This window comes from Panthera pardus, unplaced genomic scaffold (genome assembly GCF_024362965.1).
Source record: "Panthera pardus isolate Hobbes unplaced genomic scaffold, ASM2436296v1 HiC_scaffold_24, whole genome shotgun sequence".
Taxonomy (NCBI): domain Eukaryota; kingdom Metazoa; phylum Chordata; class Mammalia; order Carnivora; family Felidae; genus Panthera; species Panthera pardus.
In genome coordinates, this window is record NW_026526810.1 from 35,430,211 (window position 1) to 35,718,568 (window position 288,358).

The 288,358-nt window shown below is 37.3% G+C and overlaps 2 protein-coding genes, 1 long non-coding RNA gene and 1 other non-coding gene across 8 annotated transcripts; 2 read left to right on the plus strand and 2 right to left on the minus strand.

The window, feature by feature from the left end:
- Window positions 1-6,419: 6,419 nt before the first annotated feature.
- Window positions 6,420-8,204, minus strand: C2CD4A (C2 calcium dependent domain containing 4A). Its single transcript, XM_019441906.2, has one exon. It carries the CDS (start codon window positions 7,591-7,593, stop codon window positions 6,538-6,540), a length of 1,056 nt encoding a protein of 351 aa, XP_019297451.2. The 5' UTR covers window positions 7,594-8,204; the 3' UTR covers window positions 6,420-6,537.
- An 8,334-nt stretch (window positions 8,205-16,538) lies between these two features.
- VPS13C (vacuolar protein sorting 13 homolog C) lies at window positions 16,539-211,795 on the plus strand. Of its 5 annotated transcripts, XM_053889012.1 has the most exons (85): window positions 16,540-16,732; window positions 30,401-30,444; window positions 33,281-33,323; window positions 37,733-37,828; window positions 39,425-39,526; window positions 44,942-45,004; window positions 50,183-50,248; window positions 50,527-50,636; window positions 52,524-52,583; window positions 55,803-55,862; window positions 56,655-56,735; window positions 58,138-58,195; window positions 59,923-60,050; window positions 62,260-62,366; window positions 62,908-63,079; window positions 64,134-64,196; window positions 74,974-75,103; window positions 75,658-75,752; window positions 81,730-81,872; window positions 82,709-82,901; window positions 83,907-84,021; window positions 84,625-84,761; window positions 85,708-85,831; window positions 87,717-87,834; window positions 91,864-91,993; window positions 92,991-93,069; window positions 93,750-93,889; window positions 97,396-97,549; window positions 99,399-99,478; window positions 100,908-100,967; window positions 103,063-103,222; window positions 103,964-104,080; window positions 105,191-105,294; window positions 105,659-105,826; window positions 106,314-106,618; window positions 108,633-108,780; window positions 117,826-117,934; window positions 122,298-122,434; window positions 124,281-124,437; window positions 125,501-125,580; window positions 126,147-126,206; window positions 127,883-128,045; window positions 129,809-129,925; window positions 131,250-131,353; window positions 135,863-136,030; window positions 137,720-138,024; window positions 138,955-139,102; window positions 143,109-143,259; window positions 145,286-145,395; window positions 147,933-148,102; window positions 149,364-149,611; window positions 150,730-150,959; window positions 153,539-153,631; window positions 155,875-156,240; window positions 156,653-156,739; window positions 158,019-158,174; window positions 158,337-158,601; window positions 159,472-159,632; window positions 160,608-160,729; window positions 161,264-161,558; window positions 162,828-163,217; window positions 165,020-165,124; window positions 165,816-165,980; window positions 167,521-167,649; window positions 167,921-168,054; window positions 170,000-170,126; window positions 175,642-175,877; window positions 181,383-181,524; window positions 183,061-183,201; window positions 184,010-184,091; window positions 184,693-184,762; window positions 185,349-185,460; window positions 185,584-185,697; window positions 187,615-187,754; window positions 189,437-189,518; window positions 190,504-190,617; window positions 191,376-191,451; window positions 192,290-192,453; window positions 193,668-193,713; window positions 195,364-195,487; window positions 196,016-196,130; window positions 200,977-201,065; window positions 207,673-207,796; window positions 209,187-209,267; window positions 209,583-211,795. In XM_053889012.1, exons 1-85 carry the CDS (start codon window positions 16,633-16,635, stop codon window positions 209,682-209,684), a joined length of 11,259 nt encoding a protein of 3,752 aa, XP_053744987.1. In that variant the 5' UTR covers window positions 16,540-16,632; the 3' UTR covers window positions 209,685-211,795. The 5 variants fall into 5 exon arrangements, 2 of the variants coding, with proteins under 2 accessions (XP_053744987.1, XP_053744988.1); XR_008417071.1 differs by lacking the exons at window positions 207,673-207,796; window positions 209,187-209,267; window positions 209,583-211,795 and adding exons at window positions 196,876-196,952; window positions 198,144-198,256 and having other exon boundaries at window positions 16,539-16,732; XR_008417070.1 differs by lacking the exons at window positions 207,673-207,796; window positions 209,187-209,267; window positions 209,583-211,795 and adding an exon at window positions 196,876-198,256 and having other exon boundaries at window positions 16,539-16,732.
- On the minus strand, window positions 94,610-94,756 carry LOC128773385 (U4 spliceosomal RNA). Its single transcript, XR_008417635.1, has one exon. It is a non-coding gene; the product is annotated as a U4 spliceosomal RNA (small nuclear RNA).
- A 2,039-nt stretch (window positions 211,796-213,834) lies between the features above and the next one.
- Window positions 213,835-238,870, plus strand: LOC109262900 (uncharacterized). Its single transcript, XR_002078006.2, has 2 exons — window positions 213,835-222,020; window positions 227,270-238,870. It is a non-coding gene; the product is annotated as an uncharacterized LOC109262900 (long non-coding RNA).
- The last annotated feature ends 49,488 nt before the right edge of the window (window positions 238,871-288,358 follow it).

The following is a 288,358-nucleotide window of genomic DNA, read 5'->3' on the forward strand; positions in this document are numbered from 1 at the left end:
TGTGCTAGTGGTATTCGCTCTCTCTCCTTCTCTCTCTGCCCCTCCCCAATTTGCACTCTCTCTGTCTCTCTCAAAATAAATAAACTTAAAAAAAAAAAAGAGTTGGGCGCCTGGTGGCTCAGTCAGTTAAGCATTTGGCTCAGGTCATGATCTCTTGGTCTGTGACTTTGAGCCCCGCATCTGTCTCTGTGCTGGCAGCTCAGACCCTGGAGTCTGCTTCGGAGTCTGTGTCTTCCTCTCTCTCTGCCCCTCCCCCGCTCACACTCTGTCTCTCTGTCTCTCTCTCTCAAAAATAAACAAACATTAAAAAAAAAGTTATATTGGACTTCTTGTCAGGAACGACACAAGGAGGAAGAGAGTGAAGTGAAATATTTAAAGTATTGAAAGAAAGAAACCATTAAAATATAATTCTGTATCTAGTGAAACTATCCTTCAAAAGTAAAGGAGAAATAAAGGCTTCTCAGGCAAAGAAAAACTAAGAGAATTCATTGTTAGCAAATCTTCCCTAAAAGAAATGTTAAAATAAGTTCTTCAAGGAGAAGAAAAATGACATAGGTCAGAAATTCAGCTTTACATAAAGAAAGAGAGCATGTCAGAGAAGGAATAAATGCAGGCAAAATGAAATATTTTTCTTACTCTTATTTGATTTGATGGATAACTGTTCAAAGTAACAATAGTAATATAGTGGTAATATATTATAGTAATAATAGTAATATTAATAATTATAGTATACGGGTAAGTAAAATGAAAACAACATTATAAGAGATGAGAAGGAAAAATTGGAAATACTGTTTTATAATATACCTGAAGTGCCCATGAAGTAATTTACTGTTATTTGAAAGTAAATTTAGATTAGTTGTCAATGTATCCTGCAAGCACTCGGGGAAACCACCAAAGGAATTTTTTAAAGAAGTATAATTGATATGCTAAGAGAAAAGAGAAAATGAAATCCTGTAACATGCTCAGTTAAGACCAGACAAGACAGAAAAAGATGAAAAGAGGAGAAAAGGAAAAAATAATCGAATACCAAGTTCAAGGAATAAAAACAAGTTACAAACAAGTGAATGGATAAGAGAATTGGGGTTTATCCATTCAATATTCATTCACCAATATAAAGGAACAAACCATTGACATAGACAACATCATGGGCACATCTCAGAATAATGATGCTGAGTGAAAGAAGCTAGACCACCCCACTCCAAAAAAAGAATATGTGTATTCTTCTATTTATGTGAAATTCTATAAAGTACAAACTGATCTATAGTGACAGAAAGCAGATGAGTAGCTCCCTGGGGAGCAGGGTGGGTGGGTGAGGGAAGTCAGGAGAGAGGGATCACAAAGGAGCATGAAGAAACTATTAGGTAAGTGAAATAAGTCATACAGAGAAAGACAGATACCGTATGTTTCACTCTTATATGGATCCTGAGAAACTTAACAGAAGACCAAGGGGGAGGGTAAGAAAAAAAAAAAAAAGATTAGAGAGGGAGGGAGCCAAACCATAAGAGACTTTTAAAAACTGAAAACAAGCTGAGGGTTGATGGGGGGTTGGACGGAGGGGAGGGTAGGTGATGGGTATTGAGGAGGGCACCTGTTGGGATGAGCACTGGGTATTGTATGGAAACCAATTTGACAATAAATTTCATATAAAAAAAAAAAAAGAAAAGAAAAAAAAGTAACTATTAGGACCGATGCATGTATTCATTATCCTGATTGAAGTGATAGTTTCATGGTCATATATTGTACATCAAAACTTATGAAATTGTATGCTTTAAGTGCAATTTATTGTATGTCAATTGCATCTCAAAAAAAGTTAAAAAAATAGATTATGTGAGGAAAGACAGTGAAAATTGAAAAAAAGCATGGAGGTCTGAGAGGTCTGCCATTAAATTAACCGTTTATTTGATGCATGGACGTAGGCAACTGACTTAAGTCCTCTGAATCAAAGTGTCCTTCTCTGTAAAATGGATATTGTATCAGTTCAGATTGTATTCATATATATCTGGAAACTCAACAAAGGTTGAAGCAATTTAGGAATGTATCTGTCTTCTGGACAAGAACTTTGGGTGTAGGCTGTCCAGAGCTGGCATGGAAGATCAGTGATGTCACTGAGAAACAAACCTCCTTTAGCTTCCTTAGTGACAGCTGCCATCTCTCACAACTTGTATGTTCCAGCAGGATGAGGGAGGAAGGGGACAAGGCACCATTAGCTGGCCTCTTGCTATGATTCATAGCTGATTCTCATAGCTCTCCATAGCTGAGAAAGGGCCTGAGAAGGCTAATGTTTGTTCTTGAGACCCTATAGCACATAAGGGAGAGCAATAAGGGGTTGGACTGGGTGTTGAAGGGACCACCTATAGCATCAACCCCAGGTACAATAAGAGTACCTACCACAAACAGTTGTTGAGAGGCTACAAACATAAAGGATAAAAATTATCTGTGAAAACCATAAAATACAAACAAGAAGAATCATGTTGCTATTTGCTTTCTAATGCCCCAGAAAGTCTAATCCGACCAGAGTTTGTCAATCGTCTCTAATGCAAGTGCCGTTATAATGCCATACCAAAATTCTTAGCTAATGGGATCTTGCCATGTTAATATGCAAAATAGTAGAAACTGTGTTTGTTAACACCATGCGCTGTCCCAGGTTTTTTCCATCTGTTAAACTCATAGGCCTGGAGGCAAAAGAGCTTCTACACACTAGAGGTGAACCACACAGGAAGTACTTCCCACGGGTGGTAAGGTATTAGCAGAATTCCTAGGAAAGCGTTTGTCAGGTCACCCTAGGAGACAAGGAATCCCAACATCAGCAAATTGGATTGAACTATGATAGCAATATGTATATGAACCTAGAGAAAAGGCTCAATGTCACGTCTTCATACAGGCCTTTATGAACCATTCAATGTGAGGTGTCCCTTTTTACCACAGTAGTGCTCTTTTTCATTATCACATTTTATTTTCTGAAGCGCTCCTGAAATTAGTTTTTTATGGTCTGTCTCCTTCTCCAACTTTGAAAACTTAACTCCGTAAAGAACAAGGACATTTTGTGTCTTATTCACAGCTATACATCTAGATTCTTGAAAAGTATTTGCCCCATATCGGTATTCGAAATAAACCTTTTGAATGCCCCCTTTTAAAAAAAAAATGTTTATTTTTGAGAGAGAGAGAGAGAGAGAGAGACAGAGTGTGAGTGGGGGGAGGGGCAGAGAGAGAGGGTGACACAGAACCTGAAGCAGGCTCCAGGCTCTGAGCTGTCTGCACAGAGCCCGATGCCAGGCTTGAACTCACAGGCTACAAAATCATGACCTGAGTGAAAGTCACATGCTTAACCAACTGAGCCATCCAGCTGCTCCTTGAATGTCCTTTCATCCACCTATATATAGTTATCCTCCCCCACCTAGTTAATTAACTCTCATCACCTCACCTATTTTTCTTCTTCTTTGTGAGAACATTTAAATTCTACACTCTTTGTAAATATCAGTATACAATACGGTGTGTTACTCACTATTGTCACCATGTTATACATTAGATCCTCAAACCTTTTTCATCTTAGAGCTGACAATTTGTGCCCTTTTACCATATGTTATACCATATACCATATATTGTTGCTTTAATATCATAGGGATCACATGGTACCCACTTTTTGCTCTGTCTTTCAAATCTTTACCAAATATCAAAATTAGTATTTTGACCTAAGTCCTGGGAATGAATATGGGGGAAGTTTTGTGAATTGTTGAAGTGTGTGCAAAAGAAAATTACATTTTAAAGAAATAATCATCTAGGCATGTTTGATCCATATTAAAGCTAGTGTTTTACGTATAGAATGCATTACCTTTTTAAAACCAAGTGACCAAGATGTTGATTTGATTTTTAAATTTGCACTTAACTAAAGCTTTTTAAACTGGCATGTTGCAGTCTGTTGTGTGGGATATTTCTTTGAATATGTTCATATATTTAAACCACAAAGAAGCAAGATTATGCTATCATTTGTGTGAAGATGTGCATACCTAAACCCAACGAGAAGCATAAAACTCTAAAAACAGTTTTCTGCAACCAACATGCCATTGATGCATACTCCCAGCTTCATAATTACTGGGAAGTTTTTCTTGTTTTCATTTTTAGTCTGAAAATTTGGGGGGCATCTTCTACATTCAGACAGCTGTATTTAGTTATTTTGAGATGTGAATCTTCACTATAATATATGAGCGCACATCTTCAAGATCACTGGGTTCTGACGTTACACTGGTCTTTAGTATGTAGTAGAGATGTTCTAATACTAAGTAGACCCATTGACAAAACTTATGAAGGATCCACTAGAGGGCAGCAAAGTGCAAACCAAATTAAAATTTGCCAACAGAAAGGCTGATGCATAAAAAAAAAATTGTGTTGCAAATAAGATTTCGCACATGCAAAAAAATTAAATTAGTTCAGCGTGGTAAAATAATTTATATGCAAATGTGTCTCCTTCCTTGGAAGTAGTGGTCCAAAAACTCATTAGGTTGAAAAGCAAAATGAGAATAGAAGCGGTCCTAGTCCCACCTCTTGCACTAATTATGTGATTTGGGACAATCTACAGTTTGCCTTTCTGGTCCTATTCTGTAATACCTGGGTTTGCACAAAATAATTCTTAAAATTCTTTTCAACTCTAAAATCTCATGGTTTTATGATTTATGATTATATTTTAGTCATTTAAAAGTCTTTGCTGATTAGGCTCTTAACATTGTTTGACCATCATAACTTTATATTAGTGGAGATTCTGCTTGGAAATACTCACCATTATATCATGGAAAACTTACATTCCTGAAGTATGTTGATGTTACCTTAATAAAATGACACTTCTGCCCCAAACTCTTACTTGTATATAATCTAGTGACAATAGTGATAGCAATGTTTTCTGGAATAAGGTTTTGCTATTTAAACCATCAGTGCAATCTGGGTTGTTTTTTTTTTTAAGTTTATTTATTTATTTTGAGAGAAAGAGCAGGGGAGGGGCAGAGAGAGGGGGAGAGAGAGACTCCCAAGCAGGCTCCACGCTGTCATCATGGAGCCCAATGAAACCTGAGCTGATACCAAGGGTTGGATGATTAACCAACTGTTTCACCCAGGTGCCTTGTTTATATTTTTTAAAAAGGCAGGGGCACCTGGGTGGCTCAGTTGGTTGAGCGTCCAACTTTGGCTCAGATCTCGATCTTGCAGTTTGCGAGTTTGAGCCCCACGTGGCGCTCTGTGCTTACAGCTCAGAGCCTGGATCCTGCTTCGGATTCTATGTCTCCCTCTCTCCCTGCCCCTCCCTGCTCTTGCTCTCTCTCTCTCTCTCTCAAAAGTAAATAAACATTTTTTTTTTAAGCAACAAAATAAAGTCCCACAATGATATATTTGGATGTATGCATAAGAAACAAAGAAATATGCTTGTTTGGCAGTGAATATGAGCAAGGGAGGAAAATCATCCTTAATACATAACAAACCTATTATGACTATCAGAAGCCAGAGGTAGAACACTATTACAGGTATATTCTAGACTCCTTCCCCTAGCACATTAGCTCAGCTGGGGCCAATTAGGCTAGTGCCCCCCCCCCCCCCCCCGGGCTTTTCTATGACTCTGAGGCTAGTTAGCATCTTTCTCAGACAGAGCCTTGGCCATTAGCATGAGATAATAAATTACTCATTTCAACCAATTTGCTTTTCCACTAGGGGGTGAGAATGTGAAGAGACCCCAGACTCAGAATCAAAGATTTCAGATGTAAGTTGCAGTCCCACAATAGTAATGCGATGAACCATTCAGATGCTGGTATTATTTCCAGAAAGTAGTAAGTAAGACACTGATTGCCTCAGTGCAAATCCTGGCTCTGCTCTATTTTTTGTGCCTCAGTATCTTCATCTGTAAAATGTGGACAAATGTGCCTGTCTTTTAGGTTTGGTTTTAAGAATTAAACAAGTCAATACTTGCAAAACTATTATTATTTTAACTTGGAAAATTAAAATGGCTTCATTTTTTTCCAGTGCTTTTCCAGCAAGATGTAGCTAAAAGTATCAGGTTGGAGTTTTTTAATAATAATTCACTGTTGACCTTGAGCAAGTTACTTCACCTCTCTTGGCCCCAATTTTTCACCAGGGTCTTAAACAATGCTGCAAAAGTAATACACGCTCTAAGATAGTCTCAATGGATGTTGTGAAATAAACTTCAATATGAGGAGGTTGGAGCAAATAGACCACCAGGACACCCTCTAGTTTTAAGACTTCCTGTGATTCATTATCTCCCAATAGGTCCGTGGGGAACATGAAATGCAATTGTGTGTCCATATAGGGAAACGCTACTGCAGAACGCCATACCAGTTGCTGAAGCGAATTTTGAAGGTATTTACCCAAACTACTACATCCTTTATTATAACTAATCCAGCAACATATGTGCCACTATTGGACTGACCAAAGGCGTGAGTAGAAGAATAAATACACTTTCATTTTGTCCGAAGCGACTGTCGGTGTCCGAGTTGCCAGCGGTCCGAGGGCGCCCCGAGGGGGCGGTCTGAGCCCCGGGCGCCCTCAGGGCAGCAGCAGGGAGCCCAGCAGCAGCTCGCCCTGGCCCAGCGGGCGGCCCCGCTCCAGGCCGCGACCCCGCTGCTCGGCCTTGACGCGCACGGCCAGGCGGCGCACCTGCTCCTCCGAGAGCCCGTCCAAGCACACGTCCTGGTGGAAGGCGGCCTTGCGGCTCCGCCGGACCACGGCGCTGCGCTGCGAGCGCGGCTGGCCCGGCGGCCGCAGGACGAAGCTGACGCGGCAGCCGACGGCGGGGGGCTCGGCGGCTCCCGCGGCCAGGCCCTCGGTGCCCAGCAGCCGGACGCGGAGCCGCCCGCTGGCCCGACTGTACTCGGCGGCCAGGCGCAGGGCGCCCCCGGCGCGGCCCAGGGCCACGGTGCCCTCGGCCTCCAGGCGCTCGGGACGCGGGCCGGGGCAGGGCGGCGGCGGCGGGGACGCGGAGGGGGCCTGGGAAGGGGGGCCCGAGACGGCGCCGCGCTCCTCGTCCTCGTCGCCGTCCCCGCTGGACACGGAGGGGGCGCGGACCAGGCCTCGGCTCGTCCGGGCCCGCAGCGCGCGGCTCAGCAGCCGTTCGGGGGCGCGCAGGAGGCGGCGGGCGCGGGCCGGCGGGGCGGGCGCGTCCCGGGTGGGGCGGAGGCCCGCGGGGAGCGCGGGGGCGGAGGCAGGAGCCGAGTCCTGGGGCACGAGCGGGGCGGCTGCAGGGCCCCCGAGGAAGAGCGACTCCTTGCGGCGGGTGTGCGGGCTCTCGAGCAGCGCGCAGAAGCCGTAGGCGGTGAGCGCGCGGGGCAGGTGCGGCAGCGATAGGGCTGCCTGCGAGCGCGGGTCCCAGTCTGTGTGCGCCGCGCTGTAGTCTATTTCTGCTGCTTCGCTCCAGGAAACCCGAAGTGCAGCCAGGGCCGTGCAGGACGCGAGTCGTGGGGGGATGCAGAACTCGGGGATGCGGTCCGGGGTGAGCACGTTTGCACACGCGGCGGGAGTGAGGGCCGGGACTTGGTGCGCCCGACCTTGAAGAATCCCGTGCCTGCGCTCAGGACCAAAGCGGAGCCTCTCCAGGCACCACATAAGGACGCGGGTACGGGAACCCGAGCAACCTTGTGCTGGTGCTGGTCGGCTTGCACTTGGCAAGGGTACCCTAGTCAGAGGGAGCCCTGCGAGGCGCAGCAATTCCCGTGTCTTGTTTCCTACTTTAGGGGTGCTTTCTCCTGCCTCCGTGGGACAAGGCAAACTGCCACTCAGGCTATTGCAAGCTGTGTTTCAATGACTGCAAAACAATCGTTCTTCTCTCGTCTCTAGTAGTCTTGTACACTTCGGGGCTTGTTGATTTAATCTCTATCCTCCTTCGCTGGCCTAAGGCGGAGATTATCAAAATGTTGGCTTCCAACTTTGGTCGCGCTGTCGTCAATGCCAAGAGGCGCTTTGCTTGTGCAATCGCCTCCCGAATCCTTGGATTATTGCACTCTAGTCCTCAGCGAGAATTAAAACAATTATTATCCCCTCTAGGACTCACGGCTTGCGCCTAGGCGAGTTAAACAAGGATGCGTGGAACCCTCTTAGCGTAGCTGGAGTCCGGTGTCTGACGGTTGTCTGCACGGTTCTGCGAGAGGCACCGAGCCAGAGAGGAGCGCCACCTCCGGTAGGTTCAAAGCGTGCGAGGCGGGATTCAGCACCGCGGTTCTAGGACAGCCGGTCTGAGCTTTTATACCCGGGGGCCCTGAGCGCTGGCCAATGGGCGGGCGCGAGAGGTCCTGCTCTGTAACCTGACGCCAGGCCTTCAGCTCTGCCAGGAGGATAGGTCGACTGCGCAAATTTCAAGACTTGAGTTCCTTCCCTTCCCTGCGTCTGGTGGGGGTGTTATTCTCAGGAACCCTAAACAGGTTTCTGTTTCCTCACGTGCAGAAAGGAATGCATATTTACTATATAGAGAGTCATTGGGAGGATTGGCCCACATGTGAATGTGAATGCACCCATCACTAAAAGAAGATAAGAGTCGTGTTTTTCTTGTTCTTACCTAATATCATCCCCATCCCCCAAAGCCAGCCTTCGGAATTTCTTACCTGCTTTCTGGTTTTCGGTCTTGATTTTAAAAGTATTTCCTCTGTTAATTATAAGCCACTCTGGGCACAGGAACCTTATGGGATGCTGAAAATAATTCCTATCTTGATCTGGGTGAGGTTACATAGGTGTTTACATATGTTAAAAAAAACCTCTTGGAATACAATTAAGCTTGCTTATAAGATTGTGTGTATCTTATACCTTAATTACAAAAAAAATCACGACTCACTTCTTAAGCCATGGGTGCTGATTTTTGCTTGGGAAAATATACTCCTACATATAATTGTGCTGTTGGAACATTCCTTTGAAGGCACCCAACCACCTCTGGCTTTTCCAGGCTGTACCCACCTGGGATACTCTTTTTCTTCCATTTGAAAACTGACCTATGTTCATTCTGTAAGAGAACTGCTTCCAACTAGCTCAGATTAAAAGAGATCTGAAGTATTTTGTTCAGCATTTGAGTGTATGCTATTTCTACTTAAGACACTGCCTTGGTAGTTAATAGCTTTTACAAATAATGTTAAAAAATTAAACAAAATATTGTTCAGTGAATTGAATCCATCCAAAGGCGGTTGTAGGATGGGGCATGTGCATTTTGTTTCCAGCATATACATGCACAACACTGTGCTTGATGATTTACATATAGTCTCTAGAATTGTCACATAAACCTGTAAATTGCTGATTATTCCTAGTAACTTATCAAGTTAGCATAGTGATGGGAAATTGAGGAAATAATACACATTAGTGGGCATAAATGAGTTGCTTTGGGAATTAAATGAATGTAATAATGTAAAATATTTAGCATTGTGCCTAGAACATGGTAAGTGCTAAATGCACAGAAGTGGTGATTATTAGGGGTGCCTGGGTGGTTCAGCTGGTTGAGCAACTGACTTTGGCCCAGGTCATGAATGATCTTGTGGCTCGTGAGTTCAAGCCCTGAGTCAGGCTCTGTGCTGATAGCTCAGAGCCTGGAGCCTACTTCGGATTCTGTGTCTCCCTCTCTCTCTCTCTGCCCCTTCCTTGCTCACGCACTGTCTCTCTCTCGCTCTCTCTCTCAACTATAAATAAACATTTAAAAATTTTTAAAAGAAGTGGTGATAATTAAAGATAATAAAAATAGAAGAGAGGCGGGGCGCCTGGGTGGCTCAGTTGGTTAAGTGTCTGACTTCAGCACAGGTCATAATCTTGCAGTTCGAGCTCAGCGTAAGGCTCTGTGCTGAGAGCTCAGAGCCTGGAGCCTGCTTCAAGTTCTGTGTCTCCTTCTCTGTCTGCCCGTCCCCCACTTGCACTTGGTCTCTCTCTCTCTCTCAAAAATAGATAAACATTAAACATTTTTTTTTAAATAGAAGAGAGGTTGAGTGCTATGGTTGAGAAAACTGGGTCTGAAGTCAGATCTTGTTTTGATTATAGAACAGCTCCTTATTATGTCAACTGAGCAAGTTATTTAGCCTTTCTAAGCCGGTATCAAATGTACAATAGTAGGTGGAACCTTTGAGAGGTAATGAAATTAATTACGGCATAAAAGAGACCCAGGAGAGCTCCCTCACCCTTTCTGTTAATAGTTTGTACCTGTAGGGTTGTCATAATATGTCATGCATAATAAGATCATGCATATGAAGAGGTTAGCTTGCAGCCTGACCTATATGATGTCTGATTTTATATTTGTTGTTATTATAGAAGAGAACAAATGCTCGTTAATTCATTTATTCATTCAAAGCAATATTTACTGAATGCTTCTTGGATTTCGGCCTCCATACGAAGCAGGTGGATCCAGGCTGTACAAGATCACATCAGCTATAGACATCTATCAGAGGAGCAATGATGAAATATTTGAATTCTGTCTAGCTGAGGCAGGAGTGAGAAGAAACTATTCAACAGGATTTATATACTTAATCTTGGTAGGGGGGCAGTGTTGGTGGGTCCCTGGCCTTGCCATGCCCTTGGCTAGCTACTCTTTGTCTTTGTATCCTCTCGATGCCTGGCCAAAATTTTGGGGGGCAGTGCTAAATCTGTGGGAGAATGATTGCTGAATTATATACTTGAGGGTCACATGCATATGTTTGGACTCAACTTTTCCCAGGAGACAAGAGGCTGTTAGCTCTGCAAGTGAGAGCCCAGAGAGTCCTTGGTTAAAATGGTAAGGCTCCCAATCTGAGAAGTTAAGCAAAGCTATATTGTAGTGGGAGAAAGGAAAAAAGCACCAGAGAATGAGAAATGATTTAGAGGCGAAGAAATACAGACTTTGGAGTAAATCTGTCCTAGGTTGAAATCTGTTCTGCAACTTTTTAGTTATGGGACAGTGGGCAAGTTAATTAACCTCTTTGAGTCTAAGTTGTAAAGTGAGGGTAACAATATCTACCATACGAGGCTGTCAAATGAGGGGTTTGGGTTAGCCATATTTGTTTTGTTTTCCTCTGGCTCTCAAATTTCTCCAATTCACTCCAGTGCTTTCTGACAGCTAATCTTCCTAACTTTTCTGACAGTCCATGGTGTTAAGTTATTCTCTAGCTTTCTCCTCCATCTTCCCCCCCCCCCCCAGATCCTTTTTCCTTCTCTCAATGAAAGGTTAGCAAATAGTATGTGGGTATGAGGCAATGTGAAGTGAGAATTTATTTTTCAGTTTTTAAGCAAGAATTGTTAATTTTTCACAAGTATTCCTAATTTTGACTTCCGTTTTTTGTTTTTGTTTTTTTAAGAGAGAGAGAGAGTTCTAGAGTGAGCCGGGGAGAGGGGAGAGGGAGAGAGAGAGAACCTTAAGTAGGCTCCATGCTCAGCATGGATCCCCACTGGGGGCTTGATCCCATGACCCTCAGATCATGACCTGAGTCGAAATCAAGAGTAAGATGCTCAACCTACTGAGCCACCCAGGCGCCCCTGACTTTAATTTTTTTTAAGTTTACTTATTTATTTTGAGAGAGAGAATGAAAGAGCACATGACAGCCAGTGGGAGACAGAGAGACAGAGAGACAGAGAGAGAGAGAGAGAGAGAGAGAGAGACAGAGAGAGAAAATCCCAAGCAAGCTCCATGCAGTCAGCCAGGAACCCACCATGAGGCTCCATCTCACAAACCGTGAGCCGAGATCAAGAGTGGGACACTTAACCAACTGAGCCACCTAGGCACCCCACCCCTGACTTTCATTTTTTTTTAATTTATTTTTTTAATTAAATATAATTTATTGTCAAATTGGTTCCTATACAACACCCAGTGCTTATCCCAACAGGTGCCCTCCTCAATGCCCATCACCCACTTTCCCCTCACCCCCCATCAACCCTCAGTTTGTTCTAAGTATTTAAGAGTCTCTTATGGTTTGCCTCCCTCCCTCTCTGTAACTTTTTTTTTTTCTCCTTCCCCTCCCCGATGGTCTTCTGTTAAATTTCTCAGGATCCACATATGAGTGAAAACATATGGTATCTGTCTTACTCTGCCTTATTTCACTTAGCATGATACCCTTCAGTTCCATCCATGTTGCTACAAAAGGCCAGATTTCATTCTTTCTCATTGCCAAGTAGTATTCCATTGTATATATAAACCACATCATTTTTATCCATTCGTCAGTTGATATTTAGGCTCTTTCCATAATTTGGCTGTTGTTGAAAGTGCTGCTATAAACATTGGGGTACAAGTGCCCCTATGCATCAGCACTCCTGTATCCCTTGGGTAAATTCCTAGCCGTGCTATTGCTGGGTCATGGGGTAGATTTATTTTTAATTTTTTGAGGAACCTCCACACTGTTTTCCAGAGCAGCTGCACAGTTTGCATTGCCACCAACAGTGCAAGAGGGTTCCCATTTCTCCACATCCTCGCCAGCATCTGTAGTCTCCTGATTTGTTCATTTTAGCCACTCTGACTGGCGTGAGGTGGTATCTGAGTGTGGTTTTGATTTGTATTTCCCTGATGAGGAGTGACGTTGAGCATCTTATCATGTGCCTGTTGGCCATCTGGATGTCTTCCTTAGAAAAGTCTGACTTTCATTTTTAACAGAAATTACTCACCTGTCATTTTGCTCACCTGTTTTTATAGCTCAATCCCACATTGCCATTTACTTTTGCAATTGCCTTTGTTGTCTGCGTTATTCTTAAACCAGAATGAAGGTAAGAACTATAATTACTACAGTGTTCGTTATCTTTAAACCTCTGTATCCAAATTCCTTTGGGTGGAGTGCTATACATCAGAGTGCTAATGGTGTTTCTTTACATTTGTTTGTTTTGGATTAGGACTGTAAATATCTGATTTCTTCAAGAAGTATGTATGATTTGGGACATTACTGTATGCACATAACCAAACCTTCAAAACATTTTAAAAGGAAAATATTAAAATTTAAAGGCTTTTTATATTATATGGTAATAGCATTATTTATACTGCTAATTTTGAGCTGAATTTTCCACTCTGAGGTTTTCTATTCTTTCATTAACGTTTCAAAGTAAGATCTCTGAGAATTACTACCAGCCTAGCAGTTATTTAACTATAATTATTGAAAGACAAAAGGGTGGCAATGTTCGGGGAGCTAAAGGAAATTAATACCTGCTGTGTAATTTGGAGTAAATTGTTTAATATCCCTGACTTTAATTTTCTTGTAAAATGGGGCCAAAACTACTACCTGCATTTTACTTATCTCACAGATTTTTTTCTTAAGGTTACATGAAAATTTCCTTATAATTCATGATAGTTCATGAATTATCACTGATTATTAATAAAATGGAATAAGACATATAAAAGCACACACATTCTTTCAAAAGTGTAAAGTACCATAGAAGTGCAAGGAATTATTATTATACAAGGATTAGTATCTTCCCTGTCATCTTGCACTGTTATTTATAAATGCTTACATTGTTTGCTTCTTAACCATTTTATGGTGCATACCTATTCCAACCGGAACATAATATTGTTTATTTGCTTTCCCCTCAGTGCATAGTTGGTGCGAGTGTACAAGGGGAGAGGGATTGTTGGAGGAAGTTGTGTGGACTAGAGATATCTTGGGGACAGCCTGAGGAGGGCGTTCTGAACACTGGAAACTTATTGGGTATTTTTGAGCAGGTTACTAACTTGAGTTCACCTGTGCTTTGGGAAACTCGCTCTGGTGGCAGTGTGTAGATGGAGAGGGGGATAAAACGGAGGCCAGTTAGAAGGTGATTGCGTGCTCCAGGTGAGATTGAAGAATTTAGGAAATGTGGCAAAGGCAGAATAGAGCGGTTTGGCTTTTAATTGGTTGCAGATGGTGAAGGAAAGAAGTGCAAAGTGCCTCCTAGGTATTTGGTCAGGGTGACTGAGCAAGGAGAACTAAATGGTTAAGGATTAATTTTCTGTGTGTAGGAGTGGAGAATGGAAGTGGGTACTGATAGTACTGGTTAGTATTGGTTCTTCCTTTTACATCCATTTTACATAATACTAATTGTAGTCATTTTGATTTTGGTTTTCTTCTCCAATGGATTTTGAATTTAATCGGTGATTTTTCTTTTTGATCCTGTCTTAGTCCATTCAGGCTGCTATAATAAAATACCATATAGACTGTGTGGTTTAAAGACAATGCAAATTTATTTCTCACAGTTCTGAAGAATGGAAGTCTAAGATCAAGGTGCCAGGAGATTAAAACTCTGATGTGGACCACTTCCTGGTTTATAGGCGGCCATCTTTTTGCTGTGTCTTCACATGGCGGAAGGGGTGTGGGAGCTCTCTGGGGTCTTTTTTTTTTTATTTTTTATTTTTTTAATTTTTTTTTTTTCAACGTTTTTTATTTATTTTTGGCACAGAGAGAGACAGAGCATGAACGGGGGAGGGGCAGAGAGAGAGGGAGACACAGAATCGGAAACAGGCTCCAGGCTCTGAGCCATCAGCCCAGAGCCTGACGCGGGGCTCGAACTCAGGGACCGTGAGATCGTGACCTGGCTGAAGTCGGACGCTTAGCCGACTGCGCCACCCAGGCGCCCCTCTGGGGTCTTTTTTTTGGGGGGGGTGTTTTTTTTATTTTGAGAGAGAGAGAGGGGGAGAGAGAGAGAGAGAGAGAGAGAGAGAGAGAAGATGGGGGAGGGAGAGAGAGAGAGAGAGGGAAAGAATCCCAAGCAGGCTATCAGCACAGAGCCCGAAGCAGGGCTCAAACCCACGAACCGTGAGATCATGACCTGAGTCGAAATCAAGACTAAGACGCTTAATCAACTGAGCCACCCCCAGGTGCCCCATGTGGCTGGGTGGGGGCTGTGTCTTTTTTATAAGGGTACTAATTCCACTCATGAGGAGTCTTCTTAATTACATAATGACCTAATCACCACCCTAAGGCCCCACCTCTCAATACCATCACATTGGGGGTTAGGATTTCAACATGAATTTAGAGTGGGGACATAAGTATTCAGTTGACAGTTGTTTAGGAACAATTCATACATAGTTTTTCAAACATTGTGCATGGCAAAACAGTTAATAAATGCTTGTAACTACAAATAATCTTAGCATTTCTTAGGTTTATTTCTGTTCACTGTATCTCAACAGCTTTTTGAAATATATTTCAGAAAATGCCCAGGTTCCTAAAGAGAACTGGTTTGTCAATGGGTGGTTAAATTTTATTTAAAAGAATTTTTTTTTAACGTTTATTTATTTTTGAGAAGGGAGACACAGAGCATGAGCGGGGGAGGAGAGAGAAAGAGGGAGACACAGAATCTGAAACAGGCTCCAGGCTCTGAGCTGTCAGCACAGAGCCGGATTTGGGGCTCGAGATCATGTCCTGAGCCAAAGTCCGACGCTTAACCGAATGAGCCACCCAGGCGCCCCAAATTTTATTAAGGTACAGAGTCCTTGCATTATAAAAGCCCCACTTTCCATGTCTTGACCACACTAGAAACAGTTCAATGGTAGTATGGAAGAAAATGACATACTAACCCATAGCTAACCCATACTTACTGAAAACGAGAAAGATAAGAACAAAATGCATGTTCGGTAGCCATTTTATCTTTCATCCTACGATGGCGTTCTGTTCACCCTCCTTCCACTTTTAAATAATTAAAAATTTCCACGGGCCTGGGTGGCTCAGTCAGTTGAGCTTCCACCTTCTGCTCAGGTCTTGATGTCCTTGTTGGTGAGTTTAAGCCCCGCATAGGGCTCTCTGCTGTCAGCGTAGAGCTCCCTTCGGATCCTGTTTCCCTTTCTCTTCTGCCCTATTCCCGGCTCGCACACACTCAAAAAAAAAAAAAAAAAAAAAAAAAAAAATTAAAAACAGGTTTTTTTAAATGTTCATTTTATTTTTGAGAGAGAGACAGAACGTGAGCAGGGGAGGGACAGAGAGAGAGAGGGAGACACAGAATCCGAAGCAGGCTCCAGTCTCCCCACTGTCAGCACAGAGCGCGATGCGGGGCCCAAACTCCAAGCAAAACTATGAGATCCAGACTGAAGCGAAGTTGGAGGCCTAACCGACCGAGCCACCCAGGCGCCCCAATAACAAAAAATATTTAAAAGTTTCAAGAAGCAGAAAGAAACGCAGATGTTGCCCCAGGTGGGGTTAATGTAGCAGGACAAGGATGCAGCGTCTCCTTTTCCCCACCTGACCCACAGGTGAACATGTGGTTACATAGGAGGAGCTCAGGATGGATACGGGGCCTGAGAGGGTCGGTTCGGCTGGAGGCGAGGCGCTGGGGAGCTGCTTTCGCCCAGGACGGCGAGCTCTGCGGACCTGAGGTCCACGGGAGGCGACGGCAGGCCAACAGCGGCCACAAAGATGTCGCTGTGCTCAGTAACTCCTGCCCTTCCTTTTCGCTAACATCTTCCTCCTCTGGGGCCTCCGGCACGGCAGCAGAGGCAGGCCCAAAGGCGGCCTCCCTGTCTCTCCTCCGCCCTCCCTCGGGTGGCCGGGGCCGCGGCTGCCGAGAAGCAGCCAGCTTGCTGCAAGGCTCCCGCATCCTTCGGGTCCAGGCGGCAGCGGCGGCGGCGCGCATGCGCACAACCCGGGTCACGAGCGCGGCGCGAGGGCGGGCCGGCGCCCGCGGGGCTGTGGTTCGCGGCGCGGGTCGCCGCCCTCAGCTGCGCCGGGCGGTTCCGGCTCCTCCCTCTCCCGGTGCCTCGGTCGCACGATGGTGCTGGAGTCGGTGGTCGCGGACCTGCTAAACCGCTTCTTGGGGGACTATGTGGAGAACCTGAACAAGTCCCAGCTGAAGCTGGGGATCTGGGGCGGTAAGCGAGAGGGCGTGCATGGCAGGCTGCCCGCGCTGGCGGAGGGGCCTACGTCGCGGGCTCTTACCGCCCGGCTCCATCCCGGGCCGGGCTCCCTTCGCCTCCCGAGACTCCGCCTCCGGGGAGGGCGCTCGGCGGGGCCCCCCTCCCCGGACGGCAGGTGCGGGGTGCCGGGAGGCCTGTGCCACCGCCACGGGGGCCGGGGTACCCGCCTGGGGTGGGGAGATGCGGCAGGGTCGAGCTCGCGCTGCCCGCGTTCCCAGCTTTCGCGTCCCCGAGGCGGTCCCCCTGCCCTGTCCCGCCCTCTGCCCACCTCGCAGGGTCCTCTTGCTGCCTTCCTTAAGAAACCTTTCTGCTCCCGCACCCTGTGCAGTGGAGACTGCTGCGTGGTTACACACGCTCTAATAAAGTGGCACCAAGGAAGAAGAAAAAGGAAATTGCGTTTCACAGTTGCCTTCTCTTGGCAGTTGTTGATGAGCAGGAACTGGGTTTCTTCTCTTTAGGATTGCAGGATTTGGGAGGGGGTCCATCGACCCCGGAACATCCTTAGGAAAGGCCTGTTCGTATGGCTTCCTACTATTAATACTTTCAGCTTTTGAGAAAACGACTTCTTCCCTTAATATTTACTTCACGTCAGTAAGATGACTTTCAGTTTTATTTTGGACGACGGAAAAAAATAATTCAGGCGACATCTGGCATCATCATTAATTAGGTGCATGCCCCAAAATGTACCCCAGCGTTTCTCTCCTCAACCTTGAGTGCGTAGAAGTAGACAGTAAGTAGTATGCTTGCACACTCTTCGGAGAGATTAGTCATTTGCACTGATTATGCATATTAAGCTTTGGGGCTCTTGGGAATACTTTTCACTCTACAAAAGACTTTTGAGAATTTTGTCAGCTTGGGAAGGAAATCCAAAGAACCACTCAAATGGATGGAACTGCCTTTTCATTGAGTCAACCTAGAGTGAAAGACCCACGCTGTCGGATGGGGTAACCACTAGCCGCTCTGGCTGTTAGGCCCTTGAGGTGTAGTTACTGCCAACTGAGACTTGCTGTAAATACAACATGGAGTTTTGAAAATACTCAGTAGGAGAAAGAGTGTAATACCTCAATCTTTTATGTTGATTATACGTTGAAATAATATTTGGTTATATTGGCTTAAATACATTATCAAAGTTCATTTCCCCCTTTCTTTTTCCTTTTTTAAAATAAAATTAAAAAAAAATTTAAATTATTATTTTTTGATGTTTAATTTTGGAAGCGAGGGACAGACAGAGTAAGTGGGGGAGGAGCAGAGAGAGAGGGAGACACAGAATCTGAAACAGGTTTCAGGCTTTGAGCTGTCAGCACAGAACCCCACGCAGGGCTCGAACTCGTGAACCCCAAGATCATGACTTGAGCATGAGTCAGATGCTTATCTGACTGATCCACCCAGGTGCCCTCCCCCCAAATGTTTTAATGTTTTGGCGTTTTTGAGAGAGAGTGAGAGCGCGCAAGCAGGGGAGGGCCAGAGAGAAGGGGACAGAGGGTCTGAAGCAGGGTCTTTGTGGACAGCAAGGAGCCTGATGCCTGATGTGGGGCTCGAACTCAAAAACCCTAAAACCATGCATGACCTGAGCTGAAGTCAGATGCTCAAGCAACTAAGCCACCCAGGTGTCCCCTCTTTTAAAAAAAAAACAAAAAACAAACAAAAAAAAAACTTGTTTCCTAAAGCATATAATTATGTATGTGAACCATATATTTATATTGGGCAGTGTTACAGAACCATGAGTGCTGCCCTAGGTTGTGGAGGAGCCTCCTTTGAATAGGTTGCTGATCCTTTGACTGGTTCAGTTGTGGTTTGCCCAACACTACCCCCTTCGTTTACATGCCCTCCTGCAACATTAATATAATGCAAGAGAAGGAGAGAAAGAGACATGTAAGGAATTAAATATCCAGTGCCTTCTGCAGGAATCAACTCTTTCTTAATACTGTCAAATACAAATTATTGCTTCTAGTCTAAACTTTATTTAGGAATTTAGGATTTAGGAAAGCATTTAGAAACCTGGATTCTAGGGTGTTGTGTTGGACAAGCCACTAACCTTACTCGGCCTCATCTTAATTTAAACGTAAAAAAAATTTTTTAATGTTTGTTTTTTTTGGGGGGGGGGAGGGGCAGAGAGGGAAGGAGACACAGAATCCAAAGTAGGCTCTAGGCTCTGAACACAGAGCCTGACGCGGGGCTTGAACTCATGAGCTGTGAGATAATGACCTGAGCCAAATTCGGACATTTAACTGACTGAGCCACCCAGGCGCCCCTTTCTTTTAAGTTTAAAAGAAAAAAATAATGACACCAGATAATGTAATAGTCCTTTGCGGTCACTGCTCAGAATCATCTACCAGTATGTAACATTGCGTCCTATTTACCTCAGATTATTTTTAAAGAAATAAAGTTTATAGATGAATGAAAGATTTCTTCTCTACCAAATCTTACTTTTCTTTTACTTAAAAATTGGAAGTTGGGATAGATAACAACTAAGGGGCCTTCCAGTGCCAATACTCTGTGATTCTGGTTGCAAGTGTTTTTACTATGAAATTGTGATGTAGGCTGGCTGGGGATTTTGAACTTCTCATCTGAAATTAAAATGCCACAATATTATGTCATTTACTCCTTTTTAAAAAAGTTTATTTGTTTTGAGAGAGAGAGAGAGAGAGAGTGAGTGGGATGGGGTGGAGGTGGGGGTGGGGAGAGAGTCCCAAAGAGGCTCTGCGGGGTCCACGCAGAGCCGGATGTGGGACTCAGATTCAAAAACTGTGAGATCATGACCTGAGCCAATAACAAGAGTCAGACGCTTAACCGACTGAGCCACCCAGGCACCCCTATTCCTCTCTTTTTTGATGGAATGTAGAAAAATAAATTTTTTTTCTGAGATCTCATTTTGTTTCTTTTAGATGAGGTATGCTGTCAGTGGCCAATATCCCTTTTATAATAGGCCTGAGAAAATAAACTGTATCCACTTGAAGTCCACTCAGTAATTCCCTTAGCCTTATCAACCCACATCTCTGCTTCTATAAAATTTTGCCACCTTTTACTTCTGTGGTTTATAAAGGAAGCTTTTATGGTTATTATTCAATGTATTTTTTATAACACTAATTGTCCTCTTAAAGGCAAAATATATGTTGAGTATTTCTTCTGAAAATATTCCTAAAGAAATAATTTAATTAATTTTTTAAAATAATATTTTAATTTAACTTTTTGTGGTAAACAGGTTGGTATATTAAGAAATAAGCTGATATTTATGACATCCATGATACTGACAAGTTTTTTTTTATTTTTTATTTTTTTTTTTTTCAACGTTTTTTATTTATTTTTGGGACAGAGAGAGACAGAGCATGAACGGGGGAGGGGCAGAGAGAGAGGGAGACACAGAATCGGAAACAGGCTCCAGGCTCCGAGCCATCAGCCCAGAGCCTGACGCGGGGCTCGAACTCACGGACCGTGAGATCGTGACCTGGCTGAAGTCGGACGCTTAACCGACTGCGCCACCCAGGCGCCCCGATACTGACAAGTTTTATAAAGAATTGAAAATTGTATATAATCTTATTTGGAGACTGCTTTATAAATAAGGTTTATGTGTCATAATGTTTGGCTGTTTACATTTTTTTTTTTTATTGTTATATTTTCACATCCTGAGAAAAGAATTCAACCTGTAACAATTTCACAGGGCTGATCTTAATTTTCTTTAGACATAAATGGGAAACTAAATTGATACTTCTTAACTGGAGTATTTGACCAGGTGAAAGCAGTGATTTTTCAGCTGGAAATGAGTTTGCCCTGAAGGAATATTTGGCAATGTCCGAGACATTTTTGATTGTTACACTGAGGGCTGGAGGTATGCTACTGAGATCTAGCGGGTAGACCGTAGGCATACCGCTACATTGTACAATGCACAGGACAGCTCCCCACAACCAAGAATGATCCAGCCCAAAATGTTTTTGAGTAACTGGTCTAAGGAGAATATTGAGATTACCTTCTGCATTTTTAAAGAGAACTTCTGGATGCTGAACAAGTTGTAGTAAGAAGTGAAAAAGTACTTAGAGGATGTATATGCCTTATAAAATTTGTAACTTAAGACAGAAACAGAGGTCTTAAGTGATTGAGAGGTATCATGTTGGTAAAAATGAAAAATCTTTCCATGATACCAGGAAGTAGTTTTAAAAATTAAAATATTGTATAAACAATTTGCAAAGGATTGTAGCATGCATATATTCGTACATGCATAGACACAGTGAAATACACAATAAATAAAATGTAGAGTAAGAAGGATGGGGAAATTTTATTTGAAAGTCTAGAATCGGGAAGTTTATTGTGGATATTGTCTTTAAATTAGAGATGACTGCCGCCCCTTCCCCCTGCCAAAAAAAGCTTTTTTTTTCCTGTTTTTATTAAAAGCTTTTTTTCTTATTCTTTTCCTCTTTTTTTTTTTTAATGCCAAGAAATTCCTGTGTTTTTAAATAGGGATTTAAGGAGAATGATCTTTAAAAATTCTTGCTGTTACAGGAAAATTAGGCCCTGCTTATTTACTAGTTGTGGGATCCATGGGCAAAACGTTTTAATTCTTTAAGCCTCAGTTTCCTTATCTGCAAAATGGGGTAAATAACACTATGTGATGTAAATGATGTGAAAACCATTTGTAATTCTAATTGTTAAAATGTTAATATTGATAGTGATAAACCTAGCTGAGTTATGGAAAATAGCCTGCTTTATTTTCATGAGTATGTTCCCTCTAGGCTTCAGACTTCAGGGTTTTCATAATCTGTGTGATTATGTGTGACAGTAGTATGACAGTAGTGTGACGATTTGGTATAGAGGTAGCACAACACATGTAAACATTTCTTATTTTCCAAACTTCTTAAAAGAATAAAAAATCCATTTGCATTTGAAGTTACACTTAAATACTAGTATTATCTGCCAGGTGGTTTGTAAGTCAGGTTTTCAAAGGTTCAGAAAAGTGTGTGGTGGGCATGTTGCTGCCTATGCAAATAGTGAAGGTTTGTCTGGGTTTTTGTTCTCCACAATCTGGTACCTGAAGATAAATTGCACAGCCCTTAGCTATTTGATCTGTGTCCAGGATGTAATTGTTTTAAGAGTAACATGTATTTGAAAAGGTATGTTGAAATACCATATCTTTTGCAACTTGCTTTAAGGAGTATTGTTGCAGTGTAGAACCTTTGTTAATTTGATTTTTCAAAGCTGATTTACTGTGGAAAGTCAGCAGGAAAATCCTTCATTCAGAATTCTCACTCCCATTTGGCATGCAGAGTATATATAGAGGCTATGATGTGTTGGATGCAAGGGGTGGCTATGGTGATCAGAGGAAGAAGCCAGGTGGAGTGCCCACAGTTTGTGGTTCTGCAAACCAGGCTGAGTCTGTGCTGATTACCGTACTGTCCTTCACCTCATGCCTGACACTTTTCCATCAGCTGCCAGATACTGTTGGAGCAGAGCAGCACAAGGAAGAAGGAAACCTGGGGATATAATTCCATCTGTGGTACTGCCTAGTTGTGTGGCTTTTGGCAAGTCACTAACCGGTTGCCACTATTTTCTTATCTGCAAATGAGAGGGTTAGACAAGGTCATCTCTTCTGGCTTTCAACTTTTGTGATTTGAACAAAGCCAGAGCTGAGAGATCTCCTTCATTAGATAATGAATATCTTAATCACGGTATCTTTCCTCTTTGTTTTTCACTCAAAATAGTGAGCAAAGAGTCACAGTCACAAAATGTGACAAGATAAATGAAGTTCCAGCCTCATGCTGATATTTGCAAATCCAAATCTATCTAGTATGTTACACTGTCTTGACAGGTAGCTGTGGAATGCAAGAAATCGAAGGTCTCTTTGGTTCTTTTGTACCTTGATAAAACGTAACAGTATCTAGATATTTCTAAACTTGTAGAGGAGTTTTTTTTTAGCCCTTTCTTCCCAGCCAGCACTTGGTACAGTGAAGGCCATTTCTCAGTAGCCTGTCCTATAGCATATAAAATAACACATAGTTGAATTATAATATATTTATGCTCAGTTATTATCAATTAAAGCAATGCTTAAAACACTTAAATTGAAAATAACCTTACCACACATTTAAATAACATCATAAATTAAAAATACACTCCTTTACCAGAAATAAAACAGGAAGTTAGTACTTTGGCAACCGTTCTGCTAGGAAGGTCTGCCTTCCTGAAAGGGAGAAAGTTTAGCCTTAATCTGGCAGCTTTCTGCCTTTCATTGCCAAGACTTTCTGTTTTAATAGGGAAATGGAAAGAATAAGAGTTAACTTTTTCCTTTTCCCCTCTCTCTCAAGACAAAGTCTCTGTGAACGATTAAAAGGAATCTGCTGGGGCATCTGGCTGGCTCAGTCAGAATGGCATGTGACTCTTGGTCTCGAGGTTGTGAGTTCAAGCGCCACATGGGATGTAGAGATTACATAAATAAATAAAACTGAAAAAAAAAGTCTGCATTAACTAAATTAATGTGGGTTGAATCGAAAGATTCAATTGGAATGAATTGCTACCATAGTTTCTTCAGTATTCTTTACTGAAACAATGGTTATTAAAATAATTTGTTTCATACTTGAAAGATTGTTCAGTCATTTAGTTTAGCTCACTTTCTTGGAGAATGAAAGTGTCTGAATATTTTGATATACTATCAAATAAATAGTGAGTCTGTGATAGATACATAAAGGAAATAAAAACCAAATATATAGCACTGCATATTCTTTTTTCATTATTTTACAGTATGCAAAGATAGTTTCATGGAGCAAGGCATGGCATTTTTGTTTGTTGGGGTTTTTTGTTTGTTTTTAATCACAGTTTGATTTAATATCTGTGTTTTATATTAAGAACATCGACCAGGGAGTCAGGAGACATAGGTTCTATTCTTAGCACTGCTACACATTAACTGTATAATCTTAGATACATTACCTAATCTCTTTAGCCTTCAGTTTTTTCATGTAAAGTGAGAGGGAATTAGGTTTAAAGATCTTTATGGTTCTGCATAGTTATACCTTATGAATTTCTGTCTTTTGTTTTTGCAAACACAGCTTTTTAAAAAGTTCTAAAATAACCATTTTGCAATGCCGTCTTCTGACCCTGTCCTTCCTTTGTGGTTATGTCCTCATTAGTTGTCCGATTTTATTTTCCCTTTTTGGTTTTGGATTTTTCATACTCTTAAAATGCAGAGACCAAAAATGGATCCACCATCTATACACGCATCTCAGTGTTTGTGTAAGCACAAGAGAGATAGAATTATCTTCTGAATTAAAATTGCCCATTCTCTTCTGCTCTTTGAAAGATAGTGTGATGTTCTGAGCAAAACATTGGGCATCAGAAAGTTTGAGCCCTGGCTCTATCATTTATTAGGTTGACATAGTATCCTTACGCCAGCCATTTAACCTCCCTAAGCCTCAGTTTTCTTTTGTTTGATGTCTGTGTCCTGTCTCCTTCATTGGGAGACTGTGAGGATCAACAAATGTTATAGATCAGAGAGTGTTTTCTAAAGTAGAACGATTTTATGTTCTTGTTGTAGTTGTCCTACCGCAGCATAATATGCATTCTAAATGAATCAGGTCAATGTTCATTGTGCACTTACTGTGGGGAGAATCAGTGAGGAATTTATAAGCAGGTTGGGGAAATATTTATATAGTTAAGTGCCACATAAGAAAGGTACAGCTAAACTTCTGTGAAAGTTCAGATGAATTATTTCTGCCTAAAGGTATTTAATGTCAGTACTGTATTTCTTCATTTATTTTGTAGGCTTTATGCATTGAATAAGCCATTCCTGGACTTAGGTTTGTTCCATATTCCAGTACCATTTCATTAAAAATTTTTTTTTAATGTTTATTTATTTTGATAGAGTGTGCAAGTGAGCGAGGGAGGGGCAGAGAGAGAGGGAGACACAGAATCTGAAGCGGGCTCCAGGCTCTGAGCTGTCAGCACAGAGCCCAATGCGGGGCTCGAACTTACAAAGTGCGAGATCATGACCTGAGCCGAAGTCAGACACTTAATCGACTGAACCACCCATGTTCCACCCCCATTTCATTTTTATTCATAAATATACTAATTTGGTTGTTTTCTATAATTTAGCTACCATTTCTATTTGTTTTATTTTCTTGTGATGACTCCACCTCTGCTTACCTTGGTGTCATTTGCTAATTTAATAGATTCACTGTCATTTTCATCTTCTGGTTCTTTAGTAAGGATTATTAGATAGATTCTGGTCCAGGATTTACCCTTTAACGTACCTCTGAAAATACACTTAGGGATTAACTTTGAAATTTTATGTGTGACTCCCCAGCTGTGTATGCTCATCTAAAATGTGATGGTTTATTGATGAGAATCACGTAGGATGAGAATGAGAAGCCTTCTCTTCTGACGCAGACTACATTTCCTGCTTACTGTCATCCTTTAGGCCTGTCAGTCCATCGTAAAAGGAAATCACTTCATAGAACTTCTTTACTTGTCTGTCACTGTGGTCTTTTTGGAACTTCATGGGATTAGAGACACCTGATTGTGGGATTGGCTTTAGTGCCTTCCTTTCTGGTGGTGGTGTTTATCTGTCCCTCCTCCAATTATTATTCATCCTTTTTCTCTTTTTTTGTTTATTTTAAAGATTTGACACAAGGGTGCCTGGGTGGCTCAGTTGGTTAAGCACCTGACTTCAGCTCAGGTCATGATCTCACGGCTCATGAGTTCGAGCCCTGCATTGGGCTTTGTGCTGACAGTTCAGAGCCTGGAGCCTGCTTCAGATTCTGTGTCTCCCTCTCTCTCTGCCTCTCCCCCATTCATGCTCTGTCTCTCTCTCTCAAAAATAAATAAACATTAAAAAATAATTTAAGGTTTTGGCACAGATATGGCCTGTGTTTCAGCCCTTGATCTGGCTATAGCAGTAAAATTATTTGCATGTAGATGGAATTATTATGTTATCTTGAAATAGAGACAAGAAATTAAATCTTTTTCCTCAGTATTCAGTCAAATATAAAATGGTTGATATGTAGGAAGGGCTTTGATCTTAGTCTTATAAATTATTTTTTATGTAAATGGGATTTCTGGCATTCTGAGAATATAGACTATTAAACTGATACGTACATAGATTTAGTGGAAGAGTACATATTAGCACAGTGCCTTACCTAGATAAAACACTCATCCACTGGTTGAATGAATGAATGCACTTATGACCTGGTGTTTATCTGCAATATGCTGCTGTTCTTCCCATTTTCTTTGTACTAGGACCAGTGGCTCCTCTTTCAGTGCAACTAATTTATTGAATGTGTCATTCTTCTTTCATTGTTATATTTACTGTTAGATAGCATTCACATTTTTCAGAGAGGAAGTATGCATTTGTTTGCTAGACTCTACATAGCGGAAATAGATTTAAAAAGTTTTTTTTTTTAAACATTTATTCATTTTTGAGAGAGACAGAGCCGGAGCAGGGGTGGGGCAAAGAGGGAGACACAGAATCTGAAACAGGCTCCAGGCTCTGAGCTGTCAACACAGAGCCCCATGTGGGGCTCAAACCCACACACCGTGAGATCATGACCTGAGACAAAGTCCAATGCTCAACCGACTGAGCCACCCAGCTGCCCCTAGAAATTGATTTAAAAAAAAAAAAACACGTCTTGTAAGTAAGGTAGATATTAGATGTAGGAGGAATGTGCATAAAATATACTGTGTTCCTATTGACCTTAGAACTTACAAGGGCACCTGGCTGGCTCAGTCGGTAGAGCATGCAACTCTTTATTTTTTAAATGTTTATTCATTTTTTGAGAGAGAGAGAGAGAGCGAGAGAGAGAGAGAGAGAAACAGACACAGAATCTGAAGCAGGCTTCAGGCTCTGAGCTGTCATGACAGAGCTCAGCACAGAGCCTGACACTGAGCTCCAACTCAAGACCGGGCCAAAGTCAGACGTTTAACCAACTGAGCCACCCAGGCCCCCTAGAGCATGCGACTCTTGATCTCAGGGTTGTGAGTTCAAGCCCCACATTGGGTGTAGAGATTACTTAAAAAAAACAATAAATAAAAGGAATTTACCTTTGTTTTGTTTTTCATTTCTTATTCTAGTTTGTATAATTTTAACATAAAATTGTTATCTGATTATTATAAAAACTGGAAAATACTAAAAAATATTAATTAAAATCCCTAATCCTACCTGTTAGCAGTTATCACTATTATCTCTTTTTGTCAGACTTTCTAAATATACTTGTCTAAGTCTGTTAGCCATATTGGTAGTTTTCAGTATTTCACATTTAAATATCATCTCTTCTTTAAAGAACCAAAGTGCCACTGTAATAGAAACAGCACACTTTTTAAAAGTGCATTTATATTTTTACATTCATCAAGTTAGCGTCTTTAATAATTGTTGAAGAAATACTTTATATCTAATGCAGATTATTTCTGAGCACTTCTGGTGACACTTGACCCACTAGTGAGAGTCACTGGGTAGAGCAATCCAGATTCATAAGCAAGTTTGCAGGTCTCTCTGTGGTCCTTAGATCTTGTTAAACTAGTTTGGATTGTTTCAAATATGTACTAGCATCTGTGCAGTTCACTTCTTTTGGTTTGAATAGAGTTCCCAGTTGTAATTATTTATAATTCATCATCTGACAGAATTAAATCCAAGGATATGTTTCTACTCTATGTAATTTTTGTACATATAAGACTTCTTTTTTGTTTGTTTATTATTTTTGAGAGAGAGAGAGAGAGAGAGAGAGAGAGAGAGAGAAACAGAATCTGAAGCAGGCTCCAGGCTCTTAGCTGTCAGCACAGAGCCTGACGCAGGACTCAAACTCACAAACTATGAGATCATGCCCTGAGGTAGGATGCCTGACAGACTGAGCCACCCAGGTGCCCCACATACAACTTCTTAAGGATTTTTTTTTTTCCAATTCCAGAACCATATGTCACTTTTCCTTGACTACTTTATTATCCCTGCATTTGGTCTGTGATGTCCTCTTGTCGTTTCTACCTATAAAATAACTTCTTATTCTGACTCTACCTCTTTGATCCTGAAGTTACCGTTTCAGGTTTTAATTTCTCTGTAGTGTTGTAGAAGCTGCTTGACTGCCTGTATTCTTTCCCTTTCCTTCTATTATAATGCTGATAATATTTTATTTATTCCCATTTGTGAGACTTCTTACCTTCTCTCCTTTTTTGTAGCTTTCATCGGGTAATTTTAGAAAATGTAAAATACATGTGTAGCAAATGAACTTTATTATATGGAAATAACTGCTGTGATCATTATGGTCTCTCGTCTTACAGTTGTTTTCTTTGTATGTGTGCATATATATACTTTTTAAATTACATCAGTTTAAATCAATCTGAACATTCTTTGACCTTTTTAAAAACTTAATATTTTGTGAACATTTTCCCATGTCTGTCTCCATTTTTTGCTCTATATTGTAGCTGTATTATGATTTATGCCTTCTTGGACATTTAGTTCTTTAGGTACTTCCTCTCTCCCATTCATCCATTTCTTTCTGCTGTTACAACCAATGCTGCAAAATCCTTGCAGCTAAATTGTTTGGACAGATCCATGGTTATTTCTTAGGAGAGTAGAGTAATGGTTCTAAAATACAGCTCTGATTTTGTCATTCCTCTTATATGTATTTCATCTCTGTGTTGTGACCAGTCTGAACTTTTCATTTTCATCCTAAAAACTCTTCGTTAGTCTGGCTCCTGCCAAACTTTCTGACTTTATCTCCTCTTGTTTTATCACACCCTCCAGGCACACTAAATCACATGTGGTTTCTAAAATGTGTCTTACTCATGCACTCACGTTTGTCCTGTTTTCTTATCCACTCAGGAAATATTTCTTTGGCCTTCTAGCCTTGACTTTCATGGGAAGTTCTTGATCTCTTTGGGCAGTTAGGTGTCTCTTTCTTTGCATCTTGTATACTCTTCTCCTGGAATGCCATAGAGTTTTTACAAAATTTTAGAAATGTAATCTCCTTTGCTAGACTGTGAGCTCCTCAGTAGCAGGAATGTCATTTTTGTCATTTCTCCATTCAGTACCTAAGAAGAATTACTCTCTTAGGTAGTTCCTGAGAGGTACTACCTCTTAGTAGTAGGTGGTTAATAAATGTCTGTTTGAAAAAAACTTGAGATCTGGGGAAAAGTACATCTCTAACAATGGCATAATGGAATTGAATATTCTTTTTAATTTGCTCCAAAGTACTGTGGGGTAAAAATTACTTGACTGAAAAATATTTTTGGATAGCATAGAAAGAATAGTATTTTTAAAAATATAAATGTGTCATGAGTGATTAAGAAAATGTGTAGCTGAATAACTCATGCTTGTATTTAATATTGAAATGATAGTTTTATGAACCTTTAGAGAATTTAAGTGAAATGGAATTATTATGTGATCTTGAAGTAGAAACAAGAAATTAAATCTTTTTCCTCAGTATTCAGTTAAATGTAAAATGGTTGATATTTAGGAGGGGCTTTAATCTTAGTCTTATAATTATTTTTTATGTAAATGGAATTTCTGACATTCTGAGGATGTAGACTCTTAAACTCATGCATATATATATCTGCAGAAAATCATGCAGTTTAGTGGATTTTTTTTTATGTAAGCCAGAATATTTAAGTATCCTTTATCAACAAATATAGGTACAGGGTTCAAAACTAGAGTAGTGTAACAGTATCATTATGGCTTTAGTTTTTATAATGTAATATCTGAGTAGGTTTAAGAAGAGTTGGACTAGTTAAACATTGGAACTATAATGGCGCTTGGCTGGCTCAGTCAGTAGAGCATGTGATTCTTGATCATGGGGTCCCAAGTTTGAGTTTCATGTTAGGTGTAGAGTTGCCCATAAAAAAAAAAAAAAAAAAAAAGTTAACATTAGGACCGTAAATGATAATCATTGGGAGGGTAGGATGTTTGGAGTTTTAAAAGATCAACATTATATACCTGTAGAAAATGTTCATTAATACCATAATTAAGAAAAGAATCCCAAGTTACAGGATAATTGATCTGTCCTTAGAGTCATTTCTTAGGTCTTTTTTTTTTTTTTTTTTTTTTTTTTTTAGGTTTTTGGCTTAATCATTCAAAATGATAGATATTTTCTTTGGTTCTAAATTTCTTCAGTCTGAAAGTCTCCAGATTCTTTCTGATTGTCCATTTGAATGTTAGCCAGTTTATTTTTTTTTTATTTTTATTTAAAAAAAATTTTTTTTTTTAACGTTTATTTTTATTTTTGAGACAGAGAGAGACAGAGCATGAACAGGGGAGGGTCAGAGAGAGAGGGAGACACAGAATCCGAAACAGGCTCCAGGCTCTGCGCGGTCAGCACAGAGCCCGACGCGGGGCTTGAACTCACGGACTGCGAGATCGTGACCTGAGCCAAAGTCGGCCGCTCAACCGACTGAGCCACCCAGGCGCCCCTGAATGTTGGCCAGTTTAAATATTTTGTAATTTCTTTTGCATTTGGCTAACCTAAAAAATGCTATCATTAATAATTGTCCATATATAGCAACGCTTTGTGTTAGTAGCTTCTTCAATTGTTGAAGTTTGCTTCGCTTACGTACTGTCTTATTAGTACTTACTGTAGTATCATAGTGTTTGCTACTATATTATGACAGGTTATACTAATTGGTATTGTAATTTCATATTTTTCCTCTTTTTCTTTTTTTTTAAAGGTAATGTGGCTTTAGATAACCTACAGATAAAAGAAAATGCTCTGGTAAGTTTTTAAACTATATTGATTACTTGAGTTAATTTGGGTAAACTCTCAGAAACTCTTGGTGTCTGATACCAGGTACCAGATAAAGTGATTGAGTCATTCAGAAAAGGATTGCTTGTTTAACTGTTCCCTATAGGAAATTCTGAGATTAAATTAAAAAATTTTTTTCATAATGATCAAAATAGTATCTTTTGGAAAGTGGAATGTTTTTCCTTGACTTAAGTTGACTGAAAACATTTGTCTTATATGAAATAGTTTTCTTCAGAATTGTCTTTACATAATTTTTTGGTAAATAAGGGCTTGATTTTCACAGTTTACCAAATGAATAATTGTCTTTTTGAAATACATTGACAGTCCAGTCTTATAATATTATGGTAATACAAAGATGTCAGAGTAGATTTTTTTTGGATTCTAACTTTCCATTTTCTACTCCCCCTCCCTCCCTGTTAGGCTTTTAGCCTATTGGACTTAACTTGATTTTACTAAGTCACTTGAGAATGAGTTTATTCATTAATTAATAGGTTAGATTTCTAACAGCCTATAATATGTTTTATAACCCTAGTTTTGACTTCTGGTTGGATTTCTACATGATGAACTATGTAATTAAGAAGGGTCTTATACCCAAAGTGCTTACATGATTGGTCTCAGGGAACCAATTTTGGATATTGAAGATCCTAGGAATAGAATTTTGTCATGAGGAGTAACAATTTCTTTTGTTAAACTGAAAAGAACTTGGCATAGTGGGAAGGGCGTGGACCTTGTAGTCTGGCTGACCTGGGTTTCAGTGCTAGCTCTGCCCTTCTGTCAGCTCTGTCACTTTTGACAAGTTTCTCAATGTCTGAGAGCCTGGAAAGTAGAGGGCACTCAAAATATTTAAATTTTCTTTCCTTCCTTTATATAAGATGCTACAACTTTTTAAACTTTACCACAAAATTTAGAACTTAATACACTGTTTCTGGAGATTGCAATAAAGGTTATTTTTTCCCTATTTAGGAAAATATTTTAGAAGGGAAGAAGTATAAATAGAATTGTGGTGACAGGATATATATCTAACATACTTAAAAGATAAATTGTTTGAACTCTCTGTTAGCCTAGCTTGAATTTTGGTTGTAATTAAATATAATAAATTATTTTGTAATTAATATTCTCCATTAATTCAAAGTAGCCTCCTTTCCCCAATTAAATTGGATTGGTTTTACTTCGAATAGGAGTTCTTTACATTTATTTTTTTGTGAAAAATTATTTCATGAGGATCAAAATGACCATGAGACCAAACTTTTAGAAGTGTGTAGTTTAGAGGTGGTATCCTGTATATATAAAATATGCACTTTTTTTTAATGTTTACTTATTGAGAGAGAGAGAGCCTGCGAGTGCACAAGTTGGGGGAGGGACAGAGAGAGAGAGGGAGACACAGAATCTGAAGCAGGCTCCAGGCTCTGAGCTGTCAGCACAGAGCCCAATGCAGGGCTCAAACCAACAAATCGAGAGATAATGACCTGAGTCAAAGTCCTTGGGTGTAGAGCTGCTCTGTTAGCACCAGTGAGGAATTTCCTGTTCTGGTCTAGAAAAACATCAGTGTTGTCTTTGATTCCTGTTTACCTAGAATTCTTGAGTAATCAAATGATTGGGTAAATTGATTATTTTAGTTAATTGTTACCTAATACTGTATTTCGGTCACCAGAGTGATAGTATTTGTATGTACTAAGGTATATATCTAACAGAAAGGCTATTCTGATTGGGTTAATTTTTAATAATTCTAAAGACTCCAGTAATTGTTGTGAATATCAGTTACTGTTCAGTACTCTGTGAATAAAAAAGTTATTTGTACTTTTTAGTGGTTTGGAATCCAGATACCTGGAAGTTTATTTATATTATTGATGTTACTTGTCAGTAACTTCTCTTAAATAAATTCTAATTTGGCAAATCATAAGTTGGGTATCTACTTTTTAAGATTTTTTTTTTTTTAAGTTTATTTATTTTGAGAGTGACAGAACAAGAGTAGGGGAGGAGGAGAGAGAGATGGAGAGAGAGAATCCCAAGCATGCTCCACATTTTCAGTATAGAGCCAAATGCGGGCCCGAAGTCACAAACCAGGAGATCATGACCTAAGTCAAAACCAAGAGTCAGCTGCTTAACTGACTGAGCCACCCAGGCATCTCTCTTTTAAGATTCTTTTGTTTAGGGGTGCCTGGGTGCCTCATTCAGTTGAGCGTCTGACTTCAGCTCAGGTCATGATCTCGCAGTTTGTGAGTTTGAGCCCCTCATCGGGCTCTGTTCTGACAGCTCAGAGCCTGGAGCCTGCTTCAGATTCTGTATCTCCCTCTTTCTCTCTGCCCCTCCCCTGCTCATGCTATCTCTTTCTATCTCTCAAAAATGAATAAATGTTAAAAAAATTTAAAAAAAGATTCTTTTGTTTATTTACTGAAAGTTTTATTTGAGAGAAACTAGTTGTTCAGTTGTTGTTTTCAGCTAATTTTTGTGAAAGGACTCTTTCTGTTCTAATATTTCAGATAAGCAGTGTCCATCTATTATTTTAAAAGTTAATAGAATTTTATCTGTTTTGGTTTGGTTTATTAAAACAAGTAACCATTTTACCCAATTACTTTCTTTAACTACAAACTCTTTTTCTATTGTTCCTATTTATAGTTTTGTTTCTGTTATGAATTCTTTCCTCAAAGTAAAATTTAAGTCTATAGAAACTCTTTTTTTCAGGATGTCCTTTATGAGTTACTCACATACAGAAAATTGTTTCATGTTTTTCCTTCGAGATGATTGTGTATTTAAATGAGGGGAGAGCTTAATAATTTGTCTTTTAATTTTTTTCTTCCTTTTGAAGAGTGAATTGGATGTTCCTTTTAAAGTTAAAGCTGGCCAAATTGGTAAGTACTCTTCGTTTGAATTATTCTTAGTCCTTTTAGGTTTTTATTTTTCCTGTGTTATTTAATCTAAAATTTTTTAGCTTGAACAAAAATGTGAGAAGTTTTTGGCTTATGTTGGTTAAAACTTTTGGAGTTCTGGACCTAATATATATTAAATGTAATACATAAATACCTCAAAGTGTTTGGCAAAAGGGTAGAATATTACCCTCTAAAAAGGAAGGACATTTGAACTGCAATGATAGTTTTTGGGCTTTGGTTCTACTACACAGAATATATCTTGATTTTCCAAATTGATACCTAAGTTTTGTATGCTTTTTCTTTATATGTGAAAGTAGTATAATTTGCAAACTCTAGTCAATAAAGTTTAAGTATAGCTTATTTCCCTCATGTTTTGTTCATCCATTTCACTTGATATATTATGCAGCAATGTGGTATAGAGGATATGTCTTGGTAAGTAGAAAGTCTTTGCAGCTAAAGGCTTATAAGATCATCCATAACTAAGCATACATCTTTGTTGAAGAAATTTTTTAGTAGGTCCTCTAAAGGTCCTTTGTGAAGTCCTCTCAACTGTCCCATATTAGCCAATTTTTACTTTTTTTAAATGTATGTTACAACCCTAGACAACTGGCTGTTACTTTAAGAATTTTCATTTACGCCACCATCCATCCTTCCTTCCCCTTCTGTCACCCTTCTGCTTCACCACATCGCTTTCCTTCTTCATTTATTTTGTATTCAGGGAAGTTTTTGTCTTTTGCTATTCTGTCATCTCTTAGCAATTACTTGAATACTTCTCTTTGAGTCTACTTTATATCACCTGCATGTGTTCCTTTTAATATAAAGTAGCATTTTTATGTTTCTGTCTCTTCAAACAGGAGACACTCCCCAGATTGCAAGCATCCGTAGGGCATGCATTATCTTTTTGCTGTTATTGGTTACACAGAGCCCAATGTTGTGTGAAGTGGTGATATTTATCTGTGATGATACCCAGGAGTATTGTGGTCCTGCATGCTTAATTGACATCCTAGAGTGAAGTTACAGCCTTTCATTCATTCTTTTACCTTTGAGATATTTATACACACATTGCTATATATGAGACTATGAAAGTAGGTGTGGGAGAGGCAAGGATGAATATAGGTTCTTTATATATGTCTTTAAGGAAGTTAGATCTAAAATTAGGACATAGTATTGAAATTGCATTTCCAGGGTATGGAAGAGTTATATTTGACTAAAGAACTTTTACATTATTCATTATGTTATTAGAACTAGATTTATATTTTAAAAGAGGTTTGCTAATTTTTCTGAATTGGCTTTTTATGCTTTTAAAGTATTATAATCATTTAATGGCTCCCTTCAGGGTTTCTTATTGACCCTATCCCAACATATAGGGATACAAAGCATATTTTTTTATATTTATCCCTGTTTTGGTTTATGGAGTACTTATATTAGTTATTAAATTTCTTTTAAGTTTAAATATTACACCTAACCTATAAAGTCACTGTGACTTTGTAAGCTTAATAAAGTTTTGGTATTCTTAAGAGTTTGGTATTCTAAGTTTTGGTATTCAGATATTTGTGGTACTCGTTGGTTATCCTTTTACTTAAAAATTTAAACCTTTTCTGTTCTATCAGTGGGAAGCAGTAATATAACTAACTCAATTCCAATGGAATTTCGGATAATAGATGATGAGAGGATAATGAGTTAGGGTAAGTGGAAAGAAGAAAAGGTGTAGGGAACAGACAATCCCTTTTTGTTATGCTCAGGGGCATTTCTCACTTTTTTCTTTTTTTTTAAACTTTCTTTTTTTATTTTTTATTTTTTTTTTAAATTTTTTATTTTTTTTTAACGTTTATTTATTTTTGAGACAGAGAGAGACAGAGCATGAATGGGGGAGGTTCAGAGAGAGAGGGAGACACAGAATCTGAAACAGGCTCCAGGCTCTGAGCAGTCAGCACAGAGCCCGACGTGGGGCTCGAACTCACATACCGCGAGATCGTGACCTGAACCGAAGTCGGACGCTTAACTGACTGAGCCACCCAGGCGCCCCATCTTTTTTTGTTTTTTAAAATTTACATCCAAATTAGTTAGTATATAGTGAAGCAGTGATTTCAGAAGTAGATTCCTTAATGCCCCTTACCCATTTAGCCCATCCCCCCTCCAACAACCCCCCAGCAACCCTCAGTTTGTTCTCCATCTTTATGAGTCTCTTTTGTTTTGTCCCCCTCCCTGTTTTTATATTATTTTTGTTTCCCTTCCCTTATGTTCATCTGTTTTGTCTCTCAAAGTCCTCATATGAGTGAATTCATATGATTTTTGTCTTTCTCTGCCTAATTTCACTTAGCGTAATACCCTCAGTTCCATCCATGTAGTTGCAAATGGCAAGATTTCATTCTTTTTGATTGCCGAGTAATACTCCATTGTATATACGTGTATGTATGTATGTATGTATGTGTATATATATATATACACATACATACATACATACATACATGTATATATATATACATGTATATATATGTCACATTTTCTTTATCCATTCATCCATCGATGGACATTTGGGCTCTTTCCATACTTTGGCTATTTCAATAGTGCTGCTATAAACATGGGGGTGCATGTGTCTCTTTGAAACAGCACACCTGTGTCCCTTGGATAAATGCCTAGTAGTGCAGTTGCTGCGTCGTAGGGTAGTTCTATGTTTAGTTTTTTGAGGAACCTCCATACTGTTTTCCAGAGTGGCTGCACCAGCTTGCATTCCCACTAGCACTGCAAAAGAGATCCTCTTTCTCTGCATCCTCGCCAACATCTGTTGTTGCCTGAGTTGTTAATGTTAGCCATCCTGACAGGTGTAAGGTGGTGTCTCATTGTGGTTTTGATTTGTATTTCCCTGATGATGAGTGATGTGGAGCATTTTTTCATGTGTTGGGTGGCCATCTGGATGTCTTCTTTGGAGAAGTGTCTATTCATGTCTTTTGCCCATTTCTTCACTGGATTGTTTGTTTTGTGGGTGTTGAGTTTGATAAGTTCTTTATAGATTTTGGATACTAACCCTTTAGCTGATATGTCATTTGCAAATATCTTCTCCTATTCTGTCAGTTGCCTTTTAGTTTTGCTGATTGTTTCCTTCACTGTGCAGAAGCTTTTTATTTTGATGAGGTCCCAGTAGTTCATTTTTGCTTTTGTTTCCTTTGCCTCCGGAGATGTGTTGAATAAGAAATTGCTGCGGGCAAGATCAAAGAGGTTTTTGCCTGCTTTCTCCTCAAGGATTTTGATGGCTTCCTGTCTTACATTGAGGTCTTTCATCCACTTTGAGTTTATTTTTGTGTATGGTGTAAGAAAGTGGTCCAGGTTCATTCTTGTGCATCATTTCTCACTTTTTCAGACTCATGCTCACCCTAAAGGCAATCAAATCAACTTTTTAGGAGTTTATGAGTTAATTACATATGTAAGAGTATCTGTTATAAATAGGTGGTTCTCACTATAAAGTCATCAGACTTAGAAATGGCCCAGAAGTATACTGGCATTATTACTTCTAGACTCCCCTCACATGGGAGCCATTTAGGAAACTCAACAGGTTTACAAACTGAAGAATAATACAATTTAAATGGAGAAGTAATTTGAGATTTTAACCCTGGGAATAGATTCCCAGGTAAAACTGCCCTACCTACATAAGCCATGAAGGTGAATCAAAATATCCTCCCTTACGTTGCATTATTTTATTTCCTCTTCACTTTATTATCCTGTTTAACAGTTCTTTGAACTTTGGGCATCTTTTTTTTATTTAAAAGAAGTTTTGTTTTCTTTTTTTGTTTGAGAGAGAGAGTGTGAGAGGCAGAGTGTAAGTGGGGGAGGGGCAGAGAGAAAGGGAGACAGAATTTGAAGCAGGCTCCAGGCTCTGAGCTGTGAGCACAGAGCCCGATGTGGGCCTTGAACTTGTGAACTGTGAGATCATGACCTCAGCTGAAGTTGGATGCTCAACCACCTGAGCCACCCAGGCGCCCCAAACTTTGGGCATCTTGATTTAAAAGTACCAGTGATTCTGGTGGTATATATACCACCACACTGATGACTTGGGTAGACTTAGGTAATTCTTTTAACTTCTTTGGGACTGAGTTTCATTTTTTTCAAAGTTGAAATAATAGCTGCCTCATTCTATGTACAGTTGGGAAATATTAAATGAAATTATAATTATCAGAAAGTTTGAAAAGCATAAAATACAGTGTGAATAGTTACAAATATGGAAGAGATTTTTGTAAATTTCATTGTGGAGTTTTTTCGTTTTTTTCTGAGTGGTACATACACTATATGCGTGAGCATTGTGTTACACTTTTTCTCTAAAAGGAAAGTGGGAAATGTGTATCTTCTGGAGTAGCTCAAATAAGAATTTAAGGTTGAAATTATTATTTTTTTTTTAGATAAATTAACTTTGAAGATTCCTTGGAAAAACCTTTATGGAGAAGCAGTTGTTGCGACCCTAGAGGGACTCTACCTGCTTGTTGTCCCTGGAGCAAGTATGTTGTTTAAGATTATAACCACTCAGTAACAGCACAGTGAAATTAAATTATTACCTTGGCTAAATATTTTAATATGTTTAATAAAATAGAAGATACTTTAAACTGGTTATATATATGCATATACACACATGTATATGTATATGTACATTTTACATATACACACATATATATTGCCACATTTTATATAAAATATTTTTATGTTACTGCTGGAAAGAATAATTCCAACCATTTGATAATTTTAATCTCTTCTCTGAATAATTATTTCGCAACTAAGGCTTCATTTTAAGTTCAGATGCATTGAATAATTTACTTTTGGAGAATGAAATGAAATAAGTTTTTAAAAATGTATTGATGTATTAAGCTACAGATTTCAAGAATGGAAAAATTTCCCCCCTATTTTGTTGCTTCTGGTTTTGAGTGAGTGTTCATTCAAAAATGCATGTGAAAAAGGTAGATTATTTTTCATCGTAAATAATAGTATTTTAATTTTTAATGAATGTTGTAAAGCATTATTTACTTAAGTCATACCTTTTGTTATGATTGTTTCTTTTTCAGTTATAAGAACAATAGAATGTTAAGAAAAGTTTGGATATTTTAGGGAAAAATTACTTGTTTTCCCAACCAGAAAGCAAACACAATTTTTATTTTTATATTTTGCTTTCTGTTCTTTACTATATACATACTCAATTTGATAGAGTATTTATCACATTTTATATATACAACATGGATCTGGCTTTTTTACTTAATGTATGTATTTTTGATATGGGATAGTGATAATTTTGAAAGTCTATAGGATATTCCATTGTGGGCTGCCTGCTGTTTTGGACTATTACATTGAACCTTATAAACACCTTGTTCTTAAAGATATCTTTTTTATTCTTTGGTGTTATTTCCTTAGGATACATTATCAGCAATGAGATTACTGGATAAAAAGGAAATACCTATTTTCTGATTGTTGATACATATTCTTGAATTATTTTCTAAGAGTCTTTTTGTCAGTCTATATTGGTACCATCTAGTATTGGATATTATGTGTTTTTTATAGTTACTCAAAATTTTACTCCTCAGATAAGATGACTGGAAATTTTCTGCCTGCCTGTTTCTCCTTTTTACCTTCTCCTCACTCTTTTCCTCTCCTTTTGGTTTTCTCTCTTTGTTTCTCCCTTTATTTTTTGTTTTTCTTAATTTGTTTATTTTGAGAGAGAGAGCAAGAGGGGCAGAGAGAATCCCAAGTAGGCTCTGCACTGCCAGCAGAGTGGGGCTTGATCCCATAAACAGGAAGATTATGTCCTGAGCCAAAACCAAGAGTCAGATGCTTACCTGACTGAGCCACCTCTGTGCCCCATTCTTTCTCTCTTTAATTCCTTTCTTTCCCTCCTTTCCCTTTGGATAGAAGCTTTGTAAATAAAGAAGGATCGTTTATTTATGTTTAAACTTTTGTAAAATTAATTTAAAGATTGCGGATCTTTTGAATTAAAAAGTGGCTTACAAGACTTAGAGTACACATACACTCCCAATCATAATGAGGTTGAACGTTTCCTATTTATCTTATAATTGCATTTTTTAATATGTGAACTAAATATATATTTTTAGGTATTAAATATGATGCTGAAAAAGAAGAAAAATCCTTGCAAGATATTAAACAGAAAGAGCTATCTCGAATTGAAGAAGCTCTTCAGAAAGCAGCAGAGAAAGGTACAATATGTTTATGTTTTAGATATATATACCTATATTAGATACATTTAATGCACTTTAAAGAGGATACTTTCGTAAGCTTTCATAAATTGTAGTTCCAAAGAAAGAATATTCTTTTAAAATCATATGTCACAGTATTGATTATATTTTCATGGCCCACATTTAGGAATCATTGCCACACGATTGTTTTATCTCACTGCCGGTTTAATTTTCCCACTGTCTTTAACCACTTTTTTTTTCTGTGATGCTTTATGGAGACCTTTCTGTGAGTTCTTGCAAGCCTGTTTGTTTTTGCCAAATGCTGATAGGTTCTATCTCTACATTTTTAGGTGTATCCATGGAAGATAATGAGGTTCACCGTATCAGTGTAGTGAAATAATGTTTAGAGGAAGTAGTGCTGTAATTCTATTTCTAGCTATGTCTCCTTATATTGTATAGGATATTTTTAAAAAACTTGATTTTTCAGATTTCAGCATTTTAACATCTTGCCTTAAGTTTTTATTTTTTGTTTTTATCTAAAAATATGATGATTATTTTGATTTGGTTTATGGAGAAAGAATAAGGATGAGATGAAAAAGTAGTCTATAGAGTGATGAGTTGAAGGATTCCTCCAGGCCTCCAGTTTTTCTCTTTCAAGTCAAATCACACCCCAGTTGCTGTTTGGGGTGTGAGAATTACTAGCAGTTTACATCGTTTTTCTATCATTTGGTTGGCATGTTTATGCATGTCTGTGATGGGAGAAGACGATACCACAAATGCTAATGCAATTCTCTTTGGTCTTTCTTAAAAGGTAGGGCAAACCGTGAGTTAGAAATGACAGAAATGACTTTGTTTCCTAGTGTAATCAGTAAGAAATCTCTTAAAAATAGCTTGTTCATTAAAATTCCTTATCATTTTTTTTTGCCCCAAGTGCTTGCTCTTAAGCAGAATTATTCTTTTACAGAAAATTACTAAAATACTTTAAGTATTGAGGCTGTCTAAATGAAAGAAATTTTTTAAAAACTTAAATGTGTTTTGCCTTTCTCTTTTCATACTTGAGCATATTTTGTCTTTCCCCTGAAGTTTAAGAATCTGTGTTTTTATGAAAACAGTGTTCTTTATTTCTGTTACTTTTGTGTGCCAAATAAAGCAAAGTGAGAATGGTTTTGTTTATGACAATTCAGTGCGATTATTTACTTTTATTCACTTTTGGTTAATTAGTATATGTGGAAATAGTACCCTAAAAATGAGGAGAAGGACTTGGAGAGCGTTAGAATTTCATTTCTTTCTTGATACAGGTCATATTAAGTATATTTTGTTAACACACCGTATTTAATGACATATATTTATCAGTAGGCATAGTGATACATGTTTAGATAAAATGACATATAAAATATGTATCATAATATATAATATAGCATAATTATATGCATAACTTTTATATGTATAAAATTAAGTTATATTTTTCCTTTTTAGAAATAAACTCCAAACTCCTCTTGCTTTTTTATTTTTGGATGGAATTAGCTGTGATTGTTTAAAACATATTTGAGTGTTTCCAGTGAACTGTAAGAAGTGTGTATAGTCTCTCCTGTTTTAGTAGTTGACAGCTTAATTGGCAAAATCGTAACCTGCTGTACATTTTGTATTGAGCACCTATGAAATTTTGAATGCTGCCTGTTTAATGCTTAGGAAATTTATATGTTTAGGATGATTTGATGTATTTATAGGGGCTGAACATCTGCGGCCCTCAGTTTGTGTCGATAGGACTATTATGCTTATATAATATACAATAATTACGTTGTAACTTCCTGAATAGTAAAATTTACATTTTGGGGGGATAGAACTAAAATTTAGAATGTAAAATTCAGTTTTAATGTTATTATCTTAGATTTTTCAGAAAAATATTCTGAGTATAAAAGAAATGAATTCAGGGTGCCTGGCTGGTTCAATTGGTAGAGCATGTGACTCTTGATTAGGGGTTGTGGGTTTGAGCCCCATGTTGGGTGTAGAAAATTACTTCAAAATAAATCTTAAAATAAAAGAGTTGAATTCAAGAATTGGGATATATATTGATACTGTTTTTTAAAAAATACATTTAATTATCTTGACTGCATATAAATTTTTTCAAGTTTCCATGAATATAGGTCATATTTTTATATAGTATTATTCATGCAAATGATAAAAAACACCCTAGTCTTTAGATGCTTTGCATTTCGCCATTATTAATATTAATACTGTACTTTATTTTGGAGACTTATTATTTTTCCACTTATTTCTTGGTTTGAAAAGCACAAAAGCACCATGTCACATGTATAGAGACTAAGAGAGGTGAGAAGAGGAAGTAGTTCAACTCAAAGCAGCAGATGATAAAATTGAAAACAAAATAATCATGCTAATCGGCTTTAAAAAAGTATTTTTACTTAATTTGTTCTATTTGGTAAAATAGAGTGCTGCCCACAGTCTTGTGGGAAAAAATAAAATTGAAATATAATAGTTCATTTCTAAACAATTTGCTCAACTGTAAAAATAAACTTTTTATGAAAAAATTTTTTTTAAATGTTTATTTTCTCTTGAGAGAGAGGGAGACAGAGTGCAGTCGGGAAAGGGTCAGAGAGAAGGAGACACCGAATCTGAAGCAGGCTCCAGACTCTGAGCTGTCAGCACAAAGCCTGACGTGGGGCTTGAACTCATTAACTGTGAGATCATGACCTGAACCGAAGTTTCACACTTTAACAACTGAGCCACCCAGGCGCCCCCCAATAAACTTTTTAAAATATAAATATAAATATTAAAAATATATAATATATATATCATATATAATATATAAATAAATATAAATATGTATATTTTATTTTATTTTTTGAGAGAGAGAGAGACAGCATGTGAGTGGGGGAGGGGCAGAGAGAGAGGAAGACAGAGAATCCCAACCAGGCTCCACGCTGTCAGCACAGAGCCTGATGCAGGGCTTGAACCCATTAGCTGTGAGATCATGACCTGAGCCGAAATCAAGGGTCAAACGCTTAGTCGACTGAGCCACCTAAAATAAACTTCTTGATATTTTTCTCCTTTTATTTTATTATAGTGAGTTTATTTTCCTAGAAAGGCTTTTATAAAGTAAAGGGAAAGATTAAATTCCTATGAAGGCCAAAGATTCCCAAACGCTATAGATTCTGTATTTAAAATGTTAATTTTATCTAAGTAGTATATACACACACTTTAAAATCAAATAGTTTTCCCAAAAAGACTTCTGAGGGAAAATGTCAATCCCCTGTTCTGCTCTTCTCTACCCTTTAGACCCATTCCTTAGAGGGAACCGTGGTTTTAGAAATACTGATGTTCTGCCATTATCTAACTTATTAGCATAAGGTCTTACCTAGGATATCCTCTTATGGTAGTCACGGAGTTTACTTCTCTTAGCATCATCTTTCACTCTAAATTGCCCTCTTTCTCGTCTCAGAATATGGTATATAATAATTTATGGCCAATTACAGGTCAAATTTACATTACTCTGACAGTGTAATTGTTCACTGTGCAGGTCAAATGATATACTGTGATTGTATTTCCTTTCTTTACAACCTTTTGTTTTTCTTGAACTTGTAAATGCTTCTTTTTTATTTGCTTTCTTTTCTGTGTAAATTTACCTTTAATTCTTTTCACTGGCCACATGAAATAATGTTATATGACTCTCAGTGTTACTTTACTATTGTCATACCCACCTATTCGTTCCCCACCCACACCCCATCCCCATTTTTTCTTGAAGATCTCCCTTTGAAATGGTTGTTTTTTCAGTCCTGCTGCACAGCTGTCATCCTGGGATTGGTCTTCATTACTCTTCTGTGTTTAGTTCAGTGTTTTCTGGGTCCCTTGCCTTTTGTTCTTTGTTAGTTATGCTGAAGCATATCTGTAGCTTTTAAGAAAGGATACATTGGATGTAATTTTTTAAAATCCTTTCAAGTATGAAAGTCTTTGTTTACTTACATACTTGTTTGATTTGACTGGGGATAGAATGCTAGGTTTAAAACTAGAATTTTAAAGGCAGTATCGTTAGTTTCTAGGTACTTTTGAGAAGTCTTATGCCCATCTGCTCAACATGCTGATGGAAACATAAAAGTTAGAGAATCCGTGAATCGTGCTGTCAAAAACCTTACATTTTAGTTGAGAAAATAAGACATACGCATAATAATAAACAGGAGAAAAGTGTTGAGTCTCATCAGAGAGGTAAAGATAAGAGTGGTAAGGAAGTTCAGAATGAACATATCATGTTCAGCCAAAGAGATCAGGGCAGACACTGTTTAGACACATATTTAAGCTGTGTCTAAAAGATGAGTTTGCAGAAAAGAAGACAGGGTCTTCTAGGTGGAGGGGACAGTGAAGAGAGACAAGTATGGAGTATGTATGGGGAACAGCTAAGAATTTGGGAGTTTGATAGAATGTAGTTAAATGTAAGTTAAAAAGCTGAGTTTAGGTCAATTTTAAGAGATTTGAATGCCGTGATGGTGATAATGGTGACGGTAATGACAATAGTAGCAGCTAACATTTAATGAGTATCTACTATTTGCCAGGTCACTTTTCAAAATGCTTTCTATTTATTGACTCATTTAATAGTTACAACTCTATGACTTAAGGCTATTGTTCCCATTTCTCCCAGTGGAGAAAGCTGCAAGTTAAATAAGTCATCCTAAGTCACAGAGCTAGAAAATGATAGAGCTGTAATTTGAACGTTCTCTGGCTCTAGAGCCTTTATTTTTAGTTTCGTGTTATAACAAACTTTGATCTATAACCACGAAGAGAGTCAGTAAGTTTCCCTTTTACTTTCTTTAAAAATCCAGGGAGGGATGTCATAAGAGCTGTGTTTTAGAAAGGTTAAGCTTGCTGTCGTGTCTATGCTGTATGTGAGGAGGGAATGGGAGGATGGTGCTATCTGGCCATCACTAACAAGAATGGGTAGAAAGGAGTCATTGTATCTAAAAAGGGACAGATGAGAGTAAATTAAAGTAAGATGAGTTCATTTTAGTTGACTCTGAAGTTAGTGTAAATATCTCTCAATATTGCGTTCTGCAAATGGGCAAAAACAGTAGGCAAAAAGGGAACCAAAATATCTGATTTTTGCTCTGTTGGAAAATTTCAAACAATTCAGTGAGATATTAGTGCTAGTTTGTCTGCTTTGCTTAATTTGAAATGGTTAATTCTTACAATTTTAATTACTAAGAAATCTTGTTACAGTATTATGATAATAAAGTTTGTATGTTGAAATAATGGAAATGGTGTCACTGTGAATACTTCCTTAGAAATAGATTGTTTTGGTGTCACTGCATTTCACTTCTTCTGTCACATGATTTCTAATTCTTTGAATTAAGTTTAGACATATTTTACATGTGAAATTAAAGTGTCTTTTAAATGCTTTGCATTCTGGTTATTGCTGCCATGCGGATGCAGGGGCACATTCAGGGGAGTTCATATATGGCTTGGAAAACTTTGTTTACAAGGACATCAAGCCTGGTGGGTATGCATGGTTAATTTTATTTAGTTATATAAAAAATTATATTCTTATCTACTCTTGAACATTTAATGGAGCCCATTTGATGACATGCCTTTTTTTTTTTTTTTAAGAAAATATGGAAATGTAATTCAGGTTTTTCTCCTTTACCATCATTTCCATTTCCCAACCTTCTGTAGCCATTTGTTCATTCACTAAATATTTAGTGTATTCACATGGCAGGCACCGTGCTGGATGCCTGAATGTTCATGGGGTAAAACAAACATGAGCTGTCCTTGTGGAGCTTACAGTTTGGTCTGTAGACAACTTTCACATCTGGATTGCCTTGTGGACTCTGTCATATAGTAGTTTCTCAGCTGGGCAAGTTCTCTCCTATAGTAGTAGTTTTCAGATTTGTAAAAAGCAAGAAAATGGAACCTATTTTACTGTGTGGGACTTTATTTAGAGCCTTGATAAGAGGTGTCCGTCTGGCGTCCTTCATATCCTCCCTGATTTGCTTTACCTCCGTAGGAGCTCCAGAGACCAATGTAGACCATTGTCTTACACAGCATACTGAAATTTGAGGCTCCACAAAAGGCAGATTTGAAGGCTGACTGCTTTAGCATTTACAATAGGATTCTTTTATTTGGTAGGGAATTGATCAAGTATGTTAAAATAATAATTCTGACAATTTACAAATTAATTTGACATGTTTAATTATATTTTCTGTAATTTTATAGGAGTTTATTATATTAACTTAGTCACACTTAAAATTTGTATCGATTGAATGGCAAGTGAGGTGTGTACTCAAAACATAAACAATAAGCATTAGGTTAGAATTCTACAGCTAGAAACTTGTTTAATATTTGGGTTCATTTGCCAAATGGAAGAAGAATTTGCATTGCAGATATCACAGCATTGAGTGAAATGGTCTTGAAAGGCATTTCTCTTTTAATAAAATTTGCCCCTTTAGCAAATGTGACTGACTATGCTAATTTGCCTTGCAGTTACTTTGTTTAATATAAAAGATAGTCAGGAAGTACTCATGGCTCACTTTTTAATTTTGTTATGATTAGACCAACTTTCTACAGTCTCTCGGAGCAGTGTTTTCTGATCCTACTAGGAGTTATCTGCCTCCAAGGTACAAATGAATTCCAGTGGCCCGTTCAAGTCATAACAAAATCATTGGACAATATTGGTGATCAAACAAACAAACAAAACACCACCTCCCCCCCAAAAAACCAGACAGTGATCAATCACTATAAAGGAAAATGTAATTGATTCAGAGTTTACTTTTCAAAAACACTACATTAACCTGGATAAAAAACTAGTCCTAGAATATTGATGATTCTGAAATGAGAATAGTTAATTTGGTGATGATATCTTCATTCATTTGGGTGGGACTTAATGTATACTTCATGATCATTTCATCTTTCTACTTTCTGAGTGTATATTCCTTCCCCATTTGATGTCATTTAAAAAGTTATTCTAGAGCAATAGTTCCCAAACCATCAAAACTGTTTTCGTAATAAATAATACTAAAACAATATTTGATTTTTTACTGTGCCAACACTGGTGCTGATGATGAAGAAGCAGTGTTGTGTAAAATTGCGGCTGCCTCAGCATGAATCAAGGCAGTGGCACCAAACTTGACTGGTTGCCATTCTATTGTTCACTACCATGTACTCACAGTAAAAAATAAGATGAAACAAAAGAAAGAGAGCCCCAGTATTACTTAAAACTGTTATTGATGGAATAGAAAAAATTTAATTTGAATCAACTTAAGGTCTTGACTATGTGTCTTTAATTTTTTGTGTGACAAAGGCAGAAGTATGTATGAAGCACTTAACGTAGAATAATTGTCTTAAGGAAAAATACTTGCGCATTGTTTAAATTGTCAGCTGAACTAGTTGCTTTTTTCCTGGAAAATCATTTTACGTGGAAGAGTGATTGACAGACTGTTATTATTCAGATTTGGGTGTTTGGTAGACACTTCAACAAAAATCAACTCATGATATTTGTTGCTAATCATAAGATTTTAGCTTTTGAGCAAAAATTAGAATTTTGGAAAACTTGTATTTGCCACCTGGAGTTTGGCAGCTTCCCAGTACTTAAAGACTTTTTGATGAGATTGTCAGGGGTACTAACAAATGGGATTTTTGATGGTAAATAATGAAATCACTCAACATTGAGAAGATCTGCATAATTCAATGAAGCAATATTTCCTTATTATCAATGAGTGATAAAAAAATTCAGGTATGTGTAAAAGATCCATTTAAAGTGGAAGGTAACCAATTTAATTTAATTTGGATGAAAAAATTATTGATAGAGTTTCAGATTCCAAAATGGAATTAACCTTTAAGAAACTACCACTTGTTGAGTTTGGGTATAGTATCCGTATTTACATGAAAAGACCATGAAGATGTTCCACCCTTTTTTGTTTGTTTGTTTTTGTTGCACGTGTATGTGGTTAGTTCAGATTTTCTTCTTATGCTTCAATTTAAACAACATATTTCAGCGGATCAAAGGCAGAAGGAGGTATGTGAATCTAGCTGTCTTCTGCCAAGCCAGACATTAAGAGATTTGTAAGATTGTAAAACAATGCTACTCTTTTCACTACAATTTTTTGTTTGGAAAATATGGTTATTTTTCATAAACATGTGTTATCAATGCTATTGCATAGTAGTTTTTAAAAAGTGAATTAAACATTTTTAAAAAATTGCTCAGTTTTGATTTCCACTCTGGCAAATATCAGTAGTTGTAACCCACACTAATAAAAAGCTTTGAAAGGTTCTCAAGTAAGTGTGTAAAAGGTGCCCCAAGACCAAAATATTTGAGGACCAATTTAGAGAGTGATTGAGAATCATAAATTTAGTATTCATCAGATTAAATAGAAACTTTCTAACACTGGGATCAAATAAAGATGAAACAAGAGGCTAAAACAGTTGTGAAGCCAGAAAGATAATAAGGTAAGGTAAGAAGAGTGAGTTACAGTAGTATCTAAACCCAGAAGCTGAAACTGTCTCTGAAAGCTGTCCTAGTCAAGTGGGGGTAGTTTTGTCTTTCTTGTTTCTTTTTAAGTAATACTTCTTTGAGAACTCAGTCTGTTTCTAGATGTTTAATTTATGAATGAAAAAGACTTAGGGACCATCATTATGGCAAGAAATACTGGTAATAACAAGGTCCAGATTGTTTATGTATTTATTAAATATTTTCGTCTTGAAACTTAGGGTTTTATTCTTGGAATCCAGGATTTGGTTCTTTGGGGTTTTTTTGTTTTTTTAATTTTTTTAAATGTTTGTTTATTTTTGAGAGAGGGACAGACAGAGTGCAAGCTGTGTAGGGGCAGAGAGGGAGAGGGAGACACAGAATCCGAGGCAGGCTCCAGGCTCTGAGCTGTCCGCACAGAGCATGACGCGGGGCTCGAACTCAAGAACTGTAAGATCATGACCTGAGCCGAAGTCGGACGCCCAACCAACTGAGCCACCCAGGCGCCCCTGGTTCTTTGTTTTTATAGTGGCAGGACAATTTGCTCTAAAATATCAAGAACAATTTTATTTAGTTATTAATTTTTTTAATGTTTATTTATTTTTGAGAGACAGAGAGAGAGACAGAGAGAGTGTGTGAGTAGGGGAGGAGCAGAGAGAGAGAGGGAGACATACACAATCCGTAGTGGGCTCCAGGCTCTGAGTTCTCTGTCAGCACAGAGCCTGATGCGGGGCTTAAACTCAACTAACTGTGAGATCATGACCTGAGCCAAAGTCAAGACACTTAACTCACTGAGCCACCCAGGCACCCCAAGGAAGAACAGTTTTAAGATTTCAAGCTAAATTTCATGTGTATTTTCTCAAATGCTATATATATAACCTGAGCTGGGTTTATATATTTTATTACAATGTTCAGATGTGGATTTTTTGACTCATTTGAACAGATGCCTGTCATGTGCTGTGTGCCTACATATTAGGATAATTCCTGTCCTAATGAAGATTCCTGCCTAGTGGCAAGACAGTTGTGTAAACATTTCAATTACAGTATAATCACTGCTTAGTGGAAGTCTATGTAAAGGTGCAGAGGTAGATGGCCCTGGAGCTGCTTGGAATAGTTGAAGAAGGCCTTAGGGGATCTGGGATTTGGGAGCCTCCCAGGAGTTTGCCTGGTGAAGAACTTCAGGGAAGTTCTGGGAATGATTCATATAAGAGAGAAGCATTAGCCGTTAGAAAGTTAGGCTTGTTTTGTTAGGTAAGAATAGTGTTTCTGAAGTATCCAGCGCAAGCATGAGTAGAGGAGATAGAACGGCACAAGGAGCTAGGGGTCAGATCTTGAAAGGACCTTTGTGTCATGCAAACACTTTTTCATTTTGTCTGCCGGGCTGCAGAGAGCCTTAAAAAAGAATTTTGAGTAGGGGATTAACAGGCTGTGAATGGCATTGTAGAAGGTATTAGTCTAGTGGCACCCTACGAGGATGTTTATTTTGGAGGTAGTGTGGAGACTAGAGGCAAGCGAGACCATACGGAGACCACTTTAAGAGTGCAGACTAGAGATGATGTCTAGTAGGAAGTTGAGTGTAAAGGTGTGTAACTTGGATCAGAGGGGTGTTGCTTAATGCCATAAAAGTGAAGCAGTGCCAGTTAAAGAGGATGAGGTTTTAAAGGAATTAATTACTAAGCCAATTTCAAAGTACAGTTCAATGTACATTCTTCTCTTTGGGGGTTCTTTGTATCCTTAAGTCGTTCAGGGGTTTTGCTTGTGAGGTGTATCATCCAGAGGAAGTTGCCTGTCACCAACCTAACCATTCATTTCATTTGTGTTCCTGTGTCCCTACCATATATTTGTGAAAACCTTTCCCTGAAAGTTTTATATTCGGTCATTATTACATTTCCAGTATTTTGATAACCTTGAAATTAAAGTTAAACTTTAATTGAAGAGTCAAAAATATTTAAAGCACTTTGTGTATGGATATTTGCCTAATTTTTGTATAATTGTACTTGCCAAGTTATTTGTTAGATTAAAGGAGGTTATTCTAGACTAAGGAGGTTTATGAATTTCTGTTTGTATTGAAATAGCAGGTCAGTTTAGAATAGAAATAAAGCGAACTGTACCAGAATTTGCTGTTAGGAAGAATTCTCTTGTTTTTCTTTCTGTCCTCTAGTCTCCTAACTTGAATTTTATCCTTTTCTCACTAAAATGCTTCCACTGAGAAGGACGTAAACGTAAAAAGCACAAAAAACATTTTAAGAAACCTTTTAAAAGTCTTGATCGCTCGAAAGGTAGGTAAAAGTAGTTTTTATGCCATGTGTTATTTGTACACATCGCCACTTGATTTCTGTCTTCAAAGGTAAAATGAATGTTAGATACTCCATAACTTCAAAAATAAGTTTTAACTTGGAAACACATATTAAAGTCTAAAATAAATCTAAAATAAAACAAGGACACCAGAATAGGCTGTCCTTTCTGTTGAGTAGTGCCTTTGCTATGCTTTGGTCATTTGATAGTGAAGTATGTGAGAATTTCAATTCTTGACCTTGTATTTTTCTGTTTTTTATAGATAAGGCAAAAGAAGCCAAAAAGGATACATTTTTGGAAAAATTGGCAACCCAAGTAATTAAAAACGTACAAGTAAAAATCACAGACATTCACATTAAATATGAAGATGATGTAAGTAATTTAAACTTATTGAGGTGAAGCTAATAATTGTGTATTTTATGATACTAATTATTGATTTGTTTAGATATGGGTTATCTGTACCAGATTCTAAATCCATGATTTTTTTTTTCTGATGAATATACTACCATATCTTTCCTGTGTTACACTTCTTTCATTAGGCATTTATGTGTATAAATATAAAACCACTGTATACCCCTTTCTAAAAGTAATATATTTAGTTTTGTTTTAAAGTTTGAAAATTACGTAAAATAACCTTGAATTTTTTCACTTACCTAAGATGATGGAAATGCTATTCCGTCTCTTCTAAAAATGAGTTTGTATTCTTTTTTGTTTTTAATAACTTAAGGTTTGGATTTAATTAAAGCAGTACTGACGTATATAGAACTTTTCTTTTTCTCACAGATTCCTTATAGAACTTCAGTTTTAGTAATACGTACTTGTAGTTTTGCAAGATACACTATCTCCATCTTATTTTGACTTTACCTTTTGGTTTTAGGTAGTCATTAAACTGAATTTTGTTAACAAATGTCTAAAAAACCTAAGTCATCAGTGCCCTTGTTTAAACAAACTTAGGAATATAAATCACCTCAACACATCATGGAAGTGAGAGTTATTATTGAAACTAATGGCGTATTGATGAATGTGAACCTCAGTTTGAGCTTTAACTAAGCTTTTTTACTGTGCAAGTACAATTAGAAAGGCACATTATTTCTCTCTTTTTAATAAAAAAAATATACAGAGATGCACAGGAGTGGGATAAGTAACATCAATAATGTTTAAGTTGGTGTCACTGACAAGATAGATTAAAAAGGTCTAAGAGGAAAAGAACTAAAAAGTGCAAAGGGATCTTCCTTGTATCATTCCTCTTTCAATGTTATTACCTTAATTATTGTATTTAGGATAATGAAAAATAGAGTTTAGGAAGTGGGGAGTAGGGAAAGTATAATAATGTATCATAAAGATGCTCACTGGATGATAGTAGTTTGTGGGTGGTGCTTTAGCAAGTGAGGAGTTATGTTTTATTCTGAAATAGCTGCAAGCTGTCTTGAGCTGGTTGTCTGAGGTATAAGGATGAGCGTGGAAACAAAGGAAGATAATAAAAAACTAAGCTCCCAGAGCGATTTGTGCTTCTTAGTTATTCCAGAGCATGCATTTTTCCTGCATTTGCGAAGGGTCTATGTGACTACACTCTGGAGTCCCTGTTGGATGACTTAAAACAGTATGTTTTTTCTTCTCTCTCTAGTTTCCCTAGTTTCTTTCATGGCCAACCACCCTGTATGACTTTTGGACATCCCTGTGATGTCTAAGACAATGACATTGTACACATTGTGGTACAGCGTAAGCGTGGTGTGTCAATATAACTTATGTATCGAAGATCAGGAATAGAACAAAAGTTTAACAGGTTAAGAGAGTATGTTAAGAGTCTTGGGCCTTTCCTAACAAAGCAGTTTTGAAAAGTTAAGAATGTTAAAGGCTTAACGAGACAGTTCACATTTCTAAGTGTTAAAAGTAGTTTAGTGGCGCGGTTATTATCCATGACATCTTGTTTTCTTTATCTTTGAAGAACATCTTTAATAGTAGACCTAAAGAGACTGTCTCTTTTTCACTATTTAGACAAGAATCTAGTTAGTGAGAAAAGAGTTCATTTCATAAGAAAAGGGTTTCACTGGGAAAGTATCGTATTCATATCATGCCTACAAAATATGGGTAATCCTAGCCATGTTACTGCCTTTTTCTCTTCTTTTTTTCCCACAAATCCATTTGGATTGTGTGACTTACTTGCATACTAATTGCCCTATGTTGCCTACTGTACAGACTGGAGCATGGCTTCACTTTTACCATCAGTATATTTTCATGCCATCTTTTCTTTTTTGATAGGTCACTGATCCAAAGCAGCCTCTTTCATTTGGTGTCACACTGGGAGAACTCAGTCTATTGGTAATGTTGGCCTTATTTACAATTTACAGTTTACAATTACATGTAAAATATTGCCATGTCACAGGGTGAATTGCTAAAACCAACTGTTGATACAAACAGCTATTTTGTTTTTATGTGTAATTTTTTTTACAACTTTTCTAGAAGTTCAAAATTTATAGTGATGCTGTTATCACATTCTCTATTTCGATGTGTCTTTGAATTTAATGAATATCAAGATACCAATATCAAACATTGTTAAAGAATTAAAAGCTGTATCTTAAACATGTGGGAAGATAGGGGAAGGCAAATTTTTATAGAGTCATGTTCTCATCCTTGGTATAGGCAGGTAGAATTTCCAAATAGCTTAGAAATGTGTATATGTACAAGTGTATTACATTGAGATGTATATAAGGTAGTTTATTTTGGTTAAGTATTTTATAATGCAGTTTGCTTTTCTTCTAAAGATCTTGAAAGGTAAATAGTGTGTATATTCACGTTGGACATTTTTCCCTCTATTTTCTTTGGACAACTCTATGGTAGGAAAAATGGTTTAAAGTTAAGGACAGTGAGTAAATCATGCTGGGTACATATTTGTCTTCTCATTAGTTATATGGAGAGGGCCTTAGTGAAGAAAGAAGAGGAAGCAAAATGAAAGAGAAGGGGAGAAACAGAAAAAAGGACATGGTTCCATTGAGGCCTTAAGAATAATATTTCCATATGGAGAAACAGAGATATACATCAAATTGAAGACCAAAGCAGAAACATTGGGGGGAAAAAAACAAAACAGAAAACCTAGATGAACAAATTTAAGGGAACTAAGGAAGCTACTGTTTATTATACTGTTTACCTCTGCTTCTTTCCAAGATGAATTTTAAGTAGCTCTTGATGAAAAATGAAATCTACAATAACAGAGACTAGAGATAATTGCTCCAGAAAAACTAGACTAACAATATTAGTCATAAATGAGCACAGTATTTTACGTTGAGCTTCTAACCGACAAAACACAAAATACAATTTAGTCATGTACTTCCCATTGACTGATAAAGAGGCCCACTAGTGCATACAAATGATATGTAGTTTCCTTAGTGTATACTGTTGTTTGATTCTCTATATCTTTGCTCAGACTCTTCATACCGTTTTCTTTGCCTGTATTACTTTCTTCTCTTTGTCTCCTTGACGATCCTGTTCAGGTTTTAATTCTTATGTTAGATATTACCTTGTCTTTCCAATTCCTTTCTCAGTTTCCTCTTAGAATTTATTGTTCTTCTTTTACGCCCCCTATTATATTTTATTAGAACACCTGAAACATTATTTTACTGGTTACCGTGATGGTCTCCTTCTGTCTAACCTTCATTCATTCACTGATAAAATAGTACTTTTATTTTAGAGTTTTTGTGATGATTAAAGGAAATAGTTTGTGTAAAGCATTTGGGACATGTCTGGCTCAGTAATTTTTTGCTTCAACTATTACACTGACTTTAATAACAACAATAATCCCAAACTTAGCTCTTTCTGTATCCATACCAATCCTTTTTTCCATCTTTCCAGTTACAATTGAACTCTTATATTTAAGGTGATCTTCCCACCTCTGATCTGGATCCCATCTTCTCCATGTCCTTAGGAGCTTTTTTCCTTCCTCTCTCTCTGCCTCCTTTCATCACTTCTTTCTTTCTTTCCATAAATTTTCTTTTTCCTAAAGCTTCAACTCTCTTCCTCCCCACCCTTTCCCCTCCTTCCACTCCTTCCTGTAAGCATTTAAACACATGCAAGTCTGGGTGGTTTTTTTTTTTTTTTTGTTTCTTTAATTTTGCAGTTTTTAAAATTAAAAAAAATTTTTTTAATATAATTTATTGTCAAGTTAGCTAACATACAGTGTATATGGTGTGCTCTTGGCTTTGGGAGTAGATTTCCTGTGATTCATTACTTACATAAAACACCCAGAGCCCAAATGTCCATCACTTGATTGAATGGATAAAGAAGATGTGGTATATACATATACAATGCAGTATTGCTTGGCAATGAAAAAAATGAAATCTTGCCATTTGCAACACTGTGGAAATGTTTTTTTTTAAGATTTTTTAAAATTTTTTTTTTTAACTTTTATTTATTTTTGAGACAGAGAGAGACAGAGCATGAAGGGGGGAGGGTCAGAGAGAGGGAGACACAGAATCTGAAACAGGCTTCAGGCTCTGAGCTGTCAGCCCAGAGCCCGACGCGGAGCTCGAACTCACGGACCGTGAGATCATGAGCTGAGCCGAAGTCGGCCGCTTAACCGACTGAGCCACCCAGGCGCCCCTTTAAGATTTTTTTAATTTTTTTTTTTTTAAGTAATCTCTACCCCCAACATGGGGCTTGAACTCATGACCCTGAGTTTAAGAGTCACACACTCTTTGGACTGAGCCAGCCAGGTGCCCCTCAGGTCTTTTACAATAAAATTAAAAGGGCCTCCTGAACCTTCTCCCACCCCACTTAGGCCCCATCTAACCGCTGCCTTCTCTTTTGCCTCTTTCTAACTTTCTGAGAGAATTCTCTACCTTTACCATCTTTGTTTCCTTACTGCCTGCTGACTCACTACCCAATGTACTGACTCTGCTGTGCCTCTGAAATTGTTCTTGACAAGTCCATCAGTAATGCCCTGACTGCTCAATAAATTAGTTTTAGTTTATCTCATGGTGGCATTTGGCCTTAACTGACTATGCTGACTTTCTAGAAACACGGTCATGCTGTGATTTCCATATTCTCGTGGTTTTCTTCCTATTTTGCAAGAACTATTTATTTGATCTTTTAAAAGAATATGGGCCTTCTTATTCACTATCTCATAGGCTAGCTTTTTTTTTTTTTTTTTAGTCATTTATTCATATCCAATTCCTTCCACACAGACACATAGTTTAGACAAATAGCAACTCTAATTTTCTGGATGAATGAACTCGGTTAAATTAGAACCTCCTCAATTCTATTTTCACCATTCCTTTGATTTTGTCAAATAGATATGTAAGGGAACAGGTAACAGTAGTGAACATTAGCCAGATGTCTTTTCTTTTGTCTAAGTTATTTTGACATAGTTTATAAATATTTTAATAATTATTAAATAATTATTTAATATTTAAATATTAAATATTTAAAATATATAAATATATTTAATAATTATTTAATAATATTAAATAATATTTAATAGTTTATACATATAAATGTTTTATGATATATATACTATGTTTCACAGTTATTTTTTATTTCTTTTAGACTGCAAATGAACATTGGACTCCATGCATATTAAATGAAGCAGAAAAAATTATATACAAGGTATTAGACTGGATTAAGAATTTGTTATTATTTTTGTAGGAACACACACTTAACATATTTTTTTTGAAACCTTGATGGAGCCCAATGTGCCATTGAAGAGTGACTGAAGTGTAGGGCCTGGTTTTGGCTCTGCTTACTGTGTGACCTTCTGTGATCACTTACCTTTTCTGAGGTTTAGGTTCTTCCCCTAGCAAAAGGAATCAGAAAAATTAATATTTTCCAAATGTATTTTGTGGAGCATTAGGTAATTGAGATATTAGATTTATAGAAAAAATATTCTCTGGTCAAGATTACTGATGGAAGTACTAAGCTGTACATAATTAAACAGTATGTTTCATTTTGTTTTAAACCACAGGACTTCACAATACTTTAAATATGCTAATAAACATTGTGAATTTGTAGCTTTCCCCACCTTGTTGTTCTAGATTCTCCTCCCCTCACCCCTCCCTCTAAACAGCCATTCCTGTCCATTGGTGGAATCATGTCTTTCTTATTCAACAAAACATGTACAAGGCCTGTTAAATAGTAAATTATCAATTAATATTTGATAACTGAATGAACGAATTTCCTTGGAAATAGTGTTGCCGGAAGCACAATTTACCAAATGCTAAGGTTAATAATAAAGTCCATGAATAACATGATTATGTTTTCCCCATATTTGCTTAAGTTTTTTCTTTAAAAGCTCAAAATGGCAATTGGATAATGTTAGGGTGAATATGAGAATAATCTTTTAATATTGCTTCATAATTTTAATGTGTTAGTTGCTTGACCTCTTTGATTTTTCTTTTACAGCTTGTACGACTTGATAGTCTTAGTGCCTACTGGAATGTAAACTGTGGCATGTCTTACCAGGGATCGAAGGAACAGATCTTGGTAATTTCAGTTTATGCCTGAAGAGCTCACTACACTCCCTAAACTTTTTTTAACATAAGAACTGCTGAAGGAGAACAGGATATAGTCTTTTGTTTAAGTTGTATTTAACTATACCAGAATTGTGAAACACAGTTTTTGGAATCCACTCTTTTTTTTTAAATTTTTATTTAAAATAAATAAACTTCAAAAAATAAACTGGTATTTTTGAAGATCTTTGTGAAACCATTCACTACACAGTGAAATAATAACCTATGCTATTACATTAAAACTTCATTTCCGGTTTTTTACACTCACATTTTGATGGCATTCTGGTTACATTGTGGTGTTTCACGTCAGAACGATTACTTGAAGAGTATTGTAAGGAAAGATGATACCTTTCAGAGCTAAAGAACATCTTCTTAGCACTTTTTTTTAATTGAAGTGTAGTTGACCTTAGCAAATGTTGTAAACATTTGTGATGATGATTTCCTGAACAGTGAAAGGTCAATTCAAAACTTCAGTGTGCTAAGTTAGTCTTAGTCATTTTTATTTACTAAGAGGGAAAAGGAAGAACAGTTGAATTTTCTGAACTTTAATTACAAGATTCTCTTATTTCTCAGAAAGATATTGTAGCAAATAATTTGCCTTTGTCTAGAAAGTGTTTAAGATCTCAGTTCATGGATGTTTAGTTTGTTTTTTTAAAAAAAATTTTTTTAATGTTTATTTATTTTTGAGAGAGAGAGACAGAGCATGAATGGGGGAGGGGCAGAGAGAGAGGGAGACACAGAATCGGAAGCAGGCTCCAGGCTCTGAGCTGTCAGCACAGAGCCCGATGCGGCTCCGGAACCCATGAACCGTGAGATCATGACCTGAGCCCAAGTCTGATGCTTAACCAACTGGGCCATCCAGGCACCTCCCCGCCCCCCCCCCCCGCCCCCCCAGTTGTTGTTTCTTTTTTAGTCAGAGGGGAACATAATACTATAACATTTTTAAATATTTAGAATTTTATTTTATTTTATTTTTCATTGATTTAATGGTATTTATTTTTGAGAGAGAGAGGCAGAGCGTGAGTGGGGGAGGGGCAGAGAAAGAGGGAGACACAGAATCCAAAGCAGGCTGTCAGCACAGAGCCTGATGCGGGGCTGGAACCCATGAACTGCCAGATCATGACTTGAGCTGAAATCAGATGCTTCAGCGACTGAGCCACCCAGGCAACCTAGATACTTAGAATTTTAAAAAATTATCTACTTTTATATTTTTTCTAAGAAATATACCCAAAAATAATGCTCAGTGTGCTTTTCTTGTGGACTACTAATTAAAAAGAGGAAAATAAAGATACTGATTTAAGAACAACATTTCCCCCCCATGTGTAGATGAATATGTGTGTATTTCTTTTCATTCTCATCCTCAAATTTTTGTTTAGGATCAGCTGAAAAGTGGAATTCTTACAAGTAGCAATATACCTGCAAATCATCAATATAGTAAGTAATGGTAAAAGTTTTACTTCATATTATAGAAAGCGTAGATTTAAATACTCTGCCATAATATACTTTTTGTGGTAAAGTTACTTTGACAAGACAAAAGTATGGATTTTATATTTTAGTTTTATAATATAGCCTATTTGGATTATACCTAAGTGTTTAGGAATAGGTTGTGACATATACATACCAGGGGAGAGTAAGAGAGAGGAGGGAAGTACATCTGTAGTTCATTCCCAATGACTAAACACCCTTGACCTCCCTGTTTTCTTTTTACCTTGTTATCACGTTTGTTTGGGGCATTAGGTTTTCTTTGTTTAATAACTCAGTTTCTGAGATTTTGGTATTCTCATGGTCAACCCTACCATGTCACTATTGCAGTGTTATGACAAACCAACGATTCTAGAGTTATTTATTTATTTGTTTGTTTATTTTGAGAGAAAGAGAAAGACAGAGACTGTGTGTGTGTGAGCAGGGGAAGGACAGAAAGAGAGAGAGCGAGAGAGAGAGAATCCCAAGCAGGCTCTGCACTGTCAGTACAGAGCCCAACATGGGGCTTGATCCCATGAACCGTGAGGTCATGACCTGAGCCAAAACTAAGAGTCAGACACTTAACCTACTGAGTCCTCCAGGTGCCCCCATAGAGATTTTCTAACTGGGCTTTTCTAATTCTCGGCACCCTCACCTTTACTTATTTTTCAATAGCCCTATAACAAACGAGCCTGTTTATTTATTTATGCTGTTTTCTCCATTTTAGTTTCATTCTAAAGAGGCTTTTGTTTTGTTTTGTGTTAAATTTAGTACACCCCTTTGTGTTTGTGCTGAGCTTTCATGCTCATCTTCTTGCATATTCTATATTACTGTGGTTTACTCTCGTTTTCTTCATATTTTATAGCTGACTGCCATGATGTAAGAGTTGGCACTTTCTCTTTATGTTCATAGACCTCTCCATTTAATGATAATGATGTTTTCAGATGAAAGTGTTTAGTTTCATACGTGAAAGAACTATTTTAGAGAAATCTACAACCTCATTTATAAGTGGTATCCTCCACTTGTAAATAACCTTTAAATAAGTTAAAAATTTTATACAATCGTATGCAATTGTAAATGCTGTACGATATCACAATTTATCTAACTTCGATACTGTTCACAGTTAAACATATTACTTTGCCCTGTCATCTTCCCTAATATGCCTTTTCATGCTGGTTCTTAACTTCAGGAATATTTTCTTTATTTGATTCTAAGATTGTATATGTAATGATAATTTTGAAAATTGTAAAGTGGTAAGCAATTTTTTTCTTGGTAATATGAATTTCATTCATGATTCTGTTGTAAATTCTGCCATTGATTAAGACAAATAATCAAATTTTGTTTCCTACCTTGTATAATATTTTTAATGAATAATAAAATCATTAAATGTCTCATAGTAAGGAAGAGAAGCCTAATTTTATATAGCCAGAATAACCAAGAGTAGATGGTCTACTATTTTGTGCATTTTTACTTAGAAGCATAGGAGTACAATTTCCTCCTTAGAGATCCCCATTTAACTTATAGTCGATGTTATGCAGATAAGTAGATGCTTAAATATTTTTTGGTAGTGTTTTTTGTTACATTTTTTACATATTTTAGTCATTTTTCTGTACTTTCAGAATAGTGTTTTCATAATTATTTATAGTTGTTCATTTGTAAAGGCTTATAAACATATCTTATGTCTTCCCATGTGATGAAAGTTTTCCAGCCAATATCAGCTTCTGCAAAGCTCTTCATGAATCCTTATGCGGAAACAGAGCTGAAAACACCCAAACTTGACGGGAACATAGAAGTACAGAATATTGCTGTTGAATTGACTAAACCTCAGGTAGGATTCAGGCGGACATTTCTAGCTTTGATAAGCTTTGAATCTCAACTTCATTTGTTCTTTGTGATTATTCCTTCTCTGATGCTCCTCTCCAATGCTCTGGTGGTTCTTTTATATATTTACACGTGTGTGTGTGTGTATTTTTTTTTTAAGAAAATAAATATCAAATTAAAAAAATATTTCCTTCATTTTATGTGATCTTTTCCTTCTTGGTAGAGTACCTTACCAAGTTATAGAAAATGACATTATTCCTATTTAAATGATGGAAGATTTTTATGTGTTTTTTCTTCCTCAAATTTTAATAGACATATTCGTATTAAATATTGTCTACTTAGTTTTTAGAATAGCTTATGTTGGCAGCTTTTTCTTCCATCATTTGTTTCTCATTTGGTTACATGCACGGGGAGTTTGGGTAGCAGACCTGGAGAACTGAAAATGAAGGGAGGACCAGGGATTTATTTAGCTAAATGACTTTTAGCTCAGTGCAGTCCAATAAGAATGTACAGTAGTCTCCCCTTCTCCACGGTTTCCTTCTCCTTGGTTTTGCTTACACGGGTCAACTGTGGTCTCCAAGCAGATGACCTTTCTTCTGATGTATCATCAGAAGGTCACTAGTGTCCCAGTTCTATGTCACAGTGCCTGTATCATTCACCTCACTTTGTATCATCATTAGGCATTTTATCATAAGAGGAAGAGTGAATGCAGAACAATAGGATATTTTGAGAGAGAAACACACACCACATTCACTTAACTTTTATTACAGCATCTTGTTATAATTATTCTCTTCTATTATTGTTGTTAATCTCTTGTTGTGCCTAATTTATAAATTAAACTTTATTAGAAGTATATGTGTAAAGGAAAAGCATAGCATATGTAGGGTTCAGTACTATCCGTGGTTTCAGGCATCCGCTTGGGGTCTTAGAACATGTTTCCTATGGATAAGGAGGGGATTACTGTCATTCAGGTTGTATATGTAATTTAAAATTTAATTTAAAATTTTAATGTAATTTAAAATTAGTTTAAGATTTTCTAGTTGTTACATTAGCAAAGTAAAAAGAAAAGATGAAATTAGTAAAATTAGTAACATTCCATTTAAGCTAGCATACCTGAAATATTGTCATTTCTGCATGTAATCAGTGTAAAACATTGTTAAGATATTTTACATCCTTTTGTTTTTCCTAAGTCTTTGAAATCTAGGGTGTATTTTAAACTTACAATACATGTAAGTTCGGACTATCCATACTGTAAGTGGTGAATAACCATGTGGTAACCAATTGGTAAAAATGTGTTAAGAAAAACAGAAGAAATAGCTAGATTTGCCCCTTTCTTTATCTTATCTACAGTCATGTTGTGTGTGTGTGTTTCCCTTCATTTGAATTGCTTACCTGGTACTTGCAGAGTTGTATTGGTGATAAGATGGACAATTAAATACGTTTATCTTGCTTTAGCTATATAATGATTTTCTGGAGCCATTTTCAAATCAGCTCGTAGATAGTCAATGCTGAAATGATGGTCCAGAGGAAAATATGTAGTTTTAGGAACAATCATGTTCCAGGTCACTAGTTATAGATAGTGTGTTTGGTTGTTTCTAAGATGTGCCTTTATCTTACACTTTAGCATATTTGAATATAGGATGTATTATTATTATGGATGGTATGTCAGTTTTAATTGGCAGCATTGTTTTTTTTTTTCTTTTTATAGTGGAACTTAAAAATTATGTTACAACTTACAATTGATGGTGTCTTAAATTTGATGAAATATATATATCTTATATATATATATAATATATATGTATATGTGTGTGTATGTGTATATACGTATATACATATATATGTACATATATATACACACACACATATATATAGCGTATATTTTAAAGTTTATCTTGAGAGAGAGCATGAGCAGGGGAGGGGCAGAGAGAGAGGGAGAGAGAGAGGATGCAAAGCAGGCTCCATGCTGTCAGCGTGTAGCTGGTTCAGTGACTGGAACCCATGAAATGTAATATCATGATCTGAGCCAAAATCAAGAGTCGGACGCTTAACCGACTGAGCCACCCAGGTGCCCCAATTTGATGAAATATATTAACAAGCAACCATGATCGTCATTATTTCAAGGAAGTTGGAGTCTTACGAGACTGAAAATATAATAAAATATGGTGTTTATCCATGTGTGAAATGTAATAATTATAACTGTATTTTTGTTTTAATAGTACTTAAGTATGATTGACCTTTTGGAGTCATTGGATTATATGGCTAGAAATGCCCCTTACAGAAAATATAAGCCTTATTTACCACTTCATACCAATGGTCGACAATGGTAAGTTAGAATTTTTTTTTTTTTTTGAGAAATATGTAATAGAGTTAGGAACTCTCAGATTTAAGAGACCTTTAAAGCCATGTGATGAAACCACTTTTTTTCTTTATTAGACATGAAAAGGATATCTTTTGTATTATGTCTTTGTTAATTTTTTGTAAACACATTCTCTTGTACTCTTGCTTTTAGAGTATTACTGAATTTTCCACTTAGCATTAAGACTTTAATCATTTTTTGGTCTTATTGTCCATGGGCTCAATGTTAGAACCATATTGGGATAGTATTCATTTTGCATAACATGTCATTTTGTGTCTTTATGATTTTGCTTTGACATACCCTCTTCTTGGAGTTGTTTGCTCATTTTGTAATCTGTTTATGTCAGAGATTTGTACTGGACAATTGAAATGTTATTGCTGAGCTCTTATAGGAGAATGGTTAATAAGAACACAAAAATGTAACAGTGTAGATCCAAAAGTCAAAGCCATTTTCCTGCTTTTTTTCTTAAACCTTTGTATTCAAATGTACATTAAAATTTGATTTGCAGGTGGAAATATGCAATTGATTCTGTTCTTGAAGTTCATATAAGAAGGTACACACAGATGTGGTCATGGAGTAACATAAAAAAACACAGGCAGTTGCTCAAGAGTTATAAAAGTGCCTACAAAAGTAAGCTAACCCAGACTAAAGTCCCAGAAGAAATACAGAAACAAATTCAGGTATATTTTGCATGTATTAGTGAAAGCTATTACTTGTTAAATCATCCTTCAGTGTTAATTTTTCTAAATTATAAATATAAAATATAATTTTAGGAAGAATAGGACTGATCTTTTTTGAAAAAATGCAGAGTTTTTTTTTTCAGTTTTTTCTTCTTTAAACAAATCTTTCTTTTCCATCCTAATGTCAGATAAAATGTGGTTACTAGAAACTATTGGGAGAAATGGCTTGGTTTTTTTATAATAATGTTTAGAAGATTAGTAGCAGAGCTGTTCAAATATATATTTATTATTAGCTAGATATATGTTATTAGTTTTGTTACTGGCTTTTTTTAGGAGCTCAAAATATTATTTATAAAAAAAAAATAGCTCTTATTGCTTAAAATAGGAATCCCTTTGGAAAAATAGAGAAACACGACTCTGAGTATATAAGTTGCTTAATATCATCTGGTCTTGATTATATGACTACTTCTGCCACAAATTCATAATGTAAAGAATTAATTGAGTTCCCATTATTCTGAAATACATGAGAATCATTAATATTATATATTAGAAAAAGGATCAAGTTTCTCAGAATCTGAGGTCTGATGTTCTCATGTATAAAATGGAAACAGGATCTGTCTTACAGAGTTCTGAGAATTGCATGAAATAGCACATAGAATACCTAATACACAGGTCACCAATACATATTAGATTCTTACATACTTTTATTTAAATTCCCCAAGTCATTTTCTACTTTAGCTTCTTGTGGATTTATAGAATTTTGCATTCTTAAATTTTGTGTTTTATAGTACAATCGTTATAAAATACTATAGACTAGAGTGAATCAGAAGTAAGAACCATAAGGATAATACCTAAAAGAAGCCTCTCTCCTAAATATTCTTGTATCTGTAATGATCTTATTAAAATTCTTACTTTCATATTGTATTTTTATACTTACATGAGATCACAATTACTGTTTATTCATGGACTGGATAAGCCTAGAAATCTTAGAATAAAAATTTTTTTAATCTAATGCCATTTTTCTTCTTTACAAGTGTCTCTTTGTATTTTATAGGATTTGGAGAAGACTCTAGATGTTTTTAACATAATTTTAGCAAGGCAACAAGCACAAGTTGAGGTAATAATTTTTATTTGCTCATTTTGTGTTTTAAACATGTTACTATTACTCCTGTAAACTTAAGATCAGGAAGTCTTAGGTTTCAGGGGATTTATTCAAGTATAAAGGTTGAGTTTTCGTGCCTTCATTTGGTCTCAGGAGAAAAAATTGGAACATTGGAAAGAACACATTAACATGAAAGGGCAAAAAGTTTTAATTTCTAAAAAATTTTTTTTAATGTTTTTATTTTATTTTTGAGAGAGAGACAGAGCGCAAGTGGGGAGGTGCAGAGAGAATGAGAGAGACACAGAATCCAACGTAGGCTCCAGGCTCTGAGCTGTCAGCACGGAGCCTGACGTGGGGCTCGAACTCACAGACAGTGAGATCATGGCCTGAGCCCAAGTTGGACACCTAACCGACTGAGCTACCCAGGTGCCCCAAAATTTTAATTTTATGACAAAAAATTTGAAACTCCCCAAAAGAAAGTAAATAAAAGTTGTCTGTAATCCTAGCAACACAGAATGCTGCTGTTAACATTTTGACACACAGTCTTGCAGTTTTTCTCCCATGCCTAAGTGCTGACTTAAGTTTGATCTTTATCCCCCGTCCCTTCACTTTGTCTTTGCCTTGTTTCCTTTTCCCTCCCTCCCTTCCTTCCTTCTTCTTTCCCTTCCTTCTTCTCTCCTTCTCTTACTTCTTTTCTTTTTTACCATAATTGGAATCAGTCAGTTTATATTTCACAATTCATGCCGACTTATCCCACTTGGCATATCCTACCAATAATGGCATGTCTCCATTGTTCCATGTCAATCCTATTCTGTAACATGACATTTTTGATAATTAAAAAAAAATAAATTGCAAGTACAATACAACTCACTGTAGGAAAGTTAGGAAATAAAGATATACAAAGAAATAAAATAGAAACAGCTATTATCTCACACTGAATATACCTACAGTTGATAATTTTTTGTATATTTTTTAGTCTTTTTGATATTTATAGATCTCTGTACACATACTCATATTCAAAAAAAATTTTTTTACGTTTATTTTTGAGAGAGAGAGAGAGAGAGAGAGGGGGGGGGATTGGGGGAGGGGCAGGGAGAGACACACACACACAGAATCTGAAGCAGGCTCCAGGCTCTGAACTGTCAGCACAGAGCCCAACGCAGTGCTTGAACCCACAAGCCCACAAGCCATGAGATTGTGACCTGGGCCGAAGTTGGACGCTTAACTGACTGAGTTGCCCTGGTGCCCCACATTTTTAAATGGGATTAAAGCACACGCCTATTCATTCATTTACTTAGTAAGTACTCATTGAGTGCCTATTTTACTAGCATCATGGTTAAGAGTGTGGACTCTGGAGTCAGATGGTCTAGATTCTAATCCCAGCTTTGCCTACTTGCATGATCTTGGGCTAGCTCTTTCATCTCTCATTGCCTCAGTTTCCTGATTTGTAAAATAGGATTAATTCATAGTATGTACATCACAGGGTTACTTTGAGGAGTACATGATAATCCATGTAAAGCACTTAGACTACTGAGTGCTTGGCACATAGTAATTAGTAAATAAGTGATTTTTTTTCATTCATCATCATCATCATCTGTATTAGCATACAGAAATTAACAGAACAAAAATCCCTTACTTACATTCTAGTAGAAAGAAAGATAATAAAAACATAAATAAAAATAAAGTTGAAGGGCATACAGAAAAGGAATATATCACTGGGGCCAGGCAGTAATGATGATGAGGGTTGCAATTTTAAATAGGGTGGTCACGGAAAGCCTCACTAAGAAGGAAACATTTAAGCAAACACCTGAAGAATGTGAGGGAATCAACCAGAATGCTTTCTGAGGGAAAAGGGTACCAGACAGAAAGAATATAGCAAGCTGAAAAGTTTTGAGGTGACTATCTGGTTCACTCACGGAACTAACTGAGTGGTGAGAGAGAGGAGAGTGGTCGTTAGCAAGGTCAGAGTGGAACATAGTAGAGGAGTAGGAGGGGTGCTTATGGGAGTTGGAGAGGGTGCCAGATTGTTAGGGTCTTACAAGTAATTGTGTGAATTTGACCTTTACTCTGAATTAGGGAGCCATTTTGAGAATGGAATGATACAGTCTAACTTATGTTTTAAAATTCACTCAGTCTGCTCTTTTGTGTAAAAAGGAGAACAAGGGTGAAAATAGGGAGATCAGTTAGGATGCTGTTGAAATATTTGAGGTGAGAGATAATGGCTGAGAGTGGTTGCAATGGAGGTGATGAGAAAAGGTCAGATTCTGGATAGAATTTGAACATAGAGCTAATATTTTCCAACTGATTAGATATGGGTTATAACAGAGAAATTGGAGATGACTTTAGAGATTTTGGCCTGTCGCAGTTGGAAAGATGAAGTTTCCGTGAAATGAGATCGGGAAGTCTGGATAGAATAAGCTTGGGTGAGGTGGGAGAGATGAAGAATTCAGTTTGGGACCTATTAAGTTTAGCTATCTTTTAAATAAAGTTGTGGATGTATGGAGTAGACAGTTGGATACATAAATTTATAGTTGAGAAGAGAAATCTGTGCTAGGTATATACATTTCGGAGTTGTCAGTACATAGATGGTATTTAAAGCCGTGACATCAGATGAGATCACCTCGGAAATTAGAGTAGCTAGGGGAGTACTCCAAAGACCCAAAGCATTCTATTGTTACAGGTCAGAGAGATGAGAATCAACAAAGTTGATCATGGAGGAGTTGCCAGGGATGTAGTTGGGAAGCTCTATGACTAATATCCTCAAAGTCAAGTGAAGAAAGAATTGCAAGCAAGAGGGAGTGATCATATGTGACAGATGCATCTGATTGGTCAACTGAGCTGAGGACTGAGAATTGACCATTAGATTTACCAAAATATGAGATGTTTCAGCCATTATTTCCTCAAATAATTTTTGATCACATTCCTTTCTTTTTTCTGTCTAGGACTCCCAGTTTTATACACACACACACACACACACTCACACACAGCCGACCCTTGAACAATACAGGAGTTAGGGACCCCCTACACTGTAAAAAATCTTCATTAACTTTAGACTCCCCCAAAAGGTAACCACTAATAGTCTGCTGTTGACCAGAAGCCTTATTGATAACATCAACAGTTGGTTAACACATATTTTTTATGTTATATGTATTCTATACTGTACTCTCAAAGTAAGCTAGGGAAAAGAAAATGTTCTTAAGAAAATCATAAGGACAATATATTTATGGCACTGTACATATATAGAAAAAAATCTATGTATAAGTGGAGCTGTGTAATTCAAACCTGTGTTGAAATAATTTTTGGTCTAGATTTCTTCTTTCCTTCTTGGATTCAAGTTTTATACACATACACACAAATGTGTACATATATACATATATACATATATATGAGACCTTTTGATACGCCACAAATCTCTGAGGCTTTGTTCATTTTTTTAATCAATCTTTTTACTCTCTGTTCTTTGAATTGGATTATTTCTATTGGTACGTCTTCAAGATTATATTTTTCTCTATCATCCCTATTTTACTGTTGAGCCCATCCTAGGAGTTTTTCCTTCAAATAATATGTTTTTCAGGTCTAAAACTCATATTGAGTTCCTTTTTATAGTTCCCATTTCTCTACTGAAAGTTCTAATCTTTTTAGTCATTTCAAGTGTCTTTCCTTTCATATCATCTAGCAGAAACTATAACGGTTCTCTGCTGGTTTCAGCATTGAGGTTATCTGACCATTGGATCCATACCCAGCACCTGGGTGGCTCAGTCACTGAAGTGTCCAACTCTTGCTTTTGGCTCAGGTCATGATCTCAATGCCATGAGATTGAGCCCTGTGTCAGGCTCCATGCTGGATATGTCATTGGTTTGGGTCCATTTTGCACATGAATAGTAGAGGAGTTAGTTGGAGACTTGTGCAGGTCTTTATATCTTTGCCCCTTTTGTTTAGGTCACTTTCATACACGGGGAGCTTGGGTTAGACTGAAATTTGTGCAGGTTCATACACAGAATTAAGAGATAATCCATTCCCTGGCTCTTCTGCCCCTGGTATTTCCCTCATCTTCTCTGGTTTTCATGGACTTCATTTTCTCATTCCTTGGCCAGCCTATGGAGTTTCTTTCAGGGGTTTAGCTACCTGTGCCTCTTCAGTGCTCCATGGCTGAGGCCCTTACTCAGGGTACAGCCGTGTGAAGTAGTTTTCTGTGGCTTAAAGCCAGTGACTTAAAGCAATGCACAATTATCTCAGAGTTTCTGTGAGTCAGAAGTTCAGGTATAGCTTGTTACCTGAGATCTCTGCTTATGGTCTCAAAATATTTCCATGAAGATGTTGGCTGAAACTGGTTTCATCTGGGGTGTCACTGATGAAGGATCTGCTTTTGTTGGCAGATTTTAGTTCCTTATGCCTGTGGGATGTAGGACTCCAATTTCTTGTTGGCTGTTGGGTAGAGGGTGCTCCTTAGCTCATCATTTCATTTCATTTCCTTGCCAGATGGGCTTCTTAACATGGCCCACAAGATGGCAGCTTGCTTTTCCTTTTTTTCTTTTTAATTTTTTAAATGTTTATTTATTATTTTTGAGAGAGAGACAGAGTGTGAGCAGGGGAGGGGCAGAGAGAGAGGGAGACCCAGAATCCAAAGCAGGCTCCAGGCTCTGAGTTATCAGCACAGAGCCTGACATGGGGCTCCAACCCACAAACCACAAAATCATGACCTGAGCTGAAGTTGGATGCCTGACCGACTGAGCCACCCAGGTGCCCCGTCAGCTTGCTTTTTCAAAGGGAGAGAGAGAGATTCCAGCAAGAAAGCTGGTACAGTTTCATGCACATAGTCACATACATCTTGTCACCTCTGTCATATTCTGTTGGTTAGAAACAGGTCATAGGTCATGTCTGCACTAAAGGGAAGGGGACTGCCCAAAGGCAATAACATCCTCAGGAGGGAAAAGTTAAGGGGGGAAAGAGGGTAGGCACAACATGTGAGGGAAAATGCAAAAACAACAACAACAAAACATGGGTAGCTCATTCTGGTGGAGATGATTTCTCCAAATTTTGACTCCTATCTAGCATCTGCCTACTTTGCTTAGTTTTTAGAGTCTGTTGTAGATGATTTTTATATTTTGTTCAGAATTTTTACTCATTAATGTGAAGGATGGGCTATATAGGACTTATGCCACCATGGAACTGAAAGTTTATTGTTGGATTTAGCAATAAAGAAATCAATTAAAGAGCAGTTTTTATAGAAAAATGTGGGTAGAGACAATAGGAATGAGAGAGAGTGGATGTCTAGGAATTGGAGACATTGAGTGTTGACAGTGTGATACCTTACTGTAAGGAGAGAACAGGTCAATGGAATGGTAACTGGTGGGGAATGTGGAGTTAAGAAAAGGTTTTGTAACTTGCTTTTCTTTCTTTTAAAAAATTTACTATAGCATTCCATTTTTATGCCCGTAGAATAATTTCTCCAACATAATTTTAAACAACTGAATAGTATTCCATTCTGTGCATATATCAGAATTTGCTTCACTATTTCCCACTGATTATATTTAATTATAAATGACACTACAATGAACAGCCTTGTCTACATGCTTTCTCAAAAATTTCTTACTTTTTTTTTTTTTTTTTTTAATGTTTGTTTGTTTGTTTTTGAGAGACTGAGAGAGATCGAGTGTGAGCGGGCGAGGGTCAGAGAGAGAGGGAGGAAGGCACAGAATCCCAGGCAGGCTCCAGGCTCTGAGCTGTCAGCACAGAGACCGACGCGGGGCTTGAACCCATGAACCGTAAGATTGTAACCTGAGCCTAAGTCAGATGTTTATCCAACTGAGCCACCCAGGTGCCCCACATTTCTTATTTTCTTAAGGGCAGGTTCCCCAAGGTGCAGTTTTGGGGTCCAGGAGTAGGAGTATTTTTTTTTAAGTTTATTTCTTTTGAAAGAGCAAGTGAAAGCAAGGGAAGGGCAGAGAAAGACGAAGAGGGAGAATCCCAAGCCGACTCCACGTTCAGCGTGGAGCCCAACGTGGATCTGGAACTCACAGCCATGACATCATGACCTGAGCTAAAATCAAGAGTTGATGCTTAACTGTCTGAGCCATGCCGTTGCCTTGAGTATGAGTATGTTAGAAGGTATTTGATAGTGCTTGGGCTTGTTCCTATGAATTAAAGGAATGATTTGCCAAAAGCAACAGATCATTTCAATCCTTTCTACATTAAGTTGCTTGACCTTTAAGTGGGTGTACTGAACATCAGTTACTAGTTCCTTAAAAATCAAAGGAAGGGTTTATTGTTCAGTGCCATGGATAAAGGGATGGATATAGATGAAGAAAAGGCAAGTAGCTTCATCCAAGGCTAAAGTTTTTTCATTGTAAAGGAAAATCCACAGGGTCACAGAATTTAAAATAGAGGCAGAGAATTGGCTGAAGTTACTTACCATGGACCCTTAACTGCATAGGGCAGGAAGGGAAGACAGCAGAGGGGTATTAAAGTGAAAGGGTCCTGCACCCCTCCTTATGTTAGGTCATATACGTTTTACAACTCATTTTTGGTCTCATATAGATAAGAGATTTTTTACTTTGAAATAATTGTAGATTCACAAGAAGTAAAGCAAAGATATTTCACAGAGGTCCTGTGTACCCTTCCCTCAGTTTGCCTTAGTGGTTATGTCTGTTGTGATTATAATATAATATTAAGACCAAAGATTAGACACTGGTATATGCTATGTACGTATTTCTAGGTCAACTCTCATTTTTGAAAGTATTTTTTAAATGATAATCATCAACATGTAGGAAAGTTTTTTTTCACTATTTTTTAATTTTGCTGTTTTCTTCATAATCATTATCACTGTTTGAAATTAGTATCTTTAAAATTTTTTTTAATGCTTATTATTTATTTTTGAGAGCGAGAGAGAGAGAGAGAGAAAGAAAGAATACACAGGGGAGGGGCAGAGAGAGAGGGAGATACAGAATCTGAAGCAGGCTCCAGGCTCTGAACTGTCAGCACAGACTACGACGTGGGGCTTGAACCCCTGAACCGTGAGATCATGACCTGAGCCAAAGTTGGATGCTTAACCTTAAGACTGAGCCACCCAGGGGCACCTGAGTGGTTCAGTCAGTTAAGCGGCTGCCTTCAGCTCAGGTCGTGATCTCATGGTTCTTGGGTCCAACCCCCACATTGGGCTTTCTGCTGTCCGTGCAGAGCCCACTTCAGATCCTCTGTCCCTCTTTCTGTCTGCCCTTCCCTTACTTGTTCTCTCTCTCTCTCTCTCTCTCTCTCTCTCTCTCTCTCTCTCTCTCAAAAATAAATAAATAAAAAGAAATTTATAAAAAAAAAAAAAAGACTGAGCCACACAGGTTCCCCTGAAATTAGTATTTTTACTGCTTTCTAATTAATTAACTTCTGTCTTCTCTTTATTGTCGAAAATTTTCAGTTTATTTTGAAATTCCTCAAAATCTGTGACATGCTGATCACAGCTTTACAAAGATTTCAGTGCTAATAGTGGCTGTATCTTTTTTTTTTTTTTTTTTTTAGTTAGGGATTTAAATAGAGATTTGAGAGGGCAAAAGTTGAATGTTGGGGTTGGTCACTACATTATTTTAATGTCCTGTATCAACATTTTATTTTTTAAATTCCTTAATGATTAACTTATTTTTCAAAATAAAAATGTTTTCCCTTAAAGCTGAAAAATATGTTTTCTCTTATCAAAAAGTAAAATTTTAATGAGTGATAAAAAATATGGTAACAAAAAAAATTAGTGCCTGCCCTTTTTTGAATTAGTTTAGTTATTAAAAAGATTAAAAAATATATTTTTTTAAAGTAATCTCTACACTCAACATGGGTCTTGAACTCATGACCCCCAGATCAGGAGTCGCCCATTCTACTGACTAAGCCAGTCAGGTGCCCCAGTTTAGTTTAAAAAGGCTGTAATAAAATATCAAATATTGTATAGCCATTCCTCTATTTAGATTTATAGAGAACTGTTCGTAAATCTAGATGATATACATTTAATTGGATGTCTTTTCTGAAAATAGCTCAGTTTCATCTACTTCCAGCTTGATGATCTCTGCTGTTGTTGAGGAACTCTTGTCTGGTTATCTCAGTGGTTCTGAATCCTGCTGCACATTAGAATCCCTAGCGAATTAAAACAAATAATGCCTGGAGTCCACTTCCTCAGGATTTGATTTAATTGGTTTGTGGTGAGGCTCGGACATTGTTGCTGTTTTTGTTTTTGTTAAAGTTTCCTGATGATTCTTTTTTTTTATTTTAGTGTTTTTATTTATATTTGAGAGCAAGAGACAGAGTGCAAGTGGGGGAGGGGCAGAGAGAGGGAGGCACAGAATCCCAAGCAGGCTCCAGGCTCTGACCTGTCAGCACAGAGCCTGACGCGGGGCATGAATCCATGAACAACGAGATCGTTACCTGAGCCATAAATTGGACACTCAGTTGGTTAACTGAGCCACCCAGGCGCCCCTATTTCCTGGTGATTCTTAAGTACAGCAAAGATTGGATACCACTGAGCTATGATAATATCCACAGTAGCTGATTTGCCATTTACTTTCATTTTGCAGATTCAAACAGGGCCTGAACATATGCATTTCTCTCTGGTTTGTGACAAAAATGTTACATTTCTCCCCTACTTAGTCTTTACATTCTCAGGCACTATCTTAGTGTCCTGAATTATCATTGGTGTCATAGTGCTCTTCTGTCACTGCTTTTTGTTGAAAGGAAGAGCCCTATTCATAGGTTGCACGATTTCTTTGTCTTAAAGATTCATAACTTACTGTTGAACTATGTAGCCTGCATCTAAATGCTACATTTGAAATTTTTTGAAACCACTTTCAAATTTTATTATTTCTTGTTTTTTATTTCAAGTGCCTCTTCTCACTAACATTTCAACACTTAGGACTTATGTTGTTATGGACACGATGGAGTTAGTTCCACTCAAAAAATATCTCAAAGTTAAAGACAAACACAGCACGCACTTGAATTAATAATATTGTTTCAAAGTCTGAGGTGAACTCAAGATATTGGTGGCTAAGAATTGATTTGCTTTTGCTGAAGCTTTGTGTTGATGAAAAGTTTTAAAGTAGAAAGTTTTGTAATAGAAACGAAAATAATAGCTACCGTTTTGTTGATATAGTTTGCTGGGTATCTATTCTGAGGAAAGTACTATTACTGTCTTCAATTTATATTAGCAAATGAAGGTATAGAGAGGTTAAATAACTTGTCAAGGTTCTAATTGTCATGAAAAATAAAATATCACATTAATCTTCTATGACAAGAGAAGTTAAATGTTATATCCTATGGAATATAAAATAATCAAATGTATATATTTTTACTTATTACATTTCCGAATGCTGAAAATGGATTGGTAAGCTTGACAAAAGATAGTTATGGCTCAGCTGTCAGTGATGAAACTTTGACAGTTTTGTGCACAGACGTAGACGTATTCCCTTATTTATTTAATGTCTGGTTATTAAAGAGAACTTAGTTTCATCTTGTCTTTACTAATTCACCTTTTTTTTTTTTTTCATCTTCTCTTTTGGAGTATTTCACTTTTTGTTACACAGGGAGACTTGAAACATGTCACTACCAATTTCAAATTTTATATATTTTAAGTGGTAAAATTATTACTATTTTTTAGAGATTTTATTTTAAGTTTATTTCGAGAGAGAGAGATAGAGAGAGAGTATGCATATGTGTGCATGCAAGCAGGGGAGGGGTCAGAGAGAGAGGGAGGGAGAGAATCCCAACCAGGCTCTGTGCTGTCAGCTTTGAGCCTGACATGGGGCTCTATCCCAGGAACCATGAGATCGTGACTTCAGCCTAAATCAAGAGTCAGACACTCAACTGACTGAGTCACCCGGGTGCCCCCTAAGGTGGGAAAATTATTAAAGTTTACTTATTCAGGGAATGAAAAGATAGAGTCTAAATTACTTATCCCCTTAAATCTATTTATCCTTCTGTTGTGTACTTTTTGGTTATTCATCTATATTTTAATATTTGAAAGGAGCAGCAGAAAATCAAGCCAGGATTTACTGAGAAGAGAATAAAATGAGATTCAAAGGCTATCTGTTTTTATTTATGTTTTTATTTATATTTATATGTATTTATTTATTTTTATTCACTTATATTTATATATTTTTTTATATTTTTCTAGATATTTATAATTATATATATTTATTTTTATTTATATATTTGTATATATTTATATTATATATCTATATTTATATTGAGACCCTTACTATATTTCTTTTTTTAATCTTTATTGTTTCTTATATGAAATTTATTGTCAAATTGGTTTCCATACAACACCCAGTGCTCATCCCAACAGGTGCCTTCCTCAATGCCCATCACCCACTTTCCCCTCCCCCCGACCCCCATCAACCCTCAGTTTGTCCTCAGTATTTAAGAATCTCTACGGTTTACCTCCTTCTCTCTCTCCCCCTCCCCTTCCCCCCTGGTCTTCTGTTGAGTTTCTCAGGATCTACATATGAGTGAAAGCATATGGTATCTGTCTTTCTCTGCCTGACTTATTTGTATTTATATTGAGACATTTACTGTATTTCTGACAATATGCAACCCCATCAAAATTTTATCAGTAGGAAAGTAAATTAGCAGTGGGACTATTAACCAAATCATGTTGAATACCATTTCAGAAGGCTTTCTTGACTGTTTTGAACCTGATGTCATGTTAAAAAAATTAACCATTATTCTTACCTGGCTATACCTGAATATGAAGAGGGCATTTATTCTTTAATTAAATTAAACATTTTTACTTTTAAATTTAAATTTAAAATTTTTACTTTTTTAGGTGATTCGATCTGGGCAAAAATTAAGGAAAAAGTCTACTGACACAGGCGAGAAACGTGGAGGCTGGTTTAGTGGGTTTTGGAGTAAGAAGGAGTCTAAGAAAAAAGATGAAGAATCTTTGATTCCTGAAAGTAAGTTTCAAGTCAGATATTTTATTGTACATAGATAAGAAAAAAATATAAGTTCTATTTTAGCCAGTTAGTTGAATTTTACTATGTTTATTATTAGTAAACGTGTGAGCAGATACTTCAGGCTAGAATAGCTCTGGATTTATCTAGCTAAATTAAAACTTTGCTATTTTTGAGAAAAATTATTTGTGTGAAGTTTTATAAGTTTAAATTCAGAAGCGTCAACATCTGGCATTTCTTATTGTTACTTTTTCCATGGGTATTAAAAGTTTCACTTAATTTTTAACATACTTAGGGAATTCTAAAATCTTTATGACAGATTGGTATTCCCTTAATGGTGTCTTTTTTTTCTTTGCCTTTTCTTGACCTAAGCAAGCAAATACATGATGTTTGTTTTAACTAGGCAAAGTAGTATATTAGAGGATATTGCTTGGCTGCTTTTGCTTTTAGCATTTATGTCTATTTATTTTAGGGCACCTGTTAGTTTGGTTTGATTTTTTTATTATACCTGTAAAACTGAAGCAATTGATTTCTTAAATTCTGTCATTTCTTTGTAGGTATTGATGACATTATGACTCCAGAGGAGAAAGATAAGCTTTTTACTGCTATTGGTTATAGTGAGAGCACCCATAACTTAACTTTACCCAAGCAGGTAATTATTTTTAGGTGGTTTAAGAGGTATTTTGTTTCATTTTACTGTATTATCTTGAATTGTGTTAAATGAGTTACTGATTTTTATGAAAATGTTATCATTTGTTTCTGTTTTACTATTTTATTTGTTAAATGTTTCCAGTCAGACCCTACCAGTTAAAACTGTCTTCACTTTTAGATTTGGTCACTTTAGTGAATGTATGAATAACCTGATTTAAACAAATACTTATTATCGAGTTCAGTTGAATCTTTAAAAATTTTATCTTTAAAATAATTATTGTATTATGATATGTGTGTAAAGGCTGAACAAAACCAAAATGTATTGCATTTATCACACAGGGAACAGTGGTGTCACTGTCAGGGTTAAGATACAGACCTTGCTATAGATTTGGCACTGTTGTGAGATTCATTCTTTTCTTTCACTAGATGGATTTTGCTCATTTTCATTGCTGTATAGGATTCGATTATTTCAAAATACAACAACTATTCTTTCTTTTGTTGATGCACATTTGGCTTATTTGTATTTTTTGCTTGTTATGCTGCTATTAACTTCTTGTAAATGCCCTTTAATGTGCATATGTGAGAATTTCCGCTCTGTATATTCTTAGGAGTGGAATTTCTGTGTCATAGGATGTAAGTATGTTTTTACTTTAATAGATTTTGCTAATCAATAGTTTTCCAAAGTGAAAACATTTCCATCAGCAGTAGATGAGGATTCTTGTTTCTCCACATACTTGTCTATTCTTGGCATTGACAGTTTCTTCAAGTTAGCCATTCTAAATGGTATGTAGTAGAATTTCATTGTGGTTTTAATTTGTATTTCCTGAATGGCTAAAGAAGTTTTTTTACTTTTTAAGTAATTATAAGCCTATTAGGTATCTTCTTTTGTGAAGTAGCTTTTGAGTTTCTTATTTATTATTGTGTTGTCTTTTTCTCACTGGTCTGTAGGCATTCTTTATATGTTCTGGGTATGAGGCCTTTGCTAGTTAGGTGTGTTGTTAATATCTTTCCCCACAGTGTGGCTTGCCTTTTCGTTTTTGGTGTGTTGCAAATATCTTCTCCGACAATGTAAGGTAATGTGTATTTTCACTTTTAAATGGTGTCTTTTGATGGATAGATGTTCTTTATTTAATGTTACCTGATTTGTTAATCTTTTCATTTATGGATCGTGCCTTTTTTGTGTCTTGTTTAAAAAGTCTTAACTCACTATAAGGTCATAACAGTATTTTCTTTCCAGAAGCTTTATAATATTTTACTTTATATATTTAGATCTAAGGTCCATTTAGAATTGGATTCTTGTATATGGTGGGAGGTCTTAAAAAATTTAAGATAAATTTTTTCTCTAGATGGCTGTATACTTGACTTCTCATTGACTAGTGAAAGGACCATGCTTTCCAGTTACCCTTTATCATCAGTCAAGTGTCTGTGCTTATGGAATCTTGGTTATATTGGTTATTTGTCTTTAAAGGCATGCTGTCTTAGTTACTCTAACTTTGTAATCAGTCCTAAGATCTAGCTGTGTAAATCCTTCAACACTGTTCTTCTTTAAGACTGTCTTACCTATTCTTGGCCCTTTACATTTTTATACAAATTATAGAACCAGCTATTCAGTTTCTACAAAAAAACTGTGAGACTTTGGGATTTATTGAGTATATAAATTAATTTGGGAGATAATTGACATCTTTATAATCTTGAATTTTCTAATCTATAAATAGAGCATATGCTTCTGTGTATTGACATCTTTAATTCCTCTCAGTAATGTTTTGAACTTTCTGTTTAGAGTTCAACATCTCTTGTTGGATTTGTTATAAATGGTGGCTTTAAAATTTTGTTGAGGTAGAATTTATATATGATAATAGGAATAGATCTTAAGGTTCATACTGATAAATTTGAGTAGTTGAATACACCTATATAATGACCTGCCCAAAACAGAACATTTTCATCCCCCCCCAAACAATTCCCTCATCATCTTTTCTAGTCATTCTTCCTCTCCTGCCTTACAAAAGCAGCCATGTTATGACTGTGTCAATATAGATTTCTTTTTATTGTTATCATGTTTTTTATCTCATGGTATATCTGTCATTTCAAGTTTTGGTTATTGATAAAGCTTCTTTGAACATTCTTATACAAGTCTTTTGTGGACATATATTTTTATTTCTCTTGGGTAAATACCTGGGAGTATAATTGCTGGGTCATAGGGCAGATGTATATTTACCTTTTTAAAAACTGACAAACATTTCTTGAAAATGATTGTGATATTTTCTATTCCCATACACTGATTCCAGTTATTCCACATCCCTGCCGGATGTCATATTGTCAGGGTTTTTAATTTTAGCAAGTCTAGTGGGTATGGTACACTATTCCACTATGTTTTAGAATGTATTTTCCTGATGACTAATGATAGTCTCGACTAATGAGTTTTCATATCTTGTTGGCCATCTGTATATATTCATTTATGCAGTATCTTATGTTAAAGTGTTTTTTCCCCATTTTAAACTTATGTTATTTGTCCTTTTACTTTTGTTTGTAGAAGTCTTTCTATATTCTTCGTACAAGACAAAAATGTTTATGTGGTATTTTTCCTTCATCTGTGGCTTGCCTATTGATTTTATTGAAGGAGAAAAATATTATGAAAAACAATTTAATTTAATCCATTTGTCATTTTTTAATTTATTTAAAAACTTTTTCCAGCTTTATTGAGATGGAATTGACATATAACTTAGTGTAAGTCAAGGTGTACAGTGTAGTGATTTCATATATGTGTATATTGCAAAATGATTACCACAGTAAGGTTAGTTAACATGTCTGTCACCTCACATAGTTACAATTATTTTTTGGGGGGAGGATGGAAATATTCTTTCTCTTTCTCAGTTTATGGTGAGAACTTTAGAAATCTACTCTCTTTGTATTCGTATTGTTACCTGTATTCACCAAGCTGTACTTCATGTCCACAGAACCTTTCATTATATGTAAAACATTGGTTTGTGAGCATAATTTGTTCTGGAAACATGCTTGTAATCCAAAGCACTTGCATATCAAAGTGAATTTCCCCATAAGAAATAATGGACACTCAGTTGATTGGTTCCATAACCCCCAAATATTCATATAAAAATGATTATAGTACTGTAATATAATAGAAATAATAAAGAAAATACAAAATATAAAGAAAAATAAACAAATTAACTTGTACTTACCTTTGAAAACCTTTGTGGCTGGTGTGAGGGAGACTAGAAAGAGGAGGGTTATTGTGTGGGATGACTTTCACTCTCACTAATGGAATCACTCCTCTCTGTTGGCTTGATGGAATCTTTTTCTTTTCGGGCAGCTTTAACAAGGAATCTATTTGGGGTACCTGGGTGGCTCAGTCGGTTAAATGTGCGACTTGGGCTCAGGTCATGACCTCATGGTTTGGGACTTGGAGCCCCTCATTGGGCTCTGTGCTGATAGCTCAGGGTCTGGAGCCTGCTTCAGATTCTGTGTCTCCCTCTTTCTCTGCCCCTCCCCTGTTCATGCTCTGTCTCTCCCTGTCATGCAAAGATAAGTAAAATGTTAAGTAAATAAACAAATAAATAAACAGACAAACCAACAAGGAATGTATCCAATGACAGTTGCTTTTGCCTCCTTTTGAGGATTTCATGGAAATTGCATTGACAATCACCCATAATCCCGCAGTGAGAGAGAGAACAACCATGGGCTCAGTTGTGATCATATGACATTTGGTGTCACATACTACTTGTATTACAAGACATCACTCGTTTATCAAGTTAAAATTTATTAGAAATAGTTGCTTATCTTGGGGAACCTGGATGCCTCAGTCAGTTAAGCGTCCAACTCTTGGTTTCAGCTCAGGTCATGATCTCATGGTTTTGTGGGTTTGAGCCCTGTGTTGGTCTCTGTGCTGGTGGTGCAGAGCCTGCTTGGGATTCTCTCTCTTCTCCCTCTCTCTCTGCCCCTCCCCCACTCATGCTGTCTGCGTCTCTCTCAAATGAATAAATAAACTTAAAAAAATTTTAAAAAAAGATGTTTGCTCATTTTACAGAATACTCATAGAACAAGTTAGTCTCAATTCAAGGTTTTACTGTATAACTGGAAGTTTGTACCTTTTGACCACCTTTACCTGATTATTGACTCAAACTCCTTACTCATAATTGGTCTGTTCAGATTTTCTCTTTCTTCATGATTCAGTCTTGGTAGATTCTACATTTCTAGAATTTATCCATTTTTCTTAGGTTGTCTAATTTGTTGGTGTATAGTTGTTTGTAGTAATCTCTTAGGATCTTTTGTATTTCTCTGGTATTGGTTTTAGTATATCTCCTCTTTTATTTATAATTTTATGTGTTGTCTCTCTTTTTTTCTTGCTTTGCCTCGCTGAAGTTTTGTCAATTTTGTTCTTTTCAAAGACCAACCCTTGGTTTTGTTAATCTTTTCTGTTTTTTTTTTTTCTCTATTTCATTTATTTCTCTTCTTATCTCTATTATTTCTTTTTTCCTTCATTATAACATTGGGTTCAGTTTGTTCTTTTTCTGGTTCCTTGAGTTGTAAAGTTAGGTTGTATTTGAGATCTTCCATTTTCTTGACATAGGAATTTATCACTATAAATGTCCCTCTTAGAACTGCTTTTGCTGCATCCCGTAAGTTTTGTGTTTTGTTTCCATTTTTGTTTGTCTTGGGCTGTTTTTTTTTTTTTTCCTTTTGATCTCTTCTTTGATCCATTGGTTGTTCTATGTATTTGTGAATATTGTAGCTTTCCTCTTATTAAGATTTAGTTCTATTGTGGTTGGGAAAGATATTTGATGTAATTGGTATCTTCTTGAATTTTTTGAGACTTGTTTCATTGCCTAATATGTGTTCTATGCTAGAAAATGTTCCATGTGGGCTTGAAAGAATGTTTATTCTTCTGCTGTTGGGTGGAATGTTTTATGTATATCTTTTAGGTCCCTTTGGCTTATAGTGTTGTTTAAACCCATTGTTTCTTTATTGACACTCAGCATGATGTATATGTTGTTGAGAGTGGGCTATTGAAGTCCCCAAATAATATTATATTACTGTTTATTTCTCTTTTTAGTTCTGTTAGTATTTGCTTTATATACTTAGATGCTCCAATGTTGGGTGCCTAAGTATTTACAAATGTTACATTTTCTTGATTGATAGATCCTTTTATCATTATATAATGACCTTCTTTGTCTCTTTTGACAGCATTTAACTTAAAGTTTATTTTCTTCTGATATAAGTGTCACTACTCTTTTTTTTTTTTTCTTGCGGGGGGGGAGGGTTACTATTTGCTTAAAATACCTTTTTCCATTCCCTCACTTTTAGTCTGTGTGTGTCCTTAAAGCTAAAATGAGTGTCTTTTTTGTAGGCAGCATATTATTGGATTTTACTATTTTTTAATCCATTTTGCCATTCTGTGTCTTTTTATTGGAGAATTTGTTTACTTTTTATTTAGGTAAGGACTTACTATTGCCATTTTGCTAATTGTTTTCTGACTGTTTTGTGAATCTTCTGTTCCTTGCTTCCTCTCAATGTCTTCCTGTATGGTTTTATGAGAATCATCTCCCTGGTTCTCTGTCCTACATCCATTCTTGACCTATGAATTTTTTGGTCATGATTTTTTTTTCTCAATGTATTTTTAACCCTCCAAAGACATCAAGAAGATGTGCTTTATATTTTGTTGTTTTTGAGCCAGAGAATTGGTCTGAATTAGAATGCTTTAGTGAGAGCTGGTGAATTAAATCTTGATGTGACAAAATATTTTATCAACTTTCATTTTTATTCTAAAACTAAGAGAAATACATTTTGGATCTCTTGTAATTGTCTTATTTCAACAATTTTATAATTCTTTATTGAACTTTTTAATGTTCTTTTTGAACATACTATATTTAGATCACTTTATATTTCAACAAATTTAAATAAGAAATTATTAAAGAAAATAATAATTACTTAAACTGTAACAATCTTCATTCATTCTTTTTGTTTAGTATGTTGCCCATATAATGACACTGAAGTTAGTAAGTACCTCTATTACAATAAGAGAAAACAAAAATATTCCAGAAATACTAAAAATTCAGATAATTGGCCTGGGCACCCAAGTATCTCAGCGACCAGGAGCACAAGCACTTAAGTAAGTTTAAAAAAAACTTTTTATTTCAGTTTTTATTTCTAGATATGACTTGACTGAAAAATATTGTTATTTAGCCTTGAACAACTGATTAATAGTAGTTCTCCAGTTTCTTTTCCTTTTGTGTGTCAGATGGTGTTTTTATATTTGAATTTGTTTTGTTATGAAGCCATATGAGGAGTTCACCATTTATTTACCCCCTCTTGTTCCTTCACAAATATTTTTTGGATAGTGAATGTTTAGTTTATCAAGTTGATACTGTGAAGGCTAGCATAGGAACAATAAATTTCTGTTTTCAAGAAGCTTATGCTGTAGCTGTTAAGAGAGGATAACTAAAAAGTTAATAATTTAGAACTATATAACAGAGAGCTCATAGGTGAGAAGGTGTTGCAAATCCTTAGAGTTAATGGCTATGTCAGCTCAATTGCAGAAGAGAATAACTTGGGCTAGGAAAAGTGGGGCTTCGGCTATCTGAGTAGAAAGGGCTAGGAGAAGCTTTTGATAGTATTCTGGGTGGCATGAAATAGAGAGAAGAGTTGCCTGAGTGAAGTGTAGCTTATATTCATGTAGCAGTGATCAGAACTCCCTCAGTGTTTGGGAGTTGGCCAAGGTGGGCTTCTCATGTGGACGAGAAGGGGTTAAGAGCAAACAATCAAAATAAAACCCCAGATTGTATGGGTAATTAAATGCCAGGCCAAGGAGTTTGTGCTTTATCTCTTGGTAATGGGTGTGGTACTGGCTCTGAAAGAACTTTTTTAAAAGGGAAATTTATGTTTTAAGCCATTACGTTTTACAGCATCTTACTTATATACCTTTTTTTTTCCTTCACTGGATTATAGGGTGGAAGCAAAATTAGAACACTGGTATATAACAGGTCTGAGACAGCAGGGTATTGTACCATCACTTGTGGCTTCCATTGGTGATACTACATCATCCTTGCTTAAAATTGAGTTTGAAACCAATCCAGAGAATAGTACCGCTGACCAGACTCTGATTGTTCAGTCTCAACCTGTGGAGGTCATCTATGATGCTGTAAGTGCAAGGAGACAGTCTTTATCAAACCTGTTTTATACTTCTGACATAGGGTTTTCTTATTTTTCCTCTTTCATATTTAACACTTATTAGCTAAGTTTACTACTTTTTCTTGTTTTAAAAGCAGTACATGGTTAGCAGTGAATTTTACCTTTTCATATGCTACCGTTTTTTCCTACTATGTTAATCTATGCTTATGTTAAAGTAAACATAATCTAAAATACTATTCAAAAAGTCTGTGTTTATTGTACCATCTTCTCTCAGATAGTTATATGTGGACTTCCTGTTCCACTTCGGTTTTGCTTTTTCCCTTTCCCCAAATATCTGGACCAATTCAAATTGCTTTAGGAGTAATTAAAAGAATTTTAAATACTGTTCACATGAGAAAAAAGCATTGGCACTTAGATGTTATTGAAAATGCTGGCTCAAGTTTCTGTCTGTGGTTGCATGTTTTATTCAGAGGCTCTTAACTCATCTCAGGCTAGTGGTTAGGATCACTACCCATTGCATCACTTGTAAGTTGACCCTATGCTCTTGTTGAATTTTCTGATTTTTTTTTAACTTTCTAGTTTAGAAGTGTATTCACAGTGAGGATGGGAGGCATTATATTGAGACTACGGACTCATTGTATTCTCTGATTTTTAAAAAATTTAAGTTGTGGTAACATAAATATAATTGACCATCTTGGCAATTTTTAAGTGTTTAATTTAGTAGTAATGTCCATTGTTACATCAGTATGACACTTTAGAACATACTTAAGGTCATCTTAATGATACATACACATTTGTTGACTTTCTAGTTAGCTTACTTGTGCTATTCCCTTTTTTAGTTAGTTTTTTTTTTTTCCTTTAAACTCCAGATAGAAATGCAATATGGCAGAGTATCTTTGGAGATATCCTCTAAGTTCAGAGCCACAGTTGTTTTAAATTAAACTGAAATTTTAAAATTTATAATATGGAAAGCACTGTGTATAATAGCTTGCTTATATTTTAAATTATTTTACAGAAAACCATCAATGCAGTGGTTGAATTCTTTCAATCAAATAGAGGATTAGATCTTGAGCAAATAACATCAGCTACATTAATGAAGCTGGAAGAAATTAAAGAGAGAACAGCTACAGGTAAAGAATTTATCTACATAAAAACATCAGCTACATTCAAAATGTCTTTTCTAATGTAAATATCATAGTTAAAAGTGTAGGCTGTTTTTTTCTTTTTGTAAATTTCATGAAGTTGCATTGTGTACGTGAGTTACCCAAAGTCAAATATACCTGCTAGACTGAATGAGAAAGAGATGGGGCACAGATGATTCTGTCATTACCTTTAAGAACCTGTGCCTCACAGTGAAACTGAGAGGGAAAACATCCCTGCACTTTAGTTCTTAAGAAATAGTTCATCATTCTGTGTACTGCGTGTGAAACTGGTTCTAAAGATACATACTTTTTGTACAGCTTGGTCTTTAAACTCAAGCCACTACTTTCTGTGGTGGCTTAACTAAAGAAATGATGTATTATTCACTCTGAATAAAATACTAGCTATGATGGGTTTACTGTATAGTGTGATGGTAAGATTGTTTGCCATCGACCATATGGAGTTTCACCTTACATACTCTAATATGTGAGAACTGGCACTCCTCCATAATACTTTTCAAGTGATGCTTGTTTTATTGTTAATAATATAATTATGTATTTCAACTTGAGCATGTAGTCTTTCATTTCTTTTAGGACTTACACATATTATTGAAACTCGAAAAGTCCTTGATTTAAGGATAAATCTGAAGCCTTCTTATCTAATACTTCCACAGACCGGTTTCCATCATGAAAAGTCAGACCTTCTCATTTTAGATTTTGGTACATTTCAGGTAGGTGTATATCCATTTCTTTCTGCCCATTTTTTGCTCAGGTTGGAAGCTAGCTGTCTGATAGTTGGCTGTTTTTCCCCTCAGAGTTTACTGAAATTAGACTTATTTCTTCTTAGCATTTTGTCAAGCCTAGCTTAGACTGAGTATTTAATATGTACTTTATGGCTATTAAATAAAAAGAAAGCCCATAAAATTTTCTGTAATGGTAGATGATTTGGTCTTGAGGAGTGGATTACTGCTGTATTTTTCTAATTGGACAGAGGTACTCCTAGTTTCCAGGCACTACTAGATTTCCGGAGTTTAATTACACAGTGTTATTTGTTTATTTTCATATTTGATAGTAGGAAATTATGCAGGTAAGCCACTATCAGCAATTAAGTAGTGAAAGGGAACTCTAAGGTTTTGGGTGTTGAACCCATTAGAAATATAAGCATCTGAGAAAGTGTGGAGATTTCAAAAAAAAACAGTCCAGAATTGATCTTTGCTTCCTTTGGGGAGAGGGAAAAGGAGGTAGAGATTGGAGCTGAATTCTAATGGCCTAATTATTTCTAGTGATGTAATGTGAAGAAGGAGGAACAAAAACCTGCGATGTGTTGGTGAAGATGTTTGGGTAGGTAGTAGGGGTACTGAGCTGTAAGAGGCAGTAACTGCTGAGAGCCAGGAAGAGTTGAATGTCCAGACAGGTTATTTGAGGTACACAACTGTGTAACTGACCTTCTAATAAATAAATAAATATGCTGACCACCATTTATCTAAACATATTAAAGCTGTATACTGAAGTACTATATTCCTAATAAAATATTTGCAAATAATTGTCAGAAAATTAAGCAAAATGTGAATTCTTTAAAGACACTGTTTTCATTTTAGTTATGTTTTAAGAAGACACAACAAAAGTATGTATATACTTTTCTGTTAAGAAAATTGAGGGTTTTTTTGTCCCTTTTAGCTTAACAGTAAAGATCAAGGTTTGCAGAAGACTAGTAATTCATCTCTGGAAGAAATAATGGATAAAGCATATGACAAATTTGATGTTGAAATAAAAAGTGTGCAGTTACTCTTTGCAAAAGCAGGTAAGCTATTGCTCAGTTTTTAGGAAGGATCTTAAAATTATGTTGAGTAGCTTAGGTAAATATATGTCTATATGAGCATGTATATCAACACTGACAATATTTTTAACACATATCTTCTTGGTCACTTAAGAAAACTAAGTAGGAGCCCATCAGTACAAATCATTGCCACAGATATAAATAGAGATAAACTTTTGCCTATTCATTTTCAGGTACTTAGCACCATTTGGATCTAAGTCCAGTCATTGCCTTTTTTTTTTTTTTTTTTTTTTTTTTTTTTTTTGTGATTTGACGCTGAAACTACCCAGAACACGAGCATAAAAGTTGCCATTGGCTTATGTTTTCTTGTCTTCGTGCTTTTGGGATGTCTCAATGTTGTATTCCTTTGGTGCTTTATTTTAAAATATTTTAACTCTATTAGCCTAGTCTTTATTTTAGTAGTATCACATCTTATACTTTTGTAGCTACTGACCAGTACGGATATAGTTTTAAAACCCTAAAGATAATTAATTACAAACACCAAAAGCTGTGGTGTTTTCTACTGCTTAGGTAAAGATCGCTGGTTCTCCATACTTCTTTAGTTTCTTGAAGCAGTAAATAATTGCTAAATATCCTTGAATGTAGCACTTTGTGGTAGGTCATTGGAAGAAAGAACATAATCTCTGTGTGCAGAGTGTATACTCTAGCAGGAATGGAGAGATTTATTAAAACATAAATGCACTTAGTTTTTATGTATTATGAGCCTATTAATTCCTTGAAGGGAAGTACTTTTACAGAGATCATTAAAACGGCCTTTTCTTTTGTGTGTACTTAATAATAATTGAGTTATAAGTGATAAAATACATTTAGTTAAGATAATTGGAAATTCTGTCTTTGGGACCTTTTATTTGGTGAAAAGTTATACTTTTTTATCAGAAAATCTTGCTTGATAAAACTCAATTTTGTTTCAGGATTATGTGCTAAACTAGTGTAATTTCTCTAAGGAATTCCAGAAAACTTTTTTCCCTCTGTTATTTTCTATTTTTTTCCCTTTTTCACTGCAACCACCTACCTTGATCACTAATTCTGGAATCAAGGCAAAAAATTCCTAGCTTTTTTCCCTGTTGGCTTTAAAATGCAAGACGTTTTATAAACATTTTCCAAAGAAATATTTACAATTATTTTTATATCACAGTCTTTGACTTCTTTCCATCTTTATTTTTTGTTTTTGTATCATTACTTATTTTAATCAATTGTCAGCCATTTGATTGCTCTGTTCCCCCATCACATATGCACTAATGCTCAATAACATATTTATATATAAAACTGTTTCTTTCCCACTGATTTTTTCCTTTATGTTTTTATCCCCCACAGTAGACTGTACTTCATCAGTATTTGTGAGTTCCTTTATAACCTTTAAACAGATAAGCCAGATTGATAGCCTAGAAATGACAGACCTAGGATGAGGGTAAAGGATATCAAATGATGTTAGAGTAGGCAAATGAAAGAATAAATCCTGAAATACCATGTCATTAATAACCCTCACTTTTAGAGCATGGGTGAATTTTAATTATTTTATTTAATATTAATTGTATAATCATTTATTATAGCAAATTATTTTAGTATTCATACAGCAGTAGTAATTCACTGAGAATTATTTAGTAATTTAAGTGAATACAGATGCCCATTTATTATGAAGTGTTACTTCTAACTACAAAACATTTTAAATTAAGTGGTCACATTATTAGCTGTCAATCTTACTTTAAACATATAGGTTACATAACTTGTATGCTGAAAGAAGTAAAAATTGGTATTTGTTGAATATGTTTGCTAACTTTTCTAATAAGTTAGAGTAATTTTCTACAGAACATCTGATTAACAGTTGTTTAATTTAAAAAAATTTTTAAAGAGGAAAACTGGAAAAGGTGTCGATTTCAGCATCCATCAACTATGCATATATTACAACCCATGGATATTCATGTTGAGTTGGCCAAGGCAATGGTAGAAAAAGACGTTAGAATGGCCAGGTAACGTATGAGTTTCCTTTATATTATAAAGTTAACAAGGTGAAATATATCTGTATCAGTTACTGGATTTCAGGAAAGCAAAACTAGATTTCTGGGGGACAGAAAAAAAGATGATCATATAGCACAAACATGCTTTTAAGAAAATATTTATATGGGGTGCCTGGGTGGCTCAGTTGGTTAAGTGGCCGACTTTGACTCAGGTCATTATCTCATGGTTCATGGGTTTGAACCCTGATTCGGGCTCTGTGCTGACAGATCGGATCCTGGAGCCTGCTTTGGATTCTGTGTCTTGCTCTCTCTCTGCCCCTTTCCCACTCACGGTCTGTCTCTCTCTCTCTCTCAAAAATAAATATTAAAAAAATATATATTTGTTTGAATTATATATCACCTCTCTTATTTTAGAAGTGTTTGGACCTTCACATTGTGTAAAAGTTGGTTATCTGTTGTTGAGTGGATCAAACCCATGGTTTAATATCAATAATATAAAGTTTTCAAAAATTAGCGACGTGGATGGAGCAGAGTATAAGTCAGTCAGAGAAAGACAAATACCGTATGATTTCATTCAGATGTGGAATTTAAGAAACAAAACAGATAAACATAGAGATAGGCAGACTAGAAAACTGATTCTTAACTAAAGAGAACAAACTGAGAGATGCCAGAAGGGAGATGGGCAGGAATATGGGTTACATTGGTGATGGGTATTATGTAGGGCACTTGTTGTGGTGAACACTGGGTGTTGTATGTAAGTGATAAATCACTAAATTCTATTCCTGAAACTAATACTACACTGTATGTTAACTAATGGAATTTAACGTTTATTTATTTTTGGGACAGAGAGAGACAGGGCATGAACGGGGGAGGGGCAGAAAGAGAGGGAGACACAGAATCGGAAACAGGCTCCAGGCTCTGAGCCATCAGCCCAGAGCCCGACGCGGGGCTCGAACTCACGGACCGCGAGACCGTGACCTGAGCTGAAGTCGGACGCTTAACCGACTGAGCCACCCAGGCGCCCCTAACTAATGGAATTTAAATAAAAACTTGAAAGTAGAAGAAAAAATTAGAGGCTCTTAATGATTATGAAACCATGTAAAATCATGAGAATAATTCAAAGGAGTGAAAGTAGAAACTGAATTTTGAATTTAAGTAGATAATTATGAAATATTTATGCTGCCTTCTTAAAAACAGCCTTATGGAAATATTATTGGTATTCAATAAGCTACATCTATTTAAAGTATACAATTTGACATATAGATATACAGATATATAGATATAGATATATCTATGAAACCATCATCACGTCAAGATAATGAACACATTCATCATCTTCCAGAGTCCTTGTGTACTTTTATACTCTTGACCTTTAAACAATGTGAGCGTTAGGGGCACCAGCCCCCACCCCAACCCTACCCTCCCTCATTTGAAAATCTATGTATAACTTTTGACTCCTGCTAAATTTAACTACTAAAAGCCTCCCTTTAGCCAGAAGCCTTACCAATAATATGAACAGTTGATTAACACATATTTTGCATATGTATTATATACTGTACTCTGTTTTTACCAAAAAGTAAGCTGGAGAAAAGAAAATGTTATGAAGAAAATCATAAGGGAGAGAAAATACAGTTACGATAATATACTGTAATTTTGAAAAAAAATCTGCATATAAGTGGACCACAGAGTTCAAACCCAAGTTGTTCAAGGGTCAGCTGTTTTACCTCCCTCCCAGGTTCCTTACCTGCTAACTCCTCTCCCTTCAATCCTCAGATAACATTGATTTTCTTTCTAACACTATAGATTTGTTAGAATTTTCTGGAATTTTCTACAAATACAGTCATACAGTTTCAGTTTTTTTGTGTGTGGCTGGTTTCATTCAGCATAATTAATTTGAGATTCGTTCATGTTGTGTGTATCATTAGTTCGTTGATACTTTTTATCAGGTGGAAGTTAAACCAACCATGCATTACTAGATAAACCTCATTTGGTAGTGATACATTATTCTTTTAAAATACTGTTGGATGTGTTTTGCTAAAATTTTGTTATGAAGTTATACATCTCTATTTATGAGGGATGGTTGTGCTTTTATTATTTTGGAATCAAAGTATCAGGGTATTGTTGGCCTTATGAAGTGAGTTTGTTGGAGGAAGTTGCATAGAATTATTTCTTCTTTGTTTCGTAGAATTCACTAGTGAAGCTATCTGGGCCTGCGTTTTCTTATGGGGGTGAGGGTTTTTGACTACAAATTCAGTTTATCTCATAGATGGAGTGATCTTGGGTAGTTTGTCTTTCAGGGAAGGAATTTGTCCATCTTAGTTTTTGAGTGTATTGTCACAGGATTGTTCATAATATTTTTGTGTTGCCTTTTTAATACATGTAGAATTTGTAGTGATGCTATCTCTCTCCCTCCTGGTGTTAGTGGTTTGTACCTTTTCTCTTTTTTCCTGATTAGTTTATAAGTTTTGTTGATCATCTGAAAGAATCAGCTTTTGGCATCGATTATTTTCTCTATTGTCCTTCTGGTTTTTGTTTTTGTTTTTGTTTTTGTTTGTTTGTTTTTTCCCACTGATTTCCATTCTTGTGTTTATTATTGCTTTTTTCCCTTCTGCTTCCTTTGGGTTTCATTTACTTTACTTTCCTCATTCTTTTTTTTTTTTTTTTTAATTTTTTTTAATGTTTATTTATTTTTGAGAGAGGGAGACACAGCGTGTGAGCAGGGGAGGGGCAGAGAGAGAGGGAGACAGAATCTGAAGCAGGTTCCAGCCTTTGAGCTGTCAGCGCAGAGCCCGATGCGGGACTCAAATTCATGAACCGCGAGATCATAACCTGAGCTGAAGTCAATGCTTAACCGACTGAGCCACCCAAGTGCCCATACTTCTGTCATTCTTTAAGGTGGAAATGGAAAACATTGATTTAAAACCTTTCTTCTTTTATAATATAGGCATTTAATGTTACAAATTTCTCTTGAAACACTTTTACTGGACCCTTCACATTTTGAAACTCTTAAGTGACTAAGCTGGAGTATTCCTAGGTCTTCCCTTATTTGTTTTTCATCTTTCATCTTTCTTTTGTTGACTGATTTCCAGTGCCTTTTAAACCATTGCTTCATTTACTTTGTCTAACTTTGTAGTTATTCTAGGTGAGAAGGTAATCCAGTCCCTCTATTTGAGATACTTTTAGTTTTATGTACTGTTTCACAAATGATAAAGAAGCATCTTACATATTTATGATGCTTTCAGCTTACAGAGTACTTTTGCAGAAAGTTCAGTATTTTGAGATAGCAACAGCCAACTGGCTTCTTTTGAACATTAGTGGCTTGTGCATTATATAGAAAATCATTCTTCATATAGTGGTTAGGCATCTGTCCACTTGAGCTGTTCACAGCTTAGTTAGCAAGTCAAAGATAAACAGTAACCAAAAAGAACTTCCTGAGCAGCAAACAGCTGCCACAAAGCTATCAGACAAATAAAGCTAGGCCTTTATGCTGAGTAAGGAAGCAGTGTAGAAGCAGGTGCTGAAAAGTAGGCAACTAATGAAAGCACAGCAGTGATTCACCAGTGAGTAAAACAGATGTCCTCAGGGTGCTTTTATTTTAACCAGACATAAAATAAGCAAGTATATATATGATATGTCAGGGCTGACAAGTACTAGAAAAGGAAGTAAAGCAAGGCAGGGCAATAGGGAGTGATGGAGTAGATACTCTTAGATTTATGTAATGCAAAATCTTTGATGCCAGGAAGTAGAGTATGTATAGTGGTTTTAAAAATTAGATAATTGTGTTTGAAAATATGTTCATAAAAATTAGTTACCGTGAAAATGTTTGGCTGCTTAAGACGGATATATTGAAATTATCTGAAAACCTGGTTTATACAGAATTTCTCATTCTCTGACAGTGTTGACTAAATGAGGCATTGATTAGATTAAAACATGTGCAAAGTCATTTTGACTCCACAGTGTAGTCTCTTCTCCAATCCATTCTCCACTCCATAATAGAAAGAAGCTGGACCTTAAAACCTTACAGTTGAATTGTATTTTTAGATTGAAAGTATCCGGGGGACTTCCTTTGATGCATGTGAGAATTTCTGACCAGAAGATGAAAGATGTACTGTGTTTGATTGACAGTATACCCTTGCCACAGAAATCCTCTGAACAGTCTCCAGAGAGACAGGTAACTGGATATAATAAAAATGGTGAATCTTTACATTTGTGTATATGGTGAGTTTTTCCATCTTTCTTTGTGCTAATTTGTTTTTGAATATTTTTTAGGACCGGTTTCATTTATTTGATACACTCCTAAAGTTTAATGTTGTCGATTCTGTTCAAGAGTGCATATGGCATTGAATAGATAAAAGTTGAAGCCTATTTTCACTGCAGTTTAGAGTGGTGATAAAAAGTCTGTGCTGGGCATGGAGCCTACTTAAGATTGTCTTTCTGTGTCCCTCCCCTGCTCACACACGCTCTCTCAAAAATAAATAAATAAATCTTCTTTAAAATGTTGCAAAATAGAATTTGTATATAATTTTATTACCCATTAAACTTAAAAATTCTAGATAACTTTATTTGGAATTGACATTTACAACATAAAATATATGTTAGATTTCCACTTTGAAATGAAATTTTAGCCAACTAATGTTGTTATCATTCTCTAGGAATCTGTAATATAGATGAACGGTTAATATTGTCATAGCAAATAAATGACACACTATGATAGACTTATCTACTAGAGTAGTAAATAGTCTGCCCTTGTAAATACAGGTGGTAGTCTTAATAATTAGTAAACACTAGCTAGTTGATTGCATAATGTGCTTTGTTGGAAGATTTGTATCTTATGTGTGTATGTGTCTTTCCATCTCTCTCTCTCTGCTCTATAATTTTTCAGTATTTTTCTCATTTATGTACATTTGATCCTGTTAAATCAGTATGTTAAACTTTTTTGGGGTACCTGGGTGACTTAGTCAGTTAAGCATCTGACTTTGGCTCAGGTCATAATCTCACTGTTGAGTTTGAGCCCCACGTTGGACTCACTGCTGTCAGCGCAGAGCCCGCTTCAGTTTCTCTCTCCCCCTCTCTGTCTGCCCCTCCTCTTCTTGTGCTTGCTCTCTCTCTGTCTCTCAAAAATAAACAAATATTGAAAAAAAATTAAAAAAATGTTTTGTATTTGACAGGTATCCTCAATTCCTGTTATTTCAGATAGGACAAAAGACCTACTTAGTACTTCACTGTTGCTGGATGGAGTAGAATCAGGTAAGGAAAGTAAATGTTTTTTATTAAACCAAGCCTATACATTTGTATATAGAGATAAAATTTTCAGAAAACAAAGGAATTTAGAAAGTGTTACAACAATTCACTGGTTTTAGTTCTAGCTGTGCTACTAACCAACAGTATCATTTTGAGTCACCTTTTTTTAAGCCCAAGTTTCTTCATTTGAATGATAGGATTTTTGTGATAGACAGTGCTTAAGATTCTATATAAGATTTTTTTTTTTTTGGCCCCAATTTCTACCTGATCTTTTTTCCTAGCTCTAGCCTAACTGATCTTGTTTAATTTTGAAGTAGAGTATAAGCGTCATGAGGACAAGGATCATGTCTGCCCTCTTTACCTTGGTGCCCTTGGTGGCTGATACAGACTGATATATGATGGGTGATGCCCAGTAATTATTTATTGACTATTGAATGAGTGAACTAAAGTGAAAAACAGAGCTTTTGAAGAAAAAAATAGTAGGGTGGTTTGGTCTTTATGTATGATTATCATATATCAGGTTGAGTCACTTTGTGGGACTTAGAAATAAGATTGGGCATATATTCTGATTCTGAGTATGAAGATTATATCTCATAAATGAGTTTTACCTTTGAGAGATTTAAGTTTGAGTGTTTTATGCAGTTTTATGTGGACATTCTCTCAAGTCAAATGAATGTCTTCTTTAGAGTCTGATGATGAATATTTTGATGCTGAAGATGGAGAGACACAGACTGGTAAAAGTTTGAGAGGTTCAGAACTAAAAAAAGCTGCAGAAGCCCCAAATGAGGAACTCATTAATCTTTTACTGAAGTTTGAAATTAAAGAGGTATGTATATTTTTTTCATCCATTAATAAATATATTGCTATTATCACTATCCTTAAAGTATTTCATGCTAGATCTGAATATAAAATATATTAAAATTTTGGTACTCTGTCTTCCCTCCTTCCCAACACACACACACAGACACACACACGCACATGCATGGTTCCAGGAAAATGAAATGTTATTTTGTAAATAGTGATATGAGAATGATCTATACCATATTTAATCTATTCTGGAAAAGCTCAAAGATTCCTAAGTGGGATTTTCTTTTCCATAGAAAATTTCTATGACATGTTTACATTAATGTTTTTTTTACTTTTTTTAAGCTAAATAATATTGCTCATTGTGATGTTTATAATTTGAAAAAGTGTAAACAACCTAGATTTTTAGCATGTCTTTACAGCCATTAAAAGTCATGTAATAAAACATTGACATGGAAAGATGTTCACAAAATATCATTATTTTGGAACAAAAATAGATTAAAATACTGAGGACATTATGATTCTATTTAGAAATTATACATACACATAATTTTTTTCTTTGATCATACTTGATAGTGTTCATCTCTGTGTGGAGGAATTATAATTTCTTATTTTTGCCTGTTTGCTTTTCCCTATATTCTAAATATACTTAATAGTAAATATGCATTTCTTTAATAATAAAACACAGAGGTATAAAAAGATGTTTCTTATTGACTGCTTTTTATCCCAATGTGAGGTGATGTCCTAAAATATAAAGTCAGAAATACCAGATTTTAATTGTGTATATAAATCCCTCTAAGTATTACTGGTATTTGTTAAAGTTTTCAATTAGCAATAATCGCGCCTCGGATAAACCTCATTGGCTACGATACTGCCACTGCGCAAAGCTTGGTATTTGTTTGAAAGAAATATATGTCATTTATCTTTAGCCTTCTTTGCTCCCTTTTTTTCATATACCCATCTAAAATTCCAAAAATCCCTTGACTCTAACTTGAGAATACATTCAAATGATTGGTCTTCTCTTCTATTGCTACTGCACTGTCCAAGTCACCATATTCCCTGGACTAGTGCAGTAGCCTCATAATTCTTTCTCTGCTACTGTAAGGTACTCTGTTCTCCACACGATAACCAGAGTGATCCTTTTATTTTTTAATTTTTATTTATTTTTATTTTAGAGAGAGAGTGCAGGCAGGGAAGAGGGGCAGAAGGAGAGAGAGTGAGAGAGAGAGAGAGAGAGAGAGAGAGAGAGAGAGAGAGAGAATCTCAAGCAGTCTCCAAGTGCGGAGCCAGATGCGGAGCTTGTTTCCATGTCCCTGAGATCATGACCTTAGCTGAAATCAAGAGTCAGAAGCTCAACCCACTGAGCCACCCAGAGTGCCTCCAGAGTGATCTTTTTAAAGTGAAAGATCAGGGATGCCTGGGTGGCTCAGTCAGTTAAGCAACCAACCAACTTTGGCTCACGACTCATGGGTTTGAGCCCGCCTTGGGGCTCTGTCTCCCTCTCTCTCTGCCCCTCCCCTGCTCATTCTCTCTTTCTCAAAAATAAGTAAACATTAAAAAAAGTGAAAGATGATGTCATGTCTTTGCTCACAACTGTCCCCTGGCTTCTCTATTGATTAAAGGGCTAAGTCATTCCCATGGCCTACAACACCTTGCTATATAGCATATAGGTCACCCCATGTGACTTTAGATTCATTTTCAGTTCTCTTCTGCCTTGCTTACTCTGCTCCAGCCATATTTCATTCATCCCTTCAATAAATATTCATCAAGTGCCATCATGAAGTGCATTGTTTAACATACTGCAGTTACAGCAGCGAACGCAAAGTTCTTGCCTTATGGAACTTACACTTGGCTTTTGTTCTTCCTTATGTATACCAGAGCACATTCTTTGTGCTTGCTGGGGTTTCTTTCTGCCTGGAACACTGTTTTTCTATATGACTTGATTCTTTATTTCCATTAGATATTTGCTCAAGTGCTATCTTATTGGGAAGGTCTGATCACCCACTACGAGATAGCAGCCCTGACTTTTCCCCACTCTTCCTCTTGTCCATCGGGACAGGAACCTTGTGTGTTCTGGTCAGTTCGATGTCCCTAGTTGCTGGGACGGCCTCATACATGGTAGATGATGCGCAATAAGTATTTTGTTGAATATTGAATGAATGAACTGAAATTATCAACAATCAGCATCATCTAAGAAAAAATAGTGCTGTTAGAAATATTTTTCTCAAGTTGATATTTTTGTCATTCTGAAGTTTTAAATGTTGCTGTACTGAAATATATTAAATTTTTTCTTTATATCTTAGTATTTGCGTATGTTTAGAAAATTCTATTAACAAAAATATTTACCCACAATTTAATATATTATTTTATGTTTTTATTGCTTTCATTTAAATCATTTATTTATTTGAAATTTACTTTTGTGTAACAACTCTGCACTGAGTATCGTACTATAGTCTCTTATTGTTTCTACTCTTTAGTTGACACCCCTGTTTTTTCTTAAATGTGTAATGATACCACTGCCAATAATATTAATTTTTGCTTTTATTCATCATTTATGTTCTGTTATTATTGCTGCCTAACAGGGTATCCTAAAACATAGTAGTTCAAAACAACTGTTTAATTTTGCTCAGAGTATTATGGGTTAGGAATTGTGGAAGGGCCCAGATTGGTAATTTTTGTGTATAGTTTTTCATGTGGTGCAGTCATATTTTTTGGAGCTACAGTGACCTGAAGTCTCAGAGGGTCTCAGAAGTGCCTCACTCATGAGGCTGGCTCTTGCCACTGGCTGGTGGCTGGGAGCTCAGGTGGGACTGTTGACTGAAATACCAACTCATAGCCTCCTGAGCATGGCAGTTTCAGGGTAGTTGAACTTTTTACATGCCAATTAGCTTCCCCTCAGTGTGCATTCCCAGGTGAAACATTTATGGGCATTTTTTTTTTTTTTTTTTTAATCATTGGCAGTCATTAAAGTGTGGCTTCTGTAGTCTGTTGATTGAAATGCAAAGATAGTGGACAAAGCTCTCCATCTCTTGATGGAGTACCAAAGTACTGTTATGTTTTAAAAATTGTCACATATGTGTTTTGGTTTTGATTGGCTAAATATACTGGCTGTTATATCCAGAATAAATTTAAACAGTACTGTAGTAGTAAATAGCTAGACTGTCCTATTTTTTACTTTAATGGAAATGCCTTTTTTTTTTTTAAATCAACAAACATGATTTTTGTTTTGAGATAGAGGTTTAAGAAAATCATATTAAGTAAGAATGCATATATTCCTGTTTAAAAAAAGGAAATTTAAAAAGTAAATCAATAATTGATGTAAAATTTTATCATGATTTTTATATAGATGTAGTTTTATTCTGAATAATAGAATTTAAGGTATAATTTCCAATCAAAGTAAACAATTTTATGGTATTAGAGAAGTATGAGCTATTGTTCTCATGATAAAATGTATGAAGAAAAATTTTGTTTTTTAAACATGATTCAGAATATTTATCATGCTTTTAATGGGTGTCTTGATTCTTTTAGGTTGTTTTGGAATTTACTAAACAACAGAAAGAAGAAGATACAATTCTAGTATTTAATGTTACTCATTTGGGAACAGAGGCTACATTGAGAACTTTTGATTTAACTGTGGTATCTTATTTAAAGAAAATCAGCTTGGATTACCATGAAATTCAAGGTAACAGCCACACAAATAGAAATAATGGTTAATAGTAAATATAGTCTCACTTTGAGTATTTGAGACACTTTTGTGTATATAACAGTATTTTTAAATAAATAATAGCTAGCACTGTTCTAAGGATTTTACAAATAATAACTCATTTAATTCTCATAACAATGTTATCTCCAATTTACATAAAAGGAAACTAAGCTGTAAATCGGTTATATAATTTAACCAAGATCACACTGCTGGTTAGTCGCTGAACCATGTTTAAACCCTGGAAGTCTGGCCCTAGGGTCTGTATTCTTAACTTCTGTGATCTACTACTGCCTCAGAGAGTCCATATAAATCTCCATTGTATAAGGAATATTCTTCCCATTTTACAAAGAAAGTTTAAATAAAGGGATTAAGTGGCTTATTCAAGACCATGCATCTTATGAATGGCAAAACCTAGAATTTATCTCTGATCTTATAACTTTAAGTTCTTGTTCTTTGTATTGAATAGTGTTTACATATCAGAAGCTCAGTAGGTTATAAAAATTAGAATGGGGCATAAAATTCATTCTTTTAGAAGCTCTTATCGTTTGTTTACTTCAGTGTACAGTTTATGTGCTCAGTAATATTTGAGGAATGATTGGGTGAATCTACATTTTATATTTGACTAGTATTTTAGCCAAATATAAAGTCCTATTTTTGTTATTTTTTAATAGATGAAATTAAAACACACCTCGGTTTAGAGGAAAAATGTTTTATATGTTAGTAATGTTCTGTAAACATGGTGTTAAGATGGAATTTACTTTCTTGAGGGGGAGAATGTAAAAAATTTGCTAGGCTATTTTTTTCCTTTAGGGAAGGTTATGACCTTTAAGGTGAAGGGAAATTTCTAAGATTATTTAGAAGGAGCAGGACTTATAGAACTGAAAATAATAAAAGATGGATAAAATGGTGCATAAGTCACTTCTCCTTCCACAGCTTTTTGACACACTTCCTTGGTATATCTACCTCAGGATATAAAGGACATCTGGTAGTATATCTGTAGTTTTTTAATTAAAAGAAATTTGGCAATTCCCCTCCCTTACAACGTACTTTAATTTTCTATGTAAAATAAGCCTTCTCTCTTACCATAAACAGAGAAAAATTACTTGTTTCTTTAATATGAATGAAATATTTGCTCTTTGAATTTTATAGCTCAATAGGATATTACATATTTTTATAGTTCATTCTTACAATATAGTTGAGAAAGCTGAAGTTAAATAGCTTTTGGTAAGAGTTGAGATGAACTAGAATTCATTTCTTAATTTGTAAGCATTCTACTGCCATACAAATGCACATATGTCCTTAAAAATATCTAGAGAAATATTTATTATTTTTGAATATAGATGTAAAATCAAATAAAAATAAATATGCATATTTTTAAGTAGGTTGGATGCTAAAGGTAAGATAAGTATTTGGATTGGTCTATTTATACACCAGTGATATTAATATTAAATAATCATAAAAATATGTGCAGGTAGGCTTTTAAAGCTTAAGTAATGTATTTTTTTTAAGAAAATGATCTAGAAAATTCCAAGCTTAGGGGTGCCTGGCTGGCTCACTTGGTTAAGTGTCTGACTTTTGATTTGGGCTTAGGTCATGATTTAACGGTTTGTGAGATTGAGCTCCAAGTTGGGCTCTGTGCTGACAGCACGGTACCTATTAGGGATTCTCTCTCTCCCTCTTTCTGTGCCTCCCCCACTTGCGCTCATGTGGGGGAGTGCACTAAATAAATGAATAAATGAATAAATAAGTAAGTAAATAAATAAATAAAATTCCAGTCTTAAAAAGAACAATTTATTTGAAACACTTTTCTTCTTTTTCTTTAATCTAGGATCCAAAAAGAAGCCCCTTCACTTGATTAGCTCTTCTGATAAACCTGGATTAGATCTCTTAAAAGTAGAATATATTAAGGTAAGGGCCATAGAATGTTTACATATTTATTGTATACTCTAAATTGTCCTCTGGAAGGAAAAAGATGACAGCAGATTACTAAATTCTCTAGATGTGTGTCATAGATTTTAATCATAAGAATATCCATTTTTCCTCTTTTCATTTATACACTTTCTCTTTTACTTAAGTAGAAGAATAGGACCAGTAAAAAGACACCCAACTCGGGGTGCCTGGGTGGCTCAGTCAGTTAAGCATCCAACTTCAGCTCAGGTCATGATCTCACAGTTTGTGGGTTTGAGCCCTGCCTTGGGCTCTGTGCTGACAGCTCAGAGCCTGGAGCCTGCTTCTGATTCTGTGTCTCCCTCTCTCTCTGCCCCTTCCCCTGCCCATGCTCTGTCTCTCTCTCTCTCTGCAAAAATTAATAAACTTAAAAAAAATTTTTTTTAAAAAAGAAAAAGACACCAAACTCCCTATCCCCAAAGATGGAAGCTTGGGATGAAGTAGCATAAACTTGTACCTCTCGGGACATATTTACCTACCTAAGTTCATTGTAAATGTAGGTGACATTTGGCTGAGTATCCTATATCACAAGGGATAGAGTCAAATTTGATTGGGTTCAGAAGAAAACTACCAGGATTAGGAAGGGATTCAAAAAGATATCGTATGAGAAATGCTGAAGGAAGTAAAGAGTATTTAGCTTTATTCAAGATTAGTTGATTTGTTTAATCATTTAACAAGCATTTATTGAATGCCTTTGTCAGGTTCTGTTAGGCACTTGGGATACAGAGATGAAAAACATGCCCTGTTTTCAAGGAACTTATGGACTAGTAGGCAGACAGACAAGTTAGATAACAATTAAAGTATAATGTGATTGATTCTCTCATAAAGAACATAAGACTCTGTGGCATCAGGGAGGCAGAGAAGCTAGTCTAGGCAGAAGTCTTCTCACAAGATGAAAAACTGAATTTCCTATGGATGTGCCCAAGAGACAGAACTTGAACCAATAGATAATTGTGTTGGGAGGTAGAATTTTGACTCAGTACCAAGGCCTAATTAAATCACAAGTTCTCTGAAGATTAAATTTCTAAGAAAATGAGGTTTCTTTCAGTGGAGATAACCTAAAAAAGTCTTCCAAAGATATAAAGGGATAGATTAAGTGATGGATGGACTAGATGACCTTTAAACCTTACAGCTTTCAGAGTTTATAATTCTGGTCTCTAGTTGTAGTTTCCTAGAAGTACATGTTGCCATGTTTTTCATATTTGAAGAGGAGAACAAAATTGCATGATTATAATAAATAACTTGGATGTCACTTTAAAACAATGACAGTAAAATTAAATATATACAAAATTATAGTTCTGAATAAATGTAAAAAATAAACTAGAGATCATAAATAAGTTATTTACTTTGGTCTTAAATCTTTTTTCAGAACTTCTATTCTTTTTTTTAGGCTGATAAGAATGGACCTAGTTTTCAAACTACGTTTGAAAAAACTGAGCAAACACTTAAGGTAAGAAATTTTATTAAAAGGGTATATCTTATTTGAAAACAACTTATTGTGGAAGGCTTCAGTATCCTTTGAGGAATAATGACTGGGTCGGTAATTTGATGAAATAATCAGGAGTCAGTAAAAGTTATAAATCTCCTAGATACCTACCATGTTCTGTGTTTGTCATTAATTATAATAGAGCTGGTGTTTTGACTTCCTGTAGCACATCCTAATTATTTCTAAAAACAGGGAATGCGATAGACAGTGGAACTTTGATTTATAAAGAACCAACAAGGTTTTCAACAAATTAAACTAGTTACTGTTGTTTAATGCAAACCTGAGAAAGTATGGGAAATACAAGAAGGTGTTGAGTACATCTGAAGCCATACTAAGGTAGTCACATGGAGGAAGAGGAGACGATGTAGTTGTGGATTATTTAAAAAAAATATTTTTTTAATGTTTATTTATTTTTGAGATAGAGACACAGCATGAGCAGGGAAGGGGCAGAGAGAGAGGGAGACACAGAATGTGAAGCAGGCTCCAGGCTCTGAGCTGTCAGCACAGAGCCCGACGCGGGGCTCGAACTCACGAACTGTGAGATCATGACCTGAGCCCAAGTTGGACGCTCAACCGACTGAGCCACCCAGGCACCCCAATTGTGGATTATTTTAAAAAGAAAATCAGAGATAGGAATTTGAAGTTACACTTTTGAGAGATGGGAGAATTTGTGGAATATTGTGAACCTTCCTTTTTAAAAATTATTTATTTATTTACTTTTAATTTAAATTCAAGTTAACGTACAGTGTTGTCATGGCTTTAGGACTAGAACCCTAGTAATTCATCTCTTGCATATGACACCCAGTCCTCATCCCAACAAGTGCCCTTCTTGATGCCCATCACCCATTTAACCTATCCCCTACCTGCTTCCCCTCAACAATCCTCAGTTAATTCTCTGTATTTAAGAGTCTCTATGGTTTACCTCCCTCTGTGTTTTTATCTTACTTTTCCTACCCTTCCCCTATGTTCATCTGTTGTCTTTATCAAATTCCACATGAGTAAAATCATATATCTTTCTCTGACTTATTTTGCTTAGTATAATACCCTCTGTTTATATCCATGTTGTTGCACATGGCAAGATTTCATTCTTTTTTCATCACTGAGTAGTATTCCATTGTGTATGTATACCACATCTTCTTTATCCATTCATCAGTTGATGGACATTGGGTTCTTTCCATAATTTGACAATTGTTGATAGTGCTGCTGTAAACATTGGGGTGCATGTGCCCCTTCGAATCAGCATTTTTGTACCCTCTTGAGCCTTCCTTTTTATAATTTTTATATCCACTTAGTGCTTTGAGGCAATAAAAGGAAATTCTTTTATATAAGCAAAGATTTTTAAAGAATTTTAATTTGCTGTTAGAAAACCACATTATTACTGAAGCAATTTTTGTTGGTATCTTAGCTTTCTGGATTCATTGTTTTAAAAAATGTAACCCTTTTTTTCCCAAAAGTTTTATGTACATTCGTATATACACACACATACACATTTATACACATACACATATACACATAGACATTTATACACATTCATATATATATATATATATATATATTTAAATGATAGGAGCATTATTGGGGTTTTGGAAGATAATTTAGTAACTGAGAACTTACTTAATAATTGTACTTTTAAATCTCTGAATTTCACATTTGAAATCATTTCTCGACATAGTATTAACACATGGTGATTTTGGAGTTTCATGATCTAACTTTAAAGTTTTATGTAATCAAAATAAAAAGTCCATTGAAGATCCAAAAGTCCTATACGTGATGAGTATCAAGATGGCCATGACAAGCAGATTATAGGTTTCTTGTTAATTATATTTGGGAAACAGAATAATTACGTTACTCATGGGAACTCACAATGTGTGTGAGTATAATTTACTGTCCATATATTTCCTCTTTAAGGAGTCTGAGTCGTGAATCTTTATCTCCTCTCTGTTCCTTCTAAGCTATGGAAGCAGTGATGTAAATCTAGCTAGAAGCCTTTCAGTTCCATCATGGAAATTAAGGTTATAATTGGCCTGGAAAACTAACTTTCTTTTTAAAAAATTTCTAGGTGGCTTTTTCATCTTTAAATCTGTTGCTGCAAACACAAGCTCTTCTGTCTTCTATTAATTACCTGACAACCATTATCCCATCAGATGACCAAAGAAGTGATACCAAAGAAGTACAAATTTCAGCTGAAAAGCAACAAAAAAATTCAGGTGTGCAGAAAGGTATGAAAAACACTTATTGTTGTTAACAAGCATGTTAGAATTCTAGAGGTAAATGGGAATCGTAGAGATCATCAAGTTCGGTCATTTGCATGCCATTTTCCCCACTTCTGTGCTTTTCTTCAAACAAAATCATATGTGAGTAACTGCTGTGTAAGGCAAATGTAACTAATACTGATGCTTTAAAAAAATACCTGTTTTTCTTCTTATTTTGGTGGTAGTGGTGAATGCTGTAGGTAGATAATAGGGAAGAAGACCTGTATTTACACTGAACTTTTCCTCCCTTCTCAGTGGCTCCTGAATGAGCTCCACAAAGGGTTAGTCTTCCCTTCCCATTTTACAAATAAGGTAGTAAGACCCAGAGACTTGGGGATAACAGTACAGGGATAGCATGTAGTTGGTTAAGAGCCCAGATTTTAAATCAGAAACAACTCAGTTTAAAATCCTGCCTCTGCTACTTAAATTATATGACTATAGGCACATTATTTAATTTCTCTCAGTTTCAGTGTCCTTATTTATTTTATGTTTTTTTTTGCTTGTACATTATGAAAGTAACATCTCAGTATGAGAAATACAAACTGTACAGAAGATGTAAAGCAAAAAGAGTATTTGAAATCTTTAAGAGCTTGAGAATTTTATAATTTTTTAAAACAGAAATATGGTTCACTTAATACAAGCAAGAAACCTTAATAGAGTTTGAATTACTCGAATCCCATGTGATAGAATGCTTTGTTTTATTTTTAGTGATTGTATCCTCTAAAGACAGGGACATTATTGACTTCAGACTATTTGCCAAGTTGAATGCTTTCTGTGTCATTGTTTGTGATGAGAAGAACAATATTGCTGAAATCAAGATTCAAGGTAAAAGTTCACATACTATTAAGAATTTTTTAAAAGAGAAGCTTTTTTTAATGGTGAAGAGTATACAAATGGAGGGCTCTGAGCTGTGAAAACTGGATAATTTTTTTATGACATAATTGAATTCTATATTTTCTTAGCTCTTTGGGATGTAGATCTTGGTTAGAATCTGACCATCAAATTGAATGACAATACTGGTGTTTTGAATCTCTCGGAGTTGTCTCAGAGGTGAAAAGGGATCCTAATGTCCATGTAGAGATGCTATCAATGGGCTGGGATGTGGGTCTGATTTTCAGGTCAAGGTCTATGAATATGCTTTATCTTGGTACAAATGCAAAAGAACCTTATGATGAAGAGAAAGCCTATCTATGAGTCCATTATGTTCTTTTAGGCAAAAGCTGCTGAAACTGATAAGACTCTGTTTTTACCAGCTCACTATGATCTGATAACAGTAAAGAATGTTTAATGAAATTCTTGAATAACTTAAAAATGAAAAAAATTAGTTTTTTTCTTTGGCCTTTCCAAGCTGACAATTACCTTTAGTCTACATTTGATTCATGAAACTTATAGCTTCCATATGAATGACTGGATATAAGATATAAAAGATTTCCTAAAATCCCAAGATAATCTGTTTGCTCTAGGTGTAGTTTTTTTCAGAAGGTTGAAAATTCAGATAATTGATTTATAATGAATGTATTGGTTTCATTGTTTATAACACTGAAAATATATAACATTGCAACTAACTAATTTATCACTTGGGAGTTCAAGCATAGTTAATTAAAAAAAAAAATCACCCCAGGGGCGCCTGGGTGTCTCAGTCGGTTAAGCGACCGACTTCGGCTCAAGTCATGATCTCACAGTTCGTGAGTTTGAGCCCTGCGTCAGGCTCTGTGCTGACAGCTCAGAGCCTGGAGCCTGCTTCAGATTCTGTGTCTCCCCCACCTCTCTGCCCCTAGCATGCTTATGCTCTGTCTCTCTCTGTCTCTCAATAATAAATAAATGTTAAGTTTTTAAAAATCACCCCAAAATGAAATTATGCAATAAAAAGAAACATCTTGAGGTCTTCTTATGGTAGGTCTTTAGAAATTATAATAATATAATTTTTTTTTCCAGGCCTTGATTCTTCTCTTTGTCTTCAGTCAAGAAAACAGTCACTGTTTGCCAGACTGGAAAATATTATTGTCACAGATGTTGATCCTAAGACAGTTCATAAAAAAGTAGGTGTAGTAAATAGATAGCTAATATGTTTTGATAATTGAGTATGAGATTTTATTTTTAAATATATTTTAAGAAATATTAATGAAATATATTTTGATACACAAATGTTTGTTTCTCTAATGATTATAAATATAAGCCCTTTTGTTTGTTTGTTTGTTTGTTTGTTTGTTTGTTTATTTTTAGTCTCAACCGAGTTAACATACAGTGTAGTCTTGGGTTTAGGAGTAGAATCCAGTCATTTGTCACTTACATATAATACCCAGTGCTCATCCCAACAAATACCCTCCAAATATAAGCCCTTTTTTAAATGAGACTTTGTCATTACCCTCTTGAACAGAATACATTCTAATCTCTGCTTTTCAGGCTGTGTCAATAATGGGAAATGAAGTTTTTCATTTTAACTTGGATTTGTATCCTGATGCCACTGAGGGAGATTCCTATACTGACATGTCCAAAGTGGATGGTGTGGTATCACTGAATGTTGGCTGTATTCAGATTGTTTATCTTCATAAATTCCTCATGTCATTTCTGGTAAAAGTCACTATTTATATGTTGATTTTCAACTTAGAAATACTTAAGCCTGATAGTTTTGATTTCAGATCTTATAAATTTTGGATTTTAGGATGTACATTGTTTTGATTATAGATGGTATTTATATATTAAGATAGAGGTTAAAACCTCTCTTTAATAGTTGAAATCTGAGTCATTTAATTTGTCTAGAACTGGAATTATTTTTGCTAGAACATGAATTTTACTCGAAACCAAATTTTCAAGTAAAAAAATACTAAAAATATCCTCCGCCCCCGCCCCACTCTGTTCTTCAGCCATATAACATTAGCCCTTATCAGGTAGCTCATAAATATGGATGGATGATCAGTGATTTTTTTCCTAATTCTAGATAAATGAGACTCAATTGAAAGTTATGTATAGGAAATAAATAGCACAGAAATAAAGAAGATGGTGTTATTAATGATGTGCTTGTCCTCTGTTTTTCTCCTTTTATACTTGGTGTCCACAGAACTTCCTCAACAATTTCCAGACAGCCAAAGAGGCTCTGAGTGCTGCCACTGTTCAGGCTGCAGAAAAGGCTGCCAGAAGTGTGAAAGATCTTGCCCAGAGGAGTTTTCGTGTTTCTCTCAATATTGATCTGAAAGCACCAGTTATAGTCATCCCACAGTCTTCTATTTCCACTAATGCAGTGGTGGTAGATCTTGGGCTCATCAGAGTTCAAAACCAGTTTAGTCTGGTGTCTGGGGAAGACTATTTAAACCCTCCAGTAATTGATAGAATGGATGTGCAGCTAACAGAGCTTAAGCTTTCTAGGTATATTCTCTTTGAATAATTATGGATTGAAGAGTTATTTAATGTTTTCCATGAATTTTGTGGCCATTGAAATTCATACCCAACATGCTTCGGTTGCACAGAATACTTTACTTTTATTTAGTTTTTAAAAAGGTTTTTAATATTTATTTATTTTTGAGAGAGAGTGAGAGAGACAGAGTGCAAGTGGGTGAGGGGCAGAGAGAAGGGGAGACACAGAATCCGAAGCAGGCTCCAGGTTCCGAGCGTCAGCAAAGAGCCTGACGTGGGGCTTGAACCCACAAACTGAGAGATCATGACCTGAGCTGAAGTTGGAAGCTCAGTTGACTGAGCCACGCAGGCGCCCCCAGAATACTTTAATTTTTAATCAACTTTTTATTTTGAAAAATTCCACAGTTACAGAAAAATTCCAAAAATATTACCATGATGATACCAATATTATCCTTTACCTGGGTTTACCAGTTGTTTACATTTGCTTTAACTATGTATGTCTGCATATTATTATTTAAAACATGTTTAAAAAATTTGTTTAATGTTTATTTTTGAGAGAGTGGGAGAGAGAGAGAGATGGACGGACAGAGTGCAAGCGGGGGAGGGGCAGAGAGCGAGGGAGACACGGAATCTGAAGCTGACAGCTCTGAGCTGTTAGCACAGAGCTTGATGCGGGACTTGAACCCATGAACCATGAAATCATGACTTGAGCCAAAGTCTGCCGTTTAGCAGACTGAGCCACCCAGGCGCCCCTAAAACCTCTTTTTAATTTAATTTTTAAGTTGAGATAAAATTGACATATTGTCTTGCTTTCAGGTATATAACATGATTCAGTATTTGTGTATATTGTGAAATGATCATCACAATAAGTCTAACATTTGTCACCACACATACTTACAATTTTTTTTTCTTGTGATGAGAACTTTTAAGATCTACTTTCTTAACCACTTTCAAATATACAATACAGTATTTTTAACCAGTCACCTTGCTATACATTACATTCCCAGGACTGACTTACTTTATAATGGGAAGTTAAAACATTTTTTGCTGAACCATGAGTATAGACTTTGCTCTTAACCTCTTGCTCTAAATGCTTTAGCATGTGTCCCCTAAGAACAAGGACACACATCCTTTTACATAATGCAGTTTTCAAATTCTGGAAATTTAACACGGATACAGCAATAACGTCTAATATGGAGTCAGTATTCAAATCTTACTAGTTGTTCCAACAGTGTCCATTATAGTAATTTTTCCCCTTGATCAAGGGTCATGTATGGATGGCATTTAATTGTATCCTGTACAACTGAGGGGGATTTCTATATTACTGGTACTTACTTGCTCTGGAATAGTTCTTTAGTCTTTCTTAGTGTTTCATGATGAGACAGTTTTGAAGAGTACAATCTAGTTGTTTCATGGAATGTCTTTTAATTTGGTTTTGTCTGAGTGATTCTTCATGATTTAATTGAACTTATGTATTTTTGGCAGAATACTGCATACATAATGATGTATCTGTAGAGCTCCCACAAGATGACCCATGAAAATCTATATATAATACATTTTAAAATAATTTCTACCCTATCCAAGGAGATTTAATTAACTTAATAAAAAAGGAAAATTACAAGGCAAGTCCAGAAAATAATCCTGGAGAAGAGCTTTATCAAACTCTTCAGAAAATGCTAATTGTTCATCTTGCCATTTTTTTCTTTAATCTCTGTACCAATGCATATATTAGTCTTTGTACAACTATATTTGATGACTACTCCATGTATTCAACATTATGAATATCTTTTTAAAATTTAATCCATGTGTGACCTAATGTTTGAAGAAAAAGGTTTTCTTAATGGGTCATTGTATGTCATGTATTTGACTCTTTCCCTAAAGTGAATTATAGATTGAGATTAGAAAAAACTAGCATGGGTTCAAATCACTATTGAGAGCAGTGACTTTTGATTTCAATGTCTTTTTAATGATAGGTTGCATTTCCCTCCTGTGTATATGCATTTATATCAGTTATATTTTTCATTAGGACAGTGATCCAGCCAGGCATCTCCCATCCTGATGTTCAGCTCTTACACCCAATTAACTTGGAATTTTTTGTAAACCGGAATCTAGCTGCATCTTGGTATCACAAAGTACCTGTTGTAGAAATTAAAGGACACCTTGAATCAATGAATGTAAGTGTGTGAGTGAAAAATACTCGTTATTGAAATTTTAGACTCTGAAGACTTTCTTAGGATAAATCAATAAGATACGTGAAATTTTTGAGTGGTTGGTGTAAGAACAATTTCAATGAGATGTCCAAAAATATGTTCATTATTTAGCAGAATTTAATCTTCAGTTAAGTGTTATTGTGTGTGTGTGTATACAAAAAATATATATATTTATACACACACACATATATACATATATGCATATACATATATATATACATATATATATATACACCATATATGTATATATATATATATATGATATATACATTATTAGTTTAGGGTATATAACATAGTAATTCAACATTTATTTACATTGCAGAAATAGTCACTACAATAAGTATAGTTCTCATCTGTCACTTTACAAAGTTAATATAGTATTATTGACTGTATTTTCCATACTGTACATTGTATCTCCATGACTTACTTATATTATAACTACAAGTTTGAATTTATTAATCCCTTACACCCATTTCACATCCCTAATCCCCTTTCCCATCTGGGAACCACCAATCTGCTCTCTGTTTCTATGAGCCTGGTTTTTAGTTTTGTTCTGTTTGGCTTTTTAGAGTCTACATATCAGTAGAATCATGCTGTGTTTGTCTTTCTCTGACTTATATCATTTAGCATAAGTGTTTTTGTTTTCTTTGGATAGATAAGCAGTAGGGCATAAGCAGTAGCTAATCATATGTTAGCTCTATATATTTTTAGGAACCTCCATACTATTTTCCATAGTGGCTAGTTTATATTCCTACCAGTAGGGCCCAAGGGTTCCCTTTTCTCCACATCCTTGCCAATATTAGTTGTTTCTAGTCTTTTGGGTAATAGCCATTCTGAGAGGTGTGAAGTGATACCTAACTGTGATTTTGATTTGCATTTCCCTGATGATTAGTGATGTTGAGCATCTTTTCATGTGCTTGTTGGTCATTTCTGTGTCTTCACTGGAAGAATGTCTATTCATATCCTCTTCCTGTTTTTTAACCAGATTGTTTTTTTGTTACTGGGTTCTATGAGTTCTGTATATATTTTGATACTAACTGCTTATCAGTTATAGGATTTGCAAATATCTTTTTCCATTCAGTAGTTTGCTTTTTCATTAAATTTTTAAAAAATATTTTATTTATTTTTGAGAGAGAGAGAAAGAGAGAGTGACAGAGTACAAGCTGGGCAGGAGCAGAGAGAGAGGGAGACACAGAGGCTGAAGCAGGCTCTAGGCCCTCAGCTATCAGCACAGAGCCCGAGGCAGGGCTCAAACCCATGAACGGTGAGATCATGACCTGAGTCAAAGTCAGATGTTTACCTGACTGAGCCACCCAGACGCCCCACTTTTTCATTTTAATGATGGTTTTTTTTTTTCTATGCAGAAGCTTTTTAGTTGATATAGTTTCATTTGTTTATTTTTCCTTCTGTTGTCTTGGCTTTTAGAGTCAGATCTACGGAAACGCCTTAAGACTGATGTTAAGGAGCTTAATGCCTGTGGGTTTTTTTTAGGAGCCTTATGGTTTTGGGTCTCATATTCATCTCATATTCAAGACTTTCATCCATTTTGAGTTCATTTTTGTATATAATGCAAGATAGTGGTTGACTTTCATTCTTTTACATGTAGCTGTCCAGTTTTCCCAGCACCATTTATTGAAGAGGCTGTCCTTTCCCCATTGTATATTCTTGCATCTTTTTTGTAATATTAGTTGATCATATATGCATGGGCTTATTGCTGGTTTATGATTTATGTGTCTGGTTTTACGTCCGATATCATACTGTTTTGATTATAGCTTTGTAGTATAGTTTGAAAGCAGGGATCATGACACCTTTGGCTTTGCTCTTTCTTAAGATTGTTATGGCTATTTGGGATCTTTTGTGTTCCCATAGAAATTTTAGAATTATTTGTTCTAGACCTCTGAAAAATGCCATTGGAATTTAGGTAGGGATTGCATTGAATCTGTAGATTGCTTTGAGTAGTAATGTTAATTATTCCAATTCATGGGCATCAAATATCTTTCTATTTATTTGTGTCTCCTTCAATTTGTTTTATCAGTGGACAAGTATTTTGTTCTTTTTGATGTGATTGTAAATAGGATTGTTTCCTTGATTTGGCTTTCTGATGGTATGTTATTATTGTAGGGAAACACAACAGATTTTTTTGTACATTAATTTTGTATCCTGAAGCTTTACTGAATTCACGTATTATTTCTAACAATGTTTTTGTAGAATCTTTAGAGTTTTCTATATATAGTATCGTGTCATCTGCAAATAGTGTGACAGTTTTACTTCTTCCTTTTCAATTTGGATTACTTTTATTTCTTTCTCTTGCCTAAATGCTATGGCTGGGACTTCCAGTATTATGTTGAATAGAAGTGGAGACAGTGAGCATCCTTGTCTTGTGTCTGATTTGGAGAAAAAGCTTTTAGCTTTTTACCAATGAGTATGATATTACCTGCGGGTCTGTCCTATATGATCTTTATTATGTTGAAGTATGTTCCCTGTATATCTGGTTTGTGAGTTTTTATCATAAATGGATGTTGAATTTTGTCAAATGCTTTTTTCTGCATCTGTTGAGATGATTGTGATTTTTATCCATCATTTTCTTAATGTGATATATGATGTTGATTGATTTGTGGATGTTGAACCATCCTTGCATCCCTGGAATATATTCCACTTAAACATGGTTTATGAGCCTTTAATGTATTGTTGAATTTGGTTTGCTAATATTTTGTTAGGGATTTGTATCTATGTTCATCAGGGATATTGCTTGTAGGTTTTTTTTATTAATTTTTGTAGTGTACTTTTCTGGTTTTGGTATTAGGGTAATGGTGCCCTTGTGAAATGAGTTTGGAAGTGTTCCTTCCTTTTTCATTTCTTGGAATAATTCAAGAAAGATAGGTACTAATTCTTCTTTAAATGTTTGGTAGAATTAACCTGTGAAGCCATCTGGCCATGGGCTTTTGGTTTGGGGGGAGTTTTTAAGTTATTGATTCATTTTCATTACTTGTAGTCAGTGTATTCAAATTTTCTATTTCTTTGTGATTTATTCTTCAAAGGTTGTGTATTTCTAGGAATTGTTCCATTTTTTCTAGATTGCCTGATTTGTTGGCCTGTAATTATTTATAGTAGTCTCTTATGAACCTTTGTATTTCTATTGTGTCAGTTATAGCTTCTCTTTCACTGCTAGTTTATTTGGACCCTGTCTTTTTTTCTTGATACGTCTGGATAGAGTTTTATCACTTTTGTTTATCTTTTCAAAAAACAATCTTATAGTTTCATTGATCTTTTTTTTTCTGTTTATTTCTTTTTGAGACAGAGAGAGACACAACATGAGTGGGGGAGAGGCAAAGAGAGAGGGATACACAGAATCAGAAGCAGGCTCCAGGCTCTGAGCTGTCAGCACAGAGCCTGACGTGGGGCTCGAACTTGTCAACTGTGAGATCATGACCTGAGCCAAAGTTGGATGCTCAACCGACTGAGCCACCCATGCACCCCTCATTGATCTTTTTAATTCATTTTTAAGTCTCTGTTTCATTTATTTACTCTCTGATTTTTATCATTCCCGTTTTCTACTAACTTTGGATTTTGTTGGTTCTTTTTCTCGTTCCTTTAGGTATACAGTTAAGGTGTTTATTTAAGATTTCTCTTGTTTCTTGAGGTAGGCTTGTATTGTTATGAGCTTCCCTCTTAGAATTGATTTTGCTGCATTCTTTAGATTTTGGTATGTTGTATTTCTGTTTTCGCTTGTCTCTGGGTATTTTGTTTTTGTTTCTTTTGATTTTTTGATGACCCATTGGTTTTTCAGTAGCATGTTATTTAATCTTCACATTTCTATGGTTTTTCTAGTTTTCTTATAATTATTTCTAGTTTTGTACCATTGTGGTTGGAAAAGATGCTTGATATGATTTCAATCTTCTTTTTTTTTTTAAGTTTATTTATTTATTTTGAGAGAGAGAGTGTGAGCAGGGGAGGGGCAGAGAGAGAGAGTGAGGGAGAAAGAATCCCAAGCAGGGATTCCCACACCATCAGTACAGAGCCTGATGCGGGGCTTGAACTAATGAACTTCGAGATCATGACCTGAGCTGAAATCAAGAATCAGATGCTTAATCAGCTGAGCCACCCACGTGCCCCTGATTTCAGTCTTCTTAAATTTTTTGAGAGTTGTTTTTTTTGACCTAATATGTCATCTATCCTGGAGAATGTTCCATGGTCACTGGAGAAGAATGTGCATTCTTTTGCTTTTGGGTGGAATGTTCTGTATGTATCTGTTAAGTCCATCAGATCTAATGTGTTAAGAGCAGTGTTTCCTTGTTGATTTTTTTGTCTAGGTGATCTATCCATTGATGTAAGTCGAGTGTTAAAGTCTCCTACTATTACTGTATTACTGTCAACTTCTTCTTTGAGGTCTGTTAATATTTGCTATCTGTATTTAGGTGCTCTTATGTTGGTTGCATATATATTTATAAACATCCTACCTTGCTTTATTGATCCTTTTATCATTATATAGTTGTCTTTTTTGTCTTTTATTACAGTTTTGTTTTAAGGTCAATTTTGTAGGATATAACTGTTCCAGTGTTCTTTTCGTTTCCATTTGCATGGAACATCTTTTTCCATCCCTTTACTTTCTTTCTGTGTGTCCTTACTTCAGAAGTGAGTCTCTTCTAGGTCTTGTTTTTTTATCCATTCAGCTACTCTGTCTTTTAAATGGAGAATTTAGTCCATGAATTTAAAGAAATTATTGATAGATAGGTATATACTTTATTGCTCTTTTATTAATTATTTTCAGGTTGTTTTGTAGTTTCTCTGTTCCTTCATTTCCTTCTCAATTCCTTTGTATTAGATGATTTTCTTTCATGTTATGTCTAGATTCCTTTCTTTTGTGTATTTACTATATGTTTTTGCTTTGTGCTTACTGTGAGGTTTACATACCCTATCCTTTGTATGTAAGAGTCTTTTTTAAATAGATAACCACTTACTTTGAACGTATCCAAAACTCTACATTCCTCCCCCGAACAGAATTTATGTTTTTGATGTCACCTTTTACATCTTTTTTTTTAATGTATCTTTTAAGTAATTATTGTAGTTTCAGTTAATTTTACTACTTTTGTTTTTTGACATTTTTAGTAGTTTTATAAGTGATTAATCCACTACCTCTACTATATGTTTACCTTTTCCAATGAGATTTTTACTCTCATATGTTTTCTTTTTATTAGTGCCTTTTTTATTCATCTTAAAGAAGGCTTTTTAGTATTCTCATAAAGCTGGTTTAGTGGTTATTAACTCCTTTAGTTTTTGCTTGTTTGAAAAACACTTTCTCTATTTGAATGATAATCTTGCTGGGTAGAGTATTCTGGGTTGGAAAATTTTTTTAGTACTTTGAATGTGTCATGCTACTCCCTTCTGGCTAGTAAAGTTTCTTCTGAGAAATCTGCCAATAGCTTTATGAGGTTTCCCTTGAATGTAGCAAGTTGTTTTTGTCTTGCTGCTTTTAAGATTTTCTCTTTAATATTGACATTTTAATTATAATAAGGCTTGGTGTAGTGCTCCTTGTGTTCATCCTTTTTGGTAATTTTCATGCCTCCTCGACCTGGATGTCTGTTTCCTTCTCGAGGTTAGGGAAGTTTTCAGGCATTATTTCTTCAAAATGTTGTCTGCTACTTTCCTCTCTCTTCTCTTCTAAGACCTCTGTAATTTTAATGTTCTTCTGTTTGTCTTTGTCCCTTAAGATACCTTCATTTAAAAAAATTTTTTTAATGTTGTTTTTGCTCTGTTTTGGTAAGTTCTGTTGCTTTATTTTCCTGCTCACCAATCTGTTCTCCTTCATCCAGTCTGCTGTAGAACCCCTCCAGTGTATTTTTCATTTCAGCTATCGTATCTTCAGTTCTCTGGCTTCTGTTTGTACTGCCTTATATTTTATATCTCCTTGTTGAAATTCTCACTGTCCTTATCCATTCTTTTCCTGAGTTTCCGTGAGTATCTTTATGATCATAACTTTAATTCTTTATCAGGTAGATTGCTTAATTCCATATCATTAAGGTGTTTTTCTCAGGTTTTGTCTTATTTTCTTGTTTGAATATATTTGTTTCCTCATTTTATTTGATTTTCCGTGTTTGTTTCTATTTGGTGAAACAGGCAGTCTTTTTAGTCTTGAATGGTATCCTTGTTTAGGTGATGATTCTTCTTGTTCAACCTTGTCCTAGCTTGTGGTTGTCTTCTGAACCTTTGTGGTTGTCTAAAACACCTGATTTATTATTGGTATGCCCCCATTGTTGAGGGTGTGCCAAGATCTGTCAGTGATCCAAGGGGAGGAATATTATTCAGCACCTAGTTTCAGGCTGATTAGAAGCCAGACCCTCAGGCAACTGCTTTTAAAGTATGCAAATGTATATAGTCCTATGGGACTGCAATCATAATCCCTGCTCAGGGCTCTAGGAGATCTGAGCACCAGCTGCAGAAATTGGCATATTGTATTGGTGTGTAAATGAATGTATGAACTCCTTTCTCACAAGTCTTGTTTAGCTGTAATGAGGCCAACGGGGATGTGCAAGGATGGTGTCTCCCTGCTTTTGTACCCTGAAAGCACCTTCTTAGTCTCTAGATATGTGGGAAACTTTAATCCTGTCCCTCAGGCTGATACTCAAGGCTGAGTAAATAGGCCTTTGTCATAGGAAGACTGAGGTTGTGCTTCAGTCTGCTGTCTGTGCAGTGCCCTGGGGGTGTTGACCTGCCAAGAACTGTTTTTCTGCTTGTTATGGGCCTCTGGAGCTCTGGAACACCAACTCTCTTGACTAGCAGGGCCAGCACATCAAGGGATGTTCTCTTTCTGGATTGCACATGGCTGCTGGCTTTAGGAAGACAGTTGGTGAGTGTAGGAGGCAGAGCAGACTCACTGGCTTCAGAATGGCAGTGGGAAAATGTCTTGACCGTGTGTGCCCATGGACTTCAACAGTGAAATAGGCTAGTGTCTTGTGTGTCTGTGTACCAACTTTAGGCTGGGAGTGGGAAAATGCCAGGATCACTCACTAGTTCCAGCCACAGGTGTGTTGCAACTGCCTGTGCTTGCGCACGTGAGCCAGGAGTGGGAGAACTCCACCACAGTTCTGCTCTCTGGTCCAGCCAGGATGCAAGGGAGCACTGCAATTGCCAGTGCACTGCAGCTTCAGCAAGTGCCTTGACTGTTCCCCCCGCTCATCCCAGCAAGGCTCTGGGAGAGTGTCATATCCGGACTCCCCTGTCTATGCTAGTAGGCTATGTGGAAAGTGCAACAGTGGTAGCTGCCAGCATGTCAGCCTCCCAGGAGTGTTTCAGATGTCCCTTGCTCCTTCAGCCAGTGTACCCAGATCAGCAAGTGAATTCCCCTCATGTGTAGTCTAGGTGTTTTTCACACTGCCAGTTTTTTCACTGGATCTTGGGGCAAGCCCTTTAAGAGGGGAATCTCAGTTTCCTACAGCACTTTGGGGCCTCTGGAGGTCAGCACTGTTGGTTTTCCAAGCCAGACCTTCTGGGGGCTCCTCTCTCTAGTGCAGATCCCAGCGGCAGAGGTGGCCCATGGGGAGTACCAAGTCATCACTCCTCCAAGAGAAGCATCTGTGGTGAGATCCCTCCCTGTTGTGTGACACCACACTGGGGGTAGTTTTTTTTGTGAGACGTGTCTCTGTCTTTCCAGCTCATTTCAGTATGGTCCTTTTATCTTTTGTTTTGAAGAGCAGTTTACCAGGTTTTAGGTCTTTCTCAGAGGGAAAAGATCCATATGTAGTTTAGATTTGGTGTGTACATACATGGGAGGTGAGTTCAGGATCTTTCTATGTCACCATCTTGGTCTCCCTCTTCATTACTTAATTTTTAAATTTGCTATATGTTGCAGGGAGTATGACTGGAGTCGCAAAAGATGAGTCCGCAAAGTGCAGTTAAGTCAAGGTCCTCATATGGGTGGGAATGAGGCCCTGACTGCAGAATGAAGCTTCTTTTTATTAGGATAATTGCTAAAGACTAGGTGCATAAAGTCAGCTCAGCAAGGGTGTTAATCAATCTAATGGTTAGTTTTCAAGGTTAATTTTGAGTTAATTGGTTTCTGTAACACTAGGAAGGGTCAGGTATTAAGGAGCATCCAGCCTTAGACAATGTTAATGGCTCTAGGCGTTCCTTACCAGCCACAGCTGTGCTCAGCTGTGTAAACATGTCCTAAGGCCTTGCACCTTTTCCAGCCCTTCCCTTTTGAAGCCTTTTCCTTTGATGCTTCTCTCCTGCATCTCCCACAGCTGTATACGTACACATTAGCAAAGATCTGTGTGTAAGTTATTTATTAGTATAGTATATCTCATTCTATATGTTATATACACATACTCTTAATTTCAGGGGTATCTGAGTACCCTTATAGCATTGAGAGAAATGATTATTTTTTGTATCGAAGATAGCCTTTTTATTTCATTGGAGTTGTTAATTTTAAAAAAGTACGATTTTTGTTTTTTCTGAATTTGTCATTTTTTAAAATTATTTTTTAATTTTTTTTTACATTTATTTATTTTTGAGAGACAGAGAGAGGCAGAGCACAAGTTGGGGTGAGGCAGAGGGAGAATGAGACACTGAATCTGAAGCAGGCTCCAGGCTCCGAGCTGTCAGCACAGAGCCCGATGAAGGGCTCGAACTCACAAACTGTGAGATCATGACCTGAGCTGAAGTCGGATGACTGAGCCACCCAGGTGTCCCTGAGTTTGTCATTTTTTTAAATGATCTGATTTCTTTAATCATTATTATTTTTCACTAAAGATTATATAAGTTAAGTAGTGTAACTAATCCTGACTGATAAATCACATTTTTTCCTCCAAACGTTGTATTACCATTGAAAATAAAAGTATTTAAATGAAATAAGTAGTGGAATAATTGAATGGGTAGTGAAGATCTAATTTTCAGTCACTGTGAAGGTTATTCTGTCCTTCATGTTTTATAAATAGTAATTTATTTCTATATTAAAATTGTTTTATTTTAAAATGAAGTACCTTTATCTTTTCTTTTAATGATATTTCACAGGTTAATCTAAATCAAGAAGATCTTAGCCTTTTATTTAGAATACTAGCAGAAAATCTTGGTGAGGCTACTGAAGACTTAAATAAAATGAAGCCAAGAGAACAAAAGACAGGTAAGAGACTGACAGAAGGTGGCATAATACACGTATCTCCTTATTTTACACTTTAGCACGGGAGTCAAACCATAAAAATGACATAAATATATATGTACACATTGTGATTTGTATTACCATGAAAAGAAAGAAGATATTTATTTGTTGAATACATATTGAATAAGACCATAGTTAGAGATGATGGACTGTCATTTAGTTATCCCAATAGTCAGTTACTGATTCAGAACTTTTTCTAAGTTGTGTAAGTTAGGAGGAAGCCATAAAAAGTATTTCTTTTTTTTAATTTTTTTTAACATTCATTTATTTTTTAGAGACGGAGAGAGACAGCATGGGCTAGGGATGAGCAGAGAAAGGGAAACATAGAATATGAAGCGGCTCTGGGCTCTGAGCTGTTAGCGCAGTGCCAGATGCAGGACTCAAACCCACAAACTGGAGATCATGACCCGAGTCAAAGTCCGATATTTAACTGAGCCATCCACGCACCCCATAAAAAGCACTGCAAATCTGGTGGATTCCTGGAATAATTTTTGAATTTGCATGTATACAAAAAAAAATTCAAAGTTTGCAGTGGGCTATGGTAACATACTTAATCTTATTTTCTTAAGTTTATTTATTTATTTTGAGAGAGAGAGAGAGAGCGTGAAGGAGGGGCTGAGAGAGAGAATCCTAAGCAGGCTCTGTGCGCTGTCAGCGCAGAGCCTGATGCAGGGCTCAATCCCATGAACTATGAGATTATTACCTGAGCTGAAATCAAAAGTCAGATGCTGAACTGACTGAGCCAGCCAGGGGTCCCTGATTTTTAAGTGAGGTTTTGTAGTAAAATATCTTTAAGAACTGAAACATTTGGTAAATAACTCAGCAAAGAAAATGCTGACAAATTGTACTACGGTAAAAATTTAGAGAATTTAAATTATTAGTTGCAATGGCCCTTTGACTTACTTAAAGGCAAAGTAACTACTGGACTTAATTTTTACATTTTTTAAAATGTTTATTTATATTTGAGGAGAGACAGAGCAAGAGCAGGGGAGGGGTAGAGAGAGATGGAGATGAATCTGAAGCAGGCTCCAGACTGTGAGCTGTCAGCACAGAGCGCAGTGCAGGTTTCCAGTCCACGAGCTCTGAGATCATGACCTGACCAAAGTTGGATGCTTAACTGACTGAGCTACCTAGGCGCCCCTAGACTTAATTTTTAAAAAATGTTTATTTTTGAGAGAGAGAGAGAGAGAGAGAGAGACAGAGCATGAGCAGGGGAGGGGCAGAGACAGAGGAGACACAGAATCCAAAGCAGGCTCTAGGCTCTGAGCTGTTAGCACAGAGCCTGACATGGGGCTTGAACTCACAAACCATGAGATTATGACCTGAGCTGAAGTCGGATGCTTAAGTGACTGAGCCACCCAGTGCCCCTGGACTTAATTTTTAAAACTGTTATATATGTGTATTACACACACAGATATATATAATTATTTTTTCCATCGAATGGTACTATCCTAAAAGTGTGTGTGTGTGTGTGTGTTTATGCATTTTGCTTTTTTCTTTTAAGTAACAGTTTATCTTGGTGTTTATATCTTTTTTTTTTTTTTTTTTTTTAACGTTTATTTATTTTTGAGACAGAGAGAGACAGAGCATGAACGGGGGAGGGTCAGAGAGAGGGAGACACAGAATCTGAAACAGTCTCCAGGCTCTGAGCTGTCAGCACAGAGCCCGACGCGGGGCTCGAACTCACGGACCATGAGATCATGACCTGAGTCTAGGTCGGCCACTTAACCGACTGAGCCACCCAGGCGCCCCTATATCTTTAAATATAATATGTATAGATATGTCTCATTCTTTCTAATGGCCACCTGGTATTAAATTCTCTTGACGTATTATAATTTATTTAGCAAGTCCATACTGATGGACATTTCAGATTGTTTTCAGTGTTCCACTCTTCCCACATTGCATTGAACGTCCTTGTCCATACACTTTTACAAGTGTATGTGTATCTGTAGGGGAAATACCAGGGCTACTGGATTAAAGGATATTTAATTTTTATTTACTTAATATATATTAAGTTAATGAATTTAACATTTTTGACATCTTGCCAATTGCTCCCCTTAGAACTTGTACTAATTTTGCACTCCTGCCAGTTTGTTTTTCTGTGCCTTTTCTAACATAGCATATTATTAGATTTTAAAGTTTTTGACAAATTGCTAAGTAAAAAATGGTATCTCAGTATATTTTTTTCATTTAAAAAACTTTTTTATTATATGTTAATCTGTATTACAGAGCACAAATAGTAAAGAATGCAAGTCTTAAGTGTACAGTTCAGTGAATTTTTATATATAGCTATACCGTATAGCTGTCAATCACCATGGTTAATATATAGAACATATCCGGCCTCCCCTTGAAGGCCTTCCTATGTTCCTTCCCATTCAATACACCCACTCTGCCCTCAGATCAACCTAGAATTGACTGTCATCCTAATTTGTAATACCACAGGTAGATTAATTTTTCTTTTTCTTGAATTTCACATAAATGGAATCATAGAATTTACTCTTTGGTTTTTGGCTTGTCTCAGTCATCATTTTGTTCATGAGATTCCTGCATGTTGTTGTGTGTGGCGGTAGTTTGTTCTTTTTAAATCTGTGCAGTATTCATCATATGAATTGATTAATATTGATTTTATCCATTCTACCTTTGATGGAGAACATTTAGGTTGTTTCCATTCTTTGATGGTCTTGAATAGAGTTGCTGTGAATGTTATACATTTCTTTTGTCATACTTATGTCCTGTTTTCTTTTGGTTGTATAGCTAGGCTTCACATGATAGGCTCATTTGTTAGGCTTACGATTAGCTTCAGTAACATGCTGAACACTATTTTCCAAGTGGTTATACCAGTTTACCAGCAATGTATGAGAGTTTTAGTTGTTTCACATTCTCACTGGTCCTTGGTATTGTCAGTATTTTTAAATTTCGCCATCCTGGCTGATACACAGTGTTATTTTTATGGATCTTACTTGTTCCCTGATTACTACTGAAATTAAAACCTTTTCATATGCATACTGGCCATTTGGATATCCTTTTTTATGACATGACTATTCAAGTCTATTGAGCATTATTTTTATTGAGATGTTTGTGTTTTTTTCTTAGTGATAAATATTGGAGTTCTTTGTTCATTCTGGATATGAGTCCTTTATTGGTTATATGTATTATATTTATGTGTTGATATATATATATATATATGATATATATATCATATATCATATCATATATATATATGCTATATATATACCCTATCTGTGATTTGCTTTTCATTCTTTTAATGGGTCTTTTATTAATAGAATTAGTTAATTGTAGTGAATTCCAGTATACTATTTTTAAAAATGATGAGTGCTTTTTCTATTTAAAAAATCTTTGCCTATTCCAGGAGTTATTTTGTAAAAGCAAATCATTTGCTAGAATTATTCCCCTGGATCACACTCTGTTTGGAACAGTGCTGGAGTAAGGTGATAGTTAAGAAACTTCACCCTATGTGTTTCTCAAAGATAATAATTGACAGCAATCGTTTTCCATATGCCTTTCTGGTATGGTTTACAGAATTCTTATGTGTTGTGTTCATGATCATAGATAATGTTAACTGAAGTAATATTAAGAATTAATATAATGATATTGAGGGTTAGTTGAGACTAAAGACTTTCACGGGACTGATGAGTTTGGATTCTACCATTTGCCATCAGTGTGCTGTTGGGGAAGTTTTATGTATTACAGTTTAGAAAGCAGTTTTATCGCATGTCAGAGTATATGAATTTCAGCACAAGAACATCAGATCATATAGCTTTGCTTTTGCTTTTCTGTATGGCATAAGAGGTTCTAATCATCCCTCACACTTTTTTCCTTTTCTAGCCTTAACTTTTGTTACCCTCTCCATGATTTAATCATATCATATTCTGTTCTGTTTCCCTAACCTCTCATGGTGTACTCTCTATGAGTTTCCACAATCTCTTGTCTTATACTTGGCTGTCCTCTCCGTGTGAGGAGGTCCTTAAGCTCTACCTGAATGATAACTCCTTTATTAAACCTTTCCTGGCCTCCCCATAACAATGTCTTAGTCTCTGTTTTCTGCACGTTTTTCCTATTAGTCTATTAACATTTGTCTACTCACTGTGACTAGGCGTAGCCTGCTTATTTTGTTTGTTTGCATTTTAAATGTATATGTCTCTTCTCCTAAACTGTAAGGTTTTTGAGAGCAAGAGCTATGTATTACTGACTTGTGGGTTTTCATTGCTTGCACAGGTCCAGAGTTCTCATACATGTCCTCAATGAGCATTTGTGGGAAAAAAAATGTGTGAATAGAAGTGAAAAAATTTCTTTTAAACATCTTTAGGTGAAATTAAAGGGCCACTTGAAATCTATACATCAAAACAAGATGTACATGCTTCCCAAGGTACTTTAATAGCTGGAGCTGAAGAAGTGAGATCTGTAGACATCATTAATATGCTGCTGAATTTTGAAATCAAAGAGGTATCTGATTTTCATCTGTTTTTATTTAAAAATTTTTTTAAATATTTATTTGGGGGAGACAGAGAGACAGAGTGCAAACAGGGGAGGGCAGAGAGAGAGAGAGAGGGAGACACAGAATGTGAAGGAGGCCCCAGACTCCAAACTGTCAGCATAGAGCCTGTCGTGGGGCTCAAACCCATGAAGCGTGCGACCTGGGCCGAAGTCGGACACCTGACCGACTGAGCCGCCCAGGTGCCCCTCATCTGTTTTTGTAAAGTGAATAAATAATAGATATTTGGAATTCCCTCTACTAAAACAAACTTGTAAATTACTGATAGGGATAAAAAAATTTTATGTAGGCTATTTATCATTTGTATGTAGCATTCGTAATTTTTAGCAAATTTGAGAGTATATAAAAGATGAGTTATATTTGGGGTATATAATGTTTCATAGAGAAAATGGTAGCATGTCCTATAACATGCTTTTCAAATGATTTTAGGACATTAGGAATGTAGCTCACTTTGGATTTCATATGAGAAAGTCAGGAAAGGGAAGTAGTGACAGACAGATCCTTTGCAAATTTAAGAAACCCTTAATAGAATAAAACACAGTATGTCTACGTTTTTTAAGTGTTGTATTACCACTGTCTGCTTCATCTGCAGATTCTTGAGGAGAGATGAAACGGATTTTCCTCTTCTGTATTCACACATTCAACAAATAGTCATTTCATGTGCTAAGTGCTGAGGATAGAGTTAGAAGGCATAGACTCTAATGAAAAAAACAAACAAAAAACAACTAAAAGTTTTCTAAGTGCTCCCATTAAAAATGTGCAGGAGGGGCTTGTGGCTGTGGATAATAAGGAGGGGGCATCTAAGTAGTCTGGAGTATCAGGGAAGATTTTTGGAGAAAGTGACATTTGAGATGAGCTTTTAAGGAAGATTAGAGTCTTTCTCTTACCCTGGGGCAGGGGGACTTGCAAGAAGTTCCTCCCAAATCCCTTCATCATTAATAGTAGAGGCTATGTTCTTCTGGCTTAAATACAATAAACTTAAAAAAATTAGTTCTATATTTTTATCTGAAATGTATGCTTTGAAACTAATTTCTTATTAAAACTTTACTGTTTTCTGGTTAATGTTGGCGTTATTAAAGATATAGAAGCTTTAGTAATTGAGACATGGATAGATGAATCATTCTTTTTGCAAATGGGCCTCATTAACAATGTGGATAGAAAACCCATACACCATCTTTAATATCATTTGTAGTAAATGTTATTATAGTTCCATCACTTTAGGACGTGGAGAGTGGGGGAGGCAATTTGCATTCCCCTAGGCCAATACTTGACAGTGTCTTAAGACATTTTTGATTGTCACTATCGGTGGAAAGGGAGCTACTGACAACCAATGAGAGAGGCCAGTGTTATCGCTAAACATCCTACAGTGCACAGGTCTCCTCCCTCACTACTAAGAATTATCCAGCCCAAAATGTCAGTGGTGTCAAGCTTGAGAAATCTTGCATTAGCATTAGTGTAACAATTGGACATTTTTCTTACAGACTTTCAGATGAAAGGCCATCCATCAGACTAGATAGAACTTCTGGGAATTAGGCAGAACTACTTTTTTTGTTTTTGTTGTTGTTAATTTTACCTTGATAATCACTAGAATATAGTGGCAGTGCTTCAGAAGTCTGAACAAGTAAATGTACCTTCAAAGTCAATCACATGAGGCAGTTTCTAGGCACAAATGGAAGTACTCGTATTTACATCGTGTGAATTTTTTCATTATGCCACTCTGAGTGGTTATGAAATTGTTGACTTACCTTCATTATATATGAGTGAGCTTGTTAATGGTGATACTGGGGACTTTTCTAGGTTGTGATTACTCTGATGAAAAAAGCAGAAAAGAAAGGAAGACCTTTACATGAACTAAATGTCCTGCAGCTCGGAATGGAAGCTAAAGTTAGAACCTATGACCTGACTGCTAAAGCTTATCTAAAAAAAATTAGTATGCAATGCTTTGAGTTCACTGGTAAGTGTGAAGTATAGTCTGTGTAAATTATTCATGTTACAGGCAGTGGCCTCTACCTCTGTGTGAGTAGTAAGCACATTTATTAATGTCATCATGATTATTTAGTTAGATTAAATTTATTACATGGATAAAAAAGAATTTGATATTTAAAAATTTATTTTTTGTGTAGTTATTTACCAGTAGGTAAGAATGTATCTAAATACATTTATATGTATGTGTGTGTATATATATATTTAGAATGAAGTTGAATTATATCTAAAAAGAAAAATGAAGTGTATCTTCCATGTCTATACATAACATTTTAATACTTGTAAAAGCAACATTTCATTACAACTCTGCTGTGAGAACTGATGTATTAGGAAATCAGAGCCCAGTTAGAATACCCATGTGTAAAAGCCCAGGGACCCTTTATGAAAAGTGAGTTAATTTACTAGAAAATAATCTGTTTGCTTTTTATTTTTTTTTTAAATTACATCAGTGTTTTTTGTTTTCAATGACATTAACCTATACTTTTGAAAAAACAAATTAAACAATACAGAAATATTATAGAGGAAAAATTTAACATCACTTTCTAGTTTCACTTCTTACCCCCTTGTAAATAGTAAGTTGTTGTTCAGTGAGTTTCCTCAGCCTTTCAGATCCACTTTTTAAATTGCATCAAGCCAACTTTGAAAGTTGCTAAAGGTGTTTAAAGTTTATAGGCACTCTATGGGGTAACTTTAAATAGAGCAAACATATTGAGAATAGTTTATGTATCTTATAGCTTTGTTCTTCAATTTAGTCTGATTTGATCAAATGAATAATACCAGTACTACCAAATGTTACAAAAGCTGTAATTGGCTGCTACTGTTTTGTTTTGTTTCTAACTTTTTTTAATGGTGTTTGTCTTTTTTGTTTCAAAGCCACTTTTATTGAGGTATGATCAGTATACAGTATACTTTTTAGTATATGATTCCATGAATTTTGACAAACTTACATATGTGTAACTGGGTACTCTGTTTTAAAATACATTTGAAATGTTTGAAAGACTGACTGGAGCTGCCCTTGGTTTTTTTTCTGTTAGACTCTGCAGGAGAGCCACTTCATGTTATTAACTCTTCTAATGTAACTGAGGAACCTCTGCTGAAAATGTCACTGACCAAGGTACCTGGCTTCCTTCTAGGATTCTTAAATATTTAAATACATGAAATTATGTAGTTCTCCCATATTTAATATTTCAGTTTTCTCCCTTAAATTTTTTCATTCTAAAGCTCATTGATTATAGTGAATTTGCAAAAGCACCTGACAGTCCTGGTGATATCAATAACCTTTTGAGTTAACCTTATATTGTTGAGTAAGTGAGTGTATACAAAGTTCTGTGGTTATCCAAAGCAAAGTTTGTTATAATCTAGATATGCTAGCATTTCCCCTACCTTTAGCATTTGCCTCTAAGTAGGAAAAGGATTTTGAGTTTTTGCTTCTATAGAATTTGAGAAATGTTTATGTGGTCAAGTTTTTTGGCACATACCTCTTTGCCATTAAGAAATATGTTTATAGTGTTTTCATAGCATACTTTGAAAAGTGAAGAATATATATATATGTATATATATATATGTATGTATATATGTGTATGTATGTACAATGTGTGTGTATGTGTGTGTGTATATATATTTCAATGTTTGAATTATTAGTATTTTCGGCCCAGTGGTTTAATCTTCCACCTTTTCTAGGCAGACAGTGATGGACCAGAATTTAAAACCATTCATGAAAATACCAAACAGAGACTGAAGGTAAATATTTTGTAATTCACTATAAGGCTTTTTATATTAATGATTAAATCTAGCTTTATAGCTGTCTTCATTTGTGAGATGGTGAGGTCTAAAATTAAAACAAGGGTGACAATAATAATAGATCTAATCTTGTAGATGAAAGAAATGGGTAAAGAGTTGAAATAAAATTTTTACAAAAGTTGATTTAATTTCCTAAAATATTATTTTCCAGATATGAATTAATGATTACTTGTTGAGTACAAAAATAGTATGCTTTTTCCCGATTTTTCTTTCAAGTTTTTATTTAAATTACGGTCATTTAACATACAGTGTAATACTAGTTTTAGGTACAGAGTTTAGTGATTCATCACTTACATACAACACCCAGTGCTCATCACAACTGACTTCCTTAATCCCCATCATCCATTTAACGCATCCCCCAGTCACCTCCCTTCTGGTAACCATCAGTGTGTTCTCTATATTTAATAATCTCTTTCTTGGTTTTCCTTTTTTTTTTCTTCCCATATGTTCATCTGTTTTGTTTCTTAAATTCTACATCTGAGTGAAATCATATGGTATTTGTCTTTCTCTTACTGACTTACTTCACTTAACATAATACTCTCTAGCTCCATCTGTGTCATGGCAAAGGTAAGATTTCATTCTTTTTTATGGATGAGTTAATATTCCATTGTATATATATATACACCACATCTTCTTTATCCATTTATCAGTGGATGGACATTTGGTCTCTTTCCATAATTTGGCTATTGTTGTTAATGCTGTTGTAAACATCGGGATGCATGTATCCCTTTGAATCAGTATTTTTGTATCCTTTGGGTAAATACCTAGTAGTGCAATTGCTGTATCGTAGGGTAGTTCTATTTTTAATTTTTTGAAGAAGCTCCATACTCCCTTCCAGTGTGTCTGCACCAGTTTGCATTCCCACCAACAGTGTAAGAGGGTTCCCCTTTCTCCACATCCTTGCCAACAAATAATATACTTTTTTTTTTATAAAAAAATTTTTTAATGTTTATTTTTGAGAGAGTGTGAATGGGGGAGGGGGCAGAGAGAGACACACACACACACACAGAATCTAAAGCAGGCTCCAGGCCCCAAACTGCTGGCACAGAACTACCAGCACAGGGCCTGACGCAGGGCTCTAACCCACAGACTGTGAGATCATGACTTAAGCTGAAGTCGGACCCTTCACCGATTGAGCCACCCAGGCGCCCCGATAATATACTTTTTAAGGGAATTTTGTTCATGGTTATTTGGCCTAGTGTTGATGGAAGCATTAAACATTTGAATTATATATTGGCTTTATGATTAGAATAAAATTAACGACTAAGCTAAAGCATGGCTCAGTGCAAACACTGCCTACAGTGCATTTGCGCTTATATAGTCTGTCTTGGACCCATCTGAAATGTGATTGAATTAAGGTCTGTATCTTTACTTTAAACCCACCAATTGAGGTCAGAATTACAGTTGGGCATGAGAGGGGGCAAAGTATTAGTTTATTGTCTGGTTAAGATTAACATTATAATAGTGAGTTTTTTCTTTAAAAAAAAAAAAGGATCTTAATTGAACTATTCTAAAATCAGCTCTTCTGCAACCTATACTTATTTGTATATGTTGAAGCTTAACATAAAAATGTCACCACATCTGAAATCTGCCTCTCTAATTGTTCATTATCTTAGGTTTCGTTTTCATCCTTAGACTTAGTACTTCATTTGGAAGCTTTACTGTCCTTCATGGATTTTTTATCATCTGCTGTTCCATCCTCTGAACCTTCCTCTACTGAGAAGGAATCTGAGCTGAAACCACTTGTGGGGGAGTCCAGAAGTATCGTTGTCAAAGCTGGTATTAACTTTTGAGCATGGTCTGATTCTTTCTGTCTGAACTTTTAATAATCATGTGATAACTTATATTTTCAAGCTAAGACTAATATTTAGCAACTTAATGTGATAGCTGCTCTGACGGATTAGGATAGTTTCAAAAGAAAAAGCAAATTTTATCCTTGCAGTAGTATAGAATAATTTAGTAAGGGATTTAAAATAAATGTTTAGTATTAATCATGTATTTATATTTGATTTCACCATCTTTTACATAAAATAAAGTTGTATGTACTTTGTATTGATGTTTCTGTAGCCTTCAGTGCAAGTGAGAACAGAAGAAATTAAAATGTGATACAATCATGCAAAGTACAAAGGCCCATTTCAATCAGTCATATAAATCTACCTGACGCTGAACAATTTTAAATGATTTGCAGGACACAAAAGGAGGAAGAATGTTATAGAAGAGACAGACTCACTTTGGTTTCTAACAAAAACTGAGTTTAAATGACATACATATATTGACACATGTTGCTCAAGCATATGGATTGTGCTATAAGTTAAATATGAAATATCCAGAGTGAACATGTGCCTGTTTTTAAGCCAAGTATCATTTTAATGATTTTTGCTTTCATATTACATGATGTGAGTATCTGATATCTGGTAATTTAATTTTCAGACCATTACCTGTTTGAGTAATATCTGTATTACTGACATCTTTAAAGTGTTAAATTCTTAGTAATATTGGACCTAATATAAGGATCAGATTTTTTTTAATCAGGGATCAGAGCAATACTTTTGCTATAAACTAGAGTTAAAGTTTGTCTTTAATATACTTGTCATATTAATGTCCGTGGAAATACTTACTTATATAAATGCATACATATACACACACAGTTGAATAAATGAAAAAGCAGTGTTTAATTTCAATAAACTACAAAAGTTATTCGCCCAAAAGAACAGTCTTCCAGTATGTTTTATAGTTGATTTTTATGGTTCGAATATAGTTTTTGTGGTTTGATTTACATCTTACGGGACAAAAATTCCTGTTATCACTTTGGTGATTAAAGACTGATGTCTGTACTTTTACAGTATTATAGGAAAAGGTCTATTTTCCTCAGGCAAGACACATCTCTAGAAAAACATCTCCTAAATTTATCAGTGAAGACCTGGACCAAAGTAGATGAAGGGAACCCATTTGTTTATGATTCTTATACACATGCACACACATATATTATATATTTTATTTTTTAAACTTTAACCTTTTATGTTTATGTCTCATAGATTTTATTTCAGGATTTTTCATGGAGAAATAGGATACAATCTAGAGAAATTGGTTCTATAGTTAAGAACACGGATTGTGTTATAGTTAATATGTATTTTATTAACTATTCTTTATTTCAGCATTTTTATGAAATGTTCTTTGATCTAATATATGATGTAAAAACAAGTACAAAATAAAAATTTGGGAGCAATAGAATTCTAGAATTCTAATATAGAGGACTATCTTTTTTCTAAGAGGAAAAATTATGGGAAAATTTCCCTCTAGCAAATTGTACTTCTGAGGTGCTTTAAAGGTTGCCTTTATTCTTAAGTTGCGAGGGAACATGCTACTTTTTGTCTGATTGGCATTTGAAAATTGAGTCAAATCCATGTTAATTATATGGAATCTTAATGGAGGCCTTTTTGATTCTTCATAGTTCATAATGTACTTTTTATGAGTTTTACATTATTTTATCTGTTTTATCATCTGTGCACTTGGCTAATCACAAGGTTTGTATTACTTTTCAGCATCCAGCAATACTTCTCAAGATGATGTGTTTGATTTAAAGGTCATAGCTGAATTAAATGCATTTAATGTCTTTATCTGTGATCAGAAGTGTAACATTGCAGATATTAGAGTACGTGGTAAGTACGTGATATTCCTTGGTGTAGGTATTTCTGTTTCTTCAGAAATAGAAACAGCACCATCACATCAGGAAGAGTAAGCTTGTGCATGGTAGATTTCTCATGAGTCATAGTTTTGTTTACTTATAGTGAAGATTTTTGCAACCTTTTTGGAGATGTGCTTTGAAATGTTGGATGTGAATTTGTTATGCTTCATAGCTGACATGAAACATTTCTTGTGTATTTTTAAAATTTTAGAATAAATCTAAGGCTTAATTGCTTATGTTCTGTTTGTATTTTCAGCATAATATAATGTTAATTTAAACTGAGAAATTAATATCACAACACCTCACTGAGAAAATGTTATTGTCTTTATTTCCCTTGTCCTTTGTGCATATATAGCATCAAAATAGAAGTATCTAAAAGAAATTTTGTAGGCTTTATCCATCATCAGCTTGATAAAAGGATAGATTGATATTATACGGTTCTTAGACCAGTCTGCCAACATTCAAATTTTGGCTCTAACACTTATTGGCTGAGCTTGAGAAAATTAACCTTTCTGTATCTTAGTTCTCTCTTCTGTAAAATGGAGATAGTTATAATAGTTATTCATGGAATTGTTGTGATAGTTATAATAATTATTTGTAGGATTATATATGTATATAGTTAGAAAAGTGGTACGTAGTAAACACTGGAGAAAAGATTAAAAAATAAGTACTATTCAACAAATGTTACCAAGTATCTATTTCATGGGTAGCATGGTAATAGTTTGAGCTTATTACTGGGTCTTAGCTGCAGACTTTCTCTTTTACTGAGGAGCTGTTTAGGAAATCATCATGCCGTTAGAAATTATCAGAATAACAAAATTTTTTTGGAGAGAAATCTTAGATTATGTTTTAGATAGATTTTATGACAGTGAGTATTTATTCATCAAATTATATTCATATATACTTAGTTATCAGAGCATTAGTATTCATAATAAATGCTTGTGAGGTAGCTATTGAAGAAATACTGTGTGTCTTCCTAAATGACCACTTGTGATCTTGCAAATGCACAGGATATTTGTTTGGAGACCTGTGATTATTTCTCTTTGAAATTCTTTTTTTTTTTTTTTTTTTTGTCTTTAAAATTTCCACAACTTTTATGTATGGGATACCTATAGCACTTAAAGATACTGTAATCTTTATTAGGCATCTCATACATAGAAATTGATACCTTTGATATGTCTAATAGTAATTTTAGTCATTCTGTATCTTGGTAGTATATCTTTTAACTTAATTAAATGCCACTTGAACTGGTTCACTAGGATTGGGTGAAAAGTTTATAAATGTTACATTTCCCATAGGAATGGATGCCTCTATTTCTGTGAAGCCAAAGCAGACCGATATGTTTGCCAGACTTAAGGATATAATAGTTACGAATGTTGATTTGCTGTCTATTCACAAAAAGGTAATTAAAAAACAGGTTTCAGGAAAAGGAGGCTGTGCAAGATGGCAGGGTGGGAAGATACTGAACTCACCTTGTCCCATGGCAATACCAATTCTACAGCTACAAATGGGATAATTTCCTCTGAAACAGTTTTGAAAACTAGATGAGCAGCACCTTCACAGCAGAAGATAAAATGGCCACATCGAGATGGGGGCGGTGGGGAGAGGCAGAGATGTGCTCTTGCTGCCATAGCTTGCAGGCACCCACAGCCTACACAGGGGACACCCCGTAGATGCCTGGCTCTGGTGGCCAGGTGGGATTGGGCTTCTGGGCCCCATAGGTCATGTCCTATTCAAGGCCACTCCAGTGGGAGAGGTAGCTCTTTCACATAATACAAAGAAACACAGAGAATGAGGCAAGATGAGAAGGCAGAGGAAAATGTCCAAATGAAGACAAAGACAAAACCTAAAAAAAAAAAAAAACCCTTAATGAATTAGACATAAGTAATTTTCCTGATAATAAGTTCAAAGTAATAGTCATAAAGATGCTCACCAAACTCAGGAGAAGAATGGATCATTAGAATGACAACTTCAACAAAGAGATATAAAATATACAAAAGTACCAAATGGAAGTCATACAGCCTAAGAATATAATAAGTTAGTTAAAATATACACCAGAGGGGCTCAGCAACAGACTGGATGAAGCAGAACAGATCAGTGAGCTAAAAGACAAAGCAATGGAATTTACCCACACAGAGCAGCCTAACAAAAAAGAGAATTAAAAAAAAAAAAAAGATAACATAAGAGACCTATGAGAAACATGCAGTGGAATAATACCCATATTCTAGGAATCCCCAAAGGAGAAGAGACAGAGAAAGGGACAGAAAACTTATTTGAAGGAATAATGGCTGAAAACTTCCCTAGACTGGGAAAGGAAATATCACAGAAAGTTCCAAATAAGATGAACCCAAAGAGTACAACACCAAGACACCAATTTTAACTAAATTGTCAAGAATTAAAGAGAATCTTAAGAACTATAGGAGAAAAAGAACTTCTTAATGTACAAGGAAAACCACATGAGGCAGTCAGCAGATTTTCAGCAGAAACTTTGCCAAGCCAGAAGGGAGTGTCATGACATAGTCAAAGAACAGAAAGGAAAAAACTTTTAACCAGGAAGGCTCTACCAAGCAAGGTTATCATTCAGAATAGAAAGAGAGATAAAGAATTTCTCAGACCAACAAAAGCTCAAGAAGCTAAAGAAGTTTGTAACCATTATCTGGGCTTATAACAACGTTAAAAGGACTTTTTAAGCTGAAAAGAAATGGCACTAATTAATAACAAGAAAGCATATGAAAATAAAAATCTTACTGGAAGAGGTAAATCTATAGTAAAGAGTGGATTAACCACTTATTAAATCTAGAATGAAAGTTAGTAGACAAAGGTAGTAAAAATAACTATGGTTACAATAATTTGTTTATGGATTCAAAGGATAAAAGGGGGTAAAATGTGACTCAAAAATATAAAATGTGGGGAGACAGTGAAAATGTGGAGTTTGGGAGTGTATTCTAATTTTAGTTGTTGTCAACTAAAACAGACTGTTATCTGCATAGGATGTTTTATGTGAACCTCATGGTAACCACAAAGTAAAACTTACAGTAAATATACAAAAGACACAAAAGAAAATAAGAAAGGAATGTAAATATAATACTAAAGAAATTCCTCAAACCATGAAAAAAAACTGTTAACAGCTAATAAGTGAATTCAGTAAAGTTGCAAGATACAAAATTAACATACAAAAATCTGTTGCATTTCTATATAGTAATGAACTATCAGAATTTAGGAAAACAATCCCATTTACAGTTGCATCATAAAGAATAAAATATCTAGGAGAAAAAAAAAACACCTAGAAATACATTTAACCAAGTAGGTGAAAGACCTGTACACTGTAAACTATAAAACATTGTTGAAAGAAATTGAAGAAGACACAGGTGAATGGAAACATATTTTACGCTCATGGATTGAAGTAATTTATATTGTTAAATTGTCCACAGTGCTCAAAGCATTCTATAAATTCAGTGCAATTCCTATCAAAATTCCACTGGCATCTTTCATGGACTAGAACAATTCTCAACTTGTATCAAAACACAAAAGAACAGCCAAACAAGAACAGCCAAAACAATCTTTTTTTTCTTTAAATTTTTTAAATGTTTGTTTATTTTTCAGAGAGAGAGAGAGCATGAACGGGGAAGGGGCAGAGAGAGGGAGACACAGAACTGAAAGGGGGGCTCCAGGCTCCGTGCTGTCAGCACAGAGCCTGATGCAGGGCTCGAATTCACACTGCGAGATCATGACCTGAACTGAAGTTGGAGGCCCAACCAACTGAACCACCCAGGCACCCCCCAAAACAGTCTTGAGAAAGAACAAAACCAGAGGTGTCATGCTCCCTGATTTCAAACTATTCTAAAAGACTATATTAATCAAAACAGTATGGTATTGGCCTCAAAACAGGCACATAGATAAATGGAACAGACTAGAAAGCCCAGAAATAAACCCCTGTACATAAAGTGAATTTTCAACAAAGGAGGTAAGAATATACAATGGGGAAAGGACAGTGTCTTCAGTAAGTGATGTTGGACCACTATAGTGCAAAAAATGTAATTGTCAATAAAACTTGACAGTTGTATATAAAAGCACAAAAGTGGGGGTGCCTGGGTAGCTCAGTCAGTTAAGCCTTGACTCTTGGTATCAGCTTAGATCATGATCTTACAGTCAAGAGATTGAGCCCTGTGTTGGTCTCTGTGCAGGGCATGGAGCCTTTCTCTCTCTCTCTCTCTCTCTCTCTCTCTCTCTCTCTCTGTCTCTCTCTCTCTTTCTCTTTCTCCCTCCCCCTCAACCCACCCCCTCGCAACGCCCACTTACACTTTCTCTCTCCCCCTCTCCCTTTACCCTTCCCCCCAAAACCCCCCCTCACCCAAAAAAGCGTGACCCTGGACCACTATTTTATACCATATAACAAATTTAACTCAAAATCGATGAAAGACTTGAATCTAAGACCTGCAGCCATAATACTCCTAGAAGGAAAGAGGTGGTAAGGTTCCTGACATTGGTCTTAGCTAAGATGTTTTCTTGGATCTGACTCCAAAGGCAAAAGTAACAAAAGCAAACATTTTTAAATGTGACTACATGGCACTAAAAAGCTGTATGGTAAAGAAACCATCACGATACCAAAAAGTAGCCTACTGAATGGGAGAAAAGTTTGCAAATCATATATCTGACACGTGGTTAATATCAAAAATATATGAAGAACTCCTACAACTCAATAACACACACACAACAATCTGGTTAAAAATTGGGCAGAGGATCTGAATAGGCATTTTTGCAAAGAAGACATACCAGTTGCCAACAGGCACATGAAAAGGTGCTCAGTATCACTAATCACCAGAGAAATGCAAATCAAAAACACAATGAAATATCACTTTACACCTCTCAGAATTGCATTTATTAAATAGACAAGAAATAATGAGTTTTGGTGAAGATGTGGAGGAAAGGGAACTCTCATGCCCTGTGGTTGGGAATGTAAATTGGTACAGCCACTATGGAAAATAGTACGGAGGTGGCTCAAAAATTAACAAAAGAACTTTCCTTCATATGATACAGCATTTTCACTTCTGAATATCTATCTGAAGAAAACAAAAACACTAAAGGGGGGAAAGATGCTGATACATGTAATGCGGGTGAATCTCAACATCATGATTAATGAAAGAAGGCAGATATAGAAGAGAACATATAGTATGAGTCCACTTACATGAAGCTCTAGAAAAGACTGAGAAAGAAGATCAGTGGTTGCTTGGATCTGGGTTTTGGGGAGGGATCAGGTTTTGGCTAAAGGGGAGGAGCTCAAAAGAACTTGGAGTGATGAGGTGTTCTGTATCTTGGTGTTACATACATGGGTAGTATAAATTTGTCAAAATTTTTCAGAGTATACACTTCAGATGAGTGCATTTTATATATGCAAATTATACCAAAAAAAGTTAACTTAATAAGTTATTTCACAAAAAACTAGAATGTACAGATTAATAGAAACTAAAAAGTAAATATCAAAAATTATTTTAATGAAAGATAATCTCTGCATTGAGATTTATTTAGTTTTGATTTTTATGTATGGTATGCCTTTACTCATTTGTTCATTATGTGTTTATTAATTGTCATGTGTTAGGCACTTTGTTAAGGATTGAGCATGAATATGGTTATTGTATGCTTTCACATTGTGTATAGTAGATTAGATGATTTGTAAGTCATGTGTGACCAATTAAATGATTGATTATTTCCACTGGTTAAAACAACTTTTGTAGAAATAGGAAAAAGTTTTATTAAGTAAGATATTTTTAGCTAATAATGTATTGAAGGTTGAATTTAAATGGTGCTTCTTTATATATCAAGGATTTTTTAATAAGGAAGCTATTTATAATATAGCTCTTTTGAAATAATATAGCTCTTTTGATGTAATAACCAGTTAATTTAATACTTTTAGGCTGTCTCTATTTTGGGAGATGAAGTCTTTAGGTTCCAAATGACTCTTTATCCAGGTGCCACAGAAGGAAAGGCCTATGCTGATATGTCGAAAGTAGATGGGAAACTTAGTCTCAAAGTGGGTTGTATTCAAATTGTTTATGTCCATAAATTCTTCATGTCTCTTTTGGTAAGTTTATTTTAAAATATATTTATTTCTCATTGAGATCTAAATATCTTTGCCTATACATCTGTAACTAGGTAGTCAAAATCTTTACTAACAGGGCTATGTGGTAAATACTGAAATGCTGAACAGAATGTTATAGTGAAGGAAATCCTTTACGTGATGGATACCCAAATGAATTTTTGTTATTGTTCTCATTCTTTCACATTTCCATAGTTCTATAATTTAAAAGTACTTTTTGTTGTTTTACTTTAGGTATTTTCAGTGTTGTTTTATGAAATACCCTTAAAGGTATTTAGCTACAAGAATTTTTTTAGGAGCTCCTCAGGCTTATGAAGGACTAGTATTGGAATTTACAACTTTCGAATATAATTGTAATCAAAAAGTCTGTAAAATTATTTTCTTTTAATTATTATTTCCATGTAAATGTCATGGGCTGAAGAGTTTAAATCTGCCTATGCCTCTTAGCAAGACTATTATTTAGGGCTTTTAGTCATGGATTTCTACCTACACCATCATGTTTTATTCTTCTGGAAGGTAATTGTATTTGGAGAAGGGGCAATTTAATTCACTCTATATTATTAGCTTCAAGAATATTGCTTCTAAAAGTCATCTTTTCTTCATTGGGAAAAATATGTTTTTAGTTGAAATTGAGATGAAATGCATCTTACTTTAAATGAAGTAATTTGGACTCTTGCTAATGATTGCAAGTTTATAGACCCTTAAGCATCTTTGCTTATGCCTGAGTACATTCAGAAAAAAAAAAACTTCAGAAATAAGCTGGCATTTCTTAGTTTCTAACAATAAACTTTTTTTCCTGTGCCCTAGAGGTACAAAATTGAACCTCTGTGGGAGAAGTAAATTGCTGTCCTTTTACTTACATTTGAATTTATTTTATTTATTTTTTTTTAAGTTTACTTATTTATTTTGAGTGGGGGGGCAGGGGCAGAGAGAGAGGGAGAGAGAATCCCAAGCAGACTCCATGCTGTCAGCACAGAGCTCTATGCAGGGCTCTGTCTCACTGACTGTGAGATCATGACCTGAGCAGAAATCAAGCATCAGATGCTTAACCTACTGAGTCACCATGGTACCCCTATTTACATTTGAATTTAAAGTGACAAACACTCATGAGTAAAGGGAGACTTAAAAAAGAATTGCCAACAAAAATGTCTCATAAAAAAACAGATAATTCTGAAATACATAAAATGAAAGTTAAAAGACTCTTGTTTCTATAGGTAATAGTTGTTAATATTTTAGAGTGTGTCTTTCTGGACAGTCTCCATATATATACAATCATAAATAGCCTCTCTTTTGTTTTACTATTTTATTTAGTTTTTCTTTTTTAAAGAAAATGCTTTTTATTTTTTTTTATTTTATTATTTTTTTTTAATTTTTTTTTTTTTAATTTTTTTTTTTTTTTTAACGTTTATTTATTTTTGAGACAGAGTGAGACAGAGCATGAACGGGGGAGGGGCAGAGAGAGAGGGAGACACAGAATCAGAAGCAGGCTCCAGGCTCTGAGCCATCAGCCCAGAGCCCGACGCGGGGCTCGAACTCACGGACTGTGAGATCGTGACCTGGGCCGAAGTCAGACGTCTAACCGACTGAGCCACCCAGGCGCCCCGAAAATGCTTTTTAAAGTTAATCCTGTTTTTTTTTTTTTAAGGAAATCTAAATATCTATCTCTTCCAATAGAACTTCCTCAACAATTTCCAAACTGCCAAAGAAGCTTTGAGCTCAGCCACAGTCCAGGCTGCAGAAAGGGCTGCTTCCAGCATGAAAGACTTGGCTCAAAAGAGTTTCCGCCTTTTGATGGATATCAACTTGAAAGCACCAGTTATTATTATTCCTCAGTCTTCAGTATCGCCTAATGCTGTTATAGCAGATCTGGGTTTAATCAGAGTTGAAAACAAATTTAGCTTAGTTCCTATGGAACGTGATTCTCTTCCTCCAGTCATTGATAAGATGAGCATTCAACTAACTCAGTTGAAGTTGTCCAGGTATACATATATAATCCAATTGTGTACTACTTCTAGAAATATAATTCTCATAAAATCTTTTCAAGGGGTAAAATACTCTCACTCTTTGTGGTTGTCATTCCTTATTTTTTATAATTGTAAAACCATGACCATTGGGTTTTGGTCAGTGGTAATAGTTGTGCACCTCATGGAATCTTCATTTTGTGTTACTACATTTATTATGTGGCTTTTTCCATTTTATAAAAATTTACTATTATAAAATTATAGTTTACTCAATAATAATTTCGATTTATTTTACTTATTTTTCACTTTGCACATAGCTATTTTCTGTAGACAGAAGCAGACTTCTTAAAATGTACTAAAAGTTAAGATTTTTTTTCCTCATTTCCAAACCTTGTCACGTTTGGGAATTCTCAGTGTGGTATCTAAAGGATTATTGAATCCAAATGGGAAAGTCTTGGGTCTGTTGAATGACAAGAGTCATTCATTTGGTTGTGCAAATGGTTGTTGGCAGTCATGCTTGAAATGACTATTACCATATGTTTGTTCAATGTGTAGGTTTGGTGAGTTTTTCCCTTTGAGTTTGGAGAAGTACCAATAACACAAAACTAAGTATTACTTAGAGTTTCTTTGCCTTTTTTAGGAGGATGTTAAACATTTGTTTGTATAACATTGTACTAGTTGCTAATATTGAATCGTCTTTGTGAAAGATAATAAATAGTTTAATAGTCATACTCTTTGTCTTTGGAATCAGCCTTGCCTAGATTTTATTTTAGAAAGCTGTTGATTTCTTCTGATTTGGATTGATTTGTGAAAAGAAGCATGTTCTAGAAGAATTCTGATAGCAGCCTTCAGTATCCAGGAAAACTGGAAACTATTACACAATATGATAGTCTTCATTTTAAAATGTAAATTTAAAAAATACAAAACAAATTCTTGTTTATCTTTCAGAACTATTTTGCAGTCTGGCTTGCCACAACATGACATTGAAATTTTAAAACCAGTCAACATGCTATTGTCCATACAACGAAATTTAGCAGCAGCATGGTATATGCAGATTCCAGGGATGGAGATAAAAGGAAAGCTAAAACCTATGTTGGTAAGTATATGTATACATTATGTGAAAATTGTGAGTAGGCTTTTAGCATTGATCACAGTCCAGTTCTAGTGTACATCAGAAGTGGTAATGCCTTGGGACGCCTGAGTGGCTCAGTCGGTTAAGCCTCCAATTTCAGCTCAGGTCATGATCTCATGGTTCATGGGTTTGAGCCCCCCGCGTCAGGCTCTGTGCTGACAGCTCAGAACCTGGAGGCTGCTTCAGATTCTATGTCTCTCTCTGCCCCTCCTCTGCTTGCTCGCTCACTCGCTCATTCTCTCTTTCTGTCTCTCTCTCTCTCTGTCAAAATAAATAAATAAACATTAAAAAAAAAAAAAGTGGTGATGCCTTAAATGGGAGTACTTTGTTAGCTGAAAATGAAGTCATCCTAATTCTCTGGCTTTTCTTTATTTCACTTTAGTCACATACCTGGTAAAGCCAGCAAGAAGTCCGAGATAAAACCTACTAGAGTTTACTGAACATAGTATTAGTCATTTTGGAAAGGTCTGTTACAGTTTTAAGGCACTTGAATTGTAAGCCAGTATAAAGTAAGATTTAAATACCACATTCAAAATACCATAGGAGTATTCTTAATGTTTAAAAGCACTCTTTTAATTCGAAGATAGAACTTACGTGGCACATGGGTGACTCGGTCATTTAAGCATCCACCTTCGGCTCAGTGCATCATCTCATGGTTCTTGAGTTTGAGCCCCATGTTGGGCTCTGTGCTGACACCTCAGAGCCTGGATCCTGCTTCAGATTCTGCATTTCCCTCTCTCTCTCTCTGCCTCTCCCCCACTCACACTTGCTCGCTCTCTCTCTCAAAAATAAATAAATAAACAAACATTAAAAAAAAAGTGAACTTTTAAAAAAAGTTTATTTATTTATTTAGAGAGACAGTGTGTGTGTGAGAGAGGGACAGAGAGAGAGAAAGGGAGAGAGAATCCTAAGCAGGCTCCGCACTGAAGCATGGGGCTCAAACCCATGAACTGTGAGATGCTGACCCGAGCCAAAACCAAGAGTTAGACGCTTAACCAGTAAGCCACCCAGGCACCCCAAAAAGTGGACATTTTAAATAGGTGGAGGTGTACATTTGGTCAGCCTATAAACACAGCATTGTTTATAATAGTGTGATTATCGGTTTCCATGTTGACTCACTGGGAGAGATGGTATTGGTCAAAGGTGGTAATGGAAGTGTAGGAGTCTTATGGTTCTCCTGTGCATGTTTGTGAGACCACTGAAGACAAGCAGTAGGGGATAGGGGAGGACCGAGAGTGACTAAACCGAGTGTATGAAAAACAAATACAAATCTAGTAGTTTAGAAGTTTTTGACACCTGTGATTACTTCAGAGTTAGTTCTAAGATAAAACAGAAAGGTCAAAGAGTTCTACTCAGGAAGAAGTTAAAACTGAAGTTTGTTGTAGGGATGAAGGGTCCTTTGTGTAGTTATGAGTGGATATAATATAAGGGAAGAATGTCTATTTAGGGTATTTATTCATAAAGATTTCTCTATTTCAGAGTATGCAACTCTCAGCTTCTCCCTTGCTGTTAAGAGATTAGATCTCAGGACTAATATCTGACCTTTTCCCCTTGCTTTCAAGGATTGTGTGGTTCTAGGTTTGCTGAAAGCAAAAGTAAAACCTGTATTTCTGTCAGTAGGAGAATATGGACTAAGGGATAGTATATTCATATTATGGGCAGTATAAAGCAATAAGGTGAGTGAGCTAGAACTATATGAAACAAAATGGGTATACCTTAAACATAAAAGTGGAAAAAATTGAGTTGCAAAGTGAGAGTACAATTCTATATTATTTCAAATTTTATAACAAACAATAGACATTGCTGTGTGTGTGTTTGTGGTGTGTGTGTGTGTGTGTGTGTGTGTGTGTGTGTGAATTGTTTGTAGGGAATTCAACTGTGGTAAATATAAGAAAACATTCATGGGAAGAATAATTCTCTAATTCAGGATAGTGTCTTTCGCTGAAAAGGAGTGTGGCTGGATGGAGTCTCATAGAAGTAAACATAGGTCTTCAACCATATCTATAATGGAGAAACAAGATCTAAAGGAAATGTGGGAAACTGTAAGATTTGACAAAGCTAGATGATAGGTACACTGGGGAGGATTATTGTATTCTCTCTGCTTTTCCTTTATGCTGGAAGTATTTCAAAAGAAAGACAAAAAGTAACAGATCCAGCATTTTAACATCAACGTGTGATCATCACTTTAACTAAAAGGACGCCTGTTAAATCAAGATGCAGCCTTAGTGGGTGCAGTTTCCACTACCTGATGTGTCAGCAATCCAGGCCTCTCAGAACACCCCCTCATTGGTGTGAGTCTGCGTACTTTTTCTGGGTGTAGCTAAGAAAGGGTATCAGGTAGGTGACATCAGTGAGTTGAGTAAATCAGTTTGACAGTTCTTAAACAACTGTGGGGCCATGTCTCAAATTGTCATTCACGCTTATGGAAGGGTTTCAGCCACAGCAAACCAGAGGGGATGGTGAAGTTCACTGCTTTCCAGGTAGTTGTAATATCTTGGTTGGTATCACACGTGGGAATGAATACACAGGGAAGTTCTGGGGAGTTAAAGTGACATCTATTCTCTTGGAGCAAACAAGAAATCTTTGGTTATTATCTCATGCTAAAGTATCTCCCCATTTTCATTTAGGCTTTGGTCAGGCACTTTTTCTGTCAATAAGGGCCTGTATTTGGGGAACAAAGTATTCTGTGGTATTCAGAGGAGAAGGTGCTGTGAATGCATGCATGCCTGTGTGAAGTTGTGTTTAAGTATTTGGAACAGTCTTTTGGACTGCTATGTGTGTAGGGAAAATGTACAAAAGATAGAAAGATTAAAAGGTTTAATGGTTCTTGGCAGCCAGTAGCAATTTTGTTCTAGCTACTTCATGTTCTGCAGGCAGCTAGGAGGAAGATGGTATTATTTCTTTTTTAAAGATTAAGAAACCTGAGTTAAGGAGGCTAAGAAACTTGGCAAATAGCACAGCCAGAAAGTGGTAGCGTTGATACAGTGCTGCCTGACTCAAAAACTCTCTCCCTCTCTCTTTGCTTCTTCATTTCTTTTTCTTTTTTTCTCTCTCTCGCTTTCTTTTTCTTTAAAAATTTTTAATGTTTATTTGCTTTTGAGAGAGAGAGAGACAGAGTGTGAGTGGTAGAGGGGCAGAGAAAGAAGGAGACGCAGAATCTGGAGCAGGCTCCAGGCTCTGAGCTGTCAGCACAGAACCGGATGCAAGGCTCGAACTCATCAACTGTGATATCATGACCTGAGCCGAGGTCAGCTGCTTAACTGGCTTAGCCACCCAGGCACCCCATTACTTACTTACTTTGTTCCTTCCTTCCTTCTTTCCTTCCTTCCTTCCTTCGTCACACATTCCCTTTTGTAAAGGTGGGAGATCAACAAGATGCTCCTTTTCTGCTCTGTGTTTTTGTTTTAAAAATTTCTTTGTGATGCATTACTTACTGTTCTAAGTGGCATTATTCTTGATAAGTTGCACAAATATCTTAGGTATGTCCAGATGCATATTTACAGGGAATAAGAGCTCCATTGAAGGAGAGTATCTTTTTACTTCTTGGTAGAGACTAGAAACTGAACAACACTCTTCCTGTATTAAGTCTGGATGGGAGTGAAGTGGAGGAGGGAGCTGATACTGGGTGAGAAGAGAGAGAGTCAGAGTGGCGATGGGGAGAGAAGGAGAGGAGAGAGAAGCACAGGTCCACGAGCAGTAGAAGAAAGATAGGAACAGACGCGGAAGAAGAATGACATAGGCAGGTGCTTGGGCTTGGGATCAGACAGAAGGGTGCTTTACACAACAATAGTGTCTCCTTCTATGCAATGAAATACTTGTTTCCTGTGTTTACTGTCCCAACTCTTTTTTTTTTTTTTTTTTTTTTTTTACTTAGGTGAACATTGAATTTGAGGAACTGTAAACTGAGACATGGATATGATATTCTGCTTTTTTATTACTTATATATTAACAATTTATTGTTGCTTTCTAGGTTGCTCTCAGTGAAGATGACTTAACAGTTTTAATGAAAATTTTGCTGGAAAATCTTGGAGAAGCTTCTTCACAGCCAAGCCCTACACAGTCTACCCAGGAGGCTATAAGAGTAAGAAAAGATGTTCTGGGTGGGCCTGACCACCTCAAAGGTATAAATTAATGAAGATTTTTGCTTTGATTATGGAGGAAAATTAGTGTTAATGCTGTATTTATGTATAGTGGTATTTTTAGTTGTCTAGCACAATGTGTTATGAACTGTTTCAATACTGTAGTATTTACTGTGGAAAATTGGCTGGTATGGGGCCTGGGGCTGCCTTGGAGCTCCCGAGGGAAGGAGGTATGCTCATTGTCTTCCATAAGGGGAGGGGCCACCTACTGTTTGCAGGATACATGTTTGCCCTTTACTTCTAACAGCTGAATTTGCTGAGTTTAGGAGCCATGGAGGTGGTGTACCTTGAGAAATAGCAAATTAGGCATGTAGCATGGCAAGGTCCAAAATTATCAAGAGAAAAAAGGGCCTCAGTATCCTACTCAAATGACCGGCCCAAGAGAAAGGAAGGTCTTCTGGTACAAAAACAGCTTTACTAATCTGGCTTTATTAGAGAATGATATAGTCACATACATAAGGGAATTTTCTGGATTATTACAATGGAATCATTTAAAAGCACTGAGCCTTTTAAATTCATCCATTTTTAAAGGATAATTTTTATAAAAGAAAAGTGTCATTCTTGCTCAAGATATTATATAAAACATAATTTTACTTTTTTGATCATTTAAAGTCATTTACGTGAACATATGTTTTATTAGACTGTAACTAGGTTAATATTTCCATGGCTTCCCCTTTTGTTGAATGGCCCCAGACTGCTGTGCTTTTATAATGAATGCTCAGATCATCAGCTGTTACTTAAGAAAGCAGTACATAAAAGTGCCAGTTAATAATATCATTAACATTGCTTCTCCTGTATTTAGGCCCAGTGTGTTTTGAAATTGCAAAATAAATGACTAGAGTTGTGTGCAGAAAAGGTTTTTGTTTCAGGTGGATAGTTAGTGTTACATGGGGTTGGTGAGGTGAGCATCTTCTCCCCAGACTGGGAGTATGCTCCAGTACAGTCCAGACAAATACTAGATAAGCAGGCTATTGCTGTGGTTAGACCGGAACTATGTGCAGATGACTAAAAACAGCAGGCAGACTGTATGTGATTAAATCAGGAGCTCATTATGTTCAGCTGTGGTCAATTTGTGTCTTTGGCTCTGGCTATACGGTTAACGTGGTCCTTGGGAAAAGTTGTGAATTCAGAAAGCTGCAAAGATGGTGGAGATTGGAATATGAATTACTTTCAGGAAAAGTGAAGGGAAAAAACCCTAGCATTTTCCAACATGGCGAAGCCTTTATGTGGTTAAAGTTATGCAGTGTTTGCTCTTCCAGTATCTTGTAAGAACATTTCCCTATAAATGATCAAAGGATAGAATCCATCTCCAAAAGAGTTGATAAAATCAGTTTCTAAGAGTGATTGAAAACAGTGTCTGTTTTTATTGTCTAAAACGTTTTTGCCTAAAGATGAGGGAAAGGACTAAATTACTTCTTGAAATCTCTTTTCCCCCAGAATTCCAAAGGCTTCCTGGCCCATATTTTATTTGAGCACTGTTTGTCTCTGCTCTTGAATTATATTCTGTTCTTGTAAATGTAATGAGCTGGGTGGTATAGGTAATTAAAGATAGCGAGAATTACATTATGCTAGCAGAGAATCTGTTAGTGACTAGTCTGTTCTAGGTCAAAATATTTTATTTTTCTCTGCCTCTAATTTCATAATCTCTTAACACTGGCTTATAACCATTTAGGTTAAATGCTTTGATAATTGTAAATTATTCTATGATGAACAGTCCCGCTCTGGGGGGCTTTAAAAAAAAGTTGTCTGGATACTCTCCAAGACCCCTTCTTTTTTGTTGCTTCTTTTAAAATATAGATGGTCTCCCTCTGTCATTTTTCCCTATACTAAATATATATAGAATAAATCATTGCCATTTTAATTAATTCTCATAATATGATTTAAAGAATCCTAGAAAGTATGATACATATTTAGAATAATAGGTTATCATCTCTGCTTTTTAAATAAGTGTAAAATAATGTACTTACTTAAAGCTTTTTAATTTTCATTCTTATGTTTGAACCATCAGAACAAGATATGACAGACTCAAAGCTTTCTGTGGACCAAAATGTCACTCTCCAATTTGACTTTCACTTTGAATCTCTTTCCATTGTCCTTTATAACAATGATATAAACCAGGTATGTAGTAAATTTATTTAGAAATACATCTTCAGTTATTGGTATTTAATTTTAAAACATTGGCATCTTTTCATTTGAATTAAAAAATTAATTAAAAAATTAATATGTCTATTAAACTCTTACTTGGCCTACAGAATATACATTGGTCTTGCTCTGTCTTCACTTTGTTAGTATTTCTAATCTTACTCAACTAAGGAAAAATTTTTACTTCTTTTGGTAACATTAGCCCTGAACTACTTAGGTCCATCTCTAATAGAAGAATTTTATATGTGAGTAATTAATTATATGTGTAATTTTGTTACATAGCTATATATGTGTACATATATAGCCATATAAGAATAATTTAGTAGTGGCTTTGGAACCTTGGAGGATTCTTTTATAATTCATGATTATCCAGGATATAAAAGCATTAATTATGTTTCTATTAAATAAATGTTATATGTAATAGATTTGTATTAAGGATACCGATTAGTGGATACAAGAACCAAGTCTAGTGCCATGATTTGAAGTAATTAATGTACCAGTGCTATTTTAGAAAGCTATTTGTTGTTATGTAGATAGTATCTTCAATAAATAATTTTATTATATCAATTACATCATATCATAATACTCATAATAAATACATCATATTATAATACCCATAATTTGCATTGATTATGTCTGTTGTTATTGTCCATTCATGTTATCTTATGTTTCAAATTGTTTTCTAAGTTATTCATATTGCTCTTGAGCCTTGGGCTAGTGTCCGTCATTTATGCAGTAAACTACTTTCATTTCTAATGTTTAATGTTAATGAAAAAATAAAAAACATAACCTATGGGAAATGAATAGTTGAATGTATTCTTCATTGCACTTAAGGTACCATCATTCTACTGGTGCCCCAGCCTTAGAATGTTGATATTTTCTTTTACTTCCTTCTTTATTGACCTTTATTCATTCGACACTGAGTATTGCCATTTTTTTCTTTGTTCTTTCCTGATACTTCTCACTGCTACTTTATTTGAAACTTCTTAGCTTACCCTTACTGTAATGGCTTCCTTGTTCGTTGCTCTTTTTCCTCTCATCCATACCAGACATTGGCACAAGTTCACTTTCCTAAATGAATTTCACGTAGCCGTTTATAACTTTTTACTCTACTAAAAAACATTCGGTATTAGGTTGTCTGAATTGTACCTTATTTAAAAAAGTTCAGTGACTCCAAATTGTTTACGTTAGTAGCTGTACTAGTATATTGTGATCAGTAGGTGTGTCACAGGTCATTTCTATTCGTAGTTACAGACCAGAAGCTTGTGAATTATTTACATTTTTATAACTTACATTCCAAATTTGCCATTAATAATGTCAATGTCTGACCCATATGCATACAATGTACCGTCTTGAGTGATGGATGTAGTTATAACCAATGTACCAGGAATTGCACATCACCACTACCTCTTATATCAATGCCATTGTCTATAGTGAGCAATTAGGACTTCACTTTCCTAAAGACATTTTTGTTAGTTGTTTTGTTTTGTTTTTTTCCTTCTTTTTGGGGGGTGGTTGTATATTTAACCTTTAGAATTTGCAGGATGTGTTATGTACCTTTAGATGTAGAATTTGCAGGATGTGGGCATACCTTTAGAATTTGCAGAATGTGTTACAATTAAAGATTGAGATCCTTTTACCTGTTAATGAAAGTTTAAATCTTTAGTTTGGGAAGTGGGACCTCATTAGGCCCTGTATTTCTTCCCACCCCTCATTCCCTACCATTCTTTAATTGAAATATTCAAACTTAAGCAGCTAGTACCTTATACCCTTAGAGCATCTCTGAATTGTTTACTCGTGTTTTTTCTGCATCTGGAATTTCTTCTCCCTCCTCTTACCCCATCTGATCCCGCTTAGTCTCTGAGGCTCAGCTCAGTTATCATCTTCTTTCTGAATTTTTCTCAGCCCACCAGTGATCTCTCTGACCTTCTGAGTTTTGCTATTTGTACTCTTTACCTAATCACTTAATATTCTTTGTGGAATATGGGGGGGGATTAAATATGAGTAAATAAGTGTCTACATGTCAGTCTTTGATCATTTACAGTCTACAGCATCTCCTTGTCATGTTCGTTATAGTATGTTTCTATTTTCTATATTTATTAGGGTATAAGCTCGCTGAGATCACCTACTATATTTTATCCTTTCTCATAAACCCCATAGTTCCTTTCACGGTGTTTTTTGTTTTTTGTTTTTGTTTTAACAGAAGAGTTAATTAAATATTTATTAGTTAGACTGATTGACAAAAACATTTCCTGAATATCTTTATTTGCATTAAACTCTGAGATAAATTTTTATATATTAACCATTGTTGAATATCAACACATGTATTTTTTATATGTACATATACACTTAGAAACACATGTATTATTCTGTTTTATTCTTGTGTTTTAACACCCATGCTTTTAAATTTTGTTGTATCAGTTTGCCTTTTGTCTCTGAGTTAAGAAATGTGTTTAAAAGTCATTACATAATATTTAAAGATACTGATTCTTTTGCTTGAAAATACACCACAGGAATCCAAACTTTCATTTCACAATGACAGTTTCCGGCTTGGTGAACTCAGACTACATCTTATGGCCTCTGTAGGGAAGATGTTTAAGGATGGCTCAATGAATGTTAGCCTTAAACTTAAGACATGCACACTTGACGATCTCAGAGAAGGCATTGAGAGAGCAACATCAAGGTTTGTCATCTCTGAACTTGCTGTACGTTATTTAAGGCTGACATTATACCTGACATTCGGTTGCTAGGCTTGGGATTATCAAAAGAGATCTTTGGTCATACTTCAATTTGAAGTGCATCAATAAATAGTGCTAATATCAGATTCAGTTCCTGTGAAATTTGAATTAAAGGGAAATTTAATAATAAAGTGGAGTACTGTCTTAAAAGCAGGAACTAAGAGAATGTAAGAATTTTAATAATGAAATTCACATAGGGTGGTTTTTTGGTAACATATTTTTCTAAATTGTCCCCAAAAGGCAGGTTCTTTTTTTTTTTTTCCATAAAAAGCCTGAAAGTTTCTGATCTTTTCTTTATCTTAGTTGTTTTGTCTGTATATTTTAAACCAGTATTCTGAAATTTTTTCCAAGTTTTACTAGAAATGTAATCCCTAGCATTTTCACTTTATCAAGCCAGTACTTAAACATTAGTTTGTATTAGCCTCCTGTAAAGTGGGAAATAATGTGACTTTAATATTCTAATTATATATTTATTCCTTTCTCAAATATTGAGACATACTCTTTTTGCCCTTGATGTTCTTTGGAGAAAAACTATGCTGCTCCCTAACCAGGGGCTCCATTGAATACATACTGGATACTTCTGAGCTCTTTGTGTTTCCTAGAGATGAATAAATGAGGAAAGAGTGCTATCATGCAACCAGCTTTTCTAGTTTGCAAATTTCGTGTTTGGGGTAGCTGTCTGCTGCTATATAGGCAAGGGTAAGGCCATCATCTGTTTGGTAACCTGTTCTTCCCAGCATGTGTGAGGATATGTGGCAGCTATCACTGCAGACACTTGATAAACACTGGCTGATTTGAATTTGATTGAATACTTTTGGACTCAAATTATATAGGATGATCTTTGGAGATAAATTTGTTCAGGGAGGTTTTATTTTGTAAACTAATGTAAAGAGGTTGACCTTTAAATTTTGTGGGACCACATTAATGTGTTTTGTTAATTCCTTTTAGTAGTCATTCATTTATTTTTCTGCTACTGTATTATAATTATAAAATAATCTGTAATTGCTTAAAAACATGAGTCTTGCTATAGAGATTAGGAGACTATGTCCTAGTTGCTAATTAGCTAATTAGACCCCAGTTAACGTTGACCTGTTTTCTGTTCAGATTAAAAACTTAAAGGTGAAACAAAGACTATTAAGGTGTATAGGAAATTTTTCATCTTTTAAATTATTTTTGCAAGAATAAAATAATGTATATATTTTTTAGAATGATTGATAAAAGGAATGATCAAGATGACAACAGTTCTATGATTGATATAAGTTACAAACAAAGCAAAAATGGAAGTCATGTTGATGCTGTTCTTGACAAGCTATATGTATGTGCCAGCGTGGAGTTTCTGATGACTGTGGCAGATTTCTTTATCAAAGCTGTGTCTCAGAATTCAGAAAATATGGCAAAAGAAGCACAGATTCCACTACGACAGACAGCCACAGCAAAAATCAAGATGGAGAAAGGTTAGTAGAATTTATCTGTTGTAGATGACAGCTTGTCGTATATTTTAACAAAGATTACAAGAAAAAAGAGGAATGGACAATTCAAGAAAGTGAAATACTCTTTCCAATTTAAATATATGCTGTGGAAAACTTTTAGTAAGCATAAATTTTTAAGAGGTAGAATAGAAATATGTATTGGATTAGGGGCTAGGAAACCCCTGTTCTGGTTCCAACTCTGCCATTAACATTTCTTTACTTACCCAAACATAGAGGGAGTTAATCTGGGTCTTTGGTTGGGAGACTGTTTTATAGAAGGGCAGTCTTTTATTCAGAGAAAATATATGGAAGAATTATATCCATTGAAGCAATTGAACAGATAGAGGCAGAAGGTGATATCAGACCACCCAGCACGATGCCCCTGGACATCACCATAAACACCTTAAACTAAGGGGAGTGTGTGCAAATGTCTGGTCTTGATGTACACCGAAGTCACTTCCCTGCTCTATAAATTACTCTAGCATTACCAAGTAGATCAGTGATTTTCTTTGTTAAATTATAATTGTCTCAGGTCAGGCATTTATCTTTCTAATGCATAATTCAGCAAGATTGGAAAATACCATTCACTGGCAAGGTCAGAATTTTATTTTTTCATTTACCTTTCCTAAACAGTAATTATATATCTCTATATTCATATACATAGTTAATGCATTAATCCTATAGATTGTAGGACACTGATTATGTGTTTTATAGTGAAGTCAGAGTCAACTTTATCAGTCTCTTATCCTCTTCCTGATATTACCCTCTCCTGTTTTCCCCTCCTGTCTCTGCAGTGTAACATAAAACACATTCATGTGTTCATATGTGCACACACCTTAATTCAGACAAAACCAACTTCAAAACAAGATTATTCTTGCTAGGTCAAAGTGGAAATGATGTTGTGTCAGAGATCAGATTGCATTATCCCGCACAATCAGCATTTGTTAATAATTTATCATTAGTATCAGTCAACTACGGTTAATTCTGCCATATCCCATATAGCAAGATATTAGAAACAACCTAGCAACTTATAGATAGTATATACTCAAGTGACAAGATACGTTTTGTGACATATTTTTTGGTTGCTTTTTTTGTTTTTTCAGATGACTCTGTAAGACCAAATATGACTTTAAAGGCCAAGATCACAGATCCAGAAGTGGTATTTGTTGCCAATTTGACAAAGGCCGATGCTCCTGCTCTGACAGCCTCATTCCAGTGTAACCTGTCTATGTCAACCTCCAAACTTGAACAGATGATGGAAGCTTCTGTGAGAGATCTTAAAGTCCTTGCTTGCCCTTTTCTCAGAGAAAAAAGAGGAAGAAACATTACTACAGTAAGAATTGCCTTATATTCTAAGCACGGATTGAAGATTGGCAGAAATGGTGGATTCGTAGAATCCTAGAATGTGAGAGCTCTGTAAGACTTCAGAGATTATTTACTACAAATTTGAGGTTTAAAGTTAAGGTTGAGTTCCGAAGATGTTAAATGATTCAGCCATGCTGCCATTGGCAGAACTGGGAGCTACCTTTAAACTTTTTCCTTTCATTGTACCATCTTTTGTAGAACAGTAGTTGAATTTTAGTACAAATCAGCATTGAAGTCATGTGACCAAAGAGATTGTGTTTTGCTGTATTAAAAGTTAACTTCATGGGCACCTGGGTGGCTCAGTTGGTTAAGCATCTGACTTCACCTCAGATCATGATCTCACAGTTCGTGAGTTCAAGCCCAGCATCGGGCTCTGTGCTGACAGTTCGGAGCCTAGAGCCTGCTTCGGATTCTGTGTCTCCCTCTCTCTCTGCCCCTCCCCTACTGTGCTCTGTCTGTCTGTCTGTCTCTCTCTCTCTCTCAAACATTAAAAAAAAAGTTAACTTCAGTTATGTGTTCAAGTTATTGTTGAAAAATATTTTAGTTAATTGATTGCCATACCAATAAGTGTTAAATGTTAAATTGAGAATTTTACATTAAAGAGGATTCATTGGGGCGCCTGGGTGGCGCAGTCGGTTAAGCGTCCGACTTCAGCCAGGTCACGATCTCGCGGTCAGTGAGTTCGAGCCCCGCGTCAGGCTCTGGGCTGATGGCTCGGAGCCTGGAGCCTGTTTCCGATTCTGCGTCTCCCTCTCTCTCTGCCCCTCCCCCATTCATGCTCTGTCTCTCTCTGTCCCCCAAAAAAAAAAAATAAAAATAAAAAATAAAGAGGATTCATTGTATTATATGACTCATTTGCATAAATTAGGAAAATTTATGACCAAGTGGCTTACATGAAGAAATGCAACATTAGACTTAGTCTGTACTTCATCATGAAGCATTCTTGAGCAGGATCATCTTTTGGCCTGTCACAGAAAGCTTATAATTAATTGATTACTCCAGGAAAAGCTTTTCCTAATTTTTTTTTTAAATGTAAATAATACAATACTAATTCCTCCATTCACTTGAGGTGTAAGGTTAGTTTACTTATTCAGTTGAGGTGTAAGGTTAGTTTACTTATTTCTTTAATGATATATATATATATATATAGTATAAGTAAATTTATTTACAAATATAAGCTTAATAGTTTTAAGTAAGTCATTGGGTTTACAGATTGGAAATTTGTTTTTATAAGCACCTTATATGATATTCAAGAATGACTTTGTGTTCATCATAGGGAAACTGTTCATTTACGTACCTTACCACAGTCTTTTTCTAATATGTTAACAAAACTTTATTTTTTTAATGTTTATTTATTTTAGAGAGACTGAGAGGGAGGGACAGAGAGAGAGAGAGAGAGAGAGAGAGAGAGAATGCATGTGCATGCATATATGGGGGAGGGGCAGGGAGAGGGAGAGACACAGACTCTGAGGCAGGCTCCAGGCTTTGAGCTGTCAGCACAGAGCCTGATGCAGGGCTCAAACCCATGAACTTTGAGATTATGACCTGAATCGAAGTTGGACACTTAACTGACTGAGCCATCCAGCTACCCCAGAACTCTTTGTTTAAAATAACAATTTCAAGTTATTTAGTTGTCATAAAAACTAATAATTAACAATTTCATTTCCTCATGTACTTCTTTGTGAATGTAAGACTTTACCATAGTCTTCACCTCATTTTTATGGATATTTTAAAGGCATATTTTACAAAGGGTATCGTTTGAAAGATATTTTAGTGAGAGCAGACATTTTATTTTTTTTTTAATGTTTATGTATTTATTTTGAGAGAGAGAGAGAGAGAGAGAGAGAGAGAGGGAGAGAATGAGCAGGGGAGGGGCAGAGAGAGAAGAAGAGAGAATACCAAGAAAGCTCCACACTGTCAGAGCAGAGCCCTACAGGGAGCTCGATCTCATGAACCATAAGATCATGACCTGAGCTAGAATCAAGAGTCAGGTGCTTGACCAACTGAGCCACCCAGGTGTTCTGAAAGGAAACATTTTAAACTTGTATTAGTAACTGTGCATCCTTACATAAGAATTGACATAAAGGAATTGATCAGAACTGCTTACAGTCCTTTGACAATGTACACGGATTTGTCATAATTAAGAGCCCTCACAAGAAAAGTTCTCACCTAATTTCATTTGTCTTTTGCTTTTGGCGTAAGGTATCATTAAAGATCTCAAGTTAAGGGCCCCTGAGTTGCTTAGTTCATTAAGCATCCATCTCTTGGGCTCGGCTCAGGTTATAGTCTCATGGTTTGTGAGTTCGAGCCCCAAGTTGGGTTCTGAGCTGACTTTGTGGAACCTGCTTGGGATTCTGTCTCTCTTTCTGCTCCTCCCCCTCTGATGCTCATGCGTGCTCACACACACACACACTCTCTCTAACAAAAATAAATACGTATTTAAAAAAAAAGATGTCCAGTTAAGTAAGACATTTCTGGTGTGTATTATCTACGTATACATAACAGATTTTAACTAAGGAAATGTGAATTTTATTTATTTGTTACTAGGTCTTACAGCCTTGTTCTTTATTTATGGAAAAATGTATGTGGGCTTCAGGAAAACAAAATATAAGCATTATGGTTGAAGAATTTATAATTAAGGTCAGTGCTTATCATATTATTTGGGTAAAAATTCTTGTTTCTAGCAATATCTTTTGATGTCTCTTCTAACTAGAACATTACGCTACTTACATTACATATTCAAACAGTAAATACTGCTAATATTAAAAGCCATTTTTCTTTAAAGCAAATTTTTTTCTATCTTTTTATAACGAGAGTACTTTTAAATATCTATAAATGATTGAGATAGTTTATATCCATTATGTTTGCTTTTTGTGTGTTGGGAAGATTGGGTTTGGGGGACAGCAGAGATGGGATGGGAAGAGAAGAAAGTTGGGATGGAAAAGTGAAGTTGCCTTTATTTGTAGTAAGTTATTTTAGGCTTTTATTCAGGTATAATGTGAATTTAATAATTACATAATTAAATGTTTTATTTGGCTTTTAAATTTTTGTAATGACAGATTACTGAATAACTAGAATAACTAGAAATAAGTTATTAGGATTTGCTTTTTATTAATCTCTTATATTTGAAGTATTGGAAAAACAATCTCTGTTCTCCAATAGCATTTGTATTGTTTAAGTATGACCTCATAATTGGTTATAAATGAAAGACAGAGAATAATACTTCCCCAAATCTCTTTTTCTGTCTGTCCAAAGGACGCAATATTAAGGTGGTTGATAGCAGTTTTACTATACCATAACCGATAGTGATTAAACCAAGGCTCAAACTAATGTCATTTGAGTTACCATATAAATAACAGTGCAGTTTTCTCTCAATATTTTAAAATGCTCAGTAGTTTTAGATTGAATTTTGTTAACAGATTTACTTTTTGAAGAACTTAAGGTGGTCATTCAGGGGGAAAGGTCTTGAATTTGCATGCACTTAGTCTAAGACAATAGGTTAAGGTACTGGGAATATTGTCTTTCCCTTTCTTTGTATATCAGTTTATTTGTTTATTCATGCAGCAAGCATTGTTTGAGCTCTTACTTTGTACGAAAAATGTCTATACAAGGCATTGGTGATACATAGTCCATATCTTCAAAGAACTTACTGATATATGTGAGAGAAAGAAGTAAATCAATGATTCTGGCTTTCAGAGCTGGAGGCCTGTACTGGTGCTTTTGGGAGCACAAGTAAGGGTCCTGTGATCAGACCACGACATCAGGGAAATCTGCCTGGAACTGAGGCTACTTGAACTGAGTTTTGAAAATCTGATGGAGGTTAGAAGCAGAGGGAGGCTGAGGGTTATCAAGACAGAACTGACAATATGCACAAAAGTAGAGGTATGAAAAACCTTTTAAGGACTTAGAGTAGTGATTCCACGTGGTTGGAGAGAATGGTGTGGTGGAGTTGTAAGATTGAGAGCTCTAATTAAAGGTGACATTAATAAGGCAAGGACAAAGAAGGGACTTAGTGGACAGGTAAGTTTGGGAAGAGGCTCATACTACTTCCTTCTTTGGGTGATGTAATCATATCATTTTAGCGAATTACATAAGTAGAGGTTGTGAGAACAACAGTAAAGGAATCCACTTATTTAACCCAGTATTGCTTACACTTTGGGAAACCCTGGTATCACATCACAAAGACTTTTGTGTCCTCAGCTAAAGAGAAGTTTGAACTGCATCCTTAAAGTTAGGGGCAATTGAAGATTTTAGGCATAGGAATGGCATGCCCAGATTTGAGTTTGAGGAAAAGAAAGCTGGTGGAAATGTGGAGGGTAGACTCTGAGGGTCCAGTCAGCACTGGACATAGTAGGCATTATCAGTGTAGAACTAAGGTGCAAGGCTAGGAATGAGGAGGTGAGCAAAAATACTATACAAAGATAATAAGAGGTAGAGTTTGCAGAACTTGGGGTAAGTGGAAGGGGATCCATGGTGATTCTTAGGCTTTTTGTTTCAGTCAGAAAAATGAAAATCATGTATGTATATTTTGATGAGGATCATATACTTTGGTTTAGTTAATGCAACTGGTTGAAAAATAAAAAATTCAGTTATACTACATTTTTCTTTTCATATAACCGTATTTTATTATGAATTGGTCAATTTAACTTTAGGTTTTGACATTAACATATAATATTAATTACTTAATTCCAATGTAGCCTTGGCAGAAATCATGGGTATGATGTTAGCTGACTTGACATATGGCTTTGTGTATTCTCTTTTGTTTTTCTTAGGTATTAATGTAATGTGTTTAAATTTTTAACTTTTTTTAAAGTTTTGTGTTATATATTCTTCTCATTTAGAAATAATTTATTCTTAACATTTTTCTGCTTTCTTTTTTAAAGATTTCACCCATAATTCTGAATACTGTGATGACGATCATGGCTGCTATGTCTCCAAAGACAAAAGAAGATGAATCCAAAGATACATCTAAGGAAACAGAAAATATTTGGGGCATCAAATCTATTAGTGATTATAACTCTTGGTTTCTTGGTGTTGACATGGCAACAGAAATAACAGAAAATTTCAAAGACATTCACTGTCTATCTATAGAGGAAAATTGTGCTGTTGTTGTAGAGTCAGTTCAGGTTACCTTAGAATGTGGCCTTGGGCATCGAACTGTACCTTTATTACTGGCAGAGTCTAAGTTTTCAGGAAATATTAAAAATTGGACTTCCCTAATGGCTGCTACTGCTGACATGACATTAGAGGTATGACTACATCATTTAATACTTCCAGAGCCAACTTCTCAAAATTACACCTGCAGAATTAAGATGTGCACTTTTCTTGTTTGTGCATGGCTGCAGCAAGTGTGTGTGTGCGTGCGTGTGTGTGTGTGTGTCTGAATAATATATTCTAACATTTAACTTGTTGATGCATAATGTAGTATTATTTAGTTGGTTACTGTTTTTTAAAGACTTTTTGTTAAGTAATTTATTTATGGCAGTAAAGTAAGAGAGTAAAGGAAAATGTACCCTCTTTATAGCTATTCTTTGTGTCTTGAGGTATGTTGTTAAAATGATTGGCATGTAACATTAATTGTGTAATATTTTTTCCTAATGATTATAGAAATATGTTGTTAAAGTTGAAAGACTCTGTTATTACAATTCTGTGCCTTTCCAGGTTCACTACTATAATGAAACCCATGCTGTTTGGGAGCCACTGATTGAGAGAGTGGAGGGGAAGAGACAATGGAATTTAAGGCTTGATGTAAGGAAACCATACGATATCTTTATATTGATGGCACTCAGCACATTCATTTATATTTTTTAGTTTAATGATTCTCAAGATTTGTGATCTAGGATTCTGGAGGCCCTTTTAGGGGGTTTGTGGGGTCAGAACTATTTTCATAATAATAGACATTACATATCATTTTTATTCTCATTCTCTTGTGAGCATACAGTGGAATTTTCCAGAGACTGTGTGATATTGCATCAGAATGAATACTGAAACAGAAATGAGAATCCGCTCGTCTTAAGGCAGTCACTAGAGAGATTTGCCAATGCCCCTCTTTTTACTATTAAAGATAACTTTAATAGTTATATTTCATTAAAATATTATTCAACATATAATTGTTTTTAAATGAATATTTAAAATTTTCTCAGTTTGGGTTTCTAATAGATTTCATAGTCATAGATCTGATCCATATAAATGAAGCTCTTTGAGATCATCAGTGATTTTAGGAGACCAAAACATTTGAGAAAACTTGAATTGTAGTTCATGAATTCTTTGTGTGTTATCTCTTGATGGTATTTCTTGAGAGCACTTCAGAATCCTGGATACCAAAGCACATTTTTCTTGACTAAAAGGAACATGAATTATATACCCCTAACAAGTGACTACACTACAGTTCTCTGGTGTAGCCTGAAGTGTGAGGCGCTGAAATTGACTCAGCAGATTCCTATTTTAAAACTGCGAAGCCACTTAACTTGTGTCCCAAATTCTTCTCAGTAAAGTAGAAGTAATATTTCTGCTCTACCTGTCTCTGGCATAGACAGGCTAACAAATAGTTTTGTATATGGCCTTTGAGCTCTATTAGAACAAAAACTATGGTGGAATCTGATGGCTGGCAAAAGCCTATCGTATTATGTGTAGGTGTTAACAGAATTCCACATTACCTCCAGTGAGGATCGGTTTAGACTTGAGGGTCATCTTCCATTACACCTCAACACATAAGGACCAATTAGTCAGACGACACTGGGTAAATAGCTTCCTCTGGGGAATGCACAAGAAACAAATACTGTAACTGACCTGGAGAGCTTTTGTGACACAGTCCGAAACATTACCCCGTGCACTGACCACACACTGCAAAAAAGACTGCTGATCTGTGCTGTGTCTAAGCGAAGCACTGGTTGTTTTTGAAACTGAGACTTTTGACCAGCCTTAATATGAAGGGACCAGTTTAGGAGAGTTTAACACTTTGAGAGTTTTAAATTTTTGTTATTAAATGGCTAATAACTTAAATGTGTCACATTATTTATCTTCCTAGGTAAAGAAGAATCCAGTCCAAGATAAAAGTTTAATTCCAGGAGATGATTTTGTTTTTCTTCCTGAGCCACAAACAGCAGTTCATATTTCTTCAGGAGACACAATGAATATAACCATATCCAAAAGTTGCCTGAATGTTTTCAACAATTTAGCCAAAGTATGTTTGGTTTTTTCTTGGTATATTTCAAATGGGATTTTAAAATGAAGCATGTACGGATTATTTATGCTTGTCGTCACAATTACTTTCTTAAAAATGTTTAATTTTGGAAAAAAATTGAATTTTGCAAAAATTTTATTGCGATGTTATGTTCCTTTTCAGGGTTTTTCAGAGGGCACTGCTTCTACTTTTGACTACTCTTTAAAAGATAGGGCTCCTTTTACAGTGAAAAATGCTGTAGGCATTCCCATTAAGGTGCAGCCCAATCATAATCTCAGAGTAATAGGCTCCCTTGAGAAAAGTGGTGTTTATGATGTTGATGCTGGTCAGCATTTGGAATTGGAATATGCCAGCATGGAACCTTCACGTCAAGGAAAATTATCTATGTTGAGCCGTCAGGAAAGCTCTTTCTTCACTCTAACCTTTGGTATGCTATATTTATTTTATATTCATCTTTGGAATTGTAGCTGTGTGGCTTATTTTTGTTAAAATGTAAAGATATTGCTGCAGATACCTTGGGAGACAACATTTCTAAAGGCTTGAAACAAATAGTTGATAAGCTCTTATTTTCTTCCTCTAAACTTGAGACAATTAAATTTAAGAATTACCTTAGAAAATTAGATTATTTCTGTGCCCTTAAATAATGCCGTCTGTAGCATGCTTCAAAAAGGATGTGAGTCCATTGAGGAGAGGAAAATGAACTATATTCAGAAGGCATAAAATGTTGACAGTAATTATCACCATTACACAGAAAAGGTGATTATTGCTCTATAGTTGAAAGAAAAGGAACAAGCTGAAATTTGTGTGATTTAAGAAATTTTTTTTATTTTTATGTAGATTCCAAGTTAACATACAGTGTGATATTAGTTCCAGGCATGCAATATAGTGATTCATTACTTCCATATAGCACCTGCTGTTCATCACAAATGGCCTCCTTACTCCCCATCACCTATTTCACCCATCCCCCCACCCACCTCCCTTCTGGTAACCATCAGTTTGTTCTCCATAGGTAAGGGTCTGTTTCTTGATTTAAAACCCGAAGAGAAATTGTTTTGGGTCAAAACATTTTATAACTAGTTTCCTTTCTTTTTTTATTTTACTCTTTTTTTATTTTAGTTTCTTTAGTTTCCTTTCTTTGTTGGTTCCTACGTCTCAGAAAAGCATTTTGAGTAGTCGTCATGTTCAGTCATGAAGAAGAATTCCCTTGTATTATTTTAAGGTGCTGATGAGTACTCTGTCTGAGAGAAATATAGGTAAATTGGTATTTGGAATGCTTCTCACTTATGCTCTGCCTTAGTACCTCATGGATATACAGAAGTTGCAAAAGTCCCTGTTGCCAGATCCGGACGGCGATTGTATAACGTACGGAATCCCAATGCCAGTCATTCTGACTCAGTCTTGGTACAGATTGATGCAACTGAAGGGAATAAAGTAATCACTCTTCGTTCTCCTCTGCAGGTAATCCATTAAAGTGAATTGTGTCCCTTGAAGTATAGCAAGAAATCTTCAATCATTTGGGTGAATATAGGAATATGATAAAACATGGAGCTAATACTGATTATTCAGAAATACATAATAGATTGAATTGGCTGCTATTTCCAGTCTAACTTGTTTTTATTCTAGTCTTCATTTTAAATGTCTGATTAAACAGTTTTGTTATTTGAAAGGCCATTTTTGTTATGGTCTAGGTTGAAAATTAAGGAAGATTTTCACCTCTTTCTTTAAAGATTTAGAACTGGGAGTGTTAATAATTATAAGTGGTTGCCAAATAAAATAGCATTCCATTCTCTTTGTATATCACTTGGGATTGTATGTTTCAAGTATATCTGAAGGAATACTGGAATGATCTCCCCAGAAAAAGATTTTAGCATCTTAATCTTTTCTATGTTTAAGGCTTTATCCATTTTTCTTTTCCTGTGCATTATTACAGGTTTCATTATATGGTCATCAAAAGAACATTTCTTCCTACTTAGAACATCAGATAAAAAAAATAAAGGATTTCAACTTTTGGCCATTGTTATCTCTCAGTTTGCTGTTCTAGCCTATATCACGTTATAGTCCAGGAGAGAGAGTTGTAGTCCTTTTCCTTATATTTCCTTTGCTATCCTTTTCTGTTTTCACATGGTGCATTGAAAAGAGGTTATAATGGGGAAAATATTATGGCTGAACTCCAAAGAGTAATACATATTATACACAACAGTGAACATCAGTGTAGAACGTGTGACTCTCTCAGAACTTTTCAACTGCCACTTAAACATCAAGTTTCTCATGTAAAGCACTTAAATATCCTAAAATTTTTCAATTATCCATAAAATATCTTCTAATACTGGGCTTGAAACTTTTAGATCTAAAAGTAACTGTGTGCAGCTCACATTTTTCTTTTGGCCATGTGTTATCTTTTTAAACAACTTGTATGTCTTTTTTATCCAACAGATTAAAAATCATTTCTCTATTGCATTCATCATCTATAAATCTGTTAAGAACGTTAAGCTGCTGGAGCCCATTGGAGTAGCCAGCCCTGAAGAGGAGTTCCATGTTCCTTTAGATTCATATAGGTACCTATTTCCTTGAAACTAATGCTTGAAAACTAATACAAAGTTTTAAAAGGTTCACAATATATATTTTTAAATATGAATTGGGATCTATATTCCAGGAAAAAAACTTATATTTTTATTATCTAAAGATGTGTAAAAGCCAGTTTTAAGACATCTAGAGAAATACATTTATTTAATCATTGATTTACCAGATGAAAAATTTCTTACTGTATAGTTGATGTTTTAGCACTTTCTGAAATTTATTTTTACTAGGTTGCCTTTATAATTGAAGTGACTATTTTTTTTTTTTTTGACTTGTCATTGCTTACACAGCGTTTTGTTTTTGTTTTTGTTTTTGTTTTTTTCCCAGAAAGTTCCTCCCTGAGTTAGCTATGTGACTTTGGGCGGGTTTCTTAACCTTTCGTAGCCTTGTTTTCCTCCTCTGTAAAAATAGGAATAAGTATTTACCTTGTAGAGTTACCAAGAAGATTTAATGAGATTCTTAAGTTCTTGATAAAAGCTTTTTTCCCCAACTCTGTTTTCTTTTTTCTCTAGATGTCAATTATTTATTCAGCCAGCTGGTATCTTAGAGAATCGGTACAAAGAATCCACCACTTACATTTCTTGGAAGGAAGAACTTCACAGGAGCAGGGAAGTCAGATGCATGCTTCAGTGTCCGTCAGTAGAAGTCAACTTCTTACCTCTCATTGTCAATACAGTTGCTCTGCCTGATGAATTAAGCTATATATGTAGCCACGAGGAAGATTGGGATCCAGCTTACATTATCCATCTTTATCCTACCCTCACTTTGCGGAACCTTCTCCCATACTCTCTAAGATATTTACTTGAGGTATGGCTCTTGTATTTTGTTTGACCTTTATTATTGCAGAGTGATTTCTAGTTTTTTCACTATGTTTTTAGTTGAGGTATTTTTACATAGCATAATTGTAATGCTTTAATAATATTAATAATAGCAAAAACCGATACAGCAGTTAGTATGTGGCAAACGCTATACCATGTGCCTTACCTGTATTAACACATTTAATCCTTGCAATAACCTTCTGGTGTAGGTACTATTATTAGACCCATTTTACAGAGGAACAAACTGAGTCACATAGGAATTAAGTGACAGGCCCAAGATCCCACAGCTAATAAGTTGTAGAGCTGGGATTTGAACCTAGGTAATTTGGCTCCTTGCTCCCTTCCACTGAGCTCTGCTGCATCTGCTATGAAATAAGAACCATATCAATCTCTTCCATTAGCTGATGGATAGAAAAAAGCCAGTGAGGAAGCACTCATCTTACTTTATTCTAAAGTTAATTTTAAAGTTTTTATTGTAAAGTTAATAGTCTTATTTGATCCAGGTTTCTCTTGAACTTAAAATAATTAGTCTGTCTGATAAATAATGGGCAACATTTTTAGTAATGACATATGATAAATATTTTTAGATTCTACATTCCACAACATTTTAAAATACAAAAGTCTGGAAAGTGTTGGAGCTTAAATTATTTCTTTTCTTTATCTGACAATGAGCCACCCCTCAGTTTGTAAAGGCTAAAATGAATTAAATGAACTAAAAAGTATTTATGTAAAAGAAGCTTTCAAAAAGGAAGCCTGATTTATTATGTGGCTATTAATCATTCTAAAAACAATTCCACATCCCTTAGATAGTTTGTCAGAAGTTTGCTCTCACTTTCCTTCTTTTATTTATATGGGAACCATGAGGCATAGCATTTGAACAGAGGGTGAAGCTGAAGCCAGGTGGTTAAGTGGCTCATTAATGACACAGACAACAGCCAGCATTCCTGAATCCATCCTTGGATCCTAGGCCTAGATCTGACTTTATTTATTTCTTTATTTTTTCAAAATCTGTGGCCATTGACTTACTAATAGCCAAATGACAGTTTCTCCCTTTGGCTGTGATATAATATTTTTCATTGTAGTCCTTAGTGGTTATTGAACATTCATAATATGTAAGCCTGGGACTCCACTGAAGTCTTGTCAGTTAATCTGAATGTGGTACGTTATTTATTAGCATTTGCATAAAATATGGATGTTGTTACCGCAGAGTTTTTAAAATATCACTAAGCAAATTTAGTTTTTGTTTGTTTGTTTTTAGGGAACAGCAGAAACTCATGAGCTAGCAGAAGGCAGTGCTGCTGATGTTCTCCATTCGAGAATCAGTGGAGAAGTAATGGAATTAGTTCTGATGAAATACCAGGGCAGAAACTGGAACGGACATTTCCGTATATGTGATACGCTTCCCGAATTCTTCCTTGTGTGTTTTTCTCCTGACTCTGCAGAAATGATGACAGTTGACTTGTCAGTACATGTCAGACGAATTGGCAGCCGGATGGTGTTATCTGTTTTTAGTCCCTATTGGCTAATCAACAAGACTTCTCGGGTTCTCCAGTATCGTGCAGAAGATATTCACGTGAAACATCCAGCTGATTTCAGAGATATTATTTTATTTTCTTTCAAGAAGAAGAATATTTTTAGTAAAAATAAGGTGTGTTTTGGTTGATATAACAAGTTAAAATAGATAAATTCCTAGTTTGGAAATTTTTGAGTCATTAGCCTTCCCTCAATCCATGCTTACCAGTTTGCTAAGTGCCATTGGTATGAATTAAGTCCAAGGAGACTTTTAAGGAATGCATAGTCAAGTGGGATGTTAGGATTAGCAAGAGTTTCCCAAGACTGAATTGCCCTTTTCTCCATTGCCTTTAGAATTGCTTCTGTTCTGGGGCACCATGGTGGCTTGGTTAAGCATTTGAATTCGGCTCGGGTCGTGATCTCACAGTTCGTGAGTTCAAGCCCTGTGTCGGGCTCTGTGCTGACAGCTCGGAACCTGGAGCCTGCTTCAGATTCTGTGTCTCCCTCTCTCTCTGCCCCTACCCCCCCCCACCCCCTACCTGTGCGCTTGCCCTCTCTCTCTCTCTCTCTCTCTCAAAAATAAACAAACATTGGAAAAAAATCACTTCTGTTATTTTAGTAGTGTCAGGTAGAAAGCTTGACTTTATGTACTTTACCAGTAATGGCATTTCAAAAGGTGGAACAGTTGGATTTAGCTTATACTAACTGAGCCCTTCTATGTATGAAGCCCTAAAACCAAGCCTTTGAGAGAGAAACCTAGTGCCTAAGCCTGGTCTTTTCTGCTCTGGTCCCTTCATTCCTTTGTAGACTCCTATCATGGAATTGCTTCTCACACATTATCCTAAGTGCTCACTGCTAGGCCTTTGTGTTACAGTTTCTGCCTAAAATGTCTCTTCCCCTATGCTTTTTCCTGCCTGCCACATCTTTTCTGGTTCCCTGCTGTTTATCTTTTGGCTGTCATTGTGCTCAGGCCTAACATGTGTGAAGGATTTCTAACTGCTTAAGTAGAGCTAGATAGTACAACCTTGTTCTCTTAGAGCATTGGTTCTCAAATTTCAGAGCATGTTAGAATCACCTAGAGGGCTTTCTAAAATACATTTCTGGGTTGTGCCCCTGATGTTTGATTCAGTAGGTCTGGGTAAGGTCTGAACATTACATTTAGGTGATGCAATGTCAGTGATGCTGACAGTGCTGGTCCAGGGACCACATTTCAAGAACCATTGTCTTAAAGTGTTGATTAATCCATAGCATTTATTTACCTGTTTATGTGTCTTACCTGTGGTTGTCCTCAGGTTTTTTATAATCTCGATGGAGGAGAGCAGTTAGATCTCTTCTCTAAAACTTTATCTAAATCTCATAGCCAGAAGTAAACTTTTTACCGTCTCACCTTGGTAGCATTTTGTACTACTCGGGTAGCTCTTAATCCCATTCATTCTTGTATCATAATTATTAGTATGTGTTTCCCATCTCCCTGTTTAGTTGGAGCTCACTGAAGACAGGAACTGTGTCCTGCTGTCTTCCATTCTGCTGACCATGATGCCTTTCATTTAGCATTTGATAAGTAATGTTAAAGGAGTAAATTCTTTATGTTTTAAAACTTTTAAGAATTTGTTGGCTCATTATCTTAAGTCTAACACTGGAAAATATTATTTTATGTTAAGCTTTTCTTTTTAAACAGCAGAGGGTCTCATTGGCATACGTCTTTAAATTCACTAAACTCATTGCATAGATGAATGGGAAGATCAGAGCTCTGCATTTATTTTATTGGCCTCTAGAATATCTGTGGTTCTCTGACCCATTGGCATTATGGCTTTGATTATTTTTTTCTATGTCCTATGATACTAAATAAATTTCTAATAGAATAGTATCTTTCCCTCAAATAAAATTAATGTAGTGTTTTAGGTTTCTTATATGATGGTTATGTGTTCTCTGTTGTAGGTACAATTAAAAATTTCTACTAGCGCCTGGTCCAATGGTTTTTCATTGGATACAGTGGGAAGTTACGGATGTGTGAAGTGTCCTGCCAACAGTATGGAATACCTGGTAAGATTTTGCTTGCTTATTCACCCTTGACTTCGTTCACATTTTCTTCAGCTCCGTTAACCAGCTAGGTTCTAAGGGGTACAGAAATTTGAATTCAAAGTATTATGTACAGGACTGTTATCTCTATAAATTTCTTTGACTACTAGTATGAGGACAAGACCTACGTTTATCAAAGTTTAAGAAGTGAGTTGAATCCATCCACGTCAGCAACTTGTAAATATTCAGAGTATACAAGAGTCCTCATTCCACACTACTCCCTGCCAGATGTTTCTTAAATCTTAGATTTGACTGAAAATTTGAGTAACCTGAGGTCAGTTGACGTGTTGTAATTGCCACTTTGAAATTTTTATCTTAATTTATTAACAGAGAGATGATAAAGCAGCAAAACTTGAGCCTCTACACTAATTATAAAACAATTTATGTTTGGAATGTTAAAAAAATAAAGAATACAGCTAAACTAAATATGTTATTACAGTCATCATTAGTTAAATTACCGTTTGATATTTCTTGAATTGATTTCTGATGGAGCCAAACTAAGGAGCCAAGTATTTTTCTTAGTGAGAAGATAATCAGTAGTTGAATATGGCTTAGTAGTTACTTTATTTACAGGCGTTATTTTAAAATATCTTAAGAAATCTTTATGTGAATGGGGTGTGTGTATCATTTCAAAGAAGCTTGTTCCTTTACACAGGTTGGTGTTAGCATCAAAATGAGCAGTTTTAATCTTACACGAATAGTTACCCTGACTCCCTTTTGTACCATTGCAAACAAGTCGTCATTAGAACTGGAAGTTGGTGAAATTGCGTCTGATGGCTCAATGCCAACTAATAAGTGGAACTATATTGCTTCTTCAGAGGTAAAGTTTTCCTTCACTATGACTGGCTCCTGAAATGTACAAATAGATATAGACAGATAAATAAGAATTGCATATACTTTTGTGTTACCCTCACTTTGCTACAGTATTTGTGTATTAAAACATGACAGCCAGCTTTGACTTTTTTTTCATAAACACATGTTAAAAAAAAGAAGAAGAAAATTACTGGTAATATTTATCACTAGCCAGTCTAGAGGGTTGACACTCAGGCTGTAGTTCTTCCTGTATGTATAGAACATGGATGTGTACTGTGAAAAGTACATTAAGATGACGTACTATGAATTGTCTCAGTAGTCAGGATAGTGCCTCTGTGTTCAAGAAGTATATAATGCTGTTGGAGGGCTTAAGACTCATATAAATTCACATGTGGAAAAAAAGATTGTGTATGCTAAGTTATAGGTGGTTGTAGAATTTGTGTAAAATTTCAAGTTTCCTTGAAAATTCTGCTAAAATTCAACCCCCTCACTTTACCAAGAAGGAAGTTAAAATCTCATACTTTTCTAAGATTGGTGAAGTCTTTGGAAGTCACGATCATTGTGGCCAAGAGCAAAAGGAATGTTTCATAGAAGAGGTGAGAGTTAGACTAAACTTCACAGGCTCAATAAGATTTTAGGAGATGAACAGAGTGAGGGAAAGAGTGTAGAAGAGGACAGGTGCAAAGATGAGCCTTAGTGCTTGAATTTGTGTGAGTTTTCAACCAAACCAGTTGACCTTAAGGATAGAACCATTCTTCTGTATGTCTCAAAAACAAAATTATATATATTTTTAAAAACTTAGCAAGAAGCTTAAGAGGAAGGATTCTAGTTATAGTGCAAACAAATTTAGAGTTCTGAGAGACATGGGCTTTCCAAGTCACTTAGAATGATTTCTGTAGCCTTGGCAACAAATAAATGCTCATTATCATTGATGGGGGTTTGATAACAGTATCACTTTTATTCAGAAATGGAATTCACTTACTACTCTATAACAGAAGGGCATTTTGTATTATATTAGGAACTAAAACCTCAGTTTCACAGATAAGGCTCAATGAGCTATATAATTTTATTAATATCAAACATGAAGATAATGTCAGGACTTCCAACGAGGTCGCTGGTGTTCTTTTCACTGCCTTCAACTGTGTTTCTAGTTTATCTAGGAAAATATATGCTATGAAAGAATTCATAGTGCGTTAAGCAATTAAAATGGAGTATGCACAAAAGCAAATGTTATTAAGATTATAGGTTTTAAATATTCAAGATACTTGAGTCATTCTTAATCAGTAAACTCTTTAGTTTCTCATTTGTAATTTTTTCATAAGTACATGAAGACTACTAAATCTGTATTCTTCTCATGGAGTTTCTTTGGTTTCATAAATAGTCCTTATATTGTCAGTAACTTTAACATGAGATGAGGAAACATTTTAAGAAACAAACGTACTAATAATTGTATCATGGTCAGATTTAGAATTAAAAACTTAAGTAGCCATTATCTTATTGATACCACAGTACTGTTTTAAGACTGATACTAACTTTTGTATTTTTAGTGCCTTCCCTTTTGGCCTGAAAATTTGTCAGGCAAACTTTGTGTGAGAGTGGTGGGCTGTGAAGGTTCCTCCAAACCGTTTTTTTATAACCGACAGGATAATGGCACTTTATTGAGCTTGGAAGAGCTGGTATGTTTTCATGTTTTATAATAAAACATCTTTGGTTTTGAAATTTTGCTTTAAAATATTTTATTGAAGCATGCTATAAAATCTGGTAATTATGTGAAGGTGCTAATATATATCTCATGCTGTACATGTATTTGTAAGAGATCAGAGAGCCAGTGTGCTCTTCATTAAGAATATAAGAACACAACCTTTTTGTGTCTCCGTAACTGACTGCAATTCCAAATGTCACTGCAAGTTAAACCAATACTTCAAACAAGTTTTTTTTCTACAATAGAATGGAGGTATCTTGGTGGATGTAAACACTGCTGAACATTCAACTGTCATAACGTTTTCTGATTACCATGAAGGATCTGCGCCTGCTCTGATAATAAACCACACACCACAGGACGTCCTCTCATACAAACAGAGGTATGAAAAAAAAGCTACATGGAAAATCTCGTTTGCTTTTTACTGGCCCACAGTCTTTTCTGGGAAACACTTGGAGTGTAGATGAGTTTCACATTCCACGTGTTTTCTGATTTTAGAAAGGTAATGTGGAACACATGCTGTTTATTATAATACCCCCAGCAGGTGTGGAGCAGTTCTCTGTAGTCCAATACATTAATATTCCTGCACCTGTTGGGATGAGCAATGGGTGTTGTATGGAAACCAATTTGACAATAAATTTCATATTAAAAAAAATATTCCTGCAGCAAAACTTATAAATATTCATACCAAGTGGGATAAATAAAAATTAATAGTCTCGCATCAATTCAGAGCCATTTTTTTAGCCAAATGACTTTTGACACCAAACTGATAAGAGCTTTTACAATTTCAGAATTGCATATGAGGAACTGTGAACCTCTTTGAGCATTATTATTCTTTTGTAATCTGGTAATGCTTTGTTGTTGTTGTTTGTTTGCTTTTGTTCCCAATAGAGGTGGTAGATTAAATGAGAGGACAATAAGTAGATAGTGGTGTTGAATATAAGTGTGGGATGATAGGAATTTTGTTGTTCTTGCTTGTCCTGTCATTTGGTTTGGATGATGCCGTTATATAATGATTTAACAGATAGTTTTACACCCTGACAATGTATGTTGTATATTTGCCAGGAATTATTGCTATAAATCTGCAAGGCATTATTTTATATATGTATAAAATCTTGTATATACATAAGGTTATTTTTATATAGAGAATTATTTTATATAAAATAATGCCTTGCAGACTTACGTATTCTTTTTTTTTAATATTTTTTTTTAATGTTTATTCACTTTTTGAGAGAGACAGAGAGTCAGCAGGGCAGGGGCAGAGAGAGAGGGAGACACAAAATCTGAAGCAGGCTCCAGGCTCTGAGCTGTCAGCACAGAGTCCGAAGCGGGGCTTGAAGTCATGAACCGTGAGATCATGACCTCAGCTGACGCTTAACTCACTGAGCCACCCAAGCGCCCCCAGATTTACCTATTTTTAAGTCTTCTGGCTTGAATCCACTGAGAGAATTTTTTTAATTTAAAAAAAAATTTTAAAACACATGCATGTGCACACAAGCAGGAGAGGGGCAGAGAGAGGGAGAGAGAAAGAGAGAATCCCAAGCAGGCTCCATTGAGCTCTACAGCCCTGTGCGGGGCTGGATCAGGGCTGGATCTCCAGAACAGTGAGATCATGACCTGAACTAAAACCAAGAACCTGACCCTTAACTACTGAGCTACTCACTCCCACCCCTCACTGAGAGATCTAAAAGCACAGAATGGGGTTGAAACCTAATTGGGTTAATTTTTTTTTTCTTTTTAGTTCTCTGGAAAGTTTTTTGTAATAGGGACTAATACTTCTTAAACATTGTTAAAGTACAGATTCTGATTTAGCAGGTTTTAGGGGGGGCCCAGGATTTTGCACTTTCAGGAAGCTCCAGTTGATGTTGATGCTGCTTATCCACAGATCACTTTGAGTAGCAACAGTATGGACCTAATTTCTTTTTTCCTGAGACTCATGTTTGTTATCTAATTGTGTGTGATTAAAAAACTTAAATTTAAGCACTGAGTGGAGTTCTGCTGCTGCCAAAGAACTTACTATTTATAGCTTTTTTCTACAGGTGGACTCAGATGTACCAATCTGTCTACCTTAATGAATTCCATTGCTGTTATATTGCCTGGATCAATTTGGAGGGTACTGCAGCTTCAGAAAGGCAAATTCCATTCCCTCAAGCTTTGAAACCATTCGTTTGTTGGACATTTTAGGTTACTTATTGTTACGCAGGGTTCTGTTGATTAACAAAGGTGATTTTATAAGATTTTTCTGCCAGTCCCCTCTCTGTAAATCACAGGTCTGGGTATCTCAAGGCTTGGATATTTTAATCTTCCCTCTGTCCGTTGTGTTTCAGTGGCTCACAGGAAGAAGTGCACTTGCTGCCAGGACAAGCTCGACTCTTTGCCTGGGCGGATCCTACTGGTACCAGACAGCTTACATGGACGTATGCAGCAAATACTGGGGAGCACAGTCTGTTAAAGGTATCATTTGATGTGAATGGGTGCTGTATGAGCTGCCTGATGGCAAAGGAAGCAGGCAAGCTAGCTTCACACAGTCCTCTTTGCCCTTACTGAATGAAAGATCAGATGGAAGTATTTTCCTTTTTTAAAAAAAAATTTTTTTTAATGTTTATTTATTTTTGAGAGAGAGACACAGAGCATGAGTGGGGGAGGAGCAGAGTGAGAGGGAGACACAGAATTTGAGGCAGGGTCCAGGCTCCGAGCTGTCAGCACCGAGCCCGACACGGGGCTCGAGCCCACGAACAGTGAGATCATGCCCTGAGTCGAAGTCAGACTGAGCCACCCAGGCGCCCCTGGAAGCATTATCAAAATAAGTTGCTTTTGGACTTTAGATTGCAAGTAGTTCATACCAATATTTTAGATTAGTCAAAATAATGTGTTTACAATGTAAAAAATAGTCCTGCTTCATCTTGCCTGGTAAAGACCATTCAAGTACCCTCTAATGTGCCTTTTTTTTTTTAAAGAAAGCAACTTTATTTTAAAAAAATTTTTAAGACTTTATTTTTTAGAGCAGTTTGAATTTTACAACAGTGAGAGAGATATACATATTACTTTCCATATACCCTGACTCCACACATACAGAGCCTCACCCTTTATCAACACCACTCATCAAAATAGTTGATAATTTACCAAAAATGAATTTACACTGACATACCATAATCATCCAGAGTCCTTAGTTTATGTTACGGTTCTCTCTTGTACATTCTGTGGGTTTGAACAATTATGTGATGACATATATCCAGTATTATACTATCATATAGAGTATTTTCTCTGCCCTAAAAATCTGCTGTGGCCTGCCAGTCCACTCACCCTTCCCACCTGGCAAGCACTCATCACTTTATTGTGTCCATAGTTTTGCCTTTTCCAGAATGTAATATAGTTGGAATGATATAGTATTGGTTTCCTTCAGTTAATAATATACATTTAAGCTTTCTCAAATTGGTTTCTTTCAGTTACTAATATACATTTAAGCTTTAAAGAAAGCAACTTTAAAGCTAGGTGAAAACAATTTCATTTTGAACATATGCTTACCACTGTTGGCTATGAAGTTTTTAGGCATGTTTTCCCAATCAAGGCCATGTTTTTTTTTTTAGTTTTATTTTTTAATGTATATTTATTTTGAGAGAAAGTGAGCCAGGGAGGGGCAGAGAGATAAGGAGAGAGAGAGTCCCAACCAGGCTCCACACTCAGCGTGGAGCCTAACGTGGGGCTCATTCTCACAACTGTGAGCTCATGACCTGAGCTGAAACCAAGAGTGGGACACCTAACTGACTGAGCCACCGAGTCGCCCCAAGGCCATAGGAATCTGACAGTATGCAAATTATCCTGTATGAAAAATTTAATGAAATATTTATTGAAACAGTATTTAGGCAACTAATTTAATCATATATGTTATTCTGAGAGTCTTAGACTTTGGGAAGCTCTTAATTCATATACCAGCCTTTCTCTAATGTAAGAATTGGCTCCTGCATTAGTGATATAGATCATCTAGTTTCTGTAGTAATATGTTCTATCATGAAAAGTTCATAACAGTGTCCTGCTCTTTTGTCTGATAATGCCATTTGTTAAAAAAGCTTTCTTGACTTTTGCTTTAAAATGGTAATTGGCCAACAGTGACTGGATTATCCTCTCCCATAATTCCTCTGAAATACCCACAAAAGAGATAAAGACTTACCCACTTTTGAAATATCAGAATGATAGTTCCTCTGTTACTAGATTCTTGCAATAATTTCCATCATGACAATTTGATGGAGCTCTACTGGTTGCTTGTGCTTTACTTTTTATAAGAGCAAAACAAAAGTTTTATGAGTGGTACCGAGGCTTCACTTCCCTGATACTCTTAGCTCCCTGGCTCAGAGGCGTGGGAGCTTTGCCAGAGATTTCTGTGCTTTGCTGGTATTACTTCCCCTCTCCTCACATTTAATGCTGCTCAGCAACTGCAATGCCCCAAGGTAGTGTATGGACACTAGAGAGAACATGGGAAGGACCTTCTGGAGGAGGATATTCAGGTTTGTATACTGAGGCACATTCAGAAAGCATCTGGGAATGGTGTATACAGGGGTTGTAGTTTTTAATGTTTCTCTTCTGTTTGGTGTTAGAGAACCAGGCCGTAGGAAAAATAGCACATAATCTGCCAGATTCTGGAAATTGAGTTGGAAGCAAGGCACTTGCTCATTCCCGGGTCTGCTAGGTTCATTTGGGAAGGGAGATCTGCTCAGGCCCCAGTGGACGTGAAGAGGGAGTTCAAAGGAAATCTACACATTATTGGTTAAACCTTAGGTCTGAACAGATCTTTCCTTATTAAGTATGAATGAAAAGGAAACAACAACAACAACAACATGGGGTTTATGAAAAAAATAGTTTGGGAGAAAAATGTAGCATTATTCTGTAGAATCAGAGGTCATTATACCTCTGAAAAATTTTTTACTGTAAGAGGACCACAAGAAAATTTCCTCACATCCTCAGTTAAGTTATAAAGTGATGGCAGCTATGAAATAGAAGAATGAATGGTGAAATAAAAAGAGACAACAAAATGAAGTGAAAGCAGAGTCGGGAAGCAGAATATATTTTGCTCATTCTATAAATACATCATTTAATCTTACATTTTAATTAGAGAAACATAGATTAAAGATTTTGTTTTTTAAAAAAAACTTGTCAATTTTTAGATCTAAAATCATTGATAAAAGAATTTTAAAATGAGAAAAAGAACATAAAGAAAATTTTACCTTTAGAGTAAGGGAGGGAAAGCTAAGGAAGTGTAAGTTACAAGCATAAAGAGGCAGTAAAGATACAGCAGGCAGACAGAAGTAAAAAGAAAGTGAAGTTGTTGGTATTAATTTCTGAACAACTATAATTCAAAGCAGAAACCTTTAAATAGAATATGATGTTATGACAAAAAAGGCATGATAGCCATAAACTTTCCTGCAAAGAATAACATCATATCAAAAATATAAAACTTAAAATGCTGGAAGTCGACCAAAACACAATTACCAGAGGATATTTTAACACACCTCATTTAATTCTTAACAGACCAAATAGATGAAAACTAAATATGATTAGAGAGTATTTCCATAATAACTAAGATTGAACCAAGACACATACCAAATTTTGTACTTTACAGAGAGAATTCACCTTCTTAATAGGTACTTAAGGAACATTTGCAAAATTTGATTGCATATTAGAATTTTAAAAACTGAGTAGGCTACTTTGACCTATGTTAAAAGCAATAAATTTTTAAAAAGCAGTATGTTGGCGAGGATGTGGAGAAAAAAGAACACTTATGCACTGTTGTTGGGAATATAAATTAGTGCAGCCACTGGGAAAACAGTATGGAGGTTCCTCAAAAAACTAAAAATGGAAGTACCACAGGATCCAATTTTTCCACTTCTGAGTATTTACACAAAGAAAATAAAACAATAATTTGAAAAGGTATATGCACCCCTGTTTATTGCGACAGTATTTATAGTAGCCAAGATATGCAAATAGCCTGTGTACATCAGTAAATGTCTTGTCCTTATCCTGTCATTTGGCTTGGATGATGCCATTATATAATGATATAACAGGTAGTTTTAAACGCTGAAAATATATGTTGTATATTTGCCAAGAATTATTGCTCTAAATCTGCCAGGCATTATTTTATATGTATATAAAATCTTTGATATACATAAGGTTATTTTTATATATAGAATTATTTTATATAAAATAATACCCGCATATTTACCTATTCTTAACTCTCCTGGCTTGAGTCCACTGAAAGTTTTTTTTAAATGTTTAAAAATTTTTTTAAGTTTATTTATTTTGAGGGAGAGAGAACACGCTCACGTGCATATGAGCAGGGGAGTGGCAGAGAGAGAGAGAATCCCAAGCAGGCTCCATCCAGCTCTGCAGCCCTGTGTTGGGCTAGATCAGGGCTGGATCTCCAGAACAGTGAGATCATGACCTGAGCTGAAGCAGACACTTAACTACTGAGCCACTTGGATGCCCCCCACTGAGAGATTTAAAAGAACAGAATGTGATATACATACATATATGTATATATATCATAGAGTATTGCTCAGCCTTAAAAATAATGAGTTCTTGTCATTAGTAATAACATGGAAAAACCTTGAGGATATTATGCTATGTGAAGTAAGTCAGACAGAGAAGGACAAAACAACCATGTGATTTCACTTACATTGGAATCTAAAAAACAAACAAGGACGCCTGGGTTGCTCAGTCGGTTAAGCGTCCTACTTCGGCTCAGGTCATGATCTCATGGTTCTTGGGTTCAAGCCCTGCATTGGGCTCTGTGCTGACAGCTCGGAGCCTGGAGCCTGCTTTAGATTCTCTGTCTCTTTCTGTCTCTGCCCCTCTCCCACTCATGCTCTCTTTCTGAAAAACAAATAAACCTAATTAAAAAGTAAACAAACAAAAAAACAGAAACAGACCCATCAATATAGAGAACAAACTGGTGCTTGCCAGAGGTTGAGGTAGGCAGGGAGCAGTGGGTGAAATGGGTGAAGGGGAGTGGGAGGTACAGACTTCCATAAGTCACAGGGCTGACAGGTACAGCATAGGGAATATAGTCATTGGTATTTCAGTAGTGTTGAATGGTGACAGATAGTAGCTATTCTTGTGGTGAACATAGGATAACGTATAGAAGCTGTTGAACATTATTTTGTACGCTTAAAACTAATGAAACATCCTGTGTCAACTATAGTTGAGTTTTTAAAAAGTACTTGATTTTAAACAGCAACAGAACTCATCTATACCTATGCTTTTGGTAAATCCTTTATCCATTTGCATTTTTTTTCCAAGAAAGCATGAGATGGAAAGCACATAGTAGGTACTTGTCACGCTTGTTGAAATGACTGTTATATTTATATTAAGTCCAGAATGAAGGGGAATAATTATTTAAGTCTCTGAAAACACTGACCAAATCAAATCTTATATTTTTAAGGGCCATGGTGAGACCCTCAGCCAAGAAGGCTTTGTGAAAAAGTATGAGTACAAACCATAGTTTTATTGTTGAATAGTGTGATTTATATAATCACTATTTATGTAGTCACTATTTATATAATCACTGTTATAAATATTTGCAGTGTTATAAGTTATTAAAACATAAAAATAAGTAGGTTAGTTTTATCTGAGGTTACTATTCTAATAAATATAGGAACCATCTTGGAGACAAGTAAGCAGCTTATCGCACCAGTGCCATTGTAGGAAACTCTTGTTCCTGCCAAGTGCCCTTTGAGCAGTCAAACCTAGGGTACAAAAAAAAATTAAGCCCTATTAATGTTTGTTATTGTTTGAAAAAGTCAGTGAGTTATGTTTTAAAATAGGTTTTAAAATAGGTTTTAACTTTAATTTATGTCATTTTGATGGTTTTCAATTTATAGACATACTTGTCAAACTTTTCTAAATGTGACTGTAGTTTAACTTTATGTAATGACAACTTGCTGCTTATGAGTTTAATATTAAATCTATTTTTCCCCAGGATGAATGTGGACAGTTTCCATATGATGCAAATATCCAGATACACTGGGTATCATTCCTGGATGGGCGTCAGCGAGTGTTGCTTTTCACTGATGATGTTGCCTTGGTTTCCAAAGCACTGCAGGCAGAAGAAATGGAGCAGGCCGATCATGAAATAACCTTTTCTCTCCACAGTCTTGGGCTTTCACTGGTTAACAATGAAAACAAGCAGGAAGTTTCATATATTGGGATAACCAGGTAGGGAAGAAGGAAGATAAGGCATCAGAAGTCTTTCAGAAGCATTGAGCTCATAGTGTCAAGCTTAATGAGAATAAATATATTCTGTATTTGGATATACTATATATTCTTTCAGCATAACTTTTGAACAGTTTTTTTCACTGCTAGTTGAAAATGCCCTAATATAGAAAGATGACTAAGATAATGTCTTTGCTCCTACTATACTGGCATGGGTTAGGGAAACCAACAACAATGGGTCAGATAAACCGGAAAAAACGTTCACAGAGAAGGCAGTCTTTGACATGGGTACATAATCTTTAATGGGCGGTTACTTAGACCTTTTTAATAGTGATGGAACTAGTTATTTTCTCTGACTCTGCTTGTATCTGTATAGGAAAAATATTCGAATTTATTTAGTTTTTTTTTTTAATTGCATGGACTTTGGTAAAAGACTCCTTCTTTTCTTGGAGGCTGTTGGGTGGAATGGTTAACATGTTACCATGTATAACCCTCATAGCACTTATCAATAATCATGTGTTTAGTGAAGTAAAAATAAAAACTAAGTAAAAATTAAGAGGTCATGTATATAATGTACTTTACACAACACCTGACAGATAAAGGATTCTATAAATGGTATACATGCCGCTAATATAATATTACTATATTTGTATATGTTTGAGTAATGTATTCTCTTGGTTATACATTTCAGTATCGTATAGTATTTTTAACCTAATATAAAAATCATTTTTAAGTTGTATAAATTCAGTTTTTCCACTCTGCTGTTCTTTGATTAACTTATTTTTACTTTAATATTATATATACTATTATATTGTATCAGATTGGCCTTTATCAGGACTTTTAAAAATTCACCGAAAAGAACTTGATTATCTTTGTTATGATACACTATACATTTAATACACATTCAACAGAGATATGTACTGAGGAAAAGTAAATCAGTTATGTAATTTTAATCAATAGACTTTTATTCTTTTGAACAGTTTTAGGTGTACAGAAAAATTGACTATACAGAGTTCCTGTATACCCTGCATTTTCCCCCTATTATTAACATCTTGAAATAGTGTGGTACATTTTTTACTATTGATAAACTAATGTTAATACATTATTATTATTATTATTATTATTATTGTTATTATTACTTAAAGTCCAGTGTTGGTATTGTTTAAGTTAGAGTTTGCTCTTTGTGTTATAATTCTATGGGTTTTGGCAAATGAGTAACACATATCTGTCATTACAGTGTCATATAGAATAGTTTCACTACTGTAAAAATCTCCTGTAACTGCCTATTCATCCCTTTCTCTCTTTCTGCCTATTCATCCCCTGAACCTCTGGAAATCACTGGTCTTTTTACTGTCTCTGAAGTTTTTGCCTCTTCCAGAATGTCATTATCACTGGAATCATACGGTTATGTAGGCTTTTCAGATAGGCCTCTTTCACTTAGCGACATTTTTTTTAGGTTTCTTCATGTCTTTTTGTGGCTCGATAACTCATTTTTTTAAATCACTGAATAATATCCCATGTTTGGGTGTACCACAGTTTATTCACCTGTTGAAAGACATCTTCGTAGCTTCCAACTTCTGGCATTTATGAATGAAGCTGCTATAAACATTCATAGGTAGTTTTTTGTGTAGACATAAGTTTTTAAGTCATTTGGGTTAAGTATCAAGAAGCGTGATTGCTAGATTATTTGGTAGGATTAGTTTAGTTTTGTAAGCAGTTGCCAAATTGTCTTGCAAACTGGCTGCGCCATTTTGCATTTCCACCAGGAATGAATGAATGAATGAGCATTCATTGTTCCACACCCATGCCAGTATTTGTTGTCAGTGTTCTGGATTTTGGCCATTCTTATAGGATGTAGTGATATGTCATTGTTATTTTAATTTGCAATTTGCTAATTACATATGCTGTTGAGCATTTTCAAATGCTTATTTGCCATCAGAATATCTTCTGTGGTGAAATTCAGGTCTTTTTCCCATTTTGTAATTTTTCATGGCCTTACCATTGAATTTTAAGAGTTCCTCATATATTTTACATGCCAGCCTTTTATCATATACGTGTTTTGCAGATATTTTCTTCCAGTTTCTGCCTGTCTTTTCATTCTTTTAACACTGTCTTTCATAGGAAGGAGATCCAACATGAATTCTTTGGTTCATGAGTTGCGCTTTTGGTGTTGTATCTTAAAAGTCATCACCAAGTGCAAAGTTACTTACATTTTCTCCTATGTTATTTTCTGGATTTTATAGTTTTGTGTTTGATGTTTAGGTTTGTATACATTTTCAGTTAGTTTTTGTGAAATGTGTAAGCTCTGTGGCTAGATTTCTTTCTTTCTTTCTTTCTTTCTTTCTTTCTTTCTTTCTTTCTTTCTTTCTTTCTTTCTTTCTTTCTTTCGCATGTGGATATCCAGTTCTGTCACTGTTGAAAAGATTGTCCTTTTTCCATTGAATTGTTTTTGTTCCTTTTCAAAAATTAGCCTACTATCTGTGTTAGGGTCTATTTCTGGACCGTCTGTTTTCTTGATCTGTTTGTCAGTTCTTTCACCCATACCACACTGTCTTGAGGTCTGTAGTTTTGTGGTAATCTTGAGGTCATGTAGTCTCCATCCTCCAGCTTTTTTCTTCTTCTATATTGTATTGGCTGTTCTGAGTCTTTTGCCTTTCCATATAAACTTTAGAATTAGTTTCTCAGTTAGCTGGGACACTGGTTGGGATTGCATTTATAGATCAACATGGAAAGAACCGATGTCTTGACATTATTGAATCTTCATAGCCATGTACAGAGATCCTTTTATTTATTCAGATCTTCAGTCTCTTTCATCAAACTTTTGTTGTCTTCCTCATACATGAGTCTACAGGCTTCGCACAAATTTGTTAGATTCTGTTTATATCTAAGTGTTTCATTTCTTTGTTGCCATTGTAAAGGTTATTGTGTTTTTAATTTCAAATTTCAATTATTCATTGCAAGTATATAAGAAAACAACTGACTTTTGTATATTAACTCTGTATCTTGAAACATTAGTTGCAGGAATTTTTTGGTTGCATCTTTGGGATTTTCTACATAGACATGTCATCTGAGAACAAAGGCAGCTTTGTTTCACCATCTTTCCTAATCTGTGTACCTTTTATTTTCTTGACTTAATTGCATTATCTAGGATTTCCCAGTGTTGAATAGGAAGGAGTGGTGAGAGTAGACATCCTTGATTTGTTTCTGATCTTGGCAAGAAAGCATCTAGTTTCTCACCATTAAGTATGATGTTAACTGTAGGTTTTTTGTTGATGTTCCTTATCAAGTTGAGGAAGTTCTCCTCTCTTCCTAATTTGTTGAAGAGTTTTTATAATGAATCAGTGTTGGATTTATATAATTTATAGTAGATACTTTATTCATTACTTTCATCAATTGGTGTTCTCTAATACATGATACAGTGAGGACATTGTTAACGGTATCGTTGATTAATACCAACAAGCTATGTAAGCTGGAATAATATGGGGCTTTATTTTATCATTATGCAAAATTCTGTAATCAGGGATCAACCAAGTATGGCCTATCAGCTAAATCTAGCTGGTGGCTTGTTTTTATTTTTATTTATTTTTTTTACAGACCTTGGTCAAGAATTTTTTACAATTTAGGTTAGAAAAATTTGAAAGGAAAATAGTATTTTGTAACAGAATGAAAATGATATGAAATTCAAAGTTTGTTGCCCTTAAGTAAAGTTTATTAGAACGCAGCCTGGCTTATTCTTTTACATGTCTGTGGCTGCTTTTGTGCTACTGCTTAGCACACAACAAAGGACAAATAACTTGAGAGTGTATGAGTGCCACACGTATAGCTATACTGCAACTTTTACTTATTTTTTATTACTAATGCATGCTCACCATGTCAAAAGAAGTAGAGAAAAGTGGACTTTGAATGTCTCTCTTACAGGGCAGAGTTATTGAATGAAATGGCAAAGCATTATTTTATTGTGTAATGAGCCTATACCTGTGCTAAAAGAATATACGATATATTGACATTTCCAAATAAGCACATATCACAATATGCCTACCTCACAGGAAAGGAATGGCCAGAAAGATTAGAAAATTTAAGACAAAATATCTCATCACAGCAAAATTTCATTTATGTATATGTGTATGTATGTGTGTGTGTATGTATTTTTGATTTCAAGTTTTTATTTAAATTCTAGTTAGTTAACATACAGTATAATATTGGTTTCAGGAGTAGAATTTAGTGATTCATCACTTACATATAGCCCCCAGTGCTCATTACAAGTGCCCTCCCTAATACCCATCACCCATCTAGCCCATCCCTCTACCCACCTCCTTCCAGCAGCCCTCAGTTTGTTCTCTCTCCTTAAGAGTCTCTTAAGATTTGCTTCCCTCTCTTTTCTTTCCCCTTCCCCCATATTCATCTGTTTTGTTTCTTAAACTCCACAGATGAATCATTTGGTTTTTGTCTTTCTCTGACTGACTGATTTATCTCTTAGCATAATTTCTTCACAAAAATAAAAAACCAAAAATGAGGGTGCAACAAAGTTAGTTTCTGAATGACTCATTTGTTAGCCATGCAAGGAATGCCTTTTATTAGTGGTAAGTTAATTAATTGAATTATCTGAATGTAACCCTGAAGAAATGTGTCCAGAGTAAATAAGCTTAGGACCATTAGTCATTTTGGGAGAACAGTTGCTTGAACAACTAAGGACTTTTACAACAACATCAGTAGTCAACTAAAAATAAGACAAATGATTTTGACTCGTTTTCTTTGGCTCTTGAGTCACTAGATACTTCTAATACTGCTGTTACTGTACAGTCAAGTAGCCAGTGCTGAGTTTGAAGTGACTAAAGAATTAGCCTCTATGAATACTGACTTTGAGCCCTAATTAAGTGAAGCATTAAGTTGTCACCCCTGAGAAACAAATGTAAAAAAAATTTTTTTGCAAGTACATATGGTGACAGATAGTAACTAGATTTATTGTGATGATCATTTTACAATATACTCAAATATTAAATTATTTTTTATGTTTTATTTCAATTAATATGTTTTATGGCAATTATACTTTAATGAAAAACAAGTAATAAAAAATTTAAAAATCTTTTTTCTCATTAATAAACTTGTGTTTTTAAAATGTATACTCAATTGTTTTTATATTTTGAATTTCATCAATTAGAAAAATTTGTGGAAGTTTTTTTTCTCTCTCTTGTTATCTAAGCACTTAAATAATAACCTCAATTTTATCTCAGCCACAAAGCCTAAAATATTTACTATATGGCTCCTTACCAAAAAAGTTTGTGAGTCCTTTGATTGATTGATGTCAGTGTATGATAGAATAACTTTTTCCCCTACCCCTTTTCCTCATGTACTTTTCTACCACAGGTATATTTTGGTGTTTAAAAAAAGTCTCTTGCGTAAATATAATTTTCATTGGAGATTGATAATTGCAATAATTTAAAGTTGAATAACAATTCTGGCAAATCTAATATGTACTCCTAATTTAATTTTCTTTGTGAATTGTTTTAGTTCTGGTGTTGTTTGGGAGATGAAACCAAAACAGAAATGGAAGCCTTTTAGTCAAAAGCAGATAATGTTGCTGGAACAGTCGTATAAAAAATACCAAGTATCCAGAGACCATGGATGGATTAAACTAGATAATAATTTTGAGGTATACCAAAAATTTTTTTGTTTTTTTTTATATATGTATTTTTTGGTGGATAAGAAAGGAGAATTTACTGTCCAAGTAAAATGTGTACAGAAACTATTGATTAGTAAATAAACTCATTTATTAATAGGATTGGCATGACTAATATGAGTACATTTTAAATTAAAATACATTATTAAATCATATACTATAAAACATTTAAATATGTTTCTCTCCTGTATTTTTATAGTTTCTTCTGTTCACAAGACAGTTTCATGGAACTTGTTTTCAGTAAGATTATGCAGAAATTAATATTGTGTATTAGAACTTCTTGGTGCATCTTTAATGATACTAGTATAATTGGTAAATAAAGTCTGTGCAAAATTATATATTTCAGTAGTGAAAAACCTATGGAAAATCTATTCAGTTAGATTCATTAATGTAAAAGATTGTTGGACATGGGTGGACATCATGAATGCAGGTGTACTCTGTGCAGGCCGGTATTGCAGCTGAAGGCCACTTTTGCTCCAAGAAGATCCAAGAAGCTTGACTGCCATTTCTCATTTGCTGTGGTTCAGTCCCACAGTTTTGGTTACTCTTTGTCTTTGATATCTAATGGTTGGGTTTGCATTGGCTATCAGATATGCTCCCCACCCCTACTCTCATCCCCATAAATGTTGGCCATGCTCAAATGAAAACAAATTGGCAGACCTAAATAAGCTATTAACTATTCATTGTTTAACTTTGCTCAAACAAAATTTAAGAGTTACCTTTATTCATTACTATTGAGGTTTTTATTTTTTATTTTTTAATTTTTTTTAATTAAAAAAAAATTTTTTTAATTTTTTAAATGTTATTTTTTTGGGGGGTACCTGGATGGCTCAGTCAGTTAAGCGGCCGACTTCGGCTCAGGTCATGATATTGCGGTCTGTGAGTTCGAGCCCCGCATCGGGCTCCGTGCTGACAGCTCAGAACCTGGACCCTGTTTCAGATTCTGTGTCTCCCTCTCTCTGACCCTACCCTGTTCATGCTTTCTCTCTGTCTCAAAAATAAATAAACGTTAAAAAAATTTTTTAAAAAATGTTATTTTTTTTATTTTTGAGACAGAGACAGAGCACGAGCAGGGGAGGGGCAGAGAGGGAGGCACAGAATCTGAAGCAGGCTCCAGGCTCTGAGCTGTCAGCACAGAGCCCGACGCAGGGCTTGAACCACAAACTGAGATCATGACCTGAGCCGAAGTCAGACACTTAACCGACTGAGCCACCCAGGTGCCCCTACTATTGAGGTTTTTAAACAATATAAAGCATGGTTTATTTCCTTCAACTGCAGTTTAATTAATTGAAAAATTTCCCAGTTGTTTTCTTGTTTTCCTAATAACTTCGATGGAAAAGTAATGATTCTGCTTCAATGATCCCAACTGTAGATGACCTTAAGGCAGATCTTTTGGTGAGACATACACATTAAAATGCTTTTCCCTTTCAGATTGTGAGTAAAGGGATATGTAAGATGGGCTACACTGCTAATACCAACTCATCGTACCCATATGTGCTTTTTTCCCAGGTCAATTTTGATAAAGTTCCCATGGAAATGCGCTTCCCTGTTCAGTGCCCGATAAAGCGAGATTTTTTATCAGGGATTCAGATTGAATTTAAGCAGTCTCCTCACCAGAGAAGTTTAAGGGCCAGGTTGTATTGGCTTCAGGTAACATTGTTATTATCGATTCAATAAATACATCTAATCACTTTGGGAAACTTGGGGATAAAGTTTTTTCTGCAAGGCTCTAGCATACGTTGTAAATAGTATTTTGCTTTCTGTTTGCATCTTTATTCCCCTTCTCCCACATATTCTGTGGATTCTGTATACTTAGCATCCAAGTCCAAAGACATTGTGACTATTGAGACCATTTAATTTCATCAGTTAGCCTGCAAGAGTGTTTTCTTGCACTGAAATTGTTATTTTTTAAATATTCCTCTGATTTTGTCATGGGACCCCCAAATTAGATTTTCTTTTGTCAGTCTACACAGGGCTGAGCTGGGCTTTATTGGAGAATGCTTTTGTCTTCTTGCTTGCTTGCTCCCTTCTTGCCCTTCTCACTCTCTTCCTTTTAACTCCTAAATATGATTAAGGACATTTTAATTTTTTTTCTTCTTTCTACCTATCTAATTTTGTATTTAGTCTCCAGTTACATTTTATTTAAATTATAAGCTATTAAAATCTCACATGATCCATAGGCACAAACATTTTGATTAATAGTGTGTATGCTGCACAGTGTTAATGTAGTTAGGAGGGTATTACATATTCCTTTATGTAAAAGGTTGCCCTTGCTGAGATATGTAAGAATTTTAGATAAAGTAAAACTTCTAATAGCACCATATACACAATGCAGACACTTAATTGTGATGAAATTAGCAGCATCTTCTATAATATTATCTCAAAAACTAAAAGTTTACATTATTTCAAATCTTGCTGAGTTTTCTTTCTTCTTCTTCTTCTTTTTTTTTTTTTTTAGGTTGATAGTCAGTTACCAGGTACAATGTTTCCTGTTGTATTTCATCCCGTGGCCCCTCCAAAATCTATTGCTTTGGATTCAGGTAAAAAAAAAAAAAAAAAAAAAAAAAAAAAAGAAAAGAAAAGAAGTGGAGACAGTTTATTTTAAAAGTTAAATAGCCTTTTTATAAATAAAAAAAATTTTTTTAATGTTTATTTTTGAGAGAGAGAGAGAGACAGAGCATGAACAGGGGATGGGCAGAGAGAGGGAGACACAGATTCCAAAGCAGGCTCCAGGCTCTGAGCTGTCAGCACAGAGCCCAATGCGGGTTCAAACTCACAAACTGTGAGATCATGACCTGAGCCGAAGGTGGGACACTTAACCGACTGAGCCACCCAGGCGCCCCTTAAAAATTTTTTTTTAAATGTTTATTTATTTTTGAGAGAGAGACAGAGACAGAGCACACACTGGGGAGGGGCAGAGAGATAGGGACACACAGAACTCAAGGCAAGCTCCAAGCTCTGAGCTGTCAGCCCAAAGCCATTGTGGGGCCCAAACTTCTGAACCACAAGATCATGACCTGAGCCAAAGTTGGATGCTTAACTGACTGAGTCACCCAGGACCCCCACACCCCCCGGCTGACTTTTTTTTTGATCCAGTATAAAGCTTGACTGTTTTTTTCTTTTTGTCTTTCTTCCTTTTAGAGCCCAAACCTTTCATTGATGTGAGTGTCATCACAAGATTTAATGAGTACAGTAAAGTATTACAGTTCAAGTAAGTAGATACCTGTGTTTATATAAAGGAATTTAAAATGAGAATCTACTTTGAAAATAAATTCCACTCTTGTGAGGATGACTTCCATATAAAAATTATTTTCCACCAGAGCATATCAGTCCATCTTTGGTCAAGTATTTTCAAGTAAATATAGCCCCTCTATAATTTTAAAGTGTAAAGTTCCTTAACCACCTTTTCCTGTTTGTAACTCCAATTAGAGTATAAAATAGCCAGTGACATAAATGACATATATATTTGCGAAGTGTTTAGAGCAGTTGCTGTGGACTTTAAAAATGAAGTAGTACATGCTATACCATCTAATTGTATTTGTCTCATAATATGATGAATATGGGATTTGGGTATTTAAATGCTGAGTATTAATACAAGTATTTCCTCTAGTGAAAACTTCCCTCTAAAGAAAAAAACAATTTCAGTTTAAGGATACTTTCATCTTCTTAACACTTTTGAAGAGATGAAGGAGTAAGATCTTATTGGGACTTGATGCAAAAATCAAAGTTTTAACACTGATAATTACAAGGTTTGATAGAAACCCTTTTTCATTCTTCTAAAAAAATTTTTTCTGTAGGTATTTTATGGTCCTCATTCAGGAGATGGCCTTGAAAGTTGATCAGGGGTTTCTAGGAGCTATTATTGCACTGTTTACCCCAACAACTGACCCAGAAGCTGAAAGAAAACGGGTAAAAATTTTTACTTCTTGGGAAAATTATAAACTAAATTAAATTAACTAATTAACTAAATTAGCCATCAGCTACTTAGAGAAAAAAAATAAAATAGACATTCTTGTTTTATTTTTTTTTCAGACGAAGTTAATCCAGCAAGATACTGATGCTCTCAACACAGAATTAATGGAGACTTCAGTGACTGATATGTCAGTTCTTAGTTTCTTTGAACATTTCCATATTTCTCCTGTTAAGGTTTGTAGTAATTATTATTTTGCAAGTTAGGCAGAATTGTACAATTTTTTAGGGGTCTGCATACAAAATGTGGGTTATAACTTGTATCAAATATTTGGTGGGAATTTTATTTGATTAATTGAAATAATTATGACAATTTTCTGTAACATATGTACAACCATAATTCCCACAGAGAAACCATCAGAGCATGTTCTCTAGTCTTGAATTAATAACCCCTTTATTCAGGGAAGGAGCTGACAAAAGCATTTCTTAATTAAGCGAAGAAGTGCTCACAACATTTAATGTTTTGGTTGCACTTTGTAACTACTCTCACGGTCTAAACAGAAAGCTATAATGGGCGCCCTAACCAGAATGTGAAAACGCTGAAGTAGGTATTATACTGTTGATGTGGTGTTTTTCACCCTTCCAAAATTTGATTGTATCTAAGAGAGTGGAAAATTGGATACCTTTCACTTGCCTGATTTTGTACTTTATGAACCCATTTTCTTTTTTCTTTCTGTTGTTCTTTTTAGGTTTTATAGGAAGAGGTGAATGCTTAGTAAATTCACAAATGCTATCAACCATAACGCTCTGAACTTGTGTAATGGGCCATATCTACAATTAAGTAACTCTTTAAAATATTGATGATCCTTTACATTCCCCCAAACTATTTACAGAACATTATTTTCAGTTTCATCCACCAACCCATTCAGCTAAATAAATTAATTTATAAAATGGAATTGAATTATTATTTTAAACTAATATACTAGGTTGGTAGTATTAGACCTATTTATAGTGTTGAGTTTAAAATTGATATCGTTTTATGTGGTAGGTTAAACACAGTTTCTTTTCCATTATTAAGCAAAAATCATATATGAGATTGAATAATACCTTCCACAAATACTTACTGAATGCCTCCTATCAAAGTTGTTCTGGAAGGTATAAAATGACTTCATGGGTTATAATCTTAGGGTATTATTAAAGATTGTTAATTACCGATTCATGATTTTATGCACTTTGGAAATTGTGTCATGAAATTGAATAATTAAGATCATAAACAGTAGTTATTTTCTCATTCCATGGTGACTTTGCCTTAAGGGAAAGGCTGGAACTCTGTCTGTCCACCTAAGCTTACCTTTCACGGATCTCCACATTCTCTGACATCGAACAAACAAAAATACAAAAACAAACCAAAAAAAACAGCACGCAGGCTTTTCTGGTTTTACCCCAAGTCTCTTCTGTTGAGCTACACATTGGTTGGGTAAAATGCAGAATCAGAAAGGAGAGTCATCTGCTTTATTTGTACAGATAAAATTACCTTCTGCCTGTGTCTTTGCCACTGTTGCAGTAATGACGATAGCCCAAAGTAGAAACAACTAAATTAAATGGTAAGGTGAAGATCTCATGTTTAAGTTAAAGGAGTCTGTGGAAGCTGAAACACTTAACTCTTTTAAAAATTTATTTAACAGTTTGTTGCTGTAATTGTCATGTTGTTGTTACTTACTGTATAATTATAATTGTTATTGTTAATTATTGCCATAAATTATTTACTTTAGTTGGATGAAAATAAATGATTATTTGTTATTTTGACTGATAGACTACTTGTGTGCCACTTGACTTGTTTCTCTTCTTGAAATGATTATACTGTTTTTGTGAAGTGTTTTGAGCCCCCTCCATATAAACACCATGGTATGTATACACTTTGGATAAAATTATAGCTCTGTTTTTGGAACAGACTGCTTTGTCTTTTATCAAAAAGCAAATATGAAAATCAGATATTAGTGAGTTACCCTGTGTTGTGTGTAGAGTAACAAATAATAGCTTTCTTTAGGACTGAAATATACAACATCTGTTTGTATCTGAAAGATTTGGTTCCTATGTATATAAATTTTTTGGTTGTTTTTAGCTTGTATTTATTGAACATTATTTTTCTTCTAGTTGCATTTGAGTCTGTCCTTGGGTAGTGGAAGTGGAGAGTCAGACAAAGAAAAACAGGAAATGATTGCAATTCATTCTGTCAATCTGCTGTTGAAAAGCATAGGTGCTACTTTGACTGATGTGGATGACTTAATATTCAAGTAAGATTTATGTTAAAGTAGATGGGGAGGGTTTTGTACCAAGGTTATTTTATGGATATTAATTCTTCCCATTTGGGCTACAGTGTTAGCTTAGAAAAATGGTAATTCTCATTATACTTGAAAAGTTTGGCCTCTTTCTAATTATGCTTTTTAGATATGCTTATTTTACTCATAAAAAGTATTATATTTTCTTCAGTTATTCATATGTTGATAATCATCAATGTAGATTAAAAATGGAATTGTTTGACTAGAAGGTTATAAATTGACCACATTTTAGAACAGACTTATATTTAGAAATATGTAGCAGTATGATGAGATTTCAGTATAATCATATGGAAAGGTATAGATAATAATGCCACATTTAATCTGAGAATATTTATGTGTGCTAGACACATATAAATTCAGTGAGTGTTTGTTAAACTGAATATTCAACAACAGTATTGGAACAAGTAGTTACCTTGGAGGAAAAAAAAATCCATTTATACCATTTCCACCGTACTTGTACACTATCAAGTTCCATAGGAATGGAAGGATTAAATATAAAATTCAAATGAGAAAGACTGAGGAAAACAATGAGGTTAATTGTTGTCAAATCTCTTAAGTAAAGAAAGTGTTCTCAGTTTAAAAGCAATGGAAAAACCCACAGTAGAAAATACAAGATAGATTTGACTACATAGAAAGTAAATACAACAGAATCAGTGAAAACAATTAGAAAACGAACTGGGAAAATAGAAGGACAAATATGACAAGGAGAGGATTAATAGTCTTAATATCAAACATTGATAAGACAAACCTAAAGATTCCAGTGCCATAATCACCAAAGTACAATAAGATAATTTGCAAGAGGCAAGATACAGTGGCTGATAAATATTTGAAATGTTCAGCTTTATCATATAGCAAATAATATATGCAAATTCAAGTAAATTGTCAAAGATTTTTAAATATGAGTAATCCTAGTACGAAAAAGGGCTGGGTCTAACAAATGGGCACTTTTTTTTTTAACTATTTGTAGGAGTGGAAAGATATATGTATACACACACACACATACACACACACACATATATATATATATGTCTCAAAGCCTCAAATGTTTTTGTAGTTTATCATTCAGTAATTCTTTTATTGGGAATTCAGTCCAAAAAAAATAATAATCTTGAAATGCAACTAAAGACTTATATTCAAAATTTACATATGGCAGCGCTAATTATTATGGTCAAGATTTGGAAATGTCTGACTATGGTAAAATTGTTTTCTTATGACATTTCCACATGATGGAATGCTATGCATCCATTAAAAATGGTTACATAGAATTTTTGAATAACATAGAGAGATCCTTATTCACAATATTGAGTGTAAAAATGCATACAAACTGTTTTAAATATTTTTGAATTGTATAGAAAAGAAAGAATTCAAAGTGGGAAATGAAAAGAAAAAAAAAAACCTAAAAAATTCCCTGTGTAATGGGATTATGGTTGAGTTTTTCAATCTTTTTACTCTTTGTGTACTAATTTTATAGTAATTTTGTTACCATAATATTAAGATCTCAAACATAAATTATATGTGGCAGATCTACAAATAGAATTGTAAAACAATTAGCAATGATTAACATACCATTGAAATTTTAAGTCTCTTTCTCTCCCAATGTAATGATCATGCCTTTGAATCTTTCTTTCTCCTCCCAGACTTGCTTATTATGAAATTCGGTATCAGTTTTACAAGAGAGATCAGCTCATGTGGAGTGTTGTTAGACATTACAGTGAACAGGTAATTTCCTATCATAGTAGCTCACAAAGAATATGCTTCATAAAATATCAAACAAAACATTTGTATGTGATTGCACAGTGTGCAACATTGTTTATCTAATTTACCTCAATCTGTAGTTTTATTTCTTAGTAGTTTTCTTGAATGACTAGTTTTTATTTCTTTAGCTCTTTCCCTTCTTAATAAAAGTTTTTAAAAGTTTCCTGTAGTGCCTTTTTTCCCTTTGCAATTATACATTTACCACTTTGGGAAGGAATACCAATGTAGGAGACATCTCACTTATTTCATAAATGTCTAAAGTTTCTAAGCATAGTCTAGTAGAAATGGGAGAGGAATTCTAAGCCAGGCTCTTTTCCATGCCTCAGTTATTCCATGGTTTGAATTGGGTGCAGGGGCAATTGTTGTTTCATGGTAGTGGGATACCATTGCTGTGCTATCGAATTCTGGGGTGAAGTTCCCCTTTCCTCCCTCTGCTAGAACATCTTTTCTCCTACGGTGTATATAGACATTATGGTTATTACCTATTCAAATAAGGATATACTTTAATTTGTTTTTTCTTTTGATTATTAATTATTTCCCAATCTAGTTTCATAGTAACAGTGATACTAACATATTAAAAATAAGTATTTTTGAATTATATATTCATTTAATATGCATGCTCAGCCATGCAAGGTCAGTGTCATCCTCCTTCCATTTTTTAGATGAGAAAACTGAGGCCTATAGAGACTAATTGACTTGTCCAAGGTTACATAGCTGCTAACTGGCAGACTGCCTTAAGCCAATCTATCCAAATTGAAAGCAGTTGTAAAGTACCAGCATAATGCCTGGCACATAGTGAAAGATCGGTTAATGGATATAGTGGTGGTTATTCTGCATAGCTTTCCTTTAACAACCTAATTTAGGTAGCACTCTCCTTTTTTCCCAAGGCATCATGATACTCTTTCTTACACCAGTAGTAAAGGACTTAATTTATCTTTTTTCTCTTTAGTTCTTGAAACAGATGTATGTCCTTGTATTGGGCTTAGATGTGCTTGGAAACCCATTTGGATTAATTAGAGGCCTGTCTGAAGGAGTTGAAGCTTTATTCTATGAACCCTTTCAGGTATTGATCTTATATTTAAGTATAGGTACAGAAAATGATACTCTGTTCTTTATGACAGATAATTTGTATTTTAATTGTATCTGGGAACTGAATCATATCCAAATAACAAAAATACGTTAATGTCATATTTTTACTTCAAATTACTTGAGATGACATTAAAAGGTTGTTTCAGAATTAATTCAGTGCTTCCGATGTCTAGGCATTAAAACGTGCCCACATCTTCCAAGATTTCATGTAGTTGCAAGGAAGACTGCTAGGTAGGTTCACATCATTTCAGGGCTGTTTCGCCACTATGGAAAGACTCATGAGCTATGAAAAGCCCACTTTGTTTTGTATTCAAGCTTTCCTCTAACCTATTCACCTCCATTTAAGGGACCCAGGAGCCCAAAGTAGTAAGAGTTTTAGCAGGACAAAGCAGAGAGAATACATGGGAAAACAAAAGAATCAAAACTGTGGGCTCTTAGTCTTGCTACCAATGCAGCTGGTAACTTCAGACTGTGATTGAAGCAAATGATTTATTTGTTTGGTTTTTGTTATCTCAGAAGAGTTGACTGAAACCATGTGGGCCGAAGGTGTCTTCATACCCAGTAGGTGTGCTGTCAGTATTTGCGTTAGAGGGGGAAAACTGTGACATCACAGTGTTTATGGGTCTTTACAGATTCTGTATCTTCATGGAAACCCTGAAATACTAGATCACAAGTCTTGAGATTATTTAAATTTTAAATAGCAAACTGTTCATTTATTTATTTTTTGGCCAGGGTGCTGTTCAAGGCCCTGAAGAATTTGCTGAGGGATTAGTGATTGGAGTCAGAAGTCTCTTTGGACACACTGTAGGTATGTATCACATAGTTGTGTGTGTAAATATATGTATTTTTTATAATAGTTATTCTAATATTCATTGTCTGTGAAAACAAATGATTATATTTAATAAAAGAGGGAACAGTTTTCTAATAGTTCTGTTTAAAAGATGTGTTCCCTTATTCTTGAATGGAACACAGTTTAACCGTAGACTTCCTGGGTTTGTTTATATGTCTTTGTAGTGTTGATTCAATGTCCTTTTTTGAAGAGAAACAATAATGTATCTTTTAGAACAGTTTTAGGTTTACAGAAAAATTCTGGAGAATCAGTATACTTTAAATAGTTTGATTCCTTTTCTTAATGAGCAGAAATGATAAAAAATACATTTCTGTGTGTTTGTATTTGAGACAGAATTTGATGCACCTGTTTAAAGCAGAGGTGTGCTGTGTATTGTGGTAATGCTGTTTGTTTGTTTATTTATTTATTTTAATATAATTTGTTGTCAAGTTGGCTAACGTACAGTGTATACAGTGTGCTCTTGATTTTGGGGGTAGCTGCTCTTTAAAGAAGCAATGTGATGGGGCACCTGGGTGGCTCAGTTGGTTAAGCGGCCGACTTCAGCTCAGGTCACGATCTCGCAGTTTGTGAGTTCGAGCCCCGCGTCGGGCTCTGGGCTGATGGCTCAGAGCCTGGAGCCTGCTTCCGATTCTGTGTCTCCCTCTCTCTCTGCCCCTCCCCCGTTCATGCTCTGTCTCTCTCTGTCCCAAAAATAAATAAACGTTAAAAAAAAATTTTTTTTTTTTAAATAAAAAAAAATAAAAATAAAAATAAAATAAAGAAGCAATGTGACTTACTTATCCGGGTCTTTTGATAGGTGGTGCAGCAGGAGTTGTATCTCGCATCACTGGTTCTGTTGGGAAAGGTTTGGCAGCAATTACAATGGACAAGGAATATCAGCAGAAAAGAAGAGAAGAGATGGGTCGACAGCCTAAAGATTTTGGAGACAGCCTGGCCAGAGGAGGAAAGGGCTTCCTGCGTGTAAGTCTCATACTGAGTCTTCAAGAAGTCCTGAACTTCTGTATACACTTTAGAATATGTACTCGAAGCTGGTTGTTTGAAACTTGGCATATTCCTTGTGAGTAAAAGTCTGTCACAACAGCAGTAGTGAAAAACCGTGGGTTTTGCTGTTTCCTTGTGCGCTCTCCTTTGCTGATACCACCGTCACATCTTTCCCCCAAATCCCAGACTTCGTTTGGCACTTGGGCTGAAGTCAAAACTCTAGGATGATGGCAGATTAGCTCTCTTCTGGAAGATGAGGAAGTAAAGCAGAGAGAAATATGGTCAATGATGGTAACGAGAGGGAGGGGGAGTTGTTTAGGTCATCATCACTTGACCATTTTTGTGGCAGGGGAAGTATATAAGTTAAGTTTTTGTAAACCAGGGACTGCTTTTCACTGTTTTTCAGCACTTTAAAAATTATACAGGTAATTACGAATATTGCTTAATTATACAGGTAACGTTATTTAATAAATAATGGAAATATAGGTAACTCTGTAAAGTTCTGTTTGATCACCCTCCTCTCTTCCCAGAAGCATCTGATTTTTTAAACAGTGGGTATACTTCAGTTCTCTTTCTTTGCGTTTGTGTAACATACAGGTAGTTTTATTTACTACCATTACTTGACAAGTATTAAGAATGTATAAACGTATTACTGTTTTTAACTTGTAATTGTAACGTGTTTGTACCAGTGATTTATAGTGTTGTGTGCTGTGTAAGATAAAGTACTTTACTTCTTAGGCTATCTGCTGTCCTTCAGAGGTCCTTTCATTTTCAGTTTTCCACACTTCCACTAAATTAAAAAGTTATTTCATTAAAATTTGTAGTTATATCTTAGGGATTATTTGGCTCAACTCATTCATTTTACTGGTGTGGAAACTGAGGCTTAAAGAGATTGAATCAATTGCCCATGGTTATAGAGCTAAATTGGTGCCAGAGCCAGATGTAGGATCTTTTTGCCTGCTTTTCTAATTCTTCCTGTTATAGAATTTTACTTGTACAAGGTGCTTTTATTTAAAATTTTCTGTTATGTAATATTTAAAAAATTGTAGTGCTCACTTAGCCACATGTTCACATTATCAAATAAGTCCTCATTTTTTTGAAAAAAAGTTTTCTAGTGTGTAGGTGGAGACCTCTAGTGGTTGGCTTAAGCACCTTCCATTCAGGTTTGACTTTATGATTGATATCTCTTTCAGGGAGTTGTTGGTGGAGTGACTGGGATAATAACAAAACCTGTGGAAGGTAGGTTGAGAATGTCTCCTTCCTGTACAAAGTCTCAAGAATTGATATATAATAAGCATAACAGATGTTATTGCTACTAGTTATTTAATTGAATTTCTGATTTTATGCTCATAGTTTTAAATTGGTTTTAAATGAATGTACTTTCTTCAGAAAGTAGATGAAGTAATAGATTATGATTCAGACTTTGAATGTTATTTTCAGTGGGACCATAGTTCAACTGGGTTCCTTTAGATCCTCAATAGCAATAGATCTTTTTTTATCCTATTAAAAAGGTACTTTATTAATTGCAGTCCCAGTCAAAATCCCAGTTGGCTTCTTTGCAGAAATTGACAAGCTGATCGTAAAATGTATATGTGAATTCAGGTGACCCAATATAGCCCCAACAATCTTGAAAAAGATCAGAGTTGGAGAACTTACACTATCCAACTTAAAAACTTACCATAAAAGTACAGTAACTAAGACAATGTGGTACTGGCATATGGATAGACATAGATCAATGGAATAGACTTGAGATTCTAGAAATAAATCCTTACATTTGTGGCCAGTTGATCTTCAACAAGGGTGCCAAAGTAATTCCATAAAGAATACCCATTTCAACAAATGGTGCTGGGACACCTGGATTTACTTAAACACAGCGTTAATGTGTGTGACAGCAACTCCACTTCTAGGTATATATCTAAGGGAATTGAAAACATGTGTTCACTCAAAAACTTATGTATAAGTGTTCATAGAACATAATAGCCAGAAGGTGGTAGCAACCTAAATGTCTGTCAGCAATTGCATAATTAAAGAAAATGTGGTATATCTCTACAATGGGATGGTATCCAGCTGTGAAAGGAAATCAAGTGCTGTTACAAGTGGAAGATGAATGAACCCTGAAAACATGTTGCTAAATGAAGAAAAAAAAAAAAAAGTCACAAAAGACCACATATTGTTTGATTGCATTTGTAGGAAATGTCCAGAATAGGCAAATCCATAGAGATGGAAAGTAGATTAGTGATTGCCTAAGTCTGGGGGGCAGGGAGGAAGGAGTTAAATTGCACAGGATCAGTTGAGGACAGGTTGTGGGAAATGGCGAATGATTGCTAATAGTCATGGGGTTTATGTTCGAGATGATACAAATTTTCTAAAATTGATTGTGGCGATGGTTGCACAACTCTCCTATACCCAAAAGCATTTAATTTGTATACTGCAATGGGTATGTGAATTATATGGTAAGTGAATTATAATTCAGTATGTTCTTTTATTTGAAAAAAAAAAGTAACACTGCTTGAAAAATCTCTTGAGGGTAGAATCAAAAAAGAAAAATTTCTGGTCATTTCTTAAACCTTAGATTCTTGGGTCTAAGAAGCAGTGGTTGTAAAACTTGAGCACCACTTAGGATGGCCCAGACAGCGTGTTAAAACACTGATCACTGGGCCTCACTTTCTGACTTAGTAGGTGTGGGGTGGGGCCTAATAATTGGTATTTTTAACACACTTTGAAAACAACTGTTTTTTACATTTTATGATTAAATTCAACTTCTTTAGAAAGCCAAAATGTAGAAGATTTCTAGGTAAAACAGTTCAGTATTTGGCTCAGGATTTTTTGAGTTCAAACTTGCTTATTTTAAAATATCTTTATACATTCATTGTCCTTGGTTTTATGAAGGTGCCAAAAAGGAAGGAGCTGCTGGATTCTTTAAAGGAATTGGAAAAGGACTTGTGGGTGCTGTGGCTCGTCCAACGGGTGGAATCATAGATATGGCCAGCAGCACCTTCCAAGGGATTCAGAGGTAATTAAGTACATACCATGTACAAGGCATGTGTCTATGGACTTATTGTTGCTAGGAATACATAAATAAGTTAAATACTTTGCCTGCTCTTAAGAGTGTTAAATTCTGACTGAAAGCGCTTACAGATTCACAAGGTGGAGTGCCACCAGAAAGGAGTAAGAGGAGACAGTTTTTATGGTTCAGCTTGTCTTGTGTTCAACAAATGTTTATTAGTATCTACTATATGCCAGGCCCTGTTCTAGATGTCGAGGATACAAAGAGTGGACAAGTTAGTCCCTGCCTTTGTTATTTTGATATTTTCTTTTCTTTAAGAAAAGGTGGGGGGGGGGGGGGGCGGGGAATTGGAGTCGGACAGACTTGTTTATAATACTTGTCGCATAATAATGGACTGGTTATTTAAAAATCACTCTGTTTTTATCAAATATTGGTACAATATGGAATGTGGTACAGTATTTAATATACATATATATTTGTATTATTTTGAAAGATTCTCACATATTTTTTGTGCTTATTCTGCTGCCTTTACAGGGCAGCAGAGTCAACTGAGGAAGTGTCCAGGCTCCGACCCCCTCGTTTCATCCACGAGGATGGCATCATTCGCCCATATGAAAGACAGGAATCCGAGGGCTACGATTTATTTGAGGTATAAATTCTGTTCTTCATGGTCATGGGTAAAATTCAATATTAAAGATTTCTAGGACGAGGATTCCATGGGTGGTTCTTAAAGTTCCTGATTCATGAACTTCTTGTAAGGATTATACAGGGAACATGGTTTGTAGAGTAGAATTTTATTGTTAATTTTTTTTGTTTTAGCATAATGTTTTAAATGGGAATAACGTCATTTTTTTTTTTCTGCACAGGAACAAAGCTTTTTTGTGCAGAAAGCAAAGCGTTAACAGAAGTCTTAGGCTTTATTACTGTTTGTGTGGTAGCTCATTTAGTTAACACTGTTAACTTTGGTCTCCTGCTTTATAGCTAATTATAGGAATCCCACTGCTTCCTTTTCTCCCAGCCAAATTAATTTATTTGGACTACTCTGTAAATCTAGATTTATTCAGGTAAACAGAAGCTGGAGGAAAGAAGAAAAAAGATTATGTATAATTATAATCTTTTTAAACCTTAAAAATGTTTTAAGGTGGATTTTTTTTGGTTTTTATTTTAGTTTTAACTTTACTGCTTTTAAATAATATATACATACGTAAATTGCTTTTCTCCCTTGACTGGATTCCCCCACCCCACAAAAAAAAATTTATTAATATTTTCCTACTTTGACTTCAAAGTAAAATGACTCTCCATTGTTCTTAGCCTTTGGTTTTTATTGTATGTTGATACATTTTATCTTCCTGCATGCTTCTAACTTTATTTTCTTTCTTTTTCTGCCTACACAGCAAGAACTGGAAATACAGGAGTAAATGTTTCCTATGCTACTACTTGATTTCATCCTTAAAAATCAAAACAAACTGTGGTATTAATTGACTGTCTTTGATTTATTTAGATTGATTGTTCATTTTAATTAAGTTTTCTTTACAACTCTCACCTCTCTCTCAACTTCTTGTACTGGCTCAACTACAAATTAGAATGGTGGTATCCCTGGTAATACTGTACAGGAATAAGAGATTAATATGAAATATTAAAGGATGTAGGAAATTAACTCCCTTCTTTTTTTAGTTGGTGAAAAACTTATATTGAGTTCAGAGGCAGACAATTTTACTATCATTTTGAAAGTTTTATCTTTCTTTATGGCATTCATGTACTTTCATGTAAATCAGAAAAATAAGAACAATTCTTATGTCCAATCTGTTATGTGTTCTTTCTATCTGTGAGTCCTGATGATGGAATGACCTAACTATGTTTCACACAGCACCCCAATTTACTCAATTTATGGGGCTGTTAACTGGGGCTTATGTTTTAATAATTGAAATACAAGTTGCTGTTGGTCTGTCCTTAGACCTCAAAGAAGCATTGAGACATGAATTTTGAGAACATGTGCCCTTAATCTCTTTTTTCTTTTTTTTAACCTCTCAGTACTCTTGCTGGACAAATAGCAATCATTTTATAATGATGTTACATAAATATCAGCCCTTGGCATTTTTACTTTTCAAAACTTGAATCTCCTTGTTGATTATGCTTATTTCACAATTATTAGTTTTACTTAACATAAATAAAAGTTGAACGTGTAATTAGGCAAATTATTTATGTGTCCCTTGAATTTATAGCTATCTTTAGTTTTAAAAACCAATCCTTTTTAAGCTTCTAAGTTTTTAAAGAGGATTTGTTATCTTAGTGAGAACAAAATAATTATAAACTATCATTTTGAAATTAGTACCCTCATAGTTAATTTTCAAAGTAAATTGCGGTTTGATTTCTTATGATAAATGATAGAAATGTTTGATTTGACTTAACAGCATCTTATCTAGCAGCTTTCATCCTTCTCCCCAAATTGAAACCAAAGTATAAACTGACATTTAATGTGTCATACATTTGAAGAGAGTGAAACTGCTAACGTATAACTGTTCAGTTGGATTATATATTTTTTAAATTGTCGTTACCAAAAGAAGTAATTGAATGCTTATTTAATACAAGCACTTTAAAGAAGAAAAAATGACACCCAAAGATCAGCCTAACACTGTAGCTGACAGACTCTTCTTGTGCCTAGATAATTGAGGGTTGGCAAAAATGTCACCGCATGTACAATTTCTGAGAACCAAGCACAATAACTAATCAAGATGCTGTCTTAAATCATCACTAATAATTACCCTTCCTTCTTAGGTAAAAGTAACGATTTTTAATTTTCTTGGATATATTGCAATTTTATGAGTCTTTTGGGAAATTGTATAACTTGTTTACATTTTTTCTTATTGTTTACCTTTTGTTTAGTTCTTTACGTTAGTAACCTTGTGATTTCCCTTTTTTCAACTGCATGTCTAGAAGCACAAAATTCAAGTAACTTTTATTATTTTAGCTAAATATATCTCTGATTTATTAGTTTTTGTTATTATATCAGACAACATTTTAAAGTTTAATATATTATTGTAGTTACTGGGAAAAATAAAATGATTGTACATTAATGAGAGGACTTGCTAATTTTTTCCATAGGTGACAGGGGTAGGCATGGATAGTTCAATTTAGGCTGTTTGATCCCTTGCCTATCTTGCTGTAATCACTTAGGTATGAAGTATTTATTGATTATCTAGACTGTGCTGGATATACAAAAGAAATGAAAACTTCAGTCCTTCAGGGACCGAGTATAACAAAACTTGTTATCGGGGTAAATATTAAAGAACACTGGAGTGTAGAATTATTCCCTCCTAGCCCTCTTACTATAATATGGATACATTCTAAATAATTTATTTGGGAATCTCTTCATTTACCCCATTTTCTTTTTCTCTTGAGTATTGCTCTGTATTTTTCACTAAGCTTTCAAAATTACTAAATCATACACTGTGTTTTCATAGGATATACTTTTCTGCTTCACCCTTATTCTCCTAAGATACTGTTCACACATGCATATATATATATATATATATATATATATATATATATGTATGTATATTTACATATATATATGCACACACACACATATATATATATATGGCCAGTTTTTATTTAATATTCACTTGGTTCACATACTTGTGACTATATGATATTTAAAATGATGTCTGTTGCTTTTTTATTTTAATTACATTTTTCCATGTTCATAGAAATGCTTCACTCTTAATTCTTGCATTACCATCTATTGAGGTAACCTTCTAGTGTGTATTTGATCATTCCAAGTTGTTGGCATTAAAGATGCTTCTGTTATTTTACCAACACTAATAATTCTGTGATAAACATCCTTATAAATATTGTTTTTTCATATATTATTTCCTTAGAATTTACTTGAAAATCTTGAATGCTTTTGATAAATATTGTAAATCTATTCTCCTGCTGCCATCAGTGACTGAATATCTTAATCTGAATCTCAGAGTGTAGTGGATTTTAGTAGTGCTTAAAATAGTTTCTGGTAGTGTAGTGTGGTGATACATTGCCCTTTAAAGGCTTTCACTGGTTCAAAGCACAATACCCTGATAAACTAATGAAAGTGCATACAAAATGGGAAGTGGGTAGTATTTCTTTTACATTGCATCTCAAATCTAAATATTTTAACATTTAAATTTCAAAGCTGAAAATAAGTGTATTGAATTGTTATACTCATTTCCCATTTTTCTTTATTATAGAATTTAAGGTATAAATATTGAAAGATTTTGGCTAATTCTCACAGGCAGGATGTGAAACAAGTGACTTAAATTCCACTTGTCTCTGAGACTCATTCTGAAGATGAGATCCTGTTTCTTTGGGGATTCATCTTTGTTCATGGCTTTTCATAACTGTCAAGGAATAACTGAACCAAGGATTTTCTAAAAATGTGTATTTAAGCATTGAAATAATAACAAATGTGCTTTCTCTGCTTGTGATTATTATTAGGTTATCGTTTTAATAATATTGATGTTGTATTCTTGGTTATAAATGTTATGGTCTTGTTTATTAGGTATGTTTATGTTCTGTAGTTTCATATACATTATATCATCTGATCTTTAATCGTGCATTATAGATAATGTCAATGATATTTCATTAGCATTAACTATAAAAAATAACTGTTTTTAATGTGTGCCAATTCAAATCACAATAGTTTGGAGATAGTTGAAATGAAAATAAATGTATTTTAATGTGCTATTTATACTTGAATTATTTATGCTTGTTAATTGTCTTTAGCAATAAATTGTGCCAGCTATTTGAAATCTTAGAAATTCTTCATGTTTGTGTTAATATTGACATAATATTTTCTTTTTTATCAAGAATATAATTTGGTGTATACATTGGCTTTTCATGCATGTTTAATCTATAAGACCACATAATTCAAAAACATTAAATATCAGTTCTCTTGGAATTTTATTATTGTGGTATATTTATCTCTCTGTAAATCAGTGATTCTTCACCTTTGAGAAGGGTCACAGACCACTTGAAAAAATTTGATGAAAAATATGAACCATCCTTTGAAAAAAGTTGCAAAACCACATTTTCAAAACTTTATAGTCTATTTTAGAGGGTTCATAGACCTTCCAGGTCCTTCCTTGGACCCAAGGTTAAGAACCCCTGTAATGTTAATGTCACACTTTTATATTTGCATATATTATATTCCGTTAATGAAAATGTGTGATTATTTCTGGTAGATATTTTTAAACTGCTCAGTTATCACAGAATGAGGTATATTTTATCAGAAGATCACTTAGTAAGTATTTAATACAGATTTGTCATTTAAGGCACAGTGGAAGTTAATTTATAAATGTGCTATGAATATTTTTCTAGTTTCATGTGCCAATATTGTGTTTTTGTTTCTAATAATTCTTTTTCCTAACTAGCACTGTTACTATAATAAACTAATACACAGTATTGGAAATACTATTTGGATGCATGTACTACGCAAATCTTGAGTCTTGTTTTCTTTTCAGAATCATGTTAAAAGGTTAGAAGGAGAGACTTATCGATGCCACTGTGCTATTGCTGGAAGCAAGAAGACAATCCTTATGGTTACAAATAGGTATTAACTTCAAGTGATATTTTTTCAAATGCAAACTATATAGATGATAAGAATTTTGAAAACTATCGTGGCAGAGGGTTTGGAGAACTATACTTAAATTACAAGATGTTCATTGTCATTGAATCACAAAGATACACTCTAGATGGGTCCTTTGAGGTTGTCTATTCCAACCCTCTCATTTTGGAGATGTTGAAACTGAGGGTCAGCATGTATCCCAGTTACACCACTACTGAGAGACGGAGTCTAGAATGGACTCCATACGTATAGCAGTCATATGTTACATGTGAATTGTAAATCCAGCTATGGAAGCTGAATTCATGAATCATTTTTTCCTAGTAGGTTTTATTTTAGATGATGAGAACACCTTTTTTAAGGATGGTATTACTTCTGTGTGTTTTTTTCCAATTTTTTCTAAGTATTTTGGGAGTGGTAGATAATTTTTCCAAATGTAAGAACTTGGACTACAGTACGTTTATTTTCCTAAGATTTATCCTACATCACTTACTCCCAAATGGCTAGTATATATTAATAATCTTCAAAACTTTCTTAGTTGTGTATTTCATAGGACCAAGCTAGGGTAGTTACAGTAGACAGAAATCTAAATTAGATTCTTTATTACATCGAAATATATTTGAATGGGAAGGAGAGAAAGTAAGACTAACATGACAGGATTTTGACTTAAGCCATGAGCTTTTCAGTGAGTCAACTAGTTGTATGGTTTGTCCATAAAGTAAAGATATTCACAGAACAATCTAAAAAGCATTTTTTACTGATTGGACAAGTAATCACTTATTTTTTATGCCCACAATTTTATAGTGTGTCCATTTTATTAGGCCAAAAACAATGTTTGTTTGTATCATATATTGTACTTAGCTTCAATGGCAGTGTGTTAATTCATTTTAAAATTGTATATCTTTTATGTAATTCAATACTAGGTAATGGAAATCAGGGGTTTTTTGAGGGGTTGTTTCTGGTAATACTTAATACTTTAAAACTTGTTTGATTTAGGCATTTTTTGGGAATATTACTGTGCACATTATATACTTGGTTTTTCTTCAAGTAAAATGAAAAATCATAATAATTTTAAATCTGGTCGCTTACAGAACTTTTTGGGAGGCAGTTAGTAAAATATTCCTGACCAGTACAGTGACTTAGTCTCCTTGTAGCTTTAGAAGACTCTAGCAGGAATTTCTTTGATTGAAGTAATTATCATTATGCTGATCTGTTTTACCTTTAATGCTTACTTAAAAATGGCATTTTGTCTAAAATTGGTGTTTTAAAAAATAACTCTTTTATTGCTAGAGTTATGTTTATTCATTGTATTTGATACAGATCAAGAATCAACAGAATTTCTTTAAGGGACAGATAGCAAATATTTAGGCTTTAAGGGCTATACTATTTCCCAGGTACTTAGCTTCACCTTGATTTGGCTCACAGCATAGTTTGCCCACCCCTGATAAAGACAATAATTTAAAGGATGGAAATAAAGTAACAGTAATTATGGTTTGTCTAGAACAGAACTGGTCTGTACTTTTGTCCCAATGAAATTATTAGTAGCTATTCCTTTCATTCTTAAAAATGTCCTGGTTTGAATCATAAATTATGATAGCCCCTAAAAATAGCCTTTACCAGCAATCCCACCAGCCAGCTGGTATATCTCATTTTTACATTATATATATTTTGTAAAAACTATGTACAAAAAATATATTATGTATATGTAACTAACTTAGGTTGTTCACCTAACAATGTATTATGATCATCTTCCCAAACCATTAGATATTCTTTGACAACATGATTTTTAATGACTATACAATATTGTATTTATGGCTATACTATAAGTTTTTCAAATGCTACCTTACTATTTGATAATCAGTTTTTTCCTTCCGAATACTGTATTATTATAAGCACATCTTTGCAGCTGAGTCTTCTTGCAGCTAAGTCTATAATTATTTTCTTAAGATAAGTTATAATCAGTGGGATTGCTGATTTAAAAATTGTGAAGGTTTTTGAGGCCCTGTCTATTGCCACGTTGTTTTGTCAGAACAGTTGTAATTGATTTTTTTTTACATACAACTAACAGTACAAGAGAATGCACTTTATTTTGTGTGTTTTCTTAAGACTAGTGTTCTCATTTAAACTTTTTGGGTTTTGCTAACTTAATGGGCAGAAAATAATTCTTTGTTTTAATTAGCACTTGTTTGATTGCTAATGAATATGAACATTTTAGTATATTCATCATCTATGTATGTTTTCTTTTCATAGCCTTTCTCATTTTTTGTTTTTTTCTTACTGAATTGAAATAGCATTTTGTAAATTAATATTATCCCTTTTTACCCAATGTATTATTAATATTTTCATGATTATTTTTTAGTTTTCCAATATAAAGGGCTTTTAATTTTTCCATATTGAAATTCATCCAAAATTTGGTGTCATTTTTTTTCTTATCAGTTTTTAGGAAAAAATATGAGTTCTCATGATCCAAATTTATTAGGCTATATCTCCACTAATTAATCCTAATTCCAGCATAGTATTTTATTTTAGTAATCTTCATTAGGAAATTGTTCTCCAAACAGACATTTTTTTTTTTTAACCATCTGTGTTAGTCTGTGTTGGCTGCTATAACAAAAATACCATAGATAGGTGACTTAAACTACAAACATTTATTTCACTCCATTCTGGAGGCTGGGAAGTCCAAGATCAAGGTGCCAGCAGATTCTGTGTGTGGTGAGGGCTCACTTCCTGGTTCATAGATGGCTGTCTTCTTGCTATGTCCTCACATGGCAAAAGGGGTGAGGGTGTTTTCTCAGGCCTCTTTTATAATGGCACTGATACCAATGCTGAGGGCTCCGCCCTCATGACCTAATCACCTCCCAAAGGCTCCAACTCTAAATACCATCACAGTGGAGTTAGGATTCCATGTATGATTTGGGTGAGGATGTAAACATTCAGACCATTACACTAGCAGTGTCTAACAGAAATAGGGACACAGATAAAAGTTGTATCTCTGTCCGTTCCTCCTCTAAAAGAGGGACCTAAACATCAGTGATCTCACAGTATGCTAGAGGCTAAGATAAAGTGATAAACAGAGACTCTGAAGACAGGAAAACCTCTCAGTCCAGTAAGGTGAGAACCAAGGTGTTATGGGGAAGGTGTTAGGGAGAAGGTACTTGAGCTGTGTCTTGTGGAGTATGGATTTTTCATATAGGTAAACAGCAGGCAATCAGAAGCATAAAACATGAAAATATGGCACTTGGAATAATAAGATCATGTGAAATGGCTGGATTGTAGGATGTTTGTAGGGAATCACTGGGAGATGAAATAAGCCATAGGTGTCTGCTCATGACATCTGAAGGATATAGATTTTATCATTAATGTGATGGAAGAGTATTAATTTTTTAAAAAGTATAGACATTTTATTGCTCATTGACCCAGCTTTTCACATAAAGGTATATGCACATTGTACACACATGTCTTTTTTAAATTCCCATTGCGACTTGTACACAAGGACTAATATGATGAAGTTTGCAGTTTAGAAGAATCTCTGGCAGCAGTTTGAATGCTGAATTGGAGAAGGATCAGAATGGAGACAGGGAGACCAGTTAGAGACTGGTTAGTTTTCTATTGTTGCACAGAAAATTACCATAGAATTAACACCTTAAAACAACACAAATTTACTATCTCACAATTTCCCTGGGTCTGGAGTCAGCGATGGCATGTCTGGGCTTTCTGCTCAGGGTCTCACAGGCTGAAATCAAGGCATAAGGCTTCCTTCCTGAAGGAAGGAAGTGGAAAGGATCCACTGCTAAGCTCATTTAATGTTGTTGGCAGGATTCACTTCCCTGTACTTGTAGGACTAATACCCCAGTTTCCTAGATCTCTGTCAGCTAGGCACCTGCTATCACCATCTAGAGCCTACCCTCATTTTGGCCATGTGGCTTTCTGCATCTTCAGCCCAGCAACTGCACTCTGGATTCTCAGTCTCTGACCCAGATTTAAAGGGACCTTGTGGTCAGGTCACACCCACGCAGATCAAACTTTTTCTTAAAATCACCTGTGCCTTATAATAAAACCTAATCTTGGGGGAGAAATCCATCATATTAATAGTTGTGAGGGTTATACCAGTCGATAAACCCACGTACACTATACGCAGAATCGTGGGGACCATCTTAGAATTCTGTGTACCATAGAGACTGTGGCAGTTACCCTGATAGGAGGTGGTGAGGTCTAAACTAAAAGAATCAAGACAGATAGAAGGAGCAGCCTTGAGAGACCAGAGCTTGGTGACTGATTAAATATAGAAGAGAAGGGAATAAAAGATGACCTTCTGGTTTGGGGCTTAGGTACCGAGGGGGTTGGAGCAAGAGGAAGAGAATGAAGGAGATTCAGAGTGGCAGGAGAACAGTAATGTTATTGGCCTGGTCAAGAGAGGAAGGACTTTAAAGACAGTGGGAATGATGAATTTGCATTTGACACAGTGATTTGTAATACTTATCTGTAACACTTAGCTCTTGTGATTTTCTTCTGGGGCAGGAGGTGGGGGGAGGTGTAATCCACTTTCTAGAGACTGTTTGGAATATGAAGGGGTGTGGAAGGATGTCACAATGATCGGAGGGCCCTACCAAGGCTGGGACTTCGGATGCTGAACTTCCTACAAAGCACAACACAGTCCCAAGTCAGACCCAGATCACAGTAGTTCCTCTGCTGAAAAATACAGTGCTGGGGGTTGATTTTCATTCCTACCCTCCATTGGTTACCTAGTTCATTCATCTTTACCTTCTAAGCGTCTGGAATCTAGCTTGCTCTCTTCCCTTCTCACAGCTGCTGCCTTCACTGACATTCTGTTTCCTGGTGGGAGTATTGTAGTAACTTTTTCCTTTGTCTACCCCACCTCTCCTCCCTTGGCCACTAGATCCATGACTCTAAAATAGGAAACTTTATCATGAAAGTTCCCCTTGCCTGTAGGTTAAAGTTAAAATTTATTTAAATGGAAAAAAAAATTTTTAAACACAAAAAATTCTTTAAGATCTGGCACTAATTTTCTCACCTCTGTGTATATCCATCCAGCTACAGACCTCAACATTCCTCAAATAAACCTTCCCTTTCTTGTACTGCTATTTATGTCAGTGATCTATTCCATTTGTCTAGACTATCATTTTCCTTTTCCACGTAGAGAACTCCTTTCTTTCAAAAATCAGCTTTTAGGGGTGCCTGGGTGGCTCAGTCAGTTGAACGTCCAACTTCAGCTCAGGTCATGATCTCGTGGTTCATGAGTTCCAGCCCCACATCGGGCTCTGTGCTGACAGCTCCGAGCCTGGAGCCTGCTTCAGATTCTGTGTGCCCCTCTCTCTCCGCCCCACCCCTGCTTGTACTCTGTCTCTTTCTGTCTTTCAAAAATGAATAAACATAAAAAAAATAAATAAAATAAAAATCAGCTTTTACGCCACATACTTTACCCACATAATCAGTCCCTCTCTCTTGTGCTCCAGAAGAATTTTCCACACTGCTATTGCACTCATCTAACTGGGCTGAGATATATATTTACGTGTTTATTTGTCTTCTAATCTATGAGTACCTCTCAGGCAGAAACCGTATCTTTCTTGTTTTTCCAGCACCCTGAATATTTGTAGAATTAACTGTTCCTCTGCTTTCCTAATCATGCTCTCTGTAATGGAAACTTTAGAATCAAGTATGGTTATATCAGTAATTAATCTGAATCACACACTGGGAAATCAATGTAGATGGCCTTTAAGGACTCTATGATTTTTCTTTTTTTCTTTTTCTTTTTATAAATTTTTCTTTTTTTTTTTTTTTTTTTTTTTTTGCTATTGAGTAAAATGGGATACTCGCTCTGTGATACAGTACATTAATGTTAAAGTGTTCAAACCTGATATTTATTAATAGGCCTAAAGTGAAACTTTGCTGACATTTGAGGTTTCTGACATTTCCTGCACATTCTTTCTTGACTGGAAGGCATAGATGATTGACAGTAAAGAGCAATTAATAATTTTCCAAGTGAAACCTTTTCAGGAGCTTCTGCCTTTATTGCTTCCTGGATGAGAGTACAGCCTGTTCCTTATGTATTTTAAAGATGATTTTAGTATTTCGGTCAGTTTTTAAAAAATTACACTTTTCTGAATTTTGCAAGATTGGCAGAAGGGGAATTTTTGAATGTCTGCTATGTTGGTTGGTAGGGGCCGTATTTGCTCTTTATTTGACAGCTACCTACCTAGACTTTTTTTTTTTTTTAAACATTTATTTTATTTTTGAGACAGAGAGAGACAGAGCATGAATGGGGGAGGGTCAGAGAGAGGGAGACACAGAATCTGAAACAGGCTCCAGGCTCTGAGCCATCAGCACAGAGTCCCACGCGGGGCTCGAACTCACGGACCGCGAGATCGTGACCTGAGCCGAAGTCGGCCGCTTCACCGACAGAGCCACCCAGGCGCCCCTAGACTTTTTTTTAATAGGAAGCGTACCTTTTTTTTTTTTTAAGTGCCAGGTTTTATTGTTTACTGAGCTAGTTCCATGTCTGCCATCCAGCAGAGCAAAATATTAGACTAATTGTCTTTATCACCACTTGCATGTTTTGTTTCCTTTTGCAAAACAGGCGAGTGTTGTGTATAAAGGAAGTTGAAATCCTAGGCCATATGTCCATAGACTGGCAGTATCCATTTGAAGATTTTGTGTCTCCTCCAAGTGTCCATGGAAACCTGCTAAAAATTTCAGTCAAGGTAAGAATAAATGAATTGCATGTTCAGAGCCAAGAATTTGTTGAGTGAGTGGAAACCAGTGCTTTCTGGCTCTCTTTTACAGTTAACAACACAGAGTGTTTGAAGGATCATGGTGAGGATGATGATGATGATACTATTATAATAATATGGTGAAGTATAAGGAAAGATGTGTTATAATCACTTATTTGTGTACTGTATTTTTTTGACAGTCCTTGATTGTGTTGAGTGAAATATCAATTCTGTTCAATGAAAGAATTAGGACGTTGATACTTCCTTTTTGGCAGAATAAAGCATTAGTAAATAGAATATTTTTTCCAATGTCATATGAATAACTATTTTGCTGTAATCTTAGATGCTTCTGGAAAAATTCCCTTTTTTAGGTTTTTATAAATTAGATTATTATAAATATTTTATCTGAAACACTCATGTTTTATCATAGTTGGCACTTACAAAATACTAATACAATTTAAGTATATAATACTTTCATGTCCTTCTGTCCCATCATTTTCCAAGAAAGAACTTTTTAATTACATAGCAAGTAATTAGCAGAATTGATGCCCTCACCTTTTGCTTAGTTCTCAGACTCACTTTGAAATGTATAATTTTTATTATATATGATATATTGTAAATTTATTTTCACCCCTTAAAAAAACACCACAAATTATCATTCTAAGAATGGTAACTACTAGAGTATGTATTTTCTTCTAAGCAGTAATGATGTTATCTCTATTATTAAAACCATCTGAAAACCTATTTGTCATAAAATTTAGTAGTTAGAGATGTAGGTACTTTTATCCTTTAATTTATGTTTTCTTTTCATAGAAGCTCACAAATAAAAGAAATTGCGAAACAGTACCGTTTTGTTTTTCAGCCTTACCTCATTGTAGAGTGTCAACATCGAAAGAGTCTCTTGGTATATGAAACATAGTTTTCAGACTAGGAAAGACTGTGTCACTCTGCATATATATTACAGGCTCCTGGGTTATCACTCTTCTTTCACATCCGTGGTGAAAATTGATTCAGTGTGTTTTACATTATATAAGAATTTTATCTATCAGCCAAGGGAACGAAGGAAGGATTTTTTGATTTGTCAGATGTGGTGAGTTATCAAGTGCTGTTTCTCGAGGCTATTTATCATAGCCTGTAGAAAGTCATTATTTTATACAGATAGTTGTGTAGTCATCCGATTTCATAAATTCTAACAGCTCACACATATGGAACCACCAGCCTTGTACCAAAATGATTTAGTGCTTATCATACCTGAATAGGTATATTTCATTAGTCTATTTGTTATAAAATAGAGTTTACATTTAAGCATTCAATTAAAAGTTAGGATTTTTTTTTCTTCCCCAGAATAATTTTTCTTCTGTCATTGTTTCTTTTGAAACAGGAGCAGAGTCTGTTCCACAAAAAAGACAGTGCCAGTCATGGCTGCCGGGACATTTATCTGCAGGACAACGCCACAGCAGAGGTAAACAATTTATTTTAAAGAATGACCCTTAATTTTTTAGCTGAAAGATTTTTTTAATCTGTTATAATAATACCCATTATTTCTCTCAAAAGATCTTCCAGTTATAACTCTGGATGGATATGTAAGCTTAAAATAATATATTGCAGGCTTAATGGAGCAGAAACGTCTTATTTTGCATTGTCTGTTTGGATTGTGTATTCTTATCCTCTGCTGTTGGACCTGTGTGGAGAGCTTCAGTTCTTGCTTTTAGACCTTTCTCCTTCACATGAGCCCGTACTTGTCTTTACCATTCATAACAAATATTTTATTTTACAGAGAGTATGTAATGCCATTGGTGATGCACAGTCAATGAGACACCAGCAAAAATTGATGAAGCAATCATCACTGAAACTTCTCAGGCCCCAGACACCATTTTAGTCACAGATCCCAGGGGGCTGCTACTGGGAGAAAAACCAACCATCAGTCTTGTCTATAAATCACTCTTTTTTATCTTGCTAAAGAGAATTTTTCAAGCTATACTGTAGTTTTAGAATTATTTTCCAGGATAGTGTTGGATTTTCCTTTTTTTTCCCTTTACTTTTGACTCTAATTTTGTAACTCTGTGTTGTCAGCAATTCACTTTTCTGCACTGCCACTCAAATGAGTCAGACCCTCAAAGAAATATCACTTTAAACCCAGGATGAAATTTCCATTAATGTTTAAATTGTGAAACAAAGGGCATTGGGCTTGTTTTTAATTAAAGTTCTTGTTGAAGAATAAGAAAAGAGCTTAGAATGACTATTGTTCTTTAGGAGGTTTTGGACAAACCTTTGGAAAGATACTGGGTATTTTATTTAGGGGTAATTCATTCAATAATTGAACTGAGATAATATTTTGGGGCAACCAGGTAATTGACTGAAGAAAAGCCACTGAAGGAAGAAATGACATGTTTCCTATTTTCTTTTCATGTTATTTTTCTCCTAATAAAACATATTTTCCTTTGATGCTTATTTTTCTTCCTTGCATTACAGTATAAATGCATATGGAAAATCAAATCTTAAAATACCTGTGGTCCGGTCTCTGTAACGTAGCATTCATGAAACTTTTGAAATTATTTACTTGCTCTTTCAAGAGGAACTTAAATGGCACAATTATAACTTGCTGATGCATGAAAATATTGTACTTTAAGTTTTTCAAGACTCAGAAATATGAAAAGCTCAATATTTCTATATTCTTAGAGATTGTTTTTTAATAAATTGAAAGATTTTTAAGGGCATCATAAATTAATACTTAATGCATACCTTGAAATGTATTTTAAATACTTACAGGAAGAATGAAAAAGTTAATTGTGTATATAAGTAAAATAAGGCATATATAAGAACACTGTAGAAAATAACTGGTCAGTGTGTCCTTTGAGGGAGCAAGCCTGTGAGAATCTGTTCGGCACAGTAATATTTTTGTCGTTTCCACACCTCACTTACGCTGACCAGAGATATACTGCCTACAAAAGCTTTTTAAAAAATGCTTAGAAACATCTGACTTCGGCTCTGGTGATGATCTTGCAGCTCATGCGTTCAAGCCACGCGTCAGGCTCTGTGCTGAAAGCTGGAGCCTGGAACCTGCTTTAGATTCTGTGTCTCCCTCTCTCTCTGCCCCTCCCCTGCTTGCACTTTGTCTGTCTGTCTCTCTCTCTCTCTCTCTCTCTCTCTCTCTCTGACACACACACACAAATAAATAAACATTAAAAAAAATTTTTTTAATGCTTAGAAGTATTTAATTTCCTTGAATGAATCATTACATTTGCTTCTGGTTTTTACATGGCATTTATTTCAAATCACTAAATTCATGATGGAATGAAGATGTGGATATACTTGGTTTGCTCTTTTTTTTGTTGATGTGTGGTAAAGTTTCTACTATCTTTATGTTTTTAAAGACCAGCCTTAAATCTTTTTAGTTATTGTTTACTGTAGACTCTAGAAAGAGGATATAATAACTAATGCCCTAAATATTTGATCTCTGTTATAAAATGGTGGTCTTTGCCTTTTCAACATCCTTTTTTTTTTTTCTGTGAAGGAAAGTGTCATGTATAAAACTTCCAGCCTTAAACAGAATTTCTGCATCAGTGGTTAATTGCAATTTATTAAATGGAGCATTATAAACAGAATTTCACAGCAAATGTGCTCGTATTCTGTGTCTTTAAAGCAGACTTAATCAGGAATTTGAGATATCTGATTATATGTCTCATATGAATCACAGCTATTGACAGTGTCCTAAATATTTAAGTAAATCATATTGTACTGATGGCATGTACAAAAAACATTGAACTAAAAGAATTCATAGAACTATTATAAATTCACCATCTCAGTTGGCATAGAAATAAACTGTCAAATATATGTAACATTTTAATTTGATTTAATCCCCTGAGACCGAAATAATTCACTGGTAAAGTGTGATGTCTTTTGTATTTTTAAAAATGCTTTCAGAGTCATTTACTTGTGTAGGAACTAAAAGAAATAAAATGTTTGGTGCATTGTTTACAAGGGTGAAAACTTTGTGAGTTTGTGTTAAATGTTTAAATAACATTTACTTCTACTTTATCTTTCCCTTTTCCTCTTCCAGTCCTGCCATAGGGAGAAGTTAAATTAATAGTTATGGAGCACTTAAAAAATGCTAGTTAGGGAAAGGCTTTGCTGAAAGGTACTGAGCCCCTTTACCACCCTGGAGATCTCTGGCACAGGTCTTCAATTGGGGGTGGGGGCAGAGAATACAGAGAATGTATTTGACGAGGGCCCAGCTCCTCCACTTTGCAATCCTGGGCTGCTTTTGCACTGGGGCTGTGCCTTCTGTGGTTTCTATTAGTTACTGACGGTGCAAGGCAAGGGTACTAGGGCAGGTCCATTCCTGGGAGACAGGAATTCCTCTGATAGCTGACTGGCTTGAAGACTTTTCAGTGGCCTTGCAGAACCTTTCTTAGGTTGCATGATAGTCTGGGAGGCTCCTACCAAGTCTGTTCTTCTCCTCTACCCTCCTTCTACTCCCTTCCTGGGAGAGACTACAAATCTGAAGGCTATCCCGGTACTGAATTAGTCAATAGGAAGAACAGGTGCATGATTGTGTACTGTCGCAAAGCGGGGGCATCAGAATAAGAAAGAAAAAAGTGCGTAGATGTGTAGACCAAAGCTTCATGTGAACATCTGATCTAGGGTGAATTTACTTACATGTGTTTCATGATTTTCAATTATGTATGCGAGAGGACACTTTTTTTTTTTTTTTTTTTAATTGGCCCTTTAGGCCTCTAAGTGTATTGATCTGGTGCTGCCTCCATCTGTATTTTTAAGTGTTCCACATGCATTTCTAAGGCACAGCCAGGACTAAAAATTAATGCTCTAGACTGGAAACAATTAAAGAAGAGTTCTACAAATATCAGTGCCAATTAAAATAGAGAGCTGTAGTTACTACCAGAGCTATAAAAACCATCTTTCTACTGAGGAGAACACCAAAGATTCTTGAAGGCTAGGAGATTATTCATATCACAGATCATCTATCCTTGAGGTACAGGTCCTTTTGGTTGTAAACGACTGCCAGAATGTCCACTAATAGTGATGAAATTGGGTTTAATGCATGTGTGTGTTGGTTCTGAAAAGAAATGGAAACTCACTGGAGCAGAGAGGGAGCACATTTTCCTTGGTAATTGTGCCTATAGGAAGAATTTAGGCTTATTCTTGGATTCATGCTTGAAAGTATTTTGAGTTACAAGGCTCTATCATTCAAATACTTAACATTGTGGATCTTTTTGAGCTGAAAAAACCCTTAGAAAGGCTTTTTGTTTGGTTGGTTTTTATATACAACAGACCCACCATCCCTTACCAAATTTTTAAAAAGTTCTGGAAACTAAAAAGGTTTGCATAAATTTGAGGTAAAGATATTTGACAGAAAGTTCTGAACTTGAACTGACAGGAGACTAATTTTGGCATTTATTATATTTGGTAGAAATGAGTTGGGCTATAGCAAAATTAATATATTTGATTATGGGGTATGGCTCTAGATTTCACTGGAGATATATGAAGCATATTGTCTTTCTAAAATTTAAAAACCTTTGTATTCTGAAACACATCTGGCCAAAGAGTTTCAGATAAGACAATGTAGATCTTTATACCCTCAAAATCATCTATTTATTAAAGTTGCTTTCTGAATTTTAGAAATAAACTATAGGAGGAGCAACTGAATTTTCTTCTACTTCAGACCATGCCACTGTTCCATTTTATAGTTACGCTGGAAAATTGTTTTGATACAATGTTCAAAGTAATTGATGTTGACATACAGGAGACTGAAATGTTACCATGAGGTGGTGCATCATAAAGATTTATGAAGGGACACCTGGGTGGCTCAGTCGCTTAGACGTTGGACTCTCTATTTCGGCTCAGGTCATAATCTCATGGTGTTGAGATCGAGCCCAAAGCTCTGCTTCAGGCTCTTTTCTCTCTCTCTGCCCCTCCCTCTCCACCTCCCCACCCCCACCCCTGGCTCACTTGCGTGCGCATTTTCTCTCTCTCTCTCTCTCTCTCTCAAAATAAATAAATATTTTTTTAAAAAATAAAGATTTATAAAAACTCTGGGGGAAGAAATGCAGATTAGGACAACATCATGATTTCTGTCCCCCTTGTATATTAATTATCCAGTGGATGAATAGTTTTTAGGATTGAGCTCTAGTGGGAAAATAATTCAAATAGTAAAGAAATAAGCTAACATGATCCTCTAGTTTGATAATATCCACTAGGATAATAGTAAACACTTCATAAAGAGGATTTAGTTCTTCAGTGTTTTGTTTGTTTTTTAACTTGAAGAATGACCAAGTGGCTTCCTTAGAGATTGACTGTAATGCTTAAAACATCCCAGGTGTGGTTTAAATTCCATGATAATTTTCATCAAAAATAGATTTCAGATCTTGGTCTTTGGGTTTGTTTTTGTAGAAAACATTTACTTTACACCTTTCTTTTTTTCCCCTCAGACAAACCACTTTTCCCCTTGGCCATCGTTTAAGCTTTATACCTCTTCCCTTTTTTTTATACATCATTTTACTTCTTTTCATGGTATCTCTCTATTATCAAACTCTCTTCATTAAGTAGATTTTATACTGACATCTGGTGTACTACAACCCAGGGGCCAAACAATATGTTCTTGCAAATAAAGTTTTATTGGAACACAACCACACGCATTCATTTGTCTTGGTTATGGCAGTTCCCATTCTACAGTGACAGAGTTGGATAGTTGTGACAGAGGCAGTATGGCTGACAAAACCTAAAATAGTTACTCTCTGACCCTTTACAGAACAAGTCCATCAATCTTGACATTATACTATATAGTGAATCCTACAGGTGGAATAGAAATGAGACACTAAATGATTTACCCACGACCTTATGGTGAGATAGGAGCTAAAATTAGGCTCCAGCACCTACCATTCTCCTTCTTTTATCTCTACTTCTTCCTCTTCATTTTTCCTAGAAACAAGGATGCCTGAGTCAATTTTGAATAAACATGGCCAATGTTAGCTTTTTAGGTTTCTTTTAGAACCTCACACCTTTATCCCAAGATTATCTATGTATTTTCTCCTCATCTATGTTTAAGGCCTAACAGTAGTAACACAAGCATTTTCCATAGTAACACTTAAAATCTAAGTTGGCCCTTTGTCTGAATTTATTTTTTCCTAGAGAATTCTTGTATGTGGTCTAATATTATTGTGGCAGTTTACTAGCTAGCAAACATACCTTTTGATGTGTAAACATTAGGAAGTAAAAACTTTGGATATAGGACATAAAACTTGCCTCTTTTCTAATGTACAGTCAGAACAAAGATCAAATGCATGCTATTCTGCCGTATTCAAACCATTAGAGAGTTCTACTGATATCTGAAGCAGAAAGAAATGCCCAAGATACGTAGTTTATCACAACAGATGGCCTTACCAAGGAGGAAATTATGTTTTTAAGCACAGTACGTCATATTATAGAGTAATAACATAACAAATGAGCAGGTGTTTGAAGATTGCAATTTGAATGGAAGCTACAACATTTTAGCTTCATCAGAGGCTGCTGCTGCAAATCAGTTAGGCAAGCACTTATTGATGGTTTAAATTAAGAAGCCACACTTGAACAGAGCCCATTTCCCTTCCCAAGGAGTGCTGTTAAAGATTCTTAACCTACTATGACACTTCTGATATAATCTTCCCTATTTCATTCAATTCAGGTTGATTCACACACACTTTCAAAAATAGTTTAAGAAAAAGGGTGTATGTGTGTGGCATGAATAGAGGATTAACAGAATTCTTTATTTTTTAAATAAAAATTTTGTAGACTCTGGTTATTTGAACATCAGTAACTGTCATGGCAGTAGTAGAGTTTTTGTTTCTTTAAGCTAAGCTAAGGGAACCATGCTCGTGAGAAATTCTGAAATAGTTGTAAGGTCTTTGTGACATTTTAATACATCTGGAATTATTAACCATAAATACATTGCAGGAAACAGTTCCTTGCTCACGCTAAAGATTCCTATGGTTAAAGCTTAGAGATCTAGAAAATGCTCCTTTTGGATTGACCCCAAATGCATAGAGTGGAAATCTTGCATGACTATTATTACAATCCAGATGGTGAATGGGTGGTATTGAAAACACTGTTTTGTAAGGGCCATAAAGACTGATTACCCATGACTTAGACTGGTGAATAAGAATATATTGCCCATTCTACCTAAAATTAATGACTCAATCAATGTTGAATTATAATGCAGCTCTTTAAGAAGCACCAATAATGCTTACTGTTGTTTTTAATTAAAAAAAAATTTTTTTTTTGAAGGAGAGAGATAGAGCATGAGCAGGGGAGGAGCAGAGAGAGAGGGAGACACAGAATTCTAAGTAGGCTCTAGACTCTAAGCTGTCAGCACAGAGCCTGATGGCGGGGCTCAAACCCACGAACCATGAGATCATGACCTGAGCCGAAGTCAGACGCTTAACCGACTGAGCCACCCAGGCGCCCCCAGTAATGCTTACTTTTATGTCAAGTTGATGAATTTTAATATCGCTCATTTTTTTTTTGGAGGCCATTCAGTTAGAGGCCTTTATTTTAGTTGTACTTAAATTCCTAGAATTATAATAGTCCCTAGTTGGAAGGTCCTTATATTCAGCATAAATCTGTTTTCTTGTGGCTTCCATCTGTTGAACTAAGTCCCAAATACTTGGGGCCATCAAAGTAAGAATGACTCTTTTTCTGTATATGGAAGCCTATATAAGGGAGCACTGCATAATGGAATTAAGGACTGGCCACATGTCCTACCATTCATTCAGTAAAGCATGTAAGCCTTCAAGTTCTCATCTTTTTCTACCATTCCTGATTACACAGAACTTCATGTCGTTCCATAGTCTCAATGGCTATCTCCTAAATACAACAAACGATTTACCTGTACCCATCTCAGATAACAGTATACTGAGCTGAATGAGTGTTAAGCAACCAACTAGGCAGAGTGAAACTTGCACAATTATATATTTTCTTTTGATTTCCTAATAGTAATAAGTATCCCAACCTATTAACTACCTACATAAAATAAAATTACCCCCTTGTTGTAATACTTTCCCCCATTATTACAGTTTATTCGTCTCATAACTTTTTTTTAATGTTTACTTTTGAGACAGAGTGCAAGTGGGGGAGGGGCAGAGAGAAAGGAGACACAGAATCCAAAGCAGGCTCCAGACTCTTGTGCTGTCAGTATAGAGCCCGATGAGGGGCTTGAACTCACAAACCATGAGATCATGACCTGAGCTGAAGTCAGATACTTAACCAACTGAGCCACCCAGGTGTTCCTCATCTTATAACTTTTACTTATGCAAGAGTATTGTTGAATTATCCCTTTTATCACTCTTAATAAAAAGCAAGATTGAATTTGTATGGTACTATAACTTTAAAAATCGAAATAACCCTGAAAAGATTATTTTACCTCTCTCAACCTCAGTTTCTTTGTTTGAAAACAAGACCTTTGGACCAGAACTAGCTTTCTGTAACTGTTAAGGAATTTGGTTATTGATAAAATACTAAGTTTACAATTGTTATTTTTGAGACAGGAGTTGTGTTACTTGAACTTTCTATTGCCTCTTTCTTACAAAATCCCCATAGACATTAAATGTATATTTTAAATAATCAGTGAGGTTTTGGGGTTTTTTTTAAACCACAAAGAGTAAAATCTACTTAAGTAGGCGAGATATTGTTGCTAGTACTTGTATGTGAGAATAGTCTGGATACGGAAAGTACAGGTAACTGGGTGCCAAAAGAGAGCCTTGACGTGACCTGTGAAGGTGAATGGCCATGTCTGGAGCCAGGCTATTGCTGTGAAGATGGAGTCCTGCTCTTCTTTCTCAGAGGCACACCCTCAGCAGTGCCCTTTAGTTGTCTGAGGATCTAGGCTGTATTTGATGCAGTCATAGATCACACGATGCCACACCAAACATCTGTAAGATAGCACTACATGGACTGACCGTTTCTGTCCCCCAAAATTCCTGTGCCAACATTCTAACCCCTGAAGTGATGGTCTTAGGGGGTAGGGTCTTTAGGAAGTAAGGAGGTTATGAGGATAGGGCCCTCAGGAAGGAAATTAGTGCCTCTATAAAAGAGACCCTGAGACGCCTGGCTGGCTCATTCAGAAGAGCATGCGACTCTTGGTCTTGGGGTTGTGAGTTTGAGCCTCACACTGGGTAAAGAGATTACTTAAATTAAAAAAAATTTTAAAGAATTGATTTAAAAAAAGAGACCCTGAGAGAGCCCTCATCCCCATTCACCACGTAAGGACAGAGAAGGCACCGTTTTGTCTATGAAGAAATAGGTTCTCCCCAGACACCCAATGTACTAGCACCATGATCTTGAATTTACCAGACTCCAGAACGGTGAGAAATGTCTGTTGCTTATAAGCCACCCAATTTATGGAATTTTTGTTATAGCAACCCAAATACACTAATAAGACAGGCACCCACTCAGAAGATTCTCCTGCTGGCTAGCCCTGTCACTTGAAATTTTGCTGAAGACCTTGCTTTGGGTAAAGGATTATAAATGTTAGCCATATGGGTTAATTTGCATGGTTTAATTTGCCATATCAGAAAGATAGTAGGCTACTGCCAGGATTAGACTGCCAAGAAATTAGGAGAAGAAATACCCAATAAAAAATGTTAAACAGATACACTTTAAAAGGATTCAAAATGAGATGCTATAAAAACAGAAGAGGCAAATTTGAATAAGAACTAAATAGATCTTCTAGAGATAGAAATACCATTGAAATAAAAAGTCAATGAACAGCCACAACAGTAAATTAAAAATAGCTGAAGAATTGGTGAACTGGAAAATAGAACTGAGTTCATATCCTGGAATGCAGTAGAAATAAAGAGATGGAAAATATAAATAGGCAACATGGAGGATAGAAAGAAAAATCCAACATACTTCTAATCCAAGTCCTAGAAGGAGACAATAGAGAAATTGTTGATAGGTTCCAGAATTTATGAAAGATAAGATGCGATAGATGCAGGAAACAAAGTGAGCCCAGAGCAGGATAAATAAAAATAAATCCAAACCTAACATACACTGGATTGAAACTATAGCCATGCAAACACAGAGAAAAACAGAAAAAAAAAAAAAAAAACAGATTACAAGAGATCAACAATTAGACTGACAACAGAATTCTCAATAGCATCTGGAGACAAGGGGTATTTACATGTTTTTGAGAGAAAACCAATTGGCTGCCTAGTTGTGTTTAATTAGCTTTATTATCATTGAAGAGTATGGACTAAATAATACCGTCTTCAGCAAAGAAAAAGAATTTCTCACTTGCAGGTCCTTTTTAAAAAAATTACTAAAGGATGACCTTCAGAAGAAAGGAAGTTGAGCTCAGAAGAAATAAAATATAAGAAGCAATGGAAATAAAGAAATAGGTAAACTTTAAAATACCACTTTAAATAGAAACAAAGGTGCGTAAGAAATTCATCAGAACTTTGCAAGACATGGAGAAAATTATAAAACCCTATTGAAATAAGTCTTAAATTTTCTTAAAAGTTATACAATGTTCATGAATGATAAGGCTAATTAAAGAATAATGTTCAAACTCATCTATATAATCAGTGTGATTCTAATCAACATTCCATTAATTGTGGGGTTTTTTTGTTTTGGGTTTTGTGTGTGTGTGTGTGTGTGTGTGTGTGTGTAGCTTAAAAGGCTGTTCCAAGCATTCACATAGAAAATGAAAGGCCAAGAACTGGCAAGTCAATTTGAAGAATAAGATCAAGTAGAGGGGATGTGTTTTTTTCTTTCAAATTTTAAAGCTTATTAAAGAACCCATAATTTTAATTAAAACGTCATATTCTCATAGGTAATAGGTAGGTAGATATAACAAAAAAGACTAATTACAGACCCATGTAATATGTAATAATAAGAATACTAAGGATAGTAAATAAAGCATATGATTTTTACCATATAGTTTCAGGCACTATTGTAAGTGCTTTACATATTCTAACTCCTGTATCTGCAAAGGTGCATTAAATTTCAGTCAAACACAGCAGCATTACTCACAATGGCCAAATGGTGGAAACAACACAAATGTCTACCAAGGGATGAATGGATAAATTATGGCATACCTATACAATGCAATATTGTTCAGCCATGAAAAAGAATGAAGTATTGAAATATGCTACAAAATGGATGAATCTTGATAGCATGCTGGTAAGGGAAAGAAGCCAGACACAAAAGGTCACATTTTGTGTGGTTCCTTGTATATGAAATACCAGAGGCAAATCCATAGAGACAGAAAGCAATGTAGTGGTGCTAGGGGCTAGGGAAAAAGAATATGGAGAGTGATTACTTGAAGAATATGGGATGTTCTTCTGGAGTGATGAAAATGTAAAACTACAGAGAGGTTGTTGCCACACAACATTGTGAATGCACTAGATGCCGCTGAATTTAGTGAATTCACTAAACCACTTTAAAATGGTTCATTGTTAATATGAACTTCACCTCAGTACAAAAACAAACTTCAGTCATCAAGAATAGACTATTCAATAAATGTGCTTGGGAAATTGGTTCATGCATATGGAGAAATATAAAATTAAATTTCTTCTTCATACATTACACTAAAATAAATACCAGGTATATTAAAGCCCTAAATACAAGCAGGACTTTAAAACTTGCTGAGATGAGCACTGGGTATTGTATGGAAGCAAATTTGACAATAAATTATATTTTAAAAAATAAAAGGGAAGAAAAATAAGAGAATATGTCATCCTTTATAAGTTAGAATTTTCTGCAAGAAAAAGACCATTAAGATAATGGAGTGCCTGGGTGTCTTACTTGGTAAAGTGTCTGCCTTCAGCTCAGGTCATGATCTCACAGTTTGTGGGTTTGAGTCCCATATTGGGTTCTGTGCTGACAGCTCAGAGCCTGGAGCTTCCTTCAGATTCTGTGTCTCCCTTTCTTTGCCCTCCCCTGCTCACGCTCTGTCTCTCTGTCTCTCTCAAAAATAAATAAACTTTAAAAAAAAATGAAAAGCTAAGTGATAAGCCATGGACCAGGAGGGAATATTTGCAGCCAGTACAGTTGACCAAGGGTTATTAATGATAATATTTGATGGACTCCCTCATCTCAGGAAGAAAAAAGACAACCCGATAGAAAAATCGGCCAAGGCAATGAACAATTCGCGGAAAAGGAAATCTGAAAAGTAACCGGGAACATGCAAATCGAAACAATGACCTGCCATTTTCCATGTCAGATTGACAAAAAATCCAACTTTGAGAACATCCACAGGGTGTGGAAATGTGGGCCCAGTAAAACATTGCTGATGGGATATAAAATCGCTTTAGAGAGCAATTTGGCAATACCCACACAGCTGAACAAAGGCTTACAAAATAATTCCAGTGTCGACATCCGACCTAGAGAAACTCTCAAACAAGCAAAGAGGAAATAAGTAAATATACAAGGATGTTTGCTGCAACACTTTAAATAAAAAGAAAAATATGGAAACAACTGTCTATCAGTTGTGGATTAAAAAAAAAAACTGTAAAAAGAATACGAAAATAGCAACTGTAAGAAATGAAAGTGTGTGTGTGTGTGTGTGTGCACCTATATAAGCTAAAAAGCAAAATGTTGAGTGAAAACAAGTTGGGAGAAACTTAAGGCACATGAAAATTACACATGCCAACTGTAGAACACTGATTATTTCTGGGAAGGGAGAGTGAGAAAAAGAATAGGACCAGAATGACTGTATATCTACAGTGATTTATTAACAGTAAAAGAGTGATTGCTAGCAAAAATGGCAAAATGTTGACGTCTGTTAAATCCACGTAGTACATGAGTGTTTATAAGATTATTTTTCACACTTTATATAAACAAAACATTTCATAATGAAAGCAGGAGAAAAAGATCATGGCCTCATGCTCATGGTAATATTTCAACTGACATAATATTTGACCCCTCCAACTCCCCAGATGAACTGCACCCAGAATGCAGCAAGGGCTTTCTCTAAGGCCAGAGCTCTACAATACTCTGTATGGAAAGAGTTGACCCACAAGTGGGGCTCCCGGTGAGGAAGAAGACAGATGTTGAAGTAGCTGTGGGTCTTGGCAAAAGGCAAGGAGGGAAAAGAGGAGACCAGGGCAAATCGAATGAATGAATCCCATCCTGAGGATGTCTGTGTAAACCAAGCCAGATGGAACCTGCGCATGCATGTGCTCTCTTCCCACACCCCCTCCAGATGACAGCCATGAAACAGGTATGGCCCTGGGGGGGGGGGGCAGCAGATGAGAGGTGTCCACAAATTTGTATTTGACTTAGCAAACTGGATAGAGCTGGCACTTAGAGCATTTGGTGGGGATGGGGGCGGATCATGCTGAGGAACCCTGGAAAGCCTTGAAAATAAAGGACCCCATGCTTTGGGTAGAACTGGAAAGAGGAGGATTCATTGAATGTCTTAAATGAGTAATTAGATCCCCACATCTCCCCCAACTCCCCACAGCCTGTTAACCTCCCTTATCTTAACTTTGAAGGAGACAGGTGGGAGGAAGGAGGCGTGTGCAAGGGTGTGATGAGTGCAGTAGCAGTTAGTACCCAGGGGAAATTGAGCTTCTGCATTTCGAGATACCAGGCCCAGTGGGGGGCAGTTTGGGGTGTCACACTGAAAACAGGGAGCAGTTAAGGAAAATTTAACATTTGATTAAGCAGATCCCCCAGCATCCCCTTCTTCCCTCACACTCCCAAAACACTGGCACCTAGGATCAGAATCCCAGACAGGAACACGGGTATGTTTTCCCTCTAGAGTGTTAATTTGCCCAAGAGATTTTTGACATTTGTAAAAAAAAAAATTTAATGTTTATTTTTGAAAGAGAGAGACACAGCATGCGTGGGGGAGTGGGCAGAGAGAGAGGGAGACACAGAATCTAAAGCAAGTTCTAGGCTCTGAGCTCTCAGCACAGAGTCCGAGTGGGGCTCGAACTCACAAACTGTGAGATCGTGACCTGAGCTGAAGTTGGACACTTAACTGACGGAGCCATCCAGGCACCCCAAAATTTTTGACATTTTGAGATTTTGACATTAGAGATTTTTGAGATTAGATGGTCTCCCAACACAGCAGTTGGGTTTGATTTTGACACATGATGGTGGCTGCAACAAGGGGAAGCATGAACCCAGAGTGCAAAGGAAGCTAGGACCCACGGCCCTTGTCTTACAGAGCCAGGAATGGAGTCTTAGGGAGGCAAGGGGCCTGCACAGAACAATGAAAAGAAGTCAGACTCCACACTACCACATATAATGCAGGTAGGTGTCTTTTCCTTGAAGGTAGAGATACTGTAAAGTATAGTAAAAATGTACTCAGTCAGACTATGTGGAAGGGAACTTTTTTTTTAAGTTTACCTATTTATTTTGAGAGAGAGAGTGCGCGCGAGTGGGGCAGGGGGGAAGAGAGAGGAAGAGGGAGAATCCCAAGCAGGCTCTGTGCTCCCAGCACCGCTCGATCTCATAAACTGAGATCATGACCTGAGCCTAAGAGTCAGATGCTTAACCTACTGAGTCACCCAGGCACACCCCCTCCTTTTTTTTTTTTTTAACTTTACCTATTTATTTTGTGGAAGGGAATTTTTAAGGAGAGTCAATTCTGTTTCTTTCAAAGTACAAATGGTTCTGTAAGTTAAACTAGGCTATCAAAGTATGGGCTGGCCAGGGCTCTGGGGGACCCACTTTAATGAATTAGATAAAGTTGATTCATATCTCATATACTAAATGATTGTCAATTGCTGCTTCTAAGGTAATTGAGAATGCTTGAGAGTAATTTAAGTGACACTTTACACTATTAATTAGCTCTACCTAACTTTTTTATTTCATTGATAGAGCAGAGGCTGGGCTTGAATTACTTCAGCAATCTAAGCAAAATGGGGTTTTCTGGGTAAGGAGATGTTTCTGGATCTAGTATTCCTTGACAGGAATCGGATTAGGATTTAAGGAGATGTTGACCTTTGATGGCACTTGTTTACTGTTTACCTATGGCAGCCCAGCCTTACGCATACCTTGTTTAACCACTAATTAAACATTTCGATCAGAAATCTCCCTCTTAGGGGCGCCTGGGTGGTTTGGTCGGTTAAGCGTCCGACTTCGGCTCAGGTCATGATCTCACGGTCCGTGGGTTCGAGCCCCGCGTCGGGCTCTGTGCTGACAGCTCGGAGCCTGGAGCCTGTTTCAGATTCTGTGTCTCCCTCTCTCTCTGCTCCTCCCCTGTTCATGCTCTGTCTCTCTCTGTCTCAAAAATAAATAAACGTTAAAAAAAAATTTTTTTTTAACAAAAAAAAAAAAAAAAAAAAAAAGAAATCTCCCTCTTAGGGGCGCCTGGATGGCTCTGTCAGTTAAGTGTCTGACTTCGGCTCAGATCCCGAGCTCACGTTTGGTGAGTTGGTTCGATGTCAGCATAGAGCCTGCTTCGGATCCTCTGTCTTATTCTCTCTGCCCCTCCCCAACTCAGGCACACCTGCGCGCGCTCTCTCTCTCTCTCTCTCTCTCTCTCTCAAAAATAAATAAAGATTTAAAAAAATTAAAATAGAAATCTCCCTCTTAATAAAGCGGAACACACACTTTGCAACAAACATATTTTAGAGCTGATTTGATTAATTCATTTGAAAACCAGAGCTCTGGGCAGTTAGTTGCTTCTAGAAACATTTGTTTTTGAATATAACATCTTTGGCAAGACAAAAAGATAAACAGAAATGATGCGGCTTCTTAGAGAAAGACAATGTTCCACTCATTTTCTCTCCGAGGAAGCTTGCTATATATTTTTTTCCTCATGTCAGAAATACATGGAGTGTCTTTTCACAGAGAAATACCATACTTCCAAAATGGCTCTTGTCTTCATGGGGCTGATAATCTAGGCAGGAAATAGAGTACAACACAGGGCCAAGTTGGAGCGTGTGGTTAAGGAGTAGTTCAGACGAATCCCCCACCGTCTGCATTGGATTCCAGTTTTTGATTTTTCCTTCTTTTTTTCCAAATTCCTTTTTTTTTAAATCTTCCCCCCTTTCCTAATTCCCAGCTGCTGAGGAGGAGACGCTCTGACCTCATCTGTGCTGGCAACAATCAAAGCCCATTGTGCTGCTTGTTGGGTGTGCCTGTCCTGCCCTGAGAATGTGGCAGCTGGTTGGCCATTGTGGACAGAGAAGAGCTACTATCACTTATCTTGACAGGCTGCTTTTCTGTGATGTGGGCAACCCCCAGGCCCCGCTTCACAGGATAAGAGAGGAGCACCGGTTTGTAGTGGGAAGGCCTACGTGGGGGTGTCAGAGCTACCCTCACCTCTGGAAGCCTGTCTCCTCACTGGGACCAGGACAGGTGGGTTCTGAAAGCCCTTCTAGTCCTTTAGGGGGGTGGAGTAGTTTGAACCGTAAGTAAAAAGCCCCAGTTGTAATAAGCTTCCCATTCTTTTTTTTTTTTTTTTTTTCATGTTCATTTATTTTTGAGAGAGTGAGAGAGAGCGCAAGAAGGGAAGGGGCAGAGAGAGAGGGGGACAGAGGATCTCAAGTGGGGTCTGTGCTGACAGCAGTGAGCCTGATGGGGGGCTTGAACTCACGAACCAAAGATCACGACCTGAGCTGAAGTCGGATGCTCAACTGACTGAGCCACGTAGCAGCCTCAGCTTGGCATTCTTTTAAAGAATGGCAGGTACATTTGTCCTTGGTGAAATTTAGAAACCTTTCTAGGGATCAAACCTGCAACTCACTTGTCAGCCCAGGCCAATTGAAGAAACGCTTAGCACCTACCATGTATAAAGCGCTGTGCTAGCTGGGGACACAGAGAGAACCAGTCTCCGTCTGGGCCCTTTGGCCTAGGGAGGCACTGAGGTAAGGAAGAAACAATCAGGTCTAACTAAACTTTATCATTTTCATTGCTCTTAAATTTTAGAATAAAGTTTCCTTATTTTAATTCTTCTGCAATAAAGTAAACTTATATATTAATATGTACATAATTATTATTAATCTAAGCACACTTGAATTCCACACTTCAGAATTGAATTATAAAGCACAGTCTTATTAATGCAAAAAGAAAATGGACGGGGATGCTGACGGATTTAGTTACCTTTTATAAATGCTGAATTGGCTTCTTGAATTAAAATAATCATATGTGTCTCTTGAAAAGATATTTACACTGACAGGTTATAAATGCTAACTAAATTCCTTTCAGACCAAGCAGCCAGGCCCTTAGACTGGAGGCATTTAATTTAGGAGAGGTGAAGTTTAAGATTAATTAATCATTTTAAGTTATTTTTTTACATTATTTATAATGCTTTAGTAAGTGCTCCAAAGAAGAGCCAAAGTCTTCTTTTTGCAAGGAACGTCTATTTGTGTTTTCAAATCTGTTATTCAGAAGCTGTGCCTTCGGTAAATTTGGATGTTGTGTCTTCCTGGGAGTACTTACCACTGTTTTGTGCACAGTTTGATTTTGATTTCCAAGGTTCCAGGTGTGTTTGTGTAATTTGGATTAGAGACACTATTTAGGGCCATGAAGACCTTTTGCTGTAGGTGCCACAACTCCTTCCTTTTAGGCATTTCCTTTCATTTGACTTTTCTTACTTGAAATCCTATTTGCCTTACATTTTTTTTCATCCAGTCAGCATCCTCTGGTTTAAGGTAGTTGAGAAGCAGGTTATTCCCGCTAGCATTTACAGCATGTACACAGGAGGCAGTAAAGCAGATAGGAGAGAACAGAGCCTTTTCCAGCACAGTCACTTAGAGGCTCTGTTAAGTTCCTTAACAATAACACGGAAATCATAATACCCGCTTCATGGAGGTGTTGGAGAGATTACATAAGATTATATGCATAAAGTGTCTGCAGGATGCACAGTGCTCAGGGACCAAGTAAACGATAATAATTAAATCCCGGTGGTCTTTGATTTTGTAATTTTGGCCTAATATTCCTGCCAAATATCTATATTCACATACTGTTATTACACTTAACAGATTGCCTCAATACCTGAAATCACACAAAAATTAACCGTGCAAAACGTATATTGATAGCCCTATATTAATAACTCTTATTTAGTGCTTAAATAATTCTGTTTTCCTGACATTTTTTAACTCCTCTGAAAATGTAGGCGCCCCTCGTACATGCCCCCAGAGTAGGGCAGAGCGTCTCTATCTGCTCAAAGCATTACTGGAATCTAGTTCCTGCACGCGCGTGTGCGCAGCAGAATGGATTTTATACTTTAAAGGGACTAATAAAAAGACCAAAATGCTTTGCAAATGAAGTGATGGCGATTTAAAAAGAACAGCCACTATTTGTCTCGGTTTTCAGACCTCCTGTTTGAAAGGGCTGTGCCTGGATTTGACGCCCAGACTTGAAAGTTCCCTGAACCAAGAGAACCATGTGCGAAACACATCAAGGGACTCAGGCTTCCCAAAAACCCAACTTCATTGTTTTTCTTGGAGGTGGAGAGAGCTGCTGTTCAGAAAAATTTCCAAGGTTTCTGTGATTTGTTATGAATTGAAGGTCGTTCCCTGGATCAGATTCGTAGGAGGCACCGGAGTCCGCCCGACGGTCAACGTGGAAGCAGATGTGAGCTGGCAATTGTGCAGCGACGGAGAGAAAACACTCATTTGGTTTGCCTCCTTGGGTTTCACTTTGCGCCTCTCCAGACTGTCTTCTCCCCGATTTCCACTAGAGGGCGCCGAGCCCCCAGCTGTGCCGGCTCTCCAAGTAGGGGTCTTTTCTGATCCTGGTCCCAGGGGCCTGCTGCAGAGACTCCAGAGGATTCTGGATCCAGTTTGGGGTTCAGGGTTCCCTCAAAAGGTGATCCTTCGACTCCCTGGAGAGGGTGGGGACCTGTGAGAGCCTTATACTTCAGGACTGGGATTTCGGAAACCCCAATGAAGGCTTTCTTTTTTGATCTTCTCTGTTTCAAAAGGGCACTGGCAGAGATGAATTATGTTGGATCCCAGGTCTCTGGGGACTCTACTTCCTGAACCCCGATTGCCAGGCCCCTGCAAACACATATGTGCTTATGGGAGCACTAGACTGGAATATTTGAAACCAGAACTCCAGAAAATCCACAACAGATGTTTTCCCTGAAAGACACAGGCTCTCTATCACTGAGCCCCCGGGGTCTCCCTGCCCCCTGCCAGCCATGCTCCTGCATTGGCATTGTGTGGGTGAGGGGGATCACGCCTGACTTAAAATTCTAATGGACAGGTCAGTGCTTCCTGGGGCTGTAAGTAGGCTCCCTCTCAGCATGCTCTGTAAGCAGGAAGGTATGATGAATGTCTACCAACCCTGTCCTGCCTGCCGCATTCTTTGTTTCTCCAGGTTGTTTGAGGACCTAATTTTGAGCGACCTGCCCCTGTTGAAATTACTTCTGCCACTTTGGAACGTCTGCTGAGAATAACCAGGATCCGCATTTCCACTGTACTTTGTGCCTCACAACATACTTTTGCGGGTACTGTGCCATCGGATACTTCCGCGACCGTAAGGCATGACTCCTCTCCTTCCCACCTCACGGATGAGAACAACAAGGTCCAGAACGAGTAAGCGCTGGCCCTGGGACTTGAACTCACATCATGTGATTCAGAAGGGATTGCTCCTATTTTGGGGGGGTCTTGGCAATATTAAGAATTCATTTGGGTTTGACTCCAGGGAAACCCTTCAGACTCCGCGAGCTTCACATGGGTGTGCATTATCAGGAAATTATGACATTCCCTCCAGACACTCTTCAGAAAATGGCAGCACCTATTTTTCCTGGACTGGTTGAAGGGCATCCTTTCTTAGGGCAGCGGGATGGACTGGACAAGCCCTGGAGGTGGCTTCTAGCCGTTCTGTTCTGCGGAACAAAGCATCCAGAAATAGACGAATCGGTCCCTTTTACCCCAGTAACATTTGTGGCTAACTGTATGAAAACAGGCCATATCCAGTCTAATTCATAACTACCGTAGAGTCGTTTTAGGAGGTGCTCATCTCAGTAATAGATTCAAAAATTCTCTCCGGCTTAAGACCTCATTGTTCTGGAGCACGGCGGCTGTCCCGCGTGAAGCATGCAGTTCTCCCCGTGGCCACAGGGTGGCGGGGTGACCTTAAGCTTCTTCCTCGCCTTTGGACAGGAAACGCAGCTCTCATCAAAATGAGCAAAATGGAGCAACTCGGAGCGGGTTCAGAGTGACATACACTTCACGTTTATAACCCCTTAAAAAGGGAGCGGCAAGCGCTCTGTTTCCAGAATGTCAGCGATGGGAGGTAGTGAGGAGAGGGGATGCTGGGTTCTGAGACAGTAGAAGAGGCTCGTAGTGTGGAGGGCCAGGTCTACTGCAGCCCCTGGCCCGGTTACCTGGCCGAGGCCTAGGGGGCTGTGCCCTGCGGAAGCCCACCGTTGGGCCTTCCAAAACTATTGCTGTTCCCCTTCTCTGTCTCGGAACCTTCTTTCCTGGGGCTCTGCTTTTATAGATTGTTTGTCCCCAGGATGTACTCGTTATGTCTTAAAGGGGTGCTTTGTGCTGTATAAGTTGGGGAGGGGGGTGATGCACCCTCCAATGGGCAACAACCCCTTTCTGAGCCTCAAATTGAGACATAGGCTTCTGACATGAGGGGCCGTATTTTGGGGGAACGGTGAGGAGATATTTAAATGTGGATTCTGGGTTGTACAGGCACCTCCCACCCACACACGGTGGAAGCCTGGAGAGACTTGAGGGAGCGTTTACCGCTTGCCTACTGTGGGCATCATGATGCAGGTGCGAGCTCCCGTGGGGCCAATGCGGACCCTACTAGGTGCCGACGGTAGGCGGATTGGGCAGGAGCCTGACCCACCCCACTGATGCCCACATGGAAACTGTGAGCTTTCACCTCCCGCACTTCTGCCAAAGCCCTGGATGCCGCCTTGTGGAGACAGCAGAGCTTTAGTGTCATTAGCTCTAGTCTTCTTAGCCGGCCTGGCAGAAGCGATGTTGAATTTCAACGTGGGAAGTTTCCAAGCACATCTTGAGGGATGCAGGAGCCTCTAACACTTTTCTGTAGATGTGATTAATATTCCTTTCCTCAAATTTGAGACCCACGGGTGGGTGTTTGTGTATCAGACACACGCACACATAACACACACATGCCTCGGAATGGGGAGGCATTGCCGTTCAGGTTTCAAGACGGAGGCTGCGTGTAATAGCTTCTTTCCTCCTTCTGGATTCGCTTTCGCTTCAATATTTATGTCATTCACTTATTAATCTTTTACAGGTATTCTCAGAACACCTACTGTGTGCCAGGCAAATTAAAATGAGTCAGAGTCAAGCTTATTTTTAGAAAAAGACAGACCCCAGGGAATCCATCCTTTTTTTTGGTAGGGAAAAGGCAGGGCTGAGCCGTGTGGCTGAGAATGCGGGTCTGGAGCTGCCGCCTGGGCGGGAATCCTGGCGCAGGTGCTCCCTGTCTGTGTGTTGTTTCGCTCAGTTTCCTCATCCTCATATGTGGGTAATGGTAGGACCCACAACACTCTGTTGTCAGGAGCAAATGAACGAGTAAGAAGGGCTCTGTACCATGCACGTGGAAAGAACACAATACACACAGAGCCCTTACTCTTCTTCTTTTCTCCTTGTGAACTAAAGCTCCCCAGGATCCTCGTTAGGCTGAGATCTCTCCTGTGCTTATGGACCAGCTAACATGGAGACTGAGGGTGAACTGGACCCGGCTGTTTCTGTTTTGGGAGCTGGGGGCAGCTGAGGAGGCCTGTCATCGCGGCCAGCAGGGAAGAAGCAGGTGGTGACGGAATGAGCTCAGTGATGAGCCATCACTCTGGCGAGTGGGGCAGGGGGGTGAAGACGGGCGACCCCTGCTGTGGCCCGGACTCTGATCAAGGTGACTGCCTGGGAGTCACCATCCTCCTGAGACATCACTTGCCAGTCTTTACACAAACTGAAGTCCCTTAAGGAGACTGTGACCCTCAGAAACAAAGAAAGACCCTTCTTCGGTCAAGAGGATTCTAGGGCATCAGGAGATCACCTTTAGAGACAGTCCAAGCTCTGGTTTCTGAGGGATCCCCCAGGTCATGGAGCCCCTGTGTCACCTTTTAGGGCTCAGTGATCATGGCACAGCTCCATCCATGATGGTGCCCATGGGGCAAGGTACCCCTGACAAGGTAGTGTCTACACATTTTAGTCTGGTCTTTCTAGAGTTGTGGCTTCACCCTGGTTCTTCCAACCTCATTCCTGAAGATGTGTGGGAAGGAGCCATGTGCATTCGTCCCCAAGCCTTGAGTCCCCTGGATCAAGAATGAGTGACCCCAAGCTCTCAGGAGGGGGGGGGCAGCTCCTGTCAGGGAGGCTCCAAAAGGCTGTGAGCTGAGATCCACTGGGGGGCTTCAGGCCGCCCTAAAACTAGGCCCGCAGTGACTAATGGGCAGGTGTGGTGGAATTGTGGGTAGCTCGGTGACACCTCGGTGCCACTCAAGGGGGTGCTTTGTAAGCGTCTTCTGGGAGAGCGATGGGGAGAGGGCATGAGAGCAAGAAGGCCCAACACCAGGCCCTAGAGGGGCGATGAGATACCATAGGAGGGGTGAAGCTGGGGATCTGAGGTTCTTTGTTAGCCAGGTGACCTTGAGTAGGCTATTTCACCTTGTGGGGCCTCACTTTTCAAACCTATAAAACAGGAAGAAAAAATTTTGCCTCCATCACTAGGCTGGATCAACACGAGTCCAGCTGCTGTGTGCAGGTGGCCGTTCTCCTTGAACAGAGGCTTCTGCTCTGGGACTGGCCTGTCTGCAGTGCCCATCCAGGCATTCCTGGGGTGCCCCCTGCCTGCCTCCGGCTCCGTCTGTCCCAGGTGAGGAGCACTTGGGCTGTCCGCAGCCCATCCGTCCTCATCACATGACCAACATGTGCCCTTTCAGGAGCTAGGTCCAGGTCAGGCTCGAAGTCATCAAGCTCTGACCTCACCAAACTTCCTCCTTCGTCACTCTGCCTTCCACTTGTTCTGTGCTCCCTGACACTGAGGTCCCTGTGGGGCACCTCACCTTTGCTGACACCCTTTCCTTCACCCAAACCCTCAGGTTCCTCAGTCTCCAGGACTGGTTGCCATTCAGCTGACGGGGCAACACAGGCTTCATGGTGGTAACACCATAACCTCCCATCCCCTCCCACCCTCAATCCAAAGTGCTCTCTCTGCAGTGCCTCGAAGTTGGCATAAAGAACAATATTTGAGCCCCATGGCAGGGCCAAAGGGCTGGAAATTCCTCTTATCCTAGGCTGTTTGGGCAGCTTTACCCTAGTGTCAGTTTTGCTGCTGTGATTCCCCCTCATCCACCTCCATTTGAGCTTATGGCAAGGACACTTACAGTGTCCCCTCTCCCTGCACTCCTCCCCACACCCCCATGCCCCCAGCACCCAAACTGCTGGTCCCCCTGCAGGCCCCACTGACATGGACAGTACAGTAGATCTGGGAGGGTTTGGGGTTTGCAGCATGACTAAGATATGTTGCCATTGACAAGATGCTCATAGGCTGAGTGGGGGAGACAGCCTGGCTTTAGATCTGGCCTCATTCTTGCATCTGTAAGATGGATTCAGGCAGGTGCCTCAGGTGAGCAATACCAACCATCCTGGGTGTTCCTCACATCCACTGATGCCAGGCCGTCATGTGTCCCCATTGACAAGCATATACTGAGCACTTCCTAGGTTCCCAGTACTGCCTGGGGTGCTGGGGGGAACTTTTAGCAAACAGAGCTATTTGCCTCATGGAGCTTCTGGTTTCGTGGAGAAACAGAGGAAACGTAAAACGACATAAATTGTTATGTCTATCAAAGTGGTGATAATTACTTAATTGTTACCTTTGCTTCTGCCCTTGGCATGCCAGGTGCTGCTACTTCTGGGAAAGATCTAGATTGTCTGCTGTGGATGAGACCTCATTTGCTTATTCTGATGTTTTCATGCAGTCCTTCTCCGCCAGAGTTCCTCATGGAAACCACAGAACACAGAACATGATCTTAGTGACAATTTTCTCAGCTCTGCCAAGGATTGTTCAGAACTAGGACCACTTTGGATGCAGACGAGAGGAGCAAATTCACTACATACAATGGATGTCTTAGGGCACTGGGCTTTTATTCCCCCCTCCGCTTCTTTGTGACAAGTTTTCCATTTTTCATCCTCTGAACATTGGTTTCTCTCGCTTCCTGCCTCTTCTGAAACTTTTGTTTTTTAATCCCCCTTCTTGGATTATTTCCTCTATCCTTTATCCTCCTGAACACAGAGGAAGAAACAGAAATACGGAGCAGAGGTACTTTCATTAGTGATGGGTGATGGTTCTTGATTTGAAAATCTACACGCAGAGGGGTGGGATCTAAGACAAAAATTGTTGCCATAGGTAGCCAAACAGGACTTTTTTCAGGTTAACCATTAAGAAAAAAAATGAAATCCACTCATTTCATGCTCCTCCCTCCACAGCAGCTGACTTTTCTAATAGAATAGGGTTCTCCTGGATTAGGGGGAAAACAGGGCAAATGAGAAGCTGGGCAGAAGGAGGTGCTCTGCTGATGGTGGTGGGATTTGCAGACTGAGTGCGAGAATAAGAGGCTCTGGTTATGAGCAGGAGTCCCTGGGGCCACTGTTATATCATTTTCCTCCTGTCTCTTCCCTAGACCCCTGGCTCCTTTTTTCAAGGGTATGAACCCCATTCAGTGTGGGCAGAGGCTGTGGTCCCTATTCACTGCGGTCTGGGGTCTCTCTAACCCTGGGTGGAGCACTTGGAGGACAAGGAGAAAAGTAGGACTTCCTCCTAAAAGTGCCCAGCCCAGCTGTGACTTTGATTCTGAAAGAAGGCCTTGCAGGTTGAAGACAATGATTTGTTATTGTTACTGTTTAATATTCATCAAATGCTTGTAATGTGTTGGACGACATTGAAAAAGATTTGTGGTGGGTAAAATTAAACTGAGCTCAGAACTGGCCTGCTGCCTCCAGGTCTGGCAGGCCAAGTTCTGGTTTCTTCTGCTTGTCCACAAGAATGACCTCAACCAACCAGGAATGGGAAGCCACCACCACCATAGCCCTGCTGATAATTCTCCTTTAAAAAGGCATGAATTCCTATAATCTTTCCTGCCTTGGGTTACAGAAGGGGGTGATGCTATGGTTACCTTCAAGAATGAAAGATCCAGGGATGTAAGGTGACCCAAAAAAGTGGCAAAGCAAATCAGTGTGAATGACATCTTTGAGCCAAATCTACAACATCAGCAAAGCTGGGCTTCAGTTTTCTCCCCTTTCCCCTGGTTTGGATGCTGCCTCTGTAAGACATGTGGACTCCTCTTACTCCTCCCGCCTCAAGACCACCTGCCAGGAAATGATTATGTATGCTCATTTGAACTAAAGAATGTTAGAGAGAGCAAATAGGCCAAAAATGGAGTCACTTATGCTAAGCCCCATGTCACCAAGCTGAGACTTAACACTGCACTTAATTACAGTTTCAGTCTCCCCCTGGGAATCTTAAACCAGTCAGTCTGGAATTACCTGGTCTGCACTAGTGAGGTAATCTTCCTGAGACACCCCTGAAGCTCCCTGAAGGAAAGTGATCTTGCCACAACCAGTTCACTCTTTGCTGGTAATACTTCCTTGTCCCACTCTCTTCTGCCTGCACAGATTGGGTTGGAATGACACTAGGCTACCCACCAACCTCATGAAAGTGTCCATGATACAAGGTAAACTGTAAAACACCACACAATCCCCAAGCCAATGGCACATCCCTCTTAGGTATTATTTGGCTCCAAGGTACCCAGGGCCTAGTGAAAGAAATGTGATCCTTAAGTTCTGAAGATTTGAGTGTGCTATTTTCTGTTATACTTGCTTATTTTATGTCCAAGAACTGTGGTTCTAGAAACTAAAAGTATCTACAAAAAGGCAAAATCTTAACTAAAAACAACTTAAAATACAATGACCATTATGGGGAGTGTTCCAATCAGACAAGATCATTCTTTTAAGACATGCACTTGAAAGCAAGGATTGCTGGGTTAAACAGACAGAATAGGATACCTATTTTAATTGGTATTCACAAGCTTCCAAAAGGCTTCAAGATTTCAAAATAGCTTTTTCTGAAAGATTCATTGCAAAAGCTAATGAAAAATTAAAGACACAAGAGGTACCTAAAACAAAAGACTGCAAGGCTGACATGACTCCTACTGCTTCTCTCTCTCCTCTTTTACCTGTGTCCTCATTCCAGTTATCCTCTGTATGAATTGTCTTTCCATTCTGAACAGATTACACAACCATAAACAGAAGTCTACCAAGTTAATGACCTTACAGATATCCCTGATATTTACCTTTGAAGAAGCACTCCCAGGATGTGCTCTGGGACTCTTGAGGGATTTTCTGGTAAACCTCTGTGTTATTCCCTTAAACAGCCAAAGGAAACTAAAATTAAAATTACGGGAAAATGTTCTGGCAGATAACAGAGCCTACAGATGGGGTCCTGGGAAAACTGGCAAAAACCAGGAAAGGGTAAGTGTTCTTACCATAATCTCTGCCTGTAGTTTCTACTCAAGGCAAGAAAATAAAATTTCCTGTGATTCCTTCCTTTCCAAATCCAGACCCCTTGGCTATTAATCCTTTCTTTCCCAGGGACAGCCATTACCTTCTCATTTGTCTTGTTTCGTGTCCTGATAATTTGGCTTTGTAATGGTCAGATTGGAAGCCCCAAAATATGGCCAGACAGAAATGTGGTTTGCACCCCATTTGTGGCAGTCTATGTGTAGACAGAAATATGGGTTGAACTCCATGTGTGGCTGGGGTCCTACCTGCCAGCCCTCATGGGAATTGTCAAAGTCTTGCTTGCTTCTGGTTATCTTTGGGAGTGGCTCTGGATCCTAGGAGTAGTACCTTTTATACCCTCTTTGGGCTTGCCTATTACATCCACGGCAGGTTATTTAGTATTTCCAGGAATATTTACTGTTTGTCTTGACTGAGATCTAAGGTGTTTGAAAGGATTTTTTTTAAGTACCTCTGTGGTCAAAGGTTGGCCAAATTGGAAGCTGATTTTCAGAGCCTGATAGAAATTTTTTTAGGTCTTCTCTCCTAAACTAAATGTACCTGGGGCCAGGAGGGAGGAGCACCTTCTGAAATCTTTTTGAAGGGATTTACTAAGAGATTCCAAAGCACAGCTATAAATCCAGAACATAGAAATAATGTGGTTTGATAGGCAGATCAGCTCCTTGGTGTAATTTTGGCTGCAGCTTAACTCTTTGAGTAATTAAAAGCAACTGGCATTATCTTACAAATCTTTGCAAAACAAGAAATACAGCTCTAGAAACAATTTAAAATCCACTTATTTTTTTGTCCAGTCCCAGAAATTCCCCTATTTATCTCAAAAAGCTTGTAAGTATTGTAAAAATTCTGACCTTAGGAAACAAAATCCCTTCTTGAAGCTACTGGCATTCTTTTCCCATGCCTTTGAGATGTAAGTGTTCTACCTGGTCTTCTCCAGAAACTCTTATCTAGGTCACCTCTTTGAAATGGAATTTCAGGGAGGAAACTCTCAATGGAAGGAAAACAAAGAAAGGAAAGGTGATTTGCAACTTTGGTGAATGAAAACTCTTAACTGTGCTATGGCCACTGAACAGGGAAACTTAAGTTATTCCTTCTGCCAGAAACACAACTGGGATCTAACTTCTTTTATAACCAGTGCTCTTTGTATTAGTTTACCTGATTCATTGCCAGAACTTCAGAATGAAATCTGCATCTCTGTTTGTGTCTGTCTGTAGATTTATGTGTGTCTCCATATTTATATGTTATAAATGTGTGATATTTTTCTACCTCCAGATTATATTGCTAAATTAATTTATCAAAGAATTCTATTTAATTGATTCAAAGATATCTAGGAGTGCCTGGGTGGCTCATATGTTAAGTGTCTGACTCTTGAATTCCACTCAAGTCATGACCCCAGGGTTGTGCGATCAAGCCCCACGTTTGGCTCCATGCTGAATGTAGAGCCTGCTTAAGATTTTCTCTCGCTGCTCCTCCCCCTCCCCACTTGCTCTTTCTCTCTCTAAAATAAAATAAAATAAAATAAAATAAAATAAAATCTAATTAATAGGTAGGAGGGGCCAAGGTGCTTAACCATTACTCTGTAGCATTATATGTACCACACTTGGGATGGTTTCCCATGGCCGGTGGGTTCAGCCCTAGCTGAATATTAGAGTCCTTTGTTTAGTGGGGAGGGTGCTTTTAAACCATACCAATGACTGGGTCCCTTTCCTGAGATCCACATTTAATTGGTTTGGTGGGAGAGAAGGAAGAGGATTGTGTTTAGAACACTCCCCATGTGACTGCCATGAGAAAGCAGAATTGAGAACCCCTCCTAATGAGGAAGGCCAGAGAGAAGGGCAGCAGACATAGGGGAAGAGGTGAGGGAGGCTTTCAGGAAGATTTTCTCCAAGGACTGAAAGGGTGGTGGCTGTGACTGTGCTTATTAAAGAAACTTGATCCTGAGTTCTGGGAAGTAGTACAAATGAATTAACTCTGTTCTCAGGGAAGAGAGGGTATGGAGTGGCTGACTCAGAGGGTAGCCCTGAAAGGTAGTTAGTTCAGAGAGACCAGAAATTTGGGACTATTCCAGCAGCCCTCAGGGCCCGATCTTTGTTTTTCTTCCACCACCCCCCACCACCACCACCACATAGTGGCTGGTTTGACTGGAAGAGCCATTTGCCATGAGCACTGAGGTGCCATCGAGGAGGACCCTGGGAGGGGAGAGAACACGGCATAGGGAAGACCAGGGAAAGAGAATATGAACACCTGGAATTGTGCCACCAGCATGAGAATCCTTCCATAGCATGGAGCAATGGGTCCAGGTCTCAGGAGTTAGAGTTACTCTCTCCGTGGTTTCCCTCCCAGGGCATGCTGCCCATGCCTCCACTAGATGAATCCCAACAGGCCAAGGTTGGTTGTTCCCCATTCTGTCTTCATCAGCACTGTAAGGGCACCTGACAGTTCAGGAGTAGATCTTGTTCATCTGTGTAATTGGGTGTGTTTAGAACACTCCTCATGTGACTGCAGTGACTGCAACCCCAGTGCTTAACGCAAAGCCCAGACATAAAAGTGTCCAAAAGGATGACCAACTACCCTAGCTTGCGCGAGACTGAAGGGATGTCCAGAGATGGAACTTTTAATGCCAACATGGAGAGAGCCTCGGAAAACTGGGATGGGTTGATCACTTTAGTGCCCACTGACACCTCAAAAGCAAGACCCCAAACTGGTGAGTTCTAAGCCTTCAAAGCTGCCTTGGATAGTGTTGGCATAGCCCGTCTGGAGAGCAGCTGTCTTCACAAAGGATGTCTCTGACATGGCATGACGACTCTACCAAGGTCACTGATCTCACCAATTATTTCCTGTTTGTTCTGACACGTGGAAAATAAGTGATACCAACTATATGGATAATGGAGGAGGAAGAAGGGGAAACAACATCTTAAATCAGAGACCAAGAGTCTTCAGATTTAGGTGGGAAACTTACCTCTGCTTCTAACTGAGAAGAGAGGAATGTTTGGAAAACAACACCTGGCTACACGAATGGTGCCTGAGAATGGAAATGTACCACGCACATTACATAATAATTATCAAAATAGTGGTTACTCTCTTTGAACACTTGTTTTGTGCTAGATGCTGTAGTAAGACATTTTTTAAACATTTATTTGATAAATATAGGAAAACATAAAAAATTAAACCGTCCTCTAATCCCAGTTCTGAGATGGTAGTTGTGATTGGATAAAGTTAGACAGGAGAACACTTCTGCCTTCTCTTGGGCCATTGAGCGTGAACACAGTTTTGGAGTGTGTCCTTCTTCACTTTCTCCAGGTGACGCAGATGTATTTATGTCCATATCTTGCAGACGTGTCTTTACAGGTGGAATGAATAGGTACGTTTGGTCTGCAACTGTTTTTGTATTGTTTTTAGCATATATAGACAACCTTCCTTCCAGGTCATTGGCTATTGATCTTCTTTGTTCTTTTAACTTCTGCGTAACATTCAGTGTATGAATCCAACATAGTTTTTCTACCTCTCTTTTATTGGTGATTTACTTATTTCAAGTATTATTTATTATATTATTTATATTCTATTATATTATTATAAAACAATTAAACATGTTTTACATATTTTACACGTGTGTACAAATCTTTCTGTTGATCATAGTCATATAAGTGGGGGTGTCTGGACCAGAACTCATCTACATTGTGACCTTCATAAATACTGTACAATTAACATCCAGAAAAATCCAAAATCCAGTTTATATTTCCAACTCCATGTCTCTACAACCTTGCCATTACTGGACGTTTTCATTTTCAAAAAAACCATTTGCCTATGCACCTATGAGTACAATGTGATATTTTGTTGAACATGCTTTTTGTTGATCATCTTTTTGGTAAGAATCTGAGCAGCTTCTCGTTTGCTTACTGGCCATTTAAATTTCCTCTTCTGGTTATATCCTCTACCTAGTTCTTCTATAAAGTGCTTGTGACTTTTCTACAAATGCATTACAGATATTTTTGCATAAGACGCACATTTTGAGCATTGTATCTTACCTATTTTTCTATAGTTTTTGTTTTTCCAAGAAGGTTTTAATTTCAATTTGGTAAAATCTGTTCATTCATTGCAGTTTTCTCCCTCTTCCTTAGATTTTATATGATGATACCATCCTTGCTAAATTCTTTGCCTATATTCTTGCATTTAAATGGGAGGCTTAATCAGTTAAGCATCTGACTTCAGCTCAGGTCATGATCTCATGGTTCATGGGTTCAAGCTCTGCATTGGGCTCTGTGCTGACTGCTCAGAGCCTGGAGCCTGCTTTGGATTCTGTGTCTCCCTCTCTCTCTATGCCCCTTCCCTCGCTTGTGCTGTCTCTCTCTCTCAAAACGTAAATAAACATTTAAAACAATTAAAAAAATAAATGGTGCAAAGGGCCTGGAAACATTTGTGGGACCTCAGGAAATTGAGTGACCAAGTGGAAAAAAATGTAACATAGAACAAAGATGTCATAGATGTTGCCAGGTAGAAACCAGGCCAAAAAATTTTGTTATGGGGGAAGTTAGCATACAAAAAGCCCTCCCATCCTTTTCTTACCTTCTCTGTTCATTTTTCGGTTTTAAAACACTCATTTTAGAAAATATGCCTTAATTGTTGTAGTTGTGAACTCCCTGCCCACCCTCCCGCAGGCTTCCCTGGCTGGGCCACCAATGCCACACCCTGGCGAGATGAAGCTGTCAAAAAACCCCAGAAAACAAAAAACAAAGAAAAGGTGGAATGGACTACCTAGGGTGACAGAAAGTGAGTCCTTAGTCACTGAAGGTGTTTAAACCTCTTGATGGTGTATTTATATAGAAAAGGTGGTCCTAGTTCTAGTGAGTGGTAACCCGTTTCTCACCCTGAGATTTTCTGATTCCGGGACCCAGCAATGGAATATATTAATGGGAAGGAATATCTTATGATGTGTTTAACAGTAGTAGAACTGGAAATCTTAGAAGGGGATGTGGGTATACGAAGTTTTCACTGGAGTGCAAATCCCAACAGGGAGGGAGGGTGCTGGCGGAGAGGGCAACAGGAGTCCTATTTTAGGAGTGTGTGGATAGTACTTTTTAAAGACCTAACACAAAGCTGGCATGGAGGCAAGATCCAGGAGTGAAGGAAGACTTCAACCATCTGGCCATCAGCCTGAGTCTCAGGCAGCTAAAAACAGATAACTTCTTGTCTTGCCTTACTGACAATTTCATCTCCAAAGGGAGAGAGAGCAAAGAGGAATACTGGTTAATTGGGACCCAAAGGAATCTACCTCCTGAGGTAGGAGAAGACAACGCCCCAGGAAGACTGTGGTCCCAGTTGTGGAATCTTTCTAGAAGAGGAAAGAAGCTGAGGGTAGAATGGGTAACATCATCCCCGCATAACCCCAAAAGTGTCGGAGAGTGGAGGGGTGACTCTTGCCCACCACAACCTTAAAGATGACACTGGTTACAAGACAGGAGGCTCCCAATGCTCTCCTGCCTATAACATCATAAGGGGCCCACAAGAAAGAGGTGGAAAAGCTTGTAAAGGAACCAGTATAGCCACACCAAAGAAGGGAGAAGTGTGCCTTCTCCAAAGAAAGAGAACCAATGGAATGAACATACACACACACACACGCACACACACACATACCACACATACACAATTTTTTTTTTAAGGAATTGGCTCACATGAAAGACCAGAATCCATAATGCAAGCTGGCAGATTGGAAGTTCAGGTAAGAGTTGTTGATTTCACAAGCTTCAGTCCAAATTCTGCGGACCTGCAGTTGAAAATTCAGACTGGGTTCCTATGTTGCAGTCTTGAGAATTCCTTCTACTTTGGGGAACCCTTAAGGCCTTCAACTAATTAGATAAGGCCCACATATATTATGGAAGCATATCTGCTTTACTCAAAGTCTACTGATTTAAATGTTAATCTCATCTTAAAAAGAATACCTTCCTGGTGACATCAAGACTGGTATTGGACCAAACGATGGGGCCCTGTAGCTTAGCCAAGTTGACACATAAGTAACCATCATAGGGAGCATATGGCCAAGGGCAAATGAGAGCACTGTCATGCTGCAGGATGAATCCCAGGAAGGCTAAGGTGGGAAATGGCTGTACAGCCAACTAAAGACCATGGTGGAGACACTGAAAATTAGTGTGCAGCAGACGGATGAGGCAAGGAGTATAGCAGGGTACAGATCACCTATCTTCTCTCTTTGCCAAGCAGAAATATCTCCAGCCTGGGGCAGATAAAACTTAAGTGTATAAGAGAGATCTGAGACTGGAGACAAGAAGAGACCCAGGCATCTTTAAATGGACAAGCACGGAAGCTGAGACCAGTTCAGCTCAGGGTGCTGCAACTTTCTAGAGATGTCGGACTCCTGTCAGGATTTGAGAGAGATCACTGAGAGCCAGAGGAAACCAGAGGGTCGCAGGCTAGTATTCAGCTTTCATCCAGGGAGCATACTGGATAGAAATTGCTAGTAAATTTCTAAAATAAATTACAAGCCCGTGGTCTAAGCGTTTAGAAATGAAGGGTTTGCAGAGTGAGAGCCAGCCTGGGGTGTCAGGTTTGAGACCTACCTCGCCTCTGTGCATATGCAACCTGAGCACAGGCTTGCTTTCACTCATTCCCTATAGTAGCCCTTCTGGGAGCTGAGGAGAGTCGGAGGGTAAGGGGTTTGCCCAAGATCCCACTGCTGGATATATGGGACTCAGAGCATTGTAGATCTTGTGCTTTTTCTCTTTTTCTACAGCAGGGCAGCAAACTATGGCCATGGGCTGAATATGGCACTCCAGCTGTTTTTATATGTTCGGTGAGCTAAGAATGGATTTTTTAAGCAGTTGAGAAAAAAAAAAGACAAACAAAAAAAGGGGATTATATTTTTGACATGTGAAAATGATATGAAATTCAAATTTCAGTGCCCAAAGATAAAGTTTTATTGGGATACAGCCATGCCCTTTGTTTATATTCCATGACTGCTTTTGCAGGAGAACAGCAGAGTCAGGTAGTTGTGATAGAGATTGTCTGACCTGCAATGCTTAAAATATTTACTCTCTGTTCCTTTCGAGTAAGTTTGCTGACCCTGCCCTCCAGCGTCTTGGGCAGCTCCTGTGTTAACAGTTACTGTCCTACCAGAGAACGTCTGTAGAAACATGTCAGAACCCAGGAGCCAAAATGATGAGAAATGTTTTTTACGTTGGCCTAGCCTGGGTGGGATGGCACCATGGGGCATGGGAAGCGATGTGGAGACGGGACAAGACAGCCTGGTGAAGGATTCTGGGATTTATTCTAGTCTTTTAGACAATGGGCCTGGCTTTCAGTAGAGCCTTTGCAAAGTCTCTCCTGACAGCTGTGGATCTAATACAGAAAATTTGGATCTGATGACAGTAAGTAGATATATGTGTCATGGGCTGGTCAACTGTTCCAACAGGATGTGATTAACAAATTGCTCCCAACCTAAGGCCTCTAGTAATATGTGGTGCAACTACATCTCTGAGCCTGTCCTATCTCACAGTTACATCAAATGTTTGGATAAAGACACAGAGGAGGCTTACCCAGTCCAAAGTAAAATAAGTCTGGTGCACTAGTAGTTTAAATCAGAAGACTAGGAGTTTTACACTAACAAGGAGAGCATACACGAAGAATACGATATCATGATAAAGCAAATGCAGTTTTAAGGCCAAGAAGAGAAGTCTAGTGCACAGATCAAGAGAAGCCTCAGGACATGCAATGCATTGAGTAGATGTGCTGGGAGCATCATGTCCTGTCCGGTCCATGTCCACCACCTCATGGGAGAAACCTTTGCAAACCAGATGACCAGTGAGAACCTGGCCAGGTGGTGACGGGTCTGCAAACGGTGTTGCAGGAGGAATAGGAGAAGGGCACCAGGAATATTCGGCTCGGGGAAGAGAACTCAAGTAGTGCATTGCCTTAGTTGACTTCCCCGGAGACAGACCTGAGACAAGGAGTGAGGTATGAGTTTTATTCGGGAAGTATGGAAAATACTGGAAGGGGAACGAGGAAGGGAGACAGGGAAGGCAAGGCAGCCAGGAAAAGGGTGTGTTATCCAGCCAGCTCCCACAGTGGGTAAGTGGGCTTCAGGCTTCAGAAAAGCCCCGGGAAATGGTGTAGGGCACATGTCTCAGTGAACCCACCCACGCGGTGAGGGATGCTGGGCACTGACTGCGGGCTGGGCCCAGGGGTCTACCCAAGGCTTCAGGGAGAGCACCGAGACTCGGAGAGCCTCACTGGTAGTGGGAGGCTCTGTGGGCCTGGTACTAATGCATGTGCTATGGGCTTCAGAGCTGTCCTCCGATGTTTGAGGAGCTGTGGTGGGTGAGAGTTACAGGAAGCTGATCTGTGATGTAGGGCAAGAAGCCCTTTCTAACAGTTCCAATTCTATGAGTTGGTGACATCACAGGGCAGTGCAACCCCAGCAGCAGGGCCTGAGGGGCCCCATGCCGGAAATGCCTCGGACGCATTCTGGCTTTGAAGGCGATATTGACAACGACAGGCCCATCCCTTTCCAGGTGCAAGATTCTGTGAATGAAATTCTAATGGACCCTGGAGCACACCGGGGAGCGGTGAGAATACTTGGTGGTGGTGGCAAAGGGCTGGCGGTTGGTGAAATCACACGGTGCACATGCTCCGAGGGCCCGGCCCCGGCCCCAGGGTTGGGGCCAGCCGTGGAGAAGCGTTGGGGGGAACCACAAGCCTGCTTCAGTCCAGGGCTTTGATCGTCCTGATCCCCAGTGTCCGCGTGGGTGAGCAAAATTGAAGGGCACTTGAAATAAAGCCTGAGTTCAAAAACAGCCCCTTGGGCAAAAGCTTTAATGCAAGAGGCAGTGGGGGTCCTCCATGCCCACCAGCCCAGTGGCCCCTCAGCTTTATTTCAGGGGACTCAGGGCCCTGGGGCTCAGAACCTCTCCATGCCTTCCCTCCCAGACCCTCTGAGCCGGAGTCAGCCGTTCACGAAGGAGGCAGCTCATTAGTTTGCTGCAGTTGACTTGAAATCTGAAATCAATTGGGTATCAAATATGCAGTCCTCAGTTTGATACCGTTTTTCAAAGGTGCAATAACGTTCAGAAATGACACTGCATTTCCTAATTATGAAATTCTGTCGTGGCGGCTCAGTCTAGGATGACTTGGCTGCAGGGTTTTCTTTTTCTTTCCTTCCTTCTTTCTTTCTTTCTTTTTTTTTTTTTTTAAAGGTTTAGCATACACCACGATTATTTTAAAATTGCTTTGGAAGAATATATTTCATCAGTGAACTACGAGTGTGCTTATTACTGAAGTTTGGAGGCAATTTGAGAGGAAGGATAAATTTGCACAGACTCTGGAGGCCTTGGAAACATGCCCTTCCTCATCCCCACTGCTTCCTTCTTACTACAGCTAAGGAAACTTTTCACTGTCAGGGCCTCCAGACTCTTTTGCCCACCTCACTCACGGCACACTGGTCAAGGGGGTGAACTTTTGGGGAATTGGAAGGGGCTGCTGGGAAACTTCCACCCTACATCAGAACCACGGAGCAGCTGGAAGGAAGGATGAAGAAGATGTGAGAACCCCAGGGCTTCCTCCGATTCCCTGAGCTCCACGACCAGAAGAGCTGCTATAGATCCTGGACATCCTGTAGAGCTGAGGCTCTCTTGGCTCAGGAACATGGATGCCTCTGTGGGCGGTGGGACTATTGAGTGAGTTCCCAACATTAAAAAAAAATTCATAATGTTTATTTTTTGAGAGAGAGACAGAGTACGAGCAGGGGAGGGGCAGAGCGAGAGGGAGACGCAGAATCTGAAGCAGGCTCCAGGCTCTGAGCTGTCAGCACAGATCCCAACACAGGGCTCGAACCCATGAACCATGAGCCCATGACCTGAGCCAAAGTCAGACACTTAACTCACTGAGCCACCCAGGCACCCTGTGAGTTCCCAACATTTAAAGAGTGATCTGGAGCAAGTCACTGGCACACAAAGGCATCTTGAATCTCAAAAACATTATGTTGAGCAAAAGAGAAAAAGCCAAACAACAATGGGCACATGCTTTATGAGTCCACCAATATCGTTGTTCCTGGACACTTGAAGCTCATCTATGATAACAGATGTCAGAACGGTGGTGCCCCTGGAGAGACTGACTGGAAAGAGGCAGGAGGGACATTCTCTGTCCAGATTAGCTTGTTGCCACATGAGTATATAAGTTTGTCAACATGGAACTGTACATTCAAACAACATATTGCGGTGACTCAGTACCACTTAGATGAATATAGACAGAGGCTTACAGCCTCCACAACGGACACTCTCCAGACACGCCCCTGTCACTCGGCTCTCTCAAGGAAGGCTCCGTTTCTTTGGTTTCTGTTGAGAAATAGAGTTGCAGTGGCTGCCCAGTCCTGCTTAGGGATCTGCCCTGTTATCCTAGCCAGGAGCCCAGTACTTGAATGCTGCCCGACTCTGGGGAAGCAGCTTGGCTTTCAGAGTAATATATATTCAACCTAGAGCCCATGACATCCCTACCTCAGCAAGGCAGCCACGAGCAGCACTAGCACAAAGTCAAATGTTAGAGGGCAGATAAGGGTAACACGCACATGCTTCCCGGGGCTGGGGTGACGGGAACCCCTCATTTGTATGAAAGGATCCTTCCCAAAGAACTTTTTCTTTTCTTTCTCTTTCTTTCTTTTAATTTTCTTTCTTTTTTGCTTTCTTTCTTTCTTTCCTTTTTTTTTGGTAACAAAGACCTCTTCACATTGGCGAATTATGAATATGCAGGACCGATGGTGTGAGACCACTCTGTGTCTCTGAACTGAGGCCAGTTTAATTCCTAGGACTCCCGTCACTGGTACTTCTCCTGCATTTTCAGCAGCACCTGAAATAGATTTCACTTCATATGAAATGCAAAACACTGCAGAGTAGAAAGCTCACCCTGGTCTCTGATCCAGGCGAGTGTTCTCAAGCCTGGTGTTCATATTTTTTTCTCCCTTTCTTCAAAATACTGCCTTGCTAAGCCCACAGATGGGGATCATAGGATAAGTAGATGCATAATATATTACCCAAAATATTCCACCAGGCATCTTCTCTTACAGGTCAGGAGGACTTGCAAATGGAGTCTTCTGGGTCACCGCATTTCCATCCGAGAGAAATTCTCTATCATAATTAAGATTATGTCAGCATTTCCATTACAGAACCCAGTGGTAAAATCCACTCTGAAGTGGAGCTTGGTTTTAAAACTCTTGGTCTTGAAGAAAACTCCCCCTCTCTGACATTGGTTGTGCAGTACTTTTCCCCTGGAAACTAGAGAAAGAAAAATGCACAGTGAGTCAGGAGCAGGAGCACTACGCTGTTGGTCAAGGGGTTGGGAACAAGTGGTCTGTCCCATGATCTCCTGGACAGTGCCAAGGGCAAGCCAGTGTTCATCAAACCATTGCCTGCAGATCCCCCACATCAGAATCATCTGGGCAGCGCCATTCCAAACGGATTCTTACTCTCCTACGGCACAGTCCACCTGCCCCACCTGCCCCATCCAATCAGAAATCCCGGACGGAGTGATGCTAACTCAGTTTCCCAGATGATTTATGTTTTCAGGGAAAATGAGGCCTCCTCATCTAGGCTTTGCTACTTTGTTGCTGATGACCTTGGCCAAAGATCTTTACTTCATTATGCCTCGTATCCTCATTTATAAAAGAACAGCTAACATCTTACCATGTGTCAAGTATGTTCTAAGAGAGTTCCGTGATTTAGCTCATCTAATCCTCACCACAGCCCTAGGAAGCTGGCAGTATAATTATCTCCATATTTAGGACGAGGAGACACTCACAGGTTAAACAAGTCCCCCAGATCACACAGCTAGTTGAATGGCAGAGATGGGCTTTCCACCCAGGGTGTCAGGCTCTGCCACGTTGTGCTGGCTTTTGGAGGACAGTTAGAACTCACTGTCCTGGGCTGTGAAAGGCAAATGAAGAAGAGAATGTCACACTGTTCTGTGGCCTGTGATTATGTTTTACACCAGATTCTCTGGACCCTGGGTCCATGCCTCTTTCCAGTTCTGTGTGTAGGACTGTCCCGGCTCCTCCCAGTGTCCTGTCATCCTCCTTCTCTCTTCCTAGTACCACTGGAATCTTTGACTGTTGGACAGCTAATCTCACCAGCTCATTTACACTCAAGTGTTAATAAATGATGATAGCTTAATGCGTTTGCTTTTCTCAGATAACACACTTTCATTTTAGCTGAAGTTTTAACTCAGCATTCCCTAATCTCTTGACACTAGGGAGCCCCCTCACTGTCTTTCTCCCACCCAGCCCCATGTTCTATGAGGGGTTTCTGAAAGAAGCAAACTTCATTAATTACTTAGGAATCGGTTCCGTATATGCATCTTTATATTTCATAAAATGGAAGAGAATTGGTGGCCATTATTTCGGTGGCTTATTTGAAATCCTGAAAACTTCAGAAGGAACCATCCTCATTGCCATCTTAACGGGTCACCTAGTGTCTGGAGGCCCCTTGGAGGAAGCCATTATCTCTTCAGAAGGACAAAGTAACATGGCAGCCTGGAGTCTGTTGGGTGGGGTGGGAAGTGGGGGCCATACGAATATGGATTTGTGACAGGCAGCGTCTCTGGGTTGGGCTGGCTGTGATGCTCAGGACGTTGCCCCTGGGAGCCAATGAAAGGATGGACAGCAGTCTCATTAAGGAGGCAGCAGCTGGCGTGTGCAACCCATGGCGGTGGGATGGGGGTGTTGCTGTTGACTGGCAGGCTGGGGTGGGGACAATGTGATGAAGTTGCTGTGAAAGATATGTTTGCCTAACAGTCATTATAATACTTCACCTCTCTGAAACTCCCCTATTTTTTTCAAGTTTATTTATTTATTTTGAGAGTGCACATGCACACACACACACACACACACACACACACACAAGCGGGGGAGGGGCAGGGAGGAAGGTAAACAGAGAACCCCAAGCAGTCTCCGTGCTGTCAATGCAGAGCCCAGCCTGGGACTCGATCTCATGAACTGTGAGATCATGACCTGAGCTGAAATCAAGAGCTGGACGCTTAACTGACTGAGCCACCCAGGCATCCCAAGACAGGATTCTTTTAATGCACCTATTTCTTCAATGTCCATCATATCCTGTACCACGTGACTTTCACTTCTCATACTTCAATGAAATCCTCTCCTTAAGGCCATCCATAACCTCTTTATTGTCAAATCAGTGACTAGCTGTAGGTCCTTAACTTACTGAACCCTCAGTCACATCTGCCTGCGCTAGACGTTTCCTCTTCCATTAAATTCTCCCTTCCCTAGATTTTGTGAAATTCAACGTTTGTTTTGCAGGTTTGGATCCCTCTGAATACTTCCTAAATGCTGGTTTCCTGAGAGTTCTGTCTTTGGCCTGCTCCTGCTCCCTCTATTCTCTCCCAGGTGGTGTCACTCACTCTTAGGGTTTCAATCCTTTTATATTCCTGATCCCCACATATGTGTCTGTTTCCAGCTCAAATCCTACCTCCAAACTTCGGCCTCATGCGCCCTGCCTACTTAGCATCTTCCCTTGGATGTCATTCAGGCCCCTTGTGCTGCATCCCAACAGAAGTAACCACCAGTCCCTCCTAGCATGCTCTGCTTCCTGGTTCCTTTATTTCTGTCCGTGGCACTGCCATTTAGAAAAGTGGGAGTTGTCCTTAACTTCTCTTTTCCTCTCACCTCCCATGTTCAGCAAACCATCAAATCCTATTAATTTTATTTCCAAAACATTTTTCAATATGTCACTTTTATTCTATACCAACAACCACCCCCCATACAGAGTTACTCCAACCGCCTCCTAACCGATTCCTTGCCTCTGGTCTTGTCCCCTCAAGCCCATCCTCCACTCCACACAGCTGTCATTCTTTCCCTATTTAATGCTTATCCTGTATAAAACATGGTGATCTGTGTTAGAGACACAGCAGTGAAAAAGACAAAGGCCCTATTCTCATCACATCAGTGGGATCCACATATATAATAAATCTTACACAGGCCCTCTCTGGCTTACAAACTTCAAACATGGTTCAATCCTTCTCCCAGTTATCCTTTGCATGTCTGGGGTCATGAATTCCTTTTAGAATGTGATAAAAGTTGAATTCATGCATACAATTTTGCTTACTAGATCTTTTATCTTTTTTGCTTACTAGATTTTTTAAGTTGCTTACTTATAAATTTTAAACTTCAGGGGAGAGGGCACTGGACCCTAAAGGCCAGACATCAAGAATCCTTGACCTGGGGCGCCTGGGTGGCTCAGTCAGCTAAACGTCTGACTTCCGCTCAGGTCATGATCTCATGGTTTGTGGGTGTGAACCCACCATGGGGCTCTGTGCTGACAGCTCAGAGCCTGGACAGCTCAGAGCCTGGAGCCTGCTTCGGATTCTGTGTCTGCCTCTCTCTCTGCCCCTTCCCTGCTCACTCACTCTCTCTCTCTCAAAAATAAACATTTAAAAGAATTAAAAAAAAAAGTATCCTTGACCTGTACTATCAAGTTCAAGCCCATTTGAATAATATACATGGCCCTCCATGGTGTGAGCTATAAGCCCCTCTCCCTGCCCTGCCACTGGCCTGGTATAGTGTCCACCTGTCTCACTCTGTTCGACGTCACAGAGACCTGGAACTTCCTGAAGTTCCTCACATTAGTTATTAAAAAACTTACTTTTTAAATTCCAAGTCACCAGAAGTAAAGGGGTAAAAAAGAATGTCACAGGGGCTTCACATTCCATGCCATTTTCTCACTGAGGGTTTACTTTCTCCTGCTGCTTCTCTGGTCCTTCCCATTAAGTGGCCATAGCCCACTTTAAAATTCAACTCAGGCATCTTTCCTTCTGGAAGACTCTCCTAAATGTACCCTCCCTCTTCATACTGGCTTCATATGGGAGTCCTTCTCTGGGTACCTGTATTTCCTAGCAAATGTCTGCCCCCAGTACATTGTGTATAATTTTCTGTTTATGTGGATGTTTCTTACAGTAAATCAGAAGTTTTAAAGGACAGAAACAGTTTTGCTCTTGATTACTTTATTTCCGTGCCTGCTTCTGTTCAGGACACAATAAATATTTGTTGAATGAATGAAAGAATAGGAAGGATGAACAAGGCTAAAAAGGCTGTATCAAGCCGCACCAAAGGAGATCCCTGAATGCTGGTGGAAACATTTTACTCTCTACCGAGTGTTCTTCCAGTAGTGTTGCTGGAAGTGGTAGATAGCAAATGATAGGGTAAAAGTGAATCTTGGTAACGGCAAATCTGGCAATGGCTCTCCAGGGTCGGTGGAGGGGGACAGGATGTAAGGGCTAAAGGTTAGAGGCAATGTGGTTAAGAGGCGGAGTCCTAGCGGAAAGACTGGGCTGAGGGCTCAAGCACCGTTTCTGCCACGTTTTAGCTGTGTGCTAATTATCAGGCGCTACCCTCTCCTGGCGCTCTTTCTTCACCTGTTAATTTAGGGGGTTTAATTGGATGTGTTCTGGGATGCTGTTTTAAGTTTCCTGGTCTCTCCTCCTTGATAGCACTTCTCTATTGCAGGCCCCAGCCCACGACTTTTTTCGGCGCCAGAGAATTACTGGGCGCTTGCTAGAAATGACCCCCAGAGGCCACCGTAGCCCCCTCGTGCCTCGCTTAATTTGGATCCCTGGGTAGATAACTCAAACTCAGAAGGCATCTGAGGGTATTTCAGGGTTGATAGGGATCTCAAATGTCACCAGGGCTTTGACTGCCGGATAATTAGGCCCCAAGCGACGGCTGGCTACATCTCCAGCCCCTTAGTACCGTGGCTGCCCCATCATTTTCTCTCCTTGGTTGGAGAGACAGCTGCTGGCTGTGATCTTCCCGCCAGATCAGCGCCTTATCAGAGCTGGACACGACTCCCTTCTGAAGGAACCTTGCGCAGGTAGGGGGGCCGGTGTGTGTCTGCTGCCGCCTCCACTAGGCTTTCTCACCGGCTGCGGCTTGAAACAGAGCCAACACCCCTGAAGGAGGAGGGGCCCCGAGCGGGGCGGTGGCTCACGCGGAGTGAGCCCCCCCACTCTATGCGCCCTGTGCTCTGCCGGGATGTTGTCCCAGGGCCTCCCAGCAACCCCAGCAGGCGCCTGTTATCCTCTTCCCTTGAGAAATGAGGGCGTCGAGGCCCAGACAGGTTGAGGAACCTGAGCCCGTATTCCCACCCGGGCTCCTTGACTCCACGCTCTGTGGTCTTTCCAACCACACAGGCGTAGAGCAGCAGACCCTGGGCACCCCAAGTTACCCATACTGGGACTTTATCTCATTGTTATGGAAAAATCTTGGATTCCAGGATGCAGGTTTGAGCCATGGCTCCGCCATTTACTGTGTGAATTTGGCACGGGACTTTACATTTGTGAGCTTCATTTGCCTTATCTGTAAAATGGGGGTCACTCCACTTAACTGTATGACCTTGTGAGGAATAGCTGGGAAAATACAAATGCTAATCCTTGTCACTCTCATCCTTGGTGGGGATTTTTTGGAGGGTGTGGTGGATGAGCTGGGCGCTTTTTCCATCGTTAGCTGCACTTGTGCTTTCCACCTGGGGTTTGTTCTGTCCACCCAGGCCCGTGGCTGATCCTTCAGGGCAAGCCTTGGTTGTCGGGGGAGGGGAGGGGGCAAAGAGTCCGGGGAATACAGACTGTAGGCTTCCCTGGGAGAGAGGAGACTACTAGGGGAGGAAGAGGAGAGGGACAACTGCAGGACACCGTTTTGCCTCGCCTTTGTGGGGCTGCCTTAGTGTTTTTAGGAAGTGGGGCTGGAAGGACTCAGGGGATGGGGGTGGGGTAGAGGTGAGGCTAGTAGAAACCACATATTGGGAGACGGCGTCCCAGTGATTGAAGCCCAGGCCCAGCACCTGCTGTCTGGGTGACTTTGTGCAATTTACTCAACTTCTCTGCACCCCAGTCCCTGCATCTGTGATTCTGTGTACCCCACAAGTCATTATACGGATTTAAAAAAGGAAAGGAGGCTGGAGGGAGAATAACAATATTGAGGATACACAGTTTCTAAAAATCTGGGTTGCCGGGTTAACATGGAATATTTTTTTCTGATTTGTGAACTTACGGATATAAAAAAGTCTGACAAATGGACAGAATTAAACTGTGTTTTAGTGCACCTTAATGAATAATCTTTGTTTCGAAGACTCACAGAACTTTGGAATTCTGGTTAAAAATCTAGGCTACTTAATCACTGTTGATAAGGAATCCTTTTTACTCCTTTTTCCTAATGTCAATTGCAAGAGGAGCTTGGGAGAAATCATGACAAAAGCAGCCAAGAAAAACAAAATGTTCTCCGTTTCCTGTAACTATTTTGAACACATCCACTGATTTTTTTTTTTTTTTTTTACCTGTTGACCCTTATTCCCCAACAAGGACAAACACTTCCTCCCTGAATGCCATTTTCTTTCCATTTTCAGTATTAATTGTATGATACCCTTCTCTAGAAACCAAAATAAGGATTTGCTTGATGATAAATAATGTCACAGTACATGGTCCTGGACTAACACACTGCACCAGTTCAGGCTTGATGTTTCCCTATTATTTATTGTGCTATGAGTATAGCTCTCAATTGGATCCTGGTCTTAAATCAGGGATCCCATCACAGAACCTAATGTGAAAGAAAGCCAGATGCTCCAGGAGCCTCCTTTATTTATCCTCTCTGGCTTGTCAAGCAGTCAGAAAACGGAGACTCGACATTAAAAGGTATGTGCGGAATAACTCTGTCTGGTTGCTAATGATACTGTGATGTGGCGAAACTCCAGCTATTGCTGATGCTGCTGTGAGCAGATCTGCATTCTAGAGGAGTCAAACCCAAAGTCCTTTGTCTAATAAGACATTTAGCATTTCAAACTTACAGCCAGAGCATCCTCAGGGCATTTTGAAATTTTTTTGAGTCTTCTGGGAAATGCAAAAGGGTCAAAGAATTAGAAGAGTTGTTTAAAGAATTTCGAGGTTGACTCAGTTTGTTAAAATCCACTGCCATACCCGGGTATGGAACAGGACGGGTCCCCCGATGAGCTGTATCTGGGTCAGGTGGGTGTTATTCCCACAGGTACATCTACCGAGTGCCAAATGTGTGCCGGGCCTGGGCTGCATGTTGCAGGTGGATACAGAGGGCAAAGCCCTGGGTCCCTGCCCTAACTAACCTGTACTCTTGAGAGATGGGCAAACAAATGGTTGCCATATCTAGAAAAGGCTTCTGCAAGACTCCCTGTGAGGGTAACTGGGAGCCTGTTGGCCTCTGGCCTTGGGGTATTGATTCTGAGGAGGATTTCTGGAGTCTCCTCCCTGACCTCTGCCTCCTGGGAAGCAGAGGTGACTCCCAAGTGCCAAGAGGGTGATTTTCAGGGGTCCTCTTTATTCACTTCCAGACAGTAATTAACCAAAGAGCAAGGAAAGGCAGTTCCATGAAAGAAAAGTGGTAGCAGGTGAGATCCTGGATGAAGTCTTAATGTGCATAGGTAGATATCTCCCTTTACCCCCCAGCCCTGTGCCCACAACTGGTAGGGAGGCAGTGTGGTTGAATGGAAAAACTCTGTCCCCTCTCCTGGCTGCCACTTGCCGGGCATGGAGCCAGTGATATGCTGGTAAACCAGGTCTCAGAGCAGGGAAGAAAAAAGCTCTGATTTGTAATGCTTGGCCATTTCCATGGTGTAAATACTCCTGTGATAGCTGATTTCAAGCTAGCAATAGTTTTTAATGCCTGGCTTGAAAACTTGCTGAAAACTGAATAGGCTCTGCTCAGCCACAGAACCTGCCTTCCGCACACCCCTGCATGGATCCTCCTTTCTCCATGGATAACAGTTTCTGCCCTGCTACCTGCATGGCTGTGGTGACAGTGGAAGTAAGGCAGACTGTACCATGGTCTGTCATAGTGTGTGGCATACAGGAGGGTCTCAATAAATGTTGGTTCCTTTAACCCCTTTTCTCTCCATGCTTAGAATGACAAAGTGATCAATGTCATGCTGATCATTCATTCATTTGATATTTATTGAACACCTGCAAAGAAGGGTTAGTTAACCTGCTAGGCCCTCAGGGTTAAACACAATGACAAGAGTCTTGCCTGCAAGCATATTACAGACTAATGTGGGAGACAGAGCCAGGGGTCAGGCAGAGCCTGGACAGGAGCTCAGGGATTCGTGCTGTGAACTAGCTGTGTAGGGCTCGTCATGGGAGCAAAGAGGAGGGGCAGAGAGAAATAGGTTTTTTTCAGAGTTTTTTTTTTTTTTTTTTTTTTTTTTTTTTTTGGAGGAGGGGACATGTACTGAGTTGTGTAGCCTGAGGTAGATAAAAAGGGCAGAAAGTCACTTTCAACCAGTGTAGACAAGAGACTTTGTTTTCATTATTGCTCCCCTCAGGATCCTTTTCAGACATTTTCCCCCTAATCATTCCTCCCTTCCCTCATGAGATTTTAAGATATGCTGCGTATCTGTTTATATACTGCATGAATATTTGTGTTTTACGTACTAGAAGAGTAAGAATTTTTTTGCTCCCCTTGAACTAAAGGGCAGTAGTGCCCCCTGTTGAAAATGCATGCTCCAGGTGAAAAGCCCCAAGGCGGTGGGTGGTTAGAAACCATGACTCTTCTTGCTAACCAATGAGCATACAATAAACAGTTAGTAAGTATTTGCAAAGTGAATGAATACATAAATAAATGTCACCGGCCAATACAAAGAACTAGTGCAAGAAGTGGATCAGAAGAATGAAACAGCATAGGCTAATGAGGCAATGTAGGGTTTTGCTTCTATTTACAAATTATGAAACCGAGGCTCAGGGAGGAGTAAGTGATAGGGTCGGAGAGGTAAGTTGGGTCCATTTTGTAGGTCCTCAGATGCCAGGCTGAGATGTCAGATTCCATTTGATGAGATTCTTGAGCCCTCAGCTCACGTTGAGGAGAGATTACCCATGGCTCTTAGGACTCTTCATTGCACCCCTTAGCGATGAGCCAAGATGTGGACGCCAAGGCAGAGATGAACAACCACTGGCTAACTTATTACGCTCCAAAGTTTTAATGAAAGAGCTACAATTACCAAGCTCTCTGCCTTTGGCACTTGAGAATCCATCTCAATTTCCCCTTTCTTTCTGAAGCGACAGTGATTAAGGATTCATTCTGCACATAAAACAAGTGATCAATGGCTCCTGGCAGTTGCCATTGTCTCTCCCCCCCACCCCCATCAGTAGACAATGTATCTTGGGGAGCTGCCGGGGCCTGAGAAAAATGAGTTTGCCAGACACAGTTCTATTTTGATTTAGATCACAAATAGCTCAGCTCAGTTTTTACATTGATAACAAGGAGATGGGTTCCATTTCCTGAGTTCTGCAATCTCAGAATAAGTCCATCTTGCAAGAGAGATCGATCTTTTTGTTAGTTGTAATGTACTGTACCCAAATTTTTGTGGTCTAGCAGACACATGAGGAAACTCAGGCCAACTGATCTGGCCCCTTTCCTGGACCCTCAGAGATCAGTGGGGTTACCAAGCCTGGGACCCTGGTTCCTCCTACGTCACCCCAAATCAGTCCTCACCAGGGATCAGTGGTGTGCATCTGCCCTAGAGAGAGGATAAAGGCAAAGGGAGAAGCCAGGGTGAGAGGAGGGACCGTCAGCCAATGCCTACAACACCCAGGTGGGTTGGGACGTGGGTGAGGGCAGCAAATCCAGTGGGTGCAAAGGGAGGCCAACCTCCACTCTTTTTTTGTGGACAGACTAAGACTGCCAGTTTGCCTGAGGGGATTCCAGGGGGGAAGCTGAGGCACTTGAAGAAAGAAGGTTCAACCTCCCTACTCCATATCCTAACCCGAAATGTTCTCCTTCCCCCTAATCCTTTTCTCCTAAAGGGGGCTGAATACTGAATTTGCAACTGAGGAGCCAGTTTAGGAGTAAGAACCTCTCACAGGAGCAAAGGGTGAGAAGTGTCAGTAGAAGCCATTGCTGAGGCCTCTGGGGAAGTTTCACTGAGCAGGAGGAGGCATTTGGGCAGATGATGAGGGGAGAAGTAGGGGTTTTCCAGCCAAGCAAATCAGAGGAGGGGCATTCGAATCAGAATACCATCCAGGTGAGGACAAGGGTCCTCTGGAGTTGGCTGGGCAGAGGTTTCGAGGGAGGATGGTGGGAGGTGGGGACAAAGGGTGGGCCAAGTGTCCAGGGACTGTGGCGCTGGGGGTTATTCTGAGGCAAGAAATGAATTCATATAAAATAGTGTGTGCTTATAATTTCAATCATGAAAGTAACTGTTGAAAATAAATTTCAGAAGGAAAGAAGCCAAAATGTTAGCAGTGTTTATCTCTGGTCGTCACAAGTGACATTTTTGTCCTTTGTTATACTTTCCCACACATTCCCTCTGTCAATGAGCATGTGCTACTTTACTTTTTAATTTTTTTGACCTATTTATTTAAAAATTTTATTTTTATTTTTATTTGCTTTTTAAATTTTATCCAAGTTAGTTAGCATATAGTGCAACAGTGATTTCAGGAGCAGATTCCTTAGTGCCCCTTACCCATTTAGCCCATCCCCCCTTCCCACACCTTTCCAGTAACCCTCTGTTTGTTCTTCTTATTTAAGAGTCTCTTATGTTTTTGTCCCCCTCTCTGTTTTTGTATTATTTTTGCTTCCCTTCCCTTATGTTCATCTGTTTTGTATCTTAAAGTCCTCATGTGAGTGAAGTCATAAGATATTTGTCTTTCTCTGACTAATTTCACTTAGCATAATATCCTCCAGTTCCATCCACATAGTTGCAAATGGGAAGATTTCATCCTTTTTGATTGCCAAATAATACTCCATTGTATAGATATACCACATCTTCTTTATCCATCCATCCATCGATGGGCATTTGGGATCTTTCCATACTTTGGCTATTGTTAATAGTGCTGCTATAAACATTGGGGTGCATGAGCCCCTTCAAAACAGCATACCTGTATCCCTTGGATAAATACCTACTAGTGCAATTGCTGGGTCATAGGGTAGTTCTATTTTTAATTTTTTGAGGAACCCCCATACTGTTTTCCAATGTGGCTGCCCCAGCTTGTATTCCCACCAGCATGCAATAGAGATCCTCTTTATCTGCATCCTCGCCAACATCTGTTGTTGCCTGAGTTGTTCATGTTAGCCATTCTGACAGGTGTAAGTTGATATCTCATTGTGGTTTTGATTTGTATTTCCCTGGTGATGAGTGATGTGGAGCATTTTTTCATGTGCCGTTTGGCCATCTCGATGTCTTCTTTGGAGAAGTGTCTATTCGTGTCTTTTGCCCATTTCTTCACTGGATTGTTTGTTTTGTGGGTGTTGAGTTTGATAAGTTCTTTATAGATTTTGGATACTAACCCTTAATCTGATATGTCATGTGCAAATATCTTCTCCCATTCCGTCGGTTTGCCTTTTAGTTTTGCCGATTGTTTTCTTTGCTGTGCAGAAGCTTTTTATTTTGATGAGGTCCCATAAATTTTTTTTAATGCTTATTTATTTTTGGGAGAGAGACAGCACGAGTAGGGAAGGGACAGAGAGAGAGGGAGACACAGAATCTGAAGCAGGCTCTAGGCTCTGAGCCGTCAGCAGAGAGTCCTACGTGGGACTTGGGTCCACAAACTGCGAGATCATGACCTGAGCTGAAGTTGGATGCTTAACTGACTGAGGCACCCAGGCGTCCCTTGACCTATTTATTTTTAAATAGCTTTGTTGAGTTATAACTCACATACCATATAATTCACTCATTTAAAGTATACAAATCATTATTTGTAATAGGTTCACAGAGTTATGCAATCATCATCACAATTACTTTTATAATATTTTCATTACCCCCAAAAGAAGCCCTGTAACCATTAGTAGCCGTTCTGTATTTTCTCCATTCATTCCCACTCCTGCTTTCTATCTCTAAAATTGTCTCTTCTGGAAATTTCATGAAAGTGGAATCATACAATATGTGATCTTTTGTGACTGGCTTTTCTTTCTTGAAATCATATTTCTAGGGCTCATCCATGTTATAGCATGAGTTGGTATTTCATTCCTTTTTATGGCTGAATGATACTCCATTATAACCTTTTTGTTTATCCATGTTAGTTTAAATGGACATTTGCACTGTTTCTATGATCTGGCTATTATGAATAATGTTTCTGTGAGCATTCATTTGCAAATTTTTATGTGAACACAGGTTTCAACTGTCTTGGGTATATGGACCTGAGAGTGGAATTGCTGGGTCACATGGAAACTATATATTTAAATTTTTGAGGAACTGTTTTCCAAAGCAGCTCCACCACTTACATTTCTGCTGGCATTGTCTGAGCATTCCAGTTTCTCCCTATCTTCTTTAGTACTTATTGTTATTATTACTATTTTTTATTTTAGCCATCCTGGTGGGTATGGAGTAGTGTCTCATTGTGGTTTCAACTTGCATTTCCCTAATGACTCATAATGCTGAATACCTTTTGATGTGCACATTGGCCATTTGTATATGTTCTTTGGAGAAATATCTGTTCAAAGCCATTGTCCATTTTCAAATTGGGGTTTTTGTCTTTCTTTGTTGAATTATAAGAGTTCTTTATATATTCTGGTGATGACACCTTTATTAGATACGTGGTTTGCAAATAATTTCTCAAATTCTGTGAGTTGTCTTTTCACTTTCTTGACAATGTCTTTTGAAGCACAAAGACTTTTTATTTTTACAAAATCTTAATTTATCTGGTTTTTTGTAGTTGCTTGTTCTTTAGGTACTAAGAAACTGTGGTCTAATCCAGGGTCACAGCGATTCACCCCTATGTTTCTTTTTTCTTAGAGTTTTATCTATTTATTTTTGTACTTATTTATTTTGAGAGAGAGAAATACAGTGCATGTGTGCAGGAGAGAGAGCAAGTGGGGCAGGGGCAGAGGGGGGGCAGTGCGGAGCCTGATGCAGGACTTGATCTCACAAACTGTGAGATCATGACCTGAGCCAAAATGAAGAGTTGGACACTTAACCGACTGAGCCACCCAGGTGCCTCTCTTCTAAGAGTTTTATAGTTTTGGCTCTAACATTTGGGTCTCTGATATCTTTTGAGTTAATTTTTATATATTGCATAAGGTTCTAATTTCATTCTTTGTATGTGAGTATCCCATTGTCCCAGCACCATTTGTTGAAGAGACTGTTTTTTTCCCAGTCTATTGAATTTTCTTGACACTCTTGTCAAAAATCAGTTGCCATTAAAGGTACAGATTTATTTGAGGACTCTCAGGTGTATTCCATTGATCTATGTGTGTGTCTTTATGCCAGCATTTTATGCCACACAGTTTTGATTACTGTAGTGATGTGGTAACTTTCGAAGTTGTAGTATGAGTCCTTTAACTTTATTCTTTTTAAGGATTATTTTGGCTTTTCTGGGTCCCTTGAATTATTATATGAATTTTAAGATCAGCTTGTCAATTTCATCAAAGAGGCCTTCTGGGGTTTTGATACAGATTTCATTGAATGTGTAGATCAATTTGGGGGTTTTACTTTGAATGAAAGAAGTGATCTCGAAGTGAGGCAATGTGGTATAGAAGAGGTTATGGATGAGTGTCAGTCAGGCAGGCATCAGTTCATGTCTGATTTCTCGCTCTGACTTGGTTTGTGAGCTTGGGCAAATTAAGTCTTCTTCTTTGGGCTTCAGATTCCTCACCTGTAAAACAGACCCAAGGATGTTCATTCTAAAGTGTTTTGAGGATTAAATGAGTTCACCTATGCAGGGTGTAAGGCCAGTGCTTGGCACGTAACTGAAGTGTCCATCCATTTCCTGGGGCCACTGGAACTCACCCAGCTAACAGGAGGGAAAGCACCAGGTTAGAAAAATGTAAAGGCTGGAAAGGACCTCAGTGAATAAATTAACACATTTAAATGTCATCATCTGCGACCTTAATCTTTCCCCTGCCCCTAGAATCATTTTTTCCTTATATCTTTGCCAAAATTGTACCCACCCTGGTAGCCCAGTTGGAAGTAATCTTCTCTTTTCTGAACACACCTGACACTTTTTCTTCTCCAACAACATCTGATTCTGTTTGCCAGTTTTCTACAGATTTGAGTATCTTGACTCGACTTCTAAATTGTAAGCCAATAGCAGCAGGTTTCAGCCATGTCTTCCTTGAAATATCATTGTGACAAGGCTGGATAAAGCATGGCTGTGTTTATGTTTAGACACTGTGTATGTGTGTGTTGAGGGGTCATTTTCCTGCACTCTTCCCCCAATCCTCCCCAAGCACATGCTCCCTGCCTCATGCGCGAGGAGACTCTGCTAACAGTGAAATGCTGAAGGACAGAGGTGAGTTGACTCTTGAAGACCACTGAAGGCTATAGAGATTTCTTCTGGCTTCTTGTTCTGCTCACTTCATCGCACACGTCTGGCACAGCTGGCAGGCAGCCAGCACCCTCTCCAGTAGGGAGGAGTTGCTTTTAATTTTGCCAATTGGACAGATGGAATATAGTATCATGTCTTGATTTGTACTTCTTGCATTACTGCTGGAGTTGATTTTTTTCATGTATTTATTAACCATTTGTACTTGTGTTTTGATTACCCTTTCCAGCTGAAGTATTTCACCATTTGGATTTGAACTGGCAAGGAATAGACTGGTAACTAGTAGGAGATAGAGTTCAACAGCTTGTTAGGGGCTGATAAGTCAAAAGTTTGGAACTGGCTCACTGTGGGCGTGTGAGGGTGGGTGAGGTGCCTGAGAGACCTAGAGATTCATCACTGACTTCATTCTGTGTCACTGTAAGTCATGATGGCACGTTTATGCCATGTGGTCCCTATTAAATGCAGATTTTAGCACTGTAGCCTTCTGCATAGAGCTATGGCTGAAATCTGTTTCTCTTAATTCTTTCATTTAAGCTTCCTTGCTGACTTCATATGTTGACGCCTCTGTCAAAATGTCTCTTAGGTGTGCATGGGCTTCTGATCACGTCCCTTGGAAAAACAGAGTTGAACATTACACATCCCTGTTGGGGTGAGAAACTGCTTTTTTGTATCTGTTGCCAATTGCCAGTTAATTACCTTAATATCTGATGAAAGCTAGAAGCTGGCCTGGGGCTGGAGACACAAAGGCAGAAAGGACTCCATGTGTTCACTTGCCCCTGGGAGAGTTGATGATGCCTAGATTGTGGTATTGGAGCAGGATACTGAGATAAAAAGTTTTACTAGGTCCTGATGTTGAGTCCAGGGTGAGCTGAGAAGTAAGCACCTTGTCTTTTCTCAGAACCCAAGAGAAAGGCTTTGTGGATGGCTTCACAGAGCTGGAGATGTTTGGACAGAAAGTGGGTGGACAAAGGATGACCATGCCCTAGGAGGAGGGGACAGCTGGGGCAAAGGTCTGATGTCACTAAAGAACTTGACATGTGGGAAGCGGCAGCCGATTGAGATGACTAGGGCTTTAGGGCTTTGGGCGTGGATGGTAGAGATGACTGATGAGGATGAAAAGTGGGTGTGGCTTGGAAGAAGCCTTTGGGTGATGGGGATGTATAGGTGGGACAGCATCAGAGTGCTCAGAAGAGGGAATCTGCTGCCCTTGTCTGTTGATGGGCTGAGGGGATGGGAGAGCTTACTCTGGCTTCTGGTTTGGGAGCCTGGCTGGATGGTGTTGCCAGGAATTGAGACAGGGTGTGTAAGTAATGAGTTCACAATGGAACACATTGAAATGTTGAAATGGAAGAGTCTGTGGTACATGTAAGAAGCTGGGGGCTTGGGGAACACCACATGTGGAACAAGGAGTACCTGTGAGAGAGAAAGGGTAGAGGAAATTCCCTCCAGGTCAGTTTCTGGGAAGCCTGCAGAGGAGGCACTTCCCGGAAGGAAAGAACCCGTGGTATTGTCACAGGCTGCAAAGAAGTTGGGTGAGATCAGTGTTAAGATGGATTTGGCACTGTAGCATTCAGCTAAGGGCATGGGCATTAAGCTGAGATGAACCTGGGCTTAAAACTTGGTTCTAGCACTTAGTATCTGTCGGGTCCTAGAGATGTCAATTAACCTGAGCCTCAACTTCTATATCTATAAAAGGGGGAGACGGTAGTAGTAGCCACTTGATAGAGTTGTTGTTAAGTATTAGTTCGGGTATGGCAGGGAAGGTACTTAGCACAGATCCTGGCAACATTGTGAGCAGACAATAAATATTACTATTACAGTTAGGGTAGATAAAAATGGTAACAATATTTTTTACAAACTGTGACAGAATTACATGAGAATATGCATGAATGCCATGACTCTTGTTCAGTCTTGGGTGTGTGGGTATGATATTATGATTTATAATAAGAAATATATATTTAGTCTTTGTCCCCTTTCCTGGCATAGATCTAAAATCCTTGTGGTTTCCAAAGTAAGAACCATAAAGTTGTCTTTTGTTATGTCAATGAGATGACTTCTGGAAAGCACCTATGAAAGGGGCTTTGTTGCCACGGAAACCAACCATGTGATTAGAGGGTTGGAACTTTCAGTTCCATCCTCCACCTCTGGTTAGGGCCAAGAGGCTGGAGATTGAGTTCAATAGCTGTAGGCCAATGATTTAATCAGCCAGCCCTGTGTAAGGAGGCCTCCCTCAAAACCCCAGAGGACAGAGTTTGGAGAGCTTCTGGGCTGGTGAGCACACGGGGACTGAGTAAGAGCTGCATGCCTGGAGAGGCTCCCCGTACACTGCTCTGTGCGTCTCTTCCATCTGGCTGTTCCAAGTTAGATCCTTTTCTAGTAAACCAGTAATCTAGTAAGTAAAATGGTTCTCTGAGTTATGTGAGCTGCTCTACCAAATGAATCGCACCCAAGGAGGGGGGGGTCACTGAAACCTCTGATATGTAGCCAGTTTGTTAGAAGTACAGAAGACAGTCTGGGTTGGTGGTTGGTATATGAAGTTGGGGTGTGGGCTCAGTCTTGTGGGGCTGAGCCCTTAACCGGTGGAATCTGATGTTATCTCCAGATAGGTAGTGTCAGCATTGAGTTGGATTGTAGGACACCCAGCTGATGTTGAAGCATTGCCTGGACACATGGGAACCCCGTCAGAAACATACACACACACAGTGTGATTGGGGAGCACAATGCTTAGTAGGGGTGAGAGCTTTTGCTGTGTCTTAGGAGCTCATGTCTTAGGAGCTCGGACCAGGCCAGGAGTAGTGTGGTGTGTGCTTAAGAGGCACCTGGAGTCTGAACCAAATCTGAGAATATTAGATTGAAGTTTAATGTGGGTGGGTTTCATCTGAGAGGTCCGAGAATACTTTGGGACTGAAATGATAGTATTAGATGGGAGTCGGGTTTATTTGTTTGTTTGGTTTTTAGTGAGGCTCTGAAACCTAAATCCAGACAAGGCTAGGTTAATAGGTTCCAAAGGGTGAGTCTTCTAGGCAGACTTGGGCAGTGTGAGCTCAAATGGCAGGTGCTTGCTTTACAGGGAACTGCAGCTTAGTCCCCTCGTGAGAACTCTGGAGCTTGCTCCACCCTGCACTGCACGGGCATGCGAGCTAGAGACTATCTGCAGACACTGCTGGCTCACAGGCAGGGCTATGCATGTTCCCAGGCCTGCCTATCACTGGCCCAGGACCAAGGCCTGGAGTTCTGAGCCTTCAGGTAACAGGGTACGCTCTGGGCATCTGGGGATCATTGTTTGCAGACTGATGTTGTGAAAATGCCCAGACTGGGACTTTAGGTCAAGATTTGTTCATGCTTTGAAAGTCCCTTGATTTGAAATGCATTGCAATATTGGATGAAATATTTAAAAAATAACTTCAACATAGTTACATTCAACAAGAAACAGCACAGTTGAAGATGGCAATTGAGGTTAAAGACTTGCTGGGCTCTTGGACTTGGGAATGGGCAGATAGGGCTTGGAATATGGCGGCCATGAGATGATAAGGACCAGACGTTCTGGGCTTATAATTGGGGACTGGATCCTAGCTCACTGGGTGAAACTAAGGGCTTACTGCCAGCTTTTCAGTTACTGCTTGGAGATGCAGCATATTCTAGAGCTGAATTCCCAGGTGAAGGGAAGGAGCAGAGGAAGCTATACCATAGGACCTCACCTATCCACTGTTGATCCAGTGACGAGATCTGTGATATCCCCCAAGATCACCTCAAAATAAGAAACCTGAGTCGCCATGATCAGATCTGAGTCTAGACTAGGAGTCTTTAGGAAGGAAACTGAACAACTCCCAGACAGGCAGGGGTAAGAGGAGAGAGAGGGAATTTGCTAACCAAAGTTGCAAAGCACATGAAAAAAACTAATACTGAGAAATACCACCAGTCAGCTCAACAATCAGTAGAATTCACTCCCATTGAAAGTATAATAGAGTAATCTGAAAATGACTTTAAAACGAGTATGTTTGAGATTATCAAAGATGGTATAAAGAAAGGAATACTATGTAAAAAGAGCAAGATGTTATGAAACAGAATCAGGCAGGTAGAAATGAAGAACAGGTGTGTATGAAGATGAACTAATTAGACCCTGGAAATGAAAAATCAAGTAACTAGAATAAAAATACATTCAGGAGACAAGATCAATTCTGGACTCAATGTGTGCAAGAGAGTACCAGTGATTTGGGATATAACACTGGGGAGTTCATCCCATATGTTGCAGAGATAAAGAGATAGAAAACAGAAAAGAAAACTGAAGGGACATGGAGGACTGAGACTCTTCAACACCTGGGCTTCTAGAAATAGATAATTGAAGGAATTGGAGAAAGCAGTTTTCAAAAAGATAAACATGAAAAGATTCTGAACTTGAAAAAAGACACGAGCCCTCAGATGAGAAACACTTGCTAAATGCTGAACAGGAATATGATGCCCTAGCACAGTGCCTGGTATACAGATGGTAGCTGTGCAGTAGATACCGGTTCTTCTCCCTCTTTCCCTCCCTCTCTGACTCCTTCCCTCCCTCCCTCCTTCCCTCCCTCCCTCCTTCCCTCCCTCCCTCCTTCCCTCCCTCCCTCCCTCCATACCTCCCTCTTTCTGGAAACAATTGCTGAACATCTGGTATGAGCTTGACACTGTGCTGAGCTTTGGACAAACAGAGAAAACTATAATACGTTCCCCCTGACAAAACAGGTGAGAGTTTGGTAGCTAAGACAGATGTGTAAACAAGTATATGCAATGAAGCTACAAGGCCTGAGACAGAAATCTATATAGAGCCTGGAAAGTATAAAAAGGAAGGAAAGGTATGTGTGTGTGTGTGTGTGGGAGACTTAACACAGTAGGTGATACTTCCGTAGGGTCATGAAGGGGGACAAGCACCGAAGAGGGAACAGCACAGAGAACAGAGGGACAAAGGCATAGAGGCCTATGCTTTTGCACTTGGGGAACCTGTAGGCATCTTCCTGTGGTTGGAGGGGATGTGTGTATTTTTCCTTTTTTCCACCCCATGTATTATGAACTCCCCAAAGTAGGCAGTACTTTCCCTAGAGCATATCCAGTAGGGTCTGTCAGCTGACCTTTAAAAAGCATCCTGCTGATTCACCTGCATAGATGCAGGAATCTCTTGGTGGGTGCATTTCGTCACCACATTTTGGGAGAGCAGAGTCTCTATCCCTGTGTTGTTCACATTCAGGCAGTCCTTAAGCCCAATTCCCTTAGAGTATGTGCTCCAACAGCCCCTGGAAGGTGCTGATGTGGAGAGAGGCTGATCTGCCCTCGCAGGTCCTTGGCTGAATCACTAGGGGAGAGTTTCTTAGCTTCTCTGTTCTTTCATCTGTCACTGAAGAATGACGGTTGCCTGCCACCTCTGTGTTTCACAGATATGTTGTTATCAGGGACATTGGCAACACTCTTTGATATATGGAGATGAAAGATGCTGGATTAATTCAAAGCGTTATTTGTTGTTTTTCACTATTATTACTAGTTAAATTGCTGAACACACTTTTGACAGTCTTGTCAGAAGCTCTCCCATATGTCCTCTCCCGTGAAGAGTAAACATTGCCTTCAGAGGCTTGACTACTATTTTTTTTCTTTCTTGGCAGTGAAAAATGACTTCAAATCACAGTATTTAGGATGATGATATTTTTGATGTGCTTTCTCCTTTTTCAAGCTCTTACTCTACTCCCTACCCCTGTGTAAAAATGAAAGGGCCAAGCCTTGCCTTGGCCTCCAGGGGTCAATGTCAGGAGGCTGACAGATGATGAAGAGGGGTGGCTACTCAGAAACAAAGACTTCCTGGATGTTTAGTTTCCTGGTGGGCGTTAGCAGGGCTGTAGGAGATTTGGTCTACATCTCTGGTTGTTACTGTGTCCTGAGACACCTCTGAACATAGATCTACCTTCTTTCCTAAATCACAAGGTTCTCGAGGGCTTGGATTTTGTGCAGTCACTTTTGGCCCCTGAGCAGAAAATAATTGTTTGAAGAGTTCGAGGTTTTAGGGTCCTTCATGTCAAATTTCATCCAAGATCATAAAAGAAGCCCAAGCAATGCCTTCACATGTTTTTGTGAAGTCTGCAAAAGTAAGATACTTTGACAACAATCAGCTAAGACCACAGCTTCTTTCCATTTAGCTGCTTCTCCATCACATTTCTCTTTGTGTTCAGGTGGTGTGGAGTGACCACGGACATTTCTGGGATTCTGCTAAAGGAAAGTTGTTGGAAATAATGCCAGTTTGACTGCAGTTTGCAAAGATCATTGGGAACATATCCATAAAATAAGTAAGAATTGACAGATTCCTGATTTGGACCTATGTGAAGAATACCTCCTTTTGTCATCTTCATTTATTGAAGAACTATGAGAAAATTCAGATGAAGATTAATAGACTCTGAAATGAAAGTGAAAAGATGCATGATGAAATCAATACAAATTCTTCACTTCCTGATGTCAGAAGTGCAATAAACAGTTTCAGGTTCTATTAAAAGGAGAAAATCTATACAAAAAAGAGATACATTTTGGAATTCACAGGTACTTCTTTAGGGCCAGGTACTTATCTGTAGCTAGTCTGGGCATTGTGGAATGTTTAGCAGCATCATTGGCCCCTATTCACAGTGTGTCAGTACTGCCTCCCCAGTTGTGACAACCTAAGTTTGCAGATTTGCCACATGTGCCCTGGGGGCACAATAGCTCTTTCTGAGAACCACTGAGGTGACACTGAAAGGGTGGAGAAGAAAGGATCTGACTTAGGTACTTTTGGAAATTTGTATTTTGACCTTATACAGTTAAGGGTAGAGATAAATAGTAGTGCACACACACACTTTTCCTCCAGAGATATGGGTTAGCAATTCTGAAACTGCTTTCTGTGTATATTAGACTTGAGCAAGTAAGAAAATGTATTGTAGATAAATGAGAGGAGGTTTCTTACTGTGAGAGAAACAAGTTACAACTAAGGAAAGAGGAAAGTGTAGAAGGAGTCTTGTGCTGGACTGGACTCAGAGAATTAATAGGAGCTCTTAGCGTATGTAACACATACAGATAGATACAAAAATAAATATGGATGTGTGTGCATACATGGGCTAATGTACATGCAAAACCATTCTTCTTCTGCCCATGAGAGTGCTGAGATGCAATGAAACTCAGGGGCAACCAGCATACCTAATACTCATATCTTGCTTTCTAAATACTGCTCTCCATTAAAAAGATAAGTAGCCGATTCCAGGGCCGATGTAGAGAAAAGACAAGATGATCCTGGAGCATCTTGTGGTGCAAAAAAGTAAGGAACTTCTTAAAAAGGAGGGGGGCATGTTGAAGGACATGGGAATCAATCTGAAATAACTCTTAATGGTTAAATCTAGAAGAATTTGAGCAAGAAAGTCAATTAGGAGAGTATTGGATTATAACTCCAAGAATAAAAGAAGTAGCCATGAGTCTACAGCCAGGTGAAAAATAGCTGACAAATGAATAAATGTGGTAGAAGGAACATGTGAAAGAATTCCACTTAATAAATGTAGAAGGTATGTGAGAGATAGAAAATTACCCTTGAAATCATGGTGTTACCACAATAATAATCTCTGTAAGCAAGCTCCACTAATGGATCATAAAATTAGAAGATGAAAGTTTAAGGAGAACCAGGATTTTTGCATAATCTTAAAATATCTCGTTCTAAATATTTGCTAAATACAAAAAGAGAAACAGTAACTTTCCAATGGAGACACCTGGCACATGCCACCTGTATCAAGTGATCAGGGTTAATGCCAGCAGTAAAAAGCCTGCACCATCACCTTCACCTGACCTGATGCACTGGGGCACACCTCTCTGTGGAATTCTTTTTTTTTTTTTTTTTTAACTTGAAACACAAACTTATTTTGAGAGAGAGAGAGCATGCAGAGAGAGAGGGAGAGAGAGAGAATCCCAACCAGGCTCCACATTGTCAGTGCAGAGCCCGATGTGGGGCTCAAACTCACAAACCATGAAATCATGACCTGAGGCAAAATCAAGGGTTGGATGCTTAACCAACTGAGCCACCCAGGCGCCTCCCCCTACTGTGGAATTCTTTCCAGTAATGTATAAGCTCAGTTTAATCATGAGAAAATACCAGGAAATTCAAATTGAGGGACCTTCTCCAAGACACCTGACCAATGTTCTTGAAGAAGGTCAAGATCAGGAAGGACAAGGAGAGACTAAGGAACTTATCACAGACTGGAAGAGGCTAAGGGGACACAAAACTAAATGCAGTATGGATTGAATTTAAGGACTTAAATGGAAAAACTAGTGAAATCCAAGTGAAGTCTGTAGTTTTGTTCATAGGATTGTGTCAATGTTAATTTTTCACATATGATTGTGCTATAGCTACATAAAATGTTAACATTAGGGGAAGCTGGATGGACTCTATACTACTTTTTGCAACACTTCTGTGAGTCTAAAATTATCTCAAAATTAAAAAAAAAAAGTTTTCAATTAACCACCCAGAGGAAAGACTGAATTATCTTTCTAATTTTTAGATAGGAAATATTATAAAATAATTGCTACATGAAGTGGAATGACAGAGTATGCTGTGAAACATGTAGGAAAAAAACAACTTTATAGAGGTATATAGAGCAGTTAAGTAAGAAAAACATTATTAGATTTGTCAACTTCTTATCTTTGTAATTTATGGTGATTTATTTTATATAAATGTTCATTTTTGTGCTTAAATTTGTATTCTTAATCTCAAGAGTCAAGCAGAGAGGGGATGTCTGTTATACAGATTGGTTTCTGATCCCATTCTGATCCCATCCCTCCTGGCCTGTGCAAGTGACTGCTCTCCACAGGCTTGCCACCATTCTCTTCTACATAATGGTGAGGTCAGCAACCTTCCTGCTCCCTCCACCCGTAATTTTAACACAGTCATAGTGGGTCTGCAAAAAAGACCCAATGGTTGAATAAAGTTCTTGGAATCCTGCTGACCTAAGACTCTGCTCCTAAATTTCCTGTCTGTCTATCCAGTTCCAATTTACATCTCTTTTCTGTGTTTTATACTCATTTGAGCTTGGTTATTTGGGATCTCCAATGAGGAGAAAATGTATGTGCTTTTTCTTTTATTTTTATGTTATTTTCTGTCCTAAAAAAATGAATATTCTCTCTTTGAAATGAAAGAAATTTTTTCCAAGACATTCCAACCCTAACCATGACCATTATGAATATTTTGATATATCTGCTTCCTATCTTTTTCTTATGCATAGGGATATAAATATGTATATTTTAAAACATAATGGTACTAATGCTATATGTACCATTTATTTCTTACTAACAGTATAGTGTAAATATTTTCTCACAATTTTTTATCTGGTCTTTACATACATCATATTAGTGACAGTACCTTCTTCTGTTGAATGACTATTACCGTTTACTTAACCATTCCTGGGTCACTGGATGCCGTGATGTACTTTATTAATGAAGGATGTGCATCCACATGTCTGTATATGTCTGTATGTGGGACTTTTATAATATGCACTAGGGTATGGCTACTAGAAAATCTCAGATATGTATACGCGATCTAGAGAAGGGCAAGGTCTCTGCTGGGTCTTGGAGTCATCCCTTAAATGCTGTGAGAAGTAGGGTGGACAATATCGATAGAAAGACAAGTTTTGGTTCTAGGAAGGGTCTGGAGTTCAACTTTTTGGTTGAGCTAAATGGTTTTTCTACTTCCAGGATGTGTGCCTAAGAGGATATTTATTAAGCACCAGGAGAAATGAAAATTAATGCAAATGTCTATTAGCCACTAAAGCCCACGGAAGGGCAGAATGAGACATTGCAGCAGAGAGGAAATGCAATCCATAATAATGGAGCAAACAGCATGTGTGGAGACTTCCAATGAAGACAGAGACTTGCAATGTAATTAAATCAAGTCCTCGGACAGCTGAGAAGCAGGGCCGTTAATGTGCTGAAGCCCACTCTGCAGCAGAGGAGGCTGAAGATGCATTAGAGATTAGAACCTTGGCTTCCCATGTCTCTGAAAGCCCCACCATTCTTGTGGCATAGTATCTCAAAGAGAATGATCGTGCTGATTAGTAACATGAGTGATATGGAGGGTTTGGATTCTGTAGATTTGCCTAAGGTAATGGAATGCAGACAGTCATTTATGTATTTGCAAAAAACAATAATATTTTACCCAGGGAGGGGATTATTCAGTTAATTCAATTTTGGACAGTCTGCCTCCTAAACAGTCCTTATACTTTGAAGGATATTGGTGACATTCAAAGGTCCAGAAATGCTTGGCATGGAAAGAACAATGGGAACTTAAGACACATCAGCCCAGGAACTGCGTAAAAGCCAGCTAAGTGCTTTGAAGCAAGCTGGTATTAGAGATAGTCAACAATCTACCAGAGAAACCCCGAGGATTAGAGGGGCTGCCACTCAGCTCAAAGAAAGGGCTTTGTATCAGAAGCCCCAGCTCTTGCCATATATGCCATCTTGATGCCCATGATTTCCCACAGATGTTTCTAAACAAAGCAAAAATGCTATTCTACACACGTCCATAGACCCTGCCAAATTGAGAGAGTTGGGATTCTCTCAGGGGCCTGCTCAACTGCTCAGTGGAGAAAGGAAAATGAAAGAGAGGAAATTGTTCTTTTGGTGCAGAATGGAGTGGGCTGAGGTGATTCCCTGTACCATGTTGGCATCTGACAAGATGAGAGTTATTTCTGAGCCAAATGTAGAGAGGATGTCATTGCCCTTTTTAAAGTGACTGTTTTTTCACCCAGTGGAGGCAAAAATCATTAGGTGGATTTATTTCCAATAAGGCAATATTTTTCAGAAGGGAAAGGTAATAAATTCTAGTGACAAAAATCAGTAAACAGCTTTGGATTCTGTTTTTTGCCACTCCTAGGGTGATATCCCATACTTTGGTACTAAGGCTTGTTAAAAAAACAAAAATTCACCTGAGTAAGTGTAAAGAATGATGACTTGATCATGATTGGGTACCATCTAGCAGATAGAAAAGAGCTCTGAGGAGCTGTACAAAGTGGATGACTTTTTAAGCAGGAGGAGGCAGGGCAAGGAAGTTACTCCAGCAAAGAGTAGATTGTTTCAGGCAAGGTCACCTACCTTTAGGGGACTGCAAGGGTCTGTTGAGTGGATTACCTCACTAATGTTGACCGGGAATCCAGACTGACTGGTTAAGATTCCATTCCTGGGAGAGGCTGAAACCACAGTTAGGTTAGGCATTAAGTTTCAGGTGACGTGGGCTTAGCACAAGTGATCGATTTTGGGCCTCCTGTCTCCTTTTTAAGAGGATCTTTGTGATCTGGGCATTTTCCAGATTTATTTTCCATCACATTTCTGCCAAGATCATGCTACAGCAAACTTTGTGGTTTCTAGAACATATTAGGCTGTCAGTCCTCTGGGTCCTGAAATGTTGATGAAATAGATGCTTTTCTCTGTTATATGCACTTTGCCTTGGGAATCTTCCATACATCCTGCAATATCCAACTTGACATTTATCCCCTCAGGGAATCTCTGTATAAGAAAAGACTCCAAAAGGAAACAGTGTACTCACATTAGGGTGATTCCAGGAGTGTTTAATAAAGTTACCAATAGAAAAAATAGAGATACTATTCATAGAAGAATGGACAAGGTTTAGACCTATCAGTGTCCCTAAATCCAAAGGGATGGGAAAAGAGAGAAATGACCAGAATCCAAACTCAGAAGGACAGAATTGCACTTAAAAGGCTATCTTGACAAAAATCAGGCCCAGCTGATGAAATAAATATTCTGGGTGCCCTCTCTTGTCTTCCTCTGATCTCCTATTGAAGTTCCCCTTTAGCTGCTCAACGAGAATTTGTTGAGATCCAAATGGATCAACCTCTGGGCAGATATAGGGCAGGGAGAGAAGGAAGGAGAGTGGATCTGAAGGAGAAATAGAAAATATTCAGCTCAGTCCATCCCTTTTGTCCTGTAGACTCCATTGTTGTTCTTTGTGTGAAAAGTTCATATTCTCCAAACAGCAAATGCAAAAATTCCAACAATTCAATTTTACTTATATGGGAAACCTAGCCCACTAACCACTACTGATGTTAGTGTAATTGGAGAGAAAATAAATAATTAAGAAACATAAAACATAGTTATTATAGTCCCTAATTCTGTAGCTAATCTTGCGGCTCATGTTGATAATCCCAGCTGTTTTCTCTTACCCCCAATTCCACGTTCTCCTTTCCTTTGCCAGACCCATAGGTTGGGTGAGATTCTTTCTCTTTATTGCTGAGGATTCTGAAATGTTTATTCCTGTAAGCTCAGAAGTCTTGACAGTCTTGGTTTTATTGTGTCCCATTGATCAAGGCCACTGGGCAAGGGAGTACTGCAAGGAATTCTAGTAATTATTTTGGATTTCAAACCTAACTTGTTTTTATTGAGTATCAGCAGTTCATTTTCTTCTACCCAGCAATTGGGATCATGCACATTTATATTAGCCATTGGAATAACTCCTTTAAATTCCTTATTGTTTAGTGGTATGAGAAGCCCAGAAAGGTTAGGGGTCATCTCAGCTTTCAGTTTATTGGAACCATCACTTAAAAACCTATTGAGCCCAAAGCTATGGGAATGGGAAGCAAAAATTCCCTGAGTTATTGGGAATAATAATTGAGGGAACTACTTACATTTCTACTATTAGTTTCTTGAACCCAGCATCCTGACTGGGAAAGATGAAACCATATAGAGGCTGCTGGTTTAATGGGTGTTTTGCATCTTGCAGGAAAAGCAGCCTAACCTCATGAGGTGATTCTCCAGTTCGACCTTAACTAAACCCTTAAGCTTTCCTACTGTTTCATCAAGCTAGCTGCATCTGAGTGTAGGTACAATTCATTCCTCCGTGTGAATGCATGCCTGACTCTCCTTTGTTATTAAATGTGTCCCCTGGTTGGAAGGAGCATCGTATGAGGTATCGTAGTCTTGGATAAGGTATTCTGTAAGTCAATAGTGGCTTTAGCAGACAGAGTTTGGGGAAGAATGGCAAACGTATACCTGAAACATGTGTCTGATCCTGTGAATATAGAGCATGGATCACTTCATGATCAGGAGGATCTAATGTAGGCAATTTGCCACCAGGTATCTGGCTTGTCCACTCAGGGTCTGGTGCCACTCAGCATTGGTCTCCACGGATGGCATGCTGGTCACTCAGTACTGGAGGTAACTAGATCAGCCTTGATGAAAGTAAGTCCATACTGTTCAAAATGTGCATAATCTTTATCCCTGCAGATATAGCCACTTTGTAGGTTAGCCGGCATTGTACCCATTGAGCAGGTAGGTGTCAGATGACTGGGGAAAGGGACTGCCTGATGTCCACTGGATCGGTCATCTTGTGTACCTTATTGTTGGGAGTTGCCTCCACTGTGGATGTCTCTAGTGGATATTTAAATGGACAGGTGTCTTCACATTCTTTACCCATTCTGAGAGATTTGTTCTCTTACTTCTCTTTCTGTACTCACTTACCTAATTTCACCAGCCAGCCTACCTACTTCCCGTGAGACAGGGAGCTTCGGGACATTTCTCCTACATGTTACTTGTTCTTTTATTTATTTATTTGTTAGAGAGAGAATGAACCAGAGAGAGGGACAGAGGGACAGAGAGAATCTTAAGCAGGCTCCATGCCCAGTGAAGAGGCTGATGCAGGGCTCGTGAGATCATGACCTGAGCCAAAATTAAGAGCCAGATGTCTGACTGACTGAGCCACCCAGGCATCCCACATGTTACTTGTTCTTAACCTTGGCATATGGATAGATTTCGGGAAGTTCATGAACTTGGATGGGAAAAAATTTATATCTCCATTTTCACAAACATCTAACTGAATTAAACATCTAAACTAATTAAAATTTCAGTTATGAATGGCAATTAATGACCTGCGTTATTGCTCGTAGTACTAGCTACTAGCTAGCCATTTCATGAATGGAAATCACACAATCTTTAATAATACAGTACAGTTGTTTGTAGATACCTTGAAATGTTATCTGCATCACTACTTTGAAAATACGGTGGTTCTTGGACATGTTTCTAGAAGAAACATGGTTTCACTCATCCCGTATATTCAGGTTTATGCAAGAGTACACTTTGGTAATCCAGATGTCTGTGATGCTCTTCAGTATTCCCTGTCTACAACTGTTGGTTGATAAAGTTGGGGAAATAGTTTGGTGGCTTCAGAGTTTTCTAAGGGTTTGAAAAACTGGATGGATGATTCAATGAGAATTTTTAATTCTGTATGGGATATTTCCAGATTTGGATTTGCCAAGTAAAAGAAGAGAGAAAAGCCATATACACTAGACAAAAATGGGCTGCTTTGTGGACTGGAACAGAAGGAGAAAGCTGATAGCAACACTTCTTAAATGGTGACATCGAATCTAGAAGAGTTGATTTAAAAAAATCCATTCTGAAGTCTGTCACTTAGAACTGGCAGTTTTGCTATCCCCCTCAGTGTATGGCTGCATGTAAACAGACATTTTTCTTAATGTATATATTTTTTAAGTATGCTACGGGCCCAATGTGGGGCTTGAACTCACAACCCTGAGATCAACATTTTTCACTGTAGCCAGATCCTTGCTTTTGCTCCCTGTGTGAATGCTGATGCATTTGAAAAATTCTTATTTTGTTGAGTCCCTTTCGTATTTTGGAAATGATAAGAAAAGTTTTTTTTTTTTTTTTTCCTCAAACAAAACTCTGCCTAGAAATAAAAGCTTCAGACTCTGCACAGATGGTGCTTCTACAAGACTTGATGATGCATCTGCTTTTGGTCTGTAGTGAAACTGGAAGCTCCTCACATTTGTGTCACTTACTCCTTTTCACACGGACATGGATTGTCATTATGTTTCCGTTATGTCAACGATTCTGAGAATTTGATAAATGCCAAAAGTCATCAACTTTATCAGGAGACAGTCTCTGAATCATAGTATTTAAAGGGTTCATCAAGAAATAGGAGTAGAGTATGAGGAGCTTCCCTGCCACACAATGGTCCTTTGGCCAGAGAACCTTTTAGCCACTGCTAACAAACTGAGGGCGGAATTTTACCTTTTCACAAAGAAAAAGAAAACCCACCACTCTTGAACCTTTCTGAAAGAAACAGTTTATTCATGAGTTGGCCTACCTTGTAGATATTTTAAACCATATGAATAAGATAATAAATCTTTCAACTCAGGCACTTGAAGCTACCATTATGGATGCTACTGAAAAATTAAAAAAAAATTTTTTTTCTTGCCTTAGCGACTGATATGGAAGAAAAAAGTAGAGGCCAGCATCCTTACAAACTTTCAATTGCTAGACGAGTTGCTTTTCCAAGATGAAGGTGAGATACAAAATTCTGTCAGTTTCTGAAAAGATAAAACAGAAAACACCTGGGGACTCTTCAAAAGTTTTTTTAAAAATTTATTTCTATCTTGATGGCACTAAAGTTGAATTACGGACTCACAGTCCCTCTTTCTCTGATATAAACTATATTGAAGATGTGGACTGAGTGAGCCAAAGAAGAACATGTTGGTTTTAGGACAAAGGACTCCCTGCGATTGGAGTTTAATAAAACAGCCTTGAAAATGTTTGATGTTCCTTATGAGAACCCCATCTTGATCTAATGAAGTGACCTATGGAAACTTCAGTTCTGCTTGTAACATCGCATCTTTGTGAACAAGAATTTTTAACATTTGGAATCATTGAAACAAAAAGTCAAAATTATTTGGTTGTCCAACTTTATGTGTGTATGTTGCCAGTCAATGATCACCCCAGGGTTTAATGTTATTTTACATGCTTAACAATGGGAGACCTTACATTGACCTGTCTTTTGAAAAATAAGTTTAACTTCAACTTGCCTATATTATACTATCTTGTTATGTAATATAAGAAAGAAGTATATGTATTGTATTGCCATATTACAAATACATAACTGTATATGTATGTATACATAAACTCACAATATATATATAATGAAATACATATACCTGTGTTTCAACATGATTGGCTTCCTGTATAGTCTTACGTGTTTTATGCATTTAAAGCTATTAATTTGGAAAGATGTCTACACCTCACCAGATAACCCAGGAGGACCAAGGGATGTAAAAAAGCTAAGAAGCCGTATTCTGAATGCAGCACCAACCCAAGTTGTCCCCACTGAGAGGGAGCTGGTCAGGGAATAAATAGCTACTGAATTCCTCCTCCCTTGATCCTTTGCTGAAGTTCTTTACTCTCTGAGCCCTCCAGAAGCCAGGTCAAAGGAGACTTTTAGTATATTCATAGAAGTCACCCTGCAAGGACAGACAGCAGAGTAAAGGGGAGGGAAGGGTGAATCTGGAGCAGGCAATGCAAGGTACCTGGAGGCTTTCTCTTCTTTTCCTCCCAGTGCTATGTCACTGTGCCATGCACTTTATGCTTCTGACACAGTAATGGTTTTCTAATTATGTCGGTTCTGCTCAAAAGACATTTTTTTTTTTTTAATTTTTTTTTTTTTTAACATTTTTATTTATTTTTGAGACAGAGAGAGACAGAGCATGAACGGCGGGAGGGCCAGAGAGAGAGGGAGACACAGAATCGGAAGCAGGCTCCAGGCTCTGAGCTGTCAGCACAGAGCCTGATGCGGGGCTCGAACTCACGGACGGTGAGATCGTGACCCGAGCGAAGTCGGACGCTCAACCGACTGAGCCACCCAGGTGCCCCTCAAAAGACATTTTTGAGTACATACTGGAATCCAGGATTCATATATTATCTTGCTTAATAGTAGATATTAGTATCGCCATTTTACAAAGCAAACAATCTCTTGGTAACACAGCAAATGATAGAATTGACTCAGTGCAGGACCTTTCAACATTTTTTGCCACAACATCTTTCTTTCTAATCAATTCCTGTAGGTAAGGAGATGAAATATTCTGAACTGGAGGAGAGAGGTAAAACAGGTCTGGGAACATTTGTACACAAGTGTGTTAGCTGTTGTAAGAAGCAACAGACTTGTGCAGACTTTATATTTAGACTGTAGGCTATCATAAAGAATAGAAGTTCAAGTTTAAACATTTATGGTGAAGACTCTAAGCCTGTAAATAACATAAAACTTATTTACAGGGAAATTTACCAGAATAAGCTTAGCAGTTTTTCTTTTTCATGAAGGCTTCAAGTTTTCTTGTATGTCTGTATCCCCTTGTATGTACCCATGAAAGTTACATTCCATGAAATATGTATTACTTAGGCTTTTAAAAAAATGTTTATTTTTTGAGAGAGAAAGCACGAGTAGGGGAGGAGCAGAGAGAGAGGGACAGAGGATCTGTAGCGGGTTCTGAGCTGACAGCAGAGAGCCCCATGTGGGGCTCACAACAGTGAGATCATGATCTGAACTGAAATGAGATGCTCAACCTACTGAGCTACCTGGGTGCCCTAGCTTGCCATTTGTTTGTTTGTTTGTTTGTTTGTTTGTTTTTAAACATCACCATTGGCCTAATTTAGCACCTCACAGTTGTCCTTGTCTTTTGCTATGGCCTCTTAGCCTATTGCCCTGCCTCTCATTTCTTCTTCACTAGAAGGTATGGATAGTAGGATTTAGGGGCTAAAATCCTATTCCAAATCATTACAGCTAACTTGATTCTGTTTTGCCAGAAAAAAGTTGTGTCCTTTTCCTCTGAGCTGCATCTCTAGATTCTCGCTTGGCTGGTTAGATCCATTTTAATTGGAGGGTTGACCAAGTTCAGTAAGTTCAAATACCAGAAAGACTTGATTCCTAGATCTTCATATCCATCTCTTTCTTAGTTTCAGACTCGTTTCCTACTGCATGTCACCATGTGGATAGATAGACCAGAACATCTTAAAATCGACATGACCAAAAAGAACTCATCTTGTTCCCCCTTAGAAGTTGCCTCTTAACTTCTCAACAAATGGTGCTGGAAAAATTTGGTATACATAGATAAATAAATGAACCCATACCTCATACCACATACAGAAATAAACTCAAAATGGATCATAGACCTAAAATATAAAACCTAAATCGTTAAAACTTCTAGAATAGAACGTAGGATTTAAAATTTTGAAACCTTGGACAAGGCAATGATTTATTTCTTAGCCAAGACACAAAAAGCTCTAACTATAAAAAAAGTTTGATATTGGACTTCATCAAAATTAAGTGCTTTTTGAAAGTGTCATTAGAATTATGAAAAGACAAATCACAGACTAGGCGAAAATATTTGCAAATTATGTGATAAAGGACTTGTATTCAAAATACACAAAGAACTCATTAATAAAACAAATGACCCAATAAAAATGGAAAAATAATTTGAATAGACATTTGACTAAAGATATGGTCTTATATGCACACGAAAAGTTGTTCAACATCATTATTCATCGGTCAAATGCATACAAAAGCCATAATGAGACTCCAGTTCATACCTATTGGGATCACTTAAATGCAGATAAATGATAATACCACTTACATTGCTGGTGACAATTAAAATGGTATAGGTGTGGTGGAAAAGTTTAGCAATTTCTTATAAGGCTATATCAGTACTTCCCATACTACTGAGAAATCTTTGGTCTTTCCTTGTGGGAAATGAGAAATGAAAACAAATGTGCCCATAAATACTTGCACTTGAATGTTTGTAGCAGCTTTATTCATAAAATAGCTACAAACTAGAAACTGTCCAAGTGTCCCGTCAGCCAGTGAATGGATAAACAACTTAGTACCTACAATGGCATATGACTCAGTGATGTTAAGAAGCAAACTACTGACACAAATGAGATGGATAAATCTCAAAAGCATTATGTTAAATGGGAAAAGGCCACACAAAAGACTACATAGTATATGATTCAATTTATGTGAAATTCTGGAAAGGCAAGAAAAAACTATAAAGGATAAAAATGAGATGAGTGGTTGCTAATCTGGGGTAAAGGGAAGGGAATGTCTTCAAAGAAAGGTGAGAGAACTTTGTAGGTGACAGGAATATTCTGTGTCTTTACATATTGTATGTCTTTACAGTGGAGGAAGTTACATGGCTATATGTTTGTCATCTTCAGAACTGCATACTAAAATGGATGAATGTAAAAAAATCCTTCTCCCAAATGGCTTCTCCTTCAGTGTACTCTACCTCAGGAACTGGTTCCACCTGCCAGCAAGGTCCCCAACCCTGATGATACCTGTATTATAATCTATTTTTCTCTCCCACCTCACCAAAGCAAGCAGTGGCAAAGTCAGACAAATCGTTTCTCCTTTAAAACTCCTGAATCTCACTTTAGCTCTGCATCCCCACCGTTTCTCATTTGTCCACACCATTCTCTCCCCTTGCCTGGATTACTGTGATAGCTCTGGTAGTCCTCTCTGACACAGCACACCCTGCCACTGCTGCTGAGTGGACCTATCGGAAAGGCACACTTCCTCGTGGCATTCTCCTGCTTGGAAATGTTCAGTATTCCCCATTCATTGGATATAGGTTTAATACCACACTGTATTCACATCTGGCCCTTGTTTATTTTTTTATTCTTATTTACAGTCACCCTCCCATAAATACCCTGTGCATTCTAACCTCACAGTACTTGCTCAGTTTGCATGAAGAATCTGTGGTTTCCAGCATAGGTTATGCTAAAGCTCTATACATATATCAGGAATTCCCTTACTCTACTCTTCACCTGACCAACACAGTCACCCTTCCAGACTCCATTCAAGCATGCCATCACTCTGGAAAGTCTTCTTTGAAATCTCTGTTTGGGCAACACACCCTTCTGTGTGTCTCCATTGCACCCCATGCATGCCTTGAACACAGAACTTGCCGAATTGTATATTGTAAGAATGAGCTTATTGAATGCAGGTCTGTAATTTTTCATTCATGTGTGCCAAGAACTCAGCATAGTTCCCATTTCATAGTTGAGCCAAATTTTGTTGGGCAAATGTTCAGTAGAAATATCCATGAGACAGAATTCCTGGACATAAAGGAATCCTCTTGTGATGGGGCTGTTAGGCTGATAGGGCCTTACTTGAAGTTTTAGATTCCCTGGTGTTGGTACTCCTCTTGTTTCCACTCAGGCTCCTAGGACCTCATTCCTTGCCTCTAACACCCAGCAGTGCTGTTCATCCAAGCAATTCCCAAGCCTTTCCCTACATCCAGGCCCACGTGGATTTTCTCTGACCCAAGTTATTTCAGGTCAGTGGTCCATAAATTATGGGCCCAAACTACTGCAGAGTTCCTTGAAGAGGTTTATTAGAGGAATAAACAGGATTTCTTTTTTAAAGTTTTTGTATTTATTTTGAGAGAGGGCCAGTGTGAGCAGGGGAGAGGCAGAGAAAGAGAGAGAGAGAGAGAGTCGGAGAGAGAAAATCTCAAGCAGGCTCCACGCTGTCAGCGCTGAGCCTGACATGAGGCTCTATCTCACGAACTGTGAGATCATGACCTGAGCCGAAATCAAGAATTGGACACTCAACTGACTGAGCCTCCCAGGCACCTCTAAACAGGACATTTTAATAGGGAACAATAGGAAGGTGGTAAACAGCTTGATTCCCCTCCAAATATAGAGTATTTTTATTATCTGACAGTCTGATCAATACCAAATGTTAACTTGAAGGGTAGCATATAAAGGGGTCTATTTTCAAAATGTATTGCCTGTGAGCAACCCCCATTAATGCTATTGCAGATCATGTGCCTTCCTGAAGGAGAGAAGTAAAGCAAAGAATGTGCATATGTCTTCGGGAAATGCTAACTGAGTAGCCTGCAAGTTAACTTCCCAGCTTTCTTTTCCACAGTCAACCCACTTCTTCCCTAATAGGCAAAAGCCTCTGACTCCTGAGGAAATGCACGTGTAAGTAGGTGACTTTGATGCAAGGCAAGAACAGGGCTTCGTCCTGGATAAAGGTCGATTGGGAAGATAAATGCTCCCTCCGTGTCCATACTTCACACCAGTGAATAGAGTGATAGTCAACCTGTTTATTTTCTAGCAAAGGGGACGTGGCCATGTGACACGTGAAGAAAGAGGCTGCATTTACCTCCCAGATATTTGACCCTGTCCTTCTGAGAGCTACTGGGCATATTTCAAGTCTAAATCCACAGGAGAGCGTTTCCAGAGCACATGGCCGAGCATTTAGATAGAGATGAGGAAACAACCTGAACAGAGATGCATTAAGGAAATCCAATTCCATGACCTTCATCTGTGTCAAGTACAACACCCGCATCTCATGTCATTTTTCGGTAATGTGACTTGACTGTCATTTTTCTTTTAATTTTTCTTCTCACCATACTGCCTAGTAGTTTCTATCAAGTTCCTACCTTAGGAGTTCCTCTAGGAAGCACACAATTAATCTTTTATAGACGTATTCACCCAGGTTTGAAGGTAGTTTGTTTACAACATTGTCATTCCAGTGAACCCAGAATCCCCCTGGGGGGCATGCTTTTGAGCCAGGGTCCTAGCAGAAAGGAATGATGGGTTCAGTACAGCTCAGGAAAACACTTAAGAGTTATTTGGTTTCAGTTCAGAGAGGGTGATTTTCAGCGATCACGTTAGTGACTGGTAAAAGTGTATTTTGTTTGCAGAAATCTTGGCTCTCTGGGTGTCTGTCTGCATTTGTATGAGAGGCCATGTGCCCTTGTGAGGTGGGAGATGGACACTCTCAGCCTGACAAGATTGTGTTGTAAGGTCATGGCTTCCTAAGTTGTTTTTAAAAAGCCGAAACCTACTGTCAAAATCTCCTAAGAAACCTACATATTTAACAGATAAATTGGTAGGTATTTTAGTAGCAAAATCAAGTTGAATACTTGATACACAGTTAAACAATGAAAACAGGCAAGTATTTGAGGAACAGAGAAAGCTGTAAGTCTTAGTGATTGATGACACTTGCAGTCTTGATCAGTTTCAGTATCCACTTTGTTCTTAAAAAAAAAAATTATTTATTATTGAGAGGGGAGGAGGGGCAGAGAGAGGAGGAAAGAGAATCCCAAGCAGGCTTTGGCTGTCAGCACAGAGCCCTATGCAGGGCTTGATCCCCTGAACTGTGACATTATTACCTGACCCAAAATCAAGAGTTGGACACTCAGCTGACTGAGCCACCTAGGCGCCCCTATTTCTTTTTTGTATATTTAGGTTGTACCATATCAAGAAAAGCTAGATTTACATAGGTTAGTAATAACAAGTTCTACGTTTTTTAAAAGCTGCCCATATAATTTCAGAATACTCTTCAGTTAAGAGAAAAGGCTCTGGCCTTTATTTTGAGGGCCCAATAAAAACCAAGTCATCTGAAAGCTCCAATGAACACACTGGTATTTTCCTTTATGTTAAAATTTAGGAGGTAATACATTTGCATGTCAACATGCTTTACAACAGTTTGGTAAATAATTGAAAGTTCTGGTGCCATGGCATATGGAGACAACACGCTCTACCCTTCTCTGCCACTAAAAGCAACAAGAAATCCTGGACAGGACACATGAAACATCTATTTGAAGACTCTGAAAAGTAAATGGTAGCAGGTAGTTTGGGAAAGGAGACTAGAGAATTTTGAAGTTCTACCAAACTGATGGTGACAGAGTTTCTCTCTCTTTTCTTTCTTTAAAGACTTTATTTTTAAGCAATCTCTACAGCCAACGTGGGGCTCAAACTCACAATCCTGAGATCAAGAGTTGCAAGCTCAACAGACTGAGCTAGCCAGGTGCCCCAAGGGAGTTTCTTTTTTGTTTTTCTCTGATGTCACCTGATTTGGACTCAAATGCAGCCTCAAACCTGGAGGACCTCTTTCTTGTCTGAAGAGCAGGGAAAGGGCTTCTTCAGGTCAGAGGAAGTGAAGGCATCTTTGGGATTTCCCCCTTTTCTTCCATGCCCTATCTCTAAGTAACACCATGAAAAGAGTGGTGACCAGACAGGTGCCTGAAATTTTAAGAGAAGGAATCCTTTCTCATCAGAACACCTGGGGTCCTAAGAATATGGAGTGTATCTCCATTGATTGTGTTTTTTTCTCTCTGTGCTCCCACACCACTTGGCCCTATATTCAGACACAATTGTGGGAAGTTCATGGCAGAGCAGGGAAACAAAAATACTGGCTTTCTGGTTGGAGGACTAAGAGAGGCCACAAAACCCAGAAAGTATTGGAGAGATAGCAGAGAGAAAGGAGGTTAAGAGAATAATCTCATAAGATTGTATATGAATTTTTGGGTTGACTTCTGAGCTAAGCATGTATGAATTTGGGCCTAAAGAGCATGCCACAGACTTTGAGAACTGAGTTACAGTCTAGATAATCACCATGTTCCCAGACTGGCTACTCTGGCATATAAGTATGATAGATTTAGATAGCACAACACTTTGAAACTTTAACTGATACTGTAATCGTAGCTCATGGAAGGCCGATTAGAACTTGCAGGTGAAACCTAACCTAGGTGATTGCTTCCTAAAACAACAATTAACATTCTTTTTAGGATTTATATAAGAACTGGAATCTTACAACAAAATATTCAGATGTCCAGGATAAAATCCAAATTTACTCAGCATTTAAGAGTAAGGAAAAATTGAACATTGAAGAAGAAAGATAATTAACGGAGTCCAAACTTAAGAAGGCACAGATGTTGGAATTGCCAGAGACTTTGAAGCAGTTCGTATAATCAAGCATTGAGAAATAAGATCAAACATTGTTAAAATTAATAAAAAGAATGTTTCAGCCAAGAAATAAAAGATCTAAGGAAGGACCAAAAGGGAGATGGATGAAATAAATAGAAGCAATTAAGAAGTACAAACTTCCAGTTATAAAATAAATATGTCATAGAGATGAGAAGCACAGCATAGGGGATACAGTCAGTAATATTGTAATAATGTTGTTTGGTGGCAGTTGCTGACTGCATTTTTGGTGACCACTGAGTAATATATAGGATTGTTGGATCATTACGTTGTAAACCTGAAAATAACATTGTATATTCATTATACCTCAATAAAATCTTTTAAATAAAAGGAGAAGAACCGAAAAGAAATTAAGAACTGAAAAGTACAATATATCAAAAAATTCACTGGATGGGCTCAATAGGAGAATGGAGATGACAGAGACAAAAGCCAGCGACTGTGATGATAGATCACTTGAAATTATCCAGTCTGAGAAACAGAGAGAAAAAATCCTGCAAAGAAAAAAACAGAACCTCAGGAACCTATAGGATAAATTAAAAAATGAGAGTTGGAAAATGTTTTTGTTGGTTAAAGATAACACTACAAACACATTGCTGAGAACAGTTAAATTGAAAACAAAAGTTATGCCACATTCATTTTGATTTTTAAATGTTGAACCAACCATGCGTTCTTTGTACGAAACCCTCATAGTCATGAAATATCAACCTTTTATATAATTCTGGATTAGATTGCTTGACATTTCATTAAGCATTTTTGTCTTTATGTTCATGATGATATGTTTTGTGCTTTTCTTACAAAACTCATGTTTTGACAGTGTTATGCTAACCTCATATTTGGGAATTTTTCAATTCTCCATTTACAAAAAGAAGTTGTGTTTGATTAGAATTATTTATTTTTTAACCTGAGAAGCTATCTGGACTGACTTATTATTGTAAGAAAAATTCTAATTATTAAATTAATTTCTTTTTTTTTCTTTTTGAGAGAGAAAGAGCATATGTGCATGCACATGAACAGGAAAGGAGCAGAGGGGGAGAGAGAGAGAGAGAGAGAGAGAGAGAGAGAGAGAGAGAGAGAGAGAGAAAGAAAGAGAGAAATCTCAAACAGGATCCATGCCTGGCAAGGAGCCTGGTGCAGAGCTTCATCTCATGACCATGCGATCACAACCTGAGCCAAAATCAAGAGTTGGATGCATTGTGCCTGGGTGGCTCAGTTGGTTAAGTGTCCAACTCTTGGTTTTGGCTCAGGTCCTGATCTCATGGTTTGTGAGACTAAACCGTACATCAGGCTCTGTGCTATTCTCTCTGCCTCTCTCTCTGTCCCTTCCTTGCTCTCTCTCTCTCTCTCTCTCTCTCTCTCAAAATAAATAAACTTTAAAAAAAAGTCAGATGTGTAATCAACTGAGCCACCCAGGTGCCCCCATATTGATTTCTTAAATCAAGGGCTATTCTGATTACCTGCATCTTCTTGTGTCAGGCTAATTTGTATCCTTAGCATCTGGCAATTTCATCTGATTTGACAACTTTATTGGCATAAAGTTGTTCATAGTATTCTATTACTATTTTGGTTTTGTTTAATGTGGTATCTCTAGTGATGTCATCTCTTTATACTTTATTCTTTTATTTTTGTTCAATCCAGTTAAAGTGGTTATAAAATTGTGATATTTGTCTATTTTCTATCTTACTGGCTTCTGTTCTACTCCTTCCCCACCCGCCCCATCATTTTGCTTAGGTTGGTTTAAAATTTCTCCTCTCTGCTTAGCTTCTTAAGGAAGAAGTTGAGATCACTGATTTTATACTTTGTCCTCCTCCTGATAGAAGCATTTCAAACAATATATTTACCTTTAAGCACTGTTTTGTTTATATCCCACAAATTTTCAACTGATATATTTTTATTATCACTCAGTTTTAAATATTTTAAAATTTCCTTCATGATTTCTTCTTTGAACTATTATGTAGGAGTGTTTGGCTTAAGTTCTTTCTTTTTTTTTTTTATTAATTCTTTTAATGTTTATTTATTTTTGAGAAAGAGAGAAAGAGACAGAGTGTGAGTAGGGGAGGGCCAGAGAGAGAGAGAGAGAGAGAGAGGGAGACACAAAATCTGAAGCAGGCTCCAGGCTCCAAGCTGTCAGCACAGAGCCCGGCCCTGGACTTGAACTCACAAACTGTGAGATCACGACCAGAGCCGAAGTCGGAGGCTTAGCCAACTAAGCCACCCAGGCACCCCAATGTTTGGCTTAATTTCTAAATAGTTGAGGATTTTTCCATATATTATTATTACTTTTTTCTAGTTTAAGTTCATTGTGTTCGGAAAACATACTCTATGGTTTCAGTTTTCTTAAATTCATTGAGCTGTGTTTTATAGCTTAGTATATACAGTCTCCTTCAGTGAATTCTTAACATATTGAGTTGTAAAGAGTGTGTGTTCTGCTGTTGGGTGGGTGTAGGGTTCTCTAAATATCATTAGGTTAAATTGCTTGATGATGTTGCTCAAATTTCTATTCTTACTAAGACTTTTATCTACTTCTTCAATTGGTTACTGAGAGGGGTATGTCAAAACCTGTCACTATGAATTTGAGTTGGTGTATGTTCCCTGTCAATTCTGTCAGTTTTTGCTTCTTGTATCTTGAAACTCTGTTATTAGACATAAACGTATTTAGGACTATTATGTCTTCTCCTTGAATTGACCCCTTTATCATTTTAAAATGTCCTTTTTAATCTCTGGTCCTTGTTTTGAGGACCACTTTGTTATCTACAAAGCTGCTTATGATTAGTTTTTGCATGTGTAATACTTTCCATCTTGAACGTTGCATTCTTACATGTCTTTATATTTAAAGCATACCTCTTGTAAGCAACATGTAGTTTGATTTTGATTTTTTATCTGGCGTGACATTCTCTGGTTTTGAATTAGAGTCTTAATCTATTTTCAGTTAATGAATTATCTGCATGATTGACTTTACGTCTAGCATTTTGCTATTTGTTTTCTATTACTTGACTCTATCTCAGTATTCCATTTCCAGATTCTGTCTGGAATCCCCACTTAGCTCCTATTGCCTGAACATGTATAGTTTAGTACATGTTCTGAGCATCTACAACTTAATATTCTGCCAAAGGATTAAGGGGATCTGTATGCGGGTTTTTGGAACTCTTTCTCTGTGTAGTTTTTTCTGCGTTACCCCATATTACAAATCCCCCTACTTCATCAGCCCTGAATTTCAGTTTATACCTGTTCAACTCATCAAGACCTCAGAGTTCTTGGGAGACACCTCCTTACTTTGTTGTGCAGAAACTGACTTTGGGCAGAAATGTGGGTGGTAGTGCTGGTCACCACATATATTTTTTAGCCTCTCAGGGATGACAGTCTTGTGCTGTTTTCCATTGACTCAGAATAACTTATTCATGTATTTTGTCTAGTTTGAGAGTTGTTTACAACAGCAGGGATAGTCTGGTACCAAGTATGTCCTCATGATTAGAAGCAGAAGTCTTACTTTTTTTTTTTTTTTTTTTTTTTTTTACCAAGTTCAACCTATTATTTAAAGTAGTTGGAGGTTAACTTAATCCAACTGCTGTTCCTTCTCATTCTCCTTAAAACAAGACAAAAGCATATGTGTCCAAGGGCTAAGATTATGAAATATATGCAATTAATACTATTGCACTAATAAATTCTATGAAAACATAAACTGGCATTTAAGCTTGAATTTTGAGTTTGGCATAATAATTTTTAAAACTCTCCAAGGAAGAATTTTAAAAAGGCAAACCAACAGCTCTGTATAGATTAAATATTGGAAGTTGTGTTTTCTTTCCATTTGGAAGCATCGATTTCTTCTTTGCCTGGGTTTTTATGTGATGCACTGATTGACATGGCTGCCTTAGGATGGCAAGTCCATTGCATTTCATTTTTTATCATCTCCAAACATCTTGATTCAGGCCTCAGAATCAATGATTACAGTGTTGTCCCTAACATTGTGATGGGTTGTTTTGTTTTAAAATTTAACCTCTGTGGGTAAAGTGCAGACGTATCTATTATTTTGTAGACCTGTTTTGAAGTGGCTACTTCTGTGACTATTTATTCAGACTTCTGTAATTTGTGACTTGTGGTTCTTCAGGCAAGTGTCAGCAGAAGTTAATCTCTCTTAGTTAGCTCTTTCTTCTTAATAGAGGCAGAGTTACCAGGAATCAGAGAACTGCCCTCCTCATTTTCTCCAGGTCACATAACATGCAGAGGCATTCAGGGTTAACAT

Excerpts from the sequence above, each read along its gene's own strand:
- C2CD4A (XM_019441906.2), bottom strand. The coding sequence starts at position 7,593 with ATGTGGTGCCTGGAGAGGCTCCGCTTTGGTCCTGAGCGCAGGCACGGG.
- VPS13C (XM_053889012.1), top strand. The coding sequence starts at position 16,633 with ATGGTGCTGGAGTCGGTGGTCGCGGACCTGCTAAACCGCTTCTTGGGG. Across the intron at positions 131,354-135,862 it reads TGCTGTCTATTCACAAAAAG|GCTGTCTCTATTTTGGGAGA; the intron begins GTAATTAAAAAA and ends TAATACTTTTAG. Across the intron at positions 184,092-184,692 it reads ATCTATTGCTTTGGATTCAG|AGCCCAAACCTTTCATTGAT; the intron begins GTAAAAAAAAAA and ends TCTTCCTTTTAG.